This window comes from Pan troglodytes, chromosome 3 (assembly GCF_028858775.2).
Source record: "Pan troglodytes isolate AG18354 chromosome 3, NHGRI_mPanTro3-v2.0_pri, whole genome shotgun sequence".
NCBI lineage: Eukaryota > Metazoa > Chordata > Mammalia > Primates > Hominidae > Pan > Pan troglodytes.
The window spans coordinates 106,592,989-106,824,417 of record NC_072401.2 but is presented as its reverse complement, the minus strand read 5'-3'; the positions used below and the strand labels follow the sequence as shown (position 1 = coordinate 106,824,417).

Sequence of the window (231,429 nt, the reverse complement as noted above, 5' to 3'; positions counted from 1 at the left end):
ATTACAATTCAAGATGAGATTTAGGTGGGGACTCAGAGCCATGCCATATCATTCTGTCCCTTGCTACTCCCAGATCTCTTCCTTCTCACATTTCAAACACAATTATGCCTTTCCAACAGTCCCCCAAAGTCTTAACTCATTCCAGCATTAACCCAAAAGTCCAAGTCCAGAGTCTTATCTGAGACAAGGCAAGTCCCTTCCGCCTATGAGCCTGTAAAATCAAAAGCAAGTTAGTTACTTCCTAGATACAATGGGGGTACAGGTAGTGGGTAAATACAGCCATTTCAAGTGGGAGAAATTGTCCAAAATAAAGGTACTACAGACCCCATACAAGTCCAAAATCCAATAGGGCAGTCATTGAGCCTTAAAGTTCCAAAATGATCTCCTTAGACCCGATGTCTCACATCGAGGCCATGCTGATGGAAGAGGTGGGCTCCCATGGCCTTGGGCAGTTCCACCCCCTGTGGCTTTGCAGGGTACAGCCCCCCTCATGGCTGCTTTCATCATGGGCTGGCATTGAGAGTCTATGGCTTTTCCAGGCACACGGTTGCAAACTGTCGGTGGATCTACCATTCTGGGGTCTGGAGGATGGTGGCCCTCTTCTCACAGCTCCACTAGGCAGTGCCCTAGTGAGGCCTCTGTGTGGGAGCTCCAGACCCACATTTCCCTTCTGTACTGCCCTAACAGAGGTTCTCCATGAGGGCTCTGCACCTGCAGCAAACTTCTACCTGGACATCCAGGGATTTCCACACATCCTCTGAAATCTAGGCAGAGCTTCCCAAATGTCACTTCTTGACTTTTGTACACCCCCAGGCTCAACACCACATGGAAGCCATTAGGGCTTGGGGCTTGCACCCTCTGAAGCCATGGCCTAACTGGACCTTGGCCCCTTTTAGCCATGGCTAGAGCAGCCGGGATGCAGGGTACCATGTCCCAAGGCTGCACAGTGCAAGGGGGACTGGGCCCAAACCACAAAACCTTTTTTCTTCCCAGTCCTCCAGGCCTGTGATTGGAGGGGCTGCTGTGAAGGTCTCTGACATGCCCTGGAGAGATTTTCCCCATTGTCTTCGTGATTAACATTCATCTCCTTGTTACTTAAGCAAATTCTGCAGCAGGATTGAATTTCTCCCCAGAAAATGGGTTTTTCTTTGTGCATCATTAGGCTACAAATTTTCCAAACTTTCATGTTCTGCTTCCTCTTGAATGCTTTACCACTTAGAAATTTCTTCTGCCAGATACCCTAAATAATCTCTCTCAAGTTCAGAGTTCTACAGATCTCTAGGGCAGGGGCACAATGCCACCAGTCTCTTTGCTAAGGCATAGCAAGAGTCACCTTTGCTCCAGTTCCCAAGAAGTTACTCATCTCCATCTGAAACCAACTCAGCCTGGACTTCATTGTCCATATCACTATTAGCATTTTGGTCAAAACCATTCAACAAGTCTCTAGGAAGTTCCAAACTTTCCCACACCTTCCTGTCTTCTTCTGAGCCCTCCAAACTTTCAACCTCTGCTTGTTACCCAGTTCCAAAGTTGCTTCTACATTTTTGGGTCTCTTTATAGCAGCACTCCACTCAATGTACTATATTAGTCCATTCTCATGCTGCTATAAAGAACTGCCGACCGGGCGTGGTGGCTCACGTCTGTGATCCCAGCACTTTGGGAGGCTGAGGCGGGCAGATCACGAGGTCAGGAGATTGAGACCATCCTGGCTAACATGGTGAAACCCCGTCTCTACTAAAAATACAAAAAATTAGCCGGGCAAGGTGGCAGGCACCTGTAGTCTCAGCTACTTGGGAGGCTGAGGCAGGAGAATGGCGTGTACCCCAGGGGGTGGAGCTTGCAGTGAGCCGAGATAGCACCACTGCACTCCAGCCTGGGCGACAGCAAAACTCCATCTCAAAAAAAAAAAAAAAAAAAAAAAGAACTGCCTGAGCCTGGGTAACCTATAAATGAAAGAGATTTAGTTGATTCACCATTCCACATGGCTAGGGAGGCCTCAGGAAACTTACAATTGTGACAGAAGGGAAAGCAAACACATCCTTCTTTACATGGCAGCAGGAGAGAAAAGTGCAGAGCGAAAGGGAGAAAAACCCCTTATAAAATCATCAGATCTCATGAGAACTCACTCACTACCAGGAGAACAGCACGGGGAAACCACCTCCATGATCAAATTACCTCCCACAAGCCCCTCCCTCAACACATGGGGATTACAACTTGGATTACAAATCATTATGAGATTTGGGTGGGGACACAGAGCCAGGCCATATCACTTACTTTGGTAGCTCACACGAGAGCTCACATGAGAGAGCCTGGCAACTCCCATTCTTGCTCTCTTGCACCCACCCTCTCTTGCCTGCTCTCTTGCCATGTGACACACCTGCTCCCCTTTTGCCTTCTACCATGATGTAAGCTTCCTGAGGCCCTCACCAGAAGCCGAGCAGATGTTGGTACTGTGCTTATACAGCCTGCAGAACTGTGAGCCAAAATAAACCTCTTTATAAATTACCCAGCCTCAGGTATTTCTTTATAGCAACACAAAAACAAACTAATATACCATCTGTCTACATTAGTCCAGTTAATGATTATCTTCATAGTGTGTGATGTTATGTAATTATAATCTTAGTATATAATTTTGAAATTTTTAAAATTATTGGCATCTTTCTATGTTGCTACATAGTCATCACTATTATTATGATGACAATGTGGCTCTTTCATGATTGTTTCAGAATGTCTTCCATACTAGCTAATTTAATTTTTGCCAGTCCAATCCCATGAAACAAATTGAATAGACATTATACTAAATACTTACAAAGGAAAACTACTGGGAAAATTCAGAGTGAATTATTGTTAAAACTGCCTAAAACAAATTAGGAAACTAAAATTGATCCATAGATGCAATTTTAGGTAATACCCACAGCCAGTTCCCATGGATGTGAAAAAGTAAAGGGGGTGGACTATCCAAGAATCACTCTCAAACTTGCTATAAGTACAAAATCTGAAATTCTTATGAGCTTTCATTTATTTTTCACATAAAACAAACATTTCATATATGATATATTTAGTAGCATTTCTTCAGTCTACAGAGGAGCACTTAAAGTCTGTTCCTCCACCAATGACTACATGCATTTTTAGCAGCTTATATGCTTATTAATAATATGAGGATTTAGTTTCAGAAGGGGCATCATTGTCTTGCCATAGGTCAAGGTATGTCTTGCCACTACTAGTTTATCTTTACTTATTATACTGTCTTATAACGTCTTACATGGTGAATCAAATCTTTAAATTCCTGTTGGCTTCTATTATTTTCATCCTTCTTTCCATATTCTGTTTTACCAGTGGGCTGTATGAAACACCGGCATCAAAATCACCAAGAATGCTTCTTAAAGTACAAATTCCTAGTGTTCCCTAAAGATCTATTCATCAGAATTTCTGGGGTAGAGCCACAATCATTTTTCATTTCCTCCATGAGTCTTAGATTAGACTTAGATATTCACAGGATAGATCATATTGGGAATTTTTCAGTGTTAATGTTCTGTTTGAGTTTATCTCCCCACCAAGAAGAGGAGAAAGAAAATGAGGTGTCTGCCTGTGTAGTGGATTCATACATAGAATATTATTATTACCTCCTGTTAGAAAAAAAAAGGCGGAGGGAGTAAAAGTTACTCTAAGTTTAGTATTAAACATTAAATGTGGTTTGGGTTAAAACTTAAAAATTTACTTGATGAGAATAACTTCTTATCTAAGTTAGCAAACTGTGTTAAAGTATCAGCCCCACATGTAGACTTATGTCTTCCTAGAACGCAATGAGAGATAACCCTCTGCTTCTGATGTGGCAGCTTTGGAGGAGTTAGAATAGTGAAGAAGTAGCTCTGCTTTAATGGGTGGGAGGGGACAGTGGTGGCCACAGAAAATAGAAGAGCTTTGTAAAATGTGCGAGTCCTAGCCACAGATCAAGGTTTCTGTGGTTGACCTGACACTTACCCTGTTCTGATGACCTGTTAAGAGCAGACTCCCCTTCTCAAATTATGCCCCTCTATACTATGACTAGTAAACAAGACTCTAAAAGGATCCTTGTTCACCCCGAGAGGAAAAATGTCAACGTTGCTTCTCCATTCAAGAATACCCAATATATAGATAGTTGGGGCTCTTTCTCCTCTTTTGAGTACCTGGCTGCAAAAGATTGAATCAGGCAGAAAGATAAGAGGGATCCATCCAGAAGCCATGCCACTACAGTGATTTTAATTCAAGTCTGCTGTTTTAGACATGATTTCTCATTTACGTTTTTCTATAATTCATTCAACCATTACTTATTGACTGCCTATGTGTATGTGCCAGGTGCTATTATTTTAAGTTTTTAGCGTGCATGAGTACAAAACAGACAAAATCCCTGCTGTTGTAAAACTTGCATTTTGTGTGGGGAAGACATATCATAAACATAATAAATAATTTGTCTAATATGTAAAAGGAAAAACAGAGTAAGGAGAAATTGGGAATCCAGGTTGAGTTCAGGGGTAAGAGCAGCAAATTGAAATTTTGAATTGAGTAGGTCAAGGCAGGCCTCACTGGGAAGATAACAACTGAGCAAAGTGGTGAAGGGAAGCAGGACTGAGCCCATGTGGGTCTGGAGCATTGAAGTAGCAATGCCAAGAGCAAAAGTCCTAAGGCAGGAGTGCAGCTGGTTTGTTCCAAGAACAGCAAGGAGGCTTGTGTGGCTGGAGTGTAGGGAGCAGGGAAGAGAAGCAGAGATGAGGCCCCAGAGGGAGCAGGGAAACACATGGGGCCTATGGGTCATCTAAGGACTTGCCCTTTTACCCTGGTTAAATGAGAAGCCACTGGAGGGTCTTGAACAAAGAAGCAGATCATTCCCACTGTGGTTTTGAAAACCAGTTGTGCTGGGGGCAGGAGCAGGGATGGAAACCAGAAGATTATGAGATTTCTATAAATTTCCTAAGGTGGAAATAGAGAACATTTTATAGCCAAATAGGTTTTTATAAGGCTTATTCCAAGGTATATTGCCACCGGCAATATATGAGATTTCTAGTTTCTTCTTTCCTATTCTTCCTAGGATAGAATATTTTATTATTGTTATGGTCTTCTTAATAGGTTTAATTTTTTTCCCTACATATTTACTAGTCATAATGTTTTCTATGAATGTCCTTTGTCTTTTCTTTGCCAATTTATCCAGTGGATCTTAATGTTTTTATCAATTATAATGGTATTCCTTAGTTCTAGGTGCTAAGTTTGGATCCTAAATACTGGATCCAAGTTTAAAGAGATTAGCCCACTTTCAAGTCAGAAATCTAAATTTCAGCCTTGAAAATGTTATGCCAAGCTAACTAAGGAAGCCAGGGTGGGAATATACTAATTTTCCCTGCTTGAGGCAGGACTAGCTGTAGGACTGTCCCTATTATGTTATTGCTTCCTGTTCTCTTTAAAGGTTAAAAATGAAAATAAGATAAAAATGTTTAAGCTTTTAATAACACTGTAAATTGAAAATGGCTAAATAGTAATACCAGTACAGTTTTGAAAGGAATCATGCAGAATGCCAAACAATGAGTCTTACCTAATTAAAGCAGCTAAAATTGGATGGCTGATTTGCATCTGTAGTCTTCTAGGAGAACTTAGTAGTTGGCAAGACCAGGGATTACCATCCTAATGCAGGAATTCTCCCCAGTTGGAGAGTAGAACATAAATACTAGGATTCAGGCCAGAATCTCATGCATCAGGAGCATTCTGTCCACAGGTGGACAGAAACAGCTGAGCCTACTGTGAAATCAGCAAGTAGACTGAGCTTTCCCTTCTTGTGTGAACAACAGTAACTCAGACAAGACCACATGCTCACAGCCTCTTCTGTGCAAGGGATTCCTGCTAGTTTCTAGTGAGTGGTAGAGGCAGAAGTAGAAAAGAGCTCTGGCTTTTGATTCAAGGATTAATGTCCCTTTCACTCTTATCGTGTTGCTTCTTGAACTATTACTTATCCTCAAAGTCCAGCTCAAATGCAGCCTTTTCTGTCCCCAACCCTTCACATTGAAATCAATTATTTTCTTTTCTGTGAGAGGTGAATAGCACTATATATTTATTCCTCCATTATAGTCTTTAGGTCATTCTGACTTGTATTAGAATTGTTCATATTATCTCTTTTACTAGATTATAAACTCACTGAGAACACAGATTGTTTTATGACAATGTTGGCATTATTGTTTTGCACATTAACAGTTCATGTTTATTGAATTTAATAGATAAAACATCCTGTGAGGAAAACATTCTTTCCACTTTACTTACTGCATTAGGTAAAGTTTAGAGAGAAGTTAAGTGGATTCCTGGAAATCACAGTCCTTCTGCATCTTGTCAGCATTCTAATACTGCATTTGAAAGCACTTTGAGGGGTGTCTCTCTGCTCTGTTCCAAAAGCCCATGTAATATCTTTGAAATATAAGAATATATTTGTTTTAAGGATCTCCAAAAAAGGAGACTTAACATATCTAACTTAAATACCAGGTTTTTAAAATTTTGCTTACTTTTAACATGTATGTACCTGATCATTGTATTCCGAGAGCTTCTCATAAATCTTAAGGTATAAAAAGTAATACATTTCTTTTCAAAATAGAAATAAATTTTATAATAAATTAACTTTTTGCATAATTCTTGCCTCCTAAAATTCTACTAATCATTTTTTACTTAAAGTCCTTTCTAAATTATTTTATTATGTTTTTGCTATGGAGCCTCCAAATGAATATAGTAAAGATTTGCCTCAGGTCAAAACAAAAACCAGTACCTCTTTATTTATGCATTCCATATACCTTTTAATGCAGCCTAGAATGTTTTGTGTTTTCTGAAACAATGATTAGTGTTACCAGTTATGGGTTGCTTTTTTTTCCCCCAAAGTGAATAAATGATACCAAGAAAGTAAGATTCTCTGGGTAACATCTTGGTCGTAGCAGTATGTAAGGCATTTTGAGAGTTCTCATACAAAATTCCTCTAATGCCCCAGGGGAAAAAGTTTAACTGACAAAGGACTGGTCATCACATGTTTACTGCTGCTTTTTTTGTAGAGGATGAGAAAAAAATAAACATGAAATACTTAACAAAAAAAATAGACTCAGGGCTCAAAGGCTAAAATTTTTGTTCCAGAGTGACTTCTTATATGGGTTTTTGTGTAATTATTGATATTAACTTCTGTGTCCAGAATTTATTCCTTTCGGTGGGTTCTTGGTCTTGCTGACTTCAAGAATGAAGCTGTGGACCCTCACCGTGAGTGTTACAGTTCTTAAAGATGGTGTGTCCGGAGTTTGTTACTTCAGATGTTCAGATGTGTCTGGAGTTTCTTCCTTCCGGTGAGTTCATGGTCTTCGCTGACTTCAGGAGTGAAGCCACAGACCTTCGCAAGTGAGTGTTACGGCTCTTAAAGGTGGCGTGTGCAGAGTTGTTTGTTCCAACCGGTGGGTTCATGGTTTCGCTGACTTCAGAAGTGAAGTCGCAGACCTTCGCAGTGAGTGTTACAGCTCACAATGGTGGCGTGGATCCAAAGAGTAAGCAGCAGCAAGATTTATTGTGAAGAGCAAAAAAAGAAAGCTTCCACAGCCTGGAAGGGGACCCACAGGTTGCTGCTGCTGGCTCGGGTGGCTCAGCTTTTATTCCCTTATTTGGCCCCACCCACATCCTGCTGATTGGTCCATTTTACAGAGTGCTGATTAGTCCATTTTTACAGAGTGCTGATTGGTGCGTTTACAAATCTTTAGCTAGACACAGAGCACTGATTGGTGCATTTTTACAGAGTGGTGATTGGTGCTTTTACAAACCTTTAGCTAGACACAGAGCACTGATTGGTGTGTTTACAATCCTTTAGCTAGACAGAAAAGTTCTCCAAGTCTCCACCGACCCAGAAGCCCAGTGGCTTCACCTCTCACTTCCATGTTTGAAATGACCTCCTGAACTTGAAAGTAGCAGTAATATATTTTGATTTTCTGATGAGAAATACCATGATTTGACCACAGTCATAGAAGACATAAATAATGTGAAGAGAGTGGTAGAACAAATAAGAATAATATATAGTGAAAATGAGAAAAACGTAATCCACCTGGATGTAATATAAATTAGTTCAGTTGATACACTCTCATGAAAAATAGTTTAAAGGTCACCTGTTGCACTTAAAACCCCACTTACTCGAAACTACTATGTTTTAGGGGATATTTTTCTCAAAGAAAAGTTAATTTTTTTCCTTTTCCTTCTATAACATCACATGTCATTCCTTTGACTTCTCATTTTCTTTAGTTTTTTAAGAAAATTTTTAAAACTCTTGATTTATTAAGATTTTAGAACTCTTGGCAGGCTCTCAAACCATAATTTCATTTTTACCAATACCTACTCCAGCTTGTATCCTGCCCCACAAAACAAAGTACTATTAATGTAATTTACATTAATGTCTGTTAATTTGTCTCTAGAATATACTTAACCATTTACAGATAGATTTTATTTAATACAGAAATCTGAAGAAAGTACAATAGCTATAGACTATAGGTTGCTTTTCTGACTCTGAAGGAGGATTTCGAATTTAGAACTTTTTGAACTGGAAAGAATCTTGCTTATTGGAAGAGGAATGTAGAATCTACAGAGGTTAATTTTTTAAAGCCACATGACTAACAAGTGATGGGGACTGGCTTGAAACTAGATCTTAATCTAAACTTGTTTTATTTTTGCTTTTGCTTTTTGTCATGCTTTCTTGTGTACTTTGCCTCCTTTAATGTAGAAACATAATTATTTGCCCCTTCATACTGTATGTGGTTAAAAATTATTGTGTTGTCCTGACTAAGGAAAAGAAGATATACATCATTTACTATTCTTTGCTGTAAATTTCTTTCCGACTGACAGCTGTTTAAAACTGATAGTTTTAATACAAAATAATATTCTTCATACAGAGATCTTTTTTTGTAATAAGAAGTTGGTAGACTCTCAAACCATAATTTGATTTTTACCACTGCCCAACCTGATAATATTGCTTGTAAATGTGACTATGAATTAAAGATCAAATGTAAATTCAGGAATACTGTGTGACTTAACATTTTAAATTTTAAAATATTACTTGTGATTGACTCACAGCAACTTTTTTGGGCAAAATTATGTTTAATTATTATGTATGAGTCCAACAGTAAGCTCTTTTTGCTCATCCTTGGAATGTTTCCAATTTGTGGCTCCTAGTATCCTATGCTGGGAACAGGAAAGAGATGAATGCAAATCTGTGGCTGTCTTTCCCTTAACACTTATGTTGGACAATGAAAGTGTGTGTCAATCTAAGTTTTTCAGTGTTGAATGTTAATGATGTGTTAGTACTTTGAACAAATGGGAGGAACATAAACCAACCATTCTATTAAAAAACACTATCTTTATATTAGCATCTGTTTGTGTAGATATTTTCCCATGGTATAAAACAAAAAGTGCAACAAATTAGGTTTGCCACTCCTTAGTGCGTCTTTCTAATGTGCATTGAAAGAATGATTTAAAACAGAGACAGAATTCCAAAGATAACAGGTGGTGCGGGAGCTGGAATTGATGTTGGCCAAATACTCTGTGGCACAGATTAGATTCATCCTCTCTAACCAATTGTCCATCCCATGAAAGCTTTTTGCAATTTATTACAAGGAATATATTTTGTGAGGAGTGTCAAGAGTTGGTCTCAGGTTTGGATACTTGGGGTGACTGAGACAAAGAATTATTTAGTGAAACCTGCATGCATACTAAAAGGTATCTGGTGTTAAATTGCAGTTTCAAGTTAGATTTCTTATTTTTTGGAGAAATAAAGTACTTTTTACATGCAGATGCTATTTGGCTTCTGACCCTTTTTTCTCCCCTAAAAAGGATCATCTAAGTGGCCAATATTACACTTGATGGTTTATGGGGGTGCACAAATATATATGGCTTAAGGTGGTGCTTCTTGGAGAAAAAAGGGAGAAACAGTAAATGTTTGTTTATTTTCTCCACAAACAAATTTGGCTATTGCTTTATATAGAATACAAACCTTTGAGGCAGGATCAGTGTAAAAATTCTTTTCCCAAGAAAATAATTCACAAAAACAATTATCTTTCTGTAATCTGTGAAAATAGGAGTACAACACTTTACATCTAAGGAAATAGGTAGTGGGTGCCCCTTTGCTCTTTGTTATCACAGAGAATATGGTCACTAAAGCCAAAGTTGTCATCACATCATAAAAAGGAGTTGGTAATTTATTCACTACAACTGATAACTAATAGATTATTTGGCAGCCTGAATTGTATGCACTTTGGGATTAATTTTGGAATCATTTCAGATTATAAAGATATTTTTCCCTACTATTCTCATTAGTTTTCTAAACTAATATGCTATATTTTTAAGTTTTGAAATATAAATTTTTAGTGTGTGTTTAGTATTTAGTAGGAAGAATATTACATGAAGAAATTGACGGTAGAAAGAATGTTAGTTGAGGGACCTTGGATTGGCAAGAAGTCACATTGAAAGGCTCACATAATTATGTTGGAAGTGTACTTGCTGCAGCTTCTCAAATGTTGGAGTGTTAAGAGAAAAGGAGCCACATGTTTGCATTTGCCTCTTTCCCTGTTCCTAGCATAGGATACTGGAAGTCATCAACTGGAAGCACTCTAAGGATGGACAAAAATAGCTTATTGTGTGACTCAAATAAAAGTTAAACAGTTGTAAAAATAATTTTTCCCAAAAAGTCAAATATATGATTATATCAGTTTAATAGAGGAAAGGTTGATGTTTTGAATTTTGTTATATTATTAATCTGTTTCTGAGTAAAAATCCATAAAACCTAGTGGCCTAAGACAACAAACATTATTATCTCACAATTTCTGTGGGTCAAGGAATCCAGGAAGGGCCTAACAGGTTTTCATATTTCCAGGGTCATCTCAAGTCTTGACTGGGGAAGGATTTGCTTCCAAGCTTACATTGGTGGATAGGAAGATTTGGCTTCTTGCTCATCCCCTTACTATATGTGCCTCTTTAACAGAGCAGCTTGCTTCATCAAAGTGTACAAGCCAACAATGAAATAGAGTCTCCTAGCAAGACAGCAGTCACCATCTTTTGTAACCACTCTTGGAAGTGACATCTGTCAACTTTGCTGTATCCTATTGTGTAGAAGCAAGCCATGAGGTTTAGCCTACACTTGAGAGAAGGGATTAAACAAAGGGGTGAAGATCAGGAGGAGAGGGTCATTGGGCACCATTTTAAAGTCCCCCTACTATAACTACTAACTATAAGCAATAGAAATTCAACATAGGCCAGCAAATGTTTATATGTGAGAAGAGATCTACACTGCCATGTTCCAAGGGAAAATGTGCCCTGGTGGAGGATTTGCAAGGTTCGCCAGACTTGAAAATTGATGCACATTATGGGAAGGTCTTTCCTAGGAATAGTCTTAACAGTGAGATGCATCTAGTCAAAGACAATATGATATATTCAACACATAGGCCAACAATAAGTGGTTATATCCATCTAAAGCATTTTATGCTTTGCAATTTTTGCAGGTGTCCATTGAGTCATGAAAAATATAGAAGATAACAGAGGAATGAATGATTTAAAGGGAAATAGAACAAGCTAATACATTTCACTACTTTAAAAAACAAACAAACAAACAAAAACTGGCAGGGCACTGTGACTCATGCCTGTAATCCCAACACTTTTGGAAGCCGAGGCAGGAGGATTGCTTGAGTCCAGGAGTTTAAGACCAGCCTAGGCAATGTGGTGAAACCCTGTCTCTATAAAAAAAATACAAAAATTAGCTGGGAGTGGTGGCATGTGCCTGTAGTCCCAGCTAATCGAGAGGCTGAGGTGGGAGAATCACCTGAGCCCAGGAAATCAAGGCTGCAGTGAACCATGATCACACTACTGCACTCCAGCCTGGGTGATGGGTGTGAGACCTGTTTCAAAAAAAAAAAAAAATGAACACATTGTTTTAAAAATTAACATATAATGTCAAGGAACATAGCACTGCAACCCCTGAAAAAGTTTGGACTACTCACACTTGACTCTAGCTTTCCAGCTGTAGGGGAATGGCAGTGCCAGGGCTGTTTGTTTGGGTGTACAAGCTGATTGGGGAGGGATTTGTAGGGTACGAGATATCAGAAATATTATGTAACAAAAATGTTAGAGAAGCGATAAGACAGTATCGCATGATTGTTAAAAGCTTTGGCTTAGGCCGAGCACTGTGGCTCACACCTGTAATCCTGGCACTTTGGGAGGCTGAGGCTGGCAGATCACCTGAGGTCAGGAGTTTGAGACCAGCCTGGCCAAATGGTGAAAGTCTGTCTCTACTAAAAATACAAAATAAAAAATAGCCAGGTGTGGTGGCACATGCCGGTAGTCCCAGCTACTCGGGAGGCTGAGGCAGAAGATCACCTGAACCCAGGAGGCGGAGGTTGCAGTGAGCCAAGACCAAGCCACTGCACTCCAGTCTGGGCAACAGAGTGAGACTTGGTCTCAAAAAACAAAACAAAACAAAACAAAAGCTTTGGCTCAGAGTTTGAACAGACTTAAATTTACTTCTAAGTCCCATTGCTTTGTAGTTGTATGATCTTGAGCAAGCTAACTTTTTTAGTTTCTTAATCTGTAAAAATGGCTTTACCAATAGAATCTATCTCAGGGGTTTGTTTGAGAATTAAAGGAGATAATACATGTACCATTTAGTGGTATACAGTAAATATCCACTAAATATTAATCAATATTATTTTACAAATTGATGACTGCACTCAGAAGAGAAAGAGATGAGGCAGGATGATTCAAGGTTTGGGCCAAGGATGGTGATAGAATGATAATACTATTCATTCACAAATAGTAAAGGTGGCCTATAGTTTGGGTGGGAAATTATGAGATCAGTTTCAGGCTTGTTAAGTTGGAGATGGCAGCATGTGACAATATCTAGCAAATTCTTTATGTGCTCAGATGGGAGGTTAAGTCTGGAGGTGACATTAGGGACACCATGTTCTTATGACCACCTAGCCATGGTTGATTGATCCAAGGTGATCAATCACCTTAACCTTTTCCCTTGACTGTACCCCCTGCTGAAATTGATTTATTCGAGACCTAAGCCTAAACTGAGCCAATCAAAAGCCTTACTTAGAAATCTGGAATTGAGACCAAGACATTACAACCCAGTCTTCCTGCTCTCTGGAACAAAAGAGATATAAATTCAAAATGGTCTGCACACAGGAAAATGAAACAGTCACACAGAAAAAGAAAACAAAATTGGTAGAAAACTCACATGTTTGAGTCTCTGATCCCAAGTATTCCTTATTTAGGCAGCTTCATTCTTGCCTAAGATCCTTAAATATGTTTGTAAAATTTATGCTAGTTCAAATTAGGTTTCTATTACTTGCAACTCCCAACTAATACCAAGAAACTACATGCAGGTGATAACTGCAGACACTTGGCATGAATAAACTACCTGAGGGAGCAGGAAAGGAATGAGAGCAAAACTAACTTGGCATTGTGGGTGTCAGAGAAGCCAGGATAGGAATGGAAGGTTAGAGGAACAATTGTATCAAATGCTAGTCTCTCTCTCTCTCTCTCTCTCTCCTCTCCTCTCTCTCCTGGAGCTGGGACACACTTCGTCTCCTTCTTTTGGATATCAGAACTTCGGCCCCTCCAGCCTTTGGACTCTAAGGCCTAGTGGTCAAGGAAGATGAGGTCAGAGGAAAGCCTGCCGAATTGAGTTTTGGGAGTTCACTAGTAGCTTTAAAAATGTCTACCATTCTCAACAGACTAACTGTAATGAAATTTCAAACTTAAAACTTTTTTGAATCTTGGCAAACAATGTTCCATCTTTTATAAGTCTCTTTTACTCAGAACACATGTTTAGTATGCCCGTATTTAATTTATACCTGTCTGTTAAACGGGTTGACTGCATTAAGTCTATGGTGGTGGTGGTGGTTCAAAATAGTCTGACCTTTTAAAGACAAGGTTACTGATTCTAGCTGAGTCATTCCCTTAGTCTTGAGGTTAGGAACCAGCTTAGAAACAGCTGAGAGTGACATCATTGTGGCCATTTGAAAAGGCAGAGAAAGAAGGGTACATCGGGCTGCTTCAGGAAGACTAGAATAGAGACCTTCACAGAAGAGAGAGGCCCCATATCAGAAGGAAGTGTGACCCAGAAGGATGGAGCTCTTCAGAGACAGGCTTCTTTGAGAATCAAGAAAGATTCAGAACAGGTGAATTGAGTAGATTGTGGCTTTTGGAAACTGAGTAACACGTAGCAAATTGCATAGCGTTTTAAACACTGCAACCTGACTTAAGAGAGAATCCCCCTGTAAAGGTAAGGCTGAGGGATGGTCAGTATAAATACCTTAGGAAATGTAGGTTACCTCTTATCTACCCCCGGTCTCTTTGCTTTTCTTGTTACTGTGTTGTTCCATGTATTTGTGTTTGATAAGAAAATGAACCGATATGTGTAAAAGTGTGTGTATATGTGTTTGAAGGATAGACGGGAGGTTGTTGGTTGCCCAGATTTACATTTCTCCAGGCTTAAATCACTGTGCCTTTTACGGTAGCCAAAAGAGGCACACAGTTCTAGAAGCACTGACTGAGGGTCCAGAGGAGAAAAATTCAAAGATGTTCACTAATAGTACCAGAAAGACCTCAAGTCCCTCTGAGTCTCAGCTGTGGTCAAAGGAGGAAAATACCATCCTAGATGTTTCTGTAACATATTTGGGACCTATTTGGAGAGAAGATAGAGGCATACAACTTTGAGTGCTTATAGAAAACACTAGTTTCAATTTGTACTGCATGTCACCTACTGACCCGTATTGCCCTCAGTATGAAATGTGTTGTTGCAGTGATCCCTAGCTGCTTTTTTGTTGTCGTTGCTTTTGAACCCCAAGTTAAGTATGATGAAAACCTTCCAAATCTGCCTAGATTACTGCCAAGAAAGAGATGGGTGCATACTGATCCCCTGCCAGGCAAATGAAAAACTGGCAACATCCTGGGATGAGCTCTCCTGCTGCCAGTTTAGTTTTTGCTTACATGTGGCCAATGGTTGTCAACACTCATGGTGAGGGGGTATAAGCATGAGCTTGTCACCTCAAAGGCTAGGTTACCAGATTTAGCATTGTTTAAAGAAGTAACTAGAAATACTAAAAGTTTAACATCTGACATGGTTGAATGTGGCTACTCAAACAATAATTTAAAAGAATTAGCAGTTCAAAAAAGTGATTCCTGACAAATTATATGAAGGAAAGCTAACTAAAAGTGCCATCTGTTATGATTAAAACTAGGTAAAATGTATACATGTATACAAACAGAACACAAAATAATACAGGAAAACTAATGAAGGTGATTTCTTGGAGTGATGGACATCTGGATGGTTTTTACTAATTCTTGTTGATGTTATAATGTTATGGGTATAACAAATTTAAAGTAACCAAAATTGGTGGATTTACAGCAAGTGATGGTTTTTTGCTTGAAATACAATAAAAACGTCTTAACCTAAACCATTCTCATAATCATTGAATCAGAGTGGCCCAAGTCCAGATTCTTGTAAGCTAAGCAGTTATGTAGGATGATGATAGAGTGGTGAGGCCCCACATCCCAGGACAAAAACCAAAACAGCTCAGATATGGTAATAGGATTGCTTAAGTGGGTTTTTTTTCTCCATAAAGAAAGGCTAATAGCTAAACTCCAGAGCTGAGCTGTTGAAGAGTTACATGAGTTACTCTAGCCTCGTGGCTAGTTAGAAAGAGAAAAAAAATATGTCAATTTCATCTGGGAAACCATCCATAAAGATAAACAATAGGAATGGTCTAGTGATGACAAATTGTGCATAGCAAATTGACCAGAAAAAAGTCAAATTTTTCCTTGGGAGCAGATGAGTCTAACGTATTGGAAATATACATGTTCTGCAAAAGCAATTAGATCTGGAGTCCTTGAAAGAAGGCCAACTCAGCTAGAAAGCAGGAAGTTTCACTTCCCTAGACTTAATGATGTAGATGAAAATATGGATACTCTATGTCTGTCTGTTTACAATGAGCAGTTGTTTTGAGTATTAAACTCTAAGAAGACATGGCAATAACTTCTGTAAATCATAAAGCCTCTAGCTTAGATTTAGACAGCTTTAACAAACAGCAAGGTACATTAAAATTTTTGGATCTAAATTAATCTAGTGGTGAAATGCACAAATTTTGGAGTCATGTAGACTTGGGCTTGAATTCCACTTTTTCCTATCTGCATGATCGCGGGTAACTTGCTTAAACTCTCTGAGTATGTTTCCTCATCTATAAAACAAAGATAAGGATAGTCTCTTAGAGACCATTGGGTTGTATTCAATGTATTCAGTAGGTGACCTTATCTATTCAAGGTAATTTAAGAAGAAAGGAGAAATAATTGTAAAGATACAAGGTGCCTTATGAACCCCCAAGGACATGAAATGCGGTAGGCCTCAGAAACAAGTCAATCTAGGAATTGAAACATAGGCATCAGTGAGTACTGAGTGAGTTTGTCTTAGAGCCAAATGGTCTTTTGTCTCTACATCGTTTTTTATTCGCTCTGAAGACTTACAAATGGATCAAATATAGCCTATTACAGCATTTATTGGTTTTAATATTTTATATATCCAGCTGCAAATTCCTACAGATATGAATTTGATTAGCACAGTTTACTTGATATCAGGTGTCGACCTCTGGTCTAGTCAACTGTGACCTGGTGGATCAGGGTCTTGTCATATGAAGGTCTACCCCTTCCTGGAATGTGTTGATAAGGTGGGAATAAAGAAAAAGTGATACGCATCTCTATAATTGAAACTTGACTTGCTAGGAACAGTATGAGGATCAAATGAGATAATGTATGTGAAGCATCTAGAATAGTGTCTACCTGATACATAGCTCTAAAATAGTCTGTGAAATAACGGGGCTGATGGACAAAGGCCATAAAATCTCATTGGCTTAATCTTTGAAACCATATTTTGCTGCACCTGTCATCAGAGAAAGAAGCTCATAGAAACATTTGTCATGTCATACCTATGAAAAATTATTTTCTTGTCCAAAGTGGTCACTCTGAGAAGGAGGCGTTCCAGCAGCTGTTGTTGTGCTCAGGTTCTCCAACCTGGAGAATGCTTGCATCTCCATCAGAGGCAAGACAGGGCACAAATGAAAGCTCCTTGCTTTAACATTGAAATTTTATTTACTCTTTTTCTTTTTTTTTTTTTTTTGAGATGGAGTCTTTCACTGTTGCCCAGGCTGGAGTGCAGTGGCATGATCTTGGCTCACTGCAACCTCCGCCTCCCTGGTTCAAGCAATCCTCCTGCCTCAGACTCCCGAGTAGCTGAGATTACAAGTGTGTGCCACCACGCCTGGCTAATTTTTGTATTTTTAGTTGAGACTGGGTTTCACCATGTTGGCCAGGCTGATCCTGAACTCTTGACCTCAAATGATCCACCCTCCTCAGCCTTCCAAACTGTTGGGATTACAGGCGTGAGCCACCACGCCCAGCCTGAAATATTACTCTTAACAAGCACCTCTGCTCTGGCTATGAGAAAGTATCTCTCCCAGGCAGAAAGAAGCAGGCAGTCTCCCAATGGACAAGCTTAGCTAAAACACATGCTACTACCCAAGATAGGCAGTTTCAATCCTGCTTGAATTGGACTGTCAGTTTTTAGATTTTAAATATCCTCTTTAAGTAATGAAATTTTATAAAATGGGTATAATGCAGCTTTTCTGCTGCATCTGCAGCAGTTGTGGTGTTTAGAGGTGGTGCTGTCTATAAAAGCAAAATTATCTCAATAAACCTAAGTTCTATAATTGATATTGGAGGTAACTTTTTGAAAAAATTAAAAAAATTCAATCACACTGAGTAGCTTCTCTTTTGTTGATTTGAATTTATTAATGTACCAAATTTTAAAAATGTCTTCTCTTGCTTAACTGTAAAGTTTTAAGAACAAAAATATAAAAGCAAAAAAGTTAGCTTCTCTCTGAAATATTTTTAAATGATATACTTGTGGGAGACATTACCTAATATATTTCCTTCTTTTCTCACTTGCAGCTTTCCAGTCTTTACCCTTTGGGTCTAAGTTCTACTTTAGTCTAAAATCAATATTTATTTTAGAAGCAAGGGCACCAATGCAGTTGTCAGGAAATGTCTCATAGAAAACCATGATGCACAGGTTCTGAGGGGAAATGTACCTTCTTGCACATGTTAGTGAATTGGCTATGGCAACTTATGGTTATAGGCTGGAGAATTTGGGGAAGAAACCCAGTCTTCCGCCTGGTTTAGAATAATATCAGGCATCTGTATTCTTCCTTCTGGGATCCAGTCCGCTTTGGTACAGACTTCCTGAAATTGCCCCAGATGAGCTTGATAAGACTGTACCTAGAGGGCCCTCCCTGCGGGGGAGTAAAGATGACTATGGTTTCATGGTGGATGCATCAAGTCTTACTGAGGTCTCAGAATTGCATGGGCATTGTGGATATGGACATCAGAAGTGCTCCTGTTAAACGGTTAGGGTTGGGTCAGGAGAGAGTGAAGGTAATGGCTTTAGTGCAGATACTGGTGGAGCCTGCTCTGGGCCTTGCATAAGAGGCCCACTGTTTTATCAATGCAACCATCTTTCCTGAGCCTCACCCATGTATCCAGCTACCTTTCAGACTTTGCCATCTGGAAAATCCAAAGGCATCAGCATGTCCAAAAATTGGACTTAACGGTTTTTCCTACCAAAACCACGCGTCTTCCATTGGTGAATGGGGCTTCAGCCTTCATCCACTTACCAAGGCCAGAAAGCCCAGAGTTATTCTTAGCAATTCCTCTCACAGTTGTCTTGTCTCCACATGCAGTTTCTCTCTCTCTCTTTCTTTTTTCTTTCTCTCTCTCTCTCTCCGTCCCTTCCCCTTCCTTCTTTCTTCTTTCTTTTTTTTTGAGACAGATTCTCACTCTGTCACCCAAGCTGGAGTGCAATGGCGCCACCTTGGCTCACCGCAACCTCCACCTCCCGGGTTCAAGTGATTCTCCCGCCTCAGCCTCCCGAGTAGCTGGGATTACAGCTGCCCACCACAATGCTTGTATTTTTAGTATAAACCGGGTTTCACCATGTTGGCCAGGCTGGTCATGAACTCCTGATCTTAAGTGATCCACCAGCGTTGGCCTCCCAAAGTGCAGGGATTAGAGGCATGAGCCACTGCATCCAGCCTGCAGTTTCATTAGGACATGTCAATTCTACCTCCTAGTAAATTTTTGACTTTGTAATTTGCAGTATTCTTGGGCTACCTTTAAAGTCCACCTATTACAGTATTTTTTTTCTGTCTCAATTTAAGTCATGGTTAGTTTCCTGAAAGTGGGTCATTTAAAAAATAGACACATTAGTTTTCCATAGGAAAACACAGCATTTTGAAGTATATGTTCAAGTAGTTAAAATAAAATAGACATATAGTACTTAGTAATGTAAATAATAAAAACAATTTATAGAAAAATAAATATATGAAGTTGTTTAATGAGAAACAATGTTAATGATAGTGCCCAAACCAGCCACTGATTTAAGCTCAGATCTCCTCAAACCTTAATGTGCTTCCAAATCACTGGCAATCTTGTTAAAATGCAGATTCTGATTCACTTGGCCTGGGGTAGGGCCTGAGATTCTGTATTTCTGACAGGTGTCAATGATGCTGATGATGCTGCTGATGGTTAGAAGACCATATTTTCAATCGCAAGGCCCTAGCCTTACAACTCTCACTTATGCTAAATGTATCTCAAGGAAGTCTTGCCCCCAGACTATCTTTGTCTTACTGGGGAAAGTTTCAAATCTGTCTCTTTTTCTTTAATATAGGGAACACTGCTCTGATGCTTTGGGTCTGGTGAAGCAGCACCTCAGAGAGATGACATATTCACATTTTTCATTGTAGGTGATAACCTTTATTTTTATAGCAGAGGTAAAAGCTTCAATTTGCATGAATCCCAGTGACATTAAGTGACATTTTACAGACATGTAAACTCTTGAGAGGTTTAAAAAAACAACACTCTAGAAATTCGTGTGTTTACAGGGAATGAACCTTAAAACACCTCAATAGCAACTGAGAAATCACTTTGCAGCATGCTTAGCCACTCTCAGCATGTGAACTTTTATTGCCAGCAAAAGACCCCCAAAATGTCAGATGATATGAATCATGTTATCCTGAAAACAGCACATGAATATTTTTCCCAGAATAATTGTGAAATTTTTCATTACTTTATTCTGAAAATACAGAGATATTCTAAAAGTTGTAAAAATTTGTTATTTTCCTAAGAGAAAATCTTTTTAATTGACACATACTAATTGTATATATTTATGGGGTACATAGTGATGTGATATATATAATGTAAAGTGATCAGATAAGTGTAATTAGCATATTCATCATTTCAAACATTTACCATTTCTTTGTGTTGGGAACATTCAATATCCTTTATTAGCTATTTTGAACCTATGTAACATAGTATTGTTAGTCATCATACAGTGGTATAGAACACTAGAACTTATTCCTCCTGTCTAGCTGTAGATTTATAAAAATTTTTACACAAATAAGATGATGCAATTTATGTGTTTTCACTTTGCTCTTTTTTAACTTAATGGTCTTTGGTTTTCTCATGTACTAGCATGTATATATGTGTGTGTGTGTGTGCATATGTGTGTTAGTTTTTAGCATATGCAGTAATACCTACATAATGCTTATTTTCATACCTTTGTATGTATTCTGAAATTGTATGTAAAATTTTTTGGCCTGAGGTAGAGAGTTCATATCCATTAAATTAAAAAAAACTAATTTGATACCTGCATTAAATTTCACTATATTACTAACATTTTTTGAATGCCTCTGGTATACTAGATATAATATTAACTACCTTATATGCATTACTTCATTACATCCTGAGGCAGTATTTAAAGTAGGATGATGTATAGCTAAGGTACAGAAGTGAGTCACTGCTTCTAGCTGTCACAGAAACCCATCCTGCCTCCATATTCAGCTCTGTGGTTCCTTACTTGTCCTAGCATATACAGTGACAAAAACAAAACTTTATTTCTTATGAAACACAATTCTATAAAGAACTTATTACTTGTTGCTTATGGCAGAGGTGAAAAGAAAGAGAATGCAGACTAAGAAAATCATTTGGATAAATTGAAGTGAAATGTCATATTTGGCAGTGGTTTAGATGAGCATCGTAATAACCAACTTCATCATTGCAAAAGCACTTCAATGGTCATTCCAGTTTGAGTGCAAAAACTGCTCAAGTGAAACAGAAAGATACGATGAAAAATTAATAGTCATTTAACTGATGGTATCAAGACAGGTACAGGAAAGGAATCTCTAAGTGGCAATGGAAAGTTGTTTGAGAGAAAGCCAGGCCCTTCTATAAACACTTCCATGGTCATCAGATGGGGGTTTGCAAGGACAAATCTCTTGTGAAGATCAAAGGCCAGCTGTACCAGATTGTTTGAATTGCTTCTCTTCTCTCTGTACTCTCTGGCACTCACCTAGTTCAAGCTTTTTTGGCTTCTCGTCTGGACTAGACCAGTAGACTCTCATTTGGTCTCACTGACACTAATCTCACTGCTCACATCCACCCTAACCCAACTCATGTTATGCTGGTAACAGAATCACCTTTCAAAATGCAGATCTGACTGTGATTCCTCTACAAATCCTTCAGTGAAGCTACATCAAACATAGGGTAAAGTCTAAACACCTTTTTGTGCATTCAAGTTCCCCACAGCCTGGCTTTGCTTCTCTTTTCACTCCCTCTAACCCTAACCCTTAACTCTATGCTCCAGAAATACTTTATTACATCCAGTTCCTCAAATATACTAGGCTATTTCATCTCTTATGGGCATGTGCTACCCTTTTCATCTGGAGTCACTAGACCACCATGGGCATCATGAGCACAGGGGCAATCTGCCTTGCTTCTTATTCTCAGAGCCTAGCACAGCCCTTAGGAGGTGCTCTACAATGTATGTTGAATAAATGTCCCTTTAGTTCTTCTCCCACCTCCTGTGTTACTGCTGAACCTAGCATATATCTCAGATGATGTGCTTATTACATCACATCGTGATTATTTATGCTCCTATTTTCTCCCACTAGGTAGTTTGTAATTTGTAAATTTGTAATTTAGCAAAGAGACAAATAAGAAATTGTCTTCAATTCCTTATTTCTCTCTTTGCTAAATAAGTATTTTGCATAGGGTCAATATAGAGCCCAATACTTTTTTTTTTTTTTACATAAATTAAGTATGTGACTTTTTCTTCTATTCATTTATTTATTTTTGGATAAATCCTCAAGCTGGCATTCCTCAGTCAAAAGGTATAAACATATTTTTGGTTTATAACACATATTTTCGGGTTGCTCTTAGGGTTTTATCTTTTAGGGGTGTTATTACTTTAGGATGTCAGCAGCCACACATGAATGCATTTTATTTTACCACCATGTCACTCATATTGGTTATATCAACATTCATTTTTTAAAAATTAATCTAGGAGGATTATGTGTGTGGCAAATGGTGTGGCAGATTGTTTCAAGATATATCTCTGCAGTTCTTGTAAACTGCTTACTTCTAAAAGAGAAAAAAGTAATGTGTCTGTTCAGAGTAGCAGGAAGCTCTGGGGTCTGCTGGATTGTATCTAGAAATTGTCTTCTCCACTTCCACTGTATTGGACTTATTTTAACCATTAAAAGTCAGTTCCTATGCATGTGTAGAACAGGTCCCTATTCCAAAATAATCTGAATATTTTTTACATAGGAGATCAATCTAGGGGATAAGTTATTCTTCATTTCAATGAGTAATGGAAGCAAAACCTCTTCTCCACTTTTCCTGATCTTATTAAGCAGTTTTCCAAAGATTTCTCATGCTCATTGATGGCTTCTGACTTTGGAACATTTTAGCATGATTAACTGATGTTTATCTAGTATTAAAGTCTTCTGGGTCTCGTTTCTTCATTGTCATCTTCTACTTTGTGAGCTCTTTGGGGCAAAAACATTTCTAGTTGAATTAATCTAACACACATGCTGAGAACATACTTTCGAGTAACTGACTGAGGTCGGAGTTCTTACGAACAGTCCCTGCAGTGAAGTCTCTCACTGTTTCTTTCTGTAGGAATTTTGTGCTTGTAATAAAGTGCATAGGGGGCAGGGTGGGATGAGAGAAGCGCAGAGAAGGGGTAAAGGAAGCGCATGTGTTAGCTATTCCAGCTCTCATCATACTTTCTGTTTGGATAGCATATCACGTTTGGCTGGGGCTGAAAAACAAAATCCTATATTTAATGAGCCAATAAAATGCCTGGAGCAGCAGGGTCCTGGGGATGCTTGACTTTTCACCAAGCTAAAAGCCGATAATTGAGCCTGTGTGCCAGCTGAGACCTGGAGATTTCTACTGAAAGAGCCCTGGCTTTTACATTTTTTTCCATCTCATGTGCAGCCAGCTTCTGATGAGGCCTCAGGTCTCAGATTCTCCGGAGAGTTAACTGCTATCACCTAAATTATTTTGATTAACCCTTAACTCTGAGAGTCTCAATTTACTGACATGCCACATTAATACTCTTGTGTAAATGTCTGCAGGGGAAAGTGATAAACCAGGTCTAATGCCAAGGGGCTGAGGGTGAGCCTTTGTAAGACATTTTTTTTTTTAAGCTTGAAATAGAATTGTAACAGTTTCTGCTCAGAAATACACAAGGGAGAAGAAAAGGTTAGCAAGAAAGACCATTTTGTCTTATTCTAAACTAATCTCCCCCTCAAGTGACAAGTTTAACAGTGAGGTTGCTTAAGTGGAGATATATTTTAAAACACATTGAAGGGAGCCCTCTCCTTTATCATATTTTTAAACAGTTTTCATAGTCTAATCCTTCTAAGAAAATGTTTAAAAACTAACAAAACATAGGCTAGTTCAATTAAATTTGTGGACTTAGAAGGCTAGCATTGTGATGACTTTTGAGCTTGATCTAGAATCTGGATCCCAATGAGGGAGATATGATAAAAGAATCAATCTTATGCCCACAGCCTTTGAGGTTTTCATAGATTTTTCAAGGAGTATAAAATGAACTTAAAAAATTATCAGATTCATATGTCAGGTTTACTGTGTAGCTGTGATTGCACATCCCCCAATTTTAAAAACAATAGGCAATGTATTTGAAGATGGTTCATTACAAGTTGGGTAGGTATATGACATTATGGGCTAGAGCAGCTATGTCAATCTTTTGCCATTTCATTTGCAAAGAGGTCTTATGCCACTTTATTCTTCTTTCATTTTAAAACATCTCTAAAGCATGTAGTATAGTTACGTAGCATTAAAAGTTGTGTTTAAAATAATTTATTCAGGAAATTATTCCTCACTAGCCTTCATTTGCAAACTATGTGTACACAAGCTGGCCAGTTTAGCAACTAACTCTAAAGACTTGTTTTCTAGAGCCCGTTTTGTCTTCTGTCCTCTTTGGTCCCTTGTAGTCCCTTTCTTCTGTATCAATCTCCTCTCATGTGAGTGTTGAAAGTCAAAAAATGCGACGCAAAAATCTACGCAAGGAGGTGAATGATAACAGATGAGTGGCACCTGGAAAATCCTTCTCGGCTACCTCTAACCAGGATTGAAGGAGTGTCTAGGCTGTTTTATGGATTTTCTCAGGTGCTCTTAATTACATGTTCTCCTCCATGATTGCAAAACTTTCCCCTTAAATTAGCCTCTTTTTCAAGAAGGTAGATATAAAAAAGTTTTTTCCTTGAGGAAGCAAAATTTTCATTGGCATCAGTTAAAAATTAAACTGAAATCTATCACCAATGACTAAAACAAATCAGTAATGGTTAATATAATGTAATTAATATAGTCATGTATTATAAAATAATTTATTAAAGTGAGTTCCTCTCAGAGATTTCCTTTAAAATTAAGAACAGATATCCTTGGCTTAGCTTTAAGTTTTGAAATCAAACGGCATGCCCCAACCCTTCCACTATTTCAATGGTTCTCAAACTGTGGTGCGCACAAATCAGAATCAGCTGAATTACATTAAAACACAGGTTTTTGGGCCTTCCTCTGGAGTTCCTGATTCAGCAAGTCTGGGATGGGGCAAGAGAATTTGAATTTCCAAAAATTCTCAGGTGTGAAAGGAACAATTCTAAAGATGCCTCACCAAGGAATCCCATCCCCTGGTTATATAAGCAGCAATCTAGATGCTGCTGTGGAGGGACTTTGCAGAGGGAATCAATGTTACTAATCAACTGGCCATAAAATAGGGAGATTAGCCCAGATTGCCAATGTAATCCAATGAGCCCTTGAAAGCAGATGAGGCAAACAGGAGAGGCGAGGCGGAAGGAGAGGTCGGAGCCATTTGGGGCATGAGAAACATTCAGTCTGTCCTTGCTAGCTTTGAAGAGGGAGGAAGGAGCTGTGAGCCAAGGAATGTGGTTGGCCCCTAGAAACTGAGAATGACCCCCAATGGCTCAAAGAAACAGGGACCTTGGTCCTATATGGAACTGGCTTCTGATACCCTGAATGATCCAAAGTGGATTCATCCCCAGAGCTTCTGGAAAGCAGTGCAGCTCTGCTGAAACCTTGATTTCGGCCTTGTAAAAACACTAAGCAGAAAACCAAGCTGGGTTCAGACTTCTGATCTACAAAAACTGTAAGGTAACAAATTTGTGTTATGTTAAGTCTTATTTAATTTGTGGTCATTTGTTACAGCAGCAATAGAAAATCAATGTCTGGTAATGCTGAGGCCGCTGGTCCCAGGGTTACAATGTAAGCATTACTGGCTTATGTTTTGAGAGTTTTGTATTACCAATTTAAACACTTCTGAAAAAGTTCAGCTATTTTCTTAGTTTCATTCTCTGAAACAGGGCAAACAAAAGTGAAGAGTGATATTATTTTGAATGAGATAGTATAAGTAAAATATGTAGAACAGTACTTAGTCCTTGCTGAATGTTCAATAGTAGATATAATTTCTAATAGATATCACTTATGAAAAAGCTCCATGCCAGGTACTGTGCTGATTATTTACCATGAATTTTCCCAATTAATTCTTATAATAACCCTATGAGGTAGATACTGTCATTCTTCTTGTTTCACAGATGTGCAAACTAGGACTCAGGAAACTTGCCCACAATCAGGCAAGTCAGTAAAATGGAGGTAAGATGTGAACCTAGGCAGGATGGCTCTGAATCTAAACTCTTAGTTGCTATTAACTTCTTATACGGTTATTTCATATCTGCCTATGCATTCTTATCTTACTTGCCACTTGAGCTACACATTTCTATAGAGTTTCACAAAACAATACAATGTAAGCTATACAATTTATTTATTTTTTTTAGATGGAGGCTTGCTCTGTCGCCCAGGCTGGAGTGCAATTCCAGGTGGCAGAGGTGAGCAGAATAACCTGAAAAGAATGTCCTCCATAAAAGAAGTCAAACTGACAGAACTCTACCACATTTTCAATGGGTCTGCAGATCATGGAAAGGTTTTGTGTCAGAGGCATGGGCATTTAGAAGGTGGCAGAGTCTAAAGGTGCAGGCAAATGTTGGAAGACTGTGATGTCATCTCTTCCTACAACCCTTCACATTTTCAGTAACATTACCAAATTCACAAAATCATTGACTGGACTTTCATGGAAAATGACATAGTGAACGTCTTCACGTTGGCTGGTGTAGGCTGGATTGTAATGGTATCAACATGCTAAGATTGACGATGATTAGAGGTGACCATAAGAAAATGGAATTGGGAAGTCATAGAAGTTATGTGGTGAATTCACATACACAAAAAGTGGCATATTCAGCACTATTCACAATAACAAAGATAGGGGATCAACCCAAGTGTCCATCAATAGATGAATGGATGAAGGAAATGTGTTATACACACAATGTAACACTACTCAGCCATAAAAAATGAATGAGGTGTCATTTGCAGCAACATGGATGGAACTGGAGTGGTGCCATCTCAGCTCACTGCAACCTCTGCCTCCCAGGTTCAAGCGATTCTGCTGCCCCAGCCTTCCGAGTAGCTGGGACTACAGGTGCGCACCACCGTGCCCAGCTAATTTCTGTATTTTTAGTAGAGACGGGGTTTCACCATATTGGTCAGGCTGGTATCAAATTCCTGACCTCGTGATCCACCCACCTCGGCCTCCCAAAGTGCTGGGATTACAGGCGTGAGCCACCATGCCCAGCCAGCTATACAATTTCTTTCTTAAACTTTGCTAACGTGGTAAAGCATATTTATCACTTATCCAGTCAATATCTTTTAAACATATACTGTATGTCGGGCATGGTGCTAGGACTGTGCTTACAAACTTGTGAGTGGTCTCTAGTCCTGTTGAACTTATAACTAAAATTAGGAGCTATTAACATACTTGACAGAGAAACACTGTAGAGTCATTTCTAGTAAAACAGAAATAGTACGGCAATGCTATCATCATTATTTGGCACAATTCTTGTAGTGCTAGCACCACAACCAAACTTGCCAGATTTACCAAATAAAAATACAAGGCACTTAGTTAAACTTGAGTTTCAGATGAACAACAATTTTTTAGTAATAGTACTCTAAAGTATTGCATAGAAAAAACTCATACTAAAAACTTATCAGTTTACCTGAGCAAACAATTTTTGGTCCTATTTCATCTGGCTACCCTAAATGCCACTACAGAAATGGACTACAGCTATCTATTATTTGCAAATAATCACCTGGAAAACTATTAGTGCCAATAAAATTAAGTTAAATGGCTGGCTATAAGATATTAAAGTCAATGGTTTTTACATATACTAACTGGTTATACAGTAGGAAAAAATAAATAACAATAAAAAATACAGATGAAACTTACCAATAAACATGTAGGATAATATGAAAAAGACATATGAGGGCTATGAAAAGATTCTTGCAAGAATGTATGGGAATATGCTGTGGATTCAGGTATCAATGCTTTTCAAATTAAATGGCATATTTAATGCAATCCCATTGAAGATTCTACTGGTATTGAGCTTGGGAGTGAGATGAGGGAATATTTGCGAAATGACTCTAAAATTTTTTGGACAAGTAAAGTATGATAATAGCTTGAAGTCTGCAAAAGAGGAGTAAAAGGGGTGAAGACATGGGCAGACTGAATTTGGTTCAGGAGAGCCAGGTCTTGATAAACAGAAGTGGGATTTTAAGTTCAGCAACTGTTTGTATAAGCCTTTTGGAATTGGGATGTAAGTTCCAAGTATAAAGGGTTGTGGTGTAGCACAGGGAAGCCCCAGAGTGGACAGGATAGTGTTGCTGGGCCACAAGCCCCTGCCACTGGCATATTGAGGTGTAGGCAAAGAAAGCTACACTGAGGTATGAAACATTTGCTCAGCTACCTTACGTCAACCAAATTGGATAACTCAATTAGGAAGAGGGGGGTGCAGGTGTACTCTTCCTGTCAATTGATGGTCCACCTGAATATCTGCAAAGATATGTCACTATGCACTCATTTTAAAGGGGAGAAGACATGACATCTAGACAAAAATCTCACAAAGCAAAATATTTTTATATTTGACTTTAGAAAAATAAAACACATACTTAGGTTGAAAAAAGTCAATATCTAGCAGACAAAATGCCAATATTTCTAATATACAAAAAATGTTAAATTTTGTACAGAAAATACACAATAGAAAAATCGATGTTTACAAAAAAAGCTATAGGAATGGCCAAAAAACAAAAAGTTGTAAATACAACAAGATTCTATTGATTTTTTTTCCTAAGCAATCAGCCTAATAAGGGAGGAGGTAGATAATCCCTTATCTGCAAAGGATAAAGGACACTGTAATAAATTGTTGGATTTTAAAATGTATGTCAAGAGCTGGAAAGCACCTGAGATTTTTACATTCCTGGCACAGCCAACAGGTTAGGCCATAACAGTTTCATGGATGCCTGGGCCAGAGACAAAAACTTTATTACTCACAACAACAGCAATAGCCAGAATAGCAACATCTTCTTAGGCCAATTTCCTAAGCCCAAAGGGACAAGGTGACTCTTTACCTGGAATATGCTACGAGGAAATTATTAGAATAGGGTACAAACGTAAATGCACATAGGCATAAATATATTTGCATTGCAGCATTATTTAGAATATTAAAATTTAGAAATACATGTGTCTTTTTAAATGATGGTATATCCATACAAGAGAATATTAGGAAACCATTAAAATGATCATGTAGGTCTGTATTGACATGAATTTAAATATCTGAAATGTTTATGGGAAGGTGTTGTGAACTGAATCATGTCCATCCAAAATTTGGTCTAGCCCCCAATGTGACATAAACATTTATAAAAACAAGATTCTATTGTTTTAAAAACTATCAGGCTGGGCACGATGGCTCACACCTATAATCCCAGCACTTTGGGAGGCCGAAGCAGTGGATCAGGAGTTTCAGACCAGCCTGGCCAACATGGTGAAACTCTGTCTCGACTAAAAATACAAAAAATTAGCCGGGTGTGGTGGCAGGTGTCTGTAATCCCTGCTACTCGGAGGCTGAGGCAGGAGAATCACTTGAACCTGGGAGGCGGAGGTTGCAGTAAGCCAAGATCGTGCCATTGCACTCCAGCCTGGGCAACAAGAGCGAAACTCCATCTCAACATTTAAAAAAAAACTAAAACTATCGGTCTGATGTGGGAGGAGGTAGAGAATACTTGATTTGCAAGGGATAATGGGCACAATCATAAATTGTTCGTGAAAATGTGCATCAAGAGCTGAAAAGCACCTGAGATTTTTACTGTATTTGGAGACAAGGCCTTTAAGTAGGTAATTAAGGTTACATGAGGTCAAAAGCTTGGGGCCCTGATCTGATAGGATTTGTATCCTTATAAGAGGAAGAGAGAGACACCAGAATATTGACTTTCTACAGTAAACATATGTGTCTTTTATGGTCAAGCAAAAAAAAAAATAAAGTTTTCATTTTCGGGAAAAAAGGAAGTGCCTCTTGAAGCTAACCACAGTATAACTCCATTTTTCTTTACCTTTCTGGTTTGTCACATTTCAGCTACTGTTATGATTGTAGGGACATGATAGTTCCCACTCAATGATTTGATTGGTAAGTCAAGTGCATCCTGAGATAAATAATCTTAGATGTTATGGTAAGTGGCTCCTGAGGAAAGAATAGAAAGGGTCTTAGGAGACAGGGCTAATACCGCATGACATGTTAGATTTCAGCCTGCTGAAGTTCACATTTAATAAAAGAGTTTCCCAGTCATTAGGTTGGTGGAATATCTTTTGCTTCAATCTCTCTGCTATCCAATACAATGCCAACTTATTTTAGTGGTTTTTTCCTTTGATCAACAGCTTTGATTTCAGATGTTATTGGTGTGGTAAATTTTTAAAAGGCAGAGATCCAGAGATAATTTCTTTTTTAATCGTAGTTAGTACTTTGGAGTAGGTATACAAGCAAATGCAGTCTTGCACATCCTGTTAAGGCAAATTTTTTTTTTTAGTTAGTACACAGAGAAGGCTTGTGGGTTTTGTTTGTTTTTTGTTTGTTTGCTTGAAATGGAGTTTCACTCTTGTTGCCCAGGCTGGAGTGCAATCTCAGCTCACTGCAACCTCTGCCTCCCAGGTTCAAGCTATTCTCCTGCCTCAGCCTCCCAAGTAGCTGGGATTACAGGCATGCCCCACCACGCCTGGCTAATTTTTTGTATTTATTAGAGATGGGGTTTCACCATGTTGGTCTGGCTGGTCTTGAACTCCTGACCTCAGGTAATCCACCCACCTTGGCCTTCTAAAGTTCTGGGATTGCAGACGCGAGCCACTGTGCCCAGCCCAAAGGCTTGTTTTTTTATGAGCTGTATCACTAAACATCCTGCCTTATTCAAAGGAAGTATTTCCATTATAATTGGTGTTGGCCTAATTATAGCATCCTACCATTTCCATGTAACTTTGATATATTAATTTCTTATATTTTATCACATTTATAATAGTCCAGTTATGCATTTGTGGCCCTAGTTGTTGGCAAGGAATGAGACATGTAACCTAGATGTCACTTGGGATTTCAGTTTCTTGAAGGTTTAGGTGACTTGGGCTCAAATTCTCAATATGCTAGGTTTTCTTGTGGCATGTATAGAATGCGCAATGATTACGTCAGGGTATTTGGGATATCTATCACTTATTTGTGTTGTAAACATTTCAAGTTCTCTCTTCTAGAGACTGAAATATACAGTATGTTGTTGCTAACTTTAGTCACCCTGCTCTGCGATGGAATGTCAGAACTTGCACCTTCTATCTCATTGTATGTTGTACTCATTGACCAAACTCTCTTCATCACCCCTCCCACCCATATATCCTCCCTAGACCCTGATATCTATTACCCTACTTTCTACATCCATGGGATCAAGTTTGTAAGCTCCCATATGAGTAAGAAAATGAGAAATCTGTCTTTCTGTGCCTGGCTTATTACACTTAATAACCCCCAGTTCCATCCATGTTGCTGCAAATGACAACTCATTCGTTTTTTATGTCTGAGTAGTGTTGCATTGTGTGTATATATAATACATTTCCTTCATTCATCCATTGATGGACACTTGGGTTGATCCCCTATCTTTGTTATTGTGAATAGTGCTGAATATGCCACTTTTTGTGTATGTGAATTCACCACATAACTTCTATGACTTCCCAATTCCATTTTCTTATGGTCACCTCTAATCATCGTCAATCTTAGCATGTTGATACCATTACAATCCAGCCTACACCAGCCAACGTGAAGACGTTCACTATGTCATTTTCCATGAAAGTCCAGTCAATGATTTTGTGAATTTGGTAATGTTACTGAAAATGTGAAGGGTTGTAGGAAGAGATGACATCACAGTCTTCTAACATTTGCCTGCACCTTTAGACTCTGCCACCTTCTAAATGCCCATGCCTCTGACACAAAACCCTTCCATGATCTGCAGACCCGTTGAAAATATGGTAGAGTTCATCAGTTTGACTTATTTTACGGAGGATAGTCTTTTCAGGTTATTCTGCTCACCTCTGCCACCTGGAATTATGGAGAATGTACATTTTTCCATTTTGTTGCACTGGTGATAATGAAATGTAACATTACCGAAGCTCATGCCACAAATCAGTGCCAGGGGTGATAGGCTCATTTAACAGATGTTTATTAGGCATCCTCCGAATATTCAGTATGAAGTACTGGAGATACAAAGATAAGACATAGTCATGGGAGAAACATTTTAAAAAGCTTTTTCCTTTTGGAAGAAATGTTATAAAGTTACAGAAATTAAGAAGGAAGGCTTTTGGAGATCATCTGTTTCAACCCTTCATCATTGTACCGATGAGAAAAGTAAGGGATAAGATCATACAACTGGTGGCAGAGCTGGGATTGATACATGTGCCTTCAGTCTCAGTCTAGTTCATTTTCCTGGACATCATGGAATATGGAAGATGTCGATCACATTAAGGATACAAATAAGGATACAAAAGTGGGCTGGAGAAACACCAAGGGGGAAAACGCAAGATGTTTACAGAGAAGGAATAAAACAAGCAGGGCCTCCTACTAAGAAAAACTGAAAGAGGACATGACAAGTAACAAGACAGTGGTGGGTTCATTTGAGTAGGAATGGTTCACCAGCCAAATGAGGCGTGATGCAAAGACAGTGAACATAGGTATGTGTGTTAGCAGGTGGGAAAAGAAGAAACATGAAATCAGTGCTTCCCCAAGCTTGATAATGTTCCATCTTGATTGTACCCAAAATTTCTTATGTCAGTCTTCTCAATATGGGCCATGAAAGTAGAAGTTGGTAATTTTTGAGAGATTGAGCATCTTTGTGAGATTTCTTTTACTTGTTTTCTTTCTTTTTGAGACAGGGTCTCACTCCTGCCACCCAGACTGTAGTGCAGTGGTGATCATGGCTCACTGCAGCCTCGGCTTCCTGAGCTCAGGTGATCTTCTCCCTCAGCCTCACAAGTAGCTGGAACTACAGGTACATGCCACCTTGCCTGGCTAATTTTTTTGTATTTTTAGTAAAGATGAGGTTTCACCATGTTGCCCAGGCCGGTCTTGAACTCCTGGGCTCAAGCAATCTGCCTGCCTTGGCCTCAAACTCCTGGGCTCAAGCGAACGGCCTGCCTTGGCCTCCCAAAGTGCTGGGACTATAGGCATGAGCCACCATGCAGGATTTCTAAGGGTTGAAAAAAATGAATGGAATGATTTAAAAAAAAAAAAAGACTTCACTTTTTCTCAAAAGATTTGTTGGAATCACGGGAGTAGGTGCCAGAGCTTCAACTAATAAAGTTAAATATGACTGTTAATCCAGGCACTTTAGAGACATGTATAGTATATGATTTATATGGTCCAGAAGTTTCACAACACTGGAACGCTTGGAAGTGGTGACAGGGAGAAATTGGAAATGTGGTTAGACTTTTGTTTACTCCCTAGTGCATTAAAAATGGGGAACACCAATTATGTGAAGGATATTTCTACCTCTAGTTTTGTAGTAGTTTCATTCTCAATTAGTATACAAGTTGTCCTTATATGAATTGGTAACTTGGGCCAGTTATAATCCAATTTTTTAAAAAAAGATTTATTGCTTGTAGGGAATAAAAGCCCACTTAAAGTAGAATGCATACATTTAGGAATAGAAAACAAAGTAGAGCAAGGTCATGCAGAAACTAGAACTGGAAATTCAAAAAGTTAAGATGCTTCCTCTGTCCTTTAAGTCTACGTGTTTTTTTTTTCAACTGCTACATAATATTTGTACATGTTTAGAGGGCACATGTGATATTTTGATACATGCATAGAAAACCTCAAGTGAGGTTATTTATTATATTGAACACTTTTATGTTGGTAACATTTCAAATCTTCTAGATATTTTGAAATACACAATATATTGTTAACTATAGTCACCCTACTGTGCTGTCGAACACTAGAGCTTACTTTTCTATCTTAACAGTATGTTTGTACCCATTAACCTACTTCTCTTCATCCCTTCCTCCCAACCACACACCCTTCCAGCCTCTGGTAACTATCATCCTACTCTCAACTTCCATAAGATCAACTTTTGGTTCCCACATATGAGTGAATACATGCAATATTTGTTATTCTATGCCTGGCTATTTCACACAACATAATGACCACCAGTTCCATCCATGGTGCTGCAAACGACAGGATTTCATTTTTTATTATGGCTAAATAATATTCCATTGTATATGTGTGTGTGTGTGTGTGTGTGTGTGTATATAACATTTTCTTTATTCGTACATACATTGATGGACACTTAGGTTGATTCCATATTGTTGCTATTGTGAATAGTGCTGCAAAAAACATGGGAGTGCAGGTATCCCTTTGAGATACTGATTTTTCTTTCCTTTCCTTTGGATAAATCCCCAGTAGTGGGATTTCTGGGTCATATGGTAGGTGGCTTGTGTGGTTTGCAGCAGTGGCAGTAGCAGGCCAGCAAGGCCAGTCCCGAAGTTGGTAGGTTGTGTGGGTGGTGATGGTGGCACCAGGCAGTGGAATCCTATTCTCAGGCCCCCAGATAGTGTGCCTGTTCAGACCGTGGTGGATGGGGAATCTTGAGTGCAGGTGGCAGGTGTTCTGGCCCTGTTGTTAGGTCCTCTGATGGTCCACATGTGAGCCAGAAGCCACAGGCAGGGCATGTCAACTCCTAGGCCCTTGGGACAGTGTTCTTGGATGCCAGTGGCAGGCAGGCTGGGACTTTTGTCCAATCTGCATGTTCATCAGTGTTTATCAATATCTCCTACTAAACCTAAATGGTTTCATCAGCACATGCCCATTATGGCTGCATGACCCAATTCCACATGCTGCTGCTTCCAATTCTTGTACCCGTCATCATATTTTTTATTTAGTCTGCCTTACAGCTCAAATTCTTGAGGGAGAATCTGGCTCACTGTGCTCAGTTTACATCTTCATTTCCTTTTATAAAGTTGCCACTGTTGGTCAACTCAGTCGTGACTACAGAGGAGGAGTTATAACCAACCCTTTGCTGGTTTTAAGCCCTTTTCTCCAAGGGAATATGGTTTGCTGTTTCTAAGGAAACTCCATGTGATTGGATCTGTGATCTAAGTTATCTTTTTCAAGCTTGTAGTTTTGGATAAAAAAACTCATGATGCTTTCTAATTCATTAAGCATTTCTAAGCAGTCTTTTGGTCTGGGATTCAGATTCAGGCTCTCTTTAGTGAGCACTTAAGAAATTTAGAATATGGGATCTCACAAGGGAAGGTGAAAAATTGAAAGCACTGGAAATGTGGGACTTTCTCTCCTTAAGCTATAAAGAGCCACAGTGCTGCATAATATACTTAATGTTGCTGATTCTTTAATGTGGCAACAATTTAAAAGAAAATCAGAATGGATTTTTTTTTATTATACTTTAAGTTTTAGGGTACTTGTACACAACGTGCAGGTTTGTTACATGTATATAAATGTGCCATGTTGGTGTGCTGCACCCATTAACTTGTCATTTAACATTAGGTATATCTCCTAATGCTATCCCTCCCCCAGACCCCCACCCCACAACAGGCCCCAGTGTGTGATGTTCCCCTTCCTGTGTCCATGTGTTCTCATTGTTCAATTCCTATCTATGAGTGAGAACATGCGGTGTTTGGTTTTTTGTCCTTGTGATAGTTTGCTGAGAATGATGGTTTCCAGCTTCATCCGTGTCCCTACGAAGGACATGAACTCATCATTTTTTATGGCTGCATAGTATTCCATGGTGTATATGTGCCACATTTTCTTAATCCAGTCTATCGTTGTTGGCCATTAGGGTTGGTTCCAAGTCTTTGCTATTGTGAATAGTGCCGCAATAAACATACATGTGCATGTGTCTTTATAGCTGCATGATTTATAATCCTTTGGGTATATACCCAGTAATGGGATTGCTGGGTCAAATGGTATTTCTAGTTCTAGATCCCTGAGGAATCGCCACACTGACTTCCACAATGGTTGAACTAGTTTACAGTCCCATCAACAGTGTGAAAGTGTTCCTATTTCTCCAAATTCTCTCCAGCACCTGTTGTTTCCTGACTTTTTAATGACCGCCATTCTAACTGGTGTGAGATGGTATCTCATTGTGGTTTTGATTTGCATTTCTCTGATGGCCAGTGATGGTGAGCATTTTTTCATGTGTCTGTTGGCTGCATAAATGTCTTGTTTTGAGAAGTGTCTGTTCATATCCTTTGCCCACTTTTTGATGGGGTTGTTTGTTTTTCTCTTGTAAATTTGTTTGAGTTCATTGTAGATTCTGGATATTAGCCCTTTGTCAGATGTGTAGGTTGCAAAAATTTTCTCCCATTCTGTAGGTTGCCTGTTCACTCTGATGGTAGTTTCTTTTGCTGTGCAGAAGTTCTTTAGTTTAATTAGATCCCATTTGTCAATTTTGGCTTTTGTTGCCACTGCTTTTGGTGTTTTAGACATGAAGTCCTTGCCCATGCCTATGTCCTGAATGGTATTGCCTAGGTTTTCTTCTAGGGTTTTTATGGTTTTAGGTCTAACATTTAAGTCTTTAATCCATCTTGAATTTTTTTATGAGGTGTAAGGAAGGGATCCAGTTTCAGCTTTCTCCATATGGCTAGCCAGTTTTCCCAGCACCATTTATTAAATAAGGAATCCTTTCCCCATTGCTTGTTTTTGTCAGGTTTGTCAAAGATCAGATAGTTGTAGATATGTGGCATTATTTCTGAGCACTCTGTTCTGTTCCATTGATCTATATCTCCGTTTTGGTACCAGTACCATGCTGTTTTGGTTACTGTAGCCTTGTAGTGTAGTTTGAAGTCAGATAGCGTGATGCCTCCAGCTTTGTTCTTTTGGCTTAGGATTGACTTGGCAATGCGGGCTCTTTTTTGATTCCATATGGACTTTAAAGTAGTTTTTTCCAATTCTGTAAAGAAAGTCATTGGTAGCTTGATGGGGATGGCATTGAATCTATAAATTACCTTGGGCAGTATGGCCATTTTCATGATATTGATTTTTCCTACCTATGAGCATGGAATGTTCTTCCATTTGTTTGTATCCTCTTTCTCTTCATTGAGCAGTGGTTTGTAGTTCTCCTTGAAGAGGTTCTTCACATCCCTTGTAAGTTGGATTCCTAGATATTTTATTCTCTTTGAAGCAATTGTGAATGGGAGTTCACTCATGATTTAGCTCTGTTTGTCTGTTATTGGTACATAAGAATGCTTGTGATTTTTGCACATTGATTTTGTATCCTGAGACTTTGCTGAAGTTGCTTATCAGCTTAAGGAGATTTTGGGCTGAGATGATGGGGTTTTCTAGATATACAATCATGTCATCTGCAAACAGGAACAATTTGACTTCCTCTTTTCCTAATTGAATGCCCTTTATTTCCTTCTCCTGCCTTATTGCCCTGGCCAGAACTTCCAACACTATGTTGAATAGGAGTGGTGAGAGAGGGCATCCCTGTCTTGCCCAGCACCATTTAGTAAATAGGGAATCCTTTCCCTATTTCTTGTTTTTGTCAGGTTTGTCAAAGATCAGATAGTTGTAGATAAGTGGCATTATTTCTGAGGCCTCTGTTCTGTTCCATTGGTCCATATCTCTATTTTGGTACCAGTAAATCATAGATTTTTAAAGAAGTATGTATTTGACATGACGCGCCTCCCAAATAAAAGCTAGTTTGAGAAGGAGATGAAATGAAATAAAATAGGTCTGTAGTAGGAGGTTGTGCCAACTTGGGAGTGGGGGTAGGTTTTTTCCCCTTGTCTATAGGTTTAGTAAGTGGTGAAATCAGAGAATTCCATTTTCTCCTTTGTGGAGATGTTAGAGTCTAATGCAAGGCATCATTTGTGCCTCTTAGTAATGTCTGCAGGATTTGATGGGTCATGATGAAGCATTTTATTGATTACATTATGAGAAATGGATTCAGAAGTCATCAAGACTTTTAGTTCCAGGATGGTTCCTGTGCATGCAATGACAGGCTGGCTGTTCACTGCAGCTAACGCTGAGTACTGTGGCATGCCCAATTACAGTCCTGGTGAGAGATCTTCAGGGAGGTAATTGTGGTTTCCTTCATTGCCTTCATGTGGCCTCTGAGTGAGGAGCCTCACAATTCCTTTCACAGTCTGGAGCAGTAAGTGCACTAATGTAGCTAATGGTAATTTTGACTTCTCTTGTCTACTGAATTGAATCAATGCTCCCCAATCTCTTGAAGAAAACAATTTCCCACAGATGCCGAGCAGCTGTTGTTGTCCAAAGATGCTCTGAGAAGGACAATCAGGGGCTAGAAACTCTGTTTTTCTTCATTAATTGAAAACAAAACTCCCTCCTAGGAAGGGGAGAGCAAGAAGAAGTAAATGAAAGAGAGAGCCAGAAAGGATGGAGGAATGTAAGGAAGGAGGAGTATTGTAAGCAGCCTGCCTACAGAGGCTGTATTCGAAGACCATCCAGCTCTCTTGTGCATGCTACAATTGAAAATGGTTAATGGAGTACTTTGCATCAAATAGATTTCTTAAAGAGGACATAGGAGATAGGCATTATGGCTGTTGGAATTTAATCCATTTGCCAAAAAGAACAAAAGTGATCAGAGCTGTCTGGGTGGTTTCTGATGTCTTAACTACTGCTTATTATTTGCTCTGCTAATAATTTTCTGCTTTCACATGTAGAGCCCCTATGTGTAGAGGATGAGGTAGAAGTAGCATGAGTTGTATAATTTTTTAAAAATCATCTTATATCAACAAAAGCTTTTGTTTTACCTTATATTCTCCTAATTGTCTCCCTTAGTCATTGCAAGAGGAGAGCAATGGGCAACAGTGCCAACCAGCTGTGCTGGGGAGGTAGCTGGTGGGAGACTCAGTGAAAGATGGTATGCTCAGACATCCAGTTTAGTTACAGTGGACTGATAGGTCTGTTATTTTGGGAATTTGATAGTCTAAAGGTAATAGTACATGATGTATTTCTACTAAATTTTTCCAACTGTAGCTCATCTTTTACATTTTGAATCCTCACAGCAAAAGAGACATCTTCAATGACTAAGTCCTGAGTGTTTTTATCCCACTCAAAGAGTAGAATAGGCTTTCCTGCTGATTCTGCCGTAATATATGGGAACCACTCCTGTAATGGAATCAACACCTCTTTTGCATTAAAATAAACCACAATCCCAGTTCCTAACAGTGGAAATAGAAAACAGCTGGTGAAAACAAGGTGGTATGTGCAAGCCAGCTTTGAGGAATTATTCATATTCATTTTCAGAAGCAAACTTTCCTGCACTTGTTTTTCTTTTATTGCAATAGAGCAAAAATTTGTTTAGGAGAAAGGCTGTTATCTTAAAAGTATGAAAAACATTTAAGCTACACCATCCTAGCTGTGACAAGTTTTGGTGATGACTGATGAGCATAATACTGACAACTTCATTTCAAGAACAAATTGTCAACCTAGAGTGTGGAAGACAAAATTATTGGCTCTGGATGAGCAAAATTATTGGTTGTGTCTCTGGAAGGTGAAAGTCTTTAAGTGTAAGAGAAACTGGTCAGATGCATATTTTAAAGACAGGATTGTTGTCCATGTTGGTTAAATAACAGGGTACTATTGTTTTACTGCTGAACTGTGAAATTTACCATTTTTATCCCCTTTGCAATTTGAATTGACTAAGTGAACTCCTCTCAAATTGTCATCTGCATTGGTACTTAGTAAGGACATATTTGCCACATGTGTGTTTGTGTTATGGGTAGGAAGGTAGATACATATGGCCAACCAACCAGATAATATATGATAAAATGTTGCTAGTGTTAATGGAGAAAGAGCCCTTCTGGATTCCTTAATGGGTACTTCAATTCAAAATGAAAGACAGCAAGGTTAGTGGGAGGTGGGATGAAGCCTCAGGAAGTGGGACAGTCATTACTAGAGCGGTGCATTTAATAACATGGCTGGCAACAGCTTTGTGCCAAGTCAATTCACGTCTGAATCACATTGGTGCTGTGTGTATGTGTCAGTCTACACACACTACATTTCTACACTGGATCCCATTCAACTGGTAAGCAGTTTCTGACAGCCTTCAGAATAAGGGGCAAAAAGATTAGAACATCTTGTGTACATCTATATAATGAGTTTTCAAATTCATATTTGAGAAATTAGCTTGAATGCCACTGCCAACATGAGGTATATCTAACTCCATTACTGGAATGATTTGAAGACCCTTCCCAATTACTGAGCTGTTAACACTGTGTGCATTTTTTTAAGACTAAGATGATACTCTTCAGCCTCCTAGGAATTTCTGGGCATCTATAGAAATTCATTGTCTAGTTTTTATTCTGGGGGTGTCATTGTGATTATGGAAGGCAGACCCAGCTGTGAGTCTAAATTGAGGAAGTATTTGTTAGAAATGTAGAGCTTCAGGATTTCCAGTTTGTTCTTTATCAAACTAAATCTAGTTAGCTGTATTGTAAAATGCTGACCCACACATTTTTAGTGACTTCCCCATGCCTACAAGGTAAAGTAAGTGTCTTAGACTGGAATCCAAGACCTTCTACAATGGGGCCTCACTGATCTTTTTCATTATGTTCCAGGCCCTTTCACATACTCTGCAGGCAAGCTGCTCTAATCGTTACGTATGTACTGGGCCCTACCCTATTGAACTCTAAGCCTAACCTTAACTCTGACACTGACCCTTCCTATTTGAGCTCCTTAGGATCTAGACCAAATATATCTTTAGTGAAATCTAGTGGGTCTAAAGTGTACTCTTACTCCTCTGTACTCACAGCAGTTATTCTCTCTGTATACTACTAATTTGGCACTGATTATATGCTGTCTTTTATTGTCATTCATGTATGTAAATAATATTTTAAGGGCTAACTATGTGTACTATATAGTTGTATAATGGTAAGTAAGACATGTCTGCTTTCTTGGACACTAGTTAAAACGGAAGGATCAGAAAAGAACACAGGTTAAATTCCACTAGAGAGCAGTGAGTGTTAAGAGCGGGGAGCACAGCAAGGAGAGATGGGAAAGACTCCTTACTCAGACTTGCAGTCCAGAAGGTATTCCCTGAAGAAGTTACATTTGGCCTGATACCTGAAGGAAGGGGAAGAGTCAGCCAGGCCCACAGGCAGATCTTAGATCTTGCAAGGAAATAATGGCAGGATAGCTTATTAAGGAAATTTATTTAGTTCCCCCTGTACTACTACGTTTCTCCTTATTCAGAGAAGGTGAACTCTACTATGTGAGGTGGGGATGGCAAGTGATGAGGAAGTACATTTCATGAAGAACGTCATAGGCTATCCCAAAGGTTTTGAACATTAGCTTAGAAGGAGCCATTGAAGGAATTTAATAAGGACAAGATCAAATTTACATTTCAAAAACATCACACTGGCTTCAGTGGGAAAAGATAAGTTGGATAACAAAACGGAATAAGTTGCCTGTTCTAGTGTCTTATCTATTTTTAGCATTTGTCTTAGATTTTTCATTTTTAACAAATTAATAACTCTGTATTTCTGGCTTCTACCAGGATCTCTTTTTGTAGCACTTGAGATGTTTGTCAGTGAACAGAATTATCACCTGATCATATGGTTAACTCTAAAAGGCATCTCCCTTTCAAGGACAATATGCAGGGTGCTTACCATAAACTAGCCCAGTAGGTAACTATGTCTGAGCCCTTTAAGTTTTGGGCAGTGGTGGGAGAAGTATTTGAAACTTCTCTATCTGATGTGCCAGCCAGTTATGCCAGTCTATGAGACACAGGAAACCATCATGGTCAGTAAAGGTTAAATGTACATGAAATAATGAGCAGGAAGTAGAAGTTGGGTGGTCTTTCTGTAAAGCATAAAAAGAGAAATCTCAATATTTACTACAGTGGGTTTGCCATTTATTAGAGGGTATAAGTCTACAATTATTTACTTAGTTTCATTGTTTGATGGTGCTCTTTTATTTAGCAAAAAATGCTTTCAGCAGCCATGAGTTTAAATAGTCAAAAACCTATGTTCAATGAAGAATTAAGCAGTGAATTGTTTCTTGAGAAAGTACATGGTGATTGGATAACTTGCATAAAATGATATCACTAACCAAATGAAAAGTCTGCTGAAAAATCTATTACAAAATTTAATATTTATAAGAAAACTGTAACAATTTAATTTGTACAGTTGCAGAAAGTGCATTTCCTTATTACTCTATGAAACATGACTTTGTATTACAGCAAATAACTACTCTGCTCATCTTCATTTCCAAGTTTTCTAGTGAACTTACCAAGTGAAGTGAAAATTCTTAATATATTGGCTCCATTAATAGAAGAAAAATTCTGAGTCAAATGATACCAGTTTATGCTGGTATTATCAGATGCTTTAAATAGTAGAAACCAATTCCAATAATGTTCCCTTTTTAAAAAATATATAATTCATGGAACCAAAGTAAACTTTTTTTGGAAGTTCATTTGGTTGGCATTATTGTGATTGCTATTGCAAATTTAGTTTAAAATTTCAACTTTGTACAAGGAATTATTTTGTGATAAGAGAAATACAAATTTGGTGAAGGACAACAGGCATGGTATAAACCATTATTTTTATAGTAAATTTAAGAAACTATGGAGCTGAAATATATGTACTTGGATTTTCTTGTGGTGCATACATACTTTATAAATGCAACTGAACAAGCTGCTATTCTACCAATTAAATACATTTTTAATATATTCAGAGTAGCTAGAACTCTGAATATATAAAAATCAGTATGTAAACAGTCTATACGAGTTCACGATGCTGATAATGTTAAATACACAAAACTACTTTTTCATGGCACAATTATTTTTTTCTCTTCTCATCAACAATTGGATTTTATTTATTTTTACTTTATTTTATTTTATTTTATTTTTTATTATTATACTTTAAGTTCCAGGGTACATGTGCACAACATGCACGGTTGTTACATATGTATACATGTGCCATGTTGGTGTGCTGCACCCATTAACTCCTCATTTACATTAGGTATATCTCCTAACACTATCCCTCCCCCCTCCCCCCACCCCACAACAGGCCCCGGTGTGTGATGTTCCCCACCCTATGTCCAAGTGTTCCCATTGTTCAATTCCCATCTATGAGTGAGAACATGTGGTGTTGGGTTTTCTGTCCTTGCAATAGTTTGCTGAGAATGATGGTTTCCAGCTTCATCTATGTCCCTACAAAGGACACGAACTCATCCTTTTTTATGGCTGTATTCCATGGTGTATATGTGCCACATTTTCTTAATCCATCTATCATTGATGGACATTTGGATTGGTTCCAAGTCTTTGCTATTGTGAATAGTGCCACAATAAACATACGTGTGCATGTGTCTTTATAGCAGCATGATTTATAATCCTTTGGGTATATACCCAGTAATGGGATGGCTGGGTCACATGGTATTTCTAGTTCTAGATCCCTGAGGAATCGCCACACTGTCTTCCACAATGGTTGAACTAGTTTACACTCCCACCAACAGTGTTAAGTGTTCCTATTTCTCCACATCCTCTCCAGCACCTGTTGTTTCCTGGCTTTTTAATGATCACCATTCTAACTGGTGTGAGATGGTATCTCATTGTGGTTTTGATTTGCATTTCTCTGATGACCAGTGATGATGAGCATTTTTTCATGTGTCTGTTGGCTGTATAAATGTCTTCTTTTGAGAAGTGTCTGTTCATATCCTTCACCCAGTTTTTGATGGGGTTGTTTGATTTTTTTCTTGTGAATTTATTTAAGTTCTTCGTAGATTCTGGATATTAGCCCTTTGTCAGATGGGTAGATTGCGAAAATTTTCTCCCATTCTGTAGGTTGCCTGTTCACTCTGATGGTAGTTTCTTTTCCTGTGCAGAAGCTCTTTAGTTTAACTAGATCCCAGATCCCATTTGTCTATTTTGGTTTTTGTAGAATTTCCTTTTTTTTTCTTTTTTTAAAAATTATTATTATACTTTAAGTTTTAGGGTACATGTGCACAATGTGCAGGTTAGTTACACATGTATACATGTGCCATGCTGGTGTGCTGCACCCATTAACTCATCATTTACATTAGGTATATCTCCTAATGCTATCCCTCCCCCAGACCCCCACCCCACAACAGTCCCCAGAGTGTGATGTTCCCCTTCCTGTGTCCATGTGTTCTCATTGTTCAATTCCCATCTATGAGTGAGAACATTTGATGTTTGGTTTTTTGTCCTTGTGATAGTTTACTGAGAATGATGATTTCCAATTTCATCCATGTCCCTACAAAGGATATGAACTCATCATTTTTTATGGCTGCATATAGTATTCCATGGTGTATATGTGCCACATTTTCTTAATCCAGTCTATCATTGTTGGACATTTGGGTTGGTTCCAAGTCTTTGCTATTGTGAATAGTGCCACAATAAACATATGTGTGCATGTGTCTTTATAGCAGCATGATTTATAGTCCTTTGGGTATATACCCAGTAATGGGATGGCTGGGTCAAACGGTATTTCTAGTTCTAGATCCCTGAGGAATCGCCACACTGACTTCCACAATGGTTGAACTAGTTTACAGTCCCACCAACAGTGTAAAAGTGTTCCTATTTCTCCACATCCTCTCCAGCACCTGTTGTTTCCTGACTTTTTCATGATTGCCATTCTAACTGGTGTGAGATGGTATCTCATTGTGGTTTTGATTTGCATTTCTCTGATGGCCAGTGATGATGAGCATTTTTTCATGTGTCTGTTGGCTGCATAAATGTCTTGTTTTGAGAAGTGTCTGTTCATATCCTTTGCCCACTTTTTGATGGGGTTGTTTGTTTTTTTCTTGTAAATTTGTTTGAGTTCATTGTAGATTCTGGATATTAGCCCTTTGTCAGATGAGTAGGTTGCAAAAATTTTCTTCCATTTTGTAGGTTGCCTGTTCACTCTGATGGTAGTTTCTTTTGCTGTGCAGAAACTCTTTAGTTTAATTAGATTCCATTTGTCAATTTTGGCTTTTGTTGCCATTGCTTTTGGTGTTTTAGACATGAAGTCCTTGCCCGTGCCTATGTCCTGAATGGTATTGCCTAGGTTTTCTTCTAGGGTTTTTATGGTTTTAGGTCTAACATTTAAGTCTTTAATCCATCTTGAATTAATTTTTGTATAAGGTGTACGGAAGGGATCCAGTTTCAGCTTTCTACATATGGCTAGCCAATTTTCCCAGCACCATTTATTAAATAGGGAATCCTTTCCCCATTGCTTGTTTTTCTCAGGTTTGTCAAAGATCAGATAGTTGTAGATAAGAGGCGTTATTTCTGAGGGCTCTGTTCTGTTCCATTGATCTATATCTCTGTTGTGGTACCAGTACCATGCTGTTTTGGTTACTGTAGCCTTGTGGTATAGTTTGAAGTCAGGTAGCGTGATGCCTCCAGCTTTGCTCTTTTGGCTTAGGATTGACTTGGTGATGTGGGCTCTTTTTTGGTTCCATATGAACTTTAAAGCAGTTTTTTCCAATTCTGTAAAGAAAGTCATTGGTAGCTTGATGGGGATGGCATTGAATCTATAAATTACCTTGGGCAGTATGGCCATTTTCATGATATTGATTCTTCCTACCCATGAGCATGGAATGTTCTTCCATTTGTTTGTATCATCTTTTATTTCATTGAGCAGTGGTTTGTAGTTCTCCTTGAAGAGGTCCTTCACATCCCTTGTAAGTTGGATTCCTAGGTATTTTATTCTCTTTGAAGTAATTGTGAATGGGAGTTCACTCATGATTTGACTCTTTGTTTGTCTGTTATTGGTGTATAAGAATGCTTGTGATTTTTGCACATTGATTTTGTATCCTGAGACTTTGCTGAATTTGCTTATCAGCTTAAGGAGATTTTGGGCTGAGACAATGGGGTTTTCTAGATATACAATCATGTCATCTGCAAACAGGGACAATTTGACTTCCTCTTTTCCTAATTGAATGCCCTTTATTTCCTTCTCCTGCCTTATTGCCCTGGCCAGAACTTCCAACACTATGTTGAATTTTAGACATGTCCAAGCCTTTGGAGGACTCTCTGAAAATCAGCCTAAGTGGCCTACAGTGGTTTTAAAATTTTGTGGACAATTCCTTGGACTGTTTTGTTTAAAATAAGTTGAGAATTTTTAATGCAAGTTTTTAATAAATGGAAACCCAAAAAAATTATTTAGCAAATTATATTTACTGGGGGTGACAAAGGAAAGCTTAGAAGTAGGAAGACATTCAAATTTATCTCTGCAATGTAAGAGAAGAATGGAAATACCTAATGAGGCCTTAAGTGATATGTAATACCTAATTCTGAAGTTCTAAATTTTGCCTTGCAATATTTCCATTTGTGGGAATAACCTTTTAATGGAGCTCCTGCTTTTACCTGGATGAATCAGTATTCTATGCTAAGACTGCTAAGACGGAAGGACGTGAAAAGATTTATGATATTTAGCATCTAAATTTGATGTAGCATTCAGAAGGGTCATAAATAGAGGCAACTTTTTGAACAAATTTGTTTTGTAAAATTATGTATTGCAGAAAAGCACTCTAAAGAATGGCAGAAAGATAGTATCTGTGAAAATTTTGACCTGAAATACCTATAATTTCAATATGCAACATTCAATTTTGATATGGGCTTACCAGATACTGTGTAGAGTGCTTTCTCTGCTGGGCATGGTGGTTCACGCCTGTAATCTCAGCACTGGGAGGCCGAGGTGGGCAGATTGCAAGGTCAGGGGTTTGAGACCAGCCTGGCCAACATGGTGAAACCCCATTTCTACTAAAAATACAAAAGTTATCTGGGCATGGAGGCGCAGACCTGTAGTCCCAGCTACTTGGGAGGCTGAGGCAAGAGAATCGCTTGAACCAGGGAGGCGGAGGTTGCAGTGAGCCGAGATCGTGCCACTGCACTCCCATCTGGGTGACAGAGCGAGATTCTGTCTCTAAATAAATAAATAATAAATAAGAGTGCTCTCTCAATGAAACATAATGAGGACTTCAGGGAAGAGTCCATTAAAGGTGTAACAACTTCAAATTTTTTAACCATAAAATTCAGCTATAAAAAAATTCAGATAATTTAATGAAAATTTTAATTTTTTGGGGAAAATAACATTCACATAGTGTAATTTACAGCAAAGAAAGTAAATATCACAAATAAATATGTACCAAGAACAATTATTCTAATATAATTTTAAATTTCAGATAATCCATATAAATAAGGATTTTTTTTGCTTTCATGTGCATGAACATTATTTCTGGAAAGAATTTTATTTATTGTGGTAAAATATAGCACAAAATTGGGCATTTTAACCATTTTAAAGTTTATATTTCAGCAGTATTAATTACATTCACTATGTTGTATAACCATCTCCACTATCTACTTCCAATATTCTTTTATCACCCAAACAGAAACTCTGTACCCACTAAGCAATAACTCTTTACTTCCCTCTCACCCCAGCCCCTGGAAATCTCTAATCTGTTTTCTGTCTCTATGATCTTGCCTGTTTTTGTTATTTCATATAAGTGGAATTGTATAGGATTTGTCCTTTTGTGCCTGGCTACTTTCATATAGCATAATGTTTTTGAGGTTCATCCATGTTGTAGCAGGTATCAGAACTTTCATTCTTTTTTATGACTGAGTGATATTCCATTGTATACCTAGATACACTGGATTTTCTTTATCTATGTATCTATTGATGGGTACTAGAACTATTTCCATCTTTTGGCTATTGTAAGTAATGCTGCAAACAAACATTGGCATACAAGTATCTGGTTGAGTCCATTTTCATTCCTTTGGGTATGTACCTAAGAGTAAAACTGCTAGCCCACATAATTCTATAGTTACCTTTTTTGAGGAGCTGTGAAACGGTTTTACACACTAGCTGTGCCATTTTACTTTCTCACAAGCAATGCACAGGGGTTTCAGTCTTCAAATCCTTACCAACACTTTTTTCTTTTTCTTCTTTTTTTCCTTCTCTTTCTCTTCTCTTTTTTTCTTTCCCTTTTTCTTTTTTTATTTCCCTTTCCCTTTCCCTTCTTTTTCTTCACAGTCATGGCTCACTGCAGCCTCAACCTCCCAGGCTCAAGTGATCCTCCCACCTCAGCCTCCTGAGTAGCTAGGACTACAGGCATGCACCACCACACCAAGCTAATTTTTCTATTTTTTGTAGAGACAGGATTTTACCATGTTGTCCAGGATGGTCTCAAACTCCTGGGCTCAAGTGATCCACCTGCCTCAGCCTTCCAAAGTGCCAGGTTTACAAGTGTGAGCCACCATGCCTGGCCTGTTTTTTTTTTTTTAATTTAAAAAACTTTAAAATTATAGCCACCTTGGTAGGTATAAAGTGAGATCTCATTGTGGTTTTGAGGAATTATAAAAGCAGTTTTTGAATATAACTATTTTATCAATTTACCAATATAAAACAGAATGAAAACTTTTCAGTCAAATATTTCAAGATATCCTGTATCAATTAAATGTAGGTGGAAGGATAAGGAGGGAAAATAATAAAAGTAGAGAGACTGAATGACAAGTATAGTCCAGGCAATAGATGGGGATGTCCTGAACTGGGGGTTGGAGAGGTGGTTGGCAATATGAGGAAATGAAGAGATTTTAAAAGTAAATATCAAGAGAGACAGCTGGTAAGATGAATAGATTCAAAGATTGATATGGGAGGTAGGAAGAAGAAAGATTGAGGCACAGTGGTCACATTTCTGGCTTGAGTAACGAGGGAAATGGTGCAGCCATTTACTACAAACCCCAAAAGGAGTGAAGGAGGTGATGAGGTGAAGGTAGATAAAGATAAGCTGGAATTTGAGATGTCCATGGGGCATTCAGATGAAGATGCTTATCCAGCAAGCAGTTGGAACTATAGCCTGAAGCTCAGGAAAGAAACAGGCATGAACATGGAAAGTTTGGATTTATTTCTTTTCTGGGTTCTTATTTCTATAATGACGACAAGCTCCTTGGAGGCATTTTTGTTAATCCATTTTGCATTGCAATAAAGAAATACCTGAGACTGGGTAATTCATAAAAGAGGTTTATTTGGCTCACAGTTGTGTAGGCTATACAAGCATTATATCCTCATCTACTCAGCTGCTGGTGAGTCCTCAGGAAGCTTTTACTCATGGCAGAAAGTAAAGGGGGAGAAGGCATGTCACATGGCAAGAGAAGGCGGGGAGAGGGGGCAGAGGTGCCAGGCTCCTTTAAACAACCAGCCACCACTAAATGAACTAAAAGAGCAAGAACTAACTCATTAGCATGGGGGTGTCACCAAGCCATTCACGAGGGATCTGCCCTTTGACCCAAATGCCTCCCACCAGGCCCACCTCCAATACTGGGGATCACATTTCAACATGATATCTGGAGGGGACAAACATCCAAACCATATGGGCATTTTACATATTTCCTTATTTGTGATTTTCAGGCATGCAGCAATTTTAATTGAGAATCTTCCATATTTGGACCATTGTACTAGATTTAAGAGGAATTAGATAAAAGATGAATAAGGTACAGTTGTTGTCTACAGATTTTAAAATTTAGTAAGGGCAGAATTTAAAAACACATACAGAAATATAGAGATAAGTGAAGTATTATAAGGCATGGAGAAAAGTATAATCTACACATTCTAAGGAGATCTTAGAAGGATATCTACACTTAAAAGGTACTCCTTTGCTGATTGAAAATCAGTCAAATCGTGGAGGCTGCATAGTTTGAGGGACCCAGTGTACCATGAAAATTTGAGGCGTCTTGTTCAAAAAGCAGGAATATATTGTCCAATAAGGATTCACATAAACTTCCTTTCTTCCGTGGTCTCTCTTGACTTGGCCTGGTGTGTTCTATTTGCTATTTAATGTTTTAAGTTAAAAAAATTAAAAATTTATTAACATGAGTTTTACCATTCATTTATACTGTGCAGTGCTAGTTTAAAATTCAAATATCAGAGCATCTAACTCATATACAGAAACACTGAAATTACACAATTTGAATTTGGTGGCTCATCCCCTTCAAATAGTGCCTAAGATAAACACCAGATTCAGGGAAACTATAAAGAAGAAGATAGGATCCTTTTCTCTTCACAGGCACTTGGGCATGACAATATTTGAGGAACAAGTATAGACGCTGGGCATGAGGATATTCCGTGGACAAATACAGACCTTCATATTTACCTGGGGCCATGACCTGCCATGCAGGTCAGGTACCAATTCCCACCAGCAGCCAAACTGCTGAGCTGTGCCTTGGTTGGGGGTGGGGTTTGGGAAGGTCAAGCCAGGCATGCCCCCTTCCTATGGGCACATTCCACAACCCATGAAAGACAGGAGAAACCCAAGGATCTTTCAGCTTCCATGTCACTAGAAGATTGGTTCTTGGATCAGGGATGAGCGGGTGAGCGACTTCCTCTTCTGAGATACAGACTGGTCAGCTGCTCACCAGATGCACCACAGTGTTGCTAGTGTGGCTGCCATCCAGCGTACTTGCCTGACCCCAACCCATCTCTACTCCCTGCAGGGGATGGAGGAGAGCTGTGGTAACAGGGAGGGAGGAGCCTGGGCAGACCAGGCTAGGTTTTAAGCCCCACGTGCATTAGGTATTTGTCATAATGCTCTCCCTCCCTTTGCCCACCACCCCACCCCCCGACAGGCCCTGGTGTGTGATGTTCCCCTCCCTGTGTCCATGTGTTCTCATTGTTCAACTCTTACTTATGAGTGAGAACATGCAGTGTTTGGTTTTCTGTTCCTGTGCTAGTTTGCTGAGAATGATGGCTTCCAGCTTCATCCATGTCCCTGCAAAGGGAACCCATTCTTCTTTATGGCTGCATAGTGTACCATGGTATATATGTGCCACATTTTCTATATCCAGTATATCATTGATAGGCATTTGGGTTGGTTCCAAGTTTTTGCTATTGTAAATAGTGCTGCAATAAACGTGTGCATGTGTCTTTATAGTGGGATGACTTATAATCCTTTGTAAATACCCAGTAACGGGATTGCTGGCTGAAATGGTATTTCTGGTTCTAGATCCTTGAGGAATCGCCACACTGTCTTCCACAATGGTTGGACTAATTTACACTCCCACCGACAGTGTAAAAGCATTCTTATTTTTCCATGGCCTCACCAGCATCTGTTGTTTCCTTATTTTTTAATCACCATTCTAACTGGCGTGAGATGGTATCTCATTGTGGTTTTAATTTGCATTTCCCTAATGACTAGTGATGGTGAGCTTTTTTTATATGTATGTTGGCCACATATGCCATCTTTTGAGAAGTGTCTCTTCATATCCTTTGTCCACTTTTTGATGGGGTTGTTTTTTTTTCTTCCTGTAAATTTAAGTTCTTTGTAGATTCTGGATATTAGCCCTTTGTCAGATGAGTAGATTGCAAAAATTTTCTCCCATTCTGTAGGTGGCCTGTTCACTCTGATGAGGGTTTCTTTTGCTGTGCAGAAGCTCTTTGGTTTGATTAGATCCCATTTGTAGATTTGGGCATTTGTTGCAATTGCTTTTGGTGTTTTAGTTATGAAGTTTTTGCCCATGCCTATGTCCTGAATGATATTGCCTAGGTTTTCTTCTAGAAACTGGACCTCTTCTAGTGTTTTTAAGGTTTTGGGTTTTACATTTAGGTCTTTAACCCATCTTGAGTTAATTTTTGTATAGCATGTAAGGAAGAGGTCCAGTTTTAGTTTTCTGCGTATAGCTAGCCAGTTTTCCCAACACCATTTATTAAATAGGGAATCGTTTCCCTATTGCTTGTTTTTGTCAGGTTTGTCAAAGATCAGATGGTTGTAGATGTGTGGCATTAGTTCTGAGGTGTCTGTTCTGTTCCATTGGTCTATATATCTGTTTTGGTACCAGTACATTGCTGTTTTGGTTACTATAGCTTTGTTGTACAGTTTAAAGTCAGGTGGCCTGAGGCCTCCAGCTTTGTTCTTTTTACTTATGATTGTCTTGGCTATATCGGCTCTTTTTTGGTTCCATATGAAATTTAAAGTAGTTTTTTCTTTTTCTGTGAAGAAAGTCATTGGTAGCTTGATGAGAATTGCATTGAATCTGTAAATTACTTTGGTCAGTATGGCTATTTTCATGATACTGATTCTTCCCATCAATGAGCATGGAATGTTTTTCCATTTTTGTCCTCTTATTTCGTTGAGCAGTGGTTTGTAGTTCTCCCTGAAGAGGTCCTTCACATCCCTTGTAAGTTGTATTCCTAGGTATTTTATTTTCTTTGTAGCAATTATGAATGGGAGTTCACTCATGATTTGGCTCTGTGCTTGTCTATTGATGCATAGGAATGCTTGTACTTGTGATTTTTGCACATTGATTTTGTATCCTGAGACTGTTGAATTTTCTTATTAGCTGAAGGAGTTTTTGGGCTGAGATGATGGCATTTTCTAAATGTACAATCATGTCATCTACAAGCAGACAATTTGACTTGCTCTCCTCTCTTCCTATTTGAATAACCTTTATTTCTTTCTCTTGCCTGATTGCTCTGGCCAGAACTTCCAATAGTATGTTGAATATGAGTGGTGAGAGAGGGCATCCTTGTCTTGTGCTGGTTTTCAAAGTGAATGCTTCCAGCTTTTGCCTATTCAGTATGATATTGGCTATGGATTTGTCATAAATAGCTATTATTATTTTGAGATATGTTCCATCAATACCTAGTTTATTGAGAGTTTTTAGCATGAAAGGGTGTTGAATTTTATTGAAGGCCTTTTCTGCATCTATTGAGATAATCAGGTGGTTTTTATCATTGGTTCTGTTTATGTGATAGATTATATTTATTGACTTGTATATGTTGAACCAGCGTTGCATCCCAGGGATGAAGCTGACTTGATTGTGGTGGATAAGCTTTTTGATGTGGCGCTGGATTCGGTTGCTAGTATTTTATTGAGGATTTTTGCATTGATGTTCATCAGGGATATTGGCCGAAATTTTCCTTTTTTGTTGTGTCTCTGCCTGGTTTTGGTATCAGGATGATGCTGGCCTCATTAAATGAGTTAGGGAGGAGTCCTTATTTTTCTATTCATTGGAATAGTTTCAGAAGGAATGATACCAGCTCCTCTTTATAACTCTGGTAGAATTTGACTGTGAATCCATGTGGTCCTGGGCTTTTTTTGGTTGGTAGGCTATTAGTTACTGCCTCAATTTCAGAACTTATTATTGGTCTATTCAGGGACTTGTAAGTCTAGACTAATCTTTTTATCTGGTTCTGATTATGCTTTGATGTGGTGGAATGCCAGACGGGAAGGTGTAGGAGGCTTTATTTGGCATTGGAAAAGAAATATCTAAAATAAGAGCCACTTTTACTATGTGTTGCCATTCAAATACATCATATCATTTAATTCTATTAATCTGCAAGATAGCTATTACAATATTTTTCAGACTGAGGACATTAAGGCTTAGAAAGGTTAAATTGTTCAAGTTCAGACATGGCAGAACCGGAGTTTGAACCCAGGCCTGACTGCAGAGCGACTGCATTGCCTTTGATATTAGGCTCTTGTCCTTATGCAGCAGATTATGTAGTGTCTCGCCTGAGTCTCAAGAAGACTGCAAGTGACATTTTTTTTTCCAGGGGTTCTAATCACCAAAACAGGTAGTTTGCCCAACAACTTTTTACTGGCCAAGTCAGATGTAGAAACATTTTCTAACAGAGTAGCAAGTATGAGGGTGGGGGATGCGAAGGATGAGGGGAGAGAAAGAGGAATAGGAATAGTCCCTTTCCCTGCTCCAAAGTTTTAAATGTTCTAACTTACTAGGAGAGAAAGAGGAATAGGAATAGTCCCTTTCCCTGCTCCAAAGTTTTAAATGTTCTAACTTACTAGTAGAGAAAGGAAAATAGTTCTGTTCTTCCGTCTCTCCTTCCCTTGTTCCCTCATTAATCCTGGAAGGCATAACTGATATAATGAGTCCATGTGTATGAGATAGAGGAGGATTTTTCTTGCCTAGCCCAGCTTTTCTCTACTGATTTTCAGATGTCAATGCCGTACACACTGGATTGTGAGGGCAAGCTTTTTTTTTTTTTTCCCTAGGCTAAGTCTCTTAAAACTCTGAGGTAGTGGGGGTGGTTCCAAGATGGCTGAATAGGAACAGCTCCAGTTTACAGCTCCCAGCATGAGTGATGCCGAAGACGGATGATTTCTGCATTTCCAACCCTGTACCGGGTTCATCTCACAGGGGCTTGTCAGACAGTAGGGGCAGGACAGTGGTTGTAGCCCACCCAGCAAGAGCTGAAGCAGGGGTAGGCATCGCCTCACCCAGGAAGTGCAAGGGGTCAGGGAATTCCCATTCCTAGCCAAGGGAAGCTGTGACAGACAGCACCTGGAAAATCGGGTCACTCCTACCCTAATACTGCACTTTTCCAAAGGTCTTAGCCAATGGCACACCAGGCGATTATATCCTGCGCATGGCTCAGAGGGTCCCACACCAACAGAGCCTCACTCATTGCTAGCACAGCAGTCTGAGATTGAACTGCAAGGTGGCAGTGAGGCTGGGGAAGGGGCGCCCGTCATTGCTGAGGCTTGAGTAGGGAAGCAAAGCAGCCAGGAAGCTCGAACTGGGTGGAGCCCACCGCAGCTCAATGAGGCCTGCCTGCCTCTATAGACTCCACCTTTGGGGGCAGGGCATAGCCAAACAAAAGGCAGCAGAAACCTCTGCAGACTTAAATGTCCCTGTCTGACAGCTTTGAAGAGAGTAGTGGTTCTCCCAGCACGGAGTTTGAGATCTGAGAACAGACAGACTGCCTCCTCAAGTGTGTCCGTGACCCCCGAGTAGCTTAACTGGGAAGCACCCTCCAGTAAGGGCAGGCTGACACCTCACACGGCCGGGTACCCCACTGAGATGAAGCTTCTAGAGGAACGATCAGACAGCAACATTTGCTGTTCAGCAATATTCGCTGTTCTGCAGCCTCTGCAGCTGATACCCAGGCAAACAGGGTCTGGAGTGGACATCCAGCAAACTCCAACAGACCTGCAGCTGAGGGTCCTGACTGTTAGAAGGAAAACTAACAAACAGAAAGGACATCCACACCAAAACCCCATCTGTACGTCACTATCATCAAAGACCAAAGGTAGATAAAACTACAAAGATGGGGAGAAAACAGAGCAGAAAAACTGAAAATTCTAAAAATCCGAGCACCTCTCCCACTTCAAAGGAGTGCAGCAGCCCCTCACCAGCAACAGAACAAAGCTGGATGGAGAATGACTTTGACGAGTTGAGAGAAGAAGGCTTCAGATGATCAAATTTCTCCGAGCTAAAGGAGGAAGTTCGAACCCATCACAAAGAAGCTAAAAACCTTAAAAAAGATTAGATGACTGGCTAACTAGAATAACCAGTGTAGAGAAGTCCTTAAATGACCTGATGGAGCTGAAAACCATGGCACAAGAACTACGTGATGAATACACAAGCTTCAGTAGCTGATTCAATCAACTGGAAGAAAATGTATCAGTGATTGAAGATCAAATGAATGAAATGAAGTGAGAAGAGAAGTTTAGAGAAAAAAGAGTAAAAAGAAAAAAACAAAGCCTCCAAGAAATATGGGACTATGTGAAAAGACCAAATCTATGTCTGATTGGTGTACCTGAAAGTGACGGGGAGAATGGAACCAAGTTGGAAAACACTCCGCAAGATATTATCCAGTAGAACTTCCCCAATCTAGCAAGGCAGGCCAACATTCAAATTCAGGAAATACAGAGAATGCCACAAACACACTTCTCGAGAAGAGCAACTCCAAGACACATAATTGTCAGATTCACCAAAGTTGAAATGAAGGAAAAAATATTAAGGGCAGTCAGAGATAAAGGTCGAGTTACCCACAAAGGGAAGCCCATCAGACTAACAGCGGATCTCTCGACAGAAACTCTACAAGCCAGGAGAGAGTGGGGGCTGATATTCAACATTCTTAAAAGAATTTTCAACCCAGAATTTCATATCCAGCCAAACTAAGCTTCATAAGCGAAGGAGAAATAAAATCCTTTACAGACAAACAAATGCTGAGAGATTTTGTCACCACCAGGCCTGCCCTAAAAGAACTCTTGAAGGAAGCACTAAACATGGAAAGGAAAAACCAGTACCAACCACTGCAAAAGCATGCCAAATTGTAAAGACCATCGATGCTATGAAGAAACTGCATCAACTAATGGGCAAAATAATCAGCTAACATCATAATGATAGGATCAAATTCACACATAATAATATTAACCTGAAATGTAAATGGGCTAAATGATCCAATTAAAAGACACAGAGTGGAAAATTGGATAAAGAGTCAAGACCCATCAGTGTGCTGTATTCAGGAGACCCATCTCACATGCAGAAACACACATAGGCTCAAAATAAAGGGATGGAGGAAGATCTAACAAGCCAATGGAAAACAAAAAAAGGCAGGGCTTGCAATTCTATTCTCTGATAGAACAGACTTTAAGCCAACAAAGATCAAAGGAGACAAAGAAGGCCATTACATAATGGTAAAGGGATCAATTCAACAAAAAGAGCTAACCTAAATATATATGCACCCAATACAGGAGCACCCAGATTCATAAAGCAAGTCCTTAGAGACCTACAAAGAGACTTAGACTCCCACACATTAATAATGGGAGACTTTAACACCCCACTCTCAACATTAGACAGATCAACGAGACAGGAAGTTAACAAGGATATCCAGGAATTGAACTCAGCTCTGCACCAAGGGCACCTAATAGACGTCTACAGAACTCTCCACCCCAAATCAACAGAATATACATTCTTCTCAGCACCACATCACACTTATTCTAAAATTGACCACATAGTTGGAAGTAAAGCAGTCCTTAGCAAATGTAAAAGAACAGAAATTATAACAAACTGTCTCTCAGACCACAGTGCAATTAAACTAGAACTCAGAATTAAGAAACTCATTCAAAACTGCTCAACTACATGGAAACAGAACAACCTGCTCCTGAATGACTACTGGGTACATAATGAAATGAAGGCAGAAACAAAGATGTTCTTTGAAACCAATGAGAACAAAGACACAACATACCAGAATCTCTGGGACACATTTAAAGCAGTGTGTAGAGAGAAATTTATAGCACTAAATGCCCACAAGAGAAAGCAGGAAAGATCTAAAATTGACACCTTAACATCACAATTGAAAGAACTAGAGAAGCAAGAGCAAACACATTCAAAAGCTAGCAGAAGGGAAGAGATAACTAAGATCAGAGTAGAACTGAAGGAGATAGAGACACAAAAACACCTTCAAAAAAATCAAATCAATGAATCTAGGAGCTGGTTTTTTGAAAAGATCAACAAAATTGATAGACCACTAGTGAGACTAAAAAGAAGAAAAAAGAGAAGAATCAAATAGATGCAATAAAAAATGACAAAGGGGATATCACCACCAATCCCACAGAAATACAAACTACCATCAGAGGATATTATAAATACCTCTATGCAAATAAACTAGAAAATCTAGGAGAAATGGATAAATTCCTGGACACATACACCCTCCCAAGACTAAACCAGGAAGGAGCTGAATCCCTGAATAGACAAATAACAGGCTCCAAAATTGAGACAATAATTAATAGCCTACAAACCAAAAAAAGTCCAGGACCAGATGGATTCACAGCTAAATTCTACCAGAGGTACAAGGAGGAGCTGGTACCATTCCTTCTGAAACTATTCCAATTAACAGAAAAAGAGGGAATCCTCCCTAACTCATTTTATGAGGCCAGCATCATCCTTATACCAAAGCCTCGCAGAGACACAACAGAAAAAGAGAATTTTAGACCAATATCCCTGATGAACATTGATGCAAAAATCCTCAATAAAACACTGGCAAACTGAATCCAGCAGCACATCAAAAAGCTTACCCACTATGATCAAGTGGGCTTCATCCCTGGGATGCAAGGCTGGTTCAACATACACAAATCAATAAGTGTAATCCAGCATATAAACAGAACCAAAGACAAAAACCACATGATTATCTCAATAGATGCAGAAAAGGCCTTTGATAAAATTCAACAGCGCTTCATGCTAAAAACTCTCAATAAATTAGGTATTGATGGGATGTATCTCAAAATAATAAGAGCTATTTATGACAAACCCACAGCCAATATCATACTGAAGGGGCAAAAACTGGAAGCATTCCCTTTGAAAACTGGCACAAGACAGGGATGCCCTCTCTCACCATTCCTATTCAACATAGTGTTGGAAGTTCCGGCCAGGGCAATCAGGCAGGAGAAGGAAATAAAGGGCATTCAATTAGGAAAAGAGGAAGTCAAATTGTCCCTGTTTGCAGATGACATTATTGTATATTTAGGAAACCCCATCATATCAGCCCAAAATCTCCTTAAGCTGATAAGCAACTTCAGCAAAGTCTCAGGATACAAAATTAATGTGCAAAAATCATGAGCATTCCTGTACACCAATAACAGACAAACACAGAGCCAAATCATGAGTGAACTCCCATTCACAATTGCTACAAAGAGAATAAAATACCTAGGAATCCAACTTACAAGGGATGTGAAGGACCTCTTCAAGGAGAACTACAAACCACTGCTCAACAAAATAAAAGAGGACACAAACAAATGGAAGAACATTCCATGCTCATGGACAGGAAGAATCAATATCATGAAAATGGCCATACTACCCAAGGTAATTTATAGATTCAATGCCATCCCCATCAAGCTACCAATGACTTTCTTCACAGAATTGGAAAAAAAGCTACTTTAAAGTTCATATGGAACCAAAAAAGAGCCCACATTGCCAAGACAATCCTAAGCCAAAAGAACAAAGCTGGAGGTATCATGCTACCTGACTTCAAACTATACTACAAGGCTACAGTAACCAAAACAGCATGGTACTGGTGCCAAAACAGAGATATAGACCAATGGAACAGAACAGAGCCCTCAGAAATAATACCACACATCTACAACCATCTGATCTTTGACAAATCTGACAAAAACAAGAAATGAGGAAAGGATTCCTTATTTAATAAATGAAGCAGGGAAAACTGGCTAGCCATATGGAGAAAGCTGAAACTGGATCCCTTCCTTACACCTTATATAAAAATTAATTCAAGATGGATTAAAGACTTAAGTGTTAGACCTAAAACCATAAAAACCCTAGAAGAAAACCTAGGCATTACCATTCAGGACATAGGCATGGGCAAGGACTTCAAGTCTAAAACACCAAAATCAGTAGCAACAAAAGCCAGAACTGATGAATGAGATCTAATTAAACTAAAGAGCTTCCACACAGCAAAAGAAACTACCATCAGAGTGAACAGGCAACCTACAGAATGGGAGAAAATTTTTGCAATCTACTCATCTGACAAAGGGCTAATATCCAGAATCTACAAAGAACTCAAACAAATTTACAAGAAAAAAACAACCCCATCAAAAAGTGGGTGAAGGATATGAACAGACACTTCTCAAAAGAAGACATTTATGCAGCCAACAGACACACGAAAAAATGTTCATCATCACTGGCCATCAGAGAAATGAAAATCAAAACCACAATGAGATACCATCTCACACCAGTTAGAATGGTGATCATTAATAAGTCAGGAAACAACAGGTGCTGGAGAGGATGTGGAGAAATAGGAACACTTTGACACTGTTGGTGGGACTGTAAACTAGTTCAACCATTGTGGAAGACAGTGTGGTGATTCCTCAAGGATCTAGAACTAGAGATACCATTTGACCCAGCCATCCCATTGCTGGGTATATACCCAAAGGATTATAAATCATGCTGCTATAAAGACACATGCACACGTATGTTTATGGTGGCACTATTCACAATAGCAAAGACTTGGAACCAACCCAAATGTCCAACAATGATAGACTGGATTAAGAAAATGTGGTACACACACACCATGGAATACTATGCAGCCGTAAAAATGGATGAGTTCATGTCCTTTGTAGGGACATGGATGAAGCTGTAAACCATCATTCTCAGCAAACTATCACAAGGACAAAAAACCAAACACCACATGTTCTCACTCATAGGTCGGAATTGAACAATGAGAACACATGGACACAGGAAGGGGAACATCACACACGGGGGCCTGTTGTGGGGTGGGGGTCTGGGGGAGGGATAGCATTAGGAGATATACCTAATGTAAATGATGAGTTAATGGGTGCAGCACACCAACATGGCACATGTATACATATGTAACAAACTTGCACATTGTGCACATGTACCCTAGAACTTAAAGTATAATAGAAAAAAATAATAATAATAAATAGCAGAAGTGTGACATGAATTCAGGTTTGCCTAATTCCAATGCATATTGTAAATCCGTATCTCCAGCACTGCAACCAGCACATTCCAACCTACATCAGAAATGTAGGAGCATACATTTCCAAAAGGGCTTATTTTCTTCTGAAATTACTCAGAATAAGGCCACAGCTTGTGTTTTTGGTATTATGTTCCTCTGAAAATTTGTAGCCAAACCCACATTGCCCCCCAAAACTTTGAAATCTTACTCTATGTTTTTTGCACAAGTCCCTTTGTAAATAAAAATGCAGTAAAAACAAAGAGGCATTAGGCTCAAAGCAGCATGAAATTTGCCCTCTGTTAGTCGTCCAAATCCTGCTGATGGTCCCACAAGGGTCTTTGCTCAAGACAGGGTAGTACTATGAGAAGGTAGTGCTATGAGAAGGACCTCTGGGCTGCCCTTGGCTGTCCCAGCCCAGCTTGACCTTGATGCCTGCAAACACCTGCTTTGATTGGAGTTGTCTTGTTACTGAGTGGGTCCAGCTTTCCAGCGCTTTCCAATTTACAAACTGGAAATTCCTGCGGTGAAAGATGTAAAAATTGTTTTTAAATATTAAATATAAAAGATTAAATATGCAAAAAAAAATCTGAGGTAGATGGAACCCTGCCACTTTTGAGACCTTCCGAGAATACCGATGACACCCTTGAGGAGAGTAAATAACTGAGAGGAGCATCAACTTTGAGGAAACACACATCTCATCTTTCTTTCTTCCTCCTTCAGTCTCACCCACAACCAGTTCCCCCACCATACCTGCTTTGACCCCATTTCCAGGATAGGTAGTACTCTCTTGAGTCATTCTTTCTGTTTCCAGCTGGCTCACATTAATAGTGACGCAGAAAAGCTGAACGGCCCTCTTTTCTCTGAAAGAGCTCATGGTTAGATTTAGCAAGTGGCTTCTGCTCTTTCTGTCCTTCCATTGGAGAGTGTCACGTGTCATTCTGTACAGCCCTGGGGTTTTCCCCTCTTCTAAAATTCTAGTTATGAATGGTTATCATAAGTGTGAGTGACTCACCACTCTTTAATACACCAAGGCATAGGCAAGGCTGTGTGACAGCAGTGGCTGGCATGTGCTTGCAGCCAGACACACACCCACCCGCACCCACACTCTTTTGCTTTTGTCCTTCAAGGTTGGAAGTGCTGAACAGAGCAGAATCCCAGGTATTGGAGCATCATGGTATAATGTTTTCCACTGAGGCTTTTCCGAGTCAGAAGTGGACAACCTAATTAGGGGGGTTTTAATGTGTATGTGACATATACTCACCATCCTAAGCTGTGTCATTGGAACTGAGGATGTTTTTGACTTTTCCTTCCCACTCTTTCTCACTGACCCAGACCCCTTTCTGTGGAACAGAGAAATGGTAGGCAGTGTATCTTAGCCATTTATTAATGGGGCCCAGACATGATCCCCAGGACTTTGCTGACAGGTCTAAATAAGGCTAATCTACGTGTTGCCACCAGGAGCTCTATTAAAAAATTGGACAGCTGGGGGAAAGGCTGGCCTACTGGGCTTTTCACTGTTCTGACTGGGCAGCCCAATATCCTATTGCCCTGATAGAATAGAACTCCTCATATCTGCCTTGCTTTCTACCAGGCTCTGGAGCCACTTATTAGCTCTGTTTTAAGAAAATTATTGATATTCTGTGTCTCAGTTTTCTCAAGCATGAAATGGAGATAAAAATTGTACTTCCCTTAAATTGTGGTTATAAGGATTAAAAGAATAAATACATGTAAAATGCTGAAATCAATATTTAGCCCACAGTACTCTTAAATGTTAGTGATTAGTAATATCCATAGCAAGCCTCTTGCTTCAAGCCCTCTTGGGAACTTCCTAAGCTGCAAATATGTGAGTAATATCACAGCCTGTATGGCAGATGAAAGCATAATCTTTGGAAAGTTGTGTGCCTTGACCTGAAAATACTTGGACTGACCATCACTGTCATCGCAAACCATAAGCAACTGAGCACTTATTGAATATGATTTTCTCAACCTGCAGCTATACTTGAAGTCTGTAGGGGCTGAAACTTACCATTATTTCCAACGCTGTTTGTAGTTCTACCACAAAGCCTGGCCTGTTGTAGATGCTTAATTGAGTTAGCATTGAGGGGCATCATTTTGAATCTTTATCATGAAAAGGACACTTTTGCTTGGCTGAACCTACATTGACACATAATTATGCAGAGCCCACAGTTTACACATGGGTTCGCTCGATTTGTACATTCTATGGATTTAAACAAATATATACCTGTATCCACCATTACAGTGTCATACCAAGTAGTTTCACTGCCCTAAAAATCTTCTGTGCCCTATTTGTTTCCTCACCTCTAACTCTGACAATCCCTGATGTAATCGTTTTCTATTTCTGTAAAATTGGTAGTAATATCCTCTTTCATTTCTGATTTTAGTTACTTGAGCTTTTTTTCTTAGTCATTCTAGCTAAACATTTTGTTGATCTTTTCTAAGAGCTTACTTTTGGTTTAATTTTTTTGTTTTTTTTTTGTATCCTGTATTTTATCTTTGTTGTAATCTTTATTTCCTTCCTTCTTCTAGCTGTGGGTTTAGTTTTTTCTTTTTTTAGTTCCTAAAAGTGTAAAGTACATTGTTAATTTGACATCCTTCTTTTTAATGTAAGCATTTACAGCTATACATTTTTCTCTTGGGTCTGCTTTCTGTACATGCCATAAGTGTGGGGGGGTTGTGTTTTCATTTCTCTCAAAATATTTTCCAGTTTCTCTATAGTTTCTTCTTTAACCCATTGGCTGTTTGAGTATATTGTTTAATTTCAATGTGTGTGAATTTTCCAGTTTTCCTTCTGCTACTCATTTCTAGTTTCATTCCATTATAATTGTAAGGGATACTTTGTATGATATCAACCTTTTAACATTTGTTAAGACTTTTTTGTTAATAAATGTTTAACATTTATTAAGACTTTTTTGTTAAGCTTCAATTGCTTAACATTTCTATTCTGAAGAATGTTCTATGTACATCTGAAAAAGTTGACTTTGTCTAATATAAATATGGTCATCCTTGCTCTCTTTTGGTTACTGTTTGCATGGATTACCTTTTCTCATTATTTCACCCTCAATCTATGTGTATTCTTAGCTCTAAAATGAATCTCATAAAATTGTATCCTGCTTTACTTAATCAGTTTTCCAATCTATGTCCTTTGATTGGAAAATTTAATCCATTTACATTTAATGTACTTATGCATTGGCGAGGACTTACTTTTGCTATTTTATTTGGTTGCTGTATACATTCTAGCTTTTTCCTCCTCTTTTTCTCCATTACTGCCTTAGTTGATTTCTTATCATGACAAGTTTTGATTCCCTTCTCATTTCCTTTTGTGTACATTTTGTATATTCTTTATGGTCACCATAGGGACTACATATAATATTCTAAAGTTATAACAATCTTTTTTGAATTTATACCACTTCAGCTTCAGTTGCTTACAAAAAATCCTGTTCTTTTTTCTCCTTCACTTTATTGATGTCACCAATTACATCTTTATACATTATATGCCTATAACCACAGATTTATAACTATTTTTATGCATTTGTCTTTTAAATCATGTAGAGAATTAAAAGTAGAATGAGAAACCAAGTTTATAAAAATATTGATTTTTATATTTGCCCATGTGTTTACTTTCTCCAGAGATATTTATATATTCATAAAACTTTGAGTTACTGTCTATTTTTTTTTACTTCAGTGCAAAGGACTCCCTCTAGTATTTCTTGCTGGGCAGATCTAGTGGTTATAAACTCCCTCAGTTTTTTGTTTTTCTGGGAATGTCTTTACTCCTCCCTCATTTTAGAGGCATGGTTTTGCCAAATATAGAATTCTTATCTGAGTTTTATCTTTCAGCACTTTAAATATATCATTCCAGTGCCTTCTAGCCTTCAAAGTTTCTGCTGAGAAATTGGCTAATAATCATATTGGGACTCCCTTGTACATAATAAATATTTTCTTGGGTTTATCCTAATTAGATTTTTCAAGCTTATCGGATGTATATTTGTGTCTTTCATCAAGTTTAGAAAGTTTCTGGCCATTATTTCTTCAAAGAAAGTCTCTGACCACCCACACTTCAGAGACTCCATACAGCTTATATTGTTCAGCTTGATGGTATCCCATAAATTCCTTAGGCTCTGTATACTTTTCTTGTCTTTTGTTCTGTTTTTAGACTTGATAATTTTAAATGTTGTATCTTCAAGTTCACTGTTTCTTTCTTCTGCTGGCTCAAATCTGATGTTGAACCTGAATAGTGACTTTTTCAAAAAAATATTATACTTTAAGTTCTGGGATACATTGCAGAACGTGCAGGTATGTTACATAGGTATATATGTGCCACGGTAGTTTGCTGCACCCATCAACCGTCATCATCTACATTAGGTATTTCTCCTAATGCTATCCATCCCCTAGCCCCCCACCCCCCAACAGGCCCTGGTGTGTGATGTTCCCCTCCATGTATCGTGTGTTCTCGTTTTTCAACTCCCACTTATGAGTGAGAATATGCGGTGTTTGGTTTTCTGTTCTTACGTTAGTTTGCTGAGAATGATGGTTTCCAGCTTCATCCATGTCCTGCAAAGGACATGAACTCATTCTTTTTTATGGCTGCATAGTATTCCATGGTGTATATATGCCACATTTTCTTTATCCAGTCTATCCTTGATGGGCATTTGGGTTGGTTCCAAGTCTTTGCTATTGTGAATAGGGCTGCAATAAACGTGTGCATGTGTCTTTACAGTAGAATGATTTATAATCTTTTGGTGTATATACCCAGTAATGGGAATGCCAGGACAAATGGTATATCTGGTTCTAGATCCTTGAGGAATCACCACACTGTCTTCCACAATGGTTGAACTAATTTACACTCCCACCAACAGTGTAAAAACATTTCTATTTCTCCACATCCTCTCCAGCATATATTGTTTCCTGACTTTTTAATGATTGCCATTCTAACTGGCATGAGATGGTATCTCATTGTGGTTTTGATTTGCATTTCTTTTGTTTTTGTTTTTGTTTTTGTTTTTTGTTTTTTTTTTTTTGAGACGGAGTCTCGTTCTGCTGCCCAGGCTGGAGTGCAGTGGCACCATCTCGGCTCACTGCAAGCTCCGCCTCCCGGGTTCACGCCATTCTCCTGCCTCAGCCTCCCAAGTAGCTGGGACTACAGGCGCCCGCCACCATGCCCGGCTAATTTTTTGTATTTTTATTAGAGACGGGGTTTCACCGTGTTAGCCAGGATGGTCTTGATCTCCTGACCTCGTGATCCGCCCGCCTCGGCCTCCCAAAGTGCTGGGAGTACAGGCGTGAGCCACCGCGCCCGGCCTGATTTGCATTTCTTTAATGACCAGTGATGATGAACTTTTTTTCATATGTTTGTTGGCCGCATAAATGTTGTCTTTTGAGAAGTGTCTGTTCATATCCTTCACCCACTTTTTGATGTGGTTGTTTGTCTTTTTCTTGTAAAATTAAGTTCCTTGTAGATTCTGGATATTAGCCTTTATCAGATGGATAGATTGCAAAAATTTTCTCCCATTCTGTAGGTTGCCTGTTCACTCTGATGAGAGTTTCTTTTGCTGTGCAGAAGCTTTTCAGTTTAATTAGATCTCATTTGTCAATTTTGGCTTTTGTTGCCATTGCTTTTGCTGTTTTAGTCATGAAGTCTTTACCCATGCCTATGTCCTGAATGGTATTGCCTAGGTTGTCTTCTAGGGTTTTTATGGTTTTAGGTTTATGTTTAAGTCTTTAATCCATCTTGAGCTAATTTTTATATAAGGTGTAAGGAAGGGGTCCAGTTTCAGTTTTCTGCATATGGCTAGCCAGTTTTCTCAACACCATTTATTAAATAGGGAATCCTTTCCCCATTGCTTCTTTTTGTCAGGCTGTCAAAGATCAGATGGTTGTAGATGTGTGGCATTATTTCTGAGGCCTCTGTTCTGTTCCATTGGTCTATATATCTGTTTTGGTACCAGTACCATGCTGTTTTTGTTACAGTAGCCTCGTAGTATAGTTTGAAGTCAAGTAGTGTGATGCCTTCAGCTTTGTTCTTTTGGCTGAGGATTGTCTTGGCTATACAGGCTCTTTTTTGGTTCCATATGAAATTTAAAGTAATTTTTTTCTAATTCTGTGAAGAAAGTCAATGGTAGCTTGATGGGAATTGCATTGAATCTATAAATTACCTTGGGCAGTATGGTCATTTTCACGATACTGATTCTTTCTATTCATGAGCATGGAATGTTTTTCCATTTGTTTGTGTCCTCTCATTTCCTTGAGCAGTGGTTTGTAGCTCTTCTTGAAGAGATACTTCACATCCCTTGTAAGTTGTATTCCTAGATATTTTATTCTCTTTGTAGCAACTGTGAATGGGAGTTCACTCATGATTTGGCTCTCTGTTTGTCTATTATTGGTGTATAGCAATGTTTGTGAATTTTGCACCTTGATTTTGTATCCTGAGATTTTGCTGAAATTGCTTATCAGCCTAAGGAGATTTTGAGCTGAGACTATGGGGTTTTCTAAATATACAATCATGTTATCTGCACTCAGAGACAATTTGACTTCCTCTCTTCTCTTCCTATTTGAATTCTCTTTATTTCTTTTTCTTATCTGATTGCCCTGGCCAGAACTTCCAATAATATGTTGAATAGGAATGGTGAGAGAGGGTATCCTTCTCTTGTGCTGGTTTTCAAAGTGAATGCTTCCAGCTTTTGCCCAGTTAGTATGATATTGGTTGTGAGTTTGTCATAAATAGCTTTTATTATTTTGAGATAAGTTCTATTGATACCTAGTTTATTGAGAGTTTTTTAGCATGAAGGGATGTTGAATTTTATTGAAGTCCTTTTGTGCATCTATTGAGATAATCACATGGTTTTTATCTTGGTTCTGTTTATGTGATGTATTATGTTTATGATTTGTGTATGTTGAACAGCCTTGCATCCCAGGGATGAAGCCGACTTGATCGTGGTGGATAAGCTTTTTGATGGGCTGCTGGATTCAAATTGCCAGTATTTTCTTGAGGATTTTCACATCGATGTTCATTAGGGATATTGGCTAGAAATTTTCTTTTTTTGTTGTGTCTCTGCCAGGTTTTGGTATCAGGCTGATGCTGGCCTCATTAAATTGGTTAGGGAGAAGTCTCTCTTTTTCTCTTGTTTAAAAGAGTTTCAGAAAGAATGGTACCAGCTCCTTTTTGTACCCCTGGTAGAATTCAGCTGTGAATATGTCTGGTCCTGGGCTTTTTTTCATTGGTAGGTTATTAATTACTGCCTCAATTTAAAAACTTGTTATTGGTCTATTCAGGGATTTGACTTCTTCCTGGTTTAGTCTTGGGAGGGTGTATGTGTCCAGGAATTTATCCATTTCCTCTAGATTTTCTAGTTTATTTGCATAGAGGTGTTTATAATATTCTCTGATGCTAGTTGTTATTTCTGTGGGATCAGTGTTGATATCCCCTTTATCATTTTTTATTGTGTCTATTTGATTCTTCTCTCTTTTCTTCTTTATTAGTCTAGCTAGCAGTCTATCTATATTGTTGATGTTTTCAAAAAAACCAGCTCCCGGATTCACTGGTTTTTTTTTTTGAAGGGTTTTTGGTGTCTCTGTTTCCTTTAGTTCTGCTCTGATCTTAGTTATTTCTTGTTTTCTGCTAGCTTTTGAATTTGTTTGCTCTTGCTTCCCTAATTCTTTTAATTGTGATGTTATGGTGTTGATTTTAGATCTTTCCTGCTTTCTCCTGTGGGCATTTAGTTCTATAAATTTTCCTCTAAACACTGCTTTACCTGTTTTCCAGAGATTCTGGTATTTTGTGTCTTTATTCTCCTTGGTTTCAAAGAACATCTTTATTTCTGCCTTAATTTCATTATTTACCCAGTAGTCATTCAGGAGCAGGTTGTTCAGTATCCATGTAGATGAGTGAGTTTCTTAATCCCGAGTTCTAATTTGATTGCACTGTGTTCTGAGAGACTGTTTGTTATGATTTCTGGGGTTTTTTGCATTTGCTAAGGAGTGCTTTACTTCCAATTATGTGGTCAGTTTTAGAATAAGTGTGATGTGATGCTGAGAGGGGTGCGTATATTCTTTTGATTTGGGGTGGAGAGTTCTGTAGATGTCTACTAGGTCCACTTGGTCTAGAGCTGAGTTCAAGTCCTGAATATCCTTGTTAATTTTCTGTATTGTTGATCTCATATTGACAGTAGAGTATTAAAGTCTCCCAGTATTATTGTGTGGGAGTCTAAATCTCTTTGTGGGTCTCTAAGAACTTGCTTTATGAATCTGGGTGCTCCTGTATTGGGTGCATATATATTTAGTATAGTTAGCTCTTCTTGTTGCACTGATCCCTTTACCATTATGTGATGCCCTTGTTTGTGTTTTTTGGTATTTGTTGGGTTAAAGTCTGTTTTATCAGAGACCAGAATTGCAACCCCTGCCTTTTTTTTTTCTTTGCTTTCCATTTGCTTGGTAAATATTCCTCCATCCCTTTATTTTGAGCCCATGTGTGTCTTTGCACTTGAGGTTGGCCTCCTGAGTACAGCTCACCAATGGGTCTTGACTCTTTATCCAATGTGGCAGTCTGTGCCTTTTAATTTGGGCATTTAGCCCATTTACATTTAAGGTTAATATTGTTATGTGTGAATTTGATCCTGTCATTATGATGCTAGCTGGTTATTTTGCCCATTAGTTGATGCAGTTTCTTCATATTGTCAATGGTCTTTACAATTTGGCATGTTTTTGCAGTGGCTAGTACCAGTTGTTCCTTTCCATGTTTAGTGCTTCCTTCAGAAGCTCTTGTAGGGCAGGCCTGGTGATGACAAAATCTCTCACCATTTGCTTGTCTGTAAAGGATTTTATTTCTCCTTCACTTATGAAACTTAGTTTGGCTTGATATGAAATTCTGGGTTGAAAATTCTTTTCTTTAAGAATGTTGAATATTGGCCCCCACTTTCTTCTGGTTTGTAGGGTTTCTGCCAAGAGATCTGCTGTTAGTCTGATGGACTTCCCTTTGGGGGTAACCCAACCTTTCTCTCTGGCTGCCCTTAACATTTTTTCCTTCATTTCAATATTGGTGAATCTGACGATTCTGTGTCTTGAGGTTGCTCTTCTCGAGGCATATCTTTGTGGTGTTCTCTGTATTTCCTAAATTTGAATGTTGGCCTGTCTCGCTAGGTTGGGGGAGTTCTCCTGGATAATATCCTGCAGAGTGTTTTCCAACTTAGTTTCCTTCTCCCTGACACTTTCAGGTACACCAGTCAAACATAGGTTTGGTCTTTTCATATAGTGCCATATTTCTTGGAGGCATTGTTCATTTCTCTTCATTCTTTTTTCTCTAATCTTCTCTTCACATTTTATTTCATTAAGTTGATTTTCAGTCTCTGATATCCTTTCTTCTGCTTGATTGATTCAGCTATTGTTACTTGTGAGTGATTCACGAAGTTCTCGTGCTGTGTTTCAGCTCCATCAGCTCATTTATATTCTTCTCTATACTGGTTATTCTAGTTAGCAATTTGTCTAACCTTTTTTCAAGGTTCTTGGCTTCCTTGCATTGGGTTAGAACATGCTCCTTTAGCTCAGAGAAGTTTGTTATTACCCACCTTCTGAAGCCTACTTCTGTCAATTCGTTACATTCATTCTCCGTCCAGTGTTGTTCCCTTGCTGGCGAGGAGTTGTGATCCTTTGGAAGAGAAGAGGCGTTCCAGTTTTTGGAATTTTCAGCCTTTTTGCGCTGTTTTTTTTTTTTTTCTTCTCATCTTTGTGGATTTATCTACCTTTGGTTTTTGATGTTGGTGACCTTTGGATGAGGGTTCTGTGTGGATGTCCTTTTTGTTGATGCTTTTCCTTCCTGTTTGTTAGTTTTCCTTCTAACAGGCCCTTCTGCCACAGGTCTGCTGGAGTTCACTGGTGGTCCACTTTTTGTTGATTTTGATGCTATTCCTTTGTTAGTTTTCCTTCTAACAGGCCCCTCTGCTGCAGGTCTGCTGGAGTTTGCTGGTGGTCTACTTCATACCCTGTTGCCAGGGTATCACCAGTGGAGGCTGCAGAACAGCAAAGATTGCTGCCAGTTCCTTCCTCTGGAAGCTTTGTCCCAGAGGGGCACCCGCCAGATGCCAGCTGGACTTCTCCTGTATGAGGTGTCTGTTGACCATTGCTGAGGAGGTGTGTCCCAGTCAGGAGGCGTGGGGGTCAGGGACCCACTTGAGGAGGCAGTCTGTCCCTTAGCAGAGCTTGAGCGCTGTGCTGGGAGATCCACTGCTCTCTTCAGAGCCAGCAGGCAGGAATATTTAAGTCTGCTGAAGCTGTGCCAACAGCCGCCCCTTCCTCCAGGTGCTCTGTCCCAGGGAGATGGGAACTTTATCTATAAGCCCCTTTATCTATAAGCCCCTGACTGGTGCTGCTGCCTTTCTTTCAGAGATGCCCTGCCCAGAGAGAAGGAATCTAAAGAGTCAGTCTGGCTACAGCGGCTTTGTTGAGCTGCAGTATGCTCTGCCCAGTTCGAACTTCTGGAAGCTTTGTTTACACTGTGAGGGGAAAACCACCTACTCAAGCCTCAGTAATGGTGGATGTCCCTCCCCCCACCAAGCTTGAGCATCCCAGGTCAACTTCAGACTACTGTGCTGGCAGCGAGAATTTCAAACCAGTGACTCTTATCTTGCTGGGCTCTGTGGGGGTGGGATCCTCTGAGCTAGACCACTTGGCTCCCTGGTTTCAGCTCCCTTTCCATGGGAGTGAACGGTTCTGTCCCACTGGAGGTCCAGGTGCCACTGGGGTATGAAAAAATACATCTGCAGCTAGCTTGGTGTTTTCCCAAATGGCCATTCAGTTTTGTGCTTGAAATCCAGTGCCCTGGTGGTGTAGGCACCTGAGGGAATATCCTGGTCTGCAGGTCGCAAAGACCATGGGAAACGTGTACTATCTGGGCCGTAGTGCACTGTTCCTTGTGGTACAGTCCCTCAGGGCTTCCCTTGGCTAGGGGAGGGAGTTCCTCAACCCATTGCACTTCCTGGGTGAGGCAACGCCCACCCTGCTTCAGCTCACCCTCTGTGGGCTGCATCCATTGTCTAACCAGTCTCAATGAGATGAGCCAGGTATCTCAGTTGGAAATGCAGATATCATCTGCTTTCTGCATTGATCTTGCTGGGAGCTGCACACCGGAATTGTTCCTATTCAGCCATCTTGCCAGCCACCTCTGAATAGTGACTTTTTCAATTCAGTTATTGTTTACAGCTCGAGAATTTTAGTTATAATTTCTTTTTCATATTCTTGTTTTTTTCTGATTTTGTTTAGTTCTTTGTCCATGTTTTGCTTTAGCTCTTTTAGCAAATTTAAGGTTTTTTAATTGTAGTAAAATATACACAATAATTTACCATTTTCACCAAAAACCAAGGTTTTTTTTTTTTATTATTGTGGTAAAGTATACACCACAATTTACCATTTTAACCATGGACCATCACCATCATCCATTTCCAGTATTTTAAAAAAAATTTTCCAAACTAAAACACCATACCAATTAATCAGTATCTCCCCATTTCTTCCTACTCCCAGCCCCTGGCAACCACCATACGACTTTCTGTCTCTCTGAATTCAACTACTCCAATTATCAACTACTCCAATTACCTTGCATAGGTGAAATTATACCGTATCAGTCATTTTGTGTCTGACTTATTTAACACAATGTGTTCAAGGTTCATCCATGTTGTAGCATGTGCATGTATTTCCTTCCTTTTAGAATAATTTTCTTCCTCTTTGAAGAATTTGAATAATATTCTAGTGTGTGTATATATATGTGTGTGTATATATATGTGTGTGTATATATATGTGTGTGTATATATATATACACACACACATATATATACACACACACTATTTTTTGTTTATTCATTCATCTGTCAATGGACATTTGGGATTCTTCCACCTATTGTGAACAATACTACTATGAACATGGGTGTATATATCAAGCATGACTGTTTGAGTCACTGCTTTTTAATAATTTTGGATATATACCTAGAAGTAGAATTGCTGGGTCATATGGTAATTCTATGTTTCATTTTTTGAGGAACAGTCTTACTGCTTTCCACAGTGGCTGCGCCATTTAACATTCCCACCATTAATGCACAAGGGTTCCAATTTCCCCATATCATCACTAATACCTGTTGTTTTCTTCTTTCTTTTTTTTTTATAATTGCCATTTTAACAGGGATAGAATGACATCTCATTGTGAATTTCTTTTATTTTTTTGAGACAGAGTCTCACTCTGTCACCAGGCTGGAGTGCAGTGGCACAGTTACAGCCCACTGCCATCTCTGCCTTCCAGGTGGAAGTGATTCTCCTGCCTCAACCTCCCTAGTAGCTGGGATTACAGGCATGCGCTACCACGCCCAGCAAATCTTTGTATTTTTAGTCTAGATGGGGTTTCACCACATTGGCCAAGCTGGTCTCAAACTCGTGACCTCAGATGATCCACCTGCCTTGGCCTCCCAAAGTGCTGGGGTTACAGGCATGAACCACCATGCCTGGCCATCATTATGGATTTTATTTGCATTTCCCAAGTGACTAGTCAGGTTGAGCATCTTCTCATATACTTATTGGGCATTTGTATTTCTTTTTTGGAAGAATGTCTATTCAAGTTCTTTGTTCATTTTTAATTGGTATGATTGTTTCATTGAATAACACAGTTATTTTAAAGTCTTTACCTAGTAAATCTGTGTTTTGGGGAGGATGGGAAAGGAATTTATTTCTGGAAATTTATTTTCTTGTTTGGAATGGGTTTTACATGTTTTCCTGTTTCCTTGTATGCCTTGTGAATTTGTTAAAAACTGTTTAAAAATTGGGCATTTGGAAAAATAGCCATGTCTCCCAGTCTTTATGGACTGTCTCTGAGCAGGGGTAGTCCTTCTTTTATTAGCTGGGTGTTCTCTAGGCCTTGGGACCAGCCTGAATGGAAAACAAATTCTTCTCCAGTCTTTTCTGCATATGGGTCTATTCTGAGCCTTTGTGTGACTTTCTCAATTTTCCCCATATACAAGGTGGTTCTTGAATATTTTACATTTCCAAAATCTCACCTTTAGCTTCTTAGGACCTTACATGGCCTATTGTAGGTCTCTACCCATAACCTTTTGCTCCAGGCATCTGCTGGTCTTAGTCTCTCTGTAGCTTTCATAAGCAGCACCCACTGCTTCTGTTTATTTGAGATGTAAGTTAGGCAAAACAGACTAGACCTTCAGGTAGCCCCCAGACAGGTTAGAACTTTGCAAATAAGATCTTCTCTGCCCCTCTAGTTTATGGGAAGGAACTGGAAACTGGGACGCTTCCTCTTCCAGACCAAGACTGCCTTGCCAGAGAGGTGGTAGGGCAAGGGTAAATAAAAACAGCGTATGATTTTTTTTTATCATTTTGAATACAGCTTTTTCTTGATTTTTGCATTTGCTTGATTGCTATAGACCTGTGATTATTTTTCCAGAGCTTCTGTAGGGTTAATTTAGCCAGCAGTTTCTTCTTTTTTTTTCTGTTTTTTTTTTTCTTTTTTTAAAAGTGTTTCCATGGGGAAGTGAAGACTTGGAGCTTCCTAGTCTGCAATTTTGTTGACAGTACTCCTAAACTCAGATTTTATGACTTTCTTTTTCTGCTCCTGGATGCCATGCTGGAGGTTTTATGACATTTTGGGGGAGTTTATGAGTAGTTTGGGGGATCCTGATGGAAACTGATATTTCTGAATGATCTCTCCACTGAAATTGCTCTTAGGTACTATTCCAAATTTCTGGATTTTGAAACTAACAGTAACTAGAAACTACCACTAGAAGGCAAAGTAAAGAAGGCTTGGAGGGCTATATTTAGAGTTGAGAAAAATATCTTAAAAAAAAAAAAAAAGACAGGGTAGGGTCTTTCTCTGTTGCCCCAGCTGGAGTACAGTGATTATCCATGGACTCCGTCCCACTGCTAATCAGCACAGGAGTTTTGAACTGCTACAGTTCTGGCCTGGGCTAGTTTACCACTCCTTAGGCAACCTGATTGTCCCCTGCTTGTGAGAGGTCACCATATTGATGCCAAATTAGTGCAAATACCTGATCAGCCTAGTGCACTACAGCCCACAACTGGACTCAAGCAATCCTCTTTCCTCAGCCTCCCCAGTAGCTGAGGCTACAGGCCTGAGCCTCAGTGAGAAAAATACTTTTCTCTCAATCTCATTTCCTCATTCTCTCAATGAGGAAATCATTGAGGGTACTACTCACAAGATCAATGTGTGTTGTTTATGAGATCTTGGGGGAGAAGATTTTTCTTTTTCTGATAGGTTTTAGAATACATAAATATACTCGGAAAAGTAGACAGGATATTTATCATCTTCATTTGCCTCATGAGGAAATTGAAACTTAATTAACAGGGGTTTTAGCCAGGTTTTTTTCTGCCTCTTTTTTCCCTTCCTGAAAATGGAGGATTCTTTTTTTTTTTTTTTTTTGGAGGGGGGGGCTGTATTTTTTTTTTTTTTTAGTTTTTTTAAAAATTATTATTATACTTTAAGTTTTAGGGTATATGTGCACAATGTGCAGGTTAGTTACATATGTATACATGTGCCATGCTGGTGTGCTGCACCCATTAACTTGTCATTTAGCCTTAGGTATATCTCCTAATGCTAACCCTCCCCCCTCCCCCCACCCCACAACAGTCCAAATGGAGGATTCTTATTTGCTGATGTGCCTCATGCATCTCGAATTGTGCCTGGAACATACAGAGTAGGCAGTTAATAAGTATTTGTAACATGAATGAATGGGAGGAGCTAGTTGTCCATAGTAGGAAAAGTGATGACTTTGTTATCTTTTTAAAACTTTATTTAGTGAACTTTATAATGAAGTCTAACCTATATCAGAAAAGAGTACCAATCATAAGTATAAAGGTCAGTGAGCTTTCATCAAGTGCATACACTCATGTAACCAGCTTCCAGATACAGAAAAAGAATATTATCAGCACTTTAAAATCAGAAATTCCTCCGTCTCAAGCCCTCTGCCGGTCACTACCCACTACCAACCCCCATCTTCTCTGAAGTGTAGCTACCCTGATTTTCAAAATACATGGATTTGCTTTGTCTATTTTGAACTTCATATGCACTAAATATTACACTATGTACTCTTGTGTATGGCTTCTTTTGCTAAATATTTATTAGATTCATCCATATTATTGAATGGGTATAGTTGAACTTTGTTACATTTTCAAACTTTATAAAAACATTTTACTTTGAAATTAATCAATGCCAAGTGAAACTCAGATTTATAGAAAATTAAACTCCAATAACTATCATTTTTGGAACACATAATGACAGAAACTATACCAAGGACTGACATACACGAGTGATCTCACTTAATTCTCTCAAGTTTCCTGAGGTGTAGGTGTTATAATCCTCATTTTACTGACAAACTCATAGAGAAGTTTACTAATTTGCTAATAAATAACAAGTTTGTAGTTGATGAAACCCTGTCTGGACCCAGGTCCCTCAGTCAACCATGCTTATGCTTTATTAATCACCACTCTATTTGTCTCTGTCATGTGAGACTCTTTTAAGAAATTTTTAATTGAATATGCATTTAGGTGAAGAATGGGGAAAAGTGAGGCTGGTATTAACTTAGAGACAGCTGTCTTCTATCCATGTGCACCACGTGATAGAACAGTTTGCCAGGGCCTCTTTGCTGTCATAAACTGTGTGTTTGCAGACTCCTTTAGGTCTTGTTCTTTCATCACAACAGGCTAACTCAGGAACTCTGAGCCTAGGAGGAAAGAGGCATGGACCTGGCCTCCTAGCCTCTGTATTATAGATGTGGGTCTCAGGAGAAAGTCAGGAAGGACTGTGTTTATTTGCCTCATGAGGAAATTGAAACTTAATTGACAGGAGTTTTAGCCAGGTCTCTTCTGCCAAATTCAGCCAAATTCTCCTTTTACCTTTATTTTTTTTTAATTTAAAAATGCTTTATTTGCCGATTTAATAGATTTGACCAACATTTAACTCTTGGTTTAGATCTTTCACTTTCCCAGTTCAGTAGGGGAAAAAAGCATATCCTGTCTTCTAGTCCTGTCCCTTTTAACATACTCTGCCTTAAAAATGCTTTATTCTGTTTATATAAATAAACAATATAAATAAATAATATATCTGTTTCAGGCACAGATATTATAAACATTAATTTTATGAAATGAAAATACAAATATTGTCATTTCCTCACTTTTTTCTCTTTGATTTTTTTTTTCTGCTGCTAGCTCTTAAATTGTTTGGGCTTTTTATTAGTGTTTGATATGTATTTGGTAAGTTAGAAACTTGTGATGTCTCTCCAACTACTAGAGTTTCCACAGTCACTGGGGGACAGTAACCTCATCTAAGAGCAATTTAAGGCATTATGAGATTACAGACAGGGAATTATTTCCTTGATTTGTGACTATCTTCTCTCTAATTTGGGAGTCCTAGTTATGCTTCATGATCAAGTGTTCTTTTGCTGCTATGTAAACCTGTTTTGTCAGAGGAGGAATCGGAGATCTTGCTTATGGGAAGAAGGGAGAAAGGGCTATAGGGCTCAGCCAGCAGAGCTCTAAGATGTGCTCAGTAGAAGAAACTTCCTAATGTGAAGAAAGGGGAGGAAGAGAGATGAAAAAAAATTTTTGTATTAATAGAAAAAAACATTTATTGCTACTTCACACTTAAAGCTTTACATTCGCATTTAATCTTCACCATAACCCTATGATGGGTGCATATTATACAGATTTTTTTTCAGATGAGGCTCAATGTACACAACTGAAAAAACTTCAAGTCTGAATCCAAAGCCAGGTAACTTCTGCTACAGTTGTCCCTTGTGTATCCGTGAGGTTCCTTGATCCCCCAAAGATACCAAAAATACAGGGATGTTCAAGTCCTTCATATAAAATGGCTTAGTATTTGTATATAACCTACGCACACCCTCCCATATACTTTAGATAGTCTCTAGACTACTTCTAATACCTAATATAAGAGGAATGCCATGTATATAGTTGTTATAAAGTATCATTTAGGAAATAACAAAAAAGTCTTTACATATTCTGCACAGATGCAACCATTCATTTTTTTTCCCGAATATTCCCAATGGTTGATTGAATCCACATATGTGGAGCATCAACTGTGTACTGTTTTCTGTGCTTCATTTCATTCCTTAAAACCAAAATAAAGAGCCTCCCAATGAGAGAAGGATGTGAGAGCACCACAGGCAAGTCAGTTTTCAAGCAACAACACTCAAATTTCTATTGACATTACTATTTTTTTTGCAAGTAATAAAAGCAAGTGCTCAGTGAATATGCCTATAAGTCCTTAATTTCATGAATTATCAGAATTCATTCTTTTTGGGGGAGTGAGATAGGAGGTCAAGTAACTTTATATAACTACTATTTCACTAAATAGAATTCTCATTTTTGTATGAATTAAGAATTGATTAGAAGCCTGCCTGGCCCAGATCAACTGGGAGCTGGAGTGACTTCCCAACTCGGGGAAAGGGTGAGTGAGAGACTTCCACATCCCTACTGTAAAACTGTGGAATCTGGGCTGTTGGAGAACCCCTTGACCCTCCCAACCCCTGAAACTAACATAGGGAGCTGCAGGGATGTCACGGAATGAAACTGCCCCAAGAAGGGATCTTGCAGTGAGCCCCATACCTTTTCTGAGACCTAAGCAGCTATGAAAAGGAACCATTTCCAAATCTAGCCTGTAGCAGACTACACACTATCCTTAGGACCCAGTGGTGCCAGGACTGAGGCATTACAGAAACTCAGGCTGTTGCTGATGCAACTCGGGAGTGAGCTGGGAGTGCCTTCTCACCTGGCATAGGAAGTGAACAAGGTGTGCACTGCAGCTGCTGCTGCCAGGAAGTGGGCAACCCCAGGATGGAGATTAGGATATGAACAGGGTGAGTTGCCTTTGGGACTTGCTCTTACGACCAAGAAGGTGTAAGCTAGGCATGGGCTTTCACTGCTGGAGGGGCCAGCCCCACTAAGACTGGGGTATGAGTGGGGGTTGCATGTGTCCCACCCATTGGCCCAGACTGTGACCACCCAGGCAAGTCCTCAGTGCAGCTGCTACTGTCTCTTTACCAAGCAGAGCACTCCACCTGAGGCCTGGGGATTGTCCACCCATGCCCATCATGGCTGGTTGCTGCTGTCACCATTAGGGAACCTGAGCACAAGCCTGCCCAGCTCATTTTGCCCTTCCCCCATCCAAGATAGAGCACATAGCCTGGGGATGTGGGGATTGCCCAACCAATCCACCACCTCATGTAACTCAGTACTCCTACAGGCCGGAGGTTGGGCCTTAACTCACAGCCTGTACCTCCTCAGCTGGTATATACCTGCAAGCACCAACTGTGGACCTGGAGACAGGCCTGCCCAGCCCATCACAGCTACTGCCAATATCAATGCACACAGATTAGGACCCAGAGAAATCATCTTGCCACGGCTACTGCTATTGCCCATGCCACACCAGCTATCTAGGAGCCTGAGAACCCCTCTACCCCTGCCACTACTGGCATCTGAGCAAGCCACCTTGAGGCCCAAGAATCAGGCCACCAGTAACAACCAACATAGGTTCTCGGGTACATCATCTTGAAGCACAAAGACAGGCATGCTCAGCCCACCACTGTCACCACTGGGGCCTTAAGACTGGCCTACCTGGCATCTTAGTCCCCAGTACAACCTCACTGTATCCTCCACTAATAACTACTCCCTAACCAATTGCAGAAATCACAGAAACCAATAACACTGTTTACAGCTAAAGAAATCATATGGAGACTACCTACTGCATGCACCCAGAATCAAAGTTGAAGTGCCTTACTCAACCAACATCATAGATACATCTTCAGGAAAAATTCTCCCATATGAAAATAAATTTAAAAATAGGAAGAAGTGACTGTTAAACCAGATGCACAGATATTAATGCAAGGACACAGACACAAAGCAAGAAAATACAACATCCCCAGAGGAACACAGTAATTCTCCAGCAAAAGATCTTCATCTAAAAGAAATATTTGAAATTCCAGATAAAGAATTCAAAATATTGATTTTAAAGCAGATCAGTGAGATATGAGAGCATTCTGACAAATAATACAAGGAAATTAGAAAAACAATTCAGAATATGAACAACTTTTCAAAAAGATATTTGAAAAAAGAACCCAATAGAAATTCTAGAAGTGGCAGGGTGCAGTGGCTCATGCCTGTAATCCAGCACTTTGGAAGGCTGAGATGGATGGATCACTTGAGGCCAGGAGTTCGAGAACAAGCTTGGCCAACATGGTGAAACCCTGTCTCTACAAAAACTACAAAAATTAGCTGGGCATGGTGTCGTATACCTGTGGTCCCTGCTGTTTGGGAGGCTGAGGCAGGAGAATCTCTTGAACCTGGAAGGCAGGGTTTCAGTGAGCCAATATCGTGCCACTACACTCCAGCTTGGGTGACAGAGCAAGACTGTTTCTGCATCCCTGCTCACCCTCAAAAAAAAAAAAAAAAATTCTAGAAGAATTCATTAAAGGAAATAGAAAATACATTTGAAAGCTTCAACAATAGACTAGACTAGTCAGAAGAAAAAAATCCTAAGACTTGAAGACAGGTCTTTTGAAACAATCTAGCCAGACAATAATGAAGAAAAAATAGGAAAGAATGAGCAAAGCCTTAGTTACATTTTGGACAAAAGGTGGTCAAATATTTAAATTATTGGTATCCCCAAGGGAAAAGGAACAAAATATTAGAAAACATATTTATAGTTTGTGTTTATTATTTCATATATTATCTTTATTTAACAAGATAATATATGAAAACCTCCTGGATCTAGCAAGAGATTTAGATATTCAGATAGAGGAGGCTCAGTGATCCCTGGACTGAACAAGGCAAAAAGGTCTCTACAATACATTACAGCCAGACTAAAGTCAAAGATAAACAGCAAGTTCTAAAAGCAGCAAGGGAAAAGTGCCTAGTCACTTATAAAAGAAATCCCATCAGAGTAACAGTGAATTTCTCAACAAAAACCTTTCAGGCCAGAAGAGAATGGGACAATATATTCAAAGTGCTGAAAGAAAAAAAAAAAAACCTGCCAGACAATACTATACCTAGCAAAATATCTTTTATAAAGTTTTTCCAGACAGGCAAATGCTGAGGAATATTTTACCACTAGAATAGTTCTACAAAAAATGCTTAAGGGAGTCCTAAACCTAAGAGCAAAAGGACATTTACCATCATATAAACACATGAAAGTGTAAAACCTACTGGTAAAGAAATCACACAAAGGAGGAAGAGAAAGGATTCAAATGGTACCACTACAGAAATCTACCAGGATCACAATGACAATAAGAGAAAAAGACAGGAATGAAAAATATACAAAACAACCAGAAAATAATTAGCAATATGATAGGAACAATACTTCCCATATCAATAATAATCTTTAACATAAATAGATTAAATTGTCCACTTAAATGTTGTAGAATGGCTGAATGGATTTTTTAAAAACCAGGATCCAACTATATGCTTCTTAGAAAAAATTCACCTATAAAGACATATAGATAAAAAGCAAAGGGATAGAAAGTTATTCTGTGCAAAATGAAACTGAAAGTGAGCAGGAGTAGCTATACTTATATCAGATAAAACAGATTAAGTCAAGAACAGTTTTTTCTTTTTTAAATTTTTATTTTACTTTAATTTCTGTGATACATGTGCAGAACATGCAGGTTTGCCACATAGGTACCCATGTGCTACAGTGGTCTGCCACACGCATCAACCCGTCACCTAGATATTAAGCCCCACATGCATTAGGCATTTGTCTCAATGCTCTTCCTCACCCCGCCCCCTGACTGGCCCCAGTGTGTGATGTTCCCCTCCCTGTGTCCATGTGTTCTCATTGTTCAGCTCTCACTTATGAGTGAGAGCAGGTGGTGTTTGGTTTTCTGTTCCTGTGTTAGTTTGCTGAGAATGATGGTTTCCAGCTTCATCCATGTCCCTACAAAGGACATGAACTCAACCTTTTTCATGGCTGCGTAGTATTACATGGTGGATATGTGCCACATTTTCTTTATCCAGTCTATCACTGATGGGCATTTGGGTTGATTCCAAGTCTTTGCTATTGTAAATAGTGCTGCAATAAACATACGTGTGCATATGTCTTTATAGTGGAATGATTATATTCCTTATGACTAGTAATGGGATTGCAGGGTCAAATGGTATTTCTGGTTCTAGATCCTTCAGGAATCGCCACAGTTTTCCACAATGGTTGAACTAATTTACATTCCCACCAACAGTGTAAAAGTGTTCCTATTTCTCCATAGCCTTGCCAGCATCTGTTGTTTCCTGACTTTTTAATAATTGCCATTCTAACTGGCATGAGATGATATCTCATTGTGGTTTTGATTTGTATTCAATAACAGGTTTTTTTAAAGCTTTATATATCAATAAAGGATCAGTTCAGTGACAGAACACATAACAATTCTACATATATATGCACCCAACACTGGAGCACCCAGATTCATAAAGCAAATATTACTACATCTACAGGAACAGATAGACTGCAATATATTAATACTGGGTTACTTAAACATTCCATTCTCAGCATTAGACAGATCATTTAGACAGAAAATCAACAAACATTGAGTTTAAACTGGATTTCAGACCAAATGGACCTAACAGACATTTAGAGAACATTCTATTCAACAACTGTGGAATATACATTCTTTTTATCAGCAAATGGACCATTTTTCAAGATAGACCATATGTTAGGCTGCAAACCAAGTCTCAACAAATGTCAAAAAATCAAAATCATATCAAGTATCTTCTCAGACCACAATGGGATACAACTAGAAATCAATACTAAAAACTTTGAAAGCTATAGTTATAAAATTAACATGCTTCTGAAGAAATTAAAATGCAAATTACATTTTTTGACACAAATGAAAATGGAAACACAATATACCAAAACTTGTGGGATACAGCAAAAGCAGTACTAAGAGGGAAGTTTATATCAGTAAATGTCTACATCAAGAGTAGAAAGATTACAAATTAACAATCTCACAGTGTACCTCAAAGAACTAGAAAAGCAAGAACAAATCAAACCCAGAATTAGCAGAAGAAAAGAAATAATAAAAATCAGAGAAGAACTAAATGAAGTCTAGACTGAGAAAAGTACAAAGGATCAACAAAACAAAAAGTTGCTTCTTCAAAAAGATAAACAAAATTGATAAACTGCCAGGTAGACTAACCAAGAAGCATAGATCCAAATACAATCAGATGAAAAAGGAGACATTACAACTGATAACACAGAAATACAAACATTTATCAGAGACTATTACAAACAACTATATACAGCAAACTGGAAAATCTAAATGAAATGAATAAATTCCTAGAAACATTCATCTTACTAAGATTGAATAAAAAAGAAATAGAAAACCTGAACAGATCAACAATGAGTAGTAAAATTGAATCAGTAATAACAAGTCTCCTGAATGGATCCTTAGCCAAATTCTACCAAATGTACAAAAAATCCCCACTACCAATCTTTGTGAAACTATTCCAAAAAATTAAAGGTGAGAGAATTCTAACTCATTCAACAAGGCCAGCATCACCCTGATGCCAAAAATCAGACAAGGATACGAGGAAAAAGAAAACAGGGCCAATATCTCTGATGAATATAGATGGCAAAAATCATCAACAAAATACTAGCAAATCAAATCCAACAGCAGAACAAAAAGATAATACACCACAACCAAGTGAGATTTATCCCAGGGATGCAAGGATTGCTCAATATATGTAAATCAATAAACATGGTATATCGACAAAAAATGAAGGATAAAAACCATATGATTTTCTTAATAGATGCAGAAAAAGCATTTGATAAAATTCAACAATTCATGATGAAAACTCAAACTGGACATAAAACACACCTAAAAACAATAAAGGCCACATATGACAAACACATAGCTAACATCATACCCAATTGGCAAAAGTTGAAAGCCTTTACTAAGACCTGGAACAAGGCAAAAATGACCACTTTTACCGTCTTATTCAACTTCATACTGGAAGTGTTCCCTGAGCAATCAGGAAGGAGAAAAGGCATCCAAATTTGCAAAGAGGAAGTCAATTGTTCTTCTTTGCTAATCGGATGATGTTATATCTAGACAAACCTAGAGACTCCATGAAAAACACTCTTAGATCTGACAAATGAATTAAAGTTGCAGGACACAAAATTAGGATACAAAAATCAGTAGCATTTCTATTCACTAATCATGTAGCTGAGAAAGAAATCCCATTTACAATAGATAACCGCTCCCCCTCCCCCACCAAAAAAAAACCCTAGGAATAAATTTAACCAAGGAGGTAAAAGATCTCTACAAGGAAAAGAACAAAACGTTGATGAAAGAAACTGAAGGCAACACAAATAGAAAAGTATCCATGCTCATGGGTTGGAAAAATTAATATTAAAATGACCACATTGGCCATGGCAATCTATAGATTCAACACGATTCCTATCAAAATACCATTTTATTTCTTTACAGAATTAGAAAAATACTAACATGTATATGAAACCCAAAGAGCCTAAATAGCCAAAGCAATCCTGAGCAAAAAGAACAAAGCTGGAAGCACCATGTTACCTAACTTCAAAATATATTACAAGTAACCAAAACAGTATGGTACTGGTTAAAAAAAAATACATATATATATATATAGACTAGTGGACCAGAATAGAGAATCCAGCAATAAAGCCACATATTTATAGTCAACTGTTTTTTGACAAAGCTGACAAGAACTTACAATAGAAAAAGGACACCCTGTTCAATAAATGGTGCCGGAAAAATTGTACAGCCACATGCAGAAGAATGAAACTAGACCCGATCTCTCACCATATACAAAAATCAACTCAAGATGAATTAAAGATGTAAATGTAAAACCTAAAACTGTGAAAATAATAGAAAGAAAACCTAGAGAAAACATTCCTGGATATTGGTCAAGGCAAAGAATTTATGACTAAGCCTTCAAAAGCATAGCCAACAAAGACAAAAATAGCCAAATGAGACTATATTAAACTAAAAAGCTGCTGCACAGCAAAGGAAACAATCAACAGAGTGAGAGAACAACTTGTTTTAAATGAGAGAAAATATTTACAAACTGTTCATCTGACAGGGGACTTATATCAGAATGTAGAAGGAACAGGAAAAAAGCACAAATCTTTTTAAAAAGTAGGCAAAGTAAGTGAATAGACATTTCTCAAAAGAAGATGTACAGATGGCAAACAGGTTTATAATCAGTAATAATCAGAATGATACAATCTATACTGATATAGATTATTACTGATTATTTGCCATTTGTATGGCAAACAGGCTTATGATCAGTAATAATCAGTAATGTATTTCAGTAATAATCAGAGAAATGTAAATCATATCCACAATGAGATATCATCTTATTGCCATTCATAATAGCTATTAGTAAAACAAAACAAAACAAAATAAACACATGTTGGCAAGGATGCAGAAAAAAGGGAACTTTTTTTTTTTTTTTTTTTGACATGGAGTCTCGCTCTCGCCCAGGCTGGAGTGCAGTGGCTCGATCTCGGCTCACTGCAATCTCTGCCTCCGGAGTTCATGCCATTCTCCTGCCTCAGCCTCCCGAGTAGCTGGGACTACAGGGGCCCGCTACCATGCCTGGCTAATTTTTTTTTGTATTTTTAATATAGACAGGGTTTCACTGTGTGAGCCAGGATGGTCTCGATCTCCTGACCTCGTGATCCGCCCACCTCGGCCTCCCAAAGTGCTGGAATTACAGGCATGAGCCACGGCGCCCGGCCAAGGGAACTCTTTTTACATTGTTTGTGGGAATGTAAATTTTACAGCCACTATAGAAGACAGTATAGAAATTTCTTAAAAAACTAAGAATAGAACTATCATTCAATCCAGCAATCCTACTACGACCTAAAAGGAAAGATGTCAGTACATCAAAGGGATCTCTGCACTGCATATTTATGGCAGCACTATTCACAACAGTAAAGACATGGGATAACCTATATGTCCATCAGTGGATGAATAGATAAAGAAAATGTGGTTTCTACACATAATGGAGCAACCACAGAAAAGAACGAAATCTTGTCACTTGCAGCAACGTAGATGGCACTGAGGGGTCATTATTTTAAGTGAAATAAGCCAGGCATAAGACAAATATCATATGTTATATGTGGGTTATCTGTGGGAGCTAAAAAATTTGATCACACGGAGGTAGAGAGTGGAAAGACAGATAACAGAGACTGGGAAGGGTGACTGTGGGGAGAGGAGAGAATGAAGGGAACTGGGTTAAAGTATACAAATATATAGTAAGATAGAATAAAGTCAATATTTGGCCATGTGCAGTGGTGCAAACCTATAATCCCAGCACTTTGGGAGGCTGAGGTGGGCAGATCACCTGAAGTCAGGAGTTTGAGACCAGCCTGGCTAGCATGGTGAAACCCTGACTCTACTAAAAATACAAAAAATTACCCAGGCGTGGTGGCGTGCACCTGTAGTCCCAGCTACTTGGGAGGCTGAGGTGGGAGAATCACTTGAACCCAGGAGGTGGAGGTTGCAGTGACCTGAGATTGTGCCACTGTACTCCAGCTTGGGCGACAGAGTGGAGTCTTGACTCCATCTCCGAAAAAAAGTTAATAGAGTAGGGTGACTATACTTAAGAAAAATGTTGTACTTGGTGATGGATACCCTAAATACCTTGACTTCATCACTATGCATATTATATATGTGTATAGATACATATATAATATATATGTGTATAGATACATATATAATATATATGTGTATAGATACATATATAATATATATGTGTATAGATACATATATAATATATGTGTATAGATACATATATAATATATGTGTATAGATACATATATAATATATGTGTATAGATACATATATAATATATGTGTATAGATACATATATATGTGTATAGATACATATATGTGTATAGATATATGATATATATGTGTATAGATATATGATATATGTGTATAGATACATATGATATATATGTGTATAGATACATGATATATATGTGTATAGATACATATATGATATATATGTGTATAGATACATATATGATATATGTGTATAGATATACATGATATATATGTGTATAGATACATATATATGTGTATAGATACATATATGTGTATAGATATATGATATATATGTGTATAGATATATATGTGTATAGATACATATGATATATATGTGTATAGATACATATATGATATGTGTATAGATACATATGATATATATGTGTATAGATACATATGATATATATGTGTATAGATACATATATGATATATATGTGTATAGATACACGACATACATGTGTATAGATACACGACATACATGTGTATAGATACACATGATATACATGTGTATAGATACACATATGATATACATGTGTATAGATACACATATGATATACATGTGTATAGATACACATATGATATACATGTGTATAGATACACATATGATATACATGTGTATAGATACACATATGATATACATGTGTATAGATATACATGTGTATAGATACACATATGATATACATGTGTATAGATACATATATATGTGTATGTATAGTATATATATGTGTGTGTATATATATATGTAACAAACTTTCTCACATACCTCATACATTTGTGCCAAAAAAAACTCATTAGGGAGTAAAATGCCAAATTGAAACAGCATAAAAAGAAATCCCTCCAAAAAACTATATTTGTTGAGTATATATGTGAGGGAAAGTGTGGCTCTTTTAAAGAGTGAATGTTGATGAGAAAACCAAGGAAGTTTGTGAGAAACTACCTGGTTAGAGAGGAGAATTTAGGCAGGTAGCCTCTAATATATGGGAACAAAAGCATCTTCGTTCTTTGAAACAATTCTCCTAGTAAAACCAAAATAACATAAATGAGTTAATTCTAAGCATCTTTTGTGAACACTTTTTCATCCTTTCAACAACTTTGAGTGTATTGGGGGAGGGGGGCAATGGGGGTGGGGCAGATAAAGTCCCTGACTCCTTACGGATAAGTTGGGTGATTGAAGTTAATAAACAAGTGTCTTCATGAAACAAGCACTTCCCTCAAATCAATTAAGGGAAGAAAAGATGCTTCCCCACACCCTTTTTTCTTTTTTTGATACTCGCCTCCAGATGGCCTTTAAACCAACAAAATCAATCTAAAATTCTCCACACTCTACGGATTAGGTGGTGCCTTGTTGAAAAATGACTTTCCTCACTAAGTAAGTCTGGCTCTTACACAGCTGATGAGAGCTGGGCAGTGGAATCAGGCAGGACTCAAAGATAAGCTAGAATTAACCATAGTGGAAGGATTTTTATGATAAACCAACTGAAAAAAAGTGAGGAAGAAACGGGTGGTACTGTGTGACAGGGCAGCTGTGTGTGCCTACAAGAAAAGGTTTGACCTTGTTATGTCTTTCCAGGAGAGGCAAGGGGCCAATAAAGCTTTGTGAATGCTGGCTCATCTGTCATTTCCAGCTGTTTCCCCTGTTCAAGTCCACCTGCAGGCTCAGAATCAGCAGGCCTTCCCACACGTTCATTTATGGTGTGCTAGCATCACCAGCCTCCACTAGTAGAGATCCTAGCAGAATGGGGCTCTAGCAGGAAAGGCTTTTGAGCTTGTGGAGTCTAAAATTCTCCCTGCCCTGGGCAGTGGAGACTTGCAAATGTGGAGTGGGAGGTTCCCAAGGTTCAGCCAGATGATGGATGGTGAAATGAGGGTTGACAATGTGCTCAGAGGGTTGAAATTAAAACAAAAGCCAAGTCATTAGATCATTGTGTTTTAACAGTGATGTTGTGGCTTCTCTTAATATCCTGGCTTGCAGAGTCCTGAAGGAATCTCCCAGTCAATAAGCTCAGAGGTTACTAAATGGTAGTCATTTCCTGGGTTGCACTATTTGAATCAGATTTGGCCCAGGCTGAACAGCGAGAAATGTGAGAAAGGGAATTCCTTTACTTCATGCATGATGAAAATGATTTCTCTGCCAATTTGGGAAGGAACGGAGGGCTGGAAGGTTCCCACAACTATTGTTTAGCATCTTGTGGTTCTAGGAAGTGTTTCAGCTGGAGTGCACTGATATTATGTATGGGATGATTCACATGGCAGAGAATGGGTAGAGATGAGGATGATTTAGCCTCAAGCTCCTTGAAGCCATGTGGGACTAGATGAGGACAAGTATATTTGTCTGATACCTTCCAGGCCTCCTCTCCCCATTCCTCCAGCCTACCACCCTGCCTTTCTGATGTACAGGAAGAAGTATCTTCCCTTAAGAAGAGTAGGCAAGAAGTGGAAGGTGAGAGTCTGAAAACAGAGTTGGCCTTAGTTCTAAGCAATATGAATTCAACCTTAGTGCACCTGCTATACCACTGAAACCCTTCACAAAACACTGGAGGGGGCAATCTAAGATTAGAGGTGCTTTATTCTCTATCTGATTTACACTGTCTACACATGCAAAGTGAATACACTAACAAGTTAGTTGGAAGGAAAAGTGAGTGAATATCTACACCATTTAACCAGAGAAATACTTCGGCCTTAATTATTTGGGTATTATCTTAGATATAGTTTAACATAAGACTAACTATCTTAAAAGTGTCTTTAAAAATTATTTTTTATTCCCTTTTCTTCATTGAGGGGGCAGTCATTCAAGCACCAAAAAAACTTCAGGAAGACAACACTTAGAGTGCATTAAATAAATATAAATTTTATTAAAAACACTCACATAGCATTATCAGGAATGATATAATAATAAACAGCTTTCAAATAACCTGCATTCATAACATTACAATACTTACAGTATTTATAACCATCCTCAGATCTTATAAACCAAACATCTCATGAAAATGAAATGAAACTAGTTTTTAAAAAAGCATAGAAAAATGCACATAGAAGTTATCTTAGTGTCAAACTGCAAAAGTTTCCTACACAAGTTAACCACTAGCTTCAGAAGTGAACTGTACATCACTGTGCGTCAATCAAGATGAAAAATTCATTCAAGTAAAGTTGACACCACTCAGAAGCATTTTCAAGTATGGCTATATAGTCAACCTGATATTCCTATATTAGCAAACTGTAGATCTGCTTTCCATTCATTCTAACTGAGGCAGGTTTTATATTTACAATTATAGATCTGATATTTACAATATGCCACTCAATTTCTTCTCTTCCTTATGTAACCTTTCCCCAACCCCCCAAACTATACTTCCTGTTCTTGTTGGCCAGCAGTTTAACAAATGACAGTAGGTGACACAGAAATCAAATATTAAGAATGGATGATCAAAATCACCAATGCACATGTAGTAATCAAATGTTTGGGGCTAGATATTATGGTATACAAAAAACATTAAAATCATGTGGTTTGTAAGCAAAGCAAACATTTTTGGAAATGTTTGCAAATTGGACACAACCACAAATTCAAGAAATTTTTTAAAAAGACAAAAGCCAGCTTACAAAGATTTGACCACTAAAACCCAAAGGCCTCCTCTGATTAAGAATTTATTTTAAATACTAGTAAGCAAAAATGTATTTAGGCCAAAATAAATGTAATTGTACAATCTATTGCACACCATACCTGTAGGTGTTTGCCTGTTTAAGGGAAGTCCACATGGAGTATGTACCTTCAGTGATTACAGGATCAAAAAAACTTCATTTAGAGAGTTAAAAGTAAGTCTCTGGCCAACAGCCACTTGCCAAACTCCTGCCTTACAATTTTTCCCTTTATCAACTCAGTGCATTCTATTTTCATGTAATTTTTTTTTCCTGCTTGAAACAGTCAAAAGATTCCTCAAACTTTTAAAATGCTTTTCTTTACAATAAAAAGAGCCAACAGATTTACAAAATTAGTTTTAGTTACATCAGTACATGTACAAGTAAAATAGAAGGGATTCAAAATAAAAGGGTTAAATCCCTGACAAAGAATATATTTATTAACCTACAACAATTTTACATAAACACAGGTGACATGTTGGCATAGGGAGAACATGAGCTGAAATATCCCTGAATTTTTAGAACAAAAAGGTTGAAGTTCAAGTTATACTTGCTAAGAAATCAAGTATTGAAAAAAGGTATGCTTTTTTTTTTAACAATAAAAAAAAGGACTTGGAAAAAAATGATGGTACACAATGCTTTCACTCTCAGTTCAATATCCTATTGCCAAACTAGTGTTGAGGTATATGACAAGTAGGAACATCACTCAAACATTTAATGAATTCTTAGCTCACATTATGATATATTTGTAGCAGGCTGAGTAGCACCATCATGATGTGAATTCTGCTTCAAACTCATATATATATATATGTATATATTTAATTTTTTTACAGTACTAAAATACTAAAGCATTGCATTAAAAAAGTTTTGTTTACAATTTAATTTACTATACAACTCTTTCACTTCTTTATACAAATTAATGATTTAAAACCACCACAGCAAACCAGCTGCCTGTTTTTGTTTCTTTTTAACTGACAGATTCACATGGAACTAACCCTGTTTATTCATCTTATGCAGGCATCAGTCTGCTCAATCCTCTTGTTAAAGAGGACACTTAAGCTAAGAAATGACAACGTCACAATGTACATAATTATCAACACAAAGGCAGACTGCCATTCAGTTCTCTGAAGAGCATATGATCCATAAAATAGCATAGGCTTCAGTGAACTAGCTTTGTTGAGTCTGCAGCATGCAGCTAATTATTACCTGCAGTTAATAGAAAATTCTTAAAACTGTACATTTTTGAGCAATGAACTTGTCATACAATTTTGTATAAAACTGTTTTACAGTATAGCATGTGAGATGAGCACCAGAAAACATGTTTTGTGGACTAACGTATTCCCTTGAATCCAGTAAGCCCCATGGTGGATTTAACTGGCTGTGTTAAAAATGGACACAATTGCTCATCAGCAGATGCATGGCTAAAAGCAAAAATATTTTAAAAGCTTTGTTTCCTTAAAAAAATCAACTTTGCATTCTAAAATGAAAGTAAACTTGTTTTTTAAACATCTCAGTACCTTAGCATTGTTCAAGTTGTCAAAGCTTAGGTAGACAAAGTGCTTCTAAAACACCATTTAAAATATTTATACATATACATGTGTGTGCACATATACATGTTTGTGTATATATGTACATATATACGTTTATTGTCCTACAAGGACTTCACTGGATGAGCAAAATCCAGAGGCCTTTAAAATGTCCACATTTTAAAAACTAAGCTTGTGTAAGAATAGGTAATTATGATAAAAACTTGAATGAAAAGGTACCCCTATTATTCAAGGGCACTGGAGTACACTGATGATAGCATCTTGATGATATAAAGGCATTAAATTTTTAGCTATTAAAGACACCATTTTCTTAGCACCATTTCTTAGAACATCCAAACAAATTCAGTGTTTTCCTGCTATTCATGTTTCCTGTAGCTATTTTGATAAATAAAAGTTAATATTAAGATTACAGTAAAAACTGCATTTCAAAAAGCCATAATTCCAGTATTTCAGTACATCATATATTCAGCACCAGATGGTATTTTAAGATTCCTGTCACTGTAATACTACAGTACTTGTTTGATTTGTGTTCCATGACTATGCAAACTTAATATTATTAAAAGTGGTCACAGATGTGTAGAGTTGTAAGGGGGGGGGGAAATCACATTTACATATCATCTCGTCCAATAATAGAACCAGTGTTTAAAAATGTAAATTGCGGAACACTTTCTTCCCCACCTTCTTTTTGCATAGAATGCTTTGGTCTTTTCCTAGATGCCATCTGTGACCACTTGGGAGCCAGTGAAAATTTAGTGCTATGGTAAGATAACCTCTTTTGTTGCTGGTGAGCTGAGGTTTTTCCCACCACATTTGTCATGAATACTGTGACCTTTCCCCACTGCCCACGTCATGAGAACTATACTACTGACAGGTTGGTTGTGGTCTTTTCAAGTGAGGTAACCAACAAAAGGGGGTGATATCATATATATCTGTTGTAAGGCCCTGTGACCCGAGTGAAGGCATATGGAGATGTAGTTACTGTGGAGTCTGTGGTCACGGACATGGTCCTTTCGGCAAGAGACTTGATGAAACGCAGGTAAGTGGGCCCTGAAGTTTCATGTGGCTCAGCAGGCTCCCGTTTCACTTTTTTGCCATGGGATTTCTGAGGCACATAGTCTGGGCCATACTTTTCACACTCTTCCTCTTTCTCACGGGCTTTTTCAGCCATTTTGGCTTCCCAAAGAGCCAAGCCATGTTTTGGCTCATTCATGCTCTTATGCTGGTAAAAGACGAGGGAGATCCTGGTGGGGTGATTCCTATTGGGATTCTTTAAAGGGGTTGTGGCATGCAGCTCACGCTTTGCACACTCAATGAGAATTGACCCATGAGTTGGAGCCACGGCCACTCCCCCAATGTCAGGATCCAGAAAGCTCTGCTCGCTGTCTGACCAGACCTCATCGTTGTCCTCTGCACTAGAAGCCACACCCTGGACTGGTGCCAATGGCTGCTTTTCCTGACCATTAGCATCACTTAATTTGTGTAAGCCTCCTTGGACACAAGCAGTTCTATCATGGTTAAGAGCTGGAAGCATCTTTGATAACCCATTAGCTGTGTGGGAAAGCATGTCATTCTCCTTGTTTTGGAGATGCAGGGCATGAAGAGAGCTGTTGAACATGCCCGGAGCTGCACTGTAGTTATGGATTATGTGAGAAGGTGAATGATGTTCACCATTTTTATAGTCCATGTTTGGATTGCTCAGATTGGGTGGTAATCTAGAGGTGGCTCCCATGAAGTGGCCATCCATCTCATGAGTGGGATAAGGAGGCAATTTCCCTACATGATGTACATTTGGTCTAATGGCACAACTGCTGAAACCATCTCCCTGCATATTTTGGTTTCCATAACCTAAGTATTTAGATGTAAAACTCTGGCTATTTCCAAACCTTGGCTGGTAAAGTGTATGGATGGGTGGTAGACTGAGCTTAGACAGAGGGTCTTGGCTTGGATACCTATACAGATCCATCGGCTGAGACTGGGGAGAATAGGAACCCAGATATGGGGAGCAGTTGTCCACTGATAGGTTTCCATTGCATTGATATGATGGATATTGGGTATTCTGATTCAAAAGCCCAGAGTAAGGGTTCATGGGATTAGAAGAATTCAAATATGAACCTGCAGCTTGAGATGAGGTGGAATAGAAGTTCATAGGGCTGGTGCTTCCATAGATATCTGAAGTGTGTGAAGAGTTTGGATAAGGACTAACTGGATTGGGCCGTCTCATGTATGGATTGGTGGATCCAGAAGCAGAATAAGAGTTGACAGACTCTGTCTGAGGGTGATGTGGCTGCTGCTGCTGGGGTCTCTGCTGCTGCTGGGGCTGTGGTGGCTGCTTCTGTAGAGGCTGGGGCTGCTGGGACTGCTGCATGACTGGTCCTGAAAGTCGCAAAAGTTCTGTGGACAGGGTAAGAGAGAACAGAAACAGGTATCTTTGATGTTGATGATTATTTTATGAAGGCTAGTGAGGATACTTAAATGTAGGTAAGAAACTCCACTAGGAATATACAACACCCATTAAGCAAAGATAAGAGCAAAGTCAGGGTTCTGATCATTGTCCAGCACAATTTTTTGTCTAAGGCATTAGAAATACAAAACTTAGTGGAAAAAAATGTAATAAACATCCAAAGCCATTCCACTGAGAGCAAAATGTTCTTTGGAACTTCTGAACATGCCTCTGCTTGAAGTGCCTCCTTTTTCCTCCCTCTCTCCCTATCCTTCCTTGGTGTAGTCATCCCTTCCTCAAGGGACCACTGTGACCTCATCTTCTAGTGCTTTTGTAATACTCAACTGCAAAGATAGATCTGATAAAGCAATACTCACAATGTATTATAGTTATGTTTTTAGCCCTCGCTTCACCCCCACTGGTAAGTAAATTCCTAAATGGGAAGGAAAATGTTTTATTTTACTTTACTTCTTCATTGCCTGGCATGCAATGGAATTTGCTAAATAATTAAAATAAGATTTATTATGTAAGATTCGGGAATGTTGTGAAAAAAAGAATGACACGTATTTAAACACAAAAAGCATCTTATATAATCAACAAGTGCTACTTTATGAGCAGGCTTTCCAGAAAGGAAATTAACACAGTTGTCGATAACACTTTAAAGAAACTTTCAGCTTTGTAAATGAAACTTTTAAAAGTCATACTTCTGTTTTGACCTCACTTTAAAAAGTCATATGAGTTAAGAACAAATAGATGAAACTGCAATGGCAGTTCTGAGAACAGAAGGGATTATTACCTGCAGAAGCCAGTTAAAAGGGAGCAGAGACAAGGTTCTATCTGATTATATTTCACAGCTAACCTAAGTGAACAGTATTTACTTAGTGTAAGTCAACCAATCAATAAACACTTATCAAGCATCTTTAGCATATTCTAAATTATTTAACTTAGTTCCTCTGAGCTTGGAAATGAATCAGTAGAGAAATTTGACTTCATGAAGCAGCAAAGATGGCTAGTTTTAAGCAAACTGGTTTGCTTTTGTTAATGGCCAGGCCAATACCATCCCAAATTTTGGATTTTTTTTCTTTTTACAAACTGCAGACATAAAGCAGGAGGCTATGGAAAGACAATAACTTAGTATTCATGAATAATGTTCTATTGTTATTACTACAGCTGTAATCTATTTTGATGGGTAAAAGTTTTGTAGGATAATCTACATGTAGAACCCCTCCTAAACCACAGACTCAACATGTCTAAGGAAAAATGTTTCATTCTCCCCTCTCTCTCTCTCAATCATATTTTCAAACTTATTTCAATAAATAGTACTGTTTTAGAAACCTAAAACAGTAGGTTAAGTTTAGGTTTAAAACTTTGGGGTCATCTTTAAACTTTTCTTCTCTTTCATTCCAGTGTTTTGTCACCAATGTATTTTCTTTTTCCCATTTTGGAAGAGCTCATTTGCATCATTTTGCTATATCTTTGCTACTAACCAACAAAATTCAAGGTCTTGTTACCTCAGTTCTGGTTTACTGTGTTTATCTCCAAACTATTAGCTCCTCTACTAATTTGGCCTACTGCCAAATTACAATGAATTTCATCGTATCACTTACCTGTTAAAAAAAGTTGCTGTTTATTATAGAATAAAATCCAGACTTTTCCATGTTTTCCATGTTGATGGTGCAATATCTCATTACCATCTCTGAGAACAAAGCCTGGCCCTTGCTACTTTAGAGAAGACTCTGGCACAGAACTAAGACCATGATTGATATAACTTTCCAAAATTAACAATGTTCATTTTACAATAAGAGCACATGGACACATGGTGGGGGAGTGGGGACAACACACACTGGGGCCTATTGGTAGGGGTGCATCAGGAAGATGCTGGGCTTAATACCTAGGTAATGGGTTGATCTGTGCAGCAAATCACCATGGCACATGTTTACCTGTATAACAAACCTGCACATCCTGCATGTGTACCCCAGAACTTACAAGTTGATGGGGGCAAAACCAAAATAATTTTCATTTTTAATATACCACACAACACATTTATCTACAAATGCTTTACATTAAATTTACCTGCCAACTGTTTAGCCTGGCTTGCATTTTCAGTTTGTTTTGTACGTGATGGGGCTGACTTTTCCTTTTCATTTTTATTTGAGCTGTTCTCCAGGGAGGAAAGCTTTTCAGCTGCAGCTTTCTTGGCTTCTAGTTTCCTTTGTCGGCAAGTCTTGACTGGCTCTGCTAACATCCTGACTTTTCGCCGAAAAGAACTCAGTACCTGAATGGCACCACTCCGTTTTTTCTCCTCCTGAGCTTCCACACTCCCAAACTCATCCACGTCAGAGACTTTGTATAAAGGCAGAACGTGAAGCTGCTCATCCTCAGGTTTTCCTCCAAATTCTCGATTGTCTTCTCTAGTGAGAGTGCATACCTGGTAGGGAAGTAAGACATTACAGCCTCAACTACAGGTCCCAAAGAAAATGTGTGTGTGTGTGTATCTTTCTCCTCTCAGTATTCAGATTTGTGTTGGTGGCCTAGTTGATCCAGATCAGTGACATATATATTACCATAAAACCATCCTACCTGTTATTAATGAAAATAGCATCAAAATGGTACAGGGAGATAAGACAAATTGACATTGCCCACCCACCCTTTCTCTGAGTCTATCAGGAACAGTTAGCTGTGGTGACCCTTGTTCTTCACATATGTTTCTGTCTATGGGAAGAAGCAACACTCCCCCAAAATGAAGCACTCTCTTGCTTTTCACACTTCAAAAATAGATGTGCTAGATGTGAAGCCTCTTCAAAAACAGGCTAAAAGTTTTTTCTACGAAATGACTTCCTCTGTTTTTGGTAGTATCACATTTGCCTCATCTCATACTTCTGAACACAAATTTCATGTCTTTTCACATACCTGACGCTAACTCTCTCTGTTTAAGAAATTTCCATAAGATAACTGAAGTAAAAATATAAAAAATGAAAATGTAAAGATTTGGCTGATATAGGTAATATGCAACTTAATACTATTTTCACTCTCTTGTCTCTCCTCCTTTGTACTCTGTCAAACCTAACTTTCTCTTTTCTTCATTTCTTTTCTGAAATATGACCATATAAGTGGGTACTCTGAAAAGGGTAAGGGGTGGAGGGAGGAAAGCTACCTCTGTTGCTTTGATAATTAAATGGTACTTTTTGCTTTAGTTACCACAATTACACTAGCTTTGGTAAAAGATTATTTGTGGTTTTTAAATACTAACTTTTTAGTACTTAGTGTTTTTGATCAATGGAGACAATGTGATCTAATGTGATCTAAAATAAAATTAGAAGATATTCTTGAGAGAAATGTGATCACAATGGACTGACTTTAGAAATAACTTTAACATGAGATGGTATTAATGAGCCTGTCACTTCCTGCACAGAAGTCTTCAAATTCATGTCTCTGAGCACCTTGTTACTTTTCCCATACATATTTAACCCTATTCAGTTCTTATCTAGTGCTCCTTTCCATTTTACTTCACAGAACCCATGCTCTATCAGAGGCAAATTCTTCTTGATTCTAAACATCCTTCTCATCATCTTACTCTCTGTCACCTTGCTGGAATGAAACATGGTTATATTAGGATGCACTATAGCCCCAGTTATCATTTACTACTTCTGCTTTTCAGAAACTAGCGTAGCCTCCTAATAATGAGCAGGTGCTGAGTACATGATTAGTGATGATTTTAGATGTTGGGGTGGTTGGTAGGCCTTGTGTTTGTTCTTCTGGATCAGAAGTTAGGAAACCAGAACCTATGGCTAATGTGCCTCACAGCTTGTGTTTGTATGGCCAGTAAACTAAGAATGGTTTTTACATTTTCAAGGAGTTTTTAAAAAACAAAATAAACAAACAAAAAAACCCCCACCAAGCAATGTGACAGAAATCCTATGTGGCCTGCAGTCCCTAAAATATTTACCATCTTGCCCTTTATAGAGAAGAGTTTTCCAATCTCTGATCTAGACCATTAAATTAATACCTTCTCTGCTTCTCAACAAAAACTTCACACCAGCTTCTTCAAATTACTTCAGCTATCATCTAATACCTCCATGAATGCTTTTCTGCCCTAGAATATGACTTTAATTCCTGATATCTATTTCCATATTCTCACTGACCATCTTCTTCAACTACACCTACATCCATGTTGATAATTCATTAGGTTGATTGATTCATAGTTTTTTCAACAGAATATTTTGTTCTTTATCTCTACTCTGGGTCATCCCTTTACATGCAAAATTATACCCTGAACCCTTTGTTGGTATAGAATATATATATATATATATATATAACATGTATCTATTTTCCCCTCACCACTGCCTCCAATTACAAGACCGATCCATTTTACCCACTGTAATATGTAGTCAGGCTCTTTTGCACTGTGAATCTTTTACAATAGGTTACCACAGTTACTGTGACCAATGATGATGTGTTTCTCATTTATGCTTCTCTCTCTGTAAGGTGAATATGCTTCTCTCTCTGTAAGGTGAATGGCTTGTATATGGCTTTTTGCTTAACTGATTACAATCTACCAGGTAACTGGCACTGAATTTTGAGATTTTCCTGGAAGTTAACTGTAACTGGCAATGCATAGTCACTGGTTTAGATTAACACCAAGGATTTCCATGATTCTCATGTGCTTGTCAACACAATTGACAGGAAACTAATGTGCCAACCTATCACGAGAGTGCTAGTTATGCCAAAGCAGGTCACTTTGCAACAGGAATTCATTCATGAAAATATTGCTGTCCAGTGAAACCTGCAGACAACATATTACTCTAACCAAATGCTACTAAATTCCAGTGTTCTGCTCCTCAACATGAGATGCTGCTGATATGGTCTGGCTGTGTCCCTACCTAAATCTCATCTTGAATTGTAGCTCCCAAAATTCCCATGTGTTTTGGGAAGGACCCAGTGGGAGGTAATTGAATCATGGGGGCGGATCTTTCCCATGCTGTTCTCGGGAGAGTAAGTCTCATGAGATCTGATGATTTTATAAAGGGGAGTTCCCCTGCACATGTTCTCTTGCCTGCCGCCATGTAAGATGTGACTTTGCTCCTCATTTGCCTTCAGCTATGATTGTGAGGCCTCCACAGCCATGTGGAACTGTGAGTCAATTAAATCTCTTTCCTTTTTAAATTACCCAGTCTTGCGTATGTCTTTATTAGCAGTGTTAGAACAGACTCAACAGCTGCTAAGCTGTCCTCAGCCCAACTTACCAATGTGCTGCCATTCTGCATGTTGTGCAAGTCTCTGTGGGCATGAGCACAGAAGTCCAAACATGCAGTGACCCCTGAGAATGGACGGCCTTCCTTCAGACCCAGACGGCACTCTGGTGCTCTGTGTTCATATTCAATCTGAAAAATAAAAGTGTGTGTGAATAGGAAAGTAGTTAGTTTTACTCTTACACCGAAAACTCACTAGTATTTAGACCATTTAGAACTTTAAAAAAATGTTTTGAACTTAAATATATATCCAGAAACAAAATGGAATGACACAAAATAGAGCAAATATCTTGACATGGTAACATTTTTATTTTATAGTGTTATTGAGGCCATAAAGTATGCTATTTGAGTTTTGATATATATTTGTCACAACCAAAATAAAGTACATATTCATTACTCTTAAAAATTTCCTCATGCCCCTGTATAATTCATGCTTCCTGCTTTGTTCTCAACTACTAATCTATCACTACAGATTTTCATTTTCTAGAATTTCATATAAATGGATTTATTTGGAGTTAATTTTTATAAATGGTGTGAAATTAAGGGTCAAGATTACCTTTTTTCCCTTATGGCTTTCCAACTATTCAGATACTACTGGATAAAATGGTTATCCCTTCCCAATTGAATCATCTTTGTTAAAAATCAATTGACCATATTATATATGTTGGGTCTACTTAAGGATTCTCTATTCTGATCCACTTGTGTATAATGGTGTGTATGTAGGTATGTCAATATCAAACTTTTTAAAAATTTTATTTATTTATTGAGACAGAGTCTCGCTCTGTCACCCAGGCTGGAGTGCAGTGGCACGATCTGGGCTCACTGCAACCTCTGCCTCCCGGAATCAAGCGATTCTCAGGCCTCAACCTCCCAAGCAGCTGGGACTATAAGCACACGCCACCATGCCCCGCTAAGTTTTTGTATTTTTATTAGAGATAGAGTTTTGCCATGTTGGCCAGGCTGGTCTCAAAACTCCTGGCCTCAAGTGATCCACCCACCTCGGCCTCCGAAAGTGCTGGAATTACAGGCGTGAGCCACTGCGCCTGGGCAATATCAAACTGTCTTGACAGACAGCAGCAAGTATAGATTTCAGTAAATCTGAAAACCATGCAATATATAGTCTCAAATTCTGCTCTTCTTTTAAAATATTATTTGACTATTCCAAGTCCTTTGCATTTCCAAGTATATATATTTTACAGCCATCTTGTCCAATTCTTTCAAAAAACCTGCTGAGGTTTTGAAACATCATGTATTGAACATATTGATTAGTTTGGGGAGAACTGACATCTTAATAATATTTAGTCTTTTGATCCATTAACATAGTGTATCTCTCCAGTTACTGAAGTTTTCTATAATTTATCTCAGCAATGTTTTAGTTTCCAGTATATAATCTTATACATTTTTGTCAAATGTATGTCTAAGAATTTTATATTTTGATGCTATTTTAATGGTTTATTTTGATTTATTTATTGCTAGTATATAAAAATACACTTGAATTTTGTATTTCACAACTTTGCTAAATTCATATATTAATTTCATTTTCTGGTAGATTTTTTGAGACTTCTTATGTAGACAAACATGTCATCTGCAAATAAGTACAGTTTTATTTTTTCCTGCCCAATCTTGACTGCTTTATTTATTGCCTTACTGCACTTTCTAAAATTTACAGTTTGATGTTGAATAGAAGCAGTTGGTTAAAAATGGACATTGTTGTCTTGTTCCTTATCTTAGGGGTCAAGTATTAGTCTTTCACCACTAAGTATAGCATTAGCTTTTGGCTTTCCATTTATGTATTTAATAGGTTGAGAAAGTTTCCTTTTATGAATGTTGAATATTATCAAATGGTTTTTCTGCACCTACTGCAATAATCATATTTTTTTCCTGTTATGTCTTTTCAACATCATTTTTTATGTTAAAAATCTTTTTAATTTATTTGTATCTTTATATTTAAAGTGGTTTTCTTGGTTTTTGCTTTTTTTTCAATATCACAAGCTCTGCCTTATAATTAGGGGTGTTAAAACCATTTACATTTAATGTGGTTGTTGATACAGTTGGGTTTAAATAAACCATCTTGCTATTTGTTTTATTTTTATATTTATCTTTTTTTGGTCCTATATATTTTTAAAAACATTTTTGGATTGATTTCATTTTTCTGTCTTTACTGGCTGATTAGCTATATACTTTTTTTTTTTTTTTTAGTGGTTTAAGGTATACAGTGTACTCTAACGTCTCACAGTTTACAGCCAAGTAATATACCCAGTCCACATATCGTATAAGTACTTTACAATAATATACTTTCAATTCCTCAGCCTCTGTGCTACTTCTACGTTATAAACCTCATAATACATTGTTAATATATTTTTAAGATAGCAAGTTATCATTTTTTAAAAAGTCTTTTAACCATGTTTACTACTTTTGATACTGTTCATTTCATTATGTTGATCTGGATTTCTGTCTGGTATCATGTTCTTTCTTCCTGAAGGATTTCATTTAACATTTTTAAAGTGCTAGTTTGCTGGTGGTGAATTCTTTCAGCTTTTGTATGTCTGAAAAAATATTCTTTATTTTGCTGTCTTTTTTGAGAGTTGTTTTCATTGGTTATATATTTCTGGGTGGAGAGTCTTTTTTCTTTTAGTATGTTAAAGATGTTTCTCTTACATTTTCTCTCTTGCCTTTTTCTGAATGAAGTCTCCTGTCTTATTTTTTCCCACCTAGTGTAATATGTCCTTTTTTCTCCATTTGCCTTTCTGAGTTTCTCTTTATCACAGATTGTAAGCAAGTTGATTATAAATTTTTGATAGTCTTTTTTTATGTCTTTGTTTTTTAATCTGGGGTTTGCTGAGCTGCTGAGATCTGTGGGTTCACAGTTTTGAACAAATCTGAAAAAAATTTGGCCATTGTTTCTTTAAATATTTTTCTGTCTCCCACCTCCTTCTGGTACTCCAATTACACATATATTAGTGTAACAATATTGGCTAATAGGTCTTTTATATATTCATTTTTTTCAGTTTTTTCTTTATATTGAAAAATTTCTATTACTATGTCTTCAAGTTCCTTAATCTGTTAATTCCACCTAGTGTATTTTTAATCTAGATATATATTTTTCACTTCTAGAAGGTCATTGTAGGGTATTTTAATATCTTCTGATCTTTCCTTATCACTCTCATGCTTTCCTCTGGCATTTTAACATATGAAATATGATAGCCATTTTAATGAACTTATCTACATATTGTATCACATATGTCAGTTCTGGGACTATTTTTATTGATTGATTTCTTCCTGTTCCCCAGTAAAGGTTATATTTTCTTTTTTCTTTGTATGCCTTGTATTTTCTGATGGAATGCTAGACTATAAATTTTACCTTGTTGGTAGATTTTTTTTTTTAATTTTTGTACTGTGATGCAGTTAAATTACTTAGAATCAGTTTGGTCCTGCTATGTTTTCATTTTAAGCATTTTTAGATGAGGTCAGAACAGCCAAATTTACTTCTACTACCAAGGCAATACAATTATGAATAGTATTATGAAGTCTTCTCCGTCTGGCTGGTATGATCAAGAACTATTCCAGGTCCTGTGTGAGATCAAGGGATTATTCTGCCTGCTTCTTCTGATGGTTCTTTCCCTACCTAGCCTTGGCAGTTTTTTCACATGCATGTGCTGTTTAATACTCAGCTGAAGACTGGATCAGAACCCTCCGCAGGTCTCTGGAGCTCTTCTCAATAACACTCTCTCCTCTCTGATATTCTGAATAGTGAACTCTCGTCACCTTGGCCTCTCCAAATTTTGAACTTTGTCTCCTTAATACAGAGATAATGCTGGGTGTGTTTGGGTTCCTACTGGCTACACTGGAGCCTAATACTCTCTTCAGGAAGTAAACTGGGGTATTTATAGGTTCACCTTTTTACTTCCTTTCTCTCTGGTGCCACTGTCTCTTGAATTTCTTATTCTATGTCTAAAAACCATTGTTTCATATATTTTGTCAGTTTTTTCTTAAATGTGTAAAGGCATATGTAGTCTCTGTTTACTCCATCATGGCTAGAAGATGAACTTGCATTAGGATAAAAGTTTGTGGTGGCTTCATATTATTTACTGTTGGATTCATATATGTATTTGTCTATCTAACCTCATAAAACTTTGGCCAAAGGAAAATGAAGGTACCAACTACTCTTTAACATAGATGTGTGCTTTGTGGCCGTTCAGTTCATGCTGTGGTCTAGTTAGCTTTATTCTGTTCCTTGAACAAAAACAGATATATAATCAGCTAGAAATTACACTTATGCCATCTCCTAAAAAATACCATGCAGGATTTTGTGAATGAATTGCTGGAAATCCATCTAAATGTCTGGAAGACATTTAGAGATCAAAATAATAGCCATGTAATGTTTCCACACAGTACACGGGAAGACCATTTGATGTTATAGATGCTGTCATAAAACCTACTATTTGATCTTTACCTCCTTTCCCCAACTGAGTGTCTTACCTCTATTTGCATAACTTTCTCATGGTCTAAGGTTGTGCTGTTCACTATGGTAACCATTATCCACATGTGGCTGTTTTTGTTAATTTTTACATTAATTTAAACTCAATTACACTAGCCACGTATCAACTGTTAAATAACAACCACATGTGGCTGGTGCCTATTACACTGAACAGCATAAATAGAGAATATTTCCATCTTCATAGAAAGCTCTCTTAGAAGCATTTGTCTAAAATGTCATCTTCATGTATGATAAACAGCACACGATTTTGAGATTGACACCTGCTATTTCAGGTCTACTGTTAAATTGTAAGGCAGGCATAGAAAAGACAGAGCCAAATATATGTCTACTGGATAGACATGAAGAAAGGACATTTAAGTTGAGAAAACTGAAGCTCTAATTCCATGGGACTGACAGAAGAGATGCTGTGGAGAGCCAACTAAACTTTAGCAATAAGACTTCATGAAATCAAGGAATAAAGCAAGGAAGAATATTCAGATGTGAGAAATAGAGATAAGACACTCAGTTGGGGAAAGGAGGTAAAGATCAAATAGTAGGTTTTATGACAGCATCTATAACATCAAATGGTCTTCCCGTGTACTGTGTGGAAACATCACATGGCTATTATTTTGATCTCTAAAGCATATTAACATACATGGATGAATATTACCAATAGTACCTACCATGCAATATAAAAATATTTTATCCATTCAGAAGCATCTCATCCATTTACAACTATTAATTGACTTAATTTATCTAGACATTACATCAACACATTGTTTCATATATAAATATTAAAACTTGAACATATTTGATGGCTTCATATTTTGGGTACTTAAGTTTTAGGAAATGTATAAAATAGTTTCAAGTATGAGACAGTCCATAATAAGAATCAAGGGAGCAAAAAGAACATCAATGCTTTGTTATTCTGCCTCTTTCCTCAAGTAAAGCCATTTGATTAACAGCACCTATTAAAAATTCATTTAATAGAAAATGACCCAACTTTAAATCTAGCAACATAGACTCATTCACTTATTTATTTTTATAGCTTGATTTATTTCAGAAGTTCTTGCTGAGAATTAAACTTTTACAACAGTATCAAAGCACTCCTTATACTTTGTGATACTAGCTAAACAAAATAACAGTATTAATCCAACTATTAATAGTGTTTAAAAACTTTTCATAGATATTCATACACATTTCTAAAAACATAATTTATGACATAAAATAACTTACAAATAGATCATCATTTAATTTGCCTCTATTGTTCGAACCAAAAAAAAAAGTTTGTTTGGGACTGTTAAAGTCCACAGTGGAAAAGAAGAGTAGCTAAATCATTTTAGGATTAGTCCCTTGTCCATGTCTGCTGTGTAAACTAATCTAATCCCACGAGAGTCTTTAATATTATCAAGTAAATGACAGAGCACCCATCCCAGAGCCCCATACCTATTGCTCCTGTATACTCTGCTCTGGGTGTCTTCTCATCATTCCAGCTTTCCTCCATCCATCCATCTCCCTCTTTCACTTTTCCTACTACATTTCTTCTACTCCCTCCCCCAGTTCTTACTTCATTGGCTTCTCTTCCTCCACTCATGCCTAAAATGATTGATGGCTCCAGAATCCCATCATCAGCCCTGTGTCCTCTTTATAATCTCTACTTTGAAAACCTCCTTTCATTCCTATGTATTCAACTTTAAGTCCTGCCAGCATTCTGACTCTCAAATCTACAGTGCTAGCCTGAATTTTTCTCCTGATTCTCCATCTAATTAACCTAGAAGCCTAGCATGTCCAAAATTTTGATATCTTCTCCCCATCCCAAAACTTACTATTTCTTACCAATTTCTGATACTAGTTAATAGAACTACCTGTCCAAACTGGAAATTTGTTGTATCTCCAAATTCTTTTCTCATCCATACATCTAGTCACCAAGTTCTCTAAGCTCCACCTTAGTTAGTGTACATACTTAATTCCTGCCATTTCTTTAGGTCCTTAAAATCTCTTGCCCAATGATTGCAATAGCTTTCTTCTCTCTCTAATCTTACATAGATTTAAGTTATATTTCCCTTACTTGGCTTTTAAGTAAATTTTTCAAAATACGAATTACATCACTTTACCCTTCCATCCCCAATACACACTTGAAACAGCCCAATGGTTACCTACAGAATAAAGTTCAAAGATCTTTATTTAGCATCTAAGGCTGCTTGTGACATCTAGTCTACTTTTGGGGTTTTTAGAAAAATTTTTTTAGAAATGTGCACATACTTCTATTCCAGCTGGAACTGTGTAATTCTAAAATTGCTATTTATTTTATATGTCTCTGTCTCTACTAAAGAAGGAATTCTTTTGTTTTTTGCTTTTTTTTTTAGAATCTGGGTCATCTTTGTCACCCAGGATGGAGCACAGTGATGCAATCATGGCTCACCGCAGCCTCAGACTCCTGGTCTCCTGGGTAGCTGGGATTACAGGCATAAACTACCGCACCCAGTTAAAGATGAATTTTTTTTTTTTTTGAGATGGAGTTTCGCTCTTGTTGCCTAGGCTGGAGTGCAATGGTTTGACTTCGGCTCACTGCAACCTCCACCTCCCAGGTTCAAGCTATTCTCCTGCCTTAGCCTTCCGAGTAGCTGGGATTACAGGTGCCTGCCACCACACCCAGCTAATTTTGTATTTTTAGTAGAGACAGGGTTCCTCCATGTTGATCAGGCTGGTCTAGAACTCCTGACCTCGGGTGATCCACCTGCCTTGGCCTCCCAAAGTGTTGGGATTAAAGGTGTGAGCCACCGTACCCAGCAAAGACGGAATTCTTAAAGACAGACAGAGATGGCACTGCTCACCTTTATGTTCCCAGTGACTAAACACAGTGTTTAGTTTGTAATAGACTTTCACTTAATGCTTTTGTTGTTGATGTTACTGAAACAGTGAAGATTTTAGTTTTTTGCCTTCATGATGAGAGATTTCTGACCAAATCATCTACCTGTCTTAACTAGCTATAGTTTAGAATACACATGTAAAATAGAAAAAAAAAATGTTTTTACTTGGTGTATGAAGTCAAGGTCAAACAAAAAAGGAAGATCTGGCAAAATCTGACACATCTGGACCCAAATATATATACTTACAATGTTAGTATATGCATAGCTTTATGTGAATATTTGTACGTCTATAAATTCTTATGAATACTCATTTATACTTATAGACTTGCAGTAAAAATAGGTAGTTAGAACCTATAGCTTGGGCCACATAATTTTGATGTAATCTCCATAGTCTGTTTACAGAAACAAAATTATTCATATGAGAACAAGATTAGTAGATAGAACAGCCTGTGACTTTTAAAAGCGCATGTCTTTACAGCTAAAAGACAAAAAAAATGTACTTTTGTATGGTATAATTTTTATATACTCGAAACTGAACACTGCAGTGGTTTCAACAATTAAGAGGAAAAGTTAGAATAATATTTAAAAATCATTGTTTCAAAAATATTTTTGGACATAGGTCATTAGTAACAAGTAAGTTGTTACAATTGCTGCCAATGATTATTTAAACTTACCTGATTATTATATGCATCAGGTGCAAGTTTCTTATATGTTGGTGCCATAAGAGTGGACAGGTTTTGCAAATGAGACTCCAGTTTCTCTTCCTGTATAAAGCGAATAATTCTACATATTAAATTCTAAGTCCATTTTCTCTATGTAAAAGAGACTATCAGTTAGATTATTCCCCTTACATTTTGAATCCCAAACACAATATATGGTGCCTTTATTACTAAATAAAGCATCTTTAAAACATGACTATCATTTAATTTCATATGTGCTAGTAAATACCTAGCTATTTGTTTTTTTCATAAGATTGATTTTCTAACTGCATGCAGATATTTTGCATTTTATACACACAAGCCTGTGCCAGGAGTAGGGTTAGGGGAATTAAGCCATATGGTCTTAAAGAGGTCACATTTTTTAGCTACCAAGGAAGATGAACTATTAAAAGAACTTATTTAGCTTAATTTGTCTATTTCTAATCTTTACATTTTATGTTTATAAAGATAGTATTTAAATAATTTGGAATGATCTCTCCATAGAGCAACTAAAATTTACTGGATACTTCAAATATGGATAAAATGCTTCAGAACTAGAATGCAGGATACATGAAAACCTTTGCAGAATTTACTTGAAAGGGGAAATGCTCAGTTACACCCCGACCTGCCCTGCTCACGAAGAACAGATTTTCCAAGTAATATACTGTTAAAAAATGGTAGGTGATCATATTTAGCTGCTCCATTTATACTTAGAAGTCTTCATTTCAGATTGATATTTCTCTAAAAAAAAAAGTTGTGAGACATAACCACCTGGCAGAGATGTAAATTTTAGAAGGTGAGGAGGTTTCTGAACAGAGCTCTCCTACCCAACAGAGGCAATAAGTTACTTGGTATCCTCTGGATTTGGTTTACATGAAACCTCGTGAAAGTGATAAACATTTATCACTTGATAAAACAGTGGTTAAAAAAAAAGTTATCTGTAGAAAATTAAAATGACAGCATGCAAAATCAGTACTTTTCATTAAGTTATTCATATTCTTGTCTTATGAAATGATGTCTCGCACATTTAAGGAAACTTTAATTATTGAAAACATCCTTTAAAAAACTTATACTGTGATTTCAGGAGTTTTTGCACTTGCTTTATTAACTGTGACTATAATAGTAAGTGAAAGCTTAATAAGGTTAACACATTCTTCATTTAAAGGGACTCATCAATGTTATAATATCTATAGTATGGAAATATTTTAATTGTATTCGAAATTCAAAAGATAATTGTAAGTGTATAGAATGACTGAAAATGTGGTCATGGCTAAATGCTAAATATACTGAGGTTTTCTAATCATTCAATTAGTACAGAGACAGTCTCTGACCTATAATGGCTTGGTTTTTTTTTTTACTTTAGGATGGGTTTATTGGGGGTATTAAATGGATTTTCATTTTACAACGGATTTATAGGAATGTAGTCTCCTCATAAGTCAAGAAGTATCTATACTCTAGACTACATGCCACCCAAAAGTTGTTAAATTTATCAATTTGCAAATTATATTTTAAGAAATATGTATTCTAGAGACAAGACAAAAACCAATGACTTCAGTGAGAAATTAGTGTCCATTTATTTCCATTACAGAGTTATATTAAAATCTAAATGTTTTAGTTACTTAAATGCATTCATTACAGTGACTTTATTAAATGCATTCATTACAGTGACTTTATTAAATGCATTCATTACAGTGACTTTAAATTATTTGAATCTCATTGCACATAAATGTGACTAAAAATGGTCTTTTCTGAATGTAGTACTTATGTAACTTCCATAATTCAGAGTCAAAATATGAAAAACATCACCAATTCTCATTTAGTTTTAACAATGAAGTGACACCCCTTTAAAACTTTGGAATTAACATAAAAGACCAAAGAGGAAGTTTTTGTTGCTCAAATTTTATCTATTATTTTGGCATAATATGATTATTATACCAACTTAAAAAATAGTGTGTATCTACAGTTTGGGAAAAACTTTGATTAATAAGAGCTTACCAAGATATGTCATATTGTTCACTTCATCTATGCTAATGAATTCTCTATGAAAAATAAAGTGATTATACATCAGGAAGTAAACAAACCTCTTTTGGGTCATCCCCAAGCAGCTTAAACTTCCTTGGGATCTTGCTTCTGGCAAACTTACATCCATTGTAGTACATGCTCCATGAACAACCAAAAGAGAAGGAGGCACCACAGGTTTCTGGATCCAGCCCCTGACAGGCGCAAGTTCTCCTGAAAAATCAAAAGACCAAATTCATTGCTATGGATAGCATTATATAGGCTGTGCAGCTGATATTATAGGTGTCTATATGCAAAATGAGTTTGAAAAGAAGTCTAATCTAACTCTGTATTAAGCTGTGGCATAACCACACACAGAACTATTTCAATTGACTTTAAAACAATTTTATTGCAATGTAATACACATACAGAAAAGTGCACATAATTTTACAGTTTACAAATGGAAAATACCCAGTTAAGTAGAACCCACACTAAGAAACAAAATATTTACTATCCCCTGGAATTTCCCCTCATTTTGCCTTTCAGTCACTCACTGTCTGTCTCCCTAACAGTAACTTCTCTAAGAATATAGTAGTTCTGCCTATTTTTATGTTAATAATGCTTTCTTTTTTACAGATGGGGTCTTGCTATGTTGCTCAGGTTGAACCTGAACTTCTGGGCTCAAGTGATCTTCCCGCCTCCCAAATAGCTGGAACTATAGGTGTGTGCCACCATCAGTGGCTTGTTTTGCCTACTTTTATACTTGATATATACATAGGTATATGGAATTATATAATATAAGCTTATTTGTGTGTGCTTTTTCCATTATGTTTGGGATATCCATCCAAATCACTGCATGTAGTTGTACTTTATTCATTTTCATTGAGTACCATATTCCATCTTATAAAAATGTGACAAATGAATTATTCTACCATTGATGGGCATTTGAGTGCTAGGTCCTAGTTTCTGGCTAAAATATAGTATTACAGCTTTATAGCCCTAGTTTGATATATTCTAATGACAATAAACAAACATACAAGTAAGCAAAGAGAGATAAAACAACTTACAAGAAAAAATATTCAGGTAGCACTGTAAATTATTTTTAAATTAATGTATGTATATTGTGATATAAATAAATGATTGTTAATATCAAAAACCAAGAATTTCAGTGTACAAGAGAAGCAGAACAAAAGATAATAATACTCTGTCAACTATGAATAGGAAAAAACAGTATGAATTAATGATTTGAGTTAATCTCAGATTTTCTTTCTAAAAAATAATTACTTCATGTATTTGCCCATTAAAAAAGCCTAAAAGTAATGACACCTCCATAGCAGGGAGCACATCTAGACACTGATTGTGGTCTCTAAATATAATTTCCCATCAAAATCTCTGAAATTTGAGAAGTAAAGATTCTTGCCATGCATTTATTCTATCATTCTTACAAACTATATTAAATGGTAACTAACGGTTGATGAGGAAAAGTCCTGTAAAATATTCCAGCTAATAAGTGCAAAAGGAATTTTACAATTAGAAATGATCACTTTACACATGTCAGCAAAAATGGCAGAATAAGGATCTCTGAAAATTTTATCCTCCATAAAAGCAATAAAAGTACTGATAAATATCGTCAGAATCAGCTTTTTCAGATCTGGAAATTAGCAAAAAGCTTGCAGCAATATAGGGAGAATTTGTTCAAGGGAAAAAAAGACAGGATTTCAGTGAGAAGAGTGAGCTCTGTGGTATTTTAACTTTCCCCACAGCTCTATGGTAGCCTTCAAATCAAAACAGCCCACATTTATTATGAAAAGCAGCAGCCAGGCTGCCACTGGAGGAGGCCAGATTGGTTGGATATACTCTAGATTGGTTGGATATACTCTAAAGTCCCATTCACAGAGACCTTACATTATTTGACCTATTTGGTAGTTTCCTGGAAGATCCCACTAGTAAGGTTATCTTTACTTTATCTAACTTGGAGTTCACCTAGTGTTAACCACCTTTTCCACAGAGGCATTTGTCAAATAATCATAGGCAGCTGTTGAATATTGTCACTGACTCAGGTGTAGCTAATAACTGGAGCAAAACATAAGATAACTAAAAAAGCTTAAAAGTAAATTACCTGGGAAATGAGATGATCCACAGGAGGCTTTGAAAATATATTCCTGGGAATTTAGAAAGCCACATGCAAATGTAGGGCCCACAAAAGACCTCAGAAAGCCCTAAACTCTCACCACAGTCTAACCTTGAGACTCTGCACAAGCAGGGAATAAAGGCTAATCCAGAGCTGCAAATAGCCTGGCTGAGTGTTGAAGGCATGCCCCAACACACATACAGACCCCTTTGTCAAAGACTGACTTATTGATCTCAGGCACCTAAGGAATTCTGTCTAATCCTTAGCTGACCTCTAAGTTAACCAAGCAAAGACTTCGATGGCTATCTATGAGAAACAATACAAACTTTATAGGAGTAGTTAAAAGAAAAAGAAATAAACAACAACCACCAGAAACAGTAACATATTCTGGGCAGGGGGTAGAATCTGATTTTCAGATTTACCAGATTATATTATTTTATTTATTTTTATTTTTGTAGAGACAGGGTCTCACTATGCTGCCCAGGCTAGTCTTGAACTCCTGGGCTTAAGTGATGCTCCTGCTTTGGCCTCTCAACGTGCTGGGATTACAGGCACGAGCCACTGCTCTCAGCCATTACATTAGTTTAAAATGTCTAAACAATTAAGAGAAACAGAAACAAAGTATGGCCCCTATAAAGTAGTCAATAGAGGCTATTCCTGAAAAAGTCCAGATGTTAGGCCACTGGACAAAGACTTTAAGTCAGCTATTTCATGTATGCCCAAATAATGAAAGAAAACTGTATTTAAATAACTAAAGTAAGACTACAGCATTTTATTAAATACATGAGATAAACTCAAGAAAAAGATATTATTAAATAGAATTCTAAAGCTGAAAGTGTAATAACTGCAGTAAAAATTAGAAGGGTTCAATAGCAGAGTTGAAAAGGAGGGGAAAAAGGGACTTGAAGATAAGTCAATTGAGATTATTCAGTCTGAAAAATGAAAACATAAACAGAACCTCAGAGATCTGTGGAAGACCATAAAGCATACCAACATAGACATAATGCAGGTCCCCAAAGTAGAGGATGAAGAATAAAGAATAGGAAGAATATTTGAAAAATAATGGCCGAAAACTTCTCAAATTTGATGAACAACATCAATCTACATGTCCAAGAAGCTCAACTAACTCCATGTAACATAAACCCAAAGATATGCATACATATAAACATCATAACCAAACTGCTGAAAGCCAACACAAGAAAATCATGAAAACTGTATGATTATCATGTATGCAGGATTCCCAATAAGATTAATAGCTGATCTCTGATCAGAAACAATGAAGACCAGAAGGCAGTAGAATGACATAGAACCACAAGAAAAAGACTGCCAACCAAGAATTCTGTATTTTGCAAAACTATCTTTCAGAAATGTATTATATAATAAATTAGGACATTCTCTGATAAATAAGAGTTTATTGTTTTCAGGCATGCCCTACAAAAAATACTAAATGTGTACTTCAGGCTGAAAGGAAAGGACACTAGACAGTACCTCAAATACACCTAAGAACTTAAAGAGCACCAGTAAAGATAATTACATAGGTAAATATGAAATCATATATGTACTTTTGTTTGTAACTTTTTCTCATATTTGATTTAAATGACAATATCAATCTGATTTAAAAGAAAAAACATAATCTGTGTTAATGGGCATAAAATAAATAAAATGTAATTTGTATAATAGCACAGAGTAAAAAGAGGGAATGTAGCTATATGGGAACAAAGTTTCCTTATATTGTAATGAAATTGGTATTACTTCAGACTAGCTGTTATAAGTTAGTTGTAATCCCCAGGGAAACCATTAAGAACATAACATCAAAAAATTTAGTAAAAGACAAGGGAATTAAAACAGTACACTAGAAAATATCTATTGAACACAAAAAAAGACAAGATACAGACAAAATGGCAGACAAATCCTACCTTATCAATAATTATGTTAAATGTATATAAATTGAAAAATTAAAAGGCAAAGACTAGCAATATCAATTTTTAAAAAGATTTAACTATACGATATCTACAAGATATACACATTTTATAATAAAAAGTTCAAGCCATTAAAATGATGTAACAAATGTAAACATATATGTAATAAGCAACAGAGCACCAAAATACATGAAGCAAAAAATGGCAGAATTAAAGGAATAAATAGATAATTTACTAATCCACTTTCAATAATGGCTAAAAGTAGATAGAAGATTAAAAAGGAAACAGAAGTTGTAAAAAACACTATAAACCAACTAGGTCTAACAGACATCTATAAAACATGCCACCCACCAACAGCTGAATATACACATTCTTCTCAAGCACACGTGAAACATTCTCCAGGATGGACTGTATGTCAAGTTATAAAACAAGTCTAAATAAATGTAACACTGCAAAAATTGTGCAAAGTGTGTTTTCTGATAAAATTATACATGAATAACAAGCAAATTTGGGTAATAGGTAAAAATATACTCCTATACAGTCAGGAATCAAAAAAACATGATAGAAATTAGAAAATACCTTGTTGTAAATGAAAACTCGACATACTCATATTTTATTGGATGGAGCTAAAGCAGAGCTAGAGAACAAACTTCTAGAAAAACACAAACTACTAAAATTGACTGAAGAAGAAATAGAAAATCTGAATATACCTACAACAGGTTAAAAGATGTAATTAACACTACTTAGATCTGTCAGAGAAATGAGATCACAGGGAAAATCACTGCCCTCAAAACCAAGGAAATAGATGGATAAAAAGAATTACAGCTTACTGGAGCAGAAACCTCTGTAGGAACCAGTGTTGGGATAGGAAAATCTGAAATATAATTGATGAATTGCTGGAGGTTCAGTGTGAACAACTCCAAAGGCATCCAGTCATAATAGGTTCCTCACAGTTTTGTGAGTTTTCTACATTCAGGAGCCAGATGAGGTTCTCACAATGAATACTAGAGAAAAATCCCTTCATGCTTCCATAGGAGGAGGGGAAAACAATTTTTGAAAATGCCATATACCATTCTATTGTTCTTAAAAAGTTCTGCCATCAGGCTAGGTGTGATGGCTCATGCCTGCAATCCCATCACTCTTTGGAGGCTGAGGCAGGCAGATTGCTTGTGTCCAGGAGTTCAAGACCACACTGGGCAACACAGGAAAACTCCATCTCTAATAATAATAAAAAAATTAGCCAGGCATGGTGGCATGTGCCTGTAGTCCGAGCTACTTGGGAGGCTGAGGTGGGTAAATCACTTGAGCCCAGGAAGTCAAGACTGCAGTGAGCTGAGATCATGCTACTGCACTCCAGCCTGGGCAACCAGAGTGAGACCCTGTCTCAAAAACAAAGGATAATAAAGAAATATTATGAACAAATGTGCCCACACATTTAATAATCAAGGTGAAATGGACCAATTCCTTGAAGGACACAACTACCAATATTTATGCAAAATAATAATCTAAATAGGCCTATATCTATGAAAGAAATTGAATCAGCAATAACTTTTCAAAACAAAGTACCAGACCCAGATGGTTCATTCTGATTTCTACCAAAGTTTTAAGGAAGAAATTATATGAATTCTCTACAATCTCAATTAAGACAGAAGCAGAGAAAATACTTCATAACTTATTCTATGAGGGCAGCATTACCTTAATACCAACACCAAAGTCTTTACAATAAAAGATAACTACAGACTAATAGCAACCGTGACCATGAATGCATTCATAAATAATGTATCACAACCATGTGGGATTTGCTCCAGGTATGCCAGTCTAGTTCAAAATTTGAAAATCAATTAATGTAATCCATTTCGTTAATAAGCTAAAGAAAAATCATATGGTAATATCAATAGGTGGAAAAAAAGTATTTACAAAATCCAACACTGATTGATTTTCAAAAGCCTCTCAGTAAACTAGGAAAAGAGGGGAACTACCTGAACCTGATAAAGAGTATCTACAAAACCATACAGCTAACATATTTAATGTAGATAAAGAATATCTACAAAACCATAGAGCTAACATAAAATTGAAGATTTCCTGCTGAGATCAGAAACAAGGCAAGTATGTTGCCTCTCACCAATGCCTTTCAACATCATACTGGAAATGCTAGCTAATACATTAAGACAAGAAAATAAAAGGTATACAGATTAGAAAGAAGTTGTCTTTTCTAGATGACGTGATCACCTAGAAAATACGAAAGAATGACCAAAAAAAAAATGGATCTAAAGTGATTATATAACATGGTTGCAGGAAACAAGTTTAATATACAAAAGCTGATCACTTTTCTGCATACCAGCAATGTACAAGCAGAATCTGAGATAAAAATACATTATCATCAGCACCCCCTAAATGAAATATTTATGTATAAATCTAATATGTACATGGTCTATATGGGGAAAATGCAAAATTCTAATGAAGGATATCCAAGAAAGAGATGTTCCATGTTCATGGATAGGAAGATGTGTATTGTCAAGATGGCAGTATTTCTAACTCAATCTAGAAATGCAGTGCAATCTATCAAAATTCCTGCAAGATTTTGAGGATACTGACAAACTAATTTTAAAGTTTATATCAAGAGGCAAAAGACCAATAAATGACCGTATATATAGCCTTTTCAGACTGTTTTACTTAGTAATAGGCAAAAGAATAGCCAACTCAATACTGAAGGAGAAAAACAATGTCAGAGGACTGACACTACATGATTGCAAGACTTACTCTAAAGCCTAAGTTAACAAGATAGTGTGGCATTGGTGAAAGTCTAGACAAATATATCAATGGAACAGAATAAAGAGTCCAGAAACAGACCACTTAATTATAATCAACTGATCTTTGACAAAGTAGCAAAGGTAATACAATAAAGCAAAGATAGTCTTTAAGAAATGGTACGGGAACAACTGGACAACTCCACATGCAAACAAGTGAATCTATACATAGTCTTTATAGCTTTTGCAAAATTAATGCAAAATGGGTCACAGCCCTAAATGTAAAATGCAGAACTATAAAATTTCTGGAAGATAACACAGAACATATAGATGACCTTGGGTTTGGTGTTGACTTTTTAGATACAATACCAAAAACATTATTAATGAATTAACTGATAACCTAGACTTCATTAAAATTAAAACTTTCTGTTCTGCAAATGGCACTGTCAAGTGAATGAAAAAATAAGATACAGACTGAGAAAAAATATTTCTTACTCTTACTGTCAATCAAGCTACTGTGCTCTGTGTTATTTACTCAAAGGAGCTGAAAACTTTTGTCCACACAAAAACCTACATACTTTTATAACAGCTTTATTCATAATTGTCAAAACTTGCAAGCAACTAAGATGTCTTTCACTATGTGAATGGATAAATCAACTGTGATAAACCAGACAATGGAATATTATTCAATGCTGAAAAGAAATGAACGATCATGACATGGTGCAAAATTTAAAAGCTTATTACTAAGTGACAAAAACCAGTCTGAAAAGGCTACATATACTGTATCATTCCAACTATATGACATTCTGGAATAGGCAAAATTATGGAGATAAAAAGATCATTGGTTGCTAAGCGTTAGTGGGGTAGGAGAGAAAAATAGGTAGGGTACAGAGGACTTTTAAGGCAGTGAAATTACTCTGAATGATACTGTAATGGTGAATGAGTATCATTAAACATGGATCGACTCACAGAATGCATAACACCAAAGGTGAACTCTAAACTATGAACTTTCAGTGACAATTGTCAATGCAGGTTCATTGATTGCAACAAATGTACCATTCTGGTAAAGGATGTTGATAATGAGGGAGGCTATGCACATACAGGGGCAGCATGTACTTAAGGAAGCTCTGTGCCTTTCATTCAATGTGCTTTTACCCTAAAATTGCTTTAAAAATAATCTATTTTAAAAATGTTTAAAAATTCCCACAAAGGAAAGCCCAGGGGTAGAGAATTTCCTCAAACATTTAAAAAAGAGTTAAACCAATCCTTTGTAAACTCTTCCAAAAGATAGAGAAGGGAACATTTCCCAATGCATTTTGTGAACTCAGAATTACTCTGACACCAAAACCAAAGATATCACAAGAGAACTAAAGATCAGTATACCTTATTAACAGAGATGCAAAAGTCCTCAATGAAATACCTGCAAACAGACTCCAGCAATATATAAAAAGTAATACACACTGAGGCCAAGTGGGATTTATTCCAGAAATATAATGTTAATCTAATGTATAAAAATGAATCAATATAATATACCATATTAACAGAATAAAGGAGAAGAACGCATGATCATTTCATTAGATGTAGCCACAGCATTTGAGAAAAGTTCAACACCCTTTCATGATAAAATTATTCAACAAACTAGCAACAGAAGGGAACTTCTGAACTTGACACAGTCTTTTTTTAAACAAAACCTACAACTAGTATCATACTTAATGGTGAAAAACTAAAAATTTCTTTCTAAAATGAATAAGACAAGGATGTTTGCAGTTGTTAATTGTACCTGACATTTTCTGGAAGTTCTAACTGGGTAATCAGGCAAGAAAAAAACATAAAGCCACCCAGATTGGAAGTGAAGAAACAAAACTATCTCTACTTGTAGATGACATAATCTTGTATGTAGCAAATCCTAAGGAATCTACCAAAAAAAGTTAGTGCTAATAAGCTAGTTCAGCAAGTTGGTAGGATATGAGACCAATATATAAAAATGAAATTTATGACCATATATTATCAACAAAAAATTTGATTTTGCAATAGGATAAAAAAAATACATAGAAAAAATTTTAACAGAAGTACAGGCCAGGCGTGGTGGCTCATGCCTGTAATCCCAGTACTTTGGGAGGCCAAGGCAGTCAGATCACTTGAGGCCAGGTGTTTGAGACCAGCCTGGCCAACATGGTGAAACCCTGTCTCCACCAAAAACACAAAACAATTAGCCAGGCATGGTGGCGCGCACCTGTAGTTCCAGCTGAGGCAGGAGAATCACTTGAACCCGGAGGTGGAGGTTGCAGTGAGCTGAGATGGCAGCACTGCACTCTGGACTGGGCAGCAGAGCAAGACTCTGTCTTAAAAAAAATAAAAAGTGCAGGACTTTGTACATGTTTCATCCAAAACATTACTGAAAGAAATTTAAGAATAAATGGAAAAATAGCTTGTGTTCATAAATTGGAAGCTTTAATGTTAAGATATCAATACTCTCCAAATTGACCAACAGATTCAACAGAACCCCAGTCAAAGTCCCAGAAGGGGGTTGGATGTGGTGGCTCATGCCTGTAACCCCAGCACTCTGGGAAGCCTAGGCGGGAGGATCTCTTTAGCCAGGAGTTCAAGACCAGCTTGGGTAATATAGTAAGACTCCAGCTCTACCAAATGGAGAAGCTGATCTTAAAATGCATATGGAAACCCAAGAAACATGGTAGGCAAAAGTACAAAGTTGGAAGACTTACCTGTCTTGATTTCAAAATTTACTACAAAACTACAGGAATCAGCACAGTGTGGTACTGGCATAAGAAAAGTCATGCAGATTAACAGAATTAAGAGTCCAGAAATAAACCCATACATCTTGGTCAGTTAATTGAAAAAAACAGTCTCTTCAACAAATGGTGCTGAGAAAACTGGACAGCTACTTGCAAAGGAATGAAGTTGGACTCTTATCTCTCACCATCAAATTAACTCAACATTAATTAAAAATCTAAATGTAAGAACTAAAGTTATAATACTCTGAGAAGAAAGCATAGGTGTAAATCTTTCAGATCTTGAATGAGGCAATGATTTCTTAAATATGACCCCAAATGCACAAGCTGCCAATTAAAAAGAAATTGAGTTTCATCAAAATCAATTTAAAACTTTTGTACTTTAAGGACATTATCAAAGTGAAGCAACAACCTGTGGGATAGGAGAAAATATCTGCAAACCAGGCATTTGACAAAGTTCAAGTATCAACATAACATATTCTTACAACTCTAAAAATAATACAATTAAAAACATATAAGTAGACTTTTCTCAAAAAAATACATGGTCAATACACACGTGAAAAGATGCCCAATATCAGCCATTAGGAAAATGCAAATCAAAATCACGAGATAAACTTCATACCCACTTGGATGGTTACAATTAAAAAGACAATAACATTTTCTTGAGGATGTGGAGATACACTGGAACCTTCATACATTGTTGGCAGAAATGTAAAAGGATAAAGCTACTTTGGAAAACAGTTTGGCAGTTCTTCAAAAAGTTAAACATAAAGTTACCATATTACTAACAATGTCACTCCTAGGTGTATATCCCAAGGTAACTGAAAACATGTTCACACAAAAACTTGTACACCGATGTTCATTGCAGCATAATTTATAATCGCCAAAAAGTAGAAACGATCCAAATGTCAATTAACTAATAAATGGAAAAAGAAAATGTGGCTGGGCACAGTGGCTCATGCTTGTAATCCCAGCACTTTAGGAGGCTAAGGTAGAAGGATCACTTGAGGCTGAGTTTGAGACCAGCCTAGCCAACATGGTGAAACCCTGTCTCTACTAAAAATACAAAAATTAGCTGGGTGTGGTGGTGCACAACTGTAATCCCAACTACTTGGGGGCTGAGGCATGAGAATCACTTGAACCCGGGAGACAGAGGTTGCAGTGAGCTGAGGTTGCACCACTGCACCCTAGCCTGGGCAACAGAGCGAGACTCTGTCTCAAAAAATGTGGTGTGAATATATACGTGGACAAAAAAAAAAAAAAAAAAAGAAAAAGAAAAAAGGTACTTTTTTTTTAAATAAAATGAATGAGACTTGAAAACGTTGAGGTACATGAAAGAAGCCAGACAGAAAGGCCAAATACATGATTTCACTAATACAAAATGCCCAGAATAGGTAAATCCAGAGAAACTGAATGTTTATTTGTGGTTGCCACTTAGAGGAAGGAAGAAGGGGAGAAGGGGAAGTGACTGCCTAATAAATACAGGGTTTCCTTCTGGGAATGATGAAAACGTTCTGAAACTAGGTAGAGGTGACATTTGCATAGCTTTGTGAATGTACTGAAACAACTGAATTGTATACTTTAAAAGGGTAAATTTTATGGTATGTGAATTATATCTCAGTTAGAAAAAAACATGGGGGAATAACTTAAAGTTGATTTTCTAATAAAGTGGCTACTAAAAGGTATTTTTATTTTGATAGGGGTCTTTCAAATATTGTTAGAATTAGCACATGACAGTCATTTTAATATGACTTGAAATTTGGCTCATGGTAAATGATATAAAGGGCAAATATTAAAATGTCATCTATATAACAGATTTCTGCAAAAATTCTTAACCTTTGATTTACTATTTGGACTTCTAATTGTAAAATATTTTTAAAGTAAAAATTAGGTCAGTTATTCAAATGTATACAGCATAGAAAAAATAGCAAAATAATTTAACTTTATATAACTAAATTTACACAACATCAAGTGAGAGAAAACTGTCAACTTGAAAACAAAATAATAGAAACAGGCAATGATCATCAATTGATGTGAAACTATCTGGTGAAAGTTTGATGAGGAACATAATGATGGATCAGGCTGACAACTAAACATGCTAAACACTCTTAACATCACTAAAATGGGAAACAGACATTATGTGTCTCCTGATGTATATAAATAAGATGATTTTAGCACTACTTATGAAGTGTTTTTGCCAATGTATACTGTACATGCACACATACTTATATTACTTAAAAATCAGCTGGGCGTGATAGCTCATGCCTGTAATCCCAGCACTTTGGGAGGCCAAGGTGGGCGGATCACTTGAGGCCAGGAGTTCCAGACCAGCCTGGCCAACATGGCGAAACCCCGTCTCTACTAAAAGTACAAAAATTAGCAGGATGAGGTGGCGCATGCTTGCAGTCCCAGTTACTCAGGAGGCTGAGGCATGAGAATAGCTTGAACCTGGGAGGTGGAGGTTGCAGTGAGCTGAGATTGGGCCACTGCACTCCAGCCTAAGCGACAGAGCGAGAGCCTGTCTCAAAAAAAAAAAAAAAAAAGAAAAGAAAAAGAACCAGTCAAACTACCAGTCCACAGAAGATACTGGGGATAGAGGAATAGGTTAAACAAAAGAACCAAGATGAAATCGGCCAAATCCAGAATGTGTGGAATTTTACAGAGAAAATCACAGTTTCTTTAAAAAACAAATTCATAAAAAAAGGGGAAGGGCTATTATAAATAAAAAGAGGCTTGTGAATCACAGAATTTATCTTCTAAATGGAGAGAATTTTATGAGAGGAAGTTTTATTTAACAGCTATCCCAGACAATGGACATGAACTGGGATCACACTACTCAGAAGTGTCAATCATGTGGAAGGGCTTTCTTTTTCTCACTATCATTTTTGTTTATGTGTGTGTTTTCTGAAATAGAATCTAATCAGATAATTTGAACAAACACAGTCTAAATATTAAATGATAAAGTCTTTACCTGTTAGAAATACATCCTGAAATGTTAACAGGTTAAGATGGTAAGTTATCTGTCTTCTGCTTTCAAACACTAGTGGGAGTGGATGTGGGAAAAATATATGAAAAAATATTGATAAAATGTTGATAAATATTGATGCTGTGTGATGGGTCCATGGAATTCATTATATTGCACTTTTCCTTTTATGTTTGACAATTTTTATAATATAAAGTTCCTTGAAATGTTTAACATCACCCACCATGGCAGAAGGCATTTCTGGCTTTGATTTCCTTATGATGACAGATACACTCCCACAACTCTTACTTGCCAAAAAAATACTGGTTAGACTTAGTCATAAAATGGAAATCTCAAAGGGAAATCTTTAAAGAAGAAACAGCTGGTTTGGCTCAAAGGAAATGTAAAAATCAGTTTTTACTTTCCCACTGAAAGATGCACTCAGAGTTCTTTTCTGAACTCACAGTGGGTGGTTTGGAGCATGTGGACACAGGGATTTGTAAGAACTCAGTGATGAGGTTCACACAGCTTTGAACATAAAACTGAGTCTACAGCCCCAATTTGAGATTATTCTATTCTCTGTTCTTGGCAAAAAGTTGTAATTTTCATTTCTGCCAGCCATAAAATAAAATGTATTTATGGGGTAGAAGAAACTTCAAAAGCTATTTCTGAGTAAAGTCTGTATTGACATTGGATACGTGTCTATTTTAATCATGTATTTAAGTATTAAAATTTTTTATTTTGGAGAATTGCTCTAAGTATGCATAAGCATAGCTTAAGCATTATCTAAATGATTATTCATCTTTACCTTGAAACTAGACAAAAAGCAAAAGTGTACAGCTGTGCTTTTAAATTGTCTTCATATTTGAAGCATGTCTTTTAATAGTTTTGTATCTGCCTGACATTTAGAGCAGTTAAACTAACAAACTACAAGCTTTCTGAGACTCTGGTCCAACTATTTTTCATGGTTTTCAAATGCAAAATAATAAAAGTTCTTCATGTAATTTTTTTATATGTCAGATTCCATTTCAGGCATTGGCATTTATAAGAATTATGGAAAAGCTGGCTGGGCATGGTGGCCCACACCTGTAATCCCAGCACTTTGGGAGGCCAGGGTGGGTGGGTTACCTGAAGCCAGGAGTTCGAGATCAATCTGGCCAACATGGTGAAACCCTGTCTCTACTAAAAAGACAAAAATGAGCCGGGTGGGTGCCTGTAATTCTAGCTACTTGGGAGGCTGTGGCATGAGAATCACTTGAACCCAGGAGGTGGAGGTTGTGGTGAGCTGAGAAAAATATTAGAGATCTATGTTAATGAAAATTAAATTCATTACAATGAATGAAATATAGTTTCCAGGAAACTTCAAGAAATTCAAACATTTTGCAATAGGACTATTTTTGAAAAGAAATTTTAAAACTATCATTTTCACAAGAGGTTCTTCAGTGATTTAGAATTTCAAACCGTCAAGTCTAAAAGATATTATGCTTTAAAGACAATGCAGTATTACTGAGTTCTTGAAAGAAATGCTATTACCAATATAAGCCCAAGTTGCCTTAATTTTTAATTTTTTTTTCTAATTAAAGGCACCTACATACATTTTAAAAAATTTTTAAAGAGCAAGAGGAGTCAGGGTAGATTAAAAAAATATTTCAGGCTGGGTACGGTGGCTCATGCCTGTAATCCCAGCACTCTGGGAGGCTGAGGCGGGCGGATCACCTGAGGTCAGGAGTTCCAGACCAGCCTGATCAACATGGAGAAACCCTGTCTCTACTAAAAATACAAAATTAGCTGGGTGTGGTAGTGCATGCCTGTAATCCCAGCTACTCGGGAGGCTGAAGCAGGAGAATTGCTTGAACCCGGGAGATGGAGGTTGCAGTGAGCCGAGATGGCACCATTGCACTCCAGCCTGGGTGACAGAGTGAAACTCTGTCTTAAAAAAAAAAAAATTTACGCTTAAAGTAGTCCATCATAAGTTTATAAGTTACATGTTATGAATCAGCAATTTCTACCTTCCAATTAATCATTTGTAAAAGTGGTCAGGTACACACCATAAAAATTTTTGGATCATAATTATCATAGAAAGTCAAGTCACACTTTCATATAGAAAGAGTAACTTTTCTAAAGAGATTATTTATAGTTGATTTGTCTCCCCACAACCCAGAGAGAGAAACTGTGTTAATATAAATTTAGTAAAACCATGCTAGTTAGAGTTTTAAACAGCAAAGGACAAATTTGGCTAGCTGTTGCAATGAGCAGTATGAGCATTTCTTATAAGCTCAGCAAATGATTCTATAGTTTGGTGGATGCAGAGAAAAAGACACTAAAGGAAATAGTGCAAAATTAAAATTATTTTAAAACCAATCATGAGCAAAATAACTTGTAAGATTTCTGGCCAGGTGCGGTGGCTCATGCCTGTAAGGCACTTTGGCAGGCCGAGGCGGGCGGATCACCTGAGGTCGGGAGTTCGAGACCAGCCTGACCAACATGGAGAAACCCTGTCTCTACTAAAAATAGAAAATTAGCCGGGCATGGTGGCACATGCCTGTAATCCCAGCTACTAGGGAGGCTGAGGCAGGAGAATCTCTTGAACCTGGGAGGTGGAGGTCACGGTGAACCAAGATCGCGCCATTGCACTCCAGCCTGGGCAACAAGAGTGAAACTCCACCTCAAAAAAAAAAAAAAAAAAAAAAAAAAAGATTTCTGTGTAGCACTGTGAACATTCATCTTTTAGTGTTATACAGGATTATCAGCACAGTAGAGGAATATTAAAAATGAAGCTTTTTCCAAGTGAAGGTTTAGACTTCGTGCAAAGTGGATGGTGTTTAAAACAAAACATTAGCAACTGGATGCACTAAATATATTTAAGTGCATACTCTTGCAGTTCTATTCTAAATTCTTATATTCCTGGAAAATAATATATATCCATATCCAGTAATTTCCTGATCATTTAGCAGCAGTAAAAGTGGAAGCAGTTTTGATTACTATTGTGGAAATAATGAATAGTTTGAATGAAAGTAAAAATCAGTTCTATTTCTACAGAACTTCTAGGCTTTGTATTTTGTTTTTGCTACATACATACGGAAGGTATTTGACCTGGGAATCCCAAAGTTTCTCATTAGACTTACTTTCTGTTTCAGATACTGCAACATGGAAGTGGAGTCAATACATACTAATATAGTGGCCAGGCACACAGGAGCTGTCACTTGTAGCATGTGAGCACATAAACAATTTCAAGTTTATGGTATAACTGAGGCCATGTGGTTACAGACACTCTGACTGCTCCTAATTAATGGCTAAACTGTACAATTCAGATAATGAAATCATCTCAAGTTATTCACATTAGCAAATACAACTTCTTATCACATGACTGCCAAACAGGCATTTTGATGCCCATTTTATAAATGTAAAAGCGCACGCTGAACTCTCTTCCTTCCAACCAAAGATTGGGCTTTCCTATCAGTGGCCACAAAGAGGGGAGAGGCCCTGGGCTTCACTTACTCTTCATTCAAGGCACACCGGCGACTGGTGAGCGTGCCGTATTTCCTCAGCGTCTCGGTAAGCTCCGAGTAGAGTTTGTCAGCCAGAGACAGCGGGATTCCTTCCCACACCAGGATGAGAATCACAATCACTGCAGCCTCACAGGTGTGGCCAGCTCGCTCCCGCACCAAACACAGTAGCTTCTCTTCACTGCTGCTTCTGCGAACCACCTGCGTGGATCACCATTCCATCCCAAACACCCCCCACCCCAACCAAAACAAAACAAGGGTCACTTGCAGCAGATAAGGGCACTTATGTATGTATATTTTATCATGTTTAGATCACAATTAGAGCAACATTTATCAGCATGTCCAATTTGCCTTTTGCTGCCCATCTATAAAAAGTGGGCTTTGACCCTAGTATCAGAACAAGGAGAGATGCAAAACTACTCCTTAATGTTTAGCAGACTATACCCAGCACAGTGGGGACAATTAAATGCTACCTGCATTAAAACCAGAGCTAGACGAAAGATACATAAGTCTTAGTTCAAGGTTTTCATAAATGACAATATAAAGATTAACTGCAGGTATTTAAAAGTTTAAGGACAACTTCACATTCTAAGAAGGATTATACATTTAGCAGGCACTAGAATGGACCTCTTCCTCATCACTAAATTATTTCAATTAAATACAGTTTGTTGATTTTAGAACTAATCTGCCTCTTCTTAAGAGATAACACATGATAAAAAATACAGGTAATGTTCTTTTTAACTGGCATGAGTCTTTGATCTGGGTAACCCAATTCTCAGGGTCAGATTTACAAATCAAAATGCCCAAGATTTAAGACCAAAGGCTTTATCAAGTCACACTTACCCACTTAGCAATAGGACATCCCTGAGAACTTTTGCCTTCTTTACCAGTATAGATGACTCTTTCAATCCTAATAGCTTTACCCTTCTGTCCAAACCTTAAAGAAACCCACAGAAACACACACACATACAATTAGCAAATGAATTCAAGAGGCAATCAAAATATTTGAACATTTGAGCATAACTTTATTCTATGACCACATCCTGAGAAATGAACGGTTTATTATTTTTTAAACAGGTCTACGCCAAGCAAACTGGATAATGGTTTTTAAGCCTTGTTTTTCCTCAATATCAAAATGTACAGATAATTGTAATGAACTATTTTGTAAATTACATGTGGGTGAAAATGGGAAAGCTCATTTCGATATAAAATTTCACAAAGCACAAAATTCAGGTTAGTTTGCTAAGTTCAGTCTTCTAAAACATAAACTATTTTTTCCCTTACTAAATTTAGCTATTTTAAAACTTGGGGAGTCATAATAGATTTTAGTTAGAACTGTTCCTCCAAGAATGTCTCACAATTTAGAAAAGGAGGCTGGCAAATAATTAGTATCCAGCCACATTGAAAATATGGAATAGTCCTAGAAATAGACTATATCTTCCCTTATGACCAAAGCACCACCTACTGCTTGTTTAAAAAACAAAACAAAAAACAAAAAAAAAGGCACTTAGGGAAATTCACTATTTCTGCCAGGCCACTAGATGATTATTTAGTGAACTTCTACATGCTAATTTAGAAATGAATAATTTGGAAATGGAGCAAGAATGATACTGAATATGTCCTAGCTGCCCCAATGTATCCTAAGTACTTTAATAATAATACTGCCTACCTCTTAATGAAAAGGCACCCTAGAAGAAGAACAGCTCAGAGCTGTATAAATTTATATGAAAGGCCCTCTCTGCATTATCTCGCTCATAAGAGTCTTCTACATGCAGGAGTAAAGGCAAGTACTTGTATACCTGTGATTGATAGCGAAAAAAAAAAAAAAAGGCAGCTGTAAATAGTATGTTTCTCTTTCTATTCAACATATCACACTTGCTCTCTTTTTATGGTAAAAGAAAACTTAGAGATAAGTACTCATTTGCAACACTAGGTGAATTTAATTCAGTGGTTCTTTTCTTATACCACACTTTACCAGTCTTTCTGCTTTGACACTTTATTATCAGGTGGGAAAGCCAGAGTGGGACCTCTCGTTGGAGCCTGTGCCAGTACCTTGTGGCTGGCAGGCTGGCTGGCCGATTCCTGTTCATGCCTGGGTTTTCTGGCATCCATCGCAAAGTGGGCAGCCTGTGCCAGCTAGCAGACTATTAGTCCTGTCAAATATTGTGACTCTCTGGTGAATAGCACAGTGTGTAGTGTTGGCAACCCTAGAATAGCTAAGCCTACTAATAATTACTCAATTTACAATTGTTTACTGCTTTGTGTGTGAAGGCTGGAAAAATTCTGACATATACAAAAGGATAAACGTTAATCTGCCCTGTGCCTTTGCGTTAATTACCTTTCTTCCATGATTTCTCTAATAGCTGCCACATTAGGACCTGCTCCTAGATGGGTATAAAAAGGACCTTCATCTTTTTCAATAATTTGCTCTGTTGAGATAATAGAAGATTATTATTTTAGACCTCAATTATACTAAATATAAAGGCTACATCCACAAAGCTTAACCCCCAACTACACATTAAGGGCTCTAAAAGTGACTTTAAAAATTTTTTTTCTTTAAAATGAGTAGATTGATGGACTGATCTATTAGAAAATGTGCCACATAATTAAGTATATGTACATGCTGGTTGTTGGATAAAAATATATTACATTTCAGATATGGGATAAAAAATTATTTTAAACCAAATAAATGAAACTAAACAAAGAATACAGTAAGGGAATTAGAATGTATTATATGTAGTATCAACTACAATCCAATTTTTTGAGCTGGAAAAAAAAAAACATTTAAAGCTAACTGAAAGCCTACCTGTTACTTGGATTTTAAAAGATTAAAAATAAAATTTCCTGCTCTATCCCACCCCCAGAATATTGCTTGGTTTATTGTCAAGGATACCCCTTTTTCTTCCTACTTCCCTGTAACATTTAATTGCTGTTTTGCAAATAAGAATAGTCAATCCAGACCCATATTAGTATGTACTTTAGAACAATTTATGATGAGAGAAAATCCTGGAGAGTCAGGCAAAAAGAAGGGGCTGTTGCAAACCAACAAAGATGGAAAAGTGGGAAGATAGGGGTGGGTGATAAGAGAAGAGTGAAGACGATTACAACTTACCAAATATTATCTATGAGATGTGTGGTGTTTTAGCCCAGTGAGGCAACTTAATAACCACACGCAAAGAGGGACAGTAGGAGTCCTCCCTCCATCCTCCTACACAGTGTGGGGTATCTCATTGCAAGAGGGAAAACATGGCACGGGTAGGTCATTAGCCACACTAATTTAACATTTGTCTTTTCAAATGTCTTTTACTAAATCTATGCTGCATAGCTATAATTAAGATCTTCATCTCTATCCACGTATATATCTACATCCATCAGCAAAAATATTTCACTATTCCTACAGACCTATTACATATCCTGAATTTTAACAAAAAGCTTTTTTTAAAAATACAGGCATACCTCGTTTTATTGTGCTTTGCTCTTTTGTGAGTCACAGTTACTGTGACTTTTACAAACTGAAGGTTTGTGGCAATCCCACGTGTTAAGTATGTCTATCAGTGTCATTTTTTTCAACAGCATGTGCTCACTTCATGTCTCTGTATCACATTTTGGTAATTCTCACAGTATTTTAAAGTTTATTATTATTTATGTTATGGCAATCTGTGATCAGTGATCTTTGATGTTACTATTCTAATTTTTGGGGGGTGCCACAAACCGTACCCATAATCTGGTAAATGGTGCAAACATAATCTGATAAATGTTGTGTGCATTCTGCCTGCTCTATCAACCAGCCGTTTGGGCTCTCTCCCTCTCCCTGGGCCTCTCTATTCCCTAAAACACAACAATATTGAAATTAGGTCAATTAATAACCCTACAGTGGCCTCTAAGTGTTCAAGTGAAAGGAAGAGTTGTATGCCTGCCACTTTAAATCAAAAGCTAGATATGACGAGCTAAGTGAGGAAGGCATGTCAAAAGCCAAGACAGGCTGAAAGCTAGGCCTTGCATGCCAGTTAGCCAAGTTGTGAATGTAAAGGAAAAATTCTTGAAGGAAATTACTCCAGTGAACACATGAAAGGTAAGAAAGCAAAACGGCCTTATTGCTGATATGGAGAGCGCTTTAGTGGTCTGGATAGAAGATCACGTCAGCCACAACATTCCTTAAGCCAAAGCTTAATCCAGAGCAAGGCCTTGACTCCCTTCAGTTCTATGAAGAGAATGAGGAAGCTGCAGAAGAGAAGTTGGAAGCTAGCAGAAGTTGGTTTATAAAGTTTAAGAAGACAGCTGTCTCTATAACATAAAAGGACAAGGTGAGGCAGCAAGTGCTGATGTAGAAGTTGCAGCAAGTTATGCAGAAGATCTAGCTAAGATCACTGATGAAGGTGGCTGTACTAAACAGCCTACTATAGAAAGAAGGTGCCATCTAAGACTTTCATAGATAGAAGTCAATGCCTTGCTTCAAAGGACAGGCTGACTCTCTTGTTACAGGCTAATGCAGTTGATGATTTTAAGTTGAAGCCCATACTCATTTACCATTCTGAAAATTCCAAGGCCCTTTAGAATTATGCTAAGTGTACCCTGCTTGTGTAGAGTAATGGAACAACAAAGTCTGGATGATAACACATCTGTTTACAACATAGTTTACTGAATATTTTAAGCCCAGTGTTGAGACTTACTGCTAAAAAACAACAACAACAACAAAAAAAACAAAAAAACAAAAAACAAAACCAAAACCTCCTTTCAAAATATTACTGCTCAAGGCACCTAGTCACCCAAGAGCTCCGATGGAGGTGAACAAGATTAATGCTGTTTTCGTGCCTGTTAATACAACATTGATTCTGCAGCCTATGGATTAAGGAGTACTTTTGACTTTCAAGTCTTATCATTTAAGAAATATATTGTTAGTCTACAGCTGCCAAGATAGTCTTCTGATGGATCCGGGCAAAGTACATTGAAAGCCTTCTGGAAAGGTATCACCATTTAGAAGTTATTAAGAACATTCATAATTCATGGGAGGGGGTCAATATATCAACATTAACAGGAGTTTAGAAGTTGATTCCAACCCTCATGGATTACTTTGAGGAGTTCAAGACTTCAGTGGAGGAGGTCACTGCAGATGAGGGAGATGTAGCAAGAGAACCAGAATTAGAAGTAGAGCCTGAAGATGGGGCTGAGTTACTGCAACGTCATGAAAAAACTTGATAAGAAGTTGCTTCTTATGGATGAACAAAGAATGTTTGAGATGGAATATACTTCCAATGAAGATGCTGTAAACTGCTGAAATGACAACAAAGGATTTAGAATATTACAAAAACTTAGTTGATAAAGCAGCAGCACAGTTTGAGAGGACTGAGTCCAATTTTCAAAGAAATTCTGCTGTGGGTTAAATGCTATCAAACAGCATTGCATGCTACAGAGAAATCTTTTGTGAATGGAAAAATCAATTGATACAGCACTTCATTGTTGTCTTATTTTAAGAAATTGCCACACACACAGCCATCCCAGCAACCTTCAGCAACTACCACCATGATCAGTCCACAGCGATCAATACTGAAGCACGACCCTCCACCAGCAAAAAAGATTAGCACTCACTAAAGGCCCAGATAATTGTTGGCATTTTTTTAACAATAAATTATTTTTAAAGTATATATTTTTTAGACACAATGCTATTGCACACTTAGTATGTTACAGTATAGTATATAAATAACTTTTACATACAGTGAGAAACCAAAAAGTCCTTACAACTTACTTTATTGTAATATTCATTTTATTGTGGTATGGAGCCAAACCCACAATATCTCTGAGGTATGCCTGTATCATATTTTTAATCAAAAAGATGAAATTTTAGAGAAAATGGAATCAAAATGAATATAAATCACAACATTCCAAATGTATAAATGGAGAAAAGGAAACTTTAGGAGCACTAAGAGTGTCAGCATTATCATTTCCCCCAACTCATGAAGACTGAAGATAATAATTTCCCTATTAGCCAGAAATCTTGTGAAACTAGTATATTTTACCTTGAATTAAAAAATATTTAAAGTTCGTACATCAGACTGCCTATGGTCATTATTTTCTCATTTTAATAGATTTTTTTTTTGCTGCCTAGCTGTCTCTCCAGGAGATAATATACAAAGAGCTAAATAGACGAATTGATCTAAAACAGATACATTCAAATTTTACAGGGTCTGAAGAGAGGGAAAAATAAACATGCACGATTATTTAATTCTTTTGGAAAAACTGCATGTAAGTGAAGTTCTCTTTCACAAGACACAAGCATCGGTAACTTGACAAAAAATGTAAGCTTCAGATTTTTATGAGCCTTTACAAATTGCTGCCAGACTCAAGATTTAAAAAAAGAAGGAAAATCCCATATCTGAAGATAAATTTGCTAATTCTGGATAAACACCATGTGTCTCAGTACATTTCTGGCACTTACCTACACATCTGCAAGACGGGAAATCATATTGAGTCTTGACAGGTGTATCCAATAAATTTTTTATAGGAGTATCTAGTAATTTGGAAGGTGACTCTATAAAATTATTGAGAACAGAAGCAGCTGTTCTTTTGGTTGGTGTCTTTTCTGAAGAAGTTGTTTGCTGCTCTAAAGCTGGGGTGTGGCTATCAAGTTCTGCAGCAGTGGTTTGTCTAGTCAAAACTGTGACTGGCCCTGACATTTCAACTTTTACTTGCTTCTGTGATTTGAGAGTAAGAGCCTTATGGTCAAATAACGACTTGGCCTGAAACTGCTTCAGATGCTGCTCCATGGTCTCAATGATGCTCTTTTGCTGCACATTATCACAGCTTGCAGGTGGATTCTCTTGCTTAGTTACCTTTTTCCATGTTTTGTTTTCTGGTGGTGCTGTGTGCATACAGGCATGTGGCTTGCATCCAGGTTCCACCTTAATTGGCCTGTGCATCTGACTATGGCAAGACTCAGTTTGGGGTTGCTGTGTTTGCTGTTGTTCTTGCTTCTGTAAGAGATGCCACCTTAGAGCAGCATGCTTTTGAATGTCCTTCTGGGGAGGGGTCTGAGTGTGACTTCCTCCCTGGTCAGGCACAGGAAAAACATTTGCATGGTTATGTATCAAGTACCTTTGCTGAGCAAGTTGCGCAGCTTGTTGACCAGACATATCTTGGTTTCTATTTTTATATCCCTGTAGAACTGAAGCTTGTTGTGACTTCTGCTCCTGTTCTTGAAAGCACCTGTGAAGAAGATCTTGCTTTGGGATCACATTATTTGGAAAATATTGCATGTGATGCAAGTTTTGGGTCTTGTTTCCTGCAAAAAGTTCAGGATGTGTAGTCTGTTCTTTATTCTCTGAAACTAGGTGTGTATTGTTTGAACAAGAAACCTGTATTTTGCATGCACTTGATTTCATGGTCTGACTATAAGGGGAATTTCTACGATTTATATTCTGTACTTCCTCCAGTCCCATTTGGACATTATGAGTCTCGAACTCGCTTGATTTTGAATACTGATTTTCACCATGAAAACATTCTTCCACTTTAGTCTGGCCAAAGAATGATCCTTCTCTTTGCTGATCATTGTTGCTTTGGGGGTGAGGAAAAGTCTGGAGTATTTCTTCTTTATTCTTTATTTGTAATTTTTGCTGCTGTTGCTGGTTTTGAGGGAGATGTGAATTCTGGGATGGTTGTGTTTGTGCTGCCTGTTTATGAGGCTTATGTTGCAAAAGGTGTGAGTTTGAAAATGGCTCAGTCTCTGAAGCCTGTTGATTCAAGTGCTGTTTCAACACTGGGGACATAAGTTTTTCAGTTTGGGAATCTGCTCTTTGTTGAAAATGAAATCTAGTGCCACACAGTGACTGCACATGAGCTTTTGGTAAATGGTCTGTTTTGGAGAAGTGCACCTGGTGTGAGGGTTTTTGGAACTGGAGATGTTGGTCCACTGTACCTTGGGACTGCCCTTGATTCATTTCAACTTGGTACATTTGTGACTTGTGCTCCAGCTGTGTTGTTTTCTGGGTGTAAGCTTGCCTTGGGAGCCCCCCAGGCATGTTGGAATTTCCAGTGTATTGTTTGGAGGTCATTTGATTGGAGAGATTGGGTTGATACTGAAGAATTGATGGCAGTGATGCCTCATTACGTTTTAGATGGGATTCTGCTTGGTGAAAATGAGGGGCCTTCAATTCAATCCATCCTGGTTTCAGATAGTGCTGTGTTGGGGGCACAAGATCTCGTGTTTGCTCCTTGTCTCGACCCTTCAGAATCTCTTGCTCTTTGTTTCTCATCAACTGCTGGCAGTTGTCCTGTAGCTCTCCACTGCGACCAAAAATTGGTGGGTTATGCTTGAGGTGTTCTGACATTGGTCTTGTTTTCTCAGAACACAATGGAACAGTCATTGTCCCTGCAGTCTGTATGTCATTCCTGTTCACACAATTATTCTGAGGCCTTTCAGAAAGCATCGGAGAAGGGCTGCATACATGTGTAGATGGATTAGGACTCTGGGAAGGTGGTGCCTCAGGTTTACCCTCTATTTTCACTTCCCTTAAAAGTGTTGTGTTACTTTGGTTGGGGTAGTGGTGGTGTTCTTCTAAAACTCCACCATTCAGAGTGCTTTTTCCTTCTGAAGGAAGCTGAGGAACCTGTGGAAGAGGAGGAGGGGGAGAAAGAAGCAATTGTGATGGTGGTGGTGGTGTGGTAGTGGCAGAAAAGGAATCCTTAGTGAACACTGAGCTTTGCTTGAAGTAAGCACCATTCATTTCATTTTGCTTTAAATACCGTTCAGAGCTGCCACCAGGAGCTTGCAAATTGCTGCTGGAACCTGAACAGAATTCTTCACCAGACGCTAGCTTTGTGGTTCCCTGGATGTTATTTTCTGCAGGAGATGGGCATATCTCAAAAACTGATTTTTGTTGTTGTAGTTGTTCTGGTTTCTGAAAGGAACAGGTATTTAGCATTGCAGCTGGTTTACTGGCATTATCAGCATCATCAGCATCACAGGCCTCAGTCACCACTGCAGCTGGCTTTGGAGGCAGCTCAGAGTTAGAGGTCTGTGCGGAATTGATCTGCCCTGAGGTATGCGATGGGTGAGTGATCTCACAGGACAACTCATTAGTAGCCTGACTGTTAATGGCATTTATGTGAGATGTGGTTTTCTGCACCGCAATGGAAACACAATCTGGATAATATTGAGACAGTGTTTTTTCCAGGAGTTCACCATGTGTGTGTTCCATGGAAGAGGCAGAAACTGTAGCACCATTAGGCATTAGCACTGCCTTGTTTTTAAGTAATACAATGTTCTTGTCATGGTAATTAGCACTTTTCCCCTCCTGCTCATTCAGAATCTGAAGCTCTGGATTTTCAGGCCCACTGCAGTTATGTGTTGAAAAACTGGTGAAATCTTTAACTGCATTTTCTTGGGCTACAGAACTCACAGATTCTTTCTTATCACTCAAATCGGAGACATTTGGTTGACTGCTTTCACCTGGATTTCTTTCTTGGCTTACCCCGAAGTTACGTCTTTCTCCATTAGCCTTTTGGTCTTGTTTCAATTTCTTGATCTGAAGGAGCCCAGAGAGAGAAGGTTCACTAACTGTGCGTTTTATTCCTCCATTTTGCAAACACTTGGAATACCCTCTACTTTCTTGTGTAAAGTCAGGACTCACACGACTATTCTGGTTTCCCTTCATACAGGGTATTCCATAATAACTTTTGAAAGACTGCCACTTGGTGTCTCCATTTACTTCTGGATGAGCTCTCTCAGGCAGTGGGCTTCCATTCTGGAGCTTTGTAGCCAGAGGTTCTGTCTGGCAAATGGGAGGTGATGGTATCAGGAATGGACTTAGTCTGTTGCCCTCAACATGGTTGGTTCTATCCTGTTCCATCAGGCTTGCTTCGGGGCCATCCACAAGGCTGCCCTCTAGTTGAATTCTAAAGAGCATGGAAACAAAAATTAAAATGTGTTTATTTCTATCTATCTATCTATCTATATATGAAAATACTAATATATCTTAAGGAATAATTGTGCATAAATATCGGAATACCTAGACATAGCAAACTGATATTTATTTTCATGTTTCATAGTGACAACTGACAGCTACTCAGGAAATAAACATTCTTGTCTTCCTAGCAACTCTGAAATATTTATGGTCATGGAGAACAAGGGTGATCAAAATTACCAGCTAATGTGGGAAGTTCATACTCTTAGTTATTAGCATCAATTTCATTCCTAAATAATTTTTTGCCAAAATGCTAAAAACAATTGAAAAATATCCCCTTTATTTTCTCCAGCACTTCATTTACCTAATCACTTGCTAAGTTCTATCAACTGTACTTCCTATATATTCCTTTAATCATCTTGACTGCCACTTCATAGCTCAGATCTTCTCTTTATCACTGTGCCTCCTCCTGATCTACTGCAGTAGCTTTTTTTTTTTTTTTTTTGAGATGGAGTCTCACTCTCTTGCCCAGGCTGGAGTGCAGCGGCACGATCTTGGCTCACTGCAACCTCTGCCTCCCAGGTTCAAGCGATTCTCCTGCCTCAGCCTCCCAAGTAGCTGAGATTACAGGTGCCTGCTACCATGCCTAGCTAATTTTTGTATTTTTAGTAGAGACGGGGTTTTACTATGTTGGCCAGGCTGGTCTTGAACTCCTGACCTCAGGTGATCTGCCTGCCTTGGCCTCCCAAAGTGCTGGGATTACAGGTGTGAGCCACCGCACCCCACCTGCAGTAGCTTTTAAAAGGGTTCTCCTCCCCTAGCCCTGTCTGCCCTTCCCCTCTAGCCCTTTAAGGTTCCCTTTGTTATCAAAAGGAAGACTGTAAAATGCAAATCTGATGTCATATTCTCTTTAACACACTGGCTTAAACTTGCCTGCATGGTTCTCAAACTATTTCATCCAAATACACCTGAGAGATAAGGCACACTCCCTTCAGTGTTATCAGTATTCCAGGTGACAGAATAGGGGTGATGAAAAGTGTACTTTATGAAAAACCCTTTCTAGGCGATTCTATGTTTTTCTCTAGAGGGGCTGGCTGCCCAAATCTTTTGATTTCTGTTTAAATGTTTTCTTCCCCCCGCATACAGGCTGTTTTTTCTGTCCTCCTACTCTCTCTTACAGTTTATACTCCAACAATAACAACAGCTTATAAATATCCAAACATAGTAAGCTGTTTCAGAGCTTCATGCCTTTGGTTTTCTGTCTGCCTAGAATGCCTTCTTAATCCCCTTATTTGCCCAATGACTCTAAACCTGCCTCAGATATCATCTTCCCTAGGATTCCATCTTTGACTCTCTAAAAGAATTAATCATTCCTGCAGAGAAAAGGGAACACTTATCCCCTTATTGCTTGTGGGAATGTAAACTAGTTCAGCTGTTGTGGAAAGCAGTGCGGTAATTCCTCAGAGGACTTAGAATTGCCATCTGACCGAGCAATCCCATTATTCGGCATATTACCCAAAGGGATATAAATCATTCTACCATAAAGGCATATTGCACACGTATGTTCATCACAGCACTATTAATGATAGCGAAGACATGGAATCAACCTAAATGTCTGTAAGTAGTAGACTGGATAAAGAAAGTGTTACATATACACCATGGAATACTACACAGCCATAAAAAAACACAAAATCATGTTCTGTGCAGCAACATGGATGGAGCTGGAGGCCATTATCCTAAACAAACTAACAAAGGAACAGAAAAATACCACATGTTCTCTTAAGTGGCAGCTAAACAGCAAGAACACATGGACACAAAGAGGGGGAACAACAGAGAGCAGGGATACTTTGAGGATGGGAGAAGGGAGAGGATCAAAAAACTACCTATTAAGTACTACGCTTATTACCTGGGTGACAAAATAGTCTGTACACCAAACCCCCAAGGCATGCAATTTACCTATATAACCTGCACTTGTACCCTTGAATCTGATTGCATTCATTCGAACATTTTTGAGAGTAGTACTAATGAAGATTTCAGAGTCCCAATAATGGAGAAAGCCAGAAGAAATGGCACTAAAAAAATTAATCCATTGTATAAGGTGTCTGCTTTATTTTCCCACAGTCTTTCTCATTACATTTATTTTAAAGACATAAGTAGAAAAAAAAAGACTATTTTCTTTTTGGGCGAAAAACAACTCTATTAAAACAGCTATTTCTTGATAAACAAGAAAAATGAAATAGAAGAAATAAGAATATAGATGTTGAAAGCAATGCTAAAGTTATTGTTTACAGATAAAAAGATTATATACAGGTCAACCTAGAGAATCAAGTAAAAAATGGTTACAGTTTGTGAGAATTCAGCAAAGTAGCTGAAGAAAAATTTATAGCCTTGATTTATAAGAGCATCAACCAGTCAGAAGTTTTACTGGAATAAAATACTGTAGTTATAATAGAAGAAATTAATACACTAGGAATAAGTTTTTAAAATGTGGAAGACCTATTTTAATATAACTTTAAAACTATACTAATATATAAGTACAAAAACAAAACAAGGGAAAAGCTATAATATGTTCTTAGATAGTTGTCAAATTATTCACTTAATATACTCTTACTAAAAGTACTTGCAGAATATTTTGAGGAATTAAGGAAGTTGACTCCAAAGTTCATTTGGAAAAATAAACAAATTGGGTAGCCAGGAATATTCTGAAAAAGAATTGTATGGGGCCTAGTAGCCAAATTAAAAGATATTTAAAAGCAACAAAGCTACTATACTTAAAATAGTTTGTGTTTGCACATATAATATTAATATGATCAATGGAATAAAACAGAATGTTCAAAAACAGACCCAAACCACAGAAATATGCTACAAGATAAGGATGGGATTTCAAAGACATACTTGATATTAGAACAACTGGGTAATCTCCTGAAAAAATGATAAAGTGGGATCATTCCCTTACACTTTAAGATAAATTCTAGATGAATCTAATATTTGAATACAGGAAATAAAACCCCCCCAAAAGTTAAAAACAATCTGAGAAAACTTAAAAAAATCTAATGACTGGGTAAGTTCTTTTTTTGTGAAACAAAATCTAGAAGTCATAAAAGATGGGAAAGTTTGCTAAAATTTATATGTGCCAAAATAAACATGTAAAGAGTTAAAAGTTGTATAAAACTTTTCTTAACATATAGGACGCCTACAAATAGATGAATAACCACATACTAAAAAATGGACAAGGGACATGGACAGTTCATAGAAAATGAAATGTGAATGGCTCTTAAGTATTTAAGAAGATATCTACTATTGCTCATAAAAAGAAATGCAAATTAAAACTGCAACAAGGTACAGTTTTTTTCTCTTCTCCAATTAGTGAAGATCAGTAAGCTTGATACTATACTATATTTGGCAAGCATGTGGGAAAACAGATACTCTCTCATGTGGCTTTTGAGAGTCAAAACTGCCACAAATATCATGTAGGATGACAATTTGGCAATATGTATAAAATTTCAGAAACACTTTCCTTGACCCTTTTAAGAATTTATCTGACAGGCTGGGTGTGGTAGCTCACGCCTATAATCCCAGCACTTTGGGAGGCTGAGGCCGGTGGATCACCTGAGGCCAGGAGTTCTAGACCAACCTGGCCAACATGGTGAAATCCCGTCTCTACTAAAAAGATACAAAAATTAGCAGGGCGTGGTGGTAGGCACCTGTAATCCCAGTTACTTGGGAGGCTGAGGAAGAAGAATCACCTGAACCCAGGAGGTGGACACTGCAGTGAGGTGAGATTGTGATGCTGCACTCCAGCCTGCGTGACAGAGTGAGACACTGTCTCAAAAAAAAAAAAAAATATATATATATATATATATATCTGACAAATATGCTCATATATACATTAAATGATGTAGGCACAATCTTTTGCAGTAATAAAAGGTTAGAAACAACCTACATCAATAAGGGTTATGTTAATTAATTTATGGTACAGCCACACAATATAATACCATGTAGCTATTAAAATTAGTATCTCTATATTTTCAGATGGAAGTATCTCCCAGTAATTAAATGGAATAAAGGAAGCTACACAACAGTTTATATAAGAATGCTACAACCTATGCCTTTGTAAAATAAAAAAAAATCATCTCTGGAGAATATATAATGAACTGGCCATAATAATTTGCCTCCAGGAAAAGGAATGGGGCAGCTGGAGAAAAGCACTGGGAGGGGGATTACTTTTAACTACTCCTTTTTTTTTTTTTAAATAACTTCCAAGCATGTGTATTACTTAATAAATAAAATAAAAGGCCAGGCACGGTGGCTCATGCCTGTAGTCCCAGCACTTTGGGAGGCTGAGGCAGGCGGATCACGAGGTCAAGAGATCGAGACCATCCTGGCCAATGTGGTCAAACCCCACCACTACTAAAAATACAAAAATTAGCTGGGCATGGTGGCGCACACCTGTAGTCCCAGTTACTTGGGAGGCTGAGGCAGGAGAATCATTTGAACCCAGGAGGCGGAGGTTGCAGTGAGCCGAGATCGCGCCACTGCACTCCAGCCTGGCAACAGAGCGAGACTCTGTCTCAAAAAAATAAAGTTATAACTCATATTGGACAAAGAAAACAAAGTGATGTTTTTATTTCTGCTAGATTTACTTCCTTCCATAAATTAAGAGATGGTCTAGATATACATCATCCAACAGTGACTAGTCACATATAGCTATTGAGCCCTTAAAATGTGTCTAGTCCAAATTGAGATGTGGTATCTATGAAAACATTTAGTTTGGATTTCAAAGATTTAGTGTTAAAAAAACACAAAAATACTCAAAAAATATTTAAGACATGTTGAACTATTTTAAATGTGTTGGGTTAGATCAAACGTATCATCAATTTGTTTCTTTTTCACTTGTTTTAATGTGAGTACTAGAAAATGTAAAATTCCATGTGGCTTACATTATGTTTCTATTGAACAAGTAGAAAATTTGGGTGAGACAATGGCTTTTAATCATCAATAACACCTAATAAAGAAACTTTAGGTTTTAAAATCATGAAAATTGATTTGTAGTCTTTGATATGAGTGGCTTCTCCAAAATCAGGACACTATCACTTTTCAAAAATTAAGGAGCATAGACATAAATCTAAATAAATCCTGTAGAAAGAAAGTCAATTAGCTGTCCAGATACTACCAAAAAAGGCACTTTTCTTTTGGTAACTGTAAAACACCAATTCATATACAGAGCAATCAAAAGGTATTTACATGTATATACATGTGTACATTTATGATAAATTATATAAAATTTGTACGATCTGTACATAATACATGTTTTTCTACTTTCTAAGGTATGAAATATTTTAAGCATTTAATATATTATCTTTTACTATAATCCATTCCACATAATTTTGGACATTCTTTAAAGTGTCAAGGGCAAATCCTTTGAGTATAATAATAGCTACTAAGAAATGAAGGTGACTAAAAAAGAAATGTATTTCAATATGGAGTTTTAAACACAATGGCCATTTTTAAACATTATACAGAACTATTTTGTCTGTGACAGCAAGTCCTTTATACAACCATTTGTGTGAAAAGTTTAATGGTTAACTTTTTCATAAGAAGGGCAGGAAAGTTATATGTTAGAATGAGGAAAATTTGTTATTGGTCTTTAAATCTTATTTCAGGAAATTTAAACTAATAAACTGCCATTTTAGAAGGAGAAAAATGCAATATTTTCTTTTACTTTAATATGTGCTAAATCACACTTTTTATATACATACCCTGGAATATTATGATCCAGTAACCCACTTGCACAGTACTCTTTCAAGCTCTTAGTGCTTGCATACTGATGTTGATAAAGTATTATTTTGCTTAATAAAAGAGAAGGAAATAAGACCTATGCATTTTGCTCATTGTAGAAATACTGAAAAAGCTTTCATGCTGTAGTTTTTATGGGGTCATTTACACAGTGTTTTCAAGCTTGCATAAAAAGTCTATATAAAGTCAATAATTTTTGCGTAAGATAAAAAAATCTTCAAAGATGAATTTTTGTAGATATTTACCTGCTATTCACCTGCTATTCAGTGAAAGTAGAGTTAATGAATTTTTTTTACGAATTTAAATGATTGCAAAGAAAAGTCTTTCAAAGTTAAACTGTTTTTCAGATAAATATAAATTTTTGCTATAGAGATTATTTGTGTGATTTTTGCTTCTCAGAGACTAAGAACAAAAATATAATTTTAATTCATATCTGCTCTTATAAATGACTCATCAGAAATATTTTGAATTATCATGATTGATTTTTTAGTTGAAATTAAACATCCTTCTATTTTTTCTTACACCAGAGAACACAAAATTAATATGGTATACAATATTAAGATACTGTTCTATTGTGCAACTAAATATTCAAACACCTTGCTATTGAAGGTCTACACATTGTAATTCACTGTATGCAAAAGAGTCCATGCCAAATAAGATTCTACCTATAAAAATCATTCCCTAGATGGAAACAATTCTTATTTTAGAATGAGAAGCAACTTTACAAGAGGATGGCAATGTCTTTCCTAAGAGGATGCTGGCCAATCAAAATTAAGGCCTTTTTTTGGGTTGTTAAACTGGTTACGAAGTTTATATACAAGAACAGAGACAGAAGAACCTTTGGGAAAACCTGGAGTGACTAATTGTTTACCCAGGGATGATTTTCATGATGTCAATACTTCACTCATTGCATTTAGTTAAAATTTAAGAATGAATACAGTTTTTAACATATTCCTCAGGAGATGCTCTTATGGGTTATAGCTGGTATCATGTTATCAACCTACAGCTCATGCAATTCCTGAAAGTTTCACAATGTGCTCTTGAGAACTGGTTCTAAGCACTGTTAGAGCTACCAAAATATTAAAAAATTATATTACTCTTTTTTCCTCCTTTTGAAAAAATGAAACTTCCCTGAGATCAAATACATGCCATATTATTTTGGCATCTTTATTTCCAGAATTCTGGACAAAGAGATCTTGCTTCTGGAATGACTAAATAGCATTTTAACCTTTTGAAAGGTATGTTAGGCTGTTTTTGAGTTGCTATAAAGAAATAGCTGTCTGGGTAATTTATAAGAAAATAGGTTTAATTGGCTTATGGTTCTGCAGGCTGTATAGGAGGCATAGCACTGGCATCTGCTTTGGGTGAGGCCTTACAAAACTTAGAATCATGGCAGAAAGCAAAAGGGGAGCAGGCATCTAACATGGTGGGAGTGGGAGAAAAAGAGAGAGGAAGAGAGAGGAAGAGGGAGGGAAGGAGAGAGGGAGGGAAGGAGAGAGGGAGAGAAGGAGACAGGGAGGGGGACGTGCCACACACCCTTAACCAGATCTCTTGAGAACTCACTATCAGGAGGACAGCACCATGCCATGAGGGATCTGCCCCAATAATCCAAACACTTCCCACCAGGCCCCCACCTCCAACACTGGGGATTATATTTCAACAGGAGATTTAGAGGAGCCAACAACCAAACCATATTACACGGCTAAGAAATTCGAAGGTGACACTCAAATATAAGTAATAATATGTAACAATGGTCCTAACAATGTATAAACATTTCAGAGTAGCAGCAAGGATCTAGTACCATTTTCTCATTTTAAAGATGTGAAAACTGAGGAATCTGCCCATGGTGAAGCACCAAAACAGAGGCTCCCACAGGGACTAGGCCTAAGCACTCTGGCAGCTCTCTAAAGCTCTTCCCACCACGTAATACTAAGACAAGTGCATAATTAAAGGAGTAAGTTTTGTTATTAAATTCACATTTAGCCAACAATTTAAGCTTTTTTTTTTAAGGTTTAGGATTAAAAAACAAAGTATTTTGGCTACGTATCTGTAGGTCTGTAATTATTAAGATGATTAAGGGCATTTTGCATGTCTTTTGCCAACAAATCATTTCTTTATGTGGTTTGGGATAGAATAAAAAAGAAAACGTAAACTTTTAGGACATGGAATTTGAAGCTGCCACAGAGTTATTCTGATCCCTTCTTTGCCACCTTCCCAGATTATCTTTGCAATGCTGGACTGCTGATGATTTTTCTCTAGAATATTTGAGGATGATTTATGAATCTCCCCTGGTAATGTCACTCAGAGAATTGGACCTCAAGACACATTAGTTCATTTATTTTTTCAGTCCTGCTGCACTGAGTTGAATCCTCACTCAGTGCAGTTGCCATGGCATGGAGCTAACACAAAGATGCATACATCCTCTACTGCCCTGAACTGTGGTTATGTTGAGGCAATGAGACTACTGAAGTGCCCTCGGAATACAGGAGAGGGGAAGAGTAGAGCTCTTGTCCCTGTCAATGTGGGCATATCAGCCACCCAAGTCACTCTTGTAAAATTTAACTTCATTTCTTCTTGCCGTAGTATGAGAGAAAAACACTAAGTCAAAGGTAAAAGGCTGACAACGAATGTTCATCAAAGCTACCTACAACATTGCTGAGGGAGGAGAACCAGTAACCTAAGGAGAAATGTGCATCAGTAGTCAGCAAGTACAGAGAACAGCACATAAATTGCACTCATAGAGTGCAATTTCAAAAAAACTAGTAAGAAGGCAAATGAGTTGTAGAAGCTCTTCTGATTATTGAACCCTTAACCTAGGAAAATACATGGCATGTTTATCTGCTTCACTATAAACTTATCTTTGCTTATCAAAATATAACATATAGCTCATTATTCAAATGACACACACACACACACACACACACGATTTTTTACTATATGGTGCAGCATGAGATTTCTTCATAGGTTTACCAAAAAGGCAACAAAGTGAATTAAACTTTAAGAATGAACAAAATATAATGCTAAAGTTATAAGAACTTTGGTATTTTTTTAAGTCTAAAAAGGCAGTTTTAGAAATTATCATTTGCCTAAATGACAGACTAATTAAATTACAATTTTAAACGGTTATAATTTAGATCCCACTAGTCATATTATGTATGTCTATCCTTTTATTCCAATAATCTAATGTTCTTTGTAATGCATGGGCTTCCAAGGAACCAAAAAGAATATTTCTATTTACTATAAATACCACCATTTTTTCAGAAATTCTAAAGGTCAAATTATAACCAGGCAATTTAACATAAATAGAAACATGCAACAATTATATGGCCACTCAATAATTTCAGCTAATGCCCCAGAATAAATTTTCATAAGCTACGAGACAGAAAGAGAGAGAGAGAGACTGGCTGATATGTCAATTATGTTAACCTTTATCTTCTATGTCAGAGGCATGTATTAATGAAGCATGTTTATCTCAGTTGAAAATACTGGCCTTTTGACTACTAGCTAACATTTTGGTTTCCTAAGACCAAAACAGGTTTTAGCCACAGCAGTTTTCCTTTGATTTTGTTCCTTCTCCCGCCTCTCTGAAAATAATTTATTATAAATTCTAGTCGCATTGGCAGCATCTGTGAAACAATTACTGCATCTAGGACTGACTCTGCAGTCTAATCCATCATAATTATGACAGGCCTCTTTGAAGATGCTATGATGCATGACTTAAAAATAGCACATTAGTGTGCAAATGGATCAGCATCTCATTTCACCAATATGCATTTAGGATTGTAATTTTGCTCCATACCATTTGACTCTTCGGATTACTCAAGAATGGTAGCTGTATCTCTCACCACATAAAGCTGTAGATATGCTCAAATTCGTGAAGAGGGCTTGATTTTTTGTTTTATTTTTTGGTTTATTGCTTTTCTAGGTGGGGGTATATCTTTTATTGCTCTAAGAAAAAATACACATCATTTAAATTTTATGTCAGCTTTTTTTCAAGGGGACAAAAGAGTCAATTTATAGATTTGTATAGTTGCCATACTATAAGGTAGTACATTATTTTTTTCCATAAAATAAGTTTTGCATGTCCTAATACTACAAGTATATATAAATTACTGTACCATCATGAATCCTGTTTATTTATACATTCAGATTACTGAGGGTAAATACTTCAGACTGCTTGCTTATGGGAACTATATCTGCTAAAGGCACTGTGTTTCAGGATCAAACTTATGGGAATCACTGTATATCTCTCTGTCACTTCCACTGACAGGCTTCACCTCTATTAGTAATTCAGAGTGTTAGGAATTAAATACTTACTGACATGAAAAACACTGAGTAAAGATGATGTATATGGCCACAACTCCTGCATAGATGGCATTATTCTCCAAAACTATTTTGGATTCTTCCTATCAACATGGGACATAGCTTGTGTCAATTATACACTTATTTCAAGATGTGTGCAATGCTATGGACTTCATTATTGTCTACTAAATTTCCCTCTGGATAGTGTTCTAAAATCCTGAGCAAAATGTTAGTTTAAATTCTTATCTTCTGTATCTATTAAGTTCTCTCCATTTCGTTTGACTTTAAAATTACTATGTAATATTGGTATGGTTGCCAAGTCTCACTCTTGAGGTAAAGAAAGTGTTTTTTTATAGGGCATTTCTTATAAAATTAAAAACTATTCTTCGTTAATTTAAAGTTAACATTATTTAATATTTAAATATTAAAGCTAAAATTTTAAAAACATAATCCAAAACATATATTTTTCAACAGCAAAATTAATGTAACCAAGCTACATGTTAGACCTGGAATATAATGTTTCCTATATGGATTAAGTATGGAGAATATAAGGTGAATTAATATTTTTAAGGCAAAGCTAACTTTTTATTTCTCATTCTGTAAGAACTTTCTATCTAAATATTTAAAAATCTGTGAAGATGTACTTCACATCTCTTGAAAAAGGACTGCTGAGCATGGTACTGGTACCGGTACCAAAACAGAGACATAGATCAATGGAACAGAACAGAGCCCTCAGAAATAAGGCCGCATATCTACAACTATCTGATCTTTGACAAACCTGAGAAAAACAAGCAATGGGGAAAGGATTCCCTATTTAATAAATGGTGCTGGGAAAACTGGCTAGCCATATGTGGAAAGCTGAAACTGGATCCCTTCCTTACACCTTATACAAAAATCAATTCAAGATGGATTAAAGACTTAAACGTTAGACCTAAAACCATAAAAACCCTAGAAGAAAACCTAGGCAATACCATTCAGGACATAGGCATGGGCAAGGACTTCATGTCTAAAACACCAAAAGCAATGGCAACAAAAGCCAAAATTGACAAATGGGATCTAATTAAACTAAAAAGCTTCTGCACAGCAAAAGGAACTACCATCAGAGTGAACAGGCAACCCACAAAATGGGAGAAAATTTTCGCAACCTACTCATCTGACAAAGGGCTAATATCCAGAATCTACAATGAACTCAAACAAATTTACAAGAAAAAAACAAACAACCCCATCAAAAAGTGGGCAAAGGACATGAACAGACACTTCTCAAAAGAAGACATTTATGCAGCCAAAAGACACATGAAAAACTGCTCACCATCACTGGCCATCAGAGAAATGCAAATCAAAACCACAATGAGATATCATCTCACACCAGTTAGAATGGCGATCATTAAAAAGTGAGGACACAACAAGTGCTGGAGAGGATGTGGAGAAATAGGAACATTTTTAAACTGTTGGTGGGACTGTAAACTAGTTCAACCATTGTGGAAGTCAGCGTGGCGATTCCTCAGGGATCTAGAACTAGAAATACCATTTGACCCAGCCATCCCATTACTGGGTATATACCCAAAGGACTATAAATCATGCTGCTATAAAGACACATGCACACGTATGTTTATTGCGGCACTATTCACAATAGCAAAGACTTGGAACCAACCCAAATGTCCAACAATGATAGACTGGATTAAGAAAATGTGGCACATATACACCATGGAATACTAAGCAGCCATAAAAAATGATGAGTTCATGTCCTTTGTAGGGACATGGATGAAATTGGAAATCATCATTCTCAGTAAACTATCGCAAGAACAAAAAACCAAACACCACATATTCTCACTCATAGGTGGGAATTGAACAATGAGAACACATGGACACAGGAAGGGGAACATCACACTCTGGGGACTGTTGTGGGGTGGGGGGACGGGGGAGGGATAGCATTGGGAGATACACCTAATGCTAGATGATGAGTTAGTGGGTGCAGCACACCAGCATGGCACATGTATACATATGTAACTAACCTGCACATTGTGCCCATGTACCCTAAAACTTAAAGCATAATAATAAAAAAATAAAAAATAAAAAATAAAAGAAAAAGGACTGCTGAACACACAAATATGTCAAAGTCCTCAGAGAAAGTTCCTCTATTTCTGAAAAGGTGTTAATTGGACAAGTAGCTGCACATATACATACAGCGTGTGCACTGCTCCTAATCTAAATCATGTGCATAGGAGGTTTTGTCAGGTTTTTCATAATCCTCAGTAGGGCCTATTTAATTCCCATGTTTAAAGTTTTAAAATGTGTTTCTTAAAATGGCAGTATAAACAAAATTTAATAATGTATAGATTATTTGAGGGAGAAAAATTCAGAGGAATGCCATTGAAGATGAGAGGCAGATTAACTCAGAGATAGAGATCTGCATTTAAGATCTGGAGACACCTGCCAGTTTAGTATAAATCTGCTTTCAGTTTGCAACCCAAGTTAACCAACCAGTTTCTCATTGGTAAAATGAGCATGATCTTTTGTCAATTCTCTATTATCCACATATCTGTTAATCCTGGAATTGTTTCTTGAATTTGGGCTTATTCCTGGCCTTTCTCCAAGTCTCACCAAACTAGTGTGTACTGAAGGAAACGATAATAATAATACTAAAGATAAACATAATTAGAAATGTACCGTGTCACAAATATTATTTGTTTCTCATACATTATTTTAAAAATCTATATTTTTCTATTTCAGTTGACTCCCATTATTAGAATGGATAATTGTGAGCTGGTTGTCCTTACTGGAACACTGTCTAGGATACATTTACATTATCCAATGCTTGAAACTTTCAATTAAATAAAAGTGTACTTAGAAAAATTGCAGAAGTTGTTTAGGCTTGGTCATGCTCTAAGAATCTGTCCAGGGCAAGGATGCCCCAGCAGAAAGAGACTGTGGGGTGGACTCAGCAGGCAAAGCTTAAGTAGCTATGGTGATAGAAGAAATAGGGACAGATCTCTCCTATCAGGGTACTGTGCAGTGAGAGCCCTTGTAGGCCTCTCTAAAGAACGCTCCATATATGTCAAGAAAGCCAGTATTCGGATGCCTGCCTCACAGAGGGCGTCCAATAGCCAGTCAATGCCAGGCAGAAAAATAGCAACATCCAAAGTCCTCCAGTCTTGTTCAGGTGCTTAAGGAGCCCTGAGCTCCTTTTCATCCTTCCTCAGTCCTGCCCAATCTCCTAGGCACTGGTGCTCAAGGTAGAGGGGGAGGGGAGGTATCAGGAGTGAGGCTCCCCTACTTTCAACTCCAAGGGTTGGAGCCAGTGTTTAAGTTTGTGCTGGGAGAAGAACACTGACTCAGGCTTGAGTTGGGAGTTTTAAAATGAATAGGACTGAGTTTGAAAGACAAATAAAATTGTTCTAATAACCAAAAGGTGCTGTAAAAATTATGTTATCTGGTCAAGAAGACACTAATGGCTGAATGGGGTGAAGGAGACTATAATAGTATATATGAGGGGCAATTGTAGAAAAAAAATACTTTCATTTTTATATACGGAGGTATGATTTTTCCAATAGAACCATTACATAAGGCCAACAAATGGGTTCTAATAATATATAAGAACTTTATGTAATTTCTAGGAGGGCTCATAATCATTCAGTGTAGTTACATAATGACACTGGTAGAGTTATAAAAATAATCTGTCAAGGTATTAATTCTTTCATGCAACGAATATTTATTGAACATATTCTACGTGTCAGGCACTCTAGTAGTCACCAGTAACACACCACTGAACAAAAGAGATAAATACTCCTGTCTTCTTGGACCTGATATTCTAATGAGGAGAAAAACAATAAACACAATACGAAAGTAAATTATGTGGTGTGGTAAGAAAATGTTGAGTGCTAAGGGAAAAACAAAGAAATAATAGGGCAGCTAACGGGGAATCAAGAGTATCGGGAAGTGGTTGCCCTATTAAATACTATACAGTGAGAGTAAATCTCATAAAGATAGTGAGATCTGAACAAGGTCTTAAAGTCGAGTTATATAATAAAAATCTAATTCACCAAGATGATCTTAATCAATGCATAATTCTTTACTGTTTGATACGTTGTCTCATATCTTCAGCCCTAAAATCAAGAATGGCAAAACAAAAAACAAACAAACAAAACCCCACAAAGCTATCAAAAGGTAGAAATTAACTATATTAGAGTTGGTCAACTAAATTGTCACATCCCCAGGGGACTCTACAATATTAATGTGAAACAAACATGACATACCTAGCATTTTATTTAAAAACTCTGTACCAGGAATCCTTGTAACACAAGCATTTTGGCAATTATGTACTGTACTGTATCCCTAAAATCTGCTCCTTCTCAAAAATATTTTGTTCCCTACCATTGCCTCAAAAGGCATGCCATCTATGTTTTGGAGAAGTTTTGTACAGACTTGAATAAATTCGTTTTCATATTGATCTAGTCTTAATCAACTGGTTACCATAACAATCTGGTCATTTTTATTCTTCCTATTTTGGAACAACTAGCAATGATCATGTTTTAGTTAATTTGTAGGATATTACAGTTATTTTTGAGAGTAAGATGAAGATCTTCTTAAAGATTAATAATGGAGATGCCATTAAACCAACTGCACATCCATGAGCTATCAATTTAAGAAATTTCAATATGTATCAGTTCTAATGAAAAGCTGCCAACATTATTTCATAACATAAACAAAATAACTTCAGTCTATCAGAAGAAAGAGTAAAAGAAATTTTCTCGTGGGTTAAATATTAGGAAAATGACAAATTTCAACTATATAGATGCTTTAAAAGAGTATCATATAACCATGTGTTCATCAGAAAAATACATCAATGTTCCCATACGTGATGATTACTCTAATTTTCTTTGATCTGAAAAGCTCTGATAAATAGGTTAAGATCACCTAAAATTATATAGCATGTTTTAGATTATCAAAATAGTAATAGACTATATATATAATATAGACATTATATATATTTTTCATTACAAAATGTTCTTCTGGAAACATAATTTATGGGATCCAGAAGTTGCATAAAATATGGTCTCTATCTTTAAGAATCTTTAATTATTTAATTGAGAAGACAAGACATATACCTACAGGACATAGACACAGTCAGAACAAGAATGCTGAGTTTTGGTTCTAAATGTGGGTTTGTGAGCAAGTCACAACCACCCCACATCTCAATTTTTAAAAATTTATAATATGAGGGGAATGAACATGATTACATCTAAGGTCGTCTTGTGTTCTAAAATGCTATGATTCTCTAAAACTGGCAATGATAAATATCTACTGGGGCTTCAATTAAATAAGTCATCACGAAGACCACTTTCGGTTTGAAGGGTATAATTTTTACCTCATTTTACACATAAGTAAACAGAAGCTAAAAGAACGAAATGGCATGGCATAGCTGACATGAGGAAGAAGTAGATATAAAATGCAGCCTTGTCCAACTTCTGAGCCAAACTATGAATAGATGGAGATGATCTGTTCAGGACAAAGAGGTAGATTTGGTGCTCCTTATCAGTACTGTCCTTGGAAAAGAAACACTGGATTGGCCAATATGATCACATCACTAGGAACATAAATTCTTCTATGGGGCAGGATGATTAAAAAGCTTTCTTCATTGAGGTCTAGAAAATAAATATTCCTAAGACTCTTCATCTTCAAGAATCATTGGGTGCCCTTAAAGCAAGTACCCTGGACAGTGGACATAAAAAATATTTTGAAAATTAAAAATCGGAATTCTTGATTATTAATTGATAAACTTACAATTTTGTTTAAACATCAATCTCATGTGAGTTTAATTAAAACAACTCAATTTCCTTCACTCCAGTCAACTCTGTGGGAGAGATAAAATTGGGTTTCTGAATTTTTGACATTAATAAGCAGGTCCTAGGCAATGGTGTCCACCCTAAAATGATGTCTTCTTGATGTCTCTATCATGTCTCTTTATAAGTGCAGTATTAATAAACTAGAGATGTGTCCTAATGTGTAGGTACCTGAACACACATGTACACCAACACCATTGAAACAGATTCTTATCATATGTGATATCTATCTATGGGATTGGTTCTTTGGGATATTAACGTGTAATTTTAAAAAAGGAGGACCAGCCTGAGAAAGAATAAAGTTCTGTGCTCAAGTAAGAAAACTTATTTTTTTTCTAATTTAAAACTTTCTTTAATGCATGGCCTCAAAGTCTTCAATATGATGATAGGATGTCTGGAAAGGTGCTGTGTGGCATTTCCTGGACATAATGAAACACAGGATCATTGTTTATGGAGCACCCTGAAAAAACAGTATTTCCATGGAATAGCATACTTTGGAAAACCCTAATTCAGATGTAGTATATGATATCTTATGTAATTTTAATCTGTGCATAGATCTTGAGGCACTGATGAGAACCTGTGGACTAGGAGAGTATAAATTCATATAACCACTCAGATGTAGAGTTCTGAGTTCATTTTCAAGAGCAAAGGACACATACCTATGCAAGTTTTGCTTTAGCTTCAAATTTAACTTGTAAAAACTAAACTATCTTCTTCCAGTTATATTGCTGTTCTAATGATTCACGCTCTTCACCTGTACTTTGCCCAAATACAAAATCATAACTTTTTTTTTCACCATGAGCTAAACAGACCATCCAAGTTATGCCTTTGAAATGAAGAGAAAGGTCTGTTCATAGGATATAATTTGGTTGATTGTTATTTTAGTGTTGCATAGTGCTGACATGTATCTTCATAGAGAACGCAGGGAGCGGCAAGAACAAAGAAAGAACACACAAAAAAATTTTAAACTCACAAAATCTAAACATTTAGGACAAACAAAAAATACACTTCCACGTATGTATTGAAAATAACATTTGAATTCAAAATAAGACTTAACTACCTGCAAAGAAATTTCCATATAACCTTAACATTACCTAGGAAATATCATAAATTCACGTCACGCTGTATGATGCATTTAAGATTGATGTGACCAACAGTTTGTCCAACAGACTTAGCTATACATCTGTTATCACGATTATAACTAAATCCGCTAAAAGATGAACTAGCTTTTTGTTTGAAAACAGCTTCAAATTAATTAGTGAATGATCCAAGTTTATGGCATTTTTCATAGAACAAAAACAGGATTGTAGAGGAAAACATCTAGGAAATATCATATAAATGTTCTGCTTTAACCTGTGGCAAATCATTACTTTTAAAGTTTATATTTGAATATAATATATAAATGTAAATCAGAAGCAATAAACACTTCAAATATCACCAACAACCTAAAAGTTGTAGCTTACCCCCTTTCCCCTCTATCGTATCCATCTTTTAGGAGTATAAAAAATCTGATTTTAGTTGCCATCTTATAAACATGATACCATAAAATACAAGTCCACCAGTTAAGACAAGCACTGAATTATGATGAAGAAAAAGAACATTTCAGATTAACTCACAAAGATTATAGAACTGTTATTACCAGAAGCACCAATAATTCCATGAAAGAACTTTGATTAAAATTCAAAGCAATATTTTAACTCTCCTCCCCCCGACCTGTTTCAAAGAAGTACTATGAAATAAACATGTATAAAACATTCCTTTTGTTTTAGTCAGCGTGGCTTTAAAAATACTCATTTGCACTCTATGTCTCCTCTTCTACTTCCCCCAGAAATACTAGCCAAACTCCAAGTATACTAGCTCTAATATTCACAGCATGGAAATGTTTTACATTGTCTTCTAAAGACCCACAGTTAGTAATCAAGATCACAAAATATTTTGAAGCTGAATTAACTTTATTTAAGGGGAGAACAAAGAGTAGAAGGAAATGGTGGTTGATCTCTTAATAGAAAAGGTACTTTAGTCACACATGGAGAAAATAGAACTCTGAGTTGTCAGACATGTCTCTTCAAAGGTATTGACTTACAGTTAAAATGTTACTCAGGCCAACCATTTATGGTATTGTATAAAAATTCTACACTGCTCTGCTAAAAAAGGTTATGGTTTAGAACCCCAGAAATGAGTTGGCATTCTGGTTGAAATCAAAGCAAACTCTTTCCCATGTTTCAATGTTCTCTTTGTGGTAAGATGTAGCATGAAGAGATGGTAAAATCACTGCAGATAAGGGGGAAAAAAAATTGGCTGATCTCATCTGTACTGCAGTTATTGCTTTGAGATGATGCTGAAGACTGCATTATTGAAGCAGTGCTGGGAAAATGTTGTATTCCTTTCTGTTTCTTTTTTCAAAATACTTTCAAAACTCTAAATCTTTTCTCAGAGGCATTTCTAACTCTGGAAGCCCACACAGCTACCAATCTTATAAACATTTACAAGTATTTCATCTCTAATTTAAATTTTAAATAAAATTATAATGTGCTGAATAATAATTCAGGCTTTTTGGTAATAAATATAAGTCAAATGTCACAAAGTTTAAAAAGCTCTTTCACTGATTTTCTAGAACATTATTTCATGGTCTGACAAGTGATTGTAAGATGTTATTACAGAGAGACACTGAAATAACCTATTCTTTTTAGTTTAAATGCTACTCAGTTGAAGAAAATTAGATTTTATAAAAAGGTCTCATGTAGCATTTTCTGGAAAAAAGCATCATATTCTTATCACTGCCTATGGCTGTGTAGGAAAAAACTTCTCCAAAATGCATTTTTCCTCTGCTCTCACATCACAACAATATTCAAAACAGAAAACTTCTCTCTTGTGACCAAATGTGTGAGGGTTTCTCCCCAATAACAAGCAGCAGACACTAGCTGGGTGTCCTCCAATTTAATTCCCGGAGACAGTGTCAGACCCCGTAGATTAAACACTCAGTTCCCAAGATGCCCCTGCCACAGACACAAGTCACAAATCCAGGCCTCCAGAACTTCTGACCAACCAGCTTCGAGTTGGGGTTCCCACAACACCCTCTTTGGGTTCAATACGTTTGGTCAAGCAGCTCACATAACTCAAGAAACACTTACTTATATTTGCTGGTTTATCAAAGGATACAGATGAAGAGATGCTTAGGGTGAAGTATAAGGAAAGTGCACGGAGCTTCTAAGTCCTCCCTGGATGAGCCACCTTCCAGGAACCTCCACTGGTTCAGCTATCCAGAAGCTCCCCAGACTCAATCCTCCTGAGTTTTTATGGAGGCTTCATGATCATCGCATTCCTTTCCCCAGTGCAAAGGGTGGGACCTTCTCTGGGGTTTTAAGACTCAAAATCAGAAGGGTGGGGAAGATTAGAATCTCCCTCAGGGTTGGGTGTGGTGGTTTGAGCCAAGGTGGGTGGATCACTTGAGCCCAGGAGCTGGAGGCCAGACTGGGCAACATGGCGAAACCTCCTCTCTACAAAAAAAAAAAAAAAAAAAAAAAAAAAGCCAGGTGTGGTGGCATGTGCCTGTAGTCCCAGGTACTTGGGAGGCTGAGATGGGAGGATTGCTTGAACCTAGGAGGCTGAGGCTGCGGTGAGCTATGATCACGCCACTGCACTCCAGCCTGGGTGACACAGGGAAGTCTTGTCTCAAAAAAAAAAAAAAAAAAAAAAAAATCTCCCTCGGGGGGCAAGTGAAAGGAAGGCAGGAGAGATTGTTTTCTAAGGCCTGCCCTGAGGTCCAACACACCCTACATTCTAACAAAAGACTGTAAAAAGGGATATTGGAGCTATGAACCAGAAACCATGGACAAAAACCAATATATATCATAACATGACAATGGCAAACTTTTGTCCTAGCACTTTATGAGGCCAAGGCAGGTGGATCACTTGAGGCCAGGAGTTGGAGACCAGCCTGGCCAACATGGTGAAACCTTGTTTCTACTAAAAGTTAGCCAGGCATGGTGGCCTGGTGGTATAGTCCCAGCTACTCGGGAGTCTGAGACAGGAGAATCACTTGAACCCAGCAGCAGAGGTTGCAGTGAGCAGAGATTGCACCACTGTACTCCACCCTGGGCGACAGAGGGAGACTCTGCCTTAAAAAAACGTAGTTCAACTCATTACTTATTGAGCCTGTGAGCAGAGTACTGTACTAGGTGCCATGGGAAACAGAATGACAATTGGTCATAGTCCTCTCTGACAGCTTTTATCTAATTTAGAAGCAGATCATAGAGTTAAAATAAATGCCATCAGACATGCAACTATGGGGACTCATAGGAAGGTGAGTCATCCAAATGAAGGGCTTTTGGTAGTGTGCTTTAGGAATTTTTAGAATGTCTTCACTTGCAGTGAAAGAAGAACATCCTAGGTAAAGGGAAATGCTTGAGAAAATTTGTAGAAAGACTTAAAACACAGAAAAATATCTTAAAATAGCAGGAAGTCCATTTGGTCAAGCATAGGTATATGTAACATCTTACAATGAGAAGAGTACAGATGTGGTAGAAATTAGTGTGTCATTTTGAATAAGGCTACTTGTGACGATCATTACAAGCTTTGAAGCATAATCCTGTAAGTTTCAAACTCAACTTGATTAAAATTGGCTAAAGAAATTTTAGTATGCTTCCTCTCAATTTTTCCTCTTCTGCATATTTGAAAAGCTGTGAATTTTTCCAAATTCTGCCTTTATGACTTAGAATAACAAAAGAACTATACTGATGTGTCAAACTTCAGCAGGTTATATCATTATGCTTATAAATATTGAGTTACAGCCCTAGAAAATAGTCACTATTAGCTATTTCATAATGCACCTGTATATTTCTATGTCAGAAAAAGAATTGAGGAGTTAAGATTTAAACTCAAGCTTGTAAAACTAGTTTATGCACTTAAAAAGAAGTAGATGAGCAGATGCATTTGTAAAATAAAACTCCAATGGAGTCTTTTGGTGGGTGGGTGGGGGAATGGGGAAAATTAATTTTTTTTTTCCTCTGAGACAGATTCTCACTCTGTCGACCAGGCTAGAGTGCAGTGGCACAATCTCAGCTCACTGCAACCTCCGCCTCCTGGGTTCAAGTGATTCTCCTGCCTCAGCCATCCAAGTATCTGGGACTACAGGCACGTGCCACCATGCCTGGCTAATTTTCGTATTTTTAGTAGAGACAGGGTTTCACCATGTTGACCAGGCTGGTTTTGAACTCCTGACTTCAGGTGATCTACCCGCCTCAGCCTCCCAAAGTGCTGGGATAACAGGCGTGAGCTACCGCACCTGGCTGGAAATTAATATTTTTTAATCATGAAAAAAATAGAAAATTAAAAGAGACTAATACCATTAATTCAATTTTTAATTTCACTTAAACCAGAAAGGACAGTCCTAGAAAATATAGACCAGCCATACACAATTTGAAAATCTGGGGACTCTCAAATTTGATTTAGTATGCATAAATGATTTTACTCTAGTTTAAAGCGTGTATATATGTGTGTATACACACAAATAAAGGCAAATACAGGTGAATAATCTATTATAACTCTGTTAAGTTGCCAGTCATTATATGTAAACATTATTGACTACATTAAAAACAAATCAACACCTGAAACTAACATGAGCTTACTATTTTATTAGTTGGATTTCTGTAATTAAATGTAATGTTCTGAAAGTCTGCTGGACCTCAATCTGAAAGGTACACTGAGTAATCTTTATAGATCATTTGGCAAAGCAGAACATTAAGAAGATAAAGAGGAGGTATTCATTACAACTATGGGTAACCTGGACTTCTCAACCATCTGACTAGATAAAAACTGCATGGCTTGAACATTTGGAATTTCTCATGTTTCAGGACAGATAAAGTGCTGACATGGGAAGAGTTACTTTATCCTCAAACTCAATTTCCCTTGAAGCTACCAAAGGAATAATCAAGGTGAGAATATCTGTTTCTATTGTTACCCTGCTTATTCACACCTCATTCCAACATTGGCATACTGTTATATGCAGGGTGAATATGAGGTGCCCATAAGGAATCTCAATGACTTAAGTTACAGTAAGTAGTCTTTGCAGTCAGATAGATCTCCATTTAAATCCATATTCTTCTGTTTACTGTGTGATCCTGATGGAGCCTTTGTTTTTTAATCTAGTGACAACATTAACACTAAAAGGATTAAATGAGAAGTATTAAATGAGATACGTGAAAGACAAATGGGATGACTATTCCCCAAACAGGCATGCATCTTCTGCCTCTATGCCTCTATGCCTCCATTTACTCCTTCATACAGAATTTCCCTATCTTTCACGGCTCAATTAAAAATTCACCTCCACCTTACAGCCTTTCTTGTTCTCTTTCAGCCAGCTGCAGTGCCCTCTTCTGAACTATCCTTTCATTTAGACCTGTGTTAGGACACTCTCACTTTAGGGACACCTTGTTCTTAGTTTTCCTCTATCTCTCATTGCTCCTTCTTAATGGCCCTCCTCTGCCTCGGCTTATTCCCTAAATGCTGGTCACCTCAGGGGGCTGGACTGGACCCTCTTCTCTTCAACATTCTTTCATCTATTTATTTATTTATCTTTAACATATTGTTCTAGGTTCTAGGGATGTAGGGATGAACAAGATAGTCTGGATTCCTTCACCAGTGAAGTTTATCTAGACAAACAAGTAGCCAAATAAACAAACAATTTCAGACTGATGAGTGCTATGAGGGAAATAAATCTGAGTGATGAGATAAAGAGGACTAAAACAGGACTATTTAGATAGAGCAGGTAAGGAAAGACTCTCTTGATTTGCTGATATCTATCTGAACTGAATGAAAAAGCCAATGATAGAATGACCTGGAAGAATGATCCAGCTAGAGGGAACAAAAGTACAAAAGGCACTGAAGCATAAATTAGCATGATATAGCTGAGGAGAAGAGAAACTGGTCTAGTTAGTTCTCAGTGAACAAGAGGAGTGTTTTGAGGTGCGGCTAGAAGTATGTAAAGGCCATGGAGGAGTAGAGTGTTAAGATTATTATTTAAATCCAGTGGGAAGCCATAGGTGCATTATATATAAAGCAGTGACATGAACTGATTTAGACCTTTAAAAAATCACTCTGGTAGCTGTATAGACAATGAATTAAAAGTATAAAACATAGATACATGAAGTTTAGAGACTGCAGTAATACAAGAGAAAGGATATAATGTCCTGAACTAGAGAATAGCAGTAGCAGAGAAATGGATAAATTTAGGACACATTTTGAAGGCAGAAACAGAACAACTTGGTAATGGATTAGATGTGAGAAAGTACATGAAAGGAACGAAAGCAAGATAATGCCTAGAGTTTTGTCTTGAGCTAAAAGGTTGATGATGGTGCTATTTGTTAGGATGGGTAAATGGGAACAATATGACTGACAGAAAAGTTAAGGCTTCTATTTCGAACAAGCTCAGTTTGAGATGTACATTATCATTAAAGTGGGATATTAGGCAGGCAGTTGAGTGTACAAGTCAGGAAATCAGCAAGAGGTCTAAGCTGGAGAAAACTGTCAACTGTGTTAACCTACCAATGGTATTTAATGCCCCATGACTAGATAAGATCATCCCAAGTAAGAGTACAGTTGGAGAAGCCAGCCTGAGATTGGGGCCTTAAAAACACTAGAATTTTGAGATTGTAAAGAGAATGAAAAGTCAACAAGGTGACCCAAGAGATGGCCAGGAAGATATTGAGATAACAATTTACTGAATGACCTATTTTATTCCCATGAACTCAAGTAGCAATTCAATCTCAGATCTATACTTCTAACTTTCAGCAGAGTTCACAATTTGGATTTTCAATCGTCTCCTAGTCATCTGTACCTGTATGTCCCATAGGCACTTCAAACTCTACTTATCCAAAATGGAATTCATTCTTTCACTCCAAACCTGTCATCTACATTCCCCATCAGTGTGAGGGGTACTATCATCCACCCAGTTACTTAAGAAGAAACCAAGGATGTTTAATTCTTTCTTCCCGTTTAAAAAATAACCTATCGGTTCTATGTTCTTATTGTCTGTAGAACCCACAAATTATCCATGTCCTTACTTTTACTACCATGGCTCATGCTGTCACCATCTCATTGCTGGATAACCGCAACAGCCTATTGAATGAACTTCTTGTCTCTAAGCCTTGCTCATCTTCTACCTATTCATACTGAAGCCCAATGCTGAACACCATCTCTTCCATACTTACTTATCACCCTTCAGTAGATCTTCACACCTCTATACTAATTCTGTTTAAAATAATTCTTTCATGGCTACCTACAACATTTCTTAATTTTCTTAAACACGTCCTCTTTTATAAAAGCATCTTCACCAAGGAAGAGTAAAATTATGTATTTTAGCTCCATTCAGAAACATACACACAAAAAATTAGAGAAATCTGTTGTCAGATTTCTGTTTTGTTTCCATTGTGACAAACCAACTTGGTATATGTACTGTTTTAGTTAAAAGAAAGTTGTTGGAAGCACATTACATCAGCCACTGACCTATATCAAGAGGTGTAGAACATTTTGATCTCTAGTCCTAGAAGTCAACCCCACTGACTACTTAACATAAAGATCCAGTTGGTGAGCTCTGAGTCCAGGCTCATCTAGAGCATCTCAGTCAACACTGGAACAGAAATTTCAGATTTCCTCCCTATTTGGATGGAAATTCATTTTGATATAGAAAATGTTATTGCGCTTGAGTCATCTTAGAACAAATTCAAACTTCAAATACTGTTAATCAGATGTGACCTTAAATGTTATTAATCAGACTCAAACTTAGTGAGCCTGGTTGAATAACTCACAGCTGGAATACACACCAAAAGTGAATGGATAAAAAAATTTTCACGCAGACATTTATACCAGTGTATTCAGTTTTGCTAGAAGTGCCCCTTGCTCAAACATATATATATATATATACCATGCCTTGAGGCATCTATTTCATTTCTGATGTGCAAATTATATCTTATTAAATGCCAAACTTAATTCTACTGGTATGTGCTTTGTGTTCCAGCAGATGTTAAAATTTAATAGCCTTGTCTCTTTATCCTTGTTTCACTCTAAAACACTTATCACTTTGAATTTGAGATTGTTTGCTGACAGTTCGTTCTTTGGGGGAAGAAGACTGTTTTAATTGGTACCAAGTTTCCTGCTGTTTCCTTTTGTTATGGCAGGTTACCACGTCAAAAAGCAGGAAGACACCAAAGAACAGAATTCACGCTAAATAATCCTAAACTTTGAGATTAATTGGAAACACTGACTACTTACCACTGTGCCTTTATCCACTCCTATTTTACTCTTCTTCATGCTATAAGCTAGTAAGTAAAGCTGCGCATGCTCAGCAACTTTTTGATGACTGGAAAAGATTCAAGAAGTATAAACTGATTAAATGGCAAAGATGCCTAATTAAATTTTTTAACTTGTTGTACATAAAAATCAATCAAGTCTCTATCCCTTATACTTAAAGGCAAGAAAAATAATTAGATGATGAAAATAAATGAGAAAGCTAGAGTTTCCTAGTTTGAGATATTGATCCTTCAGATAACTCAAAATGTAATTCAGAGGAGTATGTTGGGGAGTCCTGCTCAATGCTAGCCATTTGGGTTGTTTACAAATGGATGTTTGCTACCAGTTCCCACCAAAACAGAGAAGCCAGCTTGAGAATGGGGCCTTAAAAGCACAAATTTAGAGACTGTAAAGAGAATGAAAAGTTAGCAAGGTGACCCAAGATAAGTTGGCCTAAGATGAGAGCCTTAAAAACATGAGAATTTAGAGATTGTAAAGAGAATGAAAAGTCGGCAAGGTGACCCAAGAGATGACCAGGAAGATATTGAGATAACCATTTGCAGAATGACCTATTTTATTCCCATGAACTCAAGTAGCAATTTAATCTCAGATCTGTACTTCTAATCTTCAGCAGAGTTCACAATTTGGATTTTCAATTGTCTCCTAGTCATCTGTACCTGTATGTTCCATAGGCACTTCAAATTCAACTTATCCAAAATGGAATTCACTGTCTTTCACTCCAAACCTGTCATCTATACTCCCCACTGGAGTGAGGGATACTATCATCCACCCAGTTAGTTAAGAAGAAACCATGGATGTTTAATTCTTTCTTCCCTTTTAAAAAATAACCTATCAATCACCAAGTATTGATTCTATCTTCTTATTGTCTGTAGGACATATGAAAGCATATGAAAATATTCTAAATCAGAAGAGTGATAAAATTAAATTTGGTTCCTAGAGCTATGAACTTTATTTATTCTGCTAATGCCTAACTGCATAATGAATGACTTCCACAGCAGTATAGGTTAACAAGGAAATCGCTAAACTCTTTTCACATCCGAAATCATACAGGTACAGAGTTGCCATTGTGACCAATCTTTCCAGTTCCTTTTATGATCCCTTAAACACAGACACTGAAATGGAAGCCATAGCCAAAATAAGCAGAAAGGGCTTTCCACTTGTCTTTTAAAACTCCCTCCTCCTTTCTCCTTCAATGTATATCCCAAAGAAAGTATGCAATACAAACTCTTGTTTAAAATCTGTTGGCTATTCTGAAAGGACTTCAAATCATAGCAAATTCAATTTTCTACATTTCCAGTTTGAGTTATTCACTTTAGTCTCCCTTTGTACTTCAAAAGGAGAGTTCTCATGCTTAAGGTTTTCATGTTTGTGCTAAAGCAATTTCTTGTGAAATTAAGTTCATTATCCAAACTAGAAACTCACAAGATGGTAAATCTTTGTCTTAATTTCCCCATATACTTACAGTATTAGTCCCTAAGATTTGAGATCTTTTTGAGAATCTTATAAAAGCAACTGGTCAGTCACCTCTTCTAGTAAAATTTATGTAAAATTTTCAGTGAGCTCATACATTTCCATATATTAATGTTTGGAATCTTTATCAGTTAAAGTTTTTTATATCTCTGAAGCTTCACTTGAAGAGTTCAACTCGAATTTGAAATGTAAAAACAAGTTTACTCCAAACTTGTTTTATATGACTTGGCTTATTTTTGTTCTTGCGAGACTGGCTGATAATTTATTCTCTCTTCTTGAAAGCCTGCTTGCTATTTTAAATTTCCTTGAAAGCAGTATCCAATATTAAAGGCATTTAAGAAGCTTATTTCCATCATGTTCATGAACAAAATCAGGCTGGAGGACTTGTAGACTAGCAGGAGCATATGAGCAGATATCTAAGCCCTCTTTCCAGTAAATGATTTAAACAGTCAAAGAAAAACAAAAATTAGAAAAGATCTCCCATTAGCACTAAAATACCATGGAATAGTGCCAGCTGAGAGGCAGAGAGTTTAAAGAATTTCTAGAGAAAATGCAGATGAATCCACATTAAAAGTCATCACTAAGAGCCCAATCCCAGTCCCTCTTTTAAAGTCAGTTGTGGAGTGCTACGGAAAATAAGTAGACTGCTCCATCATCTCTTATTTGGAGGGCATGGGTTGTGATAGACAAAACCAACAGGAGAGAGGTAGACTGTAGTTGAAGCCCTCCACATTTGTACCATTTGAGGGAGACAAAGAAACACTAAACAGAAACTCAACAGTAGGTCACTGTCTGAGTTACATACTTGTGTAGCAGGCTCACCCTGACATAAGGAAGCTGTCTTCCCAACCAAAAGGTCCCCAGCATCAAGGACTAAAGGCGAAGGAGGCTTTAGGAAACATGGGTATGTCTTACTTAATCACAAAGCAGCCAAAGGCAGCGAAGCTGGGGAAAGGAAATATATACCAACTCAGCAAACAGAATGCTTATGGGCAGCAGGACCCTGGCATCACTCATGAGGAAAGGGAGAGGTCCCAGTGGGATACAGCTGTTCCTCAACCAGATGGGCTGAAGCACTAAAAAAGAAAATCAGACATTACCAAACTATAAATCTGAACTAGAGGCCAAGACAAGTAAAAGAGAAATACAAAGGGTGTGGGGTGTGGGGTGTGGGGTGGGCATGACCTGATCTTTTAAGCAGTATTTTCAATAGAAAAAAGTTTGTCGGTGATAACGTTTTGCTCCATTAAGATAATGTTTTCGGCTGGGTGTGGTGGCTCACGCCTGTAATCCTAGCACTTTAGGAGGCTGAAGCAGGTGGATCACCTGAGGTTGGGAGTTCGAGACCAGCCTGACCAACATGGAGAAACTCCGTCTCTACTAAAAATACAAAAAAATTAGCCAGGAGTGGTGGTGCATGCCTATAATCCCAGCTACTCGGGAGGCTGAGGCAGGAGAATCTCTTGAAACCGGGAGGCGGAGGTTGCAGTGAGCTGAGATCCTGCCATTGCACTCCAGCCTAGGCAACAAGAGTGAAAAACTCAAAAAAAAAGAAAAATAAAAAAGACAATGTTTTGAACACTCTGAGAAAATTATATTATAATTTTGTGGGTACAGATAAATCAGCTCTCCTTCAAGAATGTGTGAATAGGAGAACAAATCAGAATAGTACCTATTGGGTTGGAGGGGGACTTCAACTAAAAGACAAAAATAAACATGTTACTTAATAGTAGAAGAACACACTTTCAGAAATGATTTGCTTACTGTTCTAGAAATAAATCTTAGACCTCATGTGCCTTATCCTGACAAAGAAAATTTTCTTAGGTATTCATTGAAACAACAGATAAATGATTAACTTGGAAAACAGGCTAAAATTAAGAAGTTAAGGAAAATATTGCTAGGTGACATAATTCCACAACAAAATATAAAGAAGTATTACAAGAAGTAAAAAACAGAATACTGCAAATAATAAAGCTAGTCATGTGGAGAATAAGTTGAGATTTTTATTCCTTTCTTTTCCTAAATAACTCTTTGTTCAAAGAAAGCAAAGCTTTGAAATAGGGAATTTCTGAAAATAATTGTAATATGTAAGCACCTCTCAAAATGCATTGGCTATAGCTATAGTATAACTAGAGTCTTAAAACTCTTTTATTGACAAAACAAAACAAAATAAAAACAATTAAGTATTCCAAATCACTAATTTAGGAAAACAAAGCAAATTTAAGCAAAGAAAGGAAAAGTAATTTTTAAAAATAAGAGAATTAGTTAATAACAAAATATATATAGTAGGCTTAATAAATCTAAGAGTAGGTTCCTTGGAAAATAATCTAGTGAATAGCAAAACTAAGGCAATTAAAAAAAATACATACACTTAGTGTACACAGAGGTGCTGTACCTACGGATACAGAGAATATTTACGTAGTAAAATGCCAAGTATTTTAAACGAATAAATTAGAAAACCTAGAGTGCATGGTGTTCCAGGGAAATATATACTGCTAAAGTCATCTCAAGAGGAGACACAGAGCCTAAATAAACTTATACCTATGGAAAATATTCTTTAAACTTTTCAAATTATCCTGCAATTACACCCAGAGCCCATTGTCCCACAGATATTCTTTTCAATTTTCCAAGAAACGTAACTCTTAATGTCATTTAAATTTTATAAAGCAAAGAAAAAGAAGGGAAAACTAACAGTTTTCTCCACTGGTAAATTATTCTTAGTTGAGAATACTTTTTCTATCAACTGTAGGCCTGATATTACATGATGTCTAATATTTTTAGGCAATAGTAGCTCATTATTCATTTAAATATCTATTAAGTACCTCATATGCACTAAGGATTCAAGATTCTTGTCCTTGAGGAAGAGAGATGCTTAAAACATTTTAAGAAAACAATGTAATTAGTTTTCTAATGTATGTATGTATGTGTGTGTGTGTGTGTGTGTGTGTGTGTATATATATATATATTTTTTTTTTTTTTTTTTTTTTTGAGACGGAGTCTCACTCCGTCGCCCAAGCTGGAATGCAGTGACGCGATCTCAACTCACTGCAACCTCTGCCTCCCGGGTTCAAGAGATTCTCCTGCCTCAGCCTCCTGAGTAGCTGGGATTACAGGCACTTGCCACTACGCCTGGCTAATTTTTGTATTTTTAGTAGAGAGGGTTTCGCCATATTGGCTAGGCTGGTCTCAAACTTCTGACCTCAGGTAATCTACCCGCCTTGGCCTCCCAAAGTGCTGCGATTACAGGCATGAGCCACTGCACCTGGCCAGTTTTCTAATAGATTATACATAACACCCTTTAGAAACATTAAAAAACAGGGGTGGGAGGAGACTAAATTTGCCTCGAAGAGTTTGGGATGACTTCACAGAGGCTGTATATTCCTTATTATAATTAAACAAAAATTATTTAAATATTTCCCAAGACATTTCCTCAAGGTTGTTAATAACGGCTCTGATTTGTCTTGGTATTACCTACTGTATGGCAGCATCATGCTATGTTAAGAGTTTAGGTAGATGTGTTTCCCAAAGCCAGGCACTCCCTTCTGTGTAATGTAATGTATTGGTATACAAAATGTAATGTGTTGTATACAAAGCCAGGCACTCCCTTCTGTGTAATGTAATGTATTGGTATACAAAATGTAATGTATTGTATACAAAGCCAGGCACTCCCTTCTGTGTAATGTAATGTATTGGTATACAAAATGTAATGTATTGTATACAAAGACCTTTGTCTGACACAAAGCACATTCAATTCCCAACTGATTACAGTATTGTTTAGAACATTTTTAAAAAAGAAAACATGACTTTTTTTCCCAGTAAATACATAGCTTAAAACCCTCTCCTACTACTACTTCCTTTTCCAACTTTTGGTGCTTTGTTTATTCTAATGTAATTATATAGGCCAAATATGAGTCCACATGGTCAATGTAGGAATGGAAGCAGCTCTTAGTAAAGCATAGTCATATGGTGCTCTTTTACTTTTCTCCCAACTCTTACGTAAAAATGTCTTAAAGGAACCAATTTGAAATTGATAGCCCTTTCCAACTCTCTTAGTCACTAATTGAATGATAATCATTATTCATCCATCACACATTTATTAATTACCTACCATGTGCCAAGCACAGTGTTAGGAATCAAAATAAGAATAAGAGACAAATCCAAGTACTCCAGTCTTTCCAGTGACATTTCTTAAGACATTTAAAAATATTTGGCCAGGTATCCAATTATATTTGATACCTTATTTACTCATACTCTGCCCTGTTCCAGGAAATGTTTATATTTCCTGTTTTTATTTTGCCTGATGTATAGTTAACAGCCATTTCATGTTTTCACAATGAAATCTTTATAACATAGTGCATCCACTACTTTGTTGACAGCAATTCTATTACAAAACTATGGAAAGAGTGGTACTTTCTTTTCATTAAATTATAAATAATAAAAGGCAAGCCAGATATGAAAAGTAGGCCTATGTTGCAAAATGAGGGCTCACTGTGGCCACTGAAGTTATGATGTTACTAAAAATACTAAGTGTCATTTAGAAGAGACCAAAAAATGACTGCCTTTAAGGAAAACAGAATTTCAGAGAAGAAAAATAATCACCAATGTATTCAAGAGCAATGAGTAATTTAAAACTGTTTCCTGTATTTGTTCAATAAAAATTTAATAAGTTATGAAAAAGATTAAAGAATAAATTTGTGAATTACAGATTTTTTAGGGTAGTATGTAGTAGTGGGAAGCGACCTAGGATTTAGAGGACCTGAAGGGTGAACCCAGCCTCTAGAAATTTGCTGCTTCACTTTACAGCAGTCATCTCACATCTCAGAGGCTCAGGCTTTTCAAAGGTGAGGGCTAGAAAAAAAGAGAACTAATTTGACATTCACATTATTTTCAGCATCAGTTATTCATTAACTGAGATAAATATATGTTACTTATCCACAGTTTTTGTAAGCCTTCTATAATAAGTTAAAGTATATTTAAGTATATTTGTAACTCAGGGAACTACTTAATTGTATATATATCTGTGTTCACAATATGTCAAGGATTAGGAAGAAGATGAGGATGGGTCTTACCTCTAAAAATATGCATAAATTTCCAAGGACATAAAAACCTGGAAGACAGAAGTTGGTAATCTAAAGATTCCGGAGGGGCTGGGTGTGGCAGCTCATTCCCATAATTCCAGCACTTTGGGAAGCCGAGGCAGGTGGATTGCTTGAGGCCAGGAGTTTGCGAACAGCCTGGGCAACATGGCAAAACCCTGTCTCTACAAAAAATACAAAAAATTAGCCAGGGGTGGTGGCACGCCCCTGTGGTCTCAGCTACTCTGGAAGCTGAGGTGGGAGGATCACCTGAGCCTGGGAAGTTGAGGCTGCAGTGAGCCTCAATCAAGCCACTGCACTGCAGTCTGGGCAACAGGAGTGAAACCCTGTCTGAAAAAAAAAAAAAAAAAAAAAAGGTCCTGGATGAAGATGTTCTGTTAATGATACCATTTTAACTGTATTGGCACTAATTGAATTCTAGCCTCAACTTGGTAACCTTCTATTACTTTGAACTTTGCTTAGTACAATCTATAATTGGCAGTCCTTAAAACCCCTCAGTAAGGTTAAGTTTAAAAAAACACAACTCTCACAAATAAGCAATACTTCCACTTGTGGAACTGTTTGATTTAAATGTTAGCAACTGATAATTTTATTTATTAGAAGCTACAGTAATTGAGCACTGAAATGGGAACAGAAACAAGCATAGCACAAATGCACCCCCTATTGTATTATTTACTATCATACATGAAAATAAAGTTATACTTTCCTTAAACTTTTTAGGAAACACCTTGCATTAGAGCAACTAAAATATATAAGCGTGAACCACTCCAATAGAAAACAATTCCTAAATTACACATTTGTGGGGGAAGTGATGCCTTTTTTTGAAGAAGAGATAATTTTGTTTAATAGGTTAATTTATCCAGCTTTAAAAAATGTATCAAGTATAACATTTCTAAATTGAACTCTTGATTTACAAGTATTTAATGATTCAGACAGATAATTAAAGGGAATTCTCAGTCCTCAAGGGGTTGAAGGATTCAACAACATGGATTTCAACTGTGGTATTATCAAGTAACTCAAGATGTAATAATCTCAAGAACATAAACTTAAAACTTGAATATAAAACAAGACATAAGCATTCCAGTGAAGTCAATCTTTTTTCTCATTTTGATTAAAAGTATGACCTGGGGCCGGGTGTGGTGGCTCAAGCCTGTAATCCAGCACTTTGGGAGGCTGAGGTGGGCAGATCACGAGGTCAAGAGATAGAGACCATCCTGGCCAACATGGTGAAACCCCATCTTTACTAAAAATACAAAAATTAGCTGGGCATGGTGGTGTGTGCCTGTAGTCCCAGCTACTCAGGAGGCTGAGGCAGGAGAATTGCTTGAACCCGGAATGCGGAGGTTGCAATGAGCCAAGATTGTATCACCACACTCCAGACTGGTGACAGCGTGAGACTCCATCTCCAAAAAAACAAAAACAAAAACAAAAACAAAACAAACAAAAAAAAACAGTGTGACCTGGGAGTTAAAATTAAACATATGCTTATATCAGATCCAGTTCATAGCAAAAATTCACAAATGGGATCTAATTAAACTAAAGAGATTCTTCATAGCAAAATAAACTATCAACAGAGAAAACAGACAACCTACAGAATGGGAGAAAAATTTTGCAATTTATGCATCTGACAAAAGTTTAGTATCCAGCATCTATAACGGTCTTAAATTTACAGGAAAAACAAACAAACAAACATCCTCATTGAAAAAGTGGGCAAAGGACATGAACAGACACTTTACAAAAGAAGACATACATGCGGCCAACAAACATATGAAATAAAGCTCAACATCACTGATCATTAGAGAAATGCAAATCAAAACCACAATGAGATACCATCTCACACCAGTCAGGACGGCTATTATTAAAAAGTCAAAAAATAACACGTTAGTGAGGTTGCGGAGAAAAAGGAACACTTATATGCTATTGGTGGGAATGTAAATTAGTTCAACCATTGTGGAAGACAGTGTAGCGATTCCTCAAAGACCTCAAGACAGAAATACTATTCAACCCAGCAACCCCACTACTGGGTATATACCAAAGGAAAAAAAAAATTATTCTATTATAAAGACACATGCACACATATTTTCACTGCAGTCCTATTCACAATAGCAAAGACATGGAATCAACCTAAATGCCCACAAATAATAGACTGGATTAAAAAAACTGTGTTATATATACACCATGGAATACCATGCAGCCATATAAGAGAATAAGATCATGTTTTTTTGCATGGACATGGATGGAGCTGGAGGCCATTATCCATAGCAAACTAACATAGGAACAGAAAACCAAATACTGCATGTTCTCACTTATAAGTGGGAGCTAAATGATGAGGACACATGGACACAGAGGGGAACAACACACACTGGGGCCTATCAGAGGGTGGAGGGTGGGAGGAGGGAGAGGATCAGGAAAAATAACTAATGGGTACTAGGCTTAATACCTGGGTGATGAAATAACCTGTACAACAAACTCCCATGACCCAAGGATGCCTATGCAACAAACCTGCACATGTACTCCTGAACTCAAGGAAAAAAAGTTAAAAAGAAATAAGCCACTTGATGGTATGGAAAAAGATTTCCATAAATTTCCTTAGACTTAAAGGAGGGACTTGAAGAAACAAGATGGAAATTAATAAATTGTAAGTTAAAATCTCCAACATTTATTTAGAAAATCACAGTCATAAAGTGAAGGATAGTAGAGATTCATTCATCAGCTGCTTGCCTGAAAAAAAGACAAAAACCTTTGCGGACTAGCTTCAATGTGATTAAATCGTATGCTCTTACTATCAAAAAAGCAAGTGTGCTTTGAGACTGTATTAATAGATGTGCAGTATCCAGGCAATTAGAAGAGAGCCCTATAAGGATGTAATCATGTTTAAGATACCAAACACCAAACTTTAATATTTAAGGGACCAGTAAGTTATAAATGAATCCAACATTCTTTAATAAAGAGTAGAAGACCTAGAGTGACAGATTCTTGCTCAACTTGCTCTCAAACTTCTCTTTCTACAGTAAAACATTTATGTTCATCAATACTATTGGAATTAGAACACTAAACATATCCCTAAAGTTTCCAAATAGCTAAAACCTCACAACTCTCAACTGCAACACATTTAATTTTGGTAGGACACTTTAGTGAAAAAAAAATTTAAGTATCAAATGTTCTGCAAGTGTTAATTATAATTAAGTATCTCTGAGGTTCAAGCTCTAATATAGTGTAACTTCGCAAATGAGACTATCATGTTTTGACACTTGAAGTTCTGACTACTCGACTCCCACACTGATGTACCAGATCAGTGAGTTCCCAAATATTACCACAAGTATCCAATTAGGTGCTAGACTAGTCCTCTTAGGAATGCAGTAAAGAAGGTTCCTGCATGGTATGGAAAGGGAATGTTCATTTTTTCAGCCTACAAGGCATATTTTTTCCAGATGATAACAATAGCAATTTTGTAAACATTCTGATTCTCATAAATTTAGAAAACATTTTCTTGCCCTTATTTTCTGGCTACTGCTTCTTTCTCCATAACTTCCTTCTGTCTCCTTTAACTGGTCTCAAATATTTGATGTTAGCATTTTATAACATATTTTAGTTTTTGACTTAGGTTAATTAAGAGAAATATCTTCCATATCATTATCAAAAGCTAAGTTTTAAAAAATATATTTTGATAGTTTTCCTTTTCATAGGACAATGACACCTTCGTTAAATCAAAAAGCATTTATTTATGTATTTTATTTATTTATTTATTTATTGAGACAGAGTTTCACTTTTGTTGCTCAGGCTGGAGTGCAATGGCACGATCTCGGCTCACTGCAACCTCCACCTCCTGAGTTCAAGCGATTCCCCTGCCTCAGCCTCCCGAGTAGCTGGTATTATAGGCATGCACCACCACCCCCAGCTAATTTTGTATTTTTAGTAGAGATGGGGTTTCACCATACTGGTCAGGCTGGTCTCAAACTCTTGACCTCAGGTGATCCACCCGCCTTGGCCTCCCAAATTGCTGGGATTACAGGAGTGAGCTACCTCACCTGGCCCAAAAAACATTTATTAAATACTTCCTATGTAGGCATTCAGAGATGCTTTTCTACCTTGCTACTCTAGGAAGACTTACTAATAGAATAAACATCATAGTAATTCTAATTTTTCAAATGTCTAAAAGGTGACTCACTTTCAAAAAATAAAACTTTTGGAAAAACAGAAAGGGACAATTAAAATATAAATTAAAAAAGAAAACTACTCTTCCTCGCCTTACTCTGAAAGTGAGTAAAGGGAAAAACCTTTCAGAGACCATCTGGTTTTATATTTCATTAATGAATATATGATTTTATTTTGTTCTAAATGAAATACACTTGAAATGCCTAAATATTTAATTCTAAATTTGATGTGGGAAGTGTATTTACTTTCCTCTATAGCTATGGATATTAAGAATCACTTTTTACTCTTTGGTCAGGGAACCTAAAGCTTAGAAGTCTTTCCTAAAATGCTCTCTGGAGATCTACAGTATTAGTTTTTCCCTGCAAGCCTGCATCCATTCTCAGCCACATCACAAAGCACCTGGACAGCACTCTCAAACATATGGCCTCCTACAAGAGCCTACATTCTAAAGTCCACTGACCACTTTCTGCTTCTCTGACAGAGAAAAACAGAACACAATCAAAAACTGCTGGATAAGAAAATCTATAATCAATGATAAACTTCTCATAATTTTCAAAATATTTTCTGTATTCATGTATTTCTCACTAAGGTCTTGAGCATGTTTAGTCATCAGAAATTATCACCTAATAGACATCAAATATCATTCACAACAGCTCTCAAACTTCTCTTTCTACAGTGAAACATTTATATTCATCAATACTATTAGAATTAGAACACTAAACATATCCCTAAAGTCTCTAAATAGCTAAAACCTCACAAATCTCAACTGCAACACATTTAATTTTGATAGGATACTTTAGTGAAAAAAATGTAGGTATCAAATGTTCCACAAGTGTTACTTATAATTAAGTATCTCTGAGGTTCAAGCTCTGATATAATGTAACTTTGCAAATGAGATTATCATGTTTTGACACTTGAAGTTCCAACTACTCGACTCCCACACCTCTTCCCTCCACTTAATGGGCAAGTGCTGTATCTATTTTAAGAAGTAGAAAGAAGTTGCCAGTAGGGGGAGAGGGAAATAAAGCATATGAAAAAGATCACAAAGTCAACCTCTTCTTTTAAATTGTATGATTGAATGCCTACTATGTAACCAGATACTGTGTAAAATATTAGTAATAAGAAGACAAGATGCAGCCTTTGCCCTAGGAATTTCAGAATCTGCAAAGGAGACAAGCATAAACAAATGACTACAGTAAGTAGGATGTTTGAGGAACAACAGCGCCACAACAAATATGAAGCTTCCCTTATGAGAAATCTGAGCTGCGTAGTTAAGAGAAAAGGGAAGTTCATCAGGAGAGGAACAGCGGTACAAAGGTTCAATGTGTAAAATATGATGTCACGGTAAAGATTTACATATCTGAAGGGACAATATAGTAAGGAGGAATTTGAAGAGTAACCAGGAGCCAGATCAGGAATATCAAGCATAGAGTTTGATCTACTTTCTGTAGGCTGATGGTTTTCTGTTCTGAGTTCTTCAGATTCCTGGGTTCACAGAGCTATTCAGGGCCACTCTGAAAAGGGGATAAGTAGGTGTCCCCAAGAATTCTACATCACATCTATTTTTGCATTAACCAGATAAACTCCATTCTAATTGCAAAAACTTCAAGTGGTGAGGTGGGGAGGGGGAAGCTTCCACTCCTTTAATAAAGTCTGAAATGGGTATCCATAAAAGAAAGGATATTAAGAAGGGGGTATAGATGGTCAGATTTGCACTTAAGAATGGTCATACAGAGGTACTTTGAACTGATCATCAGAAAAAAAAAAGAACAGAGGCAGAGGGAACAATTAGGAAATAATTTATGGAAGTGGTGAGATGACTCTGAAGAATGAAAAGAATGGATATGTCTAAACTGTGTTTTGGGGTAGAGGTGGAAAAATATGGTGGAAGTTCTTGGTCTACAAGTTGAACGCTCTCAATGCAATAGGAAGCAAGCTGGTGAGCAGGACTTAAGGAAGGGTATTGTGTGTGAGTGTGCACAAGTATGTGCACGTGTACAAGTGGGGGTAGGAGTCAAGATCTTGAGAAGATGGCCAAAATATTTTAAGAAAAGTCCCCAAGACTCCTACCAAGATTCAAGGACTATACGTGTCCTTGGTTGAGAATTACAAAATTGCTACGCATATAGACAACATTATAGTCAGCCCCCCATGGGTATTCATGGATTCCAGCATCTGTGGATTCAATCAATCACAGATCAAAATACTCAGAAAAAAAATGGATTGCTGTGTTTGTAATGAACATGTACAGATTAATTTTCTTGTCACTATTCCCTAAACAATACAGTGTAATAACTACTTACATAGCATGGACATTGTAGTATTATAAATAACCGAGAGATGATTCAAAGTATATGGGAGGGTATATGTAAATCATGTGCAAATACTGCACTATTTTATATAAGAGACTTGAGGATCCACAGATTTTGATATCCATGGGGGGGTCCTGGAACCAATCTCCCACAGATACTGAAGGACAACTGTAATTATATGATCATAGATTCTTCTAGAACATCATTACTTGTTTTTCTAGTCTTTCAATATTAAATGAGCTAAGAAAATCCATACTATTTTCACATTTTGAGAAAAATGGTCAGATTAACATCTGTAAAGATGAATAAACCTTTTTAGTGCCTGTATTTACATCCAATTTTCTTTCAGAATACAAACTGTTTTCACTAAGACTCTTCCATTTCTACTTAAAAGATCCTGAGATCAATAGAGGCAGCTGATATTTCACCTTTTGATGAGGAAACTGAAACACAAGAATAGTGAAAATGACTTTCATAAGGTGCAGTCTATTTTAGCATGCTTTACTTGTTCTAAAATCAAAGGACACATCATATGTGGATATGCATTAAATGCAAAAAATGCTATACAGCTATTTGTGAATTTAGGGATTGCCAAGGTTGTCAGATAAATGCCACAAGAATGTCAACAGTCTTGTTTAATTCAGTCTCTTGGGACAGAGAGACTACTGATACCACTCTGGGCCTTAACATATATGCAAGACACCATGTATAAGAGTGGTTTTGCTTTCACATAGTTGAGTTATGACTTGTATCATACCATGTGGCATGTGTAATGGAGAGAGTAAAGAAGTGTATAAAGAATTGTAAAGCTACTGTAAATACATGTCTGCTCACTTGCTAGGTAATTATATTTTATTAGAATAAAAAACAACTGATGAGTAGTAGAAAAATTGAAGAGTACAGTTTGAAGAGCACTGTATTATGATCTCTAAGGTCTATTTTTTCTTTTATAATCCTGTGACTCAAAGAATAAACTGCTCAGGCTTGCTAGAACAATGACTATGGATTTTAGTTCATAAGAATGACCTGTAAGGAAGTAACAATGAAGTCTTAAAGTCTAAGTATTGACTTAAATTTGAAGAGAAATCAGTAGCCAGATCAGGAAAATCAAGCAAAGAGTGTGATTTATTTCCTGTAGGGTGATGGTTTTTTGGGCCAATAAGAAAAGCTATTTTTCTTCTGAAAGATAAACAGAAAAATAGTACAACAGTAGAAATATCATTCCTCCTTAAACTACTGAAAAGATAAAAAGATAACATTGTAAATCAGGAAACTTCAACAATGACTAAAGGTGGAGAAAGTGATTAATTAAATCAAGAAGACTGAAGCTTCTAAACAAGTTAGATCTGTTTCATGAGAAAGGATAAAATGTGTCTATGTTAATTAGAAAAATGGCTACAAGAGAGTGCTAACAGGCAAGTCAAACCTTCTAATCCTATTCTCCACAAGCAAGCTGGCAAAATACAAATCACTAATACTTTTTAATTATTTTTTTATTAGCAGGAGGAGAGTCTCAGTATGGAGACCTGGGCTAGACCAAGTTACATAATAGCTAAAGGCATGGCTATAAAGTCATGTAACCATCTCTGGGTATCCTTTTTCCTTCCACAAAATGAACTAATTGGACTAGCTGATGTCTAATGGTTCCAAATCAATAATTTTTTGATTCTCTGTCTCTCCAACTTGTTATAAAAATACAAAATTTGGATAGCATACAACTTTTGTACTATGTTAGTATTAGACGGATTTAATGCACAGTAAAAACAGCTCTTAGAAACATAATTCAGCCTATATGACAAATATCAAATGAACTTTAGTTGCCTTAAGAATATCTGCATCTGATTGTCTTAACTGACTCATGCTGAATTCAAACTCATATGTCTCAACTTCCCTATTTCTTTTAATATCAACACATAATTAATCATTTTGAAAATTTTAGAGAAATCTTTGACTCCTCTCTTTTATCTCTTACGTGCAGTCAGCAAATAAATCCTCATTTTTCCTTAAAATATATAAAATCTATCTTCCCTTCTCTCTTAACAAAATCCATTTTCAATTTATCTCCTAAATTACTCCAACTACTGCCTCCATTTCCTTATTTGTTTAAATTTGTAAAAATAATGATATAGCTAAATACAAGAATTCACCTTTCTACTCATCTGCTCTAATTATTCCCCAATATTTTCAGGATAGCATGCAATAATCTTTAGCTTGACTTTAGGATTTTACTAAATTTGGCCTTACCATGCTTTCCCATCTTCTCTCTATTTGCCAACATGAACTCTATACAAGGTCGCCTTTTTCCTGCTTCCCACTTGCCCTCTGCCTGGCCCATTCCTGCCCTAAAGGCCAACATTCTTATTTCACTCCATTTCATGCTGTTTCCCCTCCACTTCTCTCCACTGGGATGTCATTCTTTGTTATCGATCCCAGTTCTTCCTGTCCTTCAGGATCCAGGCCATGCCCTGTCACCTTCCTTTGTGAAGCCTCCTCTGTTATAGTCCAGATGGACCTTGCTATTCAACTTCCAAAGTTCTTGTCCATATCACTTACTTAAGTGTATGTGTAAATATTTACTGATGTATAAGATACTGTGATTCTTTTTAAATCACTCTGCATAAAACCTTTTACTACTCCAGGTCTTTTGGCTGTTCTCCACTACCTGCAATTCCTTCAGATAACTTCATGGCTTGTTTCTATACCTTTATCAGATTTTTATTTAAGACATAATCTTCTCTTGAAGCTGCCTTACTTGACTACTATATCTTCAATTACTACCTAACCCTGCCACTCAATTTCCTTTTTCTGCTTTATATTTTTATACTTAGCACTTCTTGGTATTAGTATATTATACATTTTATTTTGTATGTGTCTGTCTCTTACTCTAATAGATTCTAAGCTCAACATGGGAAGAGATTTTTGTCTCTTACTCATTAATGCCACTCTAGTTCCTAGAAGAGTGCCTGGTATTTGGCAGGTGCTCAAGAAATATTTTTGAATGAATTCATATTTCAAAAACTAAAAGCAACATTAATAAAAGTGGTTAATAATAAAACAAATACCAATACAAAATTGAGAACTTACTATATGTTGGGCAATGTACAGGTAATGCATAAAATAATCCTGTTATTATCTATTATTACCTACTTTCTTCTTTGCCATATAAAGCAGGGCTTACAGAGGTTAAATAATTTTCCCAAGAACACATTCCTAATAAATGTACTAAAAATAAACTCTAGGCTTATTTGCTATTGAAAATATGTCAAGGGCTGAGCTTATCCAACTGTAAAAAATTAAATGCAAAACAAGATTTTTGAGGAGATATGAGGGAAGAACTCCTCAGAGAGCTGCCTGTAAAACATTTTCCCTCAATGGCTAACATTTTAATTTGTTGTCTTCGTTTTTTTTTTAAGTTATCTTATAATTTTCCATAAACTTCTGCACTTTATTCCTTACCCAGGCTTAACGTTCAAGAAGAGAAAACCTTCTGACTAATGTTATGACTTCATTAAGGAGGAAAATTCCATCTTAAAAATGCGCTCTCAGTTCTCATGTAAAAGACAAGAGCAGAATGAGTAGTCACAGTTCTCACAGAGTGAGGTAAAGCAATCATCAAGGGAGGAGGGGAAAAGTAAAGAATGCTTTATTCATAATTACCTAAGATTTTCCAGCATGAGAGGGGAAAGAGGAAGTCTATTTTCAGTGACAATGATTACTCTAAAAATATTAACAAGCAAGGGGAAAATTTTCATTCTGAGAGTTACTACTATACTGAGTTCTCTTTCCCTCACAGAGTGACTTAAAATTCCCAAGGTAGAGAGGTAATCTAGACAAATGCGCTTGCCCTGTGTCTTGAAAATGGCAACATCCAGGAATCATGGGAGTTCAACTGAGGACACACTGGAAAGGATTTCTCAGCACCAGAACAGTCTCTAAGAAGTATCAAGTGGCAGAGTGGATACTTATATCCTCAGGTGTCTGCAGTAAGGCAGAGATTAGAGCTATACAGGCTTATTAGAAGATTTGTTATGCTGAATGCATAAACAAGATTTAGTGAAACTGAAGCTGAATTACCTACTAAAAGGATTATAGACAAAAAAAAAAAAGCCTAATTCTTCCTTTTTTCTATCTAATCCAGAGTCTCTCCTGCAATATCTCTATAATTTTAACTGTCTTATATAGTTCAGGCAAAATTATATATTGTAGAATTCATTCTCATCTTCATCTTAAACATTTTAGACAAAAATATATTAGTTCCCTACTTCTATACATGCATATATGAGAAAACGGTCTGACAACCCTTAGGTTGGGACACTCAGAAGGTCATGGCATTCAGAGCAAATTGATTTTTATTAAGATAATTTTAAGAACATGATTAAAAAAGTATTTTGTGTCTCCCTCTTTCTTTTGTATTTTCAGAAAATCATATGAACTTGGCCTGGGGGCATGCACCTGTAATCCCAGCTCCTTAAGAGGCTAAGGCAGGATGATGGCTTGAACCCAGGAGTTTCAGAGCAGCCTGGGCAACATAGCCAGACTCTGTCTCTATCCATTAAAAACAAACCATATGTAAAATCACATAGCTGCTCCTGAGATCTGCCATTCCATAATTTAGTTCTCTGCTAGTTCTATGGCACCAAATTGTCACAAGACTGACTAGCCAGGTGCAGGAGGTACTCACTTTTCAGATCAGCAAGTAACCACAAATACCATTTATTTGGTCCTTAACAAGATTGAGACGAAGTGGCTACAAGTGAAGCAAAATGGAGGCGATAAATACTGTAACAACTGGTTATAGATATCACATTTTCTTATATTTATAGTTACATTTGAATAATCCTTACCTCTTTTTAAAAACTCCATAGACATTGAGAATTGATAAAAATCTTTCTCCAGAAAAATACAGCTATACATAAGTCAGCACACAACTTTAGTAAATTCACAAATCTTAACAATCTAATCCACGTGTCCTAAGCATAGACAATAAAGAAAAGTATTTGAGAGGGTGCAGGGTAACTTGGAGTTGAAGTTTGGGAGAGAGATTAACCATTAAATTAGGAATAAATTCATACTTGACAAACAAGTGTCAACTGTCTCCACTGTCTTACCAGCAGCTCAGTCCCTTACTGCTCTTCCTGGATCATGTCCTATTGGCTGCTGCTGAGCCCATCTCCTGCTTCCAAGCGTTGTAACTCAACAGGAGCAAAGGCAAGTAAACAATCTTGAGAGGGTGTGCTGCTGAATGTTTGCCAGCCTAGAGAAGACAGAGTTTGAACATTGTTAAGTTAGCAAAAAGGAACAGGGTATATACACCTGATATAAAGAGTTTAAAAGGTTTTGGATACCTATAATTGGATATTTCCATTACACTGTGGCTGTTAAAAAACTTAGAGGATCTTTCTCAAAGCAATGACACTCTCAAATGTACCATAATAACAATTCTAATATCTGTAGAACACTTTGCCATGCCCAAAGCATCTTTAGTCTTCACATCTTCACTGCAATAATCAACGAGGTTTAAGAGCCAGTGGCTTATATTACTTCATCTGTTGAATCCAGTGGTTCACAGTGTGGCTTACAAGAGTATCACCTAGGTAAGAAGTTGAGGATTTTGCTCAGAGATTCTGACTTGTTGAGCTAAGAGGAAACTTTATTCTCCAGGTGACTGTAAGATGAAGTCAGGATTGAGAATCATTAAGTCCCTGTACTTCATGAGATGTGGCACTAACTAAACTCATAAATAGCAAGCATTCATTCAGTACATGCCATGTCAAGGTAACATGCTAAGTGCTATGGAAAAGGTAAAACATTATAACATGTGGTCTCTGTGCTTAAGGGTTTTAATTTAGCTGGAGAGACTGGACATATACTTTAAAAGGACCATCTAATAAGATACCTACCTTAAAAACATAACCCAAGTAAGACTTAATTGGTCAAAGATGTAGTAAAAATATTGGGTACTACAAATAAGTGGAGATGACATGCACTGATATAAGGGAGTAGGTTAAAAACATGAGAGAAGTCCACAGAGTTCCAAGGGCAGAGAGAAAAGAGGAATGGGGAGAAAGCGTTGTTTTGAGGCACAGATACAGCTGCAGCAAATTGGAGGAGATTAAAAAGCTCTCTCTGAAGAGTGTCTACAAAGGAGCACAAGAAGACTTTGGAAAGACCGATTTGAAACAGAATCTAAAGAGTTTTGATAAAATGGCTAAAGGAGTTGGTCCATTGTCCTGAATATATGGAAACAGTATTGGAATATCCTGAAATAGTATCTGGAATAGTATCAGAAGCAGTTGAAGCTCAGGTTCCCGGGGTTCTTGGTAAATGCCAGACACTATGCTAGATGCACTACATGTTACCTCATTTAACACTCAAAAAAATCTGGTAAGATCATTATTATTATCGTTATCATCATTATTATTATTCCCATTTTACAGAGTAAGAAGGGAGGTCTCTTAATTTTTTCTCAAAGTCACATGCCTAGAAATAGTAAGCTGAGACTGGGACACGTTGCTTCTTTAGAGACATGGCATCATAAAAGCCATACGTTAAGATTTAAGGGGTGTTTTGAGATATAATTCACATACCATAAAATACATCCTTGTAAAGTATATGAGTCAGTGGGTTTTAGTATATTAAAAAAAATTATACCACTCTCACCTATCATTACTATCAAATTCTACAATATTTTCATCACTCTGTCCCCCTCGCCCCAAAAAACCCAGTACCCATTAGGAGCCAGTTTTCATTCATTCCTCCCCCGGGCCTTGGTGACCACTAATCAACTTTCAGTCTCTATGGGTTTTCCTATTTTGAACGACTTTATATATATAAAACCATACAAAATTTGGCCTTTTATGTCTGGTTTCTTTCACTTAGTGTAATGTTTTTAAGGTGCATCTGTGTTGTAGCATGTGTCTGTACTTTATTCCTTTGTATGACTAATATTCTACTGTTTTGACATGCCATGTTTCCTTTAGCTATCAATGATGAACTTTTGGGTTACTTCCACTTATAGCCTCATAAATAATGCTTCTTTGGATATTCATTTCAAACTTTTTAATTGTGATAAAATATATGTAACAAAGTTTGCCATTCAAACCATATTTAAGTATACTATTCTGTGGCATTAAGTACATTCACATTGCTGTGCAACCATCACTGCCACCCATCTCCAGAACTTTTTCATCTTCCTAAACAGAAATTCTATACTCATTAAACAATAACTTCCCATTTGCTCCTCCTCCCAACCCCTGGCAATCATTATTCTACTGTATGCCTCTATTAATTTGACTATTCTAAGTACCTCACGTAAGTGGAATCATAATATTTTTCTTTGTGTGATTGGCTTATTCCACTTAGTAGAATGTATACAAGATCCATCCATTTTCTAGCATGTGTCAGAATTTTCTTCCTCTTTAAGGTTGAATAATAGTCCATTGTATGTCTATACCACATTCTGTTTATCCATTCATCCATCTGTAGGCATTTGGGTTGCTTCTACCTTTAGGCTATTGTGAATAATGCTGCAACAAACATGGATATACAATGTTTATAAGTTTTTGTATGGGCATATGTTTTCAATTCTCTTGAGAGTGGAATCCCTAAGAGCGAAACTACTGGGTCTTATGGTAATTCCATGCTTAATCTTTTGATGAACTGCCGAACTGTTTTGCAAAGTGGCTGCACCTTTTTACATTCCACTAGCAATGTGTCAGGGTTCCAATTTTTCCATATCCGCACTAACACCTGTTATTGTATGTTTTAAAAATTATATCCATCCCAGTGAGTGTGAAGTGGTAGAAGATTTAGGTGTTATAAATAATCATATGCAAGATATTGGCTTATTGCAGTACTCAAGTATAAGCAATAGTTGGAATGAGAGGGTGGCAGAATAAATGAAATAAAATGATCAAACAGAAATATTACTGATAAAGAAATGAATGGCATTTAGTAACATTTTAAATGTAAGAAGAAAAAAGAAATTCAATTATAGTGATAAAGCTTTTGAGTTTGGTTGTCTGGAAGAATGATGCTATTAATCAGATAAATAGATAATTCTAGAAAGGAATCTGAAATGACAAATTCTTGACATGATGCATTTGAAAAAACTTATGTATTCCAAATAAATATTCATCAGGCAGGTGAAGTACAGGAGGTCAGGGTTGGAGTCAATAGGCTATTTCATTTTTCTTTTTAAAGAAATGATCAAAGAAACATTATTAAGATTAGAAGAGGGTTATTGCCTGTATATGATTAGACTCTTAAATCTGAGTTCAGCAACTGACAAACCAAATACTGAGGAAGGCAGAGGAGTTTTTACCTTCTGTTTTCTGTTTAAAATAGTAAAACAAAACTTAAAAAGTAAAAAATATATCTTTATTAAGCTTTATAGAACTTGTTTTTATAGAATTTGAGTTGGTATCACATTTTTAACTATACCAAGGTGATGCTTGTGGTTCTTGGAATGGTGTGAGCAGTTCTAGGGGGATTTCCCTCTCTGAGCTGGCACAAGATTGGGAGTCCTAGAGGACATGAGTGTCACTACCAGCAGTTATCTGGTTGACTGGGAATCAAGCTGGCAAACTATCAAGGAGAAACCATGAATTCTAGTTTTATATGCCCAAAACAGTCCCCTTTAGTAAAAAGAGGTGATCCCCAACAAATAGAATAGTCTCTTGCTAGAATATAGTTCCTTAGTAGCCAATAATTCTGGCTTTGTTCAGCTTCGGAAAGTCTCCAATATGATAATATTCTGATAAATACAGTGATGACTCACAGGCTTATACACATGTTTTGAAAGAGAAGCTTAATGATGCTATTTTGGATCATGAAGCCAGGCCGCGGTGGCTCATGCCTGCAATCCCAGCACTTTGGGAGGCCAAGGTAGGTGGATCACTTGAGGTCAGGAGTTCGAGACCTGCCTAGACAACATGATGAAACCCCATCTCTACTAAAAATATAAAAATTAGCCAGGCATGGTGGTGCAAGCCTGTAGTCCCAGCTACTGGGGAGGCTGAGGCGGGAGAATTGCCTCCAGGAGGCGGAGGTTGCAATAAGCTGAGATCACACCACTGCACTCCAGCCTGGGTGACAGAGTGAGACTCCATCTCAAAAAAAAAAAAAAAGAAAAAAGAAAAAAGAAAATGCAAAATACAGTCAGCTTATACATTGAGTTTTCCTTCTGCCATGATACATTGAGAGTTGTAAAAAAATCACTTAGAAGATAAAACAGAACAAACATATGAAGGGTAGTGCTGAAGACAGAGGTTAAGATAAGGGCCATGAAGGGGGTTAAAGAAAAATCTAAGCGGATGAGCACATTTAAATGTTCTCATTCCCACACACATATCTACTGTTGTTTTTGTTTTTTTGTTTGTTTGTTTTCTTGAGACAGGGTCTTGCTCTGTCACCCAGGCTCAAGTGCAGTGGCACGATCTCGGCTCACTGCAGCACTGACCTCCCAGACTCAAGCTATCCTTCCATCTCAGTCTCCCAAGTGGCTAGGACTACAGGCATGTACCACCACACCCAGCACATTTTTTGTTTATTTTTTGTAGAGATGAGGTCTCACTATGTTGCCCAGGCAGGTCTCAAACTCCTAACCTCAAGTGATCCACTTGCGTCAACCTTCCAAAGTGCTGGGATTACAGGTGTGAGCCACCACGCCCAGCCATATCTACATTTTTAATTGAATAAAATACACTTCACCATCAAAGTTGCAATCATTTTGAGCATAATATCATTCCTAAACATATTTTCCTTTGTTCCCTAAATTGAAGCCTATTCTATTTTATCTTTATAAACTATTCACTGTTCTATTTTTATTTTTTATTTTTTAGAGACAGAGTCTTGCTCTGTAGCCCAGGCTGGAGTGCAGTGGTGTGATCTTGGCTCACTGCAAGCTCCGCCTCCCCAGTTCACGCCATTCTCCCGCCTCAGCCTCCTGAGTAGCTGGGATTACAGGCGCATGCCCCTACGCCTGGCTAATTTTTGTATTTTTAGTAGAGACGGGATTTCACCATGTTAGCCAGGATGGTCTCGATCTCCTGACCTCATGATCCGCACACCTCGGCCTCCAAAAGTGCTGGGATTATAGGCATGAGCCACTGAGCCTGGTCTCACTGTGTTTTAGGAAGGTATTATCTACTTTATCTGCAATATTTTCCAAATAGATTTAGAAAAAAAAAGACAATAAAAATAGCTAAAATTTATTGAATGGATTCTAAGTCATCTAATTTTCAAAATACTATCAGTTGTTTACCTTAGCACACCCTTTGTGGGTGGCAGGGCCTCCAGAGCCTGTGCTCTTATTCAACATGCTTCATGGCCTCCACAAGCTTGTAGGAGATTCAGTGAAACATTTCATTTTGGGGAAAGGTAAATAATTCTACATTTCAAAGCCTAGAGACAGACAAGTTTTCTTTCAAAAAATGAAGGAAAAAAAAAAACCTCTTCTCTAAAAACCAGTCACTCTACCTATAAACATGAATATATCATTACAAGCTAGGCACCTTATATAAGAATCCTCCATTTGGGGTTTAAATGCATTTTCCTTTCAAGAGATAGATCCACCATTGATCAAACATCATCAAACACTTCCGTTACAAAAAAGGGACTTTGTTTATCATGATGAATTTAGTCCTTCCCTTCCCTTTGTGATATTAGTACACCTTCATGGCATGTTTCTTCAAAGCCCCAGTAATAGATGTTTCCTTCCTGTTGAAATGCTGCCTTGGCTGCTTCTGTGCTTGATGTGATTCTCCTCCAGGTTTAAATGGGGTGAGACTGGAATTCACTAATCAGCACGTTACTCACCTCAGCAGGATATGCCCACAAAGTGTTTCTCCTATTCTTATACACGAGTACACACATAAATACACACACACACACACACACCTCTCTGCAAGTAAATGATTCCAACTGTACAGTGCCTAAAGGGAAGTGCTATTTCAGAATGCCAGCTACTTGGCAGTGATGGCTATTCTCCTGTTAATGCTTTAAAAAACCACTACAGTAGTCAAAGTTTTAAGAAGAAAATTAAAGACCTTAAATGTATTCACTTCCTGCTCCTCCTAACATAGACAAAGTGGTGACTCCCAGTGAAGAACTCAGTGTTTGCAGAACAAATTCCATGAAGATAAAAACAAGCATACACCATATGAGGTTGTTTCTAATCAACAGTCTTTACATAACTACGATTGCCAAACAAGGCTGAAATATCAACCACCAGTTATAAACAATTTAACATAGTATTTCCATTATACAAAGTGATTATTTAAGAACCAAACACTGGAACATGAGAGGTACAGGTATAAATTCACAAGGCATTGTGTATAGATTATCAGATCAATTTATATAGTTTCCGAAAATAAAAAGAAGTTATGAGGGAATATTTTTTAAAATAATAGATATTTTTAAAAACCAAGATGGAAAACATTTCAGAAGAAAATACCCTATAAACATCACACAGAAAACGCAAAAAAAAATTCTGCATCTGGAACACAAACTTTTCACAACATTCTGACACTGGCTAATACTTGACCTCACTGGTCAGAGACTGGGCCAATGAAGGGTGTGCTCAAAATCTTAACTTTGAAAAGCCTCTTAAGTATGGTTTATTTTTCATCCACTAAAATAGAAAATATAATTCTCTACAATAGACTTACCATTCCTAACATCCAGGCATTTTAGAGATCCCCGCTAGAAATTTCAAGTAGTATAGGAGAAGAAAGGAGTGAAAGGGGAAGAAAGGGGCAAAGAAAGGTAACTTGCATTGATTTTGATGCTTTAATAGTCATTTTCTTTTTCTTCACACAAGGAACTTCAGGTATTTGTGATTGTATTTGCGCGGCTGACTACAGGACAATAATTCTATTGGGAGCTAGGTTTTTAGCTGAATCTCAGAATGTCTCTCCTGTAACTTCCATAAACCCACAGGCAAACTAAGGGGGTAGGCTGTAGAGGAGATAACAAAGTATAAATTAATCTTGGGTTCTAATTCTGACTGTAATCCTCCATAAATTCATGATCTTGAGCCGATCACTTAGGGAAACTGAGGACTAGAGAGCCTATAAGATGTTAAATTGTATTATTTCTGTTCCAACCCAGCTTTAAGGTTTTATGATTCCATGATTTAGATACTATCGAATTTGAGATAAAAAATATATATAGGAAAAAGAGTTATTGAAATGAATAGGTATAAAAACACAAGCAAAATTATATTAATGGAATTATTCTAAGTCTACTTGTGTGATATTAAGTTTATAAAAGGATATCCCTTACATTGTAATATATAACTATAATTGATAGCCACAATACTTATTATTGATTCCAAAGCAATTTTTACAATATATATTCTATTCCTTATATTTAGTAATTTAATATTACAAAATGATGTAATGGTTTCTGGGGAGTAATGAGTCTACTACCATGGTTCTCTTAGACTGAACTGCTAATTGCATCCATTTAAAACAGCCACAGATTGAGGATCAATAAACTGGTAGACTTTAAGTGCTTTTTAAAAACTGCTTCCAATCTATAGCATTAACCCAGATATTTAAAAAATGATTTTATTTTTCGTATTTTGGGGGGATAAGTATTAGGTATACATGAACCCTACCTTACAATTTCTTCAAAATGGATGGAAAGAATGAATTTTTAAATCACTTATGTCATAAATTATTTATAGCCCAAATATCTTCATCTAAGGATGCTTTAAGTCATATGACCTATATGAGCTAAGGTTTAAAGACATTACATTAATATCATGAATATAAACATCAAAGGATCAATTATAAAAATTCTAATGCTTAATGGGATGGCAAACTACAAAATAAAATTTTACACTATAGTATAAAGCTGCTGACATTTGATCCGTCACTATTTTTTAAAAAATTCCTTCAGTAACAATATTCTCTAATTTTCATTCTAAAAATTGAAACAAGGAAATTTTTATCTAATCTATTTCTAATAGAAAGGCAAATAAAAAATACTTTTTAAAAGATTTCAAAACATACAGGAAAACTCTGCAGTTATGTTTACCTGGTTTGTTAAAAACAAACTATGCATTCTGCAAAATTGCAAGTGTCTACTTTTATCATAAGGTAATCTTAAAAGTAGTTTAGGAAACATCAAGTTACGACAAATAGACGTCTCCCTTACCACACAGGAGTGATAATCAAAATATTTAACAGCTCATATGTCCAGGCATGAGACATAGTGCTGGAGGAGGATCCTAGAGGAACCTACATGCCATTTATTATTCTAGCTGCAGGATGGTGGGTAGACCCAGGGAGTAATGGGGAAGGAGCTATAGTGGCTTAGGGTAGCAGAATTACTAGCTACCTTGGAAATCTTTCAGTAACCATCAGCACAGCCACACTCATGTGCACCTGCTGCCTATCAGCTCTGGTTGTTTGCATGATTCTTAAATAAGGGATAAAAAAGTATTAAGCAACTGTTACAAGTCTTTGGAAATCTACCATTTGTCATTGGAAAAAAATGTAACTATTAACTTTGGTTGTAGCCAGAGAACAAATGATAGGGAAAATTTGATAAAAGAAATAAAAATTTAAAGATGCAATATTTAAAAATGTTTTCAAATTATACATAAAATTACATAAAATATTTTCATAATATTAAAATTATATAAAAATGAAAGTATGAGGTTGAACTTTCAAGTAATAACCGAGATAACAGAATTTAAATACACTTCTCCCTAAATAAAGAAAGTAGTATAAAAAGCTATAAATTTAATCATACTTAAGGTTGGAGGGTAATATAAGTGAATCAGAAATCCAAATGAGTATTTTTATAACAAATTGTGACATAGTATTTTTCATCAAAGTAACTCATTATCACATTAAACTGGATTTTCACATCTTTGATTTCCTAGAAGGGGCTACACTATTGCTACTTACAAGTTGATTGCCTATGAATAAGCATATCATAATGCTCAAGAAATAGCATAAGTAAAAAATATTTGGGGCAGGGGTTACAGATGTAGGAGATTGTACAGAATTACACATTTTAAAGAAGTTTTAAACCATTTTTTATTTGCTAGATTTTCTAAGTGAAATACCTGAATCTAAAGAAAGCAGGAATTTGTTGTTGATTGTCCTGTGTTAAAAGGGATTAAAGTCGCTTAGCAACCTCTGTGTTGTAGAAACCAAGATAAAAGAAGAGTCGGTTGTCTATCACCAGCTCTTCTAAGATGGAAGAGTGCAAGTAAATAGAAAAGCACTATTTCTGCAGTGGTGCTTTGACATACATTCTTCATCACATGACAAAATAAAAATCATCAAGAAATTCCCAGGAAAAGGAAAATCCTCAAAAAGCATATTGTGACTAAATGGAGAATTTACAAACCACTACTATACAGACACACACAAAGACAAACACACACAATAACAAAAGACATGGCCAAGGAGTATATAGATCGTAGCTGAGAAAGGTAGACTGCATAGTAGAAACTTTGTTACAAAGGATTTAAAATATTCTAGATAGAAATATAAATGAGCATAAGAGTGATGATTTATAGAATCAGAGACTATTTTTAAACTTGGTTTTATAGAGGCAAACAAGGAATGAAGATTAAACTAGGACAGTACATAATTAGGGAAGGCAACTTCACATGGAGGGATAAATTTGAGGATTTGAGTTAAAAGAAAGATAAAAGGGCCAGATGCAGTGCCTCACGCCTGTAATTCCAGCACTTTGGGAGGCTGCGGTGGGTGGATCACCTGAGGTCAGGAGTTCAAGACCAGTCTGGCCAACATCGTGAAACCCTGTCTCTACTAAAAATACAGAATTAGCCAGGTGTGGTGGCACATGCCTGTAATTCTAGCTACCCGGCAGGCTGAGGCAGGAGAATCGCTTGAACTCAGGAGGTGGAGATTGCAGTGAGGCAAGATCGTGCTTCTGCATCCCAGCCTGGGCAACAGAGTGAGACTGTCTCCAAGAAAAAAAAAAAAATGATAAAATGGCAATATCAATTAGAACGTGAAATACTGTTTGTGACCATGGAGATCATGGAGAATATTTACATTTTAGAAAGGTTTTTAAGTGTCATGAGATTCTAAATGCAGTAAATAAGCTCTGAAATAAACATAATTTTGCTTCCTAGTAAAACAAAAAAAGATAAAACTTAAAAGAACTCAATAATTATAGAACACAATTGTATATATTTTATCTATCTACAACAGCCGAGAAGCACAGGCATGTAATAATTTGTATTTTCCTCCATGTATTAATGACTGAGATTTTGGAATATGAGAAAGTATTTTTAGACTAGGAATGAATCAAATCACCATTTTAATGTTATCACTGAGCAAAGTGGAGTTTGGCAAAAAGAAGCCACTGACTCTGCATTTAGAGAAGCTTGTCTGAAAAGTCCTTTATGCCAAGTTGACTCAGGTTCATAGGCCATGAGAAATCAATACTGAAAGTTTTGTCATTGATTTTGGATGAGAAACTAAGTGAAGGCTGGAACATCTAATTCCTTACACTTGAAGATGTGAAAGTGTCATTTCTATGATAGGTCAACAGCCAGCTGACCAGAAAGGCATAACTACTGTAACCTCCAAGAAAAAAAACAGTGAAAGAAGGGAGACAGACAAATGAACAACCCTTAGTAGGCACATTTTATTTCAGCTCAGTAGCCATTAAAAACCAGATACTCTGCATGCTAGAAAAACTTTCCTCTTGGGCATGACAAGTAATACTCCAGAACCTAATAGTGGGATAAACTTAATCATGCCTCACTAGGAATGCAGCTGCTTTAGAGGATCTCACTGTAGATAGTCTTCCAGTGGGATGTCAATCTTCCCTCAAACATGTGCCACTGAAATGACTTAATACTCTAGGTTTATGCCAGGTCAGGGTACACAGGTCACCTAGAGAGCCATGAATGAAGTCATGCATTATCAGAAAGCAGGTCAGAGGTGACACAAATCATCTAAGTGTAACAGCTGACTACAAATTACTTTCTATTATAAGCACTCATTTCCCAAATGAAGAGGATATTTTTCATTTTATGAGGATAGATGGTGAAAAAAATCCTCACATAAAATGAAACAAGATTTTTTATCTTGAATACTTTGAGAAAAAGGATGGAGTCTGTCTGAAGGTACATGAATTTGCCTTGTAGGCTTTGCAGTATCGTTGGCATTGAATGAAGGCAACTGAATTATGCCCATGGACACTCATGGATATCCCCCTATCACCTCCCCTATTTCTTTTAATGAAAGATTTGTGTTGATTCTTCATTGCAAACAAGGTTGTGGGTCAATTAAGGAGGAGACAAAGTTATTTTTCCTAACCAGAAATTGGAAAATGGAGGTCAAAAAGACAACTTGAAATGAAACACTATAGCACCCCATAAAAGAAAAGACATACTTTTATCACTGATATGGTTAGGCTTTGTGTCCCCACCCAAATCTCATCTTGAATTATAATCCCCATAATCTCCATAATACCCATGTGTCAAGGCAGAGACCAGGTGGAAGTAATTGGATCATGGGGGCAGTTGCCCCCATGCTGTTCTCATCATAGGGAGTGAGTTCTCATGAGATCTGATGGTTTTATAAGTGTTTGGTAGTTGCTTCTGCGTTCATTTCTCCTTCCTGCCACTTTGTGAAGTCACCTGCCATGACTGTTAAGTTTCCTGAGACCTCCCCAGCCATGCTAAACTGTGAGTCAATTAAATCTCTTTCCTTTATAAATTACTCAGTCTTAGGCAGTATTCTATAGCAGTATGAAAATGAACAGATACATTCAACTAGTTTATTTTCTTTTTTATTAACATTTTTTCAGATTGCCTAAATTTATTTTATTATTATTATACTTTAAGTTTTAGGGTACATGTGCATTAAATTTTTTTAACATTAATAAACTTTACAGTAAAATTGATTCACAGTAAAACAGTAGAAAGTTCCCATATACCCCTGTCCCCACACACCCACAACCTTCCCCATTATCAACATCCCATACCAGAGTGGTATATTTGTTACAACTGATAAACCTACATTGATGCATTTTGATACCCAAAGCCCATAGTTTACATTAGGGTTCACTATTGGTGGTTACATCCTACGTGTTTGGACAAATGTATAATGACATGGATCCACGACTATAGTATTACATAGATTCATTTCACTGCGCTAAAAATTTGCCTATACATTCCTCCCTCTGGAAAACACTGCTCTTTTTACTGTCTCCATAATTTTGGCTTTTCCGGAATGTCATATAGTTGGAATCATACAGTATTTAGCCTTTTCGGATTAGCTTCTTTCACTTTATAATATGCATTTAAGTTTCATCCATGTCGTTTTATGATGTGATAGCTCATTTCTTAGTGCTGAATAATATTCTTACATCTGGATGTACCACAGTTTATCCACTCAAATATTAAAGGATATCTTGATTGCACCCAAGTTTTGGCAATTATGTAAAGCTGTTAAACAATGTGTGCAGGTTTTTATGTGGAGATAAGTTTTGTTTGTTTGTTTTTGTTTTTGCTTTTTTTTTTTTTGAGATGGAGTTTTGCTCTGTCACTCAGGCTGGAGTGCAATGGCACGATCTCAGCTCACTGCAACCTCCACCTCCTGGGCTCAAGTGATTCTCCTGCCTCAGCCTCCCTAGTAGCTGAGATTACAGGCGCACACTGCCACACCCAGCTACTTTTTTGTATCTTTAGTAGAGATGGGGTTTCACCATGGGATTTCACCAGGCTGGTCTTGAACTCCTGACCTCAAATGATCCACCTGCCTGGGCCTCCCAAAGTGCTGCAATTACAGGCGTGAGCTACTGTGCCCGGCCAGGACATAAGTTTTCAAGTCCATACCAAGGAGCGCTATTGCTGAATCATATGGGAAGAGTATGTTTATTTTGTAAGAAACTGCCAAACTGTCTTCCAAAGTGACTATGCCATTTTGAATTCTTACCAGCAATGAATGAAGGTTCCTGTTGCTCCACATTCTCACCAGCACTTGGTTTCATCAGTGTTCTGACTTCAGCCATTCTAACAGGTATGTAGCGGTATCTCATTGTTGTTTTAATTTTCAATACCCTAATGACTATAATGTTTAACATCTTTTCCTATGCTTTCTTGACACTTGTGTATCTTCTTTGGGGAGTTGTCCAGGTTTTTTGCTCATTTTTTAAGTTGAGTTGTTCATTTTCAAACTGTTGAGTTGTAAGAGTTGTTTGCACATTGTGAACAATAGTCCTTTATGAGAAGTATCTTTTGCAAATAATTTTTCCATCTGTGGCTTGTCTCCTCATTCTCTTAATATTGTCTTTCACAGAGCAGAAGTTTTAAATTTTAGTTAAGTCCAGCTTATCAATCATTTCCTTCATGTATCGTGCCTTTGGAGCTGTATCTAAAAAATGTCACTGCCATACCAAAGTCATCTAGGATTTTTCCTGTGTTATCTTCTGGGAGTTTTATAGTTCTGCATTTTACATTTAGGTCTATGATTCAAGTTAATTTTTGCAAAGGGTATAAGATCTGTGTTTACACTCATTTTGGATTTAAAAAATTTTTGTTGTTGTATGTTAATGTGTAGTTTTTCCAGCATTATTTGTTGAAAAGACCATCTTTGCTCCATTGTATTGCCTTTGCTCCCTTGTCAAAGATCATTTGATTATATTTACATGGGTTTGTTTGGGCTCTTTATTCTATTCCATTGGTCTATTTGAATATTCTTTCACCAGTACCCACTACATTGATTATCTGAGCTTTATAGTAAGCTTTAAAGCCAGGTAGTGTCAGTCCTCTGACTTTGTTGTTCTCCTCAAATACTGAGTTGGCTATTCTGCTCTTTTGCCTCTCCATATAAACTTTAGAATCCTTTTGTTGATATCCATAAAATATCATGCTGTGTTTTTTAATGGCATTGCACTGAATCTATAGATCAAGTTGGGAAGAACTGACATCTTGACAATGAACATGTAACATCTCTTCATTATTTAGTTCACTGGTATTTTTCATTACACTTTTGTAGTTTTCTTCATATAGATCATGTACATATTCTGTTAGATTTATACAAAAGTATTTCATTTCTTGGGGTGCTAATGTAAATGGTAATGTGTTTTTAATTCAAATTACACTTGTTTATTGCTGGTATATAGGAAAGTGATTGGCTTTCTTTATATTAAGTTTGTATTCCGTAACCTTACAATAATCACTGATTAGTTCCAGTTTTCTTTTTTCTGATCCTTTGGATATTCCATATAAACAACTGTCATCTGTGAACAAAGACAGTTTGATTTCTTCCTCCGGAATCTGTATGCTTTTCATTTTCTTTCCTTTGTCTTATTGCATTAGGTAGCACTTCCAGTAGGAAACAAAGTGGTAAGAGGAGACACCTTTGTCTTGTTCTTGATCTTAGCAGGAAAGCTTTGAGTTTCTAAAAATTAAGTATGATGTAAGCTGTAGGTTTTTTGTGTATTTTCTTTATCAAGTTGGGGAATACTACTATATCCCTAATTTTATTTTCCTTATGTGGATCTGAGTTTCTAACCTGTATCATTTTATCTCTCTCTAAAGAACTTTAAACATTTTTTGCAAGGGTGGTCCACTGGCAACAAATTCCTGAAATTTTTGTTTCTTTAAGACAGACTTTATTTCTTAACTTCTGAAGGACAATTTTGCAAGGTCCAGAATCGTACACTGCCGGATTTTTCTTTCTACATCTTAAATGTCTCACTCTACTCTCTTATTTGTATGGTTTATGAGGATATGTCAGATAAAATTATTATTTTTGCTCCTCTATAGGTGTTTTTTCCTTCTGGATTCTTTCGATATTTTTTTAATCTTTGATTTTCTGAAGTTTGAATATAATATGCCCATGAGTAGTTTTGGGACATTTATCCTGCTTGGTGTTCTCTGAGCTCTCTGGAGAAGTAGTTTGGTGTCTGACATTAATTGGGGGAGATTTTCACACACTATTGCTTCAAATATTGCATCTAATCCTTTCTTTCTTTTTCTAGTATGCCCATTACACGTACATTATACCTTTTGTAGTTCTCCTGCAGTTTTTGAATAATCTCTTCTGTTTTTTTCACAGTCTTTTTTCTCTTTGCATTTTAGTTTTGAAGTTCCTATTATCATATCCTTAACTTCAAAGATTTTTTCCTCGGCTATGTTCAATCTACTTATGAGCCTATCAAAGGCATTTTAATCATTTCTGTACACTATGCTTGATACTTGGCATTTCTCTTTGGTTCTTTCCTAAAATTTCCATCTCTATATTTACATTATCCATCTGTTCTTGTATGTCATTTTTTTAATCCCTCACCATATTAACTATAGTTTTTTATAAAGTTTCTGGTCTGATAATTCCAATGTCACTGCCATATTTGACTCTGCTTCTGATGCTTATTCAGTGTCTTCAAACTGCATTTCCTGCCTTTTAGCATGCCTTATAATTTTTTGGTTGAATGACAGACATGATATACTCAGTAAAAGAAACTGCTGCAAATAGGCTTTTAGTAATATGATAGTAAAAGGTGTGGGAAAGGGAAGCATTCTGTAGCCTTATAATTTGGTCTCCCTCTTTGGTGAAACTGTACCCATGGACTATGAACTTCACCAGTTTTCTCAGTTCCTCTAGGCCCCCTAACGTGGACAGGATGGTTTGAGTTGTCCAGAGTTATATATTTTCCTTTCCCTATGTGGAAAGCTAAAAGGGGGCTGAACTTAGGTATTTCCCTTCCCTTTGGGAGGTTACGCTCTTATAAAATCCCAAAAGTTTAGGCTCTGGTAAAATAGTTTCACTTGAGGGCAGGCTTGAGTCCAACAAAATGCTCTGACATATTTCAAGATGGTTCCTTTTCTTCTCCCCTTAGGGAATTTTCTCCAGTAGTCACTGTGAGCACTACTAGAGGTTAAACTCACAAAAGTACAGGCCCTTCCGTAAGTGAGTCCTCCTGGAGTTTTTAACCCTCAGACTTGCCACACTGAACAACCGCCCACACTGAACATTTTTTCAATTACAGTTCATGTTTTCCTACCTGGCACCGGTTCCCACAAAAATTTTCCTTGTAGGTTTTTGCCCCACTAAGTTGTGATTCTTTCTATCTACCTGCTTCTCTAATATTTGATGCAGTGGTTTGCCCTATAATCTCATTTTTCTGACAGATCTAAGAAGATTCGTTAATTTTCCAATTTATTCAGCTTTTTACTTGTCGTGTTTTTAAAGAGTTTTTTGTTCTGTTTTGTTTTTTTACTTTTTAACCATATGTCATCCCAGAAAAATATCGATCTTCTATTCCAAATAAATCTTAGGAAATACTAGTGGCAAGAAAATCTGTGATCATAGTCTACTTCTCAAAAAGGGTTGTTTTGCAATGTACAAATACATTTCTTTGGAAGAATGCAGTGATAAAATATCTTTTAAGATCTATCAAATTAAGGGATAGGCTTATCAAATTCATACATGTATTTGCTCTTTTCTAACTCTCTCTGATACCCCTAAAATTTTACTTATATATGAACAGTATAGCTATAGAACAAATTGAGGCTTTGGGTAGAAATATAATTAGCAAACTAAGCTCATGTTTCTAATTGTTTTGTTAATATATATGTTGATAGGGACAGCTATGGTCCTTTGAAGTCATTGCTACCTACTCTTTTAAGAAATACATACATCATTTTTGCATGCATGGGTAAAATATATATTTCCTCACATATCTCTACCTAAGTCAATATTTTATTAAACTGAAGTCTTGAAGAAGTCTCAAGATTTTTCTCAACCAATATTAATCTCCATTAGATTATAATCTTGTTTATATGTCACTTTGTTAACAGGAATTCTAAGAATATGAGCCTAATTTTATAAATGTTTTAATTTACCATGTAATAAATATTTGAATAAATGGGTTCCTGGCCTGCATTTGCTGAGTAGTAGAGAAAACAAATGAGCAAACCCCTTTTTTCAACATGTCATCACCTTTGCATTCTTGTAGCAAATTATGTCATTTTCAAAACTAGAATTTCTTTATTTCCTTTATTGACTAAAATGACTCATTCTTCTCTGCAGTTTTTTAGTAAGATTGAGTCTTTTTTGTTGGTTTGAGAGAGAGTCTCCCTCTTTTGCCCAGGCTGGAGTGCAGTGGTGCAATCTTGGCTCACTGCAACCTCCACCTCCTGGGTTCAATCGATTCTCCTGCCTCAGCCTCCCAAGTAGCTGGGACTACAGGCGCACACCACCATGCCTGGCTAGTTTTTTTTTTTTTTTTTGTATTTTTAGTAGAGACGGGTTTTCACCATATTGGCCAGGCTGGTCTCAAACTCCTGAGCTCGTGATCTGCACACCTCGGCCTCCCAAAGTGCTGGGATCACAGGCGTGAGCCACCACACCCAACCAAGATTGAGTTGGAACTTATCGTTTTGGTAACTGGCACACAGCAGATGGAAATTTTATGCACATTTTCCTCTTAGAAACTAAGGACAGGTAAACTTTTTATCCTTTGTGTTGGCATGCAAGAATAAATTTCCTCTTAAGAAGAAAATTTATATTGTTGAGAGGTCTGAGAAGCAAATACTTTTTCATATTTTCTATTCTCTGAAGGGATATTTAAAATTTGGTTTATAAAAATAAAACTAATTTGCTTTCTGCTCTGAAAAATAGTATCATTGTATAATAAGAGAGTAGCAGCAGAGCCAACTTGGAAAAAGCTGTTAATTGCCCATATCAATTTCATTACCAAAAATATGTCATCTACTAGAATACTTCTGATGAATACTCTTTCCTCACTGAAAGATTTTCTTTTTAAGTTGCTTAAAGAGTTAATCAGTTAATCAGTTTCAAGTTGTAAGACCATTAGTATTCTCATTATCTGACAAACATTACAGAAAGTATACAAACAATCTGCAAGAAACCTTGAATTCAACTTTCATAGTTCTGAAATGTTTCTCATAAACATACAGGCATTTGAATGGAACACTATTTTTTTCATTGAAAAAAATTAACAAGGTCACTTACAAAATGCAATGTAACAAATACCGTTGACCTTAAACAATACAGGTTTGAACTGCATGGATCTACTTATATGTGAATTTTCTTCCACTTCTGCCACCCCTGGAACAGCAAGACCAACCCATCCTTTTCCTCCTCTTCCTCAGCATACTCAAGGTGAAGACAACAAAGGATGAAGATCTTTATGATGATCTACTTCCATTTAATAAATAGTAAATATATTATCTTTACCTTAGGATTTTCTTAATAACAGTTTCTTTCCTCTAGCTTAGTTTATTGTAAGAATATAGTACACAATACATATCATAGAAAATATGTGTTAGTCAACTGTGTGTGTTATCAGCAGGGCTTCCAGTCAACAGCAGGCTATTAGTAGTTAAGTTTTTGGGGAGTCAAAAATTACATGTGGATTTTTGACAGTGCAGGGGGTTGGTGCTCTTAACCTCCATGTTATTCAAGGGTCAACTGTATTTATTTAAGGTCTGTGATGCATTGCAAATAGACACACACACACACACACGCATCCCTACTTTGCTGAGCTCAAAGTTCAGTGAAATTTCACAGAATGTTATCTTGCCCAGGTCCTTCATTTTATAGATGAAGAAACAGTAGGCTTTCTCCCCAGTACCACATGAAAAACCAAGGATATAATCTAAAGACAACCTTGACTTTTTGCTATACCAAATATATACCAATTCTATCTTACCTGTCTGAGAAATGCATGCTATGGACATATGAAGGTGATGATAAATCTTGGAAGATTAGGAAATAGGCTTCCAAAGCAGATAAAGGCAGGCATATGAAAATGAATAATGCAATCTGGAAGAAAGAGAATAGTCTGTTTCTGTAGGTTTACCCACAGCTATTTTAAATTTGTTGCTTCACCTTCTTCACCATCCCAGGTACTATATTGTACATTCCACTGTAAATGAGCAAACATTACACTGGCAGCAGGGACCAGCATCCTTTATCAAGAGGCAGTTGTAGCTCAAGAGTTGCATCTTGGTAGCACCAATACAGAATTTAAGGATTACAGAAGATATCTCAGTAAGTTACACTACTGGTTTGAAGAAAACTGTTTTGACTTCTAATTTTTTCTCTTATTCTAATCTTCCTGTCATTTTTTAAAGAACAAAAGATGGCCTGTGTTATCTTATTTGGTTATATGATTACATATTATTATGATCAATAACATATATTAAAACTTATTAATCAATGCTTCTTTAATTTCAGAAAGTTCTCTATACTTGGAAGAAAAATAAAGAACAATTTGCACTTCATTTCCTTAGCATGGAGTAGAGCATTAATCATTATCATTTTTTCATGCCACTAAATCTTTGCAATGATAATTCTTTAATAGTATTGGTCTACATCCACTAGATAAACATTATAGGCTTATAATGTGCCAGGCACTGTGCTAGACACTGGAGATAACACTTTGAATAAAACAGAAATGGAACTCCCATCATGGAGCTCAGAAATAACACTGAAATGCTCCTGGATTTTGAGCCAGCAATAACAGCAGGAAGAAAACTGCACTCAAAACACTATGAATTTATTTCCGCCATTTAAAAAAAATGAATGAAGAAGGTATTTCAAATCCAGAAAAGATATTTTCTCATCATGATAGCAGATGTTAAAGATATTGGAAACAGTGCAATTTCTCCTAGTGTAGAAGGAGGAGGAAGTTGGTAGACACACAGCTGAAATAAAGCAAGCAGAAGGAAGAACACAGGCAGTGCTCATCTTGCAGGAGGCTTGAGCACCCTAAGTCTATTTATAAATCAGTTGTTCAAAACTAACAAGTAGTGTCGCACATCATGTTTATATTTTGAGGTAGCCGCAACAGCCTTTTAAACGCACAATGTAATTGAAACACTAGCATCGGAAAAGAGTACAGTTGCCAATATAAATGGTATTTTAGTGACCAATGTTTCCTCGGCTCCAGAAGCTCCTGGAAGATTGTCTCAGCTATTCCTCATGGATCCAAAAGCCTAATTTCACCTATAAATAATCAATGGATATTTTATCTATCTTCAATTTCCAATGAGGATAAATCAGCAGAGAAAAGACAACACTGGCAGCCTTAAAGAGAAAAGCAGTAAAAATAAGATTATTTCATTGCCATTTTTTTAAAGAGATGGGTTCTCACTGTGTTGACCAGGCTACAATGCAGCAGCTATTCACAGGCACAATCATAGTGCACTACAACCCCAAACTTTTGAGACTCAGGCAATCTTCCTGCCTCAGCCTTCAGAGTAGCTGGGACTATAGTCATTGCCATTTTAGAAACCATTTTCATTCACTGCAACTTTCACCAAATATTTATTGAGTGCTCACCATGTGCTAGCCACTGTTTGGTATGCTGACAATACATGTCAGTGACCCAAACAATGTTCCTCATCTCATAGAACTCACATCTACTGGGGAAAGCAGACAATAAAAATTTTTTAAGAAAAGCAGAAACACTTTGCCAAGGGTTGATAAACTATGCAATTCCCATCAAAATACCACCATCATTCTTCACAAAATTAGGAAAAACAATTTTAAAATTCATATGAAAACAAAAAAGAACCCACAGAGCCAAAGCAAAACTAAGCACAAAGAACAAATTGGGCAGAATCACATTACCTGACTTTATACTAGAAGGCCATAGACACCAAAACAGCATGGTACTGGTATAAAAATAGGTACAGAGACCAATGGAACAGGATAGAGAACCAAGAAAGAAACCCACATACTTACAGCCAACTGACCTTTGACGAAGCAAACAAAAACATAAATTAGTAGGGAAAGGACACCCTATTCAACAAATGGTGCTGGGATGGCTGGTAAGCCACATATAGAAGAATGAAACTAGATCCTCATCTCTCACCTTATATAAAAATCAACTCAAGATGGATCAAAAACTTAAATCTACATCCTGAAACTATAAAAATTCTAGAAGATAACATCAGAAAAACCCTTCTAGACATTGGCTTAGGTAAAGACTTCATGACCAAGAACCCAAAAGCAAATGCAACAAAAACAAAGATAAATAGGTGAGACTTAATTAAACAAAAAAGCCTCTGCACAGCAATAGGAACAGTCAGCAGAGTAAACAGACAACCCACAGAGTGGGAGAAAATCTTCACAATCTATGCATCCGGCAAAGGACTAATATCTAGAATCTACAAGGAACTCCAACAAATTAGCAAGGAAAAAAACAAACAATCCTATCAAAAAGTGGGCTAAGGACATGAATAGACAATTTTAAAAAGAAGATATACAAATGACCAACAAACATATGAAAAAATGTTCAATATCACTAATGATCAGGGAAATGCAAATCAAAACCACAATGCAATACTTTACTCCTGCAAGAACGGCAATAAAAAAATCAAAAAATAGTAGACGTTGGCATGGATATGGTGAACAGAGAACACTTCTACACTGCTGGTGGGAATGTAAACTAGTACAGCCACTATGGAAAACAGTGTGGAGATTCCTTAAATAACTAAAAGTACAACTACCATTTGATCCAGCAATCCCACCACTGGGTATCTACCCAGTGGAAAAAAGTCATTATATGAAAAAGATACTTGCACACACATTTATAGCAGCACAATTTGCAATTGCAAACATGTGGAACCAACCCAAATGCTCGTCAATCGGTGAGTAGATAAAGAAACTGTGGTATATTTATAAGATGGAATACTACTCAGCCATAAAAAAGGAATGAATTAATGGCATTTGCAGTGACCTGGATAAGACTGGAGACTATTATTCTAAGTGAAGTAACTCAGGAATGGAAAACCAAGCATCATATGTTCTCACTCATAAGTGGGAACTATGCTATGAGGATGCAAAGGCATAAGAATGACACAATGGACTCTAGGGACTCAGGGGAAAAGGGTGGGAAGGGGGTGAGGAATAAAAGACTACAAATAGGGTGAAGTGTATACTGCTCGGGTGATAGGTGCACCAAGATCTCACAAATCACCACTAAAGAACTTACCCATGTAACCAAATACCACCTGTTCTCCAATAACCTATGGGAATAAAAAAATAAAATTTAAAAAAAAAGAGAGAAAATAAAGCAAGGTCAATAGTCAGAGTTCTGTTAGATAGAATGGTTAGGGAATTTATCTCTGAAAAAGTAACACTCAAGGAGAGATTAGAAGGAAAGATAGAAACAATACCTGTGGCTCTCTGAAGGAAGGGTGCTCCAGGAAGAGGGAACAGCAAGTGCAAAGGCCTGGAGGAAAAAGGATGCTCTTCTTGTTGCCAGGACAGCAAGAAAACCAAGGAAATTAGAATAGAATGAGGGAGAATAGTGGCAAGAAATGGAATCAGAAACACAAATAGCAGCCAATTCACTTGAGGACTGGTGGGTCATGAAAAGGGCTTTGGCTTATATTCTGAGTGAAACAGAGACCCATGAATGGTTTTAAGCAGAGGAGAGGCATGACCTGACTTAATTTTTAAATGATCACTTGAATTTTTGTTTGGGTAAAAACCCACGGTGAGGTAAGAAGGGGGAGCAAAGCTAGAAACAGGGAAACCCATGACAGGGAAACTGCACTTTTCAAAGTAACACATGAAGGTGGTTTGAATGGAGATGGAAATTGGTGAAATGGTGTGAAATAGTCAGATCCTGAATATACTTTACAGGTAGAGTCAACAGAACATGTTGGAGGATCAGTTATTCCTTTTCTCTCTGTTGTTTCTACTGTTTCCTTCATTCCTTAAAGCTAGGCAAGATTATGTCCTTATGGGTTTCACATTTATTTTTAAAGACTGTTAAGCAGTGGAAAATGATGACATTTAAGTTTTATCTCCTTTTCTATTACCTGTTATTGAACAGCAAGATAGGTAAAAGATATGAAGACGAGCAAAGAATCTCCAAGGGCCCAGAAATGAAAATAGTTACACCTTAGATCTGTACAGGATGAACCGCTACTGCTAGGACTATTAGCACAGTCACTGACTATGCCTGGGCACTGTAATACTAAAGCATTATTATTGAGGGCTTAATAAACAACCATACACACCAAGTTCTGAAAATTAGTCAGTCATGAACTCTAGCACTGTTATTTTTAAAAGGGGAGCAAATAAAGTACAGTGAAACTATTATATACATATTTTTTCTTTGTACATATACATGTATATAGATATACTACATGTGTATATACATACACACACATATACATGTACATATACTACATATACATGTATATGTAGCATATGTGTACACATATACACACATATGTATATGTGTACACATATATGCACTTTTCTTAAGTTTAGTTGTATTGTTTTTAGATATAGTTAGGTAAAATTTAATTTTCTTTGTTTGCCTAATTTTCCCACAAAATTTAATACATTTTATACGATTTGAGCCACGAAATAGGCTACCATTAAAAAGAATCAATCAGAGAATAGAAAATGGACTTTTTGGAAATTAAATTTCAATTAACAAAAATATCAAAAGTTGAGAAAATAAAATATACAGAGATAAACAGATGAAAAATATGTGATGGAATTTAATAAATAAGAAAAATCAGTTCACAAGTTCTAATGCACCATTAACATGAGTTTCATAAAGATAGGGTGAAAAAAAGAAGGAAGAAATAATCAAAGGTACAACGGAAGAAAAGTACCTTAAGCTAAATAAAGGCAGTTGTTTCCAGATTGTACGGAATCATCAAGTGCTGAGAAGAATACATTTTAACAGAGCCATATCTGGAGGAATTTCAGAAGTGAAAAGATAAAGATCCTAATGAACATATGAATAGGGAAAAAAGTTATCTAAAAAAGACAGAATCAGACTGGCATCAGATATCTATCTCATAAGCAATACTAGATGAAGGGTAACAATGTACCAATGTTTCCCAAGCTCTGAGAGAAAATTACTTTGAATTTATGGTTCTAATCACAATAATTTATGAATGTACTATAAGGAAAAATATAAGGCATTTTGGACATGTAAAGACTCAGCACAATATTTGTAAAAACCCCTGTTGTTTTTTCTTTTTTTTCTGTAAGAAGAAAAACAGTAGTAAAAAGAAAAATAATAATCAAATACAAAGACATGAGACTAAAGCAATAATAGACATAGCCAGGAGAAAAATGAGAAGAAACTCTAAATTAGAACAGAAAAATCAGACTTCAAGAAGAAAGTGTATTTCATTCATCAAATGGTATAATTAAGAAATCTGAAAAAAAATTGTGATATGATGAAAATGTTTCTTCTGTCAACAAGAATAAAAAAATGCAATTAAAATTTTCAAGAAAAATTGAATGCTTACAGGAAAATCTAAGTCCAAATGTGAAAGAAACAAAAATGTGGCAGAATTTTGAGGAACTGAAAGAATTTAGCAAAAGGGAATCCATTTTACCCTAATGCTTAAAGTAGCATCCTTAGAACAAGCTAAGTTTTAGTGTCACAGGATCACTTTTTCCTTTTCTACATGTTCAACCATACTGCTAGGTGTTACAGTGAATTTTATTTATTACAATCATGGCATTGTAAGTGATGTGTTTTCTTTTTCAATTAGCACTGAGAAATGAAGCACAAGAGAATTAACTATAGATGCAAACCAGAATATAAATATTATAAATTTAGCAATAAGAAGTAATGATATGGAACACAGGAGTTGACAGAAGGCAGGAAAAGAAAAGTAGCTGGAATCGAAGAATATTAACTTTCACATCTTACATAGTAGAGACTCAGAAAGGTATGGTCTGACACTGATAAATAATTTTTTAAAGCAATGCATTATTGTGGGTAAGAATAATAAAGGCATACTTAAGATTGTAGTATTTAAAATAGTTTTGTTACCATGCTCCTATATATTTTGAAAAGTCACTGTGGAAACTAAGCAACCAACCAAACATTTCATTTTGTGTTCTGTATTTCCCTAAATGCAGACTTAGAAAGGTACTCAAGAGTATCCCAACTTATACATGGCAATAATCATCAGTAAGTGTTATTGAGGGTCTGCTATTCATTTGCTTGCATGATAATTATTGTGGGAAATTCAATAGATATACATGATATGATCCTAGTTCTCAAAGAAACTTCAATCTCAATGAAAGCAGTTTCTGACACATAAATAATGTATTTTTAAACCGTTAACTATTTTAAGAGACACTCAAAAACATCTTTCACATGGGCCTAAAATTTCATGACACTGCCATGTAAGGAATTTCCACTCTCACAGGAAGCTCCTGATTAGCACACCAAGACAATTATGTTTTTTTTTTTGGTGGGGGGAGACGAAGTCTCCCTCTGTTACCCAGGCTGGAGTGCAATGGCACGATCTCAGCTCACTGCAACCTCTGCCTCCTGGGTTCAAGTGATTCTCGTGCCTCAGTCTCCTGAGTGGCTGGAATTACAGGCGCCCACCACCACGCCTGGCTAATTTTTGTATTTTTTGGTAGAGACGGGGTTTCTCTACGTTGGCCAGGTTGGTTTCAAACTCCTGACCTCAGGTGATCTGCCCACCTCGGCCTCCCAAAGTGCTGGAATTACAGGTCTGAGCCACCACACCCGGCTATCATCTATCTTTAAGCAAGGTATGCCAAAATGTTGTCTCTTCTTCCTGAAAATATGATATAAAATAGAGGAAAAACAGTAATATCTATAGTCCTTAGTACTTTTTAAATCATGCCTGCTATCATTCAATATTTCTATGGACAAACTTGTATCTTTTCATTGTATCTAATAAAGACAATAAAGGATGATCATGAAAGGATGGTACTATGAGCTCATAATATATATCTTGATTGAAACAATAAAAGGGATGGAAGTAATCCTTCATCTCTTCCCCCTTGAGCCAATCTTCAGAGGCTGTGCTGTTACACTTGTGCAATCTCCCTGTCAGGTCCCAATCCTGAGAAAGCTATGCCAACTCTGGCGCCTATTCAGGCAACTGGGAATTCACACCTTTTGAGCAGAGGCTGGAAGCATCCTGGGAAATTCCTCAACTGACCAGTCTATGAGTCCTATAATTTTCATCTCATTATGCTTTAAAAAAAGATCAAAGCATTGATTATTTCCTATGAGCCTGTATATTCCAGAAGGGTAAAGATGATGGCTCTCTTCTTGCCTGATACATAGATGCTCAACACATGCTTGAAGAATAAACAAATATTTATTCAATCACTACAATTTTGCCAAGTAACATGCTGGATGTTTTATTTATGTTACTTCATCTGATCCTCTCAGTAATCCATGAGATAAGAATTATTAGTTGTTCTCATTTTACAGGTAGAGAAGCAGATTCACAAATGCTAAGGCAACCTGAATATGACATACACAGCTAATAAAAAGGAAAGTCAGGATGCTAAACTAGATCTTCCTATTGCATGATCTCACTTATATGTGGAATCTAAAGAAGTCGAACTCATAAAAGCAGAGAGTAACATGGTGGTTGCCATGGGCTGGGTAGTAGGGGAAATAGGTTTGTCAAAGGATACACAGTTTCAGTTATGCCAGATGGATATTTAATACATTCTGGAGATCTAATGTACAGCATGGTGACTACAGTTAGTACTGTATGGTATCCTTGACTACATTTGAGTAGCTCTTAAGTGTTCTCACCGTAAACACAAAAAATGACTGAGAGGTGATGGACGTGAATTAGCTTGATAGTAATAATCACTTCACAATGTATATTAAAACATCACACTGTATCCCTTAAATATGTACAGTTTTGTCGACTGTTTGTCAATTATACCTCAACAAAGCTGGAACACACACACACACACACACACATACACACACACACTCTCTTGAAACTTTCGAGCTCCAAACACCAGACTGCTTGTTGGCATCCAACTGTTTAAGAGTTGATTTACATTGATTACGAACAAAGAGACAATGGAGATTTGCAAATAGGGAGATGATGCCAAAGATAATTCAAAATTTATAGGGAAGTTATTTAACCCCATGTCTTGGTTTCTTCCTTAGTAAAGTGGGGAAAGTAATAGCACCAACAAAAATATAGATGATGTAAGAATTAGATAATCTTTGGAAAGTGCTTAGCATGGTACTTAACCCAACATAAGAACTTAATCAATAGCAGCTATTATTAGAAATATACATAGCTTGTTATGCTATTTGAGGCAACTGACTTTACTTTCCCATGCCTCCGTTTTCTTATCTGTAAATGCAAGGAATGGGGTTACTGAGTCTCTAAAGTCCTTTCAGCTTGTAGCAATCCATGATTCTATGTTTGAAAATAAACTATGTTTTTGATGAATTGTTTATTGAAATGCTGGAGTGAAGGTGGTGGCAATCCAGGTGGCAATGTCTTATAAGCAGTTAGAAACAGCTCTAGTTTACAAATCTAGATCTAAAATATAAAAATATATTCAAACACACACATACATACACAGAATTAAATCTATAATTCAGGGAAAAAGATGAAAAGCTCAAAAAAGGTAGATTAAAAAGTCTGATAATTTGTTACAAGTAGGAAAAAGTTTAAAATACATATTTAAAATGTTCATAATTTGTGACAGAAAATTTATTCTTCACTGAAAAATTTATAGTCTCCTGATTTTTACTTTTTTTTTCTCATCCTTTTAGGCAATTATCCATGCTAAGCACAGCTGCTGGTGTTTAGTTCAATAAATACCACTAGTTTATCATTGCATATTTTCCAAAATTACTTCTCACCTTTTCTTTCTCTTTATCATTAATCTATCACACAAAAGGGGATTTTCTCCCCGTATTATTGCAGATATAGGCTCTTCAATAGAATCCTAATGTTAAGCAAAATAGTTCTATACAAACAGTGATTTTGGGAAGTATTTCTATATGTAATAGGAATGGCATGTTTTCAAAAATAAAATGTAAATAATAGATAAACACTTAAAAAAAAGAAAATGCAGCTCTTGCTCCAACTGTTTCTATGAAGGCATGCAGCAACATTATTAGAGATGGTTAAGTTACTATACTAGCTTCTAAAGAGTTTGAGTCAGCTTGGTTATGAAAGAGAGTAACACTCCTCAGGGCTTGTCACCTTCAGTTCCTGAATACTAAAGTGCCTACTTGCTTGTCAGGGTTAAAAGCTACTATTTTAAGTTCAAAGTGAAAAGCTCCTTTCAGGTGGTAATGATAGTTTAAAATAAACAATGTGGGGCAGGGAAAAGCCTCCTTTAGGCATCTACCATGTTTCCCCTGCAGTCAGGCCAGTGCTTTCTTATTCTGTATCAGTATTCATGATCCAGGTCATTAAACAGTTAGTAAGATAGACACCACTCTTTCTCCCTGTATCCCACTGATAAACAACTGCAGGCTTCAGAATTCTGGAGCTGTGTGTAAATATGAAAGCTCCATGTGTTTGACCATGTGGGAAGGCATTAGGGTAACCTGGGACTGCTACGCAAGAGAGAACTCCCTTGCACGAATGTTATCATCACCAAGCAAGCTGTTTGTTTTGTGTGTGTGTTTGGTGCCTCAGCTGTCTTCTACAGGAACCATATAAAAACAGTTTATACAAAAGACCCCAAGGATTCTGTGCACTTTCAATATATTAGGGAAAATGCAAGATATCAGTATTTTTTCATTTTATATTTATAGACAGAAACTTTTACTATAGTCTATTTAACCATTTCTACCAAAGAGGATTCAGCTTAAATATGAAAAGTTCAAAACACATACACACCACATACACACACTTAGTAGTAACTGAAAAAAGACGAACAGCCTAAAATTTCCACATTGCTCCTTGGTATGCATCAGATTCAATCTACCATTCTGATATTTTATAATACACAGACAACTGTCACTCAGTCTCATCTTTATGAAGACAGCCTATGCATTGAATAAGTCAATGTTTATTGCATGCTTGCCCCTTCAAGTGAAACTACAGTACAGCCAAATGAAAGTTCTATTTGAATCCCTTTTTTAGTAGAAATTAACTTATAGCCTTAATCAAATTCTGAGCACTTGCAGCTTATATCCATATATGATTTACTGTGAAACAAAGGTCTGAGAAAGAGGGAAAATATTAATATTCTAATATAAGATAGGATGATTTTTGTTAAAGCTCGAGAGTGTTCAGTAATGGCTCTGCTCTGTGCAGGAAAAGTACACTCATAAGTAATTTCACCCAAGCTTTTACTATTTAGGCCGAGGATAATTGAGAGAAATACATCATTTATAGTCCGACACTAAAAAAGCAAGTAGATAAATCACGCAAATAAGAACTTTTAAAAATCTACAACCTACTCTCATCGCATCTTAATTCAGTGTATCAGAAATGTACAATAAATTATAAGTAATAAACACTAAAGAAGTAATATCTTTTCATATCCAGAAGGCTGCTTTTGCTCTGCAACAGAATGAAAAAATATCTATCCTTAGATTTTATTGTTAGTTAAATGAGTCACTCTTTTGGTAATTTCCTCTAAATGAGAACAGCTTTAGATGTTAAATGGCTAAAACCTGAGTTTCTATATGTGAATAATAGATTCGGTCAGATAATATTTAAATTATTCCAGATATAAAGTTCTCTTATACCAAGTATTACTTAAAGAAAAACACCTGTAATCCCAGCACTTTGGGAGGCTGAGGCGAGTGGATCACCAGGTCAGGAGTTCAAAACCAGCCTGACCAAGATGGTAAAACCCCGTCTCTACTAAAAATACAAAAATTAGCCGGGCGTGGTGGCGAGTGCCTGTAATCCCAGCTACTCCGAAGCCTGAGGCAGAGAATTGCTGGAATCCAGGAGGCGGAGGTTGCGGTGAGCCCAGATCGCTCCGCTTCACTCCAGCCTGGGCGACAGAGGGAGACTCTGTCAAAAACATACAAACAAACCAACAAACCAAAAAACCCCAAAAAAACAGATTTGGTGCTTGGCTTAGCTCTTGGGAAAAGATCCTTTATTTAAAAAAATATATATTTCATTTATAGTATTACATTTCAGAGACTCTGATTTTTCCTATCTTTAGAAAGGTAGTGTAATTACAAAAACATATTCTATGAAAGAAGCAGTCAAATGAGCTAACTTTTCAATTACTATAAATTTCATCTTTGATGATCTAATTACAATTCTTTGTTAGGCAAGAAGGCTTCTATTTTGGATGATAAATGATGACATCCATCTCAAATGATCCTTAGATGCAATACAAAAAGAACTCAAATTCTGTTCATATTTTAAATATTCAAACCAGTCTGCTTACAGCTAATAAATAGCACCAGTACACATATACCAAATATACGTGGTTAGACACTTAAATTTTTGATGCTTTTTTTTATTTCGACTTGCTTTGTATTGATAAAAATAAATGAAAAGCTCTAAAAATCAATTTGGGATAGGAGGCACATTCCCTAAATATAGAGACTTAAAGCTTTGTTGTTGTTGTTTTAGCTCTAGATCTTGGTATGAAATTAAAAATGAAGGAAGGTTGAGAGAATTTACAGAGGATGGGGAAAGGGGAGAGGCAGGTATAATGGTATACTAAGGAGCATGATTAACCAAGAGTTTTCTTGAGTGTTTTCTGGTCAGACCGTTTAGTTTGGGAAGTCAATCATGAATTCTCTTGCTTTTTAAGATGCATACAAATATCAAGATTTTTTTTTTTTCTGAGACGGAGTCTCGTTCTGTCGCCAGGCTGGAGTGCAGTGGCGCGATCTCGGCTCACTGCAACCTCCGCCTCCCGGGGTCAAGCGATTCTCCTGCCACAGTCTCCCAAGTAGCTGGGATTACAGGCGCCCGCCACCACGCCCAGCTAATTTTTGTATTTTTAGCAAAGACGGGTTTTCACCGTGTTCGCCAGGATGATCTCGATCTCTTGCCACCCGCCTCGGCCTCCCAAAATGCCGGGATTACAGGCGTGAGCCATCCTGGCCAAGATGTAATTTTTTAAAGGCATTTTGTGAGGCTGGGAGGCAGGTATGCAAATCTCACGTAAATTACAAGAGCACTGTGAATTATAATCAGATCCAAAGCATCATCTGCTCACGTTTCCCCAAATCACAAAAATGGTTTGGCATGACTAGTTGTTTGCTGCAGGGCATAAAAAGATTAATCTTAGCTGGGCGCGGTGGCTCAAGCCTGTAATCCCAGCACTTTGGGGGGCCGAAGCAAGCGGATCACCTTAAGTCGGGAGTTCAACACCAGGCTGACCAACATGGAGAAACCCCGTCTGTACTAAAAATACAAAATTAGCCGGGCATGGTGGCGCATGCCTATAATCCCAGCTACTCGGGCGTCTGAGGCTGGAGAATCGCTTGAACCGGTGAGGCGGAGGTTGCAGTGAGCCGAGATCGCGGCGCCATTGCACTCCAGCCTTGGCAGCAAGAGCGAAACTCCGTCTCAAAAAAAAAAAAAAAAAGAAAGAAAGAAAGAAAAAGATTAATCTTGTATTTAGGCACAGCTTTTGAGGCTTTGGTAGGAAAACCATGCGTTAGGGAATATCCTGACCTAAACACCTTGATCTTTGGTTCATGACCCTATCAGAGCCAGACAAGGGCTCCCGGACAATGAATTAAACTGTGTTGATTCCTCCGCCCACAGATACTCAAAGCTTACTCTATCCACTGTTACATAAGAGTCTCTGGAATCCTAGGATGGTGTTTGTAAATACTGCCACGTGCACGGTACCCACGTGTCAAATGTTGATGTGACCGCGTGTAACTGGAAGGAGAGAAAGCGTCTACAATTTCCAAAGAGAAGCCTACTATTTTTTGGCCCTAAAAATGAGCATACAGATGTCAAGGAATTATCACTAACTAAGGGTGACTTATTTGTCTTTTCTTTTTTTTTTTTTTCCAAAAAAGAGGAAGAACTGTAATATTTTTTTCCTGTTGCATTTCTTGTAATCTAAATTAACTGCTCTACCTAATTCAATTTAGGATCAGTTTTACAATTTCAGCAATGCATTCTGAATGCACTTTCTACTTCCTCTATTTGCAGGACTTATTCTTGCTTGCTTATTTACTTCAGTGTAAACTGAGATATTATAGGAGATGAATTACATAAAAACCAGAGATATACACTAAGTAGGCAAATGATTTACAAAGTTATAATTTACACCCAATTAAATTACAACATGACCCATTCAGTATTCAATGGCTTTCCTTGGGTGAAGGAAAAAAAAGGAGTATTTTACCTCTCTTCCTATCTCGGATTTCACCTTCATCTACATTCATTATATCTTTTACAATGGGTTTGTGAACAGAAAACAAGTAAACTCCATTCCTCAAACACCTGAATTCTTACCAATACTGAGAAAAATTACAATGTCAATAACTAAGTTTTTAACCCCTAAATATAGTTTCCCAAAAACCCTGAGGATTAAGGCATGACTAATTATAACAATGCAAAAAAAATTAAATAAAGAAAAACCGTCAGTAGTAAATTAAACTCATTGTATTTTAAAAAATATTCTGACTTCAACAAAACCCAAGAAGTGTCTTTAAAGTCACTTTAAAATGCCATACCCTAGATCTCCCATGCTCTTGAAAAACGTTGGTAAAAATGTTTTAAAATTACAATATATGTTTAAAAAATTAGTTGATGTCCATAAAATCTTATTTGAAATAAGAACCACATTTTTTAACAGTAAATAAGTTGTTTCAAAGTAAGTAAGTTGTAACAGTAAATAAGTTGGCCAGGCCGATGGCTCATGCCTGTAATCCCAGCACTTTAGGAAGCAGAAGGGGGTGGATCACTAGAGGTCAGGAGTTCGAGACCAGCCTAGCCTACATGGCGAAACGCTGTTTCTACTAAAAATGCAAAAATTAGCCAGGCATGGTGGCTGGTGCCTATAATCCCAGCTACTCGGGAGGCTGAGACAGGAGAATCGCTTGAACCCAGAAGGAGGAGGCTGCAGTGAGCCAAAATCATGCCACTGCACTCCAGCCTGGGCAAGAGAGTGAGACTCTACCAAAAAATAAAAAATAAAAATAAATAAAAATTTTTAGTTCCCACAGTTAGTAACCAAACGTCTTTTTCAAGTTTGCTTTTCAGTAGAAATACATAATTAAATCTTAGCCATTAATAAGGTGAGCCAACAGCAAAATGTCTATTAGCTTTGCTTTCTGCCAGTGTTTTTCCACAAGCGTAATGTGGCAGACAACTGCAAAATTAAAATACAACCTTGTTTTAAATTCAACTTATGTAGATAATATAACTTCACTGGAGAAAAAACCATTTCGGTGGCTAGATTGGAAGAAAGATAAAATCTATAAAACAAGGTTTAAAGTATGTTTTTTCCTGCTAAAATGTATCTGTTTGTACTAAAATAATTATTTACTAAAATAAATAATTTACATGGTAAGAATCTTTAGTTGTGAGATTTTTTTTTCCTTCATTTTTGAAAGGTACCCATTTATGGTATTCTTCTTTTCATCAGTTACATTTGGTACATTAAAATAGGAATGTAAATGAATTAATATTTTAATAATTCACTTTTTAAGATGCTCACTCTGATTTGATGAACTATCAGACACTGTATTTGTAGAAATGGTTTTTTCTTCTGTTATAATGTATATAGGAGAGTGCACAGTAGAACAAACAAAAAAGCTAATAATCATCTGAATTAATTACAGGGTGCTCAAAGTGATCCTTTTAATGCAAATATAATGAAAAGTTATAAAAGAGCTGAGATAACTTTACAGCCAATGGCAAATATAAAAATTCTATAACTTCAAAGCAAGAGACTTCAAACAAAAGCAGGAAAAGTGCTAAAAGAACAAACAGGTTAAAAAAATTAATAAGACCAGGACAGTATGTTATGGATAGAATCTGGGTGTGGTCCCATTGTATTACTCTCACATTCTGGTGCTCTACTTCAGAGGCAGCACAACTAATAATTATGGTATTTTTTAATGGGTGCCCTTCTTAGTGCAGACAGGTAAGAAAAACGGGAGGAATAACTCATATACCATGCTACGTTATCTGGCTTTCATTATCCCTATTGAAGCTTTTTTACTTTTTTTTTATGCATCATCTGTTTCAGGAGAAAATACTATAATAACCCATTTGAGAGATGGGTGAATGTTCTCATTAACGTATAACCTGGACATAGAAGCTAGATTTAACACTGCATCAAGAAAATAAGTGATTTGGTAAGACAGGTTTTAGCAATGGCTAATGAGGCACGACAACTGTAATTAAAATTACCATTACTTTTACCCACCCACAGAACAAACTGTGACAAATCTCAAAATGTTAAAAGTAGCAAATTAAAAATATCAATACTCTGTATGGCATACCTAAATGTCAGATTGCCTGCATTTCTATGCCTGAACATAGGCAATTCCCTTTGAAGAGAGTAGTACATCAGCAAAAATTCACAGCCCATTTTTCTTCTTTTGAATATGGTGTATCTTCTGTATAAATTACTTATAAAAAGCAAAGCTAAAAATAAACAACAAATCAAAATGTTCCTAATATGCGAGAACAGATTTACATTTTTTGGAAGTGCATTAAAAAGCAAAGATGAAGTACTACACTCAAACTTGTGAACAACTTTTTTAAAATTATGGAGATACTAGTACAAAAATTTATAGTCAGCTGAGGTGGTTCACAAAGTTTTGAGAGAAACAAGAGAGAGTGAAGACAAGTAAGCTACTCATTTCTCCAGTAAGGAGAACAGAACCTAAATTCTATCTTACTGCTTTCCATAACCATCACTACACCAACTTCTTAATGGGTCTAACATGAGCATCTATCTTGGGCTTGTCAAACATACTCAACAAACCTACAAGTAGATGCTATGATCATACTCTTACAAAGTAAAATTCTATAGTTACTCATTGAACAAGTGATCATAACAATTATATAAAGCCAATATACTTCCTTATTGGGTACAATCACATGTGTACCTTAAATAAGTCTCTGAACCCTAAAGCTCAACCTTTCCAGATCAGTGAATTTTCTCCACTCCAGTTATCAGTCATGGTCCCATGGTATGGGATCCAACTGGCTGCAACCCAGCATTCTCATGAGAATAAAAAGGGAGAGAAGCATTGCACAACAAGAATGTCTGGTATCCAGAATTACATAAGGTTAGAAATTCAAATACAATCAACCCCAAGTAATTCACCCTGTGTGTCCAAAACTACAAGTCATAGTTCCATAGGGACTAGTGTTAAAAATCTGCACTCATTTTACCTTTAAGTGGTTTGTAGAAGTTCTGCTGGTATTTGTAAATACTTGCAGCCATGTGTAGCAAAGATGGAGAGCCATCATCATTCTGACCCTGTTTCTCACTTTGTCCTGGCATTATGAAGACTGCTGCAAAGCAATTTCCTTTTCAACCTTATTTTACATCTTCAACATGCCACAGTATCAGTTAACAGGAAAAGAGTCACTTGTTTAAACCCTATGAGATACTTTGTCATTTTAACTTTAAAATCTGAAACATGACAAGTGGAGATATAAACAGTTAACAAACTCAAAGTTTTGAAGTTTATTCTCTGCCCTGCATTGCCCTTCTGTTTTCACATAGATAAGACATTAATACCCCCCAAATCTAGTAATTTGTTATTATTTCTAGATTAAACTGCACTTTGTAGTAATTTAAACAAGAACAGCAATTTTTATAGTTTTTTTTTTTTCTTTGAGAGAGAGGGTCTCATTTTGTCACCCAGGCTGAAGTGTGGGGGCACCAACATGGCTCACTGCAGCCTCAACTTCCCAGGCTCGAGCCATCCTCCCGCCTCAGCCCCACAAGTACCTGGAACTACAGGGATGTGCCACCACACCCAGCTAATTTGTGCATTTTTTGTAGGGATGGGGTTTTGCCATGTTGCCCAGGCTTGTCTCCAACTCCTGAGCTCAAGAGACCCACCCACTTCCGCCTCGCAAAGTGCTGGGATTACAGGTGTGAGCCACCGCACCCAGTCACATTCCTTTTAACACTTGGGTTACATCTCCTGAACTGAATGGCTAGGTAACTAAAGACATCTGAGAAAGTTTCTTGCACCTATACATTAAGCCCTCTTTACCAAGTCATATAACCTATCACTATCTATTGAATCTTCCCATATGAGCTCTAAAGGCTATTGTTATCACAAAACACAATGCCAACTTTTGAGTGATTAAGTATCCTTCTCATCTATAAGAGGATGTTGCCCAGACTAATCTCAAACTTCTGGTCTCCCGCCTTGGCCTCCCAAAGTGCCAGGATTACAGGCATAATAAAACTCCTTGATGCCATCTTCCTAGAAAGATATGCTTAGCTTCATTCAATCCAAATAGTTCCTGCATTTCTTTTGCATGAGATGTAAGATATTTTCTGACATAACATAAACCAAATAACTCAACTATATTCATTTTTATAACAACAGCTTTTTGAAATATAATTCACATACAATAAATTCATCCTTTTAAAGCATATAATTCAGTGGGTTTCAGCATATTCAAAGAGTTGGGCAATCATTACTATCTAGTTATAGAACATTTTCATCATCACCAAAAGAAATCTCATACTTATTAGGAGTCACCTCCCTCCCATCCCTAGCCCCTAGTAATAACTAGCCAACTTTCTGTCTCCTTAGATTTGCCTATTCTGGACGTTACTTAAAATTGAAAGCATATCATATGTGGCCTTTCTTGTGCCTCTCAGATTCACCTATGTGACAGCATTTATCAATAATCCATTCCTTTATACTACTTAATAATATTTCACTGTATGGATATACCACAATTTGTTTATTCACTCATGACATGATAGACATTTGGGTTGTTTCCATTTTTTACCATTATTAATAATGCTGTAATGAACATTTGGCTACAAGTTTTCATGTGAACAACTGTATGCATTTTAAATCTCCTTTTATGACTTTCTCTACATAGTCCACATTATACACTTTTACAGCTATCAATGATAATGAGGAAGTATAATATAGTGATTAAAAGATTTGGCACTAGAGACAGACTGCTTAACTCAAATGCTGGCTAAGCCTAAGCCATGTATCGGCTGTATGAACTTAAGGAAGTTATTTAACCTCACTGGGCTTCAGTTTCCTCACTCATAAATAGGGATAAGAATAATACCTATCTCTAGGGTTGTGATGAGAATTAAATGACATCAACTTACACTGTCACAAAACAACTTAAAATATTTTTAACATAAAGGCCATTCTATCAAAAAAAGGACTTTTAAGAAAACAAAAACATTCTGACACACATTTTAATATGGCATAACAGCACAATCACAAGATTGATAAATTGCTAAACTTTTGTGCTAAACTTCTCTGTTTTGAGAAAAAAAGGTTTAAAAATATGTGATCATGTGACTAAATGGTATAAAACAAAACACACACAAATGAGTACAAGTTAAACTGAGGACATCTGAATAAGATTAGTAGGCCACATCAATGTCAGTATCATGGTTGTGATATGATATTATAGTTTTGCATGTGATGTGATATGATATTATAGTTTTGCAAAGTGTTGCCACTGGGGGAAATTGAGCAAGTATACGTGGAATCTCTCTGTATTATTTCATACAATGGCATATGAATCTATAATTAACTCAAAAAATATTTCAATTAAAAATATATGATCCCATATAAGTTTACTAAAAACCATTCACTTTTGTGCTTAAAATGGGTGGCTTTTATAGGGCAATTGCCATAGCCTGTAGAAATTAAATGTAAGGAAAACACACCATTACTCCTACCATCACCACCATCACCAAGACACTTAACACTATTTTTCTCTTATACATTGAAAATAGATTAGACCAGGTGCAGTGGCTCATGCCTGTAATCCCAGCACTTTGGGAGACCCGGGCAGGCAGATCACCTGAGACCAGGAGTACGAGATCAGCCTGGCCAACATGGTGAAACCCTGTCTCTAATAAAAATAGAAAAATTAGCCAGGTGTGGTGGGGCACGCTCCTAGTCCCAGCTACTCTGGGGGCTGAGAAAGAGAATCACTTGAACCTGGAAGGCAGAGGTTGCAGTGAGCCGAGATCACGCCACTGCACTCCAGCCTAGGTGACAGAGCAAGATACCGTCTCAAAAAAAAAAAAAAAAAAGAAAGAAAAAGGAAAAGAAAATAGATTATACTTTTTTTTTTTCTAGTTAAATTGCATGGTTTTTCACTAGTTCTATATCATCCATTAAATATTGACTGAGAGGTCAACAGTAGGTTCTATTAGGGAATAGAAAGACATAGAAATCAGTGCCTACCTTCCAATAGACAAAAAAGAAATGTAATTTGAAAGAAACATTTGTAGTATTTTTAGTCAAACAACCAGTTCATTTTATATCCTAGACTGTCCTTCAAAAACACTTTATCCCAATTTATTCATCTCCTATTTATTATTATTATTTTTCTTTTTTTGAGGCAGAGTCTCTCTGCCTCGCCCGGGCTGGAGTGCAGCAGAGCCATCTCGGCTCACCACAGCCTCTGCCTCCCGGGAGGGTTCAAGCAATTCTCCTGTATCAGCCTCCAGAATAGCTGAGACTACAGGCATGTGCCACCACACCCAGCTAATTTTGTATGTTTAGTGGAGATGGGGTTTCACCATGTTGGCCAGACTGGTCTCGAATTCCTGACGTCAGGTGATCCACCTGCCTCGGCCTCCCAAAGTGCTGGGATTATAGGCATGAGCCACCATGCCCAGGCTCAAGTGATTCTCGGGCCTCAGCCTCCTGAGTAGCTGGGATTACTGGTGTGTGCCACCATGCCCGGCTAATTTTTGTATTTTTAGTAGAGACAGGGTTTCACCATGTTGGCCAGGCTGGTCTCAAACTCCTGACCTCAGATCATCCACCTGCCTTGGCGTCCCAAAGTGCTGGGATTACAGGCAAGAGCCACCACAACCGGCCTCGTCTCTTACTTTAATTCTCAGTTTATTCGGAACATGATTTCAAGTCAGTTTAGAGGAACAACTTTCAGTGAGTATAAAGCATTGAGTTCTGAATTATTTTTATTTTTATTTTTATTGAATAGAGACAGGTATCTCACTATGTTGCCCAGGCTGGTCTAGAACTTCTGGCCTCAAGTGATCCTCCTGCCTTCCCCTCCCAGAATGAGCCACCACACCCGGCCTGAGTTCTGAATTCTTAAAACTGCAGGTAGGATGATATTATCACTGAATTTATTTTTACATATATTATATATTGAAAATATATATTATCTATATCTAATATATATTATATTGAAAATCCACCTACTATCTGTTTCTTCTTTTTGAAGTATGACACATTTAACTACACGTCATTACAAATGAAAACATAAATCAAAGCTGATAGAATGTGCTTTTTTGTTTGTTTGGTTTTGTTGTTGTCGCTGTTTGAGATAGGGTCTCTCCCTCTTGCCTGGGCTGGAGCGCAGTGGTGTGATCATAGCTCACTATAAGTTAGAACACTTGAGCTCAATCCATCCTCCTACCTCATTCACCTGAGTAGCTGGGACTACAGGAATGTACCACCATGCCCCACTAACTTTTTAAATTTTTTGTAGAGACTGGGGCCTGACTGTGTTGCCCAGGGTGGTTTCAAACTCCTGGCCTCAAGTGATCTCTCACCTTGGCCTCCCAAAGTGCTAGGATTACAGGCATGAGTCACCATGCCCATCCAAAATTTGTTATTTGGAATGGACAACCAAATATCTATTCTTTTGAGAAAAAGATTATATATCTATTTTAAGTCAGCAAGTCTCTGCAATGTACAATATAGGACAAAAATAATGCTGGAAATAGCAGACATACATAATTCTTTTTGGATTGTAGTCACAGTGATTCACATGCTCTCACTTTCCCCTTTCCCTCCTGGAACCCTTCTCTCCTACTATACACCAAACCAACAGATGTACTGCATAACCTCCTTCAATAATGTCACAGTATTCACTCAGTTTTGGCAGTGAGTAGAAATAGAAATTGGAGATCTAGACCAAGTAAATACTGTATATTTGGCAAAATCATTTGTGGTTGTGTTCTTCAGCACAGTTTCCCAGATAACCACCAGCTCTACTTGGCAACTGGTCTTTCCCACAGTGAAGGCTCCAATTGTAAAGTTGGCTTGGGAGATATTCTATTGCTGCTGGCTTTGGTACCATTACTATCCTTAAGAACTACTGTGCAATGGTAGAATAATCATTGACAAAGTGTTATTCTGATGAACAAATACTGACAGCTGGTCCAAAGTTTTAGCCTGTTCCCAAGGTAGGAAACAATTACATTAAAACAGTCTACATGGTTATTTATATAACAAAGATGACTCTTTCCAGCAATTAGAAATTGCTAGATAAGACTATGAAATTCTATTAAAACAATAACAACAAAAACAATTTAACTTGCATTAGAAGCAATTAAAGCATAAAAAGTAGATCTAAGATTTTCTAAATATTAGATATTCTAAAATATTGACATTATACAATGTCTAGCATCCATAACTTTTGAAGATATTTTATTTCAAGGTAATTTCATAAGAATTCATAAGAATTTACCTACTCAGACTTTGGGCAGGATGGAAAATAGAGTTTCTGTGAGGTGTGCCTATGAATCATAAGGAGGGCTTCTTAATGAGGTCAGTAATTAAGGAAATACATTTCAATAGTGACATTTGACTTACAACATTGTTTGGGGGTGGAGTCTTAGAAGAATTGATAGGGAACTTTTAACTTCAACAAGTGAAACTAAAACATTAACTCCAGTTGTTGTTACCTAATACAAGACCAGTGCCCAATAAGGACTTTGGAATTCTTTCATAACAACTCCTTGGCAGGTGCACTTCACTTGTTCTGGAAGTGATGTTCACTTGCCAATGTCTGGTAGGACCATGTGCCACTGCCTCAAAATCATATCAATTCCTCCGGCTTCTGGCATAAACTGGCACATCAGACCTAATTAAAGCCTTAAGAAGAGTTTGGCAAATACGACAATTTAAACAAAGCAAGGGACTTCTCTCACTGCAACTTAATTTCTCATTAATGATTAGTTCAATAAGAAAATAAGCAAAACAATGTCATAGTTAAGAAAAGCTATCTATCTTGTTATTGTCCATTATCATGTTCCTAAAATTCAATAACCCAAGACAGTCCTATGGAATTTTTGAAGCACCTAGGTAGTATGATCACATATATGGTAAAGAAAGAACTGAGGTTATGTCTTTTATTGTAAACTACCCCATACTTATTAAAATAATTTCTCTTTTCCAACAAAGGATAAAGTGACTAACATACACATCTCTTCCTTATAATCACTGAAATACTTTATACAGTATTAATTAGCAGCTATTTTCAGCATAAAAGTAGGATGCACAAAATAAGAATCTAAATTTGATGACAGGAAAAAACAAGCCTTCATAGTTGTATTCAAAATTATTAACCAATGTAGTTATCCTTATTTATTGAGTGGAAAATGTTGTATCTATTATTAGTTGAGTAGCCTGAAGACAGTATATACCACAACATTTGAAAAGTTGTCCCCAAAAAGTAAATATTAGTTTGTTAGCAAAAGGAATTGTTTTTAATTCTGAATTGCTGGAATAATCAACCATAGTTTTCTCGATAGTTCACCATGAACAGCATTAATGGTAAAATCCTAATTTTTTTTTAATTTTAGGGCAAATAAGAACTAACCAATGAACCGTTTCTATTCCACAGAGATGAGTAATGCTTCTCCCTTGTAATCATGTGAAAGAACCCCACGTATCAATGATTAAAGCAAACTACATTAAATTAACAAAGATCAAAATAGAAAGTTACAAAGCGAACTGTCGAGGACAAATAGTTTTGGAAATTCGACTTATGGAGAAATATCTATTATTGTGTTTTTCCTTCTATTCATTTTTTAATCCTATAAATTGTCTTCTAAACTTCAGCTTGATTATCCAACACTTCATTAACAGTTCTCTGCTTATTAACATTTAAAAAAATCAATATTTATTGTGTTTAAATCTATATTCTATTCCAAACATTATTAAGCACACATATAAACATGTAAAAGAACATAACTCCCCTTAGTATTTCAACTTTCCATTAAAATGCAAATGTAATGATTTCATTAGCCAGGCAACAATACCCACAGTATCACACCAAACCAAACCAATGTCTTTTCTCTGTGAATCCCAACTTCCCTTAAGATACAATCTTATATTCCTATGATGGATCATTTGTTGATGAATATCTTTGAATTTGGGTTTCCCATTATAATCCCTGACTGAAGGGGAAAAAGCACAATGTGTGATTTGAGATATTAAATTCACGAATGTATTCCACTCCCTAGACACGTAAATATATAAATATTTCACTAAATTTTATGCACTAAATTTTACCGCTGGAAAATAAGCCTTTTCTCAATTCTTAAACATTAGATGAAGAAGGGAGAACTCCCTCAATGTAATTAAAAGTATATCATGAGGGGAATAACCAGCAAATAACACTTATATTTCATTTTTGGCCTTTCCAGGAGGCTATCCAGGCCACACTTCATTATGTCATAGGTAGAAAACTCTCCATACAAACCCTATTAGCTTAATAAAACTAGACAAGCAGTCCCAGTGAAAAGATTCAGCAAGATGCGAGTGAGGTGTGTGTGTGTGTGTGTGTGTGTGTATGTGTATGAGAGAGAGAGAAGAAAAGAGTAGAGAGGAGACACAGAGAGAAAGGCAGAGAGATGAAAGACCAAAGAGAGAAGCCAAAAGAGAAATTTGGATGGGACTGTTATAAATCTGCTCTTCACTTCTTTGCTGGGATTGGGTTTCATTTCTTTAGGCGCCCCTGACCTTGCAGTCTTGCAACTCTCAACGCTGCGCTCCCCACCCCCTCCCGCCCCCTCCCCGGGCCTGCGCCTGCCTTTGTGTCTGCCTGTCACTTACCAAGGAACCAAACGAAGCTGATTCGGGAGAAGCACAAAGCCGGGACACAGATTTGTCCATAAATTCTCTTACATACATTCCCCAGGCTGGAAGGCTCAGCCCAGCGCTGACTTATGTACCTTGAGAAAAGTGAGTTCTGGTCTTGTTTGGGGAACCAGAGAAACTATTCTTTCCTCTTTCACTCAGCGCCGCTAACAAAACGCGCGGACTTAAGGAAAAAAAAACCCCACTCAGTGTACTCCAATTCCACTCCCTGTGACATTCACTTCGTACAGCCCCCTAAAGGGGGATAAGAAGGTAGGAGGAGGCAGACACAAACCCAGACCCAGACCCTACAGCTGATAAAAGGGTCGAAAAACACCCTATCAGTGTTCTCTCTGAGGTTGTTCAGGATAAACGGGAGACTCGTTTCACTTACACGAAAGAAACAGGGGAAGAGGATTAAAGGGAAAAGTAGTGCCCCCAAAGCTGAACTATTTTAGAAAGGAAAGCAAATTTAAAAATCACTTTTCTGAGGATTAAAAAAGGCCGGGAAACCGGCTCGTCGGAGGCACAAAGGTAAGTTTTCTGGGAGATGAGGGGACGAGCATTAGGAGGAGAGAAGAGAACACAGAACTACAGGTTTAAAAGGGGTAGAGGGAATTAAAACTATATTTGTCAGCCATGTTGAAGAGGCTCCAGTAATTTGTGAAGCTTCCCTCTTCCCTCTTGGTATTTGTGGGTGACACTACAGGGTTTGCTCCCCAGTCCCTGGAAGCCCGAGAAAAAGCGAAGGGGAGAAGAAAGGGAGAGTTTCGCGGCATAAGAGAAGCGCTCTGACCTCGTTCTCGTCCCTCAGCCTTGCAGCAATCCAGCAGTTGCAGTCGGGTCTCCTTTCTAACAAATCCTAAAGGGCAGCCATCTTGCTTCCTTCTGCTTCTCTACGAAAGCAGCCTAGCCTCCGCATCAATATTCATAAGGCAGTTTGACGTCTGTTCTCATCACTCAGCGGGGCCGGCGTCTCGGGGCGGCCGCGCCGAGGGGGCGGACGTGACTTGCATGCGAGCGGGACCTGGGCGCGCGGCGCTCGCGAGGAGGCGGCGGCGGCCGCCCGAGCTCTCGCCGCTGCCACTGCCGCTACCGCCGGCTCTCCTCCTCCGCCCGGGCCTCCTCCTGCTCCGCCCCGGCCTCCTCCCGCTCCGCCCCGGCCTGCGCCGCCGCCCTGGGGCCCTCAGCCCCGGCTCCCAGGGAATTAGCCCCCCGCACCGGGCGTCCAGCACAAAGGCCGGCGGCACCTGGGGCCGTACAGCGGGGCGCGCAGTGGAGACCTGGGCTGCCCTCACGCCGTGCAGTGGCGCGGGGGGAGTGGTGCGCCCGGACGAGCGCGGAGTAGGGGCCAGGGCTGGCGAGCGCGGGGAAGGGTGCAGCCCTCGGGAACCCCGGGGACCTCGGCGGGTCTCCACCCCTGGGAGAAGACGCAGAGCAAGCGCGAAGGTTGGGGGCGAGGTGGGAGGTTGGGATGGCACGGGTGCCTGGACAAGGACGTGACATCTAAGATTTCCCTTTGAAACTTTTTGCTGGTCTGCACTCCACCACTTCGAGGTCCCGCGCACACGCCCCCGCGCGCACCCACCTCCTCCGGAGTGTACCCGCACGTGCCCTCGCTCTGGCCCCCGCCTCCACCCACTGGCACCTCTCCCCGCACCACACCTCCGCTTGCGCCCACCTTACCCTCAGAGGCCCGCGTCTCTATCTCCCTTTAGATCCCCTTGCCCGCGCTCTCTTTTCACTTTTCCGTCGCTTTAATCTCATTCAGCAGAAGCGCTCCCCTGTTTCACCGAGGGCATGCCCTTAGTGCTTTAGGGGCCTGTATTTTTAAAGACCCGACAAACTGGGAAATTGACCGAGTTCTGTTTCTCCCCGCCCCGGCCCACCTTCTGTTTACTTTAGCCACGTGGGCTGAGTAGAAGGGGGCGTCTCACAGATTGAAGATGGGTTTCTCACTAGTGACCCCCTACTTCTCGCTAGGAGGAAATAAACCTGCACTTTCAAATGCTTAAGTTGCCTCTCGTAAGAGCCTCTACTTTGAAGTAGTTTCCCCCCGTACAATTAAGTAATGAAGAAACCGACCGATACAGAGCTAATTCCGAATGACGGATGCTTGATTTTCCCTGACATTCGGAGCTCTGTAACTATGCTCTTCCTTTGACCGGAGTTTTTCTCTATTGCCGAGTAGTGTCACTTCCCCTTCTAATGCTCCTTTTTCTAATCATCAACTTTTTATTTGAAGATGAGATGAAGAACAAAGCCCATATGGGTCATAGTAAGTATCATATTACGTCAGATAGTCGTTTTTGAAATATTCCCTTCATCTTTTACATGTTCTTACATGACTGACGTTCAAATTTTAAGTGGGTATTTTGGTCACATCTTTTATGGGATCACTGCATGGTGATCACAGTACCCTTAAGTCAATACTAGTTATATTGTGTAACCACACTTTTTTTGGTCTGTAATTTTTTTAAAAGCGAAGCCCTAATTTTACGAAATCGGAATATTTCCTCTTTGAAGAGTGTAAAAAAGGGAACTCCTTGCAAGTGTCGCATTGTTGCTAAGAAGAATGTTTAGTGGGTCCAATCAAACTTTGTTTATTCCATTTTGAAACAAAGTTGACTCAGATTTCAGATTTTGCACAAACTAAGGAAAATAGTACATTTTCCCTTAAACATTTCAGGTGGGAATGACATTCCATGTTTTCTAGCTGTACACTAAAGTGTCACTTAGGTCTTGGAAATTGTTAATGCACTTTAAAATCTAAGCTGTTTGAAAGTTCTTTGTGATCTTTATTTCTTTCTATCTTTCTTTTCTTTCCTTTTCTTTCTTTCTTGAGACAGCCTCTCTCTGTCACCCAGGCTGGAGTGCAGTGGCGCGATCTCGGCTCACTGCAACCTCGGCCTTCCGGGTTCAAGCGATTCTTCTGCCTCAGCCTCCCGAGTAGCTGGGACTACAGGTGTGCGCCACCACGCCCAGCTATTTTTTGTATTTTTAATAGAGACGGGGTTTCACCATATTGGCCAGGCTGGTCTGGAACTCCTGACCTCCCAGAGTGCTGGGATTACAGGCGTGAGCCACCGCGCCCGGCTTGTGATGTATTTTTCAAGTCTAGGAAATAAAGTTCTCTCAAGACCACAACATACATTTATACAGTGCACAGTATTGCAGAGTTGTTGAAACATGGGCTTTGGAGTTTTACAGAGCTGAGTGACCCTTAACTCTATCTTTTCCAGTGTGACCTTGTGCATTTTACTTAACTCTGTCGGTATCGGTTTCTTTCAATCTGTTCAACAACCTGTAAGACAGCAGGGTTGTGGTGAGTTTTTAATAAGAGCACTAGGTAAGTGCCCAGGTAGTTACTACTACTACAGTAACAAACCATTTACTTCTAGGAGTTATTTTGTTTCTGACTATAGAAGTATATAATTATATATCTTCTTACATTTAATAATATGTGGAAAATATTATATTAGCATGTGTTTAATATAAAAGTATCCGTAGGTTCCTTTAGTTATAACTGGGAAATGATCTTTCAGGTCACCTCCCTCTCATTTCTTCTTTGAAAACTGCTCTCTGTTGTAACAGGGTGTTCTTGCCTATTTGGAATCATGTTTGGCTTGCAGTTGGTTTTACAACAGGCCCTGAACATTTTCTTGCCAACTTCTTTCTCTGCACCTCCACTCTACCCTTAACCATCATGACTTTTTAAAATTTAAAATAAAATACATTACTCCTCTTGGCTATTGTGATTTTTCAACAGCAAAAGGAAGTAAAATTCTGCAGGCCTTCACGTATAAAATATTTTAGTTAGATTTTTTTTTTTTTTTGATTTGAAATACTTCCTCCTGCTATTTCTGGGAAAGAAAGGATATAGTTTGCATAATCAGTTGTTTACTGAACGCAGTGCGCACTTGTATGGGTAATTCAGAACCAGCTTTTATTAATTGTGTGCATTCTTGAGATTCCTCCTCCTATAGGTGTGGACAATCTATGTTTAAAATATAATTTGCTGTTTTAACAACACTTATCAAATTCTTTACCATTTTTTCCCTCAAACTAGAAATAGCAGCACTGCTTCCATACAGAGAGATCCTTGCTTCCTTAACAGAGAAAAAAGACTAATAGAACAAGTTCCACAACATGCTACTCTGTGTTAGAAAATTGACTTGATTGGCCTGCGCACCTGCTATCTAACTCAGTTGCTCAGTCTTTAAGTCTCTTAGGGTGGAGGCAGTTTCCTGTCTGCTGCTGTCCATTAAAGAGCTGATGCTGGTAGTTTGCTTTACAATGCAAATTTTTTTTATGTTGTACTAACACAAAAATAATAGGTGCATTCTTCATTTCCTCCCACCTGCAGAATAGAAAATGTTCTTTCTTTCTTTCTTTTTTTTTTTTTTTTTTGAAACGGAGTCTCACTCTGTCACCCAGGACGGAGTGAGTGGCACGATCTCTGCTCACCGCAACCTCCGCCTCCCGGATTCAAGCAATTCTCCTGTCTGCTCTCCAACTCCTGACCTCGTGCTCCTCCCACCTCAGCCTCCCAAAGTGCTGGGATTACATTTTTCTTTAAGGACTTGATACTCTCTTCAACACAGAGAAATAGTTGTGATATACACTGCTTTGAAAGAATTATAGTGGTTTAACAAAAACATAAAATCATGGCCTGTTGTTTCCCATCTCCAAAAACATGTTTCTGAAGTATAACATGATAAAGATTCTCTGTATGCTTAAAAGACAATTGACCATCAAACAGCATAGCAGTCACTGCGGTTAAAAAGCTTTCTTATTTATTTTGTTTGGTTACATTACTGCACATTATATGTAGGTACGTATTTAACACAGAATACTAAGTTTTAACAGTCTCCAATAGATGACATATTGAGATATAATATTTTAGCTTATTAATATAAATTATTATTAATAAAAATTATTGTCTAAACCCAGGGATTATAATATGATGAGAATCTCGATAGAATCTCTTATGATTTCTAGTTACTTTTTTCCTAATCTGATTTTATTTGGTTAATTTTTCTTTATATAATTTGAAAATTTTAAAGAAAAAATACAAATTATATAATATTAAATTAATGAAATCAGGAACTATCCAATGTGTGTACTAATTTAATGGGGGCAAAGTAGAATATAAGATAAACTGAAAAGTATTGGCAAAGGCATTATAGAAAGAATATTACTGAGGAGGATCACTTAAGCCCAGGAATTCAAGACTGTGAGCCACGTGAGCCATGATTGTACCACTGAACTCCAGCCTGGGTGATAGTGCAAGACTCTGTCTCAAAAAGAAAATGAAAGAATATTAGAATCATTAGTGGGACAACATCATGGAAATTCCTCCACAATTATTGCAAATATTGCTAATACCAATCTCTTACAATTTTAGGGAATACTTTTTCTTTTCATAAATTCTGACTTCACAATCCAGTAACTACTCTTTTTGTCCTCATCCAAATTTACTAAATCACTTAGTATCTCATTTTATTTTGAAAGAATAATTTTTAACTTTATTGATGAATTTCAGTAATCAATAAAATTTAACTATTAATAATTACCTCAGCACCATTTTATAGGACTCTAGTTTTTTGGCATTTTATGTGTATTATTATGACTTAATATGCAAAATGATGTCATATTAAAAATGGCATTTAATGTAATTTCCATCATATAAATATTAAAGGTGAGGTTAAGTGATTTATTTAATGTAATTTCCATCATATAAATATTAAAGATGAGATTAATTGATTTACTTAGGGTCAGACATCCTGTAAATAGAGAGCACCTTACAAATCTAAATTTTGTGAATTAAGGTTTAGGCCTTTTTTATTATACCAAAGCTAACCTTCTGTTTTTTTCCTGCTTATCCTCCTCTAATTTTTTTCTCACCATTATTAGCACTGACTGGTAAAGGAATCTTCCCTTCAAAACCTCATGTTAATTTTCTATTATCCTTTGCTACTTAAACAATTAAAAACTCAGCACCTACATTTACTTAGCACTCCAAAAGTAAGTTTATTGGTTAAATACTGGCTATGCACCAAGCATTGAAATAATTGTTTTACATTCATTATCTCTTTTAATTTAATGCTTATTATAACCAAGTAAAGTAGGTAATATCTTGTTGAGAATTAAGGGCTAAGTAACTTGGTTGCTATAAAATAGCGGGAAGAATTGTCTCAATCAGGGTTAGCTGACTCTAAAGCTGATGATCTTGCAGGCTACCTGGTGCTGTCTCCCAATTTAGCAGATACAGACATCTATGTTTGCCCCATCATAAGTTTTTCACACAGTATGTTGTATAGCAGTAACATCAGTATTTCCTATATCTTTCTCATATTTAAAAAAAAACCTCTTTTGTCCAAATCTCTACTTTATAAAAAAAAAATCATTGCTTTCTACTCTGTTTCTTTAGTTTCCAATTTTGTGCCAGGGAGTTGACATTCTTGAACTCTTCAGAAGAATAATTACATTCATGTAATAAGCAAATGTGATACTGTACCCCTTCCCCACAACCACTTTAACATGTGTCTTAACTGACTAACAATTGGTTTGCAAAGGTAAGTTCTAGTGTATGTTTTCAATATTGGCGCGGAATTGCACCTTTGACCTGCCCTTGACTTTTATGAATGGCTTAGGGTTCATTCCGCCAAGCAAGGAAGCTGGCAGGTGGAAAGAGCGCCATCTACTGAAATCATTAATCGGACATGGGTCTTTGGTGATATTAATAAAATGCTCAGAATGGGATACCACCAAATCTTTCAATTAGGAAAACAAAAACTAATTTAGGGAGCTTTTGAAAAATATGCATGACTAGGTTACCCTCCTCTACCCCCGCAGGCCTTTTGGAGATTCTGATTAAGGAGGTCTGGGATGGGGCAGGAGTAACAATATTTTTTGAATGATTCACAATGTGATGTACAAACTGTGCTTGAAAATCACTGGGATGGCTTAATGTGTGAGAACGCAATAAAAACATTTAGTGTTTACACCTATTATGAATAGTTAACAGGCACACAATATTATTCATAGAACATCCTATGACAAAGAACAGACTTTATATATCTCTCTATAGTATAGTGGAACTCTTTCCTTCGCAAAGATCCTGCAAAGCTGCCTTTAACTCTTTTGATATTTCATATTGATTAAATATTTCTGAATTCTCTTGTGATAGGTCAAAAAATTGAGGAAGACATAATTAGCAGCTGAAGAATGACTCAGATCATCAGTAGTGAATAAGAATGATTAGGGGGAAATGTAAGTGACAGGAACAATGCCCTGAAGCAGTGGGGAGAAAGAAGTACTGGACATGGCCTGAGTTCCATGTGTGAAGAATATTCTGTTTTGTTGTTGTTGTTATTCTCATGGGAAAATTCTACTGATGGAGTTCTGTCAAAAATTTTAAAGTTTTTAAGCCATTCCTATAATCTTGGCAATTAGACCAGTTGAATATGATTTTTTTTCTTTTTCCAAAATAATAGTCATGCAATAGTTTATGAGTGTTATTATCTGGCATCATGCTAACAGTTAGTGCAATTCTTCCTGGAAGGAAGACCTATAGAGATTAAACAATGTTTAGGCCCCAGTAAGTTAAATTATTCCCTTTCCGACAGACACCCTATATGGAGAAGGCAAATTAAAAAGGAAGTAAGGTAGCTATTAGTTGATATCCAATTTTCTTCAAATCTTCTAAAGTGTGTTTTCATATTTTCTGGAGATGTGTGGGAAAATTGAGCTCTGACTCAGATCCAACTCAAAGCCTGTGCAAGCATGAGAGGCTAAGTAGTTTCCTGCGAAGCTCTGCACTACCAACCTCTGTTTAATTTGTTTTCTTGTGTTATATCTCAGAGTACAATATTATTATGATTTGGCAGAAAACCTTGATCTGTTAGTAATTAGGCATACCACTAAAGTGAACATGGGTTGGTTGCCAGGCAATTGTTCTGCATTTCACAATGACTTGTATACTCAAGAGAATAAATTATATCCAAGCAGGGACCACAAAACAGGGGTTTCTGACAGGCTAGGGTAGAAGGTGAAAACACACACACACAGACACATACACACACACACACACACACACATCAGAATAGCAAAAACAAATCCCAAAGGAGCATTTCATTGAGGTTCTCTGAAATCTTATGAACACTGGCCCTAGTTTGACTGGATAGGAAGATGCAGGACAGAACTATTGAAGAAGGGTTTCTTTAGCATGGATTAGTGGTCAGGTGCATGCTGATCCTAGGGTGATGATGATATATTTTAATGAAGAAAATTTTCTGAAACCCCTTTAGTAACACAATGTCAATAGGCACTGTCTACTAGTGAACAAGAACGAGAGAGTCTCTAAATTTAAAATTGGTGAAACAGTAAAGTCATAATTTTGATAAGTGAGAATTGCTGTTAAAGGTAAAGGTAGTGTGAGGTCAAAAATAGATATTCAAAAAATTTAGAAAGAGAAACTCCAAAAACACACTTATTGGAAGTGTTAAACTTAGGCAATAAGTATACGATAGGATCCAAGATTGTAGTCTAGCCTCCACTACTGAAAACCTACAAAAAACCTTTAAAATGCATATGTCATTTAGTATTTACAGTAATCTTGAAAACAGGTAAGACCATTATAATTTCCATTTTATTGAATTTTATTTTTTTAACACCAGGGAACATGTGTTTAATACATGAAGGAACGTGTCAGAGAGATTAAGAACTTGCCCAGGGTGACACAGCAGGTGATAAATTCTCAAATTCAAGTTTTCTTCAGTATTCTTTCCACAAACTAAAGGGAAATAGCCAACTTTAATTCTTTCCTGAAAGCAGAAAAGAAGCTCTTACCAACTTGTGACATTGTATCATAGGTTGATACATTTTCATTCCTTGCCTGTGCTCACACAGATAGAGGAGAATGCTACAGTAAAGGAAACATTTAGGAAGAGAGTGCTTTGTGTATTTTTTTTAAGTAGGCCATCCACTGTGATAGTAATTCTGTTTATTCCAAATGTGAGATGAAAGTTAATCTGTTCCCTAAAAGCATTTCTAAGGGAAAGAATAAGTTATTCAAAGGCATGAAAGACAAAATGTTTGGAGCTCTTCCTTGCTGTCTCCCCTTCAAAGCAACTGAGAAAGATGTTTGGATGAAGGGGAGAGAGAGGAGAAAGAGCTAGAGGGAGAGAAGTTTGTGTGTGTGTGTGTGTGTGTGTGTGTGTGTGTGTGTGTGTGTGTAAGTAATGAGAAAAAATCATTAGACCAGAAGTTTATAAACTGAAAGTTTTATGAAAAGTTTTTTTTTTATTTTGAAATTTATTGAAACAATTCCCCTTTTTATTGATTAAGGCTGGAGGGATGGGGCTTGGTGGATTTAGTTTAGAGTTTCAAATTCACATATTTTCTAATGACACAAAAACTCAGAATGAAACTTGATGCATACAATCTGGAATGAGTGAAACATTTTGCTCTAAACTATTTCATGAAAAGAAAAATTTCATACAATTCTGGTAAATAATAATGTTCTCCAACAAGGCTGCTTACCGAGCAATAATGCTTATTGCATATCCAATATCTTTAGAAAAAGGGCAAATGTAGAATGTATTTATTATAGAATCATTAGCTTTTGGAAACAATAATTACTTTACTTGGTAGCATACATTTTTACTTTTGAGAGACTTATTGATGGGAGCCAATGGGAAAGATGTGAATTTTTGTAGTAATTTATAAAATTCAAAATCATAGCTGTGGGGTGACAAAGGAAATAGTTATAGGTCCCACTTTTAGTTGGGACTTTTGAATTGCTTTGCTCCTGAAAGGTATGTGCCATGAATTGAGAGGAGGGAGGAGCTTACCACAGAATTTGAGATGAATAAAATCTAACCTAGTCAGGACACATTTACAGAATTTTTTTTGTTAAAAAAAAACTGTAGAAATGAAGGCTTGTTATTCTCATTTCCATTACATAAATGGTTGCTCAAATGTGAATTTCTAATTTATCATAGTTTATGGTGATACATTAAGAGACTAATGTGTCATTTGTGTTTTGATTTCTACATTCTAGAGAGACAGTTTAATCAGTGTGTGACCAAAATCAAACAGAGTAAACTGTGTCATCATGGAGATCTGCCCAGGAAATCCCCAAAATACAGAAGGATCAGAAGTAGATGGAAATACTGTCATAGAACGTCTCTCACAAGTGTGTTATAAGAATGACAGGGAAGCTACAGGTTACAACAGATTTGTGAACTCAGCCAAGCACAGTGGTGGCAGGGCCTAGCTGCTACAAAGAAGACATGTTTTAGACAAATACTCATGTGTATGGGCAAAAAACTCGAGGACTGTATTTGTGACTAATTGTGTAACAGGGTATTTTAGTTCCTGTTCTGTGGAAAGTGTAAAGCATTCCAACAAAGGGTTTTAATGTAGATTTTTTTTGCACCCATGCTTTGATTGCTAAATGTAATAGTCAGATCGTGACGCTGAATAAATGTCTTTTTCTAAAAAAAAAAAAAAAAGAAAGAATGACATATTTGTTCTTCATTCTTGTTTCACATTAGTAGTGGCATTTCTCATGCTCTATTTTCCCAGCCTTGTTCTATATTTTGAGT

At 37.2% G+C, this 231,429-nt stretch overlaps 2 protein-coding genes and 1 long non-coding RNA gene across 5 annotated transcripts; 2 read left to right on the top strand and 1 right to left on the bottom strand.

The window, feature by feature from the left end:
• Positions 1-32,773: 32,773 nt before the first annotated feature.
• On the top strand, positions 32,774-109,759 carry LOC134809804 (uncharacterized). The gene is made up of 3 exons (XR_010156331.1): positions 32,774-32,889; positions 107,345-107,517; positions 109,475-109,759. It is a non-coding gene; the product is annotated as an uncharacterized LOC134809804 (long non-coding RNA).
• TET2 (tet methylcytosine dioxygenase 2) lies at positions 88,752-221,953 on the bottom strand. Of its 3 annotated transcripts, XM_003310400.6 has the most exons (11): positions 221,613-221,953; positions 178,135-178,280; positions 131,287-134,741; positions 127,192-127,282; positions 125,697-125,790; positions 124,846-125,054; positions 108,922-109,072; positions 106,817-106,906; positions 98,790-98,927; positions 95,620-95,974; positions 88,752-93,497 (listed from the first exon to the last, which is right to left on the bottom strand). In XM_003310400.6, exons 3-11 carry the CDS (start codon positions 134,693-134,695, stop codon positions 92,026-92,028), a joined length of 6,009 nt encoding a protein of 2,002 aa, XP_003310448.3. In that variant the 5' UTR covers positions 134,696-134,741; positions 178,135-178,280; positions 221,613-221,953; the 3' UTR covers positions 88,752-92,025. The 3 variants fall into 3 exon arrangements, with proteins under 3 accessions (XP_003310448.3, XP_009446362.3, XP_009446363.3); XM_009448087.5 differs by lacking the exon at positions 178,135-178,280 and having other exon boundaries at positions 221,613-221,934; XM_009448088.5 differs by lacking the exons at positions 124,846-125,054; positions 127,192-127,282.
• Positions 216,835-231,159, top strand: LOC134809765 (uncharacterized). Its single transcript, XM_063808471.1, has 4 exons — positions 216,835-216,868; positions 221,781-223,094; positions 228,009-228,091; positions 230,883-231,159. The coding sequence occupies exons 1-2, from the start codon at positions 216,835-216,837 to the stop codon at positions 222,317-222,319; spliced, it is 573 nt and encodes a 190-aa protein (XP_063664541.1). The 3' UTR covers positions 222,320-223,094; positions 228,009-228,091; positions 230,883-231,159.
• The last annotated feature ends 270 nt before the right edge of the window (positions 231,160-231,429 follow it).

What these genes read in the sequence shown, in the direction of transcription:
- TET2 (XM_003310400.6), bottom strand. Translation starts at nt 134,695, where the DNA reads ATGGAACAGGATAGAACCAACCATGTTGAGGGCAACAGACTAAGTCCA. An exon ending in CTGATGCATATAATAATCAG is followed by an intron (nt 98,928 to 106,816) that starts GTAAGTTTAAAT and finishes TTTATTTTTCAG; the next exon opens with ATTGAATATGAACACAGAGC. An exon ending in TGCAGAATGGCAGCACATTG is followed by an intron (nt 95,975 to 98,789) that starts GTAAGTTGGGCT and finishes CTTCCCTACCAG; the next exon opens with GTATGCACTCTCACTAGAGA.
- LOC134809765 (XM_063808471.1), top strand. Translation starts at nt 216,835, where the DNA reads ATGATTTCAAGTCAGTTTAGAGGAACAACTTTCA. An exon ending in GTTTAGAGGAACAACTTTCA is followed by an intron (nt 216,869 to 221,780) that starts GTGAGTATAAAG and finishes CTCATCACTCAG; the next exon opens with CGGGGCCGGCGTCTCGGGGC.